Here is a 234,963-nt window from a genome sequence, read left to right as displayed (position 1 = left end):
TATGATGGAACAGGACTAATCACAGCCACACTCCAGCCCATGACCGACATATCTACATACCATGGTTCTGCTCGTGGCTGGATATCAACATACTATATTTCTAGACGTAGTCGGGGCTATCAGCATATCATGTTCCTGCTAATGGTTGGTTATCCACAATGAATGTCGCGAGTCTGATACCCTTTTTCAAATTAATCTTGATATTATATCGGGTTTCAATCCATTAGTCCATTTAATGAACTATGCAGTCAAAAACATGACCATGTCATGATGCATGCAACTCAGATTTTCTCCTTATAAATATGCGCTGAAATAATCCACACAAAATACATATTCATACATAGTAATAATAGGTGTACATACAAGGATCGGAAGGTGGCGGTAGACCCTTTTGGCTTCTATTAGAGGTGTCAAGTACTGTCACCTGACTAATCTGGTCCATTCCTCTAGCCATCTCTGATTTTTGGTGATGTTAAATTTTGTACGCGAGCAGCCGTCCGAGCAGGAGATGATCTAGCATGATTCTACCAGGACCTTTGATTTTGGTAAATTCCAAATATGCCTCATTTATTTTGAATAAATTAATCTAAATTAATGAGAGTTTCGATACTTAGGGTTTAGGGTCAACTTCAAATTTGACACCCTAAATTATAATAATTATTAACATAAAAGCATTTTGGAAATTTTAGGCTATACCTGCCCTAATAGGCATCATTGGCTTGGTGGTCGGATTAGGTAAGAAAACTCCTGCATGCATCAATATGTATTTTGTATGAGTTATTTCAATGCATATTAACGAGGAAAAAAAATTGAGCTGCATGCACCATGACATGGTCATATTTTTGGCAAAGAAAGATAGGATCTTAAACCATGATCCCTAGGCCTGTATATAGAGAGAAAGATGGAGAATTGAGAAAATCTCAGCCTAGGTTCAATCGTTCTTGCATCTAAGGGCAAAGAGAAATCAATTTTTTTTAAAAAATTAATGAATAAATAAGGACAAATTAGGAAGAAAAGAAGAAAATGAGAAGAGGAAAAGAAGAGAGAGGCCAGTCTCAGTGGTAGAGTTGTGTGTGGCATGGGAGAGCCTTGTTCATGCTAGAGTGCATCTGGGTGCGCGACGAATCTCTTTTGAGGGCGATTCGGCGATAGTGATCGACTGGATCTAGAGCAGGTGAGCCAGGACAGATCTGCATCCTTTAGTCCGCGATATTTGTTGTCTTCTAGAGGAGTCTAATTCCTTCAGTATCAAGCATTTATTTTGAAAGGCAAATAGTGCGGCAGATTGGATCGCCTCCTTTGCAGCACATCACACTGGAGCAGTCACATGGGGGACATTGGAGCATGTGCCAGCGGCACTAGAGCGTATTTTGTACTATGATTATTACGGATATACTCACAACCGTATGTAGTGAGACGCCAGTGCACCAAAAAAGAAGAAGAAGAAGAAGAAGAGAGGAGGCCAGGGGCGGGTGCCGGGGAAGTGGCTGTCGATGCATGAGGTGGTGAGCAGCTCAAGGCCCTGGCAGAGACGTAATCTTTGAGGGGCTCTCAGTGGGTAATCCTTGCTTCGTGATCGATACTGAGAGGACACTCTCAAATCTGAATCCAAACAGCCTGATTTTGGATCCGTATTCGAGTTTTGTTTCAAGGTGTGCCAAAGATTGAAGACGAGATGCAGCTGCCTTGTATTGTAAAGGAATTCCGACCTTGAAGGAATTTTTGCAAGAAGGGAGTTCTCGGATGCAGGCACGAGTTGAAGTAGGAATCTGATAGAGGGTGGTGGGTGTGAGTCGTAGTTAAAAAGATCTACCATTATGCACAAAGTTAGCCTTGAACTTCTTTCTTCCACCTGTGAATTTGGATGTTAGAATTCCATAATTTTTCTTAGTTTTTATCTTTCCCATCTTTTTTTGAGGCATCTTTCAGAGGTTTACATGTCAAATAAAGGATACGTGAAATCTTTTCTGAAGATTGGCTACAGAATCTCAAAGCATTCACATTGAGATATTATTTAGCTATCTAAGCCAATGAACTCCATCTTCACTTTTTAGTTATAAATGTTGACTTAATTTGTCCAAACCTCACACACTGAAAAGATCAAGGACCGGAAATTTTTTCTTGAGGGCAAATTGCTTTACAGAGGAGTCCTGATTAGAATATAGTAGATAAGTAAGTCGGCAACCCCTGGTTCACTTCCTCGCATTAGCATGGGTAAATCTGATTCTTTTTTATGTCAGTATGTCTCTGTGAATGCTTGAGCAACTGAATGCTTTTTTTTTAATTTAAAGTAATGAACTGTTGACGATTTAAATGAACTCTTCTATATGGAGAACTCAATAGTTTCTAACTGTGAGAAGAACAATGAGATGGCAGTCAATGGAATGCCATTTGTTCAATTCATTATCATCTCATTAAATAAATATGACTAATAGACTGTGTTATGTTCTTAAAATTGATGCTCTACTTTCTTTGGAGTGCTTAGAGTTCACTTTGGTTTGACTCAATATAACAAGCACATAGCTCCAATTCAGAAAACAATCTGAGGTCCCTCTGTATATGGATTCATGTGAGAATATTTCTCAATTTTTCAATTCCTATAACGCCTCTAGCTAGATTTCTTTGTGAAAATATCATCCCCTTTCTTATACTCAAAATACTTTCTTATTCTTGGTCTGGAAGCACTATAGTTCTTTGCCAATCTGTTTAGCAATCCTAGTCACTCTCTTCCCTATCAAACTCTAATCCTAAATCCTCTTCTATTTTATGGTCTGACAACCTACGACCTTTAAAGAATCTTATCCTATAACATGAATAACATAGATTGAAACAATATAATTGAAAGGCACCAAAATAACTTCCCATCAAGATCGAAAAATGAGGGGACAACTATCCCCATTCCTGAAATCTTTTATGCATAAAATAAGTCAGATATTTGTCTGATGGGAACAGCTATTTTTCCCTCTAATGATTGCAAGATAAGTACCTGTAATGATTGCTTGAATAGTCCAGATATGAGAAAAATGTGAGGGTTACTTTTAGCCTCAAATAAGGGGATAAAACTATTTCATCCTCCCTCTGTAATAATATTTTTAACACCTCTGACAAGGGATAAAGGCCTTTGATCAGAACAGCAATAGTGTCCAAAAACTTATTCTATTTCGTAGGATAAACCTCAATAGCAGGACATTCGGACTTATCCCGCAAGTTGATGGAGATAGATATGCATTCACTTTATTGCCGTTGCTAGAGATAAGAGGACAATCACTTTGTTGCCAGACAAGTTATAGAAGTTCAGCAGTACCAAACACTGATCACCCTTATTTGATCCATTAAGGGTTATGTGTATTAATGAAATTAAGTTTCCATTATTAGCCCCCCTTCCACAAACCATTCTTTCCTTGAAAGAAGGAAAGAAATAAGTACAAATCTCGCTACTACCTTTACATGTATGGGGCCATTACAACTTGGATGGTATAACTCTTGCTTTCTATAAATGCAAACTCATTCTTTTGCATTAGATCTTTTTCATATAATTTCCGCAGAATGAGGTGGGAGAAGCGATTTCAAGTTACACACAGGGTGATTCTTGCTTAAGTTTAAGTAAAATTCTTCCAAATCACCAAACCTTGCTGGTGCCTCGAATCGACTAGAGCAGACAAAGCTATGAATCACGAGGGCCATCGAATGATTGACTCTTCCTCAAATTCCAATGAAGGCCTTCATGGATGCTGCGAAGGAAGTCGTTGGTGGAATCCACCTGACAAGCTGTAGGCACCGGCCAAGGTGCCATGCTACAGATGAGTGCATCACCAGCAGCTAACTGTTTCCTGTCCTTGCCATCAAAAGATGCCCACGCATGTCCTCTGCTGTTAAAAGGTACTTGCACCCGCAAAGTCACATACTCTGGTAATATCAGAGGCCTGAATGACAAAGAATGTGGGCAGATTGGTGTGAAGAGTATCCCAGGGACCTGCAATTCGAATATATCAGAAACAGCTTCCGTTGTCAAAACTATATTCTGACATTTCAGTATGAGTATGTTGTGTAAATACCAGTGGATATTACCTAGAATGTGAGTTTCCCTAGTGCTCTAATTTTTAATCAATGCGTTGGAGATTGGTGATATGATCACCAGTTGGTCATCCTTGCCGCCAATTGGTTGCAATTTTTTCTTTTTCTCAAAGCTTTTTAATTTAAGCAAGACACAATGAAGTGCATAAGTGAAAACTCAAAACCTGAAAGGGCGTCATTAAAGGGCTTGAAGCCTTCAGATCAATGGCTTTATCCATTTAAAACTAACGTTAGATCAAATTATGTGACAGAAATGGCCTCTCCTGTATGCCAGAATGACAGCATAAGAAATTTATTGCCATGTTCAGCAGGTACAAGTGTAAATGCTTCTTTCAAGGTGTTAAATCTTTTGTTCTTGACGGTAATTTATAGGAAGTATAATCGGCAAAAGAACTCCCAACTGATTCACAACAAAGTAAAAGCACATCATTTTAAGAGGAGGCAAAAATCAGGGATTCACACTCTCCTCCATGTCAAAAAATAAACTATGAGAAAGAAACAAGGTAATAAAGTCATAAACTTATCAAGATATACTTGTGAACAAATTAAAAGCTTCATTACCTTGGATAGGATATAATAAGATTTTTCTCAAAACAATAATGAATTCTGAATTTGATACAAGGATAAAATTCTGCTAGGAGTTCAATCATAATTCTCCTAAAACTGTTCTTAAAGAAAATGATTTTCTAAGGAATAATGGCCCAGCATTCTCAAGAATAATCTTAATTTACTTCAGTATTCAGACAACACATCTAGCAATGTGAATTTTTTTAGTTCATTTCAGAATAATTGTGACATCATTTCTGTGTTAAAAGAGGATTTTTATCTAATCTTACTGACAAGTAATTACATGATTACTTATTTTGCCTACGCTTAAGGTTTCAAATCCTGAAGGACGGGTGTCCTGGTTTCTTTCCTTCTTCTTTCCTTTCTTTTTCTTCTACCTTCCTTTCTTTCCTTTTCTATTTCTTGTTCTTATCCTTTCCTTTCTTTTTTCCTTTTTCCTCTTCTTTCTCTTTCCTTTCTTCCTTCTTTCCTTCCTTTTTTTTTCCCTTCTCCCTTCCTTTTTTTCATTTAACTTGTTCTTCTTTCCTTTCACTTTTTCCTTTTCTTCATCTTTCCTTCCTTTCTTTCCTACCTCTTTCTACTTTTCTCTTCGCATGGATGGATCTTGGAGCCCCGGTCCCATTTTCTCATAAGAACGGAATGTGATGGCCGGGATGCCCCCCGTCCCGCCAGAACATAAAACCTTGATATGCGTAGTTATGAACCCAAATCAAATGAGATTAGATTTTCTAACTTCGAACCTTCTAAAAGATATATTTATTTTAGAAGACAAGTGTTTGAAGCACAAGTTTAAAGGGTAAAGATGAAGGTCAAAATATACCTGTGGATGGACCATTGATCCTCCAGCTGCTAGAGAGTACGCTGTGCTTCCAGATGTTGTCGATAAAATTAATCCATCCCCTTGCACGAGTGTAACAAAGGAGCTGTCACAATAGCATTCTAGATAAGTAAGGTAGGATGATATCCCACGGTCAATTGTAACTTCATTTAGGACTAGGATGGGCTCCTCAGTCTCCAGTTCATCCTTGGCTGCTTCTCGGATAACCTGGCATTGTAATCGGTGGCGCAATGTGATGCTAATTGGTCCCTTCAAAATTGTATCCAAACAATCCCGATAATGTTCGCTTTCTTGGTTATGTTAAAGATCACCAGAAAACTGTAATATATATAAGATATAGACCTTTAAAAAATAAGTAGAATATCCTTTTAGAAAGAAATTAACATGCATATGCATAGTAATGTGGCTAAATTTCTAAGAGGATAAGGTATATCTTTCATCTTTTGTCATTTGGATTTAAGATCTAATAAACATAAACCTACAGAAAAAACAATTTGAACTTTCTGTAAGCATTATTTAAATACACCTTGTCTTCATATAATCATCATAATAAATATGCAATCTAATGAACATGAACCAAAGCATCTGTTGCAACAGGAAGGGAGATATTATGGATAGTGTAAAATAAGCATGGTAAACAAGATGGATCAATCATAAATCTGATCTGTTAATAAAGTTTACTACTTGTTTGCTAAGAACTTAGGATGGTAGAATTGTCCTTGAATCATGCTCTAGGTTTTATTACATCTTTGTCTAGACTCTCTTGTACTTTAGAGGAACCTTATAGGGTTTCCCATGATTGGATAAGCTTGAACTCTGTATCCTACTTGCCAACAAGTTCTAAGTTCTCTCCATAACTGAAAAAGCACCTCAAGTATATGCGGGAAATATTCAGTGTTCTTTTTAATATTTTTTTTGAAAAATAGGACACTAAGCATGGTATGCTGAACCGGCCCATACCGGCCGGTTCAGCACGTACCAAACTGGTCCGATTCAAGCGTGAAAAATGGTTTTGGCCCCTTTGGGCCGAAACCGACCGGTTTCCGTTACGAACCGGACCGGTTCGCATCGATACGCAAATTTCTCGTCACAATGCCGCATGCTGTGGCCTTTTTGACCACAGCGCGAGGCACTATGGCCCAAAGTGGCCGATAGGCCACAACGCTGTCCCATCAACGCGGCGACCGTTCAGCTTTCCTGTCCCATCAACACACGGTTATACAAGAGAAGGCGGAACGAAAGAAAAAAAATCCAGCAGAGGCCGCATGAAAAAAATTGAGGAGGTGAGAGAGCATTGTTCTCCTTCCAAAAAAAATTCAGCAAAGGCTAATTAAGGTGTGGTTTCTTTCTCCTATCTTTTTTCTTTAATTTTTTTTAAGGTGCTTAGAAAAAATAGCTCAAAAATTGCAAAAAAGAAGAAGATCATGCCCAATTTTTTGATCTAAGCTTAATTTTTTTATATGTTGTAGATCTATGAATGATGTGCATGGTGACATAAATATTTTTTTCGAAATATATATAATTTATATTAATTAAAAAAATATAAAAATGATTAAAAAATAATTTTTTATAAAAAGAAAAAATGAAAAAGTTTTGAAAAAAATAGTAGTATGTTCTACATAATTCAGAAATCATTTTGGAGGCAAAAATATTTTTTTTCTGAATTTACAATAATTAAAAATATAAAACATTAACAAATAAATTTAAAAATTAAAAAAAATTATTGTCCTCATGGGAATGGAGCCATCAAGAAAAACTAAATCCCCGCAGCGTGATATTGGCTAGAACTATGGATGAATGCTCGAGGGCCGACACCAATTTCAGTGCAAACATTGCCACAAATGCTTCAAGGGGGGAGGGGCAACTAGGTTGAAGCAGCACTTAGCCGGTAATTCCAGTGAGGTAGCTACGTGCCCCAAATGCCCACTGAAAATTCGTCTGCTGATGAGGAAGAGCCTCGCTGACGTCAAAGAAGCCAAGAAGAGGGCTGCCAAGAAGCGACAAAAGTGGAACGCCAAGTAGTTGACTTGATTTGCCTCCTGACTATACTTATGATCCGGATATCTACAAGCGCCATCGTCACTCATCCCGATATTAGATATTCGAGAGTGCTTTAAATGTATGTAATTGATTGTATCTTAATTTGAAGATATTTATGTTCTTCATTTAATGATTTGTATCATTTGAAAGTAATAAGATGCATCATCTAGCTTAAACCTTAAACTTAAACATAAAAACATCAAAAAACATGAAAAAAAAAACAAGAAAACAACAAATTTGACTTAATTTCATAGAAAGAGATCCAAAAGAGAGAGAACCGGTAAAAAAAACGACGTCGTAGCCGAAACCTGGCCGAACCAGCTGAACTGGTTCGGTACCGGTTCAAACCGGTATCGAACCGGTCTGGGTCGCCACCGGTATGCTAACTGGTACCGGTTCGACATATCTTGACACTAAGTATTAAGCACATATCCAAGAAGGATCCAAGGAGTATCAATATCCGATGCGCATCACATACGAAAACGGCATGTGATTTGAAGTATACGTGCTTCCTAGGCTTCAATAGTGATCAGAATATGAACTGTATGTTTTCAAACTTATCCGGATTGTCTTTGACAATTTAACATGCATAGAGGGTTCATACAAGTAAAATGAGGCATGCAAAAACTTGCATAGTGATGTTCACTTATCACTATCTTCTCCATGACATAGGATCATGTTTTCCAACAAAATATTTTGAGATGGGAGACATGGCAAGGATTAACGCATCATCTGTACCAAGTTACCAACACAGACTGCTTGGTACCTACCATATCTGTTGGGGACCAGCACACAACACCTTGGACGGATTTGCATATGAATTGACCACATCCTAACCCATATCACCATCTGTACCAGCACATACTGCTTGGTACCTTCCCCACATCGCCCCATCCCACTTAGTATGCCTTTTTCCCTGCATTTGATCGGACCACATACCAACCATACCAACCATGCCAAAACCCAAACAGCCCCATACTGTGATATGTACCATGCTAACTGGTGACTAGTATGGATCCATACATTGATTTTTATATCCTTTGACAAGAACAATATATGGGAAATGAATGCCCAATCATATCAAGAACGAGGGAAAAAACCTCCAGGGAAGTTGGGCATTTTAAACTATGGAGTATGGACATTGGTTTAAAGAGAACAAATATGTCAAGAGGATAGGTATGTATATGTGGGCAATCCCTAATCCTAGCTTCAAGAACAACCTTGAAAAAAAAGAGATTTTTATGCTTACCAAGATTGTGATAAGCTGAATCATGAATCGCTATACTACCCTGAACCATCCGGTACAAGGCATACCATACCGTACTAGGTTGGAATTGGTACAAAACTCATATTCGGGTCTGTGTAGCCCTCGCACCACCCATACCATTCCGTATCGAGGTGCATACCGACTTGGACCAAAGTGTATCGAGGTAAAAAGTAAGAAACATAGTTCGAGAGCCATTTCGATATGGGCACATACCATACCATATCGACCGACCCTTACCATACCAAATCGGTAACATATTGATACGGTATCCATACTGAGATTGTGGACATTAGTTTGAATGGTATTATGCTTCACTTAAATTCTTAAGCAGCAATATTCTTTACCCACCTCCAAGTCTATTGTTCTTCTTGATTTTCTTGCCATAACTAGTGTTGCAGGAACATGGATCCGAGAATCATATTTTGTGTCTGATGTAGCAAGAGAGAAAAAGGAGATATGGAGATACTTAGGATAAATAATAATTTAGCTAAATTGTGTATATATTTATATATTTAATATTCTTTGCTTAAACAATAAAAATAAATATTAAGAAGAATAGAAGATATTGTTAGTTAAGGCCTTTCAATTTACATATTTTCTCATTCAAACTTCTCAATTAACCTAAGAAATATAAGAAAAAATAATATTTTTCAAAGTTATTACAACACCAACATCCTTAGTCGACCACTAAAAACAAAGAATATTTACTTCTAAAATGAAAATGGAAGGTCAAACTCATTGTTGGAAAAGCTCAACTCCCCACCAATCCTTAAAAGTGGCAATTATAGAACTTCACAATATCCAAGTGTCTAATAGATAGCGACATGGATTTTTTGGAGTCATATATGAGTGTCTAGGTAATATAGGCCTCATCTACATCATAGAGCTGTTTACTACACTTAGCGCTAGAAAAATGCTCCCCCCTACAGTCCACCATAATCTATTTTCCTTTTGAATGTAATCTAGATATAGTTATAGAACTTGTCTCAAATAACTATTGATCACAATATTATCCTCAATATTTTAGTTTGGTTTTTTCTTACCTTCCCATGTTTTATTGCGCAGACTAAGCCTTTGACTCAAGGACTGCCGAATCGGGCCGAACCACCCAGTTCAGACAATACTGAGCCGAACCGGTGCGAAACGGGGTCGGTTCGCCATTTCAAATCGGTTCCGCCCCCTACGAACCGGAACCGGTCCTTTTCAGACCGGAATAGGCCGGTTTGATGCCGAATCGGTGCGAACCGGTCGGTTCGCACCGAGTCATCCCGATTTCGAACCGGGTTGACTATGGGCACAGTGGCATTATTGCGGCCACTGTGGCAGGCGTTAGGAATGCCTTCTCAGGCCTTCTCAACGGAATTTGATACAGGCTCCACCACTTCCTCTTTCCAAAAAATCCACAAACAACACCAATTTAGGCTATCAGAAGGAAAAGCCAAGGCTAAATAAGGTGTGCTTTCTCTTTCCTATCTCCTTTCTTTCTTCTTTTTTGGGGGAGGGGAGCTTAAAAAAATAGCTCAAAAATTATAAAATAAGAGAAGATCATGCCAAAATTTTCGATTTGGGCTCGATTTTTTTTATATATTATAGATCTATGGACGATGTACGTGTTAACATAAAAAAATTTTAATTTTTGGATTATATATAATCAAATGCATTTTTTGAGGTAAAAAGATTGTCGTAGTATTAATATTTTTTTTATTTTAAATAATTGATCAACTAGTGCACTTGATAAACCTGTAGGAATTGAGCTATCAAGGAAAAAAGACCCAAAAAGTGATATTGGCTAGGAGCAAGGGCAAATGCTCTCAGGTTGGCACCATTGGCAGTGCAACTAGTGCAACACAAAGTTCAAGGAAGAAGGGATAACCATGTTGAAGCAGCACTTAGTTGGGGGTTACTCCGACGTATCTATATGCCGGACATGCCCACAAAAGCTTCAACAGTTGATGAAGAAGGAGAGGGTTGCCAAGAAGGAAGAGGTGGACTGCCAAGCGGCAGAGACACCTTCCTATCACTCCAGGGAGTCAGAGGAGGCATCCACTCTAGATGACGAGGAGGCACAGATCCAGGCTGCCATGCGGCAAATCTGCATGATCAGTGGCAGTAAGATGAGGTGGATAGGCATAGAGTTCGATTTGGGCCCTCGTATTACGAGTTGGGTTCTGATTCTGTGAGCAAAAGGGCAGATCCAGAGTTCAAGAGAATTTTCTCAGTCAGGAAGGCTGTCAGCAGAGGCGATGGCCGGATTGTATCTATCTGAGAGCTTTTAGTAGCAAAAGAAGTCATCTAGAGAGATTCCACCAAGAGCAACAATCCATGATTTAGATCCACATGCTTGTTCCAGCGGAGATTTGAAGCAGCAGAGAGTTGACTCAATGCCAAAGAAGGATAAGAAGAAGGATATATGGCAAGCTATTGGATCCTGATTCTACTTTAGCTACATTCCAGCGAATATGGTAGATAATACATACTACAAGTCTGCCATTTCTGCCATATAGGTTGCTAGTCCTTTGTAGATCCTCCAAGCCCGAAGGACATCTATGATGAGTTTCTTGACAGTAATAAGGAGCTAGAAAAATGAATTGCCTCCTACAAGAGCAAGTGGCCCACCTATGGACTGAGTGTGATGTGTGATGGTTGGACCAGTCCTACCAGGCGGAGCATCATCAACTTTCTAACATACTGTGATACGAAAATTTTCTTCCACAAGTCGGTTGATGCTTCTGATCATGTGCACGACGTCGCGTACATCCTCAAACTTATGAAGGAGATGATTGATCAGGTAGCAGAGAAAAATATCGTATAGGTCATCATTGATAATGGACCACAATATAAGTCCGTCGGAGAGATCTTGATGGAGCGTCGGCCACATATTTTTTGGACCTCATGTGTTGCACATTGTATCGACCTTATGTTGATAGACATTGCGAAAATTCGTAGGGTGCAATAGATAGTGGAGACAATCCAAACCATCACCAGGTATATTTATAACTATACCCGGATCCTTTCACTAATGATGAGGTATGCATGAGAGATTTTGAGACCAGGAGTCATACGGTTTGTTACCAACTATGTTGCACTTAATAGTCTTCTTGAGAAGAAATCAGTCTTACGTCATATGTTTATCAGTCTCGAGTGGCAAAAAATAGATATGCCCAGCATGACACAGGGAGCAGTATCGAAAACTTGATGACGAGGCAGACATTCTGGTAGCGAGCCACTGCGATAGTGAAGGCTATCAAACCATTGTATGAAGTACTTCAGGCCGTGGATAACGAGAAGTATCCCCAGATGGGCTTTCTGTATCACATGATGGAGAGACCAAAGACTTAGATCATGAAGGCAGATCCAGCCCAGACACGAAAGTACATCGGCGTCATTGAGCGGCGGTGGGGCTACCAAATGGGTAGAAACTTACATCTAGCATGTAAGCAAGAATATTGAAAATTAGACTGTTGTATTTGTATAGTTTTACTAAAATGGTCTCCTCCATGTGCAGCATACTACATGGACCCTCGCTTCTAGTAACTGAAATTGGTATGGATGACGAACTTCTGGCCGCTCTGCGTAATATCATTTATAAGATGGAACCTGATCCAGAAGTCGCGGCCCTATATCTAGAAGAGATAACTTAAGTGACATGTGTAAGCAAACTTGTTATTGGTATCTTCTATTATTAACATAGTACATCACGGTTCTTTTTCACAGACTAAATTATTTAGAGAGGGCAGCGACAACTTTGGAGTCTCGACAGCTGTCGTAAATAAAAAAAGTATGAATGCAAGCATATTACACATCAGGAGGATATATACCTAGCGATAGATGGTTACTAATATGGTATTAGTTTATATTTATTTTTCTTCTATATTTTTGTGTTGAATGGTGGATGTATTTTGGACTGTCCGCGAAAAATTTTAAGCAACTAGTTATTCGGATCCTCTTCCAGAAAGTCTCCTCGAGTGTCTGTGAGCGCAACTGGTCCACCTTCACCCTCATCCACAGCAAACAGAGGAACCGTTTGACATAGAAGCGCCTCAACGACTTTATATATGTTCACTAAAACCTGAGGTTCGGACAAAGGTGCATTCATAAGGATGTGGAGGTCAAGTATACAGATCCGATCCATAGTGCTTTCGTTAATGATGAGGATGATCCTATGATCGGATGGCTTGTGGGCCAACAGTAGGAGCCGAAGTTTGACGAGCTAGGATCGCCTCCACGACTGACCAACTTCATAGCCAGCGAGACTAGGGTTACAAAAAAAGCAACACTTCTCAAAATCTTAAAAGGTGCTGAGTTGGAATCCCATTCTAAGGATTCTTATGGTTATAAAGAATCCAGCTACAAGAGAACCAGAATTGGAGAGCTCTCCCACTTTTTTCATCTGACTTTGGTTTTAAGGATGGTGGTTTTAAGAACAAGCGGTTACCCTTCTCCGACCCTTACTGCCCAACTGGAGAGCGGACGGCTAATCCGTTCCATTTATTGAACGGGGTCTATGGTCGATTAGTGACCCTTGGATATCAAAGGTATCCTTAGGGTGATCTCGTAGTTCCTACAGGATGGAGACAATGTGGTCGGTCCATGGATTTTCCTTTCTTTTGCCACATTTCGCTCAAAGGGTTGAAGAATGATAGTGCAGCAAGCTATTCGCAAGGGCCAACTTGAACCTCTTCCCCAGGGATCCTAGATGAGGGAACCTTAAGAGACACCGATTCCAACTATCGTCCATATACGATCCATACTAGATCTGACTAACTGCCCATCCTAACTCCTCTACATTCTTGATAGCCCATCTTTTCGTCTTAGTATAGTCTTTTAGTGGCATGTATTGAAGAAAGCTTTTCGAACAGTACCTACATTCAATAGGAGTGTGCATGTGCACGTGAGACATGCATGGACAAATGTCTGCACTATAGCAATTGGTCAGAAAATTAATAACCTCAAGAACTTTCGATGTTCCTATGAAGGCTGCTAATTGACAATTTATTAACATCATTGTGGCATGGAAAGCAATGATTGATCATGATATCTATATGTGCAAGAAGAGGGTAATGCACGGTGTGTAGGAGCCCTTTTTCCTCGTCATATGGATTTACAACTCCTCTTTGAGTAATGGTTGTGACATGTTTGATATATCATTTCAACTATAATTGACAAACACCTCAATTGAAAGCATAAGACCATAAATAACGATGCATGCAATATTTCGAGAAGAAACCTATCCATGACAAATTTTAGCAATAACTGTTGCAAAGTCAAACCAGAATAACTAACAAGACAAACTTGCTTTGGATATACAAACACACTTGGAAGAGACATACAGTTATAAGACAAATAGAATCAAAGAACCAGAATATTAGAACATAGAAACATGATAATAAATTAAATTGATGCATTTAGAAATGGAAAAATAGCAATCATTACTCAAATGGTACAGAAGATTAAATGATGAAATTCAGAGTCAAAATAACAGAAATAAGAAAGAATAATAAGCGGATACGGAAAGGGGTCATAAAGCCCAATGATCCTAGGGAAAATGGCACAACAGGAGGAACTGGTCCTTTAAACAATGATGCTGCCTGCATAAAGAAATTAAATTAAAACTCCAATCCAAAGATTCAATATCGAAGCAACTTCAAATGGTAATAGTTGGTTAATTAAGTCAAGTAGTCAACTGATGCAAATCTTTGTAATTAAAGATATTAACACTTCTAGAACTAATAGTCAATCTGCAAAAATAAAACTAGATTAGATAGAATGGGGAAAATATAGAATACTACTGGGTCTGGTTCTTTAAATGAAATACATAGATACTTCTTAGGGAAATGCAGGTAGTAGTGGTATAGCAACCTTATTTAACTTCTGAACCTTGATTGCAACAGACTGAAGACTCCGTACTTGGAAGTAATAAAGCTTATTTTTAATTAAGTGACTGACATGGGGTTAACAAACGTCATCAGTTGTGTCATGATATAAGTCCAAAGAAGGCAATCAGCTAAAACAATAAAAGCACTGTCAAGGAATGCAATTATCAAAGATAGATATCTAAATTTATTAAAATTAGTTGAGGGTGTCAACCGGTAAAGTCGGTGAAGTCTCTTGAGTTGATACAAGATATCTAGGCTCAATCCTGCCCTCCCAGATTTTGGCCATGCTTCCACCCTAGTTCCCAATACATACACATATATTTGCTTCACAAGTTAGCAAAACAAGGCTTTGCTACAAATATGTGAACCCTTTTGCAAATAACTACCAGCAAGAAATGGAGTATTAATTAGAACTTAGGAGTATATTATTAATGTAAACAGAGCTGCAAGCTACAGCAGAGACGACAATAAACACCAGACTACATACATGAAAAGTGAGCCTTGAGCAATAAGGAGCATTGTGATAAACAGATTTGATCTTTAATATGCAGCTATTCAGACTGCTTTAGAACATTATTTTGTACAAAATTATGTTCACCCTAGCTTGCAAGTCTGACACACCACCTCAGAGCTTTAATTCCTAAAACTAATCAGGAGGCACAAATGGCGTTGTCCACTCTTTTCTTTCCTAATACCCTTGACCATCTATTGCTTTAAATCCACCTCAAGAAGGAAGCAACCGCCCATTTTTTTAACCTAAGAGCACCTTACAAGCTTTACGTGCACAAACAGAAAGGCCAGGAAGCAGGAATATCCTGTCAACTTGACACATCCAGAGGTTGGAACAAACAGAGTCAACAGACAATCACCAAGATATGGGAATCGTTAAAAGTATTCCTAAAATAAAAGAACCAAAAAAAACTTTCAAGTTTCAGGCAGGGAATATATAGCAAAAAAGGGGTGACCAATTCATGACATAATTTGTGTTTGAAAATAAAACTGAGTATACAACTATCACCATTACCCATGACCTAAATATAACTACACCAGTTGATTATAACCACGGTAATCAAACTTTGTCCCTACTATTCGAGTGAGCTGTATTTATCATTTTTGCCAATCATAAGTTTAGGTCTTCCCCTCATATTTCCAGATCCTTCAACATAGACCCAAGCACTACCTTATGACAAGAATGTATTAAAATTATCATTTCACAAGCTCATCATTACCATCTTAATTGATTTTCCATTATGTTTTTATTGATTAGTGCAATTCCAACTGCTCCAATAATCTTGCTCCACTTTCTTTCCTTGTTTTACCAAGCACCTCTCTCAACATGCTCTTCTCTACCATGCACCTTTTGTTCATTTAGGCCTCTCTTGTTGGCCTACATTCTGCATCATTTAAAGTTGTATTTCTCATCATGTTTTACAGGAGTTTCCTTCAAGGAACCAGGGGCATGTGTTAACTACACTAACACAATAGAATCATCTCTTCAGTCTCCACTTTAGCGAGCTCTAATTCTACTATTGTCTTCATCTATGGCTGTGGCATTAGCCACAGATCGAACTGGACTCGGTGTTGATTTGCACCGAGTGCTGGCCAAATCGGACGAAACCAGCCCGGTTCCGTTCGGTTCAGTCTTGTACCGGCCGGTTCAGGCCCCTAGGGCCGGAACTGTTTTCTGTGGCCGAACCAATCTGCTCAGAGACCGGATCAGTTCGGTACGGGCTAAACTGGCCGGTACAGGCCGATTCAGCATTCTTTGCTTCATTATATTATGAAATAAATCATGCTATGTCATCTCTTGGCCATCAAATTCAATTGAGGTTTCATTTTCATTTTCATTTCACTGAAATTGCATTACATATAGGCTTTTTTTTGTTCTACTAGTTATTAGACACCTTTTCTCCAAGAAATTTATTAATTAACTTAGCATTTAACAGTTTAACTAAATCTAGTTGTCCTTGATCGAAACAAAATCACTGGTAAAAAAAGCACACCTTGGTAGGTATCAAAAGGAGATACTTGAGTAAACCAACAGGGATAGCAGCAAACTGCGAGTAATCTATCTTAATATTGTAGGGGGATGCGTAGACTATGTTATGTGAACAAATGTATGATTTTTAAATGTAGAGTGTGTACTAACAGATCCCAGCATATCAAATTTACATGTTCAAACCAAAATTCACACAAAACATTCCCCTTTTGGAATCATTGTGTTGAAGAGAAAAAAAAAATTGGAATACTTAGAAATCTCTACCCTAAAAATTAAAAAAAAATCTTGAAATGCAAATCATACAACAGGTATTGGAGGCATCAAACTTCAAACTACTTTATAAAGTTCACAAGCATTTAGTTTTTCTTTTCAAAAAAAAAAGCAGTTTGCTTCAGACAGTAATCTGTACATGTCCACAGTATCTAGGTTCTTAGGTTAGAGATATAGTTGTAAGGTTATGCATTGGCATATCATTTATGTACTAAATGGCACATGGTTCACACTTGGTACTTGTACCCGGTATAGGTGGCATACCAACATTTATTACGCCAAAAAGATTCTATAATACCGTACCGACACAATGCAAGTGTGGCAGCGGTACGGGGTCCGATACTGAGACGGCGAACCTTGAAATGGCAAACATTTTAAATTAGAGATCATAAACATAACTATCCTGCCCATTCTGTAAATGCCACACTGAATAATATTTACATACATCTATAAGACTATAACACACTTGAATATCATCTGACCAAGGGCAAATGGTTTCGTGCATTTTTACAGGGTGCGCTAAAATGCTCCTGCAAGCTAATGGTCTTGTTAGAGAAATATAAATATCCCAAAGCACAGTTGATAATGAATTGGAAGAAAGCATTGGAGGAAGATGTCAGCCAGATTCTCTGATTGTCACAGTGTACAGTTGCTGACTAAATGAGTGATTCCAAGCTTCAAAAGCATACAGCGAAGCCAATAGAGGTTCGCAGAAGTACCAGCATGGCATTAGTATTTACCTTTGGCACTAAACTGAGTAACCAAACCGGTCATGGCTAGCAGGACTCATATGATGGAAGATAACCTAGAACTAGGAAGATTCAAAAGCCAGTTAAATACTATCTAGGATCAGGATTGCCTGCTCGATCAGCACATCAGCAGGCAACTAGTTAAATATGGATGGGCCGATGAGGAAATGTTCAGAGGGATCTAGTCACATCTGCCATAGATACAACGAAGGATATATTTTGTTGCTTGCGGACAAGAGGTCTGACGTGCTCAAAGAAATGAGCTGTCTAGAGTAGCGGACAACCGTACGTAAGATAATGCAGTCCACTGAATATAATCTAATAGGACATAGGATCTAGGAGAGAATCTCATATAGAGTTATATTTCCAGATGAGAACAGTCAGTGTGGCTAGGTCTTCTATGGTTATGGAACATTTGATAGAAAGCATATTCTAAGACAAGATATTTCTGCTACATCACTTCCAATTATGACCATCAATAGAATAAAACAACAAAGATACGAATCTGAGAAGAATGGTGAAGACATAATAAGTTACTTGCATTTCTTGATCCCTATAGGCTATAAAGGTGTCATAGAATTTTAAAAACCAAGCTTAAGCTTCTTTAAGACCATAAAAATGGATCAAAACTGTTTTTGGAGGGCCAAAAAGCACTTTCTGGCACACCAAAAGTATTTCCAAACAGAGCCGTAAAGCTCTTTCCAACAGAGAAACATGAATCGACGTATTGTGTTGAGAGAAGCCAAGCATTTTTTAAGTAGACATGTTTGAGCTGACCATGGACAAAGGCATTCTTTGCATCCTATTGGGAGGAGGCAAATCTCAATAAATTATAACAATTATGGAGCTTCGTGACAAATTAACTGATGTCCCTAAATAATAATAATAACCAATCATTTTTCCAATTTTAGCTAATTTCTATTGTCAATTCAAGACTTGACTAAAACTGGTATGTGGAGCTGGTAGATTTTTTATTATAATATACTGTTAAAATTTGATTCTGTGGATGTTACATATGCATGATCAAGCTATTATAGGACTAAGTGAATATTTGAAAATAAGATTGGAAGAATCTTTATTTTCTTTAGTTCACTCGAATATGACATTTGACATGATAAAACTGTCGAATAACAATTGATTCTATAAATCTTTGTTCAAACATTATGGCTGAACAAAAGAATTGGGGTCTAGTGCGTTTCGGCCCGAAAACATTTAACCATTCGTCTAATTGATGTATTTTTTGCTTCAAACATACGATTTAACTCCCAATCTGCAAGGTCCGTGTAAGTTCAGAAGGTTGGTAAAAAATATGTTTAGGCATTTTTGATATGGTTATCTTACATTTGTATTCATACAATGAATTATGAGTAGCACTGAATAATCATGTTGGACATCCTAAAATACTAGTCAATACACTGCAATACAAGCCACAGATATTTGGTGCGGTAACATATTTAGCCCAATAGGTTGGCAGCTGTTCCTCACCAAGTGGTCATGAAAATAACTATTCTGCAAATCTAATACGCATGGGTCTCTCACCCTTTCTGTTTAGGGAGCTAGGCAATCTTATATGTTAGATGATTGTCCAACAGATTGAGATGAGGAAGCCTTCTTTTATTTATTTCTTTATCTTTTGGTTAGGAGTCAACTATGGATGAGAAGCCCCTCATATGGAAATGCACATGTTCTCTTCTCGTGTGATTTGCATTCATAGCCATTGCATGTTACCCTATGAGCAAGGTAGAAGTCCAGTTCAAAAGAAGTGGAGTCACTTGCAAGTGGAGACATCCACCCATAGTGTTGGGCACATGCAAATATGCAATTCACTTAAGCAGAACATGGGATGGCTGTCATTCCCAACTTGATTATGTATTTTCATTTATTTATATTAACTGATAAATACACTCCCACTTTTGGCTAATGCGCTTATTTTGTTCCTTTCTTCTAAGAAAAGAGGGATATATTATTAAAGATTGGGGTATATAAAGCCACCAGGTACATCAATTAATTAAAGATGGGACTCAAAGATTGCTCAGCTCATAAGGTCAGTCGAGTTGAAGACACCCCAAGAGTTTGCATTATCACAATAGATTGCAAAGTTGCACAATAATGAAATGTTTATAAAACCTTCTATGATCACAAATACATAGAAGGCACATCCCAACATGAGAATTAAATACAAACCACGTTTTAATAAATCTTCTCCCAAAAATATACTACCAAATGAAGCAGTTCAACTTACTTAGGCTAAGCACTATAACTATGTAATGGATCGATGAAGAAGCCTATCAATAATCACAATGTTATATCTAAGCAATTACTTCTAGAAGTTGTGGTCATAAGTTTGCACATAAAGAATTTGAGAATTTTTTTTCTAAAAGAACAGATGCCAGATCAGGATATCAAAGAACTGAAAATACATACCCAAAGAACTGTTCCATCGCCACCAAGAGTTACAACAAGATCGACCTTTGTGTGCAGGAACTTTATTTCCTCATCTATAACGTATTGTTGGTTAGTTGAAGATGAAGAAAGTATCAAGCTTTAATTCAAATATTGAAAAACCAATCAACACTTAAAGCTTCAAGCTATCAAGTTTTACAAGATGATAATCATTCATTAAAAATAAACAAAAAAATAACTATCCACTTACTCAAAAATTAGTATAATTTACAAATTGTAAACACAAGATATTGTCATGATCCATAACATGAACTGGGAACTTCATTAAAAAAGGTTATTATATTGCTCAAAGGACTTGAACCGCAGACTTCAGCTTTCTATAACAAAAAATAGCAGGTTAACTGAGATTCAAATTTTATTAAGAATCAAAACGGAAGTTGACGAATTATATCAAAATCAGCAACAAATATTTATTCTGCAAACATGAATTAAAAAAATTGCAGCAGTTACTCTTGCCAGATTTGATACATATAAAAAGGACAGGAGGCATATCTAAACCTGATGATTTACCTTGTCCTTCACCACCTTTATTTGTATAATACTATTGCAATACAGTTATTGTTGGCATCAATTTATACAATGAATTTGAAACCACTGTATGGTCAAGGTAGTAAACAAGTAATATTAGTTCATTCCATCTAACTAGAAGACTAACATAGTAGAACAAGTCCCAAGTATAAAGTCCCGAGTTTTATAAGGCACTTCACAAACAAGAAGTTGATAAAATAATATATTCCATGAGAAAAGGTAGCAAATCTTGTGCCTATATAGAACAGTTCTGAAGAGCCAACCAATGGAAATTTAAAAAATTTATACAAAAGGTACGGAACTGAAAAATTTGTGTGCATATAAGATTTATTTCACCTTAAGCCTTGTCTATATCTAATCACCATATCCATCCATCTATACACTTAATGGATGTATAAATCAGTTTCAAGTATTCAAATGCTTTCACATGGTTGACTCATTATCATCTCTTTTAACAAATTTCTGACACTTCCAGTTTTCTTATACAAGTCATGCTCCCAAGTTTTTAATTGTGATTGCCCTGTAATTACAGTATTCTCTCATGCACAGTCAATTTTATGCTTTGGAGTGCAAATGTTATCCTCTTCTGCTAGTGAACATGCTAAGCTATCCAATGTATCAAATTATCAATAAAGTATGCCTCTCCTCTAAATAAATGCCACTCAACATATCTTTTGCTATTGAAATTTCTCTTCTTGGAGTCTTAGTCAGTCTGTGCCCATCACCTGGAAGTGGTGTTGTATTATGCACTACCTTTACTTAGAACCTTGCATCATTCAGATCCACTCCCCATCTTGGCATCCACTTCTGTTGTGTCATACCCTCATGCTTCAGATTATATTCCAACTCCACAGAACATTTATACCTATCATCCTAAATAAGTGGCTAAATCATTCTCAACTCCGGAAGCCTTCTACTGATGCTCTTTGTGCATGTCCATGAAAGGTTCCGCTAATCCTTAACAATGGTCTTGCTCCCAAATGCACAGCCGGTCGCTACCAAGGAGTTGGGCACCTGGTGTACCACCCCTGCTGGCCAGTACACACCATACTAGACAGGGAACTGTATGGGAAGTTGGCAAGCCTTGGTTTTAGCAAACAAGGACCAAACTGCTCATATCGCACTGGATTAGGGCAGATTGAGCCTTGATTGTAAACTGCTTGATACAAGCAGGACCTTTTAAAGGCCTTTAAAAAAAATCCATGGTGTTTAAAAAGCCTTTAAAAATTCCACCTTTTCAAGGTGGGAGAGGGAGTGAGAGGCAGTTGGGAGCTTCCAGACTAGAACATTTGCACATTTGGAGCTTGAATCACTGGAAATTCAACAAGGAGATGCTAGAACATTGCTTCCAGCTAGGTACTGCCATCCCTAGTTTTTTCCCCTCCTCTTCTTGCAAGAATCAGACCCGAAATCAAGAGCTTAAAACCTTTAAATATATTTATTGGGGTATAAGATTCATGCCCTAGAGCATGAAAGCAGGATAAAAATTAGAAAAGTAAAAATCAATTTTTTTCGTCCTACAAGTTCTAAAAGAAACAAAAAAATAAAAAGAGACCAAAGAAATTGGAACTTTTGGTTAAACACCAAAACTTTCACCAAATATTTTTGTTCAATTGAATTTAAGATAGGTTATGTGAAATTAAGGATAACTGAATAAAACACAAATCAAATAACAACAGAAAAATTTCAAAGCACAGAGAATAGGATGCCTTGAGCATTTAAATTGGTAAACTCACCATATTTTTGTATATAGTCGGCATCAGAACAATAAAAAAGTTAAAAAGGAAAAGAAAGTTGGCGGCCAAAAAAGGCTGGTACCAAGGGTGGAACAGCTGGCGCAAGCCATGCCAGGTGGAACACAATGTCAATATGGTATGCTATATAATATGTACCCAAATAACCAGGCACTGGTGCAAACCTATACCTTGAGATTTGAAGCCTCAGTCACCACCCTAAGACTGAATTTTGTTACATGACTACAATGGCTTTTCGATTTAGCTAGCTAGTTACATAGAGCTGAGAACATTTCTTTATTCTTCCTTTTCATTTTTGGGAATTATTTTCAGGGCATTTTTCATTATGTATTTAGGGAGTCAATTTGGTTTCTTGAAGCTTAAGTTGAAAGCTTTTAGGTCTATCTATCTAGGGAAAATATCTGAGCTTGTGTTTTCTATTTCTTTGCCTCTATTACTATGGAATGATGAACCTAGTTCACTCTGGTTGCTTTTTTTCTTAAAAAAACATCAGCTAGATTGGGATTGTTGTCCTCATAAGCAAAGTATATATATCACCTATGTTAGCAAGGAACTTTTAATGGTCCACAATTTTCTTTAAAATTCAGCTAATGTATGGATCAAATTTCAACATTTTCTTAAAAAAATAAAATATGGTAGCTTCCTTGTATTTATCATCCCCTTGATCATGGACTCTTTCAGAACTTTTATTCCTTCGCTTTTTCCTCCTCTTTTTCAAATAGGATTTTAGTTCGGATAAAGTTGTAACGCAATTCAGGTCAACAGAATTGGTATCCAAGACCATTGATCCAGGGAAGCTAGTTTTGAAGCTATTGATAAAAATTTGCAAAAGCATGCAGCTTTTGATTTTCATACAATTCTACATGATAATAATTCTTCATTATCTATGAACAAGTACCCGAAGGTTAAATTTTGAGATGATCATTGCCATTGATTTTCACAAAACGTCAAGTAGTTAAAATGCCGCAGCATCATCTCTTAGAGGCCATGATAATAATTCTTCATTATCTATGAACAAGTACCCGAAGGTTAAATTTTGCACTTCATATAGTAAGCATGTAACTATTTTCTATAGCTAACTACTTATATGTCTTCTTCCCTTTATCTACAATTCTACATACCTTCGTCTTCGTGTTTACATGTGGAGGTGTCTGACTGTACATGTACTTTACATATGAACATGTGCTCTTAATTTCCTACCTATTTTGGAACAATAAAGGCATATGGAGCAAGTAAAAAGCCTTCTACTTTTGTCAAAGCTATCTTTCTTGGGGAGCTTTTATACGTTCTTTATCACTACCAAGGTTTTGAGTACTGGACAATACCAGTATGTACCAGGAAAAATACCATACCACTAAGGTATCAATAACCGGTACACCCCCTTACTTCGATACCAAAAACTGTACAATACCAACACAATACCAGTTGGCTACAAGTACAGGTACCAAAACTAGTACATAAAAACCTTGAGCACTACATTCCATTAACAGTCATCCAATGTGTCTTTGCGAAGAAATTCATATCTAGAACAAAAGAATAAAACAAATTATTTAAAAGAAAGACTTGGTTAAGGGCTTTGTGCAGACAAAAAATGCATTCTGAGAACAAAGGTCTAGAATTTACGTATAGGCCTCTACATATAGAAAATTCGTCAAAATACTTCAGAATATTTAACAGTGGCATGAATTGTGAAAGGCTGCATGAATTCATGCATGATTAACAGATTAAGTTTATGTAACTTACCATCTTCCCATGTCTGCACAAATCTAAAGTAAGGAGACTCTGTTAGAAGTTCAGTCATTACACGAGGCTCCACAAAAACATTTATATTTTTATGTTCTTTTAGCCATCTGCATAAATCAAATGAAGCAGGATAAAGCTCTTTATAAGATAAAACTAAATACTTAAGTTTTAGAGAAGTAATTTCTAAGAAATAACTGGTACTATTTGGTAGCCCATAATGAAAAGTTAAAACTTTGATCTAGTAAAATATAGCCTGAATCAGGACCAATATACTACAAGCATGTCTATCATCTCCATCTGAAACCTAAAATTTAAGTTCTCTTTTGGTTAAGGACTGAAAAATGTGCGGCATGTGCCATGCTCATGCCAATCATGGGCAAGCACAGTACTACCCCTTCATGCTGTGCCATGCCAGTCATGTGTCGATGATTCATGGTTAAAAGAATGGGTTAATGCCAGGCATGCACAACACAAGGGTATATGCCCCTATGCTCAGCACATACATCAACAGCGCAGTATGACACGACAGACACGGAATACTTTAGAGTTTAAACCATATTTATGGCAGAAAATAATGTATTTTCTAACATTATGTGAGTCAAAAATTTATCCAATAAGATCTAGAAAGTGTTTTAAATTTTGTCCAATAACATAAGATCTAGAAAGTGTTCTAAAACTAGACCAAGCTATAAACTTGCTTATATATCTTTAGTCAGAGCATGAATTATAATGTTAAAATTTTTTATCAAACCTCTGACATATCAGCCAAGAACTAACAAGATAAAATGGATGAAAAGATTAAAGGCTGCATCTTCTGTAGAAGAATAAAGGTTGCATCTTCTGTAGAAGATTAAAGGTTGCATCTTCTTATACATGACTTGAAAACACTAATGCAGTGTTTGATTGCAGAACAATTAGTCCATGTAGGGTGGAGTAGTTTATTCTAGCATAAGTGAAAAAAGTAGCTCTACTTACTTTTCAAAATACCCATTTTATCCTTGGGATGAATAGGCTGCTTTTCTAACATTTGGCAGGTTAAAGTGGAGTAAGTGAAGTAAAGGGACAGTTATCCTATTTTACCCACCTCCAACCTACAACCAAATGCAGCCTAACTAAAATAACCATGATTTTGACCGAACTGAATTTCCTCCTATGCATGTTTTCACCAAAAATGCAATCCTGAAAAAGTATTATCATCTTTCATGATCCTTTTCATCAGTTATAAGTAAGATATTGGTCTACACTGTAACAGGCACTTATAGTGACCTACACAAAATTAAGAGCATTTTATTCACTCAATTCTCATATACTTATTCAATTGAAATAGAGGGATACACAACCTGAAAATCCTTTAGTGTGCTCCACTTCCCCACCCTCAACCCCGAAAAAAAAAAACTACACCTTTACTCGTAAGTTATTCAAATTTCTCTCCATCTTGTCTTGTCTCATTATTTGTCCCTTTAGGGGACTGCAATCAGCTGCAGAACAAGAACTAAATGTTGGAGTGATCAAACTATTTTACTAATGGAGTTCATCTCTCTAACCATTATAAGAAACTTCGAGTCCTTACAAGTATATGACTGCACTAAATGCATACGATAAATATATGGTATGACATAGGAATCGGATAGTGTGCATTTTCATAAATGCACACTTCGTTTATTGTCCATACATATCTTTGACTTCTGTACATATTTTATATTTTAGCCTTCGTGATTAGGCTTTACATGTCCATAATATATTCTGGTAGATAATTATTTAAAACCACAAGAGATTTAATGAATGACAATTTCAATTTGCTGTGATAAAATTGCTAACAAGAATTTATGATGAATTTGATAATACTTCAAGAAAGTTTTGTTAATTCTAGGTATAAATATAACAATTACAAAAAATAAGTAAAAGTTATACATACATTCATACATACGTATGCGTATGCACATACACATATGCATATTTATGTGTACATGCCATATTTGTAGTTGTATGTATGAGTTGGACTGGACATATATATGTGTATGAACATTTAGAATATGTAGATATGTTGTTTAGTAGGTATTTATGTATGTATGTGAGCGTGTGTCTATATACACACACACATATACATATTATAAATATTATATATGCAGATTATGTAGACATGTTCTTTACAGTGTTTACACTTTCCACAACATCTAAACTGATGACTGTGACTTAAAGCTAATACACTAAGGGAGGTGCAAGCCAAAACACCAAGGGTGAAAATCATATATGTTTATACATATATAAATATTATGTATGTAGATTATGTAAATATTTTGTATAACTAGTGTTCACATCCAGATTGATGATTGTGATATAAAAGCGAATAAATCAAGGGAGGTGCAGACCGAAAAAATATGGCATAGACTGAGGAGAGCGAGAGATATCAACCTAAAATGAAGCCTTAATGGAGCATAGTCCAAGGATGGTGGTTGGTCAGCAGCCACCAGTACACATACATGGCGGAGTAGGGCAATTATTCCTATCTTATCACTCCCTAGAATATGGAGGAGTGGGGCAGTTAGACCTTTCTTACTTCTACCAATGCCACTACCAGAACATTAGAGGAGCGGTACAACTAGTCAGAATATAGGAGTAGCGGTTGGAGGATAACTATCACGCATGATAATAGTAGTTCATGTGGCGCAAGCAGCAAGGACAAGTGTCAAAAATTTATTAGTGACACTTATCCTAGTTGTTAATGGGAGCCACTTAATTGTAATCCCAATAGAGGGATCCTTTTGCCAATCAATGGAACATGTTTATCTTTATTTTAAGTTATCCTTGCTTTTATCTTTAAATTACTTGCTTTTAGTTTCTCATTAGGACTATAATTTACCAATAGGAGTAGAAGTAGAGTACTTTGATCATAGTCTCAGCTACACATTATCTTTCCTTCTCCAAAATAGGCAATATGATGGTAGTGATAAGTCCTTTAAGGGCACCTAGACCCATGCTACTCATCATGACCAGATATATTTATAACCACACATAGTCTTATCACTGATAAGGAGGTATGCAGGAAGAGAGATCTTGAGATCAAGTGTGACACAGTTTGCTACTAACTATGTTGCACATAATAGCCTTCTTGAGAAGAAAACAGGCCTACATCATAAGTTTGTCAGTACTCAGTACCAAGTGGCAGAAGAGCAGATTTAAGAGGACCAGCACTAAGGAGGGCATTGTGGAGGACTTGGTGACGAGGCAGATTCTGGCAGTGGGTCGAGAAGATAGTAAAGGCTATCAAGCCATTATACGAAGTGCTTCGGACCGTGGACAGCGAGAGGTATCCCTAGATGGGCATTTTATATCATATGATGGAGAGGGCAAAGAATCAAATAAGGGAGGCAGCTCCGAACATGCCTAAGACTACATCAATATCATTGAGCGATGGCAGGACCACCAGATGGATAGGAATTTGCATCTAGCAGGTAAGCAAGAATATTGAAAATTAGATTGCTCATGTACTTGTAAAATTTTATTAAAACAATTATGAACTCTATCTGCAGGTTAGTACCTGAACCCGAGGTTCTAGTACACCGTATCTGGGATCAATATGGATAACGAACTTCTAGCCGCTCTACGTAATATAATCTACAAGATGGAGCTTGATCTAGAAGTCGCAGCCCTATATCTAAAAGAGGTAAATTAACTTAAGCAGCGTGCGTAAGTTAACTTATGTCTTCAATGATTAACATATTATAACACGATTCCTTTTCACAAAAAAAATATATAGGAAGGGCACTGATAGCTTTAGAATCTTGGTAGCGGTCGTAAGTAAAAAAAATATGAATCCAGATATATTACATATCAATAATAATTATTACCTCATATTAGATAGTTACTAATATGATACTATCTTATATGTAATTTTCTTCAATATTTTCACAGTTAAATGATAAATTTCTTTTGGCTTGTCGATGTAAAATCTTAAGCGGTGTATGAGCTAGTAGAGCCCGCAAGGATACGATTGCATATAAGAGATAGATTTTTTAAGGTCGTTCAGGAGGACATAACGCAACTGCAGATGATCTCGCACGTGGATTAGGATTCATAGATATGTCAAATTTCGAGTCGTATACTAGTTCTTATTACCTGCAGCCACAGGCAGCCTATAACCCATACGAATACGGAAATAGATATGGTGTCTAACGTATCGTCTTCCGGCGGCTACTACACTACATAGCCAGAAGATCTTACAAGTTGGATTTTGCTACCGACATATTCAAATGGGCTCCTCCACAGCCATATTATCAGTCAGAGGATCCCTCTCAGAGCTAGACAGTGAGAGATAGGATGAGCGTATAGGAATACAATGTCGCTTAGTTAGAGGGATGGACTGATATACCTTCTGATTATGCTAATATCTTAAGACATCGCCACTCGAGAAGAAATATCGATATGTATGTTGTACTTTAAATATATGTAATTGATTGCATCATTTCATATTTTGTATCTTACTAATTGATTTTAGAATATTTCACGTTGCTTTTTCTAGCATATAAAATATTCTAGAAATAAAAATTGCACTTAAAATTATTTTATATTTTGCATCACTCTAAAACATCAATAGGCATCATTTAGAATATATCGGGATGACAGAAACATCAAAAAACATCAAGAAAAATCAAAGTATACTTATAATCATTGAAGAAATTGAAAAAAAAATGATTACCATTAATATATTTAAAAAAATGGTGTCGGTTCGGAACCAGCACGCTACCAGTACCGTGTCGGTACGATACCAAACTAGTACCATACCGAGTCGGTTACTGATCGGTACGGATTTCAGTACCGGTTCGGCGGACCTTGCATGGCATCTTTGATTCTGGTGCTAGAATAGGTCAAAAGACTTGTTTCAATTATCGAGAGCCAATATTATAAGCCACAATATGTTCCGACATATGCTATGGCGGAATTAGTCGATCTTGTCTTTATGGCGGATGAATTGGCCCATCAATCTTTGCATAAAAATGTCGGGGTCTTCGAGGAACCTAACTTTGGGATTTCGGCCTATCAGAAGGAGGTTAAAGGCTATTTTATGGAATCCTCAAGATTTATGGATCAAGGCAAAGTGGAAATCTTACTAGCAAGTAGGAGATTATACCGAACCGAACCAGGAGTTGATACTTCGATCAAAATTGGATTGATGTTCGAGCTTGAAACTCACCATTTTAATTTGCGAAAGGTTGTTGTTAACAAGGTCGATGAGACCACCAACCAAGGTTCGCCGTACCGGTACCGAACCCCGTACCGGTGCCGCACTAGCATAAGCGTATCGAATGTCGGTACGGTACGGTACGCGGTACGTCAGGCGTACCGACACTGGCGTACCGATACCGGTATCCATCGGTACGGGTACGGTACGCCCGGTACCGACTTGTACCGATCGGTACAGCATACCATGCCACCAACACAATTGTTTGATGGTGGACTTGGTCACTTAACGAATGGGGGACATGTTACGAGTTACAATACTAGTCATCCCCATTATGAAGGTTAAGGGGCAACCCTCTCGATTGATGCCAAAAGATTTTCTCTAGTTAGTACATGTCCTAAGTCCAAATGCCTGAGGCAAACTTGGCGACGGGTCTTACCTTCAACAGATCCTCCCTAGTTTCTACCTATTGCTCAAGTTTGGGTCTTACCTCTACCAAATACTCCATGGTTTCTACTTGCTACTCAAGTTTAAGTTTTGCCACCACTAGATCCTCGATAATCTTCAAATTGACTAAGTTGAATGTTATCCAAGTCCAAAATTTGATTGATGGATGTGGTATCAGATACATCCCATCACCCTCCTAACCATCGGCTCATGGGATACAGAGGGTATTGTTTACGCCACATCCAAACTGACAACTATGATCTAAAGGTCGATACACTACGAGAGTTATAGGCCAAAACACCGAGGATGCATGCCGAAAGAATGCGGTGTAGATTGATAGAGGTGAGAGCTATCAACCCAGAAAGAAATCTTCGTGGAGTGAAGTCAAGGATCGTGGAGAATTATCAGTTACAACTAATGTCGGCGAAACCGACCCGAACCGACCGGTTCGGCCGGTTCCGCCCGTTTCGAACCATACTGGTGGCTCATCGGTATGGTTCGAGGTCAAAAAACAGGACGTGTTCCCGAAGTTGGAGAAGGAGAAGAAAAGAGAGAGCGAGTGGGGCAGGAAGGGAGAGGACGCCGGAGGAGGGCCGGCGGAGCCTGAAATAGGGGGTCGGCCACTTAAGCGGCCTTCTTCTCCGGCATTAGCCCCCTCGCGGCCTTCGCCGAGCTCCGCCGGTGGAGTCCTTCCCTGCTCTCTCTCTTTTCCTCTCTCATTTTGCCTCTCCCCCGTCTATTCGCTGTGCTGGTATGGGCCATTGGGCCCGTACCGAGTCGTCTCGAAGAACCGGTATGGGGTCCGGTATCAGTTCCTCTGACCTTGGTTACAACTATCCATGCGTGGAAAGAGTGGGGGCATTATACCTATCTAACCACTATCCAAAACATAGAGAAGTGGGGTAGTCACACACTCACACCCAATGTATGCTGAACCGACCGTTTCAGCCCGTACCGGACCGGTGCCGACAGCATATGAAATCGGTTCCAACCCCGGTCTGGTGCCGACATCATATGAAATCGGTTCCGACCTCATCTAGGTCAGAACCGATCAGTTCCATACTCGCACTGGTGCGAACCGACTCGGTTTGCATCGGTACGTCGGTGGAATCGACTTTGCCGTGCGCTGTCTTCCTTTCGGCCATAGCGCCAAGTGTTGTGGCCGAAAGTGGCATAGGGCCACACATTTTTCCAACAACACGTGGCTGTCCATTCAAATTAAAATTTTTCGCCAAGTGCAGCATACTACCTGAATCCCCAATTTCAGTACAAGAGTTGAATTGGTATAGATAATGAACTTCTAGATGCTCTGCATAATGTTATTTATAAGATGGAGCCTGATCCAAAAGTTGCTGTATCATGTATAGAAAAGGTAACTTTGATTTAATAGCATGTGTAAGTATATCGGATCTTCTATTATTAACATAGTACAATATGCTTCTTTTTCACCGACCAAACTATTTAGAAAGGACAACTACAGCTTTGGAAAGCGACCAGCTGTCATGAGCAAGACAACTATGAATTCAGGTACAATACAAATCAGCAAGATATTTTTGCAGCTGAATTATCTTCAACTATGAGGCCATCATATATGTAATTATCTTCAATATTTTTGCAGCTGAATAACGGATTCATTTGGCGGATCTACGAAAAATCTTAAACGGATAGCTATCCGAATCCTCTCCCAAACAGTCTCCTCGAGTGGATGTGAGTGCAACTGATCCACCTTCGCCCTTATCCACAACAAACAGAGAAACTGTTTGACACAAAAGCACCTCAACGACCTCGTTTATGTGCACTACAATCTGCGGTTGAAGCTAAAATGCATTCAGAAGGAAGTGGAGCTCAAGTATGCAGATCTCATCTATAGAACTTTTACAGATGATGATGATCCTATGCTCGGCTAGCTTGTGGGCCAGCAGTAGAAGCCCAAGCTTGACGAGCCAGGATCGTCTCCATGACCAGCCGGCTTCATAGCCAGCAAGGCTAGGGTCGATCCACAGCAATGGGCTGAGCGCACCATTCTACGCACTCCCACAGCTAATTAGCCACAGCCAGAGAGGAGCAAGTCACCACATGACTGGTACAACACACTCTCTCAGAGAGGAGCAAGTCACCACATGACTGGTACAGCACACTCTCTCAGAGAGGATTGAGAGATGCTCAGACGAGGATGCTCTGGTACCCAGTCGACTCGATCAGGAGGGCGTCGATCCCAGCAAATGAGAAAAGAAAAAGAAAGAGCCTCAATGGAGAGTGTTGAGGAGAAGACCTAGACCAGCAGCAATGAAGATTCTACTGGTCATGGATCTGCTAGCTATGGAGGGAGTGGAGGACAATATGGTACTACTTATGAGACAGCTGGAGGCAGATCTTCAATACACCGGTGAATCCCAATTTACGCATGCTATACAAGATAGAAACCACGGTAGGCCATCTGACAGACCCCGGTCGGATACCATTGTATATCGAAGACGGGCCCTTCGAGGTCGTTCAGGACAGGATGCAATTGTAGATGACCTTGCATGTGGAGTAGGATCCATAGATGTATCAAGTTCCAAATCTTTCTCTTATCCGCAACCTCAGGCAGCCTATGGATATGGTGCATCGGAGTCATCTTTTGGTAGCTACTACCCTGCGCAGCCTAGAGAATCTTACGGGTCGGATTTTGCTACCGGTATATTCCGATCGGCTCCTCTACAGCCATATTATCAACAACAGAACACCTATCAGAGCCAGAGCTTCAGCAAGAGATCCGAGAGTTCTTATAATCCAATACGCATTCCTCGAAAATTGAGCATACAAGACTACAACGCCGCTTGGTTAGAGGGATAGGTTGATCTGCCTCTTTATTATGCTGATGATCTGAATATCGACGAGAAGCATCGCCACTCAACCCGATTTTAGATATCTAAGAGTGCTTTAAATATATGTAATTGATTGTATCTTAATTTGAAGATATTTTATATTCTTCATCTCATTATTCAAATCATTTGGAAGTAATAAGATACATCATCTAGTTTAAACCTTAAACCTAAATATAGAAACATCAAAAAAAGATTCAAAAGTGAGAACTTCAAAAAAAAATGACGCCTCGAACCAGCCAAACTGATACAGTACCGGTTCGATTCGGAACGGCACCGGTACCGGTGCCCACCAGTACATCGGTACGGTCGGTATAGCGAACCTTGCCTTGTCACACCTACCCATACCACTACCCAAAATATAGAAGTGGTACAACTACTCAGGATACAAAAGCGGTGAAAAGAAGATAACTACCATGCATGACAATAGTGGTCCATGTAGTGCAAATCAACAAGGACAAGTGTCAAAGTTTAAGCAGTGACACCTATCCAAGTAGTTAATGGAAGCCACTTATAAATATCAAATTCTAATCCTAAGAAAAGAATCCTTTTGCCAAACAATAAAATCAGTTTACTTTTATCTTTAAGTTATCCTTGCTTTTATTATTAAAATACTTGATTTTAGTTTTCCAATAGGACTCTAATTTAGCAGTAGCAGCAGTAGTACTTCGATCATAGCTCCGGCAACACCTTATCTTTCCTTCTTTTGAACAGATGGTGTGATGATAGCGAAAGTTCTTGAAGATCAAGGCATATGGGCCCACGCTACTCATCATCATTCTTTCATTATCCTCTTTCCAGCTAATCTAACATAGATGGCACACCCACACATCTATCCAACTTAGCCATGAGATTAGTCAGCAGTCACCCTTCTTGCTACCACCCAAACGAGAGAAAAAGGGTGCCAACAAGCTTTCTGGCACATTCGTCTCCCTCCCAATGGTCGAAAAGAGAAGAGGCAAGCACATAGAGATTTCTTAATGTATATATATAGGTATGTATGTCTATGTGTATATGAATATGTAAACATATACACACATATACAAATATACATACTCCTTTATATGTATATGCATTTTGTGTATGTAAACAAAAATATAGATTGCTCAATTCCTCAGATTTCAAGAATTCAAATATTAGTGCCTTATTAAAAATAATAATACATATTTTACCTACAGCTATCAATTATTTTATTGTTTTGTCCTCTAGACATGTTACATTTAGTAGTATAAGTATCAACATTAGATTAATTACGTATAGTAAAAATAGTTCTAAAATTTGAGAACCCACATAAGAGCTATGTAGTTGGGATTTAAGTTCTACAATTGCTATTCTAACTAAATGAACTTAAATCCTTTTAATGGTTGCAATACCAATCAGTACCCATACTGGAAATGTGCTGGTACAGTGTTTGGTCATCGTACCAACAATCAATACCACCACCACCCCCCCATACTGAGTATCGATTCACTATCGGTACATGCAGTACAATTTGATTAGCGAACTATGATCCTTTTCAAGTGTCATATCAAGATAAACTGGATGGTTGGCTCAGTAGGATTAGATCCCATCATAATCAAACATGGTTAAACATGACAACAAATATCCACATTGGGTTTCGAATTATGCATGATTCGGATATATTTATGCTTTATTCACTATTGAGTTACAATTTTCTCTAATGTATGGAGGCAATCGAGAGAAGGGAGCCTGAAGTAAATGGTATTTATGATAAGAGCAAGGCCATGTCCACATGTGCAGCCCTATATGAACCAACGTGGCTAGGCTAGGCATGCATCAGCTAATCACACCATGCTTAAAGGCATGCATGCATGGCAGTGTACATGACAAGAAGTTTTCCTTTGGGAGGGGTATTCAAGTTAATATGCTCAGTTAGATGCAAAAGCAAGGTGATTCAGTTACTTTACATCGACTTACCAAATTCATTTTTCTTCCCATATTACATGCCATGAAAGAGTGTCACTTTTCTACCTTCAAAATGGTCCTATTCACTTTCTACCTTCCATGCAATAAAGGGTTTTTTTCATGCAAGACAAACAATGTCCATACTCCATATCCTTTTTGACCACTAAAATTTGTTACATCTAACAATAGATCTTTCCAACCTCCTTTACTGCCCAGTTTTTGTTCTTTAGGACTCCTCAAAAGGAAACTAAATCAGCCCAGTACATACACATAATAAAGGACTTGCAAGCCACGATAACTCCCCATAATTCAAATCCAGTTAGGGTTTCTGAAGGAGATATAACAATTAAACATTCAGCAGCTAAAACCTCCAAATTGGCACCCAAAATTCCTGTTAAAACCCCTAAAGAAATCTGATGACTTAAATGAAAAATATCCTAATAGAACTAAGAGCACAAAATAAAGCAAGCACCGAAGGGCAGTTAGTCCTTTTCAAATATGGGCTTCTTTAGACCAGTTAGGGCTAGCCATAAGTCCCTCTTTGAAGCCCCTTGCTGCATTAGCATTGTGGCTTTAAAACTTTTAGTGCAAAAGCAAATTAAACTACAAGTACTAGTGTATATGAGATAGAAATAATTAAATCAAGTGTGCAAATGAAAAACTAGTTTTGTTTATGACTCAACATAAGTTATCACCAGATCAATAATTTCCATTTGGAAGGATCACCAAGTTGCTTACACACATGAATGCACGTTATTTTCTCAAATAGATAATTTAATAGACTTAATAGATAACTAATGTTGTACAGCACTAAAGAGGAACAAAAGAAAAAAGACACTTTAAACTCATTCTGCGACTATAAGAATATTAATTTGAGAATTCCTAAATCTTTAAAAGACTCACCAATAACAAACAAACATCATAAGGAAAATTGGAAAAAAAATCCAACACTGCAGAAAGCCAGAAATAATAATACAACTATCTCAGCAAGCACACCTGACCATTTCGGCACATAGCAAACGAACAGAGGTAGAATTTGGTTTGGTCAAAATAAGCACGGTTTGTGGCTGGGATTCCCATTTCAGTAAAATCTGGATAAACATAGCTTCCGGTTAGTCACAAAATAAGACATAAAAATATCAGCAGCCAAATGTAACAATTACAAACACAGTACACTTCAAACTGCATGACATATCAGATTAACTAATAAGTAATAACACAAACTACAAACAGGAAGCAGAAATTTCGAAGAACAGTAATTTTATCTAGCTCAGTATGTTATAGTCCAAGTGAAAAGCCATGGTGCAAAGTAAATATACCTGAGTGCTGCTGCGCTCTGCAGTCGTTATGTTTCCCTTTTCAAAGGAGACAATGTCATGCTTGTGCTGACCACTTTTGTCTCCATTGCATCCCCATGAAAGCCTAAATGATGCCTGGTTTGTGTAAAACAGTCACACCTTATGATCACTTATATTAATTTTAGGAAGGTTATGAGCACTTTCAAACATAACTTAAATTGACCAGGAAGTAGACTACATCTAAATTTTTGTGAGTGGTAAAGTAAGCATTTATCAAAAATAAATAACAAGAATGAAATCTGGATCCCATAAAAAAAATCAATATGTCATAACTTCATACTTGACTCAAAGAAAACTCATGGAATTAAGCTTAGAAGCTAACAATAGCCTAATTTAAGGAAGTAACAAATATAAACATTCCACAAGCATCAATCTGCATTTCCTAAAGTTGGGTTTGACTTTACATATTTTACTTCCAATCTAAATCAAGCCCTTTGAAATGGAAAGCATGGTATGCCGTACCGGCCAGTACGTACCGGTCTGGCCTAAGACCGGTACTGGATCAGCGTGGAATCCAGTACCGATAGTTTATTGTTGAAGGACCGGTACGGGACCGGTTCGGGGCCGGTACGGGACTGGTCCGGGTCGCTACCGATATACCGACCGGTACCGGTACCGCGGACCTTAATGGAAAGTATCGAATATATTAGAAATTAGTTACCTTATCACAAAGTCCGCAATCTCGATACTGAGTATCTCGATACATTACCAGTTTGGTACGGTACAAGTCGGTATAATACAATATGCACCCCATTACCAAAATAGCTATCGAACTATTTTTCTCACTTTTTATTTTGATACGGGTCCGTATGCCTCAGTACAACAAGGTACAAGACAGTATGGGAGCTATATCGACCCGAATATGAGTTTCGTACTGGTTCCAACCCGGTACTGTATGGTACCACCTATACCGCACGGTTTAGGGTGGTACGGCAATCCGTGCTTTATCATGTATTCAGTGTGTTACATTAGATATAATATTGCACTGATAGTGACAAGCTACAAAATACTTCAGTAAGCCAATGTTTCTCCAACGAAAACCTTGCCTTTCTAGTCCATAATAATAATTAAGCCATGTCCTGGCAATTTGTGGTTGGCTTTACCAATGATAATTCATAAAACATTCCTATCTACCTCTAATGTTGTTTGAAAATTCCATCCATGTTCCCTTTTCTTCCTGAATCCTTCAATAAATACCAAAGTATCTCTATTTGCTAAAGCCCCTTATGATCTACACTTTACATGCCCATACCATCTCAGTCTATGCTTTACCCTTCATAGGTGCACCTCCTACAACTCTAATATACTCTTTCCTCACTCTATCCTTTCTAGTTTTGCCCCACATCCATCTTTGCATTTTAATTTTTTTTTGGCTATGTTCAATATTTTCTTAGACACTTTCCTAGCCATGACATAGCAACCTATCATTTTATAAATTCTTGCCTCAAATCCTCAAGGCATGTGTTGATGACATACTACCCACAAAAAAACCTGTACATTCATTGAACCAAATCTAATGCTAAGTGTGCTTCACAAGAATGAGAAAGAAAACGAAGAATTGGAATTAAATGAAATAGGAATGGAAAATAGGGAATTGGACGATTAGATAACAAAACATTATAATGTTATAATGGTCATTGTTTTACATTTTCACTGATTCATCCTAATAAAATAATATCTTTAAATTCAATAGTAACCAAATTATTCATTTTTACTGTATAGCACAATTTCCATTAGCAGCTTCATACCAGGCATATAATTCCCATTTTATACCATAAATGCTGCTATTTAGTTCATTTCAGAAAAAAGCCTTTGCAAAAGAGGTGCTGCACGCAAGAGCTCAAGCATACCAAAAAGTGGAATTCTTTTAAGGAACTTCGACAAAGTGGCCCAAAAAACAGAGACAATAAGCAAAATTATTACTACAAATGGAAGAAAACCTACTATAGCGGGTCATGTTTCTTAATGCTGAAACAGTTGCAAGCATAAGACTTAGTAAATTTGAAATCCCTTTCACGATGAAACAGGAGTAAGCATACCGAACTTTTGTTGCAGCCATCCAGATAAAGAGATAGTCTGGTAAAGGCCTATAAGGAGGAAGCAAGTAGTACTGTAGTACTGCATCAAATTTGCTTCAACTACTGGTTGTAGATAACTCTGTTGAACCTAACTTTCATCTGCTGCTGGTGAAAACCCATTCATGAGCATTGGCAGCAGACTATTGCCTTTGGTTTCTATTGTATCGCTGTGCCAGATTGTCTACACCTTTCAGTATCTAATAGCGTGGTCTCTCATTAGATCTATCAATTGCATCAGCAGATTTATGTCCCCTTTCTGTGGATACTGTGTACCGGTCTTCTCTGCTTAAACCATCAAGATATCACTTATTCTTCTTCCAGTCAGTGCAATTGGGTATTTGTGATGGGACCCTTTGGCGAATGTGATGTTACCTAGACACATGACACAGGCGTCAAGCGTCCAGGTGTCCAAAAGTGTCGAACACAGGATCTTCAAACGGCTGGACATGTGGACACACTCATATCATATAGACAACACTCATATCATACAGACATGTCCTTAAATATGTATGAATTTGTATATAATGAACAATTTATTGGATAAAGCAATTTCATAGAATTCGTAAATTCTTTGACAAATATTATGGTAGCATTTGGCATCACTTCCAGGTTTCAATTTTCAATTTCTTAAAAACTAAAATTGATTTCTACTTTTCTCTAAAAATTGAAAATCCAAACCTTTTTTTGATAGTCACTTTGTGCGGCAATGATAATGCAAACAACGGTGATGGTGTCAGTGGCCAATGGTTGACGGTGGTGGTCAGTGATGATAGCCAGTGGTCGCGGCGGCCAGCAACCAATAATTGATGGTGTGGCCGGTGACCGGAGGTGACCAGCAAGTCGTGGCAAGGGGTAACAGAGGCGCTAGCGGTGATGGCGATAAAGGTGGAGGTGGTGATCATGAGTCATTTTGATCTTTCAAAAAATTTGAAACCAGATTTTTTACTCCACAATTTCTAAAAGCCAAGACAGATTTTTCAACAATTAAAGACAAAAACTAGGTTCCAGAACACAATTTTTGCCTCAGTTTATATGTTTTTGAAAAAAAAATGAAGTTTGTCAACTGAATGCGTTGCCAAACAAGGCCCATGTTATACTTGAAACTTCTTGATATAGGTGTCAAAAGTTGATATATAGCCATGATATCATCAAGGTTTACTGATTTGGAGTGTCAAGCAGTGTCATGAAGTGTCTAGGTGGATAGAGTGTCCAGACATAAAAAAAAAAAATCCAGATTTTTGAAGTGTCTCTATAACACTGGTTGAACAATAATATACATGTTGATACTAACCATTTCGCCTCTTAGAACATATTCTGCTACTTATGTTGTAGACCCTTGTCCAAGGTATGCTATGCCAATACATGAACTCATAGCAATTGTCTGGCGTGGGGTGTTGTGCTGTTCCGGGCCCGTACCCACACAACCAGTGTAGGCGAGGGAGGGGAAAAGGGAGAAGGAAAGCGAGGAACAGAGAGAGGGAGAAGGAGGGAGAGGAATGAAGGGAGAGAGGGAGGGAGGAAGGGTGGGAGAGAGAGGGAAAGGGAAGGGGGGGAGAGAGGCTGAGAGAGCAGAAGAGAGGGCTTTCAAGCCCCCATCCCCGTTCACACGAAAAAAGGGCGCAGTCATGCCGGTCCACAAGCGTTCAGGACAATTCTACCTTCCATGCCCTTGTCTTTACATGATGCGCACACATTGACGCAAGTGGGACTGATAGGATCAGGATCTAATTGTATGGGGTTACAGCGCATGTAGAAGCAAAACGATAACCTAATTTGCATTGTGAAAGCATTAGGTCAAGGATGCATGCGAATAGGAGAAAATAAGAGTGCTTAATACGGTTAGGAATCATGGTATGTTGTACCGGTCGGTACCGGACGTACCGTACCCGTACCGATGGGTACCGGTATCGGTACGCCAATGTCGGTACGCCTGGCGTACCGCGTACTGTGCCGTACCAACACTCGGTACGCCTATACTAGTACGGCACCGGTACGGGGTTCGGTACCGGTACGGCGAACCTTGGTTAGGATAAATCCTATAGAACCCTAAAAAGACCTCTCCTGCCAACAAGGGAATTGAGATTTTCCAGAATTGCCCAAAAAATAATTACAATAAATTTGGATGCAAGAAAAATCGAATAAAAATAGAAAATTAGTTCAACTAAAAGGCTTTAAATCTAAACTAGAACTAGAACCAAAAACAAGAACTAGAAAGTAAACTAATCTAGGATAACTAGATGAATTCTCACTAACCGAAACCCTGGATCTAACCAAAGTCAAACACATCTTTACTAGATTTCCCTCATCTCCATCAACATAGATTCGCATAGAGCATAGGACCTTCTAGAGTCACACTGGAAGATAAATAATGTAATCTCAGGACTCTATCTTGTACATAGTTTATATTTTTTGTTGTTTCTGTGTTTTCCATCCAAAGTCATGTTTAGGCTTGGATTTTCAATTGAGTCATGTACTAGGACTGCCAAGCAAAAAGGATCCACCTAGGTGTGATAGAAAGCCTAACCCAACCACAAATCACTACACTTAAAGGCTTGAGTCTTGGCCTTTCTTCAATGCCCACAGCCATCACTCATCTCTAGAAACAGAGGAGGATGGGTGAAAGTCTTGGAAATAGAATTGTGCATGTTGAATGTATGGAAAAAAAGGAAGAAGGAAGTTAGAAAAGAGAAAAAAATTTAAAAAAAGTTACTGTTCACGTGAACAATAACCCGACCGGAGTTACTGTTCACATAACAGTAATAGGCGGTTGGACGGAAGATAAGGGCTATTGAGGAACTTGTTGGATAAGGATTAATGGAGAAGTTATAGAAACCGTTTTGGAAAATTTTAGAAAGATTGTTCAGTTGTTTTGGCGCTTATAAAAAGAAAGAATAGCAGCCATTAAAAAAAAAAAAAAACCTAGAAAGATGAGTGCCACCGTGGGCAAAGCTCTGAGAAATCCTTTTCTTCTACTTTCATCCTGCTTCTTGACCTGCTTCTTCTTGGAGCCACCTTCTCAACCCCGTCATCCTTCGTCTCGATGCCTAGGTGAAGCGCGGCCTGAAGATTCTCATTGGATTGGAGGAACCAAACTCGCAGAGCTAATTATCCGACTAGATCTATCGCTATCTTCTACCCAACCCTCGTTTCTTTATCTATCAATCATTATCTCTACCAATCAGCATTACCATCGTTGCCATCTATCACATCCTTGGAATCCGAGTTTACTAGCAATATTTTTTATTATTCTATCGTAGTTATTTTTAGTTTGCTATACTAGTTATATTTTATTAATTAGGCTTCATTAATAAGATATCTATTATGTTCTGTTTTATGTTCCCATACCTCTATGATGATTTTTGGGTTGAAGAGAATGTGCTGAAGTGTCTAATCAATTGCACCGTAATTGACTATTATGAAATCAGTCTACACCTATAGTAGTCGATTATAGGTTGCGCCAATCAAGGTGCCTTTGAGTCACATGAAAATTGCAATGGAGTTGCACCATAGTAATTGGAGTCATAGTATTAATAACTCTCATAAAGATTACTCAAAAATTTCAATTCTATTCACCATGTTGCAAAGAGGGGGTTGTTTTGGGGGCATTTATAAGTATAAGTCACCATGTTGCTCCTTGGACACCTATAAATCAAGTGCCTCCACATATTCATGCACAACTAAGGTATGTCGTACTGGTCCGTACCGGCCTCCACAGATTCATGCACAACCAAGGTATGTCGTACCGGTCCATACCGGCCGGTACGAACCGATCCGGCCTGGGACCGATACCAGATCAGCATGAAATCCGGTACCGAAAACTTATCGTTGGCGAACCGGTACGTGGCCGGTACGAGACCGGTATGCGGAACCCCAAAATTCGGCCATTCAACGGGACCGGTACAGGCCGGTACAGGACCGGCACGGACCTGTACCGTACCGATCCAGGGCGCCACCGGTATCGGTACGGCAAACCTTGCGCACAACCATTAATTTTGGCTTCCCCAGTGTCGCACATGATGCTTTGGTGATACTCCTTTGGCCTTTGCACAAATCTTGAGGTAAGGATATTTATCAGCGTGCATAACTCATGCTTGCACACAACATACACAAACACAGGTCTGCAGCGACCCCTACACATGGATAGATATAGATTTATGTGTTTACATATAAGCATATCCATGTTGTCTTTTTATGATTATCTAATGATAGGTCGATACACATTAAGGTTTGTTGTACCCAAGGTCTGCTGAACCGACCTGTACCAATCGGTTCAGCCCGTACCGGACCGGTACATGCATCTAACCGGTGCGAACCGGCTCGGTTGGCACCGGTACATGTTCGAACCGGTGCGAACCGCTCGGTTCGCACCGGTATGAGCTGGAACTGGTGCGAACCGAGCCGGTTCGCACCGGTTCGGTGCTGGATTTTAGTGCCAGCGCTGTGGAACTTTGAAGTGCCACAGCGCTGGCCGGAGGCACTTTCAAAAGTGCCACACTGTGGCACTTTCAAAGTGCCGGTTTGTGCGGCACTTCAAATGAAAGTGCCACACTGCGGCACTTCGAAAGTGCCGGTGCGGCAGTTCGTGCGGCACTTCGAAAGTGCCGCACTGTGGCTCACAGTGGCACTTTTCAAAGTGCCACAGTGCCTCAAGCCCTCAACGGTTGGCTATAAAAGCCGACCGAATGCTAAAGCCAAATCCATCAGCTTAGGTGAAGGAAAGGCAGAGAGAAAGGAGGAGGAAAAGAAGAGAAAGGCAAAGACAAAGGCATGAAAAAAAATTAGAAGGGTCGGAGAGCGTCGTTTTTCTTGAAGAAAAATCCAGCAAAAACTAAATAAGGTAAAATTTCTTTCCCCTACATTGTTTTTTAATATTTCATTTAATTTGCTTAAAAAAATTAAGTCAAAAATTGCCAAAAAATAGGACATGATTCAATGATTCCATTTCGTCTTGAATTTTTTATATGTTGTCGATATATGGACGATGTTAATGGTGACATTAGCTTTGTTTTTACAGAATTTATATAATTTATAATTTAATTAAAAAATTAATTTTTAATTAAAAAATAAAAATTGAAAAAAAATAATGTGGTCGTAGGAATGGAGCCATCAAGGAGAGGGCAACCCCAAAAGCGTAATATTGGCTGGGAGCATGGAAAGATGCTCGGTGAACGGCACCAATTTCAGTGCAATTATTGCCACAAGTGCTTCAAAGGAGGAGGGGTAACCAGATTAAAGCAGCACTTAGCCAGTAATTCTCGTGAGATATCTGCATGCTCGGAGTGCCCACCGAGCACCCGTCAGCTGATGAGGAAAAATCTCGCTGAGATCAAAGCAGCCAAGGAGAGGGCTGCCAAGCAGAAAGCGGAGGTGGAACGCCAAGCTGCAGAAGCACCTTCCTATCACTTGATGGAGTCACAGAAGGTCGAGGGTCCAGATGAGGAGGAGGCATAGATCCAGGCTACCATGCGGGCGAGTCTGGATGATTGGTGGCAGCAGGAGGAGGTGGCGAGGCATCGGCTCGATTTGGGCCCTCGTTTTTCGAGTCGGGCGCCGGTTCTGGTGGAAGCAGACAAGATCCAAAGTTTCAAAGGACAACCTCAGTCAGGAAGGGCGAGGGCAGAGGACGTAGCCGAATTGCATCTATCCTGGGTGGTTTTGGTGGCCGAAAGAAGTCTTCCGGAGGGATCCACCAGGTGCGTCAATCCATGACGTAGATCCGCATGCCTTCCCCAAGAGAGATTCGAAGCAGCAAAGGGTAGACACAATGTGGAAGAAGGAGAAGAAGAAGGATATGTGGCGAGCTATTGGATCCTGGTTCCACTTCAGCTGCATTCCAGCGAATGCTGCAGACAATACAAACTACAAGTCTGCCATTTCTGCCATACAGTCTGCCGGTCCCGGTGTCGATCCTCCAGGCCCGAAGGACATCTACGATGAGCTTCTTGACAACAATAAGGAGGAGCTAGAGAATTGGATTGGCTCATATAAGAGCAAGTGGCCCACATATGGGCTCACTCTGATGTGTGATGGTTGGACCGGTCCGACAAAGCGGGCCATCATCAACTTTCTGACATACTGTGATACGAAGACCTTCTTCCACAAGTCAGTTGATGCTTCGGATAAGGTGCACAACGCCTCATACATCCTCAAACTTATGGAGGAGGTGATTGATCAGATTGGAGAGGAGAATATCGTGCAGATCGTCACTGATAACGGGCCGCAATATAAGTTGGTCGGGCAGGTCTTGATGGAGCGGCGACCACAAATTTTCTGGACCCCATATGCTGCACATTGCATCGACCTCATCTTGATGGACATTGAAAAGATCCGTAGGGTGCAACATATGGTGGAGATAGCCCAACGCATCACCAGGTATATTTATAGCCATACTTGGGTTCTTTCATTAATGAGAAAGTATGCAGGGGGAGAAATTCTTAGACCAGGAGTCACACGGTTTGCTATGAATTACATTGCACTTGATAGCCTTATCGAAAAGAAAGAAGCCCTACGTCAAATGTTTGTCAGTCCCGAGAGGCAGGAAAGTAGATATGCCCAGGCCGGCACTGAAGAAAGTAGAATGGAAGACTTGGTAAACAGGCAGTCATTCTGGCAGCGGGCCAATGCGATAGTCAAGGCTATCAAACCATTATATCAAGTGCTGCGGGCCATGGATAGCGAGAGGTACCCCCAGATGGGCTTTTTTATCACATGATGGAGAAGGCAAAGGCTCAGATCATGGAGGCAGATGTAGCCCATGCCCAGGAGTACATCGACATCATTGAGCAGCGGTGGGGAGCCCAAATGGATAGGGAATTGCATCTAGCAGGTAAGCGATAATATTGATAATTATACTGATTGATATATTTGTATAATTATACTAAGATGGTATCATCTATGTGCAGCATACTATCTGAATCCCCGATTTCAGTACGAGAGTGGAATTGGTATGGATGATGAACTTCTTCATGCTCTGCGTAATGTTATTTATAAGATGGAGCCTGATCTAGAAGTCGCCGCGTCATGTATAGAAGAGGTACCTGTGATTTAGTAACATATGTAATTATCTTCAATATTTTTGCAGCTGAATGGTGGATTCATTTTGGCGGATCCGCCAAAAATCTTAAGCGGATAGCTATCCGGATCCTCTCCCAAACGGTCTCCTCGAGTGGCTGTGAGCGCAATTGGTCCACCTTCGGCCTCATCCACAGCAAACAGAGGAACCGTTTGACACAAAAGCGCCTCAACAACCTAGTTTATGTGCACTACAATCTGCGGTTGAGGCTAAAATGCATTCAGGAGGAAGTGGAGCTCAAGTATGCAGATCCCATCTATAGGACTTTTACAGATGATAATGATAATCCTATGCTCGACTGGCTTGCGGCCCAGCAGCACGAGCCCGAGCTTGATGAGCCAGGATCGCCTCGACGACCAGCCAGCATCATAGCCACCAAGGCTATGGTCGATCCACAGCAATGGGCTGAGCGCAACATTCCACGCACTCCTACAGCTGATATGACGTGGCTAGAGGGGAGCCAGTCACCGCATGACTGGTACGATGCTTCAGTTCAGAGAGATGATCCTCTCATGCGAGGACGAGGACGCTCTAGTATCCAGTCGACTTGATCAGGAGGACGTCAATCCCAGCAAAGAAGAAAAGGAAAGGAAAGGGCCCCAATGGAGAGTGTCAAGGAGGAGACTTGGACCAACAGCGATGAAGGTTCTAGTGGTGATGAATCTACTAACCATGGAGAAAGTGGAGGACAGTATGGTACTACTTATGAGACACAGCCGGAGGAAGATTTTCGATACACCGGTGAGTCTCAGTTTACGCATGCTACACAAGATACGGATCACGGTAGGCCGTCTGATATAGGCCGGTCGGATACCATTGCATATCGAAGAAGAGCTCCTCGAGGTCGTTCAAGAGGCCAGGATGCAGCTGTAGATGACCTCCCATGTGGAGTCGGATCCATTGATGTATCAAGTTCCGAGTCTTCCTATTATCCGGGGCCTCAGCCAGCCTATGGATATGGTGCATCGGAGTCATCTTCCGGTGGCTACTACCCTGCGCAGCCTGAAGGGTCTTACGGGTCGGATTTTGGTGCTGGCATATTCCATATGGGCTCCTTATCAAGACACCTCTCAGAGCCAGAGCTTCAGCGAGAGATCCGAGAGTTCTTATGACCCGACGCGCATTCCTCGAGGATTGAGCATATAAGACTACAATGCCGCTTGGTTAGAGGGATGGGTTGATCTGCTTCCATATTATGCTGATGATCCAGATATTGACGAGAAGCATCGCCACTCGACCCGATTTTAGATATACGAGAGTGCTTTAATGTATGTAATTGATTGTATCTTAATTTGAAAATATTTTATGTTCTTCATCTCATTATTTGAACAATTTGGAAGTAATAAGTTACATCATCTAGTTTTAACCTTAAACCTAAATATAAAAACATCAAAAAAAATCCAAAAGTGAAAGAACTCTAAAAAAAACGACGATGGGGTCGAAACCAGGCCGAATGTGCCCTATCGGTACGGTATCGGTTCGGCACCAGTACCGTACCGTTATCGGAGCCGACCGGTACGTCGGTACCATCGGTACTGCGAACCTTGGTTGTACCAATACCTTATTGGTACAATATGGTTCAATACAGTACAACCCCATATCGACACATGGTACGCTATTGAAGAAGAGATAGCAATTGTGTGATACATTGGTACAATACTTTATCAAGGCCCATTATCACACAGGTACAATACGATATGCCTGGTACCAAGTAAGACAAAACAAGACATACTATCATATATGGAATCAAGGTTCGCCGTACCGGTACCGAACCCCGTACCGGTGCCGCATTAGTATAGGCGTACTGAGTGTCGGTACGGTACCATACGTTCGGTAATGACCGTACCGACATTGGTGTACCGATACCGGTGCCCATCGGTACAGGTACGGTACGCTCGGTACCGATCGGTACAGCGAACCTTGTATGGAATAGCCTTAAATAGTTCAAAATTAAGCATGCAATACAAATAGTAATTAAAAGAAACTCCCTTATTTTCTTATTTACCATCTCTTTAGCTGTTTAGCATACTATTTTGAACTTCGTAAGGAAAGACTCACCAGTCACCAGTCTTTACAATTCTAACAAAACATATAAGAAAATGGTGCTAGATATCTTTTCTCAAATGGCATAATAATGTAAATTATATTTGATTGAAATCATGACAAATTATTGATGTCTCGCAGAAATTTCTACATGAAAGTTGTCATGCAGCAAAATTTACCTATAATTGAAAAATAGTTGTAAAATAATAGCAGAGACTCATAACAAATAATTAGAATGACCATGGATAAGGAAATATTAAAGGTAGAAAGCTTAAAGAAGCTAAGCTAAGAGAAAAAGTGAAGAACCACAAAATATCCCAAACTTACCTTTCTCGCAACCCTTCTGCCAGCTAATTTGGAGTTTGCATTCATGTCTTCATCCCTAAGAATCTCGTGCGAACAAATGCCATGCTTTCCGCAACATTTTTCACTTTGTTCCATGGTGGGATTTTGTACCATTAATTGACTGGATGAATTGTCCAGCTTTAAATCTTTAGAAAGATTATGACAACCTTCCAATGATAGTGCTACAAGACAAGGAAGGAACCATTTACATGTTAATGGGTGCTCCTGATAACGGCAAAAAAACAGGACTATACTAAATGGAAACATTGTATCGCTCAAATAGCATATCAGAACTTAAATGTCGTTCTTGTCATGTGGACTGTTCTTCACAGTTTTTCGATATAGCAAAGACATAAATATCCCGACCTCCCTACAATAATGTGGTTGGAAAGAGATCATACCCATAAACTGTAACTACAAAGATATGATATTAAAGAAAGAAAAGGCAATAGTGAAATACATAGGATGCTCACTTCAACATGTTTGCCTATATCAGTTTGATCCAAACTTCATACATAAATAGATAGTTGTTTTGCCTTCACAATTAAAAAGATCAATGCATGATAAATGCATCTTGACTAATTCCTTAATAAGGTAATAATAACCCCAATAGCCTGAGGCAGTTATCTAGTCAGCCTTTGGGTGGAATGTAACCATACATTTTTTAATAAATCATGAAATGAGACAGTGGGATTAAACTCATACATCACAGGGGCAAAGAGATGGATCAATTGCTCCTCCTTGTCCATCACTTAAGGTTTGGCCACAGGAATGTCCTCCTGGGAACCTGCCACTCTCAATAGTCCATAAAGTGATAAAAAGTTTAAGGACGCATTTACATCTCTCCATACATAAAAAGGCCCATAGTCCCCTGGGATAAGATAGGTAGTATATCAAATTTATAACTGAATTAATGAACCACAACAGTACAAATCTGACCACATAAAACATTTAAAAAATAATTGCTACTATTTATACATGATAGAAAACAATTATTAGTACTTTTTAGTATCTACAGTATTGTATATTTGATCAACGCTCTAACCTTATGTGGACATTCGCAAGTGAAAGATCCCCTGATCTACATCTAATTTGCATCCAAAAACAACTCAGTCACCTCAATGTGTTCCAATTATAAATAGAAGCCACTTACAAAGCACAGCCCCAGAGACTACAGTGAACCTTCAATATAGTTGCTTGATTGCTTCTATTGTTAGTTTCATCTTGATTGATTCTCAAGTTTTCAGCATAAGATAGAACAATGCATCGTTCTAAAATTATGGTTCAAGAAATATGCAGTCTACCTCTTTTGACATTTTTACTACAACACTATATGCCTAGCCTTATCCACAACTATAAACATTTCAAGTATAAGGAATCAAAAGACTATCCCTCCATGTATACTATGCAAAATGGGACCTCGATGGCCTCTCATGTTAGTGCTCAAACGGACCCATAATCATGAATGCCTTTAATGACGTCTCCCAATGCTTCTGGTTTGAGATTAAGAACATTCTGGAATTGCCCAAAATTTTCAGATTTTGGGAAAATAAGAAACCTAAGAACAGCTCTATGGTTGAGCATTATTGCCATAACAGACAAGTGAACACCTAAGACTTTTATACTCTTGAAATATTTTAGAATCAAATGAATGACAGCCCATTTTTCATTTTCTCTAATTGGCACTCCTAAGATCTAGCAAAAAAAGGGTTATCTATCCACATATGCACTATTCAGTTGACATCTCTATCGCCCCTCTGTCATTAGATAATGGTGCAATTGCATGTGCAGGTATATTGCAAAGAGGCAAAATGATCAAGACCATCTGGTTCTCACTAACAAGGGAAGAGAACAACTTCAAAGTGGTGGGCTATCATATGAAACCACAAGCAGTATTTTGAAACCAGTGCCTCTTGTCGTGATAATTCAGGTACTTGAATTGGCAGTTGGCAAGCATATTAGATGATGTATAATGTGAACATTATAGTGTGCAGACATAGCCTCAAGCCCTTTGTATAAGTTGACATAGTTTCAACAACAAAGATGAGAAAGTGAGAAAGAGTGAAAGAGAGAGAGCACTAGTCTAGGCTACAGTTGAGTGGATCTCCACTCAAATCCGATCGGGTCTAAATTGAATGATGAGAGCCGGCATCGATAATCCAAACTGTTGGATGTGATCTACTACCTTTAAATTGCTTACATACCAAAAATGTGATTTGGAGACGACTAGCCTATGTATCAAGTGGTCCAAAAATAGACAGTCTAAATAACACTAAATTATAGATTTTTTTTTTTAATCACTTGATGCATAGGTTACGGGTCTCCAAATCACATGATTTTTTATATGTAAGTAGTTTAAATATAGTAGATCATATCCAACTACTTGGATCATTAATTTGGGATCTCCATTGTCCTATGTATATCTCACCAGATCTGAGTGGAGATCTACTCAAGTGTAGCCAAGTCCAACTATACACACACACACACACATATATATATAATTACAAAGCCGGTAGTTAGATACATCTAAAAAACACATGTTTCTTTGGTGTAGAAAGTATAAAAAGAAATGAATTGTAAAAAAAGTTCCCATAGAGATTACACATTTATCTTGACTATATATATATATATATATATATATATATATATATATATATATATATATATATATATATATATATATATATAAGGAGTATTTCCTGGATCAATAAGTTACCTTTATTCCTAAGCTGCAGGTTGTGCGCTCTCTCCAATTCATATTTACGCTTCCATTCAGCTGCCTCTGCTTGAGCAGCAGCCTTTCCTTCTGCAACGCGTCTTAATGCCTTTGCAACAGCTAACCATTACAAAATTGCATAAGTCATAGAACAGATATATAGATAAATACAGGCAACCAAACACAGCCAGCACATTATAAATAAATAGATAGATAGATAGATAAAGGATCAAATGGGAAGGTAAATGTTGTATAAAATAATTCAAGAGATTCCATTTTCAAACTCGATATGAAAAGCAACAACAAGGATATACAAGATAAAGAAAATATTCAAGCTTCTCGGAATCGCAGAAATCTTCAAAAATAACAGACTTGGAAAAACAGTATGGCCTATTATCAAAGATAAGTACCAACAACATGAGACCTTTTAGATCCTCTTCAGCAAAGCAAAGATGTAATTTTTTTAAAGCCACGGACTGTATGCTTCTTTTGCATATCAATGATAAAACCAATCCTTTTATCTGAACTGGAAAAAAAGTTGTTAGATTAAACATATAAATTTATGATAATAATGGATTTCATCTAGATTAAAGTCTAGAGTAATTGGCTAATTATTTTTATTTTTTTATTTTCTGCTGTTATTAGTTATATCAGAGAAGCAAAAATGGTTTAGAATATAATATTTGCGATATATGTTTTGCTTTCCCTTCCAAAGCCAAACTTGATATAGACTTGTTTGCAAGGATCGCCGAACCGGTACCGGTAGGCCACTGGACCGGTTCGGTACCGGTTCAGACCCGTTCGGACCGGTACCGAACCGGTCGCCTTAACACAGCGCGCGCATCTAGTACCGGCCGATTCCGGCCAGTTCATGGGGCCGGAACCGTTTTTTAACGCTGAACCGACCGGTTCGGTACGGGCTGAATTGGTTGGTACATTCCTTGCTTGTTTGTCTTAGGAATTGATTTTCACACAAGTCAAAGGGTAAATGTTAGGAAAACATGAAATATCTACTAAATTTTCTGTTCTCGATCAAGCCAATCTAATGGAAGTAACATCAGAACATCTTGATCCCATTAATCCCTTGAAGTGCCAATAGACATGCATTACACAGCATGCTGCATACTGTGTCAGTGCCTTGCTAGCATATGACACTAGCATGGTACTGGACCTACTGGTCATGTGTTAGTTCTTGGCAAGCACTAATGCCAATATGCCTCAATCCATGCTTTTCCGATTCAGTTGGAATAACCAATGATATATAAAAAATTGATCTAGGACCAACACTCATAGCCAAGCACTATAAAGAAAACTCACACTTATGAATCATATTATGAACAAGAAAATCGTGTGTTTAATTAAAATAATATCCTACTCACTTTTAGTTCAGATCCGATAACAATTCAATTGCATGTGTGCACTAATAGCACAAACATGCTACAAATTTTTCTTCTGAAAATTATTTATGTATTATTTTTAATAACTAGTTTATTCTGAAAAATATAGTTTCATGAAAATATATATTAAAAAATATTGTTGCATGTTGATCCATAATCTTCAACATATCCAAATTTCATGCCAAATGAAACCCTGCTATCTAGGCTGGTACCAGGTGACCCGGCTAGCAAACCAGGCTGATCCCAACTAACTCCACCTGAGATAGATGAGACATCCCAAGTTATAAAAAAAATGGTGTCCTAAGGGTGTCCTGGTTTCCATTCTCTTAGTGGAACGGTATGATACCAGCAAGACAGACAGGTACCATTGAGATTGGAATCCTTGCATATCATGTTATTATACAGATTTGATCCTCCATATCAGATCTCATGAATAATATGGCAAGTATAGCCAACATTATTTTATTCAACTAAATACCTTCTTTTTACGTATTCACGAGACTTGCAATATAAATCATATTGCTGGTGCAAATGATTGAATTGCTAGACGGAGATCACTTTAAAGTGGTGATACCAAGTTAGTTAGATCATGGTAAATTATGATGGAGAAGAACTATATGCAGAAGGGAGGGATAAAGAAGTATTATTAGAAATATTTACATTTATAGTTTATGTATACACTTGCAACTAACAAATAGTAGAAACCACCTTATGTGTACTTCAGGATCTATGGTCTCACTATTTGCCTTTCTTATGTTTCTAGCCATCAAAGGAACTTGCAAACTTTGTCTCTACTAGCATGGTAACAACTGCAGATTATAAAGAAAATGGATGATAAAATTGGAGTAGGAAATAAAATGGAAACTATAGTTCCTCAATCTGGCAGTCTCAATGATATCTTCTACTATATATAATGGGAATTCCTCGCAATCCAGCACTTTCGAGACATTTTGCATTATACAAGTGGCTCCCATCACTTCCTCTAATACATGTCACTCTTCTTTTTCTCAAAGGTAATTGACAATTTTGTATGAAGATAATTGATTCCATTAAACCTGCACTAATCCCTATAAATCTTGGTGCTAATCTTCTTGCTTCCCATTTTTTCATTCAAACACAATCTTCCTATTTTTTAACCCTCTCTCTTTCTATCTCTAGTTCTCAGACATACTACAAAAAAAAAGAAGCTCTAATCCCCTTAACTCCAAGTATTAATCCCCCCCTTTTTTTCTTGTCCTTTTACAGCTACCTCACCTATGTCCCACTAACTCAACCTCCATAGAAAAGGAAGAAACAAGTTCACAACATCACTACTGAACCTTGTACCAATACCATCTTGGTAAAGTGGCAATATGCCCGGTACAGGGTCAATTCGGCATATCAATACTTGGTACACCCCCTATACCACCTATCGGTTCGGTAAGAAGTATGGTAATGTATGCCCAATATGCATTGGTATGGACCAGTACAGCAAACCATGGCAACAAGTGCATCATTAGAACACCAAGCCCAAGGTTGCATGGCCTCTATCACCACAAAAAAGTACCCAAAAACTGAGTATAATCCTATTAACTCCCAAAAGACTGCAAGCTGTGGATCTCTCTCTCCAATATACAGCACAAGCCTCTATTTTCATTAGTGGATGCACTAATATGCAGTCATACCATGCCACTGAAACTACCATTTATAAAGTTATGAAATCATGAAATCTGTGAACATTTATTACTTCACAGAAAACAAATGTGTTTATTTTATGGTTAACTATTCAACACCCATTGTGCTATTAAATAATTGCATCAGCCTATTCTGATAACATCAACAAATCACATTACATATAAAATTGAATATGGAACCGGCTTACTCCTCAAAGCCTCTGAGAACTCAACAAGATGGTCATCAGACGTCCTAAAGGGTGGTTGATGAAGATATTCATAGATGGCCTTTTCTGAATCAAAGGCAGGAGTCGGATCCGAAAAACCATTCTCCTCTGCATGTGAGCAGGCTACATCAAGGTTCACCTTATCAACTGATACCTGTTTCAAGGAGAATCTTTTTTAAGATTGGGGCTTGGCATGAAACATCATCACATCAAGAGGAACCAAATGCAGGTTCACTAAACTACAAAAAACTCCAACAAAAGATACTTGCCTGTAATATCTGTCAAAGCATAGAATGTAATAATACATCAAAATGTAAAAAAAAAAAAAAAAAATCATTCAGTATTACAATCAAAATAGTAGGGAAAAAAGAAGGAATTTTGCTATGTTCTCTACCATACAATAATACCATATGTGAAATAAATAGTGATAATCTAAATATTTTTGAAAGATAAAAGAATAGCTACTTTATCTAAAAGTGTACATATTCTCAAAGAGCACTTTCAACCTAAGATTTCTTTCTTATACAACCTAATTTAATAATAAAAGAGAAAATTCATTTAATTTTGTCTAATCTTTCTTTTGTTTATACAATCTAGATGCAAATTATCTCAAAATATAAATGGTAGAAAAGCATGATGCTCGACCCAAATATAAATAAAACATATATTCTAGACTGATATAAAACCAAAACCACGTCCAAAGAATTACTTAAAGAAGAAATACAAGAGACAGCCAGTCCTTAAAGAAGATTGAATATGCCCATAAGATTGACCAAAGTTTCAGGAATATATATGTTTGTATGTATGTATGTATGTATGTATCTATGTCTGTATGGAAACAAGCTCGGCAGTTCCATTAACAATAAAATATAAATCGTCTTGTAAATGCATATTGTATCATAAATGAATGGTGCACTACATGAATGAATAGTTGAAAGTTGAAACAATATAATTTGAGTCTGGTGTGTGTACAGAAAATCATTTCAAAATGCGTAGTGACGAGGAAGCAAAGAAATAGCATAAACATGCTGATGATGTCCGAGCAAGAGGAAAGGGAGGAGTCAGGGTCAAACTATAAAAGCCAGCAGAGTGGAATATGAAGTAAAAGATTGGTCACATTGATTAGGATGATGACAACTGTCCAAATAACAATGAAGAAAATAGATGATCGACAGCTGGAGATATTGGAGAAGGAGCTGGTGCCACTTTAGGATGACGAGGACCATCCAAAGGACGATTCCATGTCCAATAAGTGTTGGCTTCTGTGAATTTTAAACTTGATTTTATATCATCAATGCACTGCTTGTTGCAGTTGTCTATGTTTAATTGCAAGTGGAGGATGCCCAGAAACTAAATTGGCATTGTTAGACACTAGTAATCAGTGACAACAACGGGCTCAGGTCTTTGTGGTTTGAGTTTTGCCACATGCATAGATCTTTTGCTCATCTCAAGCATAAAAAGGCAATGCAACTATTTGTATTTGATTGTTGGAGGTAAGGATGCAAGCTCCCGGCAACTACTCTGTAATTATGGAAGTTAAACAGCTAAGCAGTGTCATACTCTCTTCCATCTTCAACATTCATACATTTTATGCATTTAGATGAACCATTAACATTTAAGATTAGAAAAATTATTTAAAATTAGAAAAATTAGAACCATTAACATTTAACTGGTCGCAAGCGCCTCGAGCGCTGGGGAGTCTTTCATTGTGCCCTTCCCCGGGACCGCTTGCTCCGATCGTTATCAAAATCGACCAGTTTGTATAAAATAATGATTACAAAGAATTAACTGTTGAAACAAAAGATTCGCTATTTGGAAGATATATTTTAATCAATATGGGACATGGAAAATATATTTTAGTAAATATGGCACAGTACGCCATCTCGGTAAAGAGCCCTATACCGGTGCTACTCTGTTATTGTGTCAGTATGTCCAGTATGGGACCAATTCGGTAGACCGACACTCGATATGTTCCACGGTACCGGTACTGAAACGATACAATACATACCATCCAGTTCGGTACAATACGTACCGTCCGATTTGGGAATGATACGTACCGTCCGATTCGGTATGCCATGGTGTACCTTGTAATATGGGACATAATGCAGTCATGAACTCTAGGAGTAAAGGATAGAAGACATATGTGGCATATTATCATATAGACAATGGATGAGAATTAGTGTTAATATCACGAGGAACTCTAGGAGTAAAAGGATAGAAAACATATGTCCGCTCACCCACCACACACAACACATATGCATGCACGTGCACATGCACATGGGCTCAAGCTCATACGTTAGTTTCTACTTTCTTTTTTGGAGGCTTTTTTCTCAGAATTGTGGCAAAATCCGCTTTGTTTCTTGAAAACTAATAAACAAGCCCTGAACTGCTCAAATCATGAGAAGCATAACAGTTTAGAATTAGACCATGCGAGTTGGTTGGATGACTCCTTTTGCCCAAACTTGTAATTTAAACAAACACATTTTGTCCTGAAAAAGCATTTCAAAGACCATCTTTTTTTTCCTAATTGCCGTACTCATTCTCTCGCATTCTCCATATCATCCATCTCCTGACCAAGAAACCTTGGCTTCTTAAACCTCGAACTAGTCTTCCATCAAAAGATTTCCGTAATTTTAACAGAATTCCAAAGCCTCAAAAAGCCACCATTAATCCAATTCAGTCCTTCCAGCAATCAAGAAACTATATTAAAAGTTCAAAACTAACGGAACAGAGAGCAAGAAAAGCCAAAGGAAACAGATTTCAATCAATCACCAATCCAAACAAGATTGGAATGCCAACCAACGATTACAAACCTTTGGATTTGAATTTTGATGAGACATGGCGGGAGGAGGATGCGGAAGTGCGGCACGGCGGATCGCCAAAACCTCCTCCCTCGGCCTCGGCTGGTGATTCTCTGGGGTGGTTCGGCGGACAGAGGAGGGCTTCAAAGAAGAATGGGGACGGGGAGGGGAGCTACCGGAAGAACCACGCCGATTCGGTCTATTAAGTAGTTGGATTTTCTCCTATTTTATTTCCTTTTTTTTTATTTTCAATACGAGGGGGTGAGGGGAGTCGGCTTGATGGGAGAGAAGGGGGCCCACTGGCGTAACTGCGGAGCACGAGCCTCTTGATGAGCGAGGGCCTCACGTCACGTGATCCGGCCCTTCCGGTCAACGCGGAGAAAGGGAAGGCCTTTTAGCCATTTATGACGAGCATTAATGATTAATCCCATTCCCTCCCCACTAATATTCCCGTGAAAAATTGTAAGAAATTGCTGAAAGCATTAATAAAAAGATTTCTATACCAAAAAAAAAAAAAGTGCTATTGAAATTTCCTGTGAATTTATTTTTTTATGGATAAAATATATTGCATTACTCTATAAAAAATAGATACTTGCCTGCTAGAATTTGTTATTTTTTTTTGATAAATCAAATGATATAAATTATTCAAGTATAAATATATCTGTAGGAGTCAGAAAATAAAATATCAAAAAATTGGACAGTAGTTCATGAGACCTTTAAAACTTATTGGTTTCTTATTTCAAAGTATAGAACCTTGCAACTTGAAGGTTGTTCCATCTTTTTCATAGTAAATATATAAAATAATATTTATAGTTTCTTTTTATATTATCTATAACTTTTATTAAAAAAATTATGAAATTCCAGTTAATTATACTGTGCCCGTCGATGTTTTATTACTGTTGCCTTTTTTTTATTTATTGATGTTTTATATGCAAAAGAGGATGCTTATCACAAAAATATCACTTCGGAAATTCAATAACTTAGTGTGAAATTACCTTCTTGCTTCTCTATTCAAAGAACTATTAAAACAGAAGAATAAACCTGCACACTAAGTGCTATTTCATTTAATTATTATTCTTATCCAAATCCTTTTTTAAGGAAATTCTTGTCCAAATTTCATTTGAGAGGCTCGTATATTGGAGTTAAAGCAAAAGTTCTCCATTTATCTGGTGATATTCTAATTAAATACTATTTATATTACTATCTCTTTTTCCTTTGAAACATTCTTTCCGTATTAAGATTGAATTTTACTTCTTTGATCCAAGCAAAATATCTCCAAACATGTGCTCAAGTTTTAGACCATTCTAGGTTTTCTCCTACCATTTCCCGGCTCGGTCTGGTCCAACCGAAAGGCTGCCTCCGATTGACTTCAAACCGCGTACACCCATTGGACCGCAGGGACCACCAAACTCAGTCCACGGCGGGCCGCTGATGAGATGCCCAAGCCAATGGACGGTGAGATGACGATGCTGGGGTCCACCTAAACTGGTTGCACTCAACTTTGTTTACTATTACGTACGTTTGTGAGTTTGACTTTTAGTTAATGACTTCGTCAATTGTTGGTGGAAGAGAGAAAGAATGGGAAAAGAAGGGTAGGAGAAGAAAAGGGTGGTCCTGCCCTTAGCCTTGGTTGAGTGGGTGGTTGATAAATGGATGCGTCAACTTAGACGGTAGAGAAAAGGACATGGCAAAGAATTTATTCCATGCATGGATAAGTTCTAAGTGATGAAACGGTAGGTAGGTGGATGAGAATTGATCAATACTAGTAATAAAAAGCAGAAATCATCTACAGTACAAACTATAAAGTTTGGTGCAGTACTCGATGCTCGTCCTCAATAAATGGATGGCCATCAAATAATACCGAACACTACACCAGATTCAGCAGTGCAAACACCGCACGCAAAGGATCTTGGGTCTGTAGTGAAACATTCGGATCTCACGTCTTTATTTGGTAGTATATTTATTGGATTCAAGTTTAGTGCAAATTGATTGAAATTATTAGAGTAGTTGGAGCTAGTTTTAGAGATGAATTATTGAGTTAAGAATTATTTACAATTTGTATAAAAAAATCTTATCAAAATCAGATTTATGTATGCAATCTTAAGTGGTAACTAAGTAATTAGGAGGTCCAATTTGTAGGTTTAATTTTAATATTTTTGTGGGCGGATTAATTTATTAGGAGACAAATAATCTAACTGGTTGTGCAACTTGTGCCAACTATTGCAGCAGAAAAAATAAATAATTCGGATGGATGCATTGCATGGTGATCTTTTAATTATGGAATGTGGCCAATAATATTGCTTTGAATATTTGTAATATATCAAACAAAATTTATACTTTGGAAAAGATAAAAAATAAATATGGTAGAAGGGTGCCACTAATGTAGGTAGTACATCCTTTGCCATAAAACCTAAAGCCCTAGGATTTGGTAGAGATTTTTCCATATTGCATATTAATACATATTACTACTAACATAATATAGTACATATTGATATGATATATTACATAATATTACATAATAATACATATTAATATATTACATAATATTACATAATAGTACATATTGGTAGAAATTTATACTCTGGGTCACAGTTTTCTGGCCCGCGGGCCGAGCCCGGCACGGCCCATTAGGGCCTGGGCTGGCACGGCCCGCTTCTTGGCCCGCGGGCCAAGCACGGCACGGCCCGCGGGCCAGCCCGGCACGGCCCATAAGGGCCTGAACCGGGCCTGGGCCGTGCCAGGCACGGCCCGTCTCCATTAAAATACCCAAAATACCCCTCAATTTAGCCGTTTTTGGACTGTTGGGAGGGGCATTTTTGGAAAAATCCCAAAATAGCCGTTGGAAACGGCTATTTTCTCCCCCCCTCTCCGACGGGCCGTGCCAGGCACGGCCCGTCTCGTGCCGTGCCGGGCCCGGCCCGCCAATCGACGGGCCTGGGGCCGGGCCGGGCTTTGGTTTTCTGCTGAGCGGGCCGTGCCGGCACGGCCCGCTAACGAAGCGGGCCGGGCCAGGCACGGCCCGTTTAGACCCCTGGCCCGGTGGGCCTGGGCCGGGCCGGCCTAGGCACGGCCCGATGCCCAAGTCTAGGCAGAATGTCGTCCCCGCAACAGATGGCGCGCCAGGTAAGGGCGCCTCCTCTCTCCATTGACTACCCTCCAGGACTGTGGGGGCCTGTTGGGGTAAAACCTGGCCGGAACCTTCCCGCTGGGGGGCTATGTTGTGGAGGGGAGGGGGCCTTGAATTTAGTCCCACATCGGCTAGTAGCGGAAAGGTTTCGTGCCTTAAATGGGGGTTGGAAAACCTTTCCTCTCGAGGCGCCTTTTGAAGGGCAAAACCGTGAGGGCAGTGGTCTCCCCCCGTCTGCGCTGGACGCGCGGGCCGGAGCGCCCAAAGGGCAGTGGTCTCCCCCCGTCTGCGCTGGACGCGCGGGCCGGAGCGCCCAAAGCGGACAATACCTCGGGAGGAACGCAGTCCTCTTTCTCTGCTAGCTTAATGTGGGCTAGGCTGTTGTGTGAGGCTCCGGCAGAATGCCGTCCCCGCAACAGATGGCGCGCCAGGTAGGGGCGCCTCCTCTCTCTATTGACTACCCTCCAGGACTGTGGGGGCCCGTTGGGGTAAAACCTGGCCGGAACCTTCCCGCTGGGGGGGCTATGTTGTGGGGGGGGAGGGGGCCTTGAATTTAGTCCCACATCGGCTAGTAGCGGAAAGGTTCCGTGCCTTAAATGGGGGTTGGAAAACCTTTCCTCTCGAGGCGCCTTTTGAAGGGCAAAACCGTGAGGGCAGTGGTCTCCCCCCGTCTGCGCTGGACGCGCGGGCCGGAGCGCCCAAAGGGCAGTGGTCTCCCTCCGTCTGCGCTGGACGCGCGGACCGGAGCGCCCAAAGCGGACAATACCTCGGGAGGAATGCAGTCCTCTTTCTCTGCTAGCTTAATGTGGGCTAGGCTGTTGTGTGAGGGCAGAATGCCGTCCCTGCAACAAGACCAATGAACTAAACTGAACGAGGGACATGATCCTAATTTTAGTATCACTTCAAAAAGAAAAGGACTTCCAGATATTTATCTTGCGCGTACAAAAAAATAATTAAACCAAATAAATAATGATTTGGTAATTTCATAACAAATTGACTTACTATGATGATAAATTTTGCAACTTGCATCAATTCTTTTATATCACATAGCAAGAGAACCATTTGTGTATATAATGGGACCACCATAGCATTGCTCAAAAAAGAAAGCATACAAAGTAGTTCTAGAGAAATACTAGTTAGATGAAAAGGGTCCAACATCTGTAAAAACTAAACCCAAAATGCATAGGGGTGTGAGGAGTTTTGAGGAATAAATTTTGAAAAGGTTTTCCCTCATATTGATGAGGGAAGGCCTATATCATGGAGTAGACATACTTTGGTATTTAATTGAAGGAATAAGTACGGAGAATTAGTGAAGTTGATAAGGTGTATTTATTGCACATTGAAATTTAGCGATGGTTTGGATTTTATCCTAAAAATTGAATCACCCTCTCAATTTTTTGAGTATTTATAGAGTGGACAACGGCAAATGTAATTGAAGGAAAAAAGGGGACAACCTTATTCCAAGGTGTATAGTAGTGGGATAAATTTATATCGCGTGATTCTACTTATATTTTCATAGAGTATAAAACTCTATTCCATGATTCTTTTTGATATTTATCAAGGATATCTCCCATGCGAGGATATCTGCCACCAGACGGCCTCTGCGCGTAGGCCTACGTCATAGGCCACAACCAGCCTGGGCCGCTCAGGCCCAACTCCAAACTCCTAATACCAACTTTTAGCATTTGGCAACCTCGCAAGTCGCAGCCTAATCCGCGCAAACGATCAAAAGAATTCCCGAACCCCGCGGGGGCCGCGGCATCCATGGCCGGCAACGGAGAACTTCCCGAGGACCAAGGCAGCAACCGCGCTCCAACTCCGGTCTCGTCCGCTGCCCCTCTTCCGTCTCCGTCGATGGCCACCGCCCCCTTCCACGTCGACATCTCGATTTTCACCCGCACCCCTTTCTACTGGTTATCTTCTCTCTTATCATCCTTTGTTTTGCTCATTCCTTAGTGTAATTGGTGTACTCCACCTTCTGGCATGGCATTCATGTATTAGAAAAAGAGTAATTTTTTTTCTTTTTAATTGTAGTGATTTTTTTTAACTGTAACTTTTCATGGCTGTGGAATGGGTTTATGCCACCATTTGGGGGTGAATGTTGGCTAATTAATTGGTGTTTTGCTCTTTTTATGGCACTATACAACACGCCGGCTTTTGTTTTAAAAAAATATCAAAATATATACATTGTTTTGGTTGGATTTCAATTTACAACTACCTCCCAACTGGTGCAGACCAGAGATGCTGGTGTAGCTGACCAATGGACAAGCCTTGTTATCGAGGATCAGAGTATGTCGACTGAAATTTGACAGGGTGTTGTAATTGGCTCCGAACAAGATGCCAATCCTCTGAGTTGCCGGGCATTTTTGGGGAAGAGAGGGGCCTGTCATGAAATCTGAAGGACTGGTTGGGTGGATAGGAAGACTTAACTTTTGACTTGACTTATCAGTCAGAATGTTGGATGCTTTAAGCTCATGTACTGGAGAGCAATTTTTTCGAGGTTCTGCTAGATTTGAAATGCATGATGACAGAATAAGATCATCTTTCATCTTTGAGGTGCAGGTTATTTGCAAATGATACAAATTGAACATGACACTAGTTATGAACAAAATCGAGGCCCAGCCAAGTCGATTTTTAAAGTTGTCAATTAGTAGAGAAATTCTGCTCGATCCTTTTGTGCAGTCTTCTTGATTAATAACCATGCCATTTTGATCGGATGAGGCCTGATTCTTGTCCTTGTAGGGCATAAATGCTAGTTTGAATTATCTTGTAAAATTGTACTGGGCATTCTCTACCTAGCACAACAGCGAAACTCCAAATTTCAGTATTTACAGGTGGATGAAACTAGACAAATTGTTTGCAGTTTTATATCATTTTGGAGAACCTTAATGCTCTTAAATCTGTAAGCATTCTTGACACAATTGCACTCTTTAGATGTTCCTACCCTCCACCCTCTCTCTCTTCTCTTCCTCTCTAAGGTATATGCTCTGTATTGAGTGTTATGACTCGGTGCAGCAAACCTTGGCTGGTACCAAATATAGAACCTTGAATTCATAAAAAAAGTAATATTTAGAAAAACTTGGTTGAATTATTATTATTATTATTCTTATTATTTTATTATTATTTGCTGAGGATGTTTGACCCATGATACTCAAAGGAACGAACTCCATGTCTTTCTGGAAAGTACAGTATTGATGGATTTAATCAATCTTGCAAAACTGATACTAAAAACAATCACTTTGTTAATTTGGAAAAAACCTGAAAGTATGAGGGTCATTTTTGAAAAATCTAAGGCTGAATAGTAAATAGATTAATGCAAAGCTGTACTAGTTTCTCAATCTTTTAAAGAGAAAGAAGGAATTTACAATTTCAATATTTATATTCCCTTGTGTAGTATGACAACAATTGTTGTCGCCATAGAACCCATGATTTTCTGTTAAACCAAATTTATGCAAGGACCACCTTCTGAAACAGGACTTTAGATAAAAAATATTACATCAGGTACTTGAAGGATTTGTAGTAAAAGGGAAAGAAGTTATTAATTCAACCAACTTTAGGCTCAGTTGTGCATGAAAAGTTTGATATAGTAGTCATATGAATTTCTGTGGAATTTATTGTCTGTTCTAGCAAAGCTTTCTTCTTTTTGTCCGTCGCATCCTTTGTTCACGCTTGCTTAAATACTCATGAGTCTGCTTATAATCTTTTTTCTGTCTTTCAAGGTCTGCTTAAATATAAAGTGTGCCTTAAAATTTCTCATCCCATTTATTTGGTAGGAATTACTTATAACTGCTAATGGTTCTTTTCTCCTTTTCTAATCATATGAAAGCTTGATGCTAGTTCATTGTTTCTTCACAACACCTGGTTCTTCATATCATCCTACAAATATTCCTTGTCAGTAGCATCACGAAGCCATTAAATTGTCACATTGCTTTCTGCCTCTGATATTGTGTCCTCAAGAGTTAAGCAACCAGAAATGATTGGTCATAGTCATCAAGCCTGTTGCTCCAATCAACTTAACCAAGTAAAAACATCATTACTAAACATAGACAAGCACCATCACATATTTTTTGGCTGATTTTAGTTGTATGCACTGTAATTGTTGATTACCTAACTCAGGCTTATTCTTCTTATTAAATTTTAGTACGTGACATGCTCACTATGTAAACAATCCCGATCATTATTCTCCTCCATAATTCCCTTTGTTAGTAGTAGCAGTGCATCTTTTAATATCACTTCAACTAATGTTTGCTTCCCTACTAGTGCTTTTCTGTGCTTGATAGTGCTCTTTTGTTCCATTTAGTGATTATTTTTCTCGTGCTATGTAATTTTTTATAAGGGCTAACTGCTAAGACTAAGATCACCAGAGTTGTATCCTCCTACATCATGGATTTTATTGAGTTCAAAAAGCAGGAAAATTGTATTAAATTGGTTAATGGGGTGAAATTTCTCTGTATGCTTGGGAAGCAGCCGAAGGATTTACACGTCGCAGTAAAGGCACATTTGAAGAAAGCCATGTTGTAGAATGGAAGAATAAAAGTCTACTCCAAATTGTTTTAGACTTTATGATGGGCTTGTGACATTCTCGCAGAGTCAAACAACCCCAGCACCAGCTCTCTCTCTCTCTCTCTCTCTCTCTCTCTCTCTCTCTCTTCTCCCCTCTTCCCCCCTCCTCTTCGGGCTTGGCATTGGAGATATATCAATTTTTTGATTTTCTGTTGAAAGTCTGTACTGTTGTTGATGATTTTATGTTGTTAAATTCTTTAGGTAATTTGGCTTCTGATTGTAACTAAGATTTATTTTCTCCTCTGCTATAAAGTTCAATCTAAACTGCAGAATGCAGCATCTTTGTTGTAAAGAAAAATACTATCACCAGATCGTTTTTACTACCATATTATCGAGGAAGGCTCCCTTCCTAAAAGGACATTGCCTTATGTTATTTTTCCCGTTAATTTATCTCTTCCCTATGGTAACTTTAAGTTTGATTAAGGCACAGAGGCTTCTCTTTTGAAAGCTTCTAGTAGACTAGTACCATATGGTAGTTGACTTAGTTCATCCAGTTTAATTCTTATTGAACTATGCATGTCTTATCTCTTGCTTTCTGTACTTTAAGCAGGTCCCATGCAGAAAATAGGATAGACTTTAGCTTGTTTTCTGTTGGCAGTGATGATTGCCACAAAAATCACACCTGTGGGATGGAAGAAACCATGTTTCATCTATTTGTACTAATCTTCTTGGCTTTGGTGGCTAAAATACCATTGTAAGAATTTAGCATGTCTAGAGATGCTATCTTTTATTAAACTTGAATGCCTCATGATTCAGATTTACACAAAGGAAAAGAGTCGTCTTTTTCTATGTTCCAAGTGGAATCATTTTTCATTAAGCCAAAGTGAAATTATTTATTTTCTATTCTCATTGAATAAAATACATGGGAATGGCTTGGGTAGTGCTACTTTCCTCTATTATTAGCATGCCATATACTTCTTCGATCATCTTCTTTCTTATTTTGCTAATTTTTCATCAATTTATACACAACTCACTGCTAGGATCTGAGTTTCTGACTTTTATTTACTATCCTTTAATAGTGAGGAGAATATCTATTTGCTTTGTAAGAAACTATGTACAATTGGGGTTGCTGATCCAACAGGGGATGATCTTTTTGTCGTGTTCATATCCAATGAAGAGAAAAAGGTATACCTCTTTCGTTTGTGTCTACCTTTCCCAAAAACTTTTGATAATTCAAGTCTTATTAAACCAACAGAGTTATTATTTTATTTTCTTGTTAGTAAGCAAGGAAATAGAATATTGACTTGTGATATGACTTGTAATGTTAGTATGCAAAGAAATAGAATATCATGACTTTTGTGATAGAGGAATAGCAATATTTTGTTTTCAACCCTTATGTTTTATGTGTTGGAGACTTGGAGTATAACCTTGCCCTGTATGACCATAGTTAAGTAAATGTAAAAACATAACTTACTAAAAATCTATGCTTTCTTAAAAAAATAACTCTAGACAAACCTAGAGTAGAAATAGAAGTGGTCTAAAGTAAATAGAAAAAACTGAGGGTGTATCCATGCATGCCAAATGTGTGTCATGCACCAAACTACATGCCATGAGTTTCAGTCCAAGGGTCAACATGGCATGGTACCTACAAATACTGTGCAGACCCATGACCAGCATGGGTACAAAAACAGTACCCAAATTCGTACCTGGGATAAGATGCTCTCTGGAGGATCACAATGCAGTAATGAAAAATTACTAAAGGGGTATTTCATTTTACAACATTTTCTTTTCAGAAAGCATAAAAGAAACTGCTTACCCAGGGTTTCTTACTTGGCTTCAAAAGATTTTTTTTCTGACTCCCTGTAAGAATTATCTTTGATAAAGCTTTTGTGTTGAATGACAAGATGACTAGTGGGTTCTCAGCATCCTTTTCGAACCAAAAATCCTAGTTCACCCTATATATCTTTAAAAAAGAAATTCCCTAAATGCCTTTATGTTATTTATCTTCTCTTCTTGGTTAACTCACGTCACTTATGCCTAATCCTGATATAATCGTAGTAATAACAAATGAGTAGATGACAGACCCATCATCTTAAGTTTCTCACAAAAAAAGAAAGATAAAGTTTTGGAAGCCGGTAAAATCATACATTGTAATGAGTCTATCCTCTCAAAAGAAAGAAAAAAAAATCCATAGACTCGCCGATTCTCATAGTATGGGCATACTTGCTTGATCAGTTTATCCTAACTCTTCAAGCTATCGAAGAAAGTTATATATTCTGGAAAATATTGTTCATGAAAATTTCCAACATTTCAAATCCTACTTTTCTTTTTACCTGGAGATTTCGCGAATCCTGATGCAAAGATTTTTGATACCCCTGTAGGTTCCACTATGGTATCAGAACGCTAGTAAAAGAATTGATGGACTGGTGTTGTGGGATTACCATGTGATCTGCATTCAGGTGAATGCCATATCTTTTCAGAATGCTGCAAGTAACTGGGCCTGACTAGTCAAACAATTTATTTTCTTAAGAATGTTACAGGATATTTACGTATACAGTATACTTCTTTCTAATTGCTGAATACTGATATAGTCATTGTCTCATGACTGCTCCTGATACACAGGGTAAGTCACAAAGAAACAGAGAAAGCAATGCTCATCCTCTGGTATGGGATTTGGATTCAAGTCTTCCTTTCCCTTATCCTCTTGACCAATATTTTGCTGAAGCTATTCGCCCACTTTTATATCTCAATTCCAGACATAGCAGGTATTCTTTCCCTTTAACATAAACAGTTGTGCACAATATTATAATGGCTTGCATTTAAATTTATCCATTCACACACATATGCTTATACTCAAATAGACACATAAACGCACCATGTATGTATATGCATATACACATACATATGTATACCTACATATGCATACATATTATTTAAAAAATAAGTTTATACATGTACCGATGCATTCATGTGTGTCCATACATTTATACATGTATCTATGATTATATATGTGCATGCATATAATTGCGTGATATAGTTCTCCAAAAACAATCAAGGAGCTTAATGTCAATATTTAAGTAATTGCTACATGAATTGCTTCATAGTACCTAGATTTTGCTGCTAGATTGTTGCATTTGTTGCATCAATTGCTCCTTCCCCAACACTTGCTTTTTGGATTATTCCAATTCCCTCACCCAAATTATGATCTCATCGTAGCAATGAAGTTGTGGCTATCTTAATGACATGAACAGAAACCTGTCAATCAACACCATGCTATTGGGCAAATTTTGCATCACAATAATGCTCAATTTAGACATCCAAATGACCTTAATTTTATAAACCAACTTGCATATGGAACGGAATAAAATTCCAGATTCAAACATTTTGAAGAAGAAATAATTTCTGAACAATAGACCTTTTCCTTTATGAAAGGCTGCTAAAATATTTTTGTGCCTGCTGGTAAGAATTAACAGCTTTAAAAGAACATATAAAGTTTTGAGAGTATGTATCACATGGAGCAATCGCTTTGGCAAGATTGTTCATCTTGAAAAGAAGCGATAAGGCCAAAAGTCGCAAATGGTAAATTAGTACATCAACACATCAAAGAGAGGCCAATAAAGACAGACCGGTCAATGGAAAGCATACGAGAAGATGAGGGATTGGCCTTGACTTGGAGCCATCATAAGTAATGATATGAGAGATGGGTGAGAGACGTGTGCATAATTGGAGTGGGTATTCCAACATTTAGACTCCTTACAGCCAATAAAATATCCTGGGATGTGATAATCTATTTTCTAAAATATCCACCCCCCCTCCTCTCCTTTTGCTTGATTTGCTTCCTAGAGTAGTGAATGGTAAATTCAAGGAGTTCTTTAGTTGGTCACAAGCTATTTATGCCTTTCCTTTCTTTTTATAGGTATTTGGTCATTGAGTGTCCACTCCTAGGCTTAAAAGCACTGAAAACTGCTTGTAGGGATCTTAACTTGAACTTGACAGCACAAACTTTTTTTTCTTAGGTGAATGTTCTAGTGCATTTTAGAATTCCTCGGACTTCTGCTTGTGCCCCTCTACTCTTGTTTTTCTCTTTTTTCAGTTCGTTACTTTCTTTTTATGTATAAAATATCAAAACATATTGGAGATGAAATCTCACTTAGACCATTATCCTATCACTGGCTTCTCATTTGTCCTTCCTCTAAACCATAACCCCTAGATTTAAAAATTTAAGCTCAAAATTTGCCCCTTCTAATCCTAATGAAAAAGAAATAAATTAAATTGAATGATTTACATGGTGTCTCATGGGTGATATAGCTTACATATTGATGCCTTAAATTTTCTAGAGAAAGATATTTGTGTCTTTCCAGTCTAAGAAGCACAACAGCATGATGAACTTTTAGCAGCATCAATTTACATGCCCTAACATGTTTCATTTCTAAAAATTTATTAAATCATTCCAAAGTAACTGAACAAACATATCCTGTACAGGCTTTTTCGGGTGGTTCATGCTCCTATATTTCTTCGTTTCTTTGCATCAGATAGAAGACACATGAAGGATTCCCAAGGGAATTGGATTTCATTGCCTCCTAAATATGGACCTATTATTGCTGAAGGTACATTCTTGTAGTTTACCAAAACCAAGCTTTAACATATGAACTGCTCCTGATTGTTTCTGATTCTTATTATAGTTATAAAATTGGCATTTGACTTTTTTTTATACATGGATCGCTTTGTAAGATGTTTGAAATCCTTGTTACAAAATTTAAAGGGTCCAGATTTATTTCAACTTTTTTTTTTCCATGCTTGTCAGGAATTTTTTTTTAATGATGAAGATCCAATTAAGTTGAAGGGACACTACTGATCTTTGATATATCCAGTGTTCTTTAGATAAATAATTTAGCTAGTATATTTGTTGCCCTAATATGTTTATAACTTACTGGGAATTTGCTGAGTTAACTCAGATCTCAGATTATCTGTTCTAGATTTGAAGTGGATACTGCATGCTGTATCACTGTCTAAATATTCAATGCTTTTTATTTCTATATGTTGTCCTTATCTGCATGAAACTTATCTGATGTTATTCGTTGTCAAGATATTGTATTCATACATTAAGCTTTTTAAGCATTCTGGAGACTCATCCCATTTCTCTTCCTCTTTTGTATTTGTGTAGATGGAACCATGAATAATCTTAATGAGTACATCGAAATGCATGCTACAGACATTGTGACAAACTTAGAGGACTTCATTGATGGTGTATACTCCAGCAAATATGGTGTGGTGGTAAGTGAAAGAATGCTGAAAGAGTTCTTTTCTCAAATCTATCGGTGATATTTTTTTGATTTTATTCCTATAATGAGAATTTATCGTATCCGAAGTGATCATTGTAAGAAGAAATTATATAACAAATTTTGATACCTAACGATTGGAAGCTTCAGATAATATATTGATCCAAATATATTTCTATGAGTTACTAACCTCATCATTTGTTCTGATAATGACTTTTTTCTATAATTCTCTTCCATAATAGAGGGCATTCTCGTTGAATTCCTCCTCATTTGCACATTATGTCATGCTTTTAGCTTCACCAGTCATTCGAAATATGAAATAGTTTGCTTCCAATTGATTGCTCATCAGATTGCTGATTAATTTAAAATACAGCAGTGAATTGCAAAATTCAACATCTATTTATAAATCTGTTTCATTGTTAAGAAAAAAAGTTCATTGTGCTTGGGACAGTCAGGTTCCTGGAAGTACTATTGATGGAGATAATCCATCTCTCTTGAATCAAATATAATGGGATCTTTCTTTTGTTTCCTTGCTGTTATTGCTTTTTTGATTAAAGATTTTTTCTGAAGTCGGATTTGAACCACAGCCTCCTAAGAGGACCAGAACTTGAGTCTGGCGCCTTAGACCACCCAGCCATCCTGACCTTTTTTCAGGATTATTATGCTTATGTTGTAAGCTATTCTTGCCTTCATTAAATTTTAGGAGACCCGTTATCGACTTTGGTGTTTGCCAAGTTCAGGGACCTAAAATAGATCATCCAAACAATATTGTCCTTCAACAGCACTTTAATGTTAAAGCATTATCTCGGGCAATTCCATTTCAATAAGACTATGGTTACGATCTTTCGTCTGCGCAAAACTAGCCGGAATTACTTTTGTGATGCAGGAATATATCTGCAGGAAGTTTCTGAGTGTTAAATGAGCAAAGCTATATGGGTGCATTTTTCGACCAAAAGGAAAAATATGAGTGCATATCTGTGTTACTCTTCTTCAAGTAGCGGCCATAAAGCCTTCATCTGTCATTTGCCAAGATAACAAAAGCTCAGCTATCATTGTGAATCCTGTTCCATTGCTTTCTGCCTAAAAATAAGAAAGGCATTACAGTTATAATTTCTTCATTTTTCAGTTCACTTTACGAGCAACTAAGCATCTTTCCAAATAAATGTGTCGTCATCATCATAGTATATATAACATAAAAGGTCTTGAGGAGGGCAGCAAACGAAGCAAACTGTTTATAATAGTGCGAACCAGGTTCAATAACAAGCATGTTTAAACTCATTCAAGTAAGAAGTTAGGCAAGCTTAAAAGCATTTTAAAGCTTGAGTCATAAACTAACTTGAACACTTTGGATTTGCAAAGTAAATAACCTGATATAAAGATTGTTCGGTTCAAATCAAAGCAATCTGAATTTAACAATATAATGTTGAGGTTGGGTCGAGCCTGGTCTGAGTAAAAAAAAGTACATTCAAATATTAATCCTATGGCATCCCTTTCTTTATCAGGCTTTCATCCTAAGTTCCACATATCACTACTGCTTTCCTTTCCCTCCCCCACCTCCCACCATGTCATGATAACGTACCATCTTCAACAATAAGCCCTTGTTTCTCAACTCAAACATAACCTCCTCGTTGAAATACTCATCCACTCAGGGGCTGAACTTTCATGTGGTGGTTGCTGGTGGCTGTTAAATCTTCGATACCTCGATCCTTGGAGCAGAGTTGCTGGTGGCTTGGGCAGACCTGTGTCATGCACGGTGAGTGCTTCAGGCTAGCTCATTCATACTGGAGGGCGACTTTGCTACTGTGATCAACTGGGTCCAAAGGAGCCCGCGCGGTGGTGGAGAGGAACATCTCCTGCTTCGAGACATTTGGGTGGTGGCTGTTAGATCTTCGATACCTCGATCCTTGAAGCAGAGTTGCGGGCGGCTTGGGCAGACCTGTGTCATGCACGGCAAGTGCTTCAGGCTAGCTCGTTCATACTGGAGGGCAACTTCGCTACCGTGATCAGCTGGGTCCAAAGGAGCCCGCGCGGTGGCGGAGAGGAACATCTCCTGCTTCGAAATATTTGGGCAATGGTTGGAGATGGAGTGGCCTTTCATGCTCGGCATGTGTACCGAGAGGTCAATAGAGCGACGGACTGGATGGCTGTATATGTGGCAAGCCACGTAGGAGGCATCCTGTGGGCTGGGAAGAGAGAGTTACGTAGGGCACTTCGAGACTTGTTATTTACTGGTTTTATTGGGTGTATTTATACTCATAATGTATGAAATATCCGTTTTAGGGCCCTAAAAAAACAAAGAAAAAAGAAAGAAAGAAAGAAAGAAGAAGAAGAAGAAGAAGAAGAAGAAGAGCAGCTTCTCCGCCATGTTTGGAGGAAGATCCATGGCTCCGACGACTGGACTGGCCTCCTGGACCCCATGAACACCCTCCTCCGCAGCGAGATCGTCCGCTACGCAGATTTCACGCAGGCCTGCTACGACGCCTTCGATTTTGATCCCACTCCAAGTACTGCATTGGATGGGTTACATCGCCGTTGCCAAAGACCCCTTGGAGATTGCTCGGCTTGGCCGGCGTGACATCGTTATTGCATGGCGAGGCACCGTCACGTACCTTGAGTGGATCGACGATCCCTCCATTAAGGTCGAGTTCGGCTTCTTGGATTTGTAGAAAGATTGCATAAGGATTGCAACTACTGCTCCTTCCACTACAGGAATAGTAATTTTTGCCGGCATTTTTCATGACCTTTTCCGACACTTATTAGCGTCGGCCAAAACCACGCCGATGCAACAGTCGGCGATACCTGAGTGGAAAAGGTTTTGGCCGATGCAAGAGGAAAGCGTCGGTAAAACCAAGGATTTACTAATCATGCTAATCATTAGTAAAAGGATCTTTGCTAATCATGCCACTAAAAATAGTCGACAACTTTGACGAGATTATTAATAAACCTGACAGGACATATAGATTAAAAATGAAGTTCAACAACAAAACTCATCAGAGGAGGTCGGCGACATTGGATGGCAGCTCCTCAACCATGACATTGTAGAACCTCTGAATGTTAGACAGCATTCTTTCATCTTCCCGGGTGACAAAGTATAGGGTAATACCAAGAATGATGCATGAAAACTACCATTACAGAGATGGATGTTCTTACCAAGAACATAGAGAAAAGTATGCATCTAACCTTGCTTTGTTTCTAATCCCAACCTTTTGTGAGATTTGATTGTCTTTGCTATCATACTTCCATTAGCATTACTCAAATTCAAGAAATGCAGTAATACTCGGTAGAAACAAATAGAAACTATCGCCAAAACCATTAATTTCATAAGCACACTACAAATTCCTTCTAAAATAAGCATTCAGCATACGAATCATTAAGAAGTAAGGCTTCATTTTTGTAACCTTTCTTTGCCTCTAAAAATATTTTGAATTACCTCTTTTTTAGGTGGAGGGAGATGGGGTCGGCCGGTCGGCACCGCAGAGGAGGGAGGAGGAGAGGAGGATGCAGACGGTCGCTCGGCGCCGGAGAGGAGGGAGAAGGAGAGGAGCTTGCCGTCGGACGTCGCTCGGCGCCGGAGAGGACAAGGGCCGGTCGCTCGTCATCGGAGAGAAGGGAGGAGGAGAGGACCTAGCTAGGGCTTGATCGATCGGGATGCAAAATGAGGAGGAGGGGGCCGGCCGCTTGGTTTTGTTACTAATTTGACTTTTGACGACGTGTATACGCGTCGTGTTAGGATGCGACTACGACGACGCTAATAAGCGTCGTCTATTGTTACGCTCTTTAAAAAAGCGTCGGCTTTTTCTATAACATTACGACAACGCTCAGGCGCGTCGTCTATTCTCGAGAATTACCGACGCTTAGTTAAAGCGTCGGCAAATCTTGGCGGTATTCGATTTTTCCCGACGCTTCTCCCTAGCGTCGGAAAAAAAGCATCGGGAAAGGCCGATTTTCCTACAGTGTTCTCAGCCAGAGAACAAATGCTAGCTGATATCAAAAGATTAGTAGGAAGATTCAACGACGAAGAGCTTAGAATTACAGTCGCCGGTATCAACTCCCCATATTCTCTATTGTTTAGCCCCATTTGCAAATGTCGTAAGCACTGAGCAAAGCCATAGCCGCTCCGAGACTGTACGGGGAGAGAATACGGAGCCGAGAGTCGGGAATTTGAGGAGCTTGGGGTGAAGGTGCTGCGGGTGATCAACTTACATGGCCGGGTGCCGAGCGTGTCGGGGATAATTGCGAACGAGAAGTTCCAATACCAGAGCACGCGGTGCATGCATAATTTGGAGGCTTATCTGCACCTGGTGGATGGGCATCGTTGCTGCTGGAATCAGCCTGTCCTATGGTATTGAAGGGCTCGACGATTGGCCGCTTGGATCATACTAGATGGTGGCTAATTGCTGCGTATATTAGATTACAGCAGCCAACGCCTGGACCTGCTGCACGAGCAGTTGAAATTGCTTGAATGTATTGCCGTCTCTGGCTCCAATGAGGGTAGAGCCTTGCATGTTCTGACCTGAAACAGTACAGATGAGAAAGTCCTCTTGCCGAAATGCATTCGGCAGGAGATCCTCCGATGCCTAAGTCAGAACGATACTCAGAAAACAGAAAAAGGTTCTCAGTAGTATGTTAAGATACCCAAGCATTTACCTGAAAGGTCCTCCTAAGAGTTGGTTGTATAAGCGAAGGCAAAAGCTTACTGTCATGAAATTCGGGCAAGTGGATCGGCCAAGATTGAAAGGCTTTTGCACATTTTGGATATCGGGCGTGGGCGTTTAACATGCGGATCGCGCCCCACCTATTAGGCTAGCATAATTTCGAAGATTACTTGAAATTTTGGCTATGGTGTCACCAACTTTAAGGGGATTTTTGAAATTTGAACCTGGCTGCGCGCTTCCGGGTGTGCCAAGTGGCTGGCCCTAACTGGTGGTGCGTTGGCTATGTGGTGAGCTTTGGTTGGATGACCTCTTGTATGAGTTGTGGTCGGTTTTGATGCATATCAAGTATCAGGGCAAGGGAAGGAGGTTCGAGTCAACGGGCGGGTAGGCAGGACGTGGCGCTCGTAAACAAGAGCTACGACTTCTTGAGGGAGAGGCTAGGGTTGCAGATGAGGTGGGGGCAGGATGAGAACAAGGGGATGGTGAGTGGGTGAGGATGGTAGGTGGGTGGTGCCGGAGAGGCCTCGGATGGAGGCGCATCCGCCGGACAAGGCTAGCCACCCTGAGAAGGTGCTCAAGGGTGGGAGGCCGCGCGCGGAATCCCTATAGTCCTCATCTATCACCATACCTAGGTTTCATTGAATCATCTATTGATGGTATAATCTCACTAAAGTTCCACGCAGTGGTCCTCCTTTTCTTTAAAAAAAGAAGAAACAAATAGTTATTTTATTAACAATAGCTCAACTTGCATCTGTGCGACTATTTTAACCAAGTGATTGTCTATATGATTTGATTTTTTTATAGCAAAGATTATTAAAATTCTTTTAAAAAATAACTGCAACAAAAAAATGTTATCGGCAATATTTAAAGTATAGCTATAAGTAAAAAATTATTGCAAATATATTTTTCTATATTTTTATGATATTTTCTTATATACCATGTCGGCAATAAATATTTTCAAAAAAAATTTCATTCTTTAGCGGCATATGTTATCGTCCTTAAAATTTCAATCTTAGCGTTTTATTCAAATATTTAGCTGCAATTATATATAACAGGTAATAAACCATGATATCTAGTAAAACATTCTCAAAAAAAAAAAAAGCACAACATAGAATTCGAACCAATGATCCTTCGTTTGAATGATAAGCCTTTAATCACCAAGGCATGTACTGTCATGATACAACAAGTTTATTGTGTTATTCACATAATTATCATTAAATAATTATTTGATGTACATTATAGTATTTCGTATTTCAATCATTACATTTACAAAAACTATTTTCTCTTTCAAGCATGGCAGATGCAAGAAAAAAAATTTATCCAAAAATGCCACAAACCTATTGTGAACCACATATCTCTGTGTTACATCCTAGCTTCTAAGAGAAATTGATTCAAGAATCGAGTGGCACTTCCTAGTGTTGGGAAATGGGGCCATACATTGCTTTATCAAGTTTACTTGCTAGATCTACTCAGCATATTGCAGTTACTATAACTTGGCTTTACCATGGTATGCTACTATGCTTTGCAAGATCTTCCAATTCTAACATTTCGGAGATCGATCGGGATAGGCAGAGAGCACAATACCAAATTTAAGTTGTTAAGTTTTGGATCCAGCCATTTATATTAATCCTTCGACCTCCTATTAATTATGTTATCTAGAAATATATTTGACATGTAATCCTAAACACTTAGTACTGTTTGTTGTAATACTAGGGAAAAATAATTTATCTATTACTATATAGACAATGAGCTCTTGAGCAAGGCGTCCATTGTCCTTGAAGTCCCATTCAATCACACATGACAATAGAAATTGGATGGATATGGGAAAATAAAAGGAAAGGCAAACACTGTGGCATGAGAAAGAAAAATGCTCAGATAGAAGAAAGCACAACCAGACTCCCAGAAAATCATCATCTCATAAAGACATGAAAAAGAAGGCAGGTGATCTTTGAAAAAACAGTAGTGTTCACTTGACTGGCTCTTTTCTTCATCTATGCCAAGACAAAAATATAGCTATCTTAATTTCTTTAATTAATTGAAAAAAATCACAATCATCCTTGTTTTCAGTCACATACCATACGGACTGTAATTGCAAAGGCATAGTTTAATATTTGTAGCAATATGTTTGCATTGTATTACACACCCCTGCCTTTGTTATCATTCCCCAAGGAGTAAAATGAAATGTAATTGTACCCAAAAAAAAGAGTGAAATGAAAATATGACAAATGAGGGGGAGAAAGGAGCAAAAAAAACATCGACAGGGGTGTATCTATCACATGAAAGAAGGATTCGATTTCCATTGCGAGTATCAACCGTTGGATCTCCCAACGCACAGATCTGAAAGCAATCCGAATACCCTCTTGCACACCTTTTAAAGCGATTAGTAGGTGATCCAACGGTGGATTCGCGCGAAGGAAGGTGAATCTTCTTTCGTGCGAACGATACAACCCCTATCTATTGACGATCTGATGATAATATTGGATGATCCCAGCGCTGCTCTCCGCCATGAAAGGATAAATATATATACATATCGACAGCCCGCACCAGCTCTTCTTCTCTACCCACGCTCTCGCCCTCTCGCCGCCGGCCGAATGGCGGTGTTTCGTGTCGGCATGGCGGCCGTCGTCTCGGCGGCGCCCTCCTCCGCCCTCCCCAACCGCCGCTCTCTCCTCCTCCGCCGGACCGCCGCCGCCGCTCCTCCTCACGGCGTCCCCCTCCGCCCTCCATCCTCCGGCGCCCCCCGCCGGGCTGCCCGCCCCGTCTTCGCTTCGCCGCCAGCCTCTTCCACGGAGGAGGTTCCCGTTTCCTCAGCTGCAGGTTATCCATTACCCCGGTCCCTCTCTTTATCTTTTACCACTTCTTGGATTTTCTTGAATTTTGGTAAGAATCATGGATTTTTTTTGTATCTCTAAATTGAGTTCATGTACTAATGTTTTGTGGTGGGGATCAGGTTGGGTATCTAGGTTGCTGCAAGTAGTGATGTTCTATGAAAAAATGATTCAAGAAACTGTTGCTTGGTGTTTTCATAAGGACTTTCTTGTGATTCTTTAATGCTTTGTTCGATGGTGGGTTGGTTGGATGTTCTGAATTTTGCATCTTGGTTCCCTCACTTTAGCGAAAAATCTAGTATTAGCAAGTGGAAGAAAAACTGGACTTTGAGTAAATAATATGCATGTACCAGGCAAGAGATTCCCATAGTTTGGTCAAGAGTAAACGAGAGTCAACCATGGTTGTGACATCCCCGTTTCTGACATCCCCGTGACCTTTTATTATATAAATTGTGCAGGTACTCTGTTTTGGAGCTAGAGTTAACAAAATTTCCATCATATCTGATTTTCTCTGTGCAATAACAATCCTTGCACTGATCATTGATGCATAGAACTTGAAATTGGAATAACTTTTAGTGAGTTTAGTCCAGTCCTTGTATTCTAGATCCAAGGCCACGGTATGAGTCTGAACTCATAGTTCATATCTGGAAGGCAGCAGCAGTCATTTAGTTTGGATGACAATCATGATGCCATCCATATATGTGCTCAAAGGCACCAGTTTTGGTACTATCTGTTTAAGAGGTGCTTTATAGTTTACAATACGTTGATTCATAACAAATATCGGTTCATGGCTGAATATGTCTTTTTTTTCATCAATTTCTCTGTTGCCTCTCACACTTCATCTTCGCTATTCAATCATAACAGGATGCTCCTTGTTGCATTCCAGTTGGAGAGTTTGTCGGTTAACCTGGCATGACAAGGCTTTTTTGCAACTCTTTTCTTGATGTCTGATGCAGTCTTCCTTTCATGCATTACATCTTTAATGTCAATTTCTAATGTAAAACTTCCATCTTGAATTCTCATGCTACTTTTTCTTTAGTATGAGGCCTTGTTCAAGTTATACACAAATCTCTGAACATGCCCTGATAACTTCATTCCCTAGCTCTTCGTCTAACCTCTCTAAATAATGTTATTGTCCTAAGATGTGTGGCTTACTGTACAGGATCTCTTACAAATTTTTGATCTTCAAGGTAGCTAGGGAAATGGACATGTCACATTGTTGTATGGGAGAACTGAAGTGCTTTCATATTTCAATTCCTCGAAAGAAATCAACATAAGTGCTTTGTCAAACATATGTCAAGTTAACCCCATTATGGAATAAAAAGCTTGTAGAGGATGGGACTTATGACCAGCAATTTCTAATGAGAACAGTTGTTGAATTGGTGTTTTGGTTGGAATCGTTTTAATCTGAGTCATTATTCTTTTCTAAGTATGTCATACTTGATCATAATTTCACTTTTCTCATAAGAACTTGGGACTGACATTGAACGTAGTCCTTAATTGAAATGAATGGTGACAGAGGGTTTAAAATGAAAGCATAGAAGATGTAAGTCACGATCGAGTTGACTGATATCTAAGATAGTGCTTGATTGGAATGACTGGTGAAAGAGGGTTTTAGGAAAAAAAAAAAAGCTAAGAATATCTATGTTATATGAAGTTATGGTTAATTTATATGTCATGGTCAAAGAAAAAGGATTCGGAACTAAGTTGGCAAGGAAAAAAGATTGTAAAAATTGGAAAAAAGGGAACTCGATATACCTAACAGTTACTAACATGAACACATGAATTAGTCAGACTATTCACCACAAGTTTCAAAAGAGCATCAATGGGATGATCTAGTATGTTGTTGATTCTACAAAATTTCAAAACTTGCTGGATTTCATGACTTTCCATTTTGCTATGCTTATTTTCATGAGCGCTTGAGTGCTTGTTATAGGCTGGATTTTGCTGATTTTTAAAAATATCTTTCATGTATGCTTCATAAATTTGTTCATTATAACACCACTTATCGTGCACATGCTTATGCAAGTGGATCCAAGAAATAATGATTTATAATCTAGGCTAGCTGCAAACTAGTAGACACAATCATAGAAAATCAAGCGTAGAACTTTAATAAGAAATAAATCTTATTTATGAAGAGAGTTCATTCAGAACTCCATCTCTTATGAGCAAGGAGAATAATTTAGGTGGGAGTCCACCTCTTGTGAGTTACTCAGGAACCGGCTCGAGATAGTTAGAAGGAATCCAATCTGTTGAGAGTAAAATGTTATAGGGGAAATTTTGGGAGGATGGTATTTTGAAAATAGGGATTGTGTGTTAATGTGCGAGGTGAAACTTCCCTATTTTCAAAATACCATCCTCCCAAAATTTCCCCTATAACAGATTGTAACATTATATGGATATTTTGGGAGGGACATATTTTGAGTAGGAGGTAATTTTGTTGAGAATAAAAGATTATAAGGATGTTTTGAGAGGGGGGTATTTTTGAGAACAGGAAAGTTCTTGCCATATTGACACACTTATATAGTTTTAGGAATGTGTGAATTAGCTCTTTTGAGCTTGTCAGTCCATTGCTCATGTAATTCCTTTTGGCAAGCTGAAAGCCATGCTATTATATTTAACTTAAGCATCATTGATTATTGTTTTACATTCGAAATTGCATTTGTAAGCACATATCCCAAATCTATTTTTATAAAATTGCTTTGTAAAGAAGTTCAAACTTCATAACAATTTCGTTCTGCTGATCAACTTATAGATCTACTGTTAGTGGCATGTTATTTGTTAAATTCTTGAAAGCTAGTGAAATAGTTCTTTATCTATATTCTTGCAGTTCCTTCTAGTGGAATCGAGAATTTGGTGATCATAGGGTCTGGTCCAGCTGGATACACTGCAGCAATTTACGCAGCTCGTGCAAATTTGAAGCCACTTGTGTTTGAAGGGTATCAAATGGGTGGTGTTCCAGGAGGGCAGTTGATGACTACCACCGACGTCGAAAACTTTCCTGGATTTCCAGATGGCATAAGTGGTCCTGATTTGATGGATAGGTAATAAAACACTTTTGCTATTCGTATGCTCAATTGTTTCTTCTCTTTCTCTTGTTTCTCATTGTACATGGAGTTGCACATTTGTGTATAGAGTTGCTTATCAACTGCATCCAACTAGCGGTTAAAGTTCTTTCCTTATTCAATATCTTGCAATTATATATTGACTAGGATGCGTCGTCAAGCTGAGCGTTGGGGTGCAGAACTTTTTCAGGAAGATGTTGAATTTGTTGACGTGAAGAGCAGTCCATTTACCATCCGGAGTAGTGAGCGTGAGGTGATATTTTGTAGTCATACTTATATATATCTGTGTGCGTGTGTGTGCTCACATGTGTCTGCTTGCATTTCTGAAGGGACAATTTAAAAAAAAAACTTCACCATATAATAACTGCTTTTAAAATCAGCTAAGATGGAGATCAGCCAAAATAAGCTATTTTGAGATATTAATGTCCCTATTTTTGTTTTATTTAATGATTCTCCTTAAGCAGCATGTAGTGTATTATGAAGCCATTCCATCTATACAAATAATACAACGAAAATTTGAATGTTAACCTTAACTGGACAACTATGTGCTTGATAAAGTCTAACACGATAATTTGAGACAAGTGGAATCTGATAACAAAAAATGCAAAATTTATTGCCTTTTTCATGAAATATGTCCATCATTGGAAGGCATTTTAGATGTTAGAAGAGGATGTGAATGCAAAACAAAAATCTGCTTTTGTTGTTAATACAATAAGCTCTTTTCAATTAAGTTTCTATTTTAATATGGCTAGTTGTTTCAATTTGTATATTTTAGGTAAAGTGCAACAGTCTTATTATAGCAACTGGAGCAACTGCTAAAAGGCTTAGGTTGCCTCGTGAAGATGAATTTTGGAGTAGAGGAATAAGTGCTTGTGCAATATGTGATGGAGCATCTCCACTATTTAAAGGGCAAGTTCTTGCAGTTGTTGGAGGAGGTGATACAGCGACTGAGGAAGCATTATATTTGACCAAATATGCTCGTCATGTACACTTGCTTGTTCGTAGAAACCAGCTACGAGCATCAAAAGCAATGCAAGACAGGTAAATTTTCTGTGCATTTTTTCTAACATTTGTTATTCTGATGTTTGTTATAACCTTTATCTTTGTTATTGACAACAAATATGGGCATTACTAATAAACTTCAACTATTGGGTAATTATATTAGAATAAGAATGTCTTTCTGGAGAAAATAGTATCTTTTGCATAGCATCACATCTGATACCTTGAGTTGCCACTTTAACAAGTTAATAAGCATAGAATTGTGCAGACCTACTATCTGAGATTCATCTGAGATCTCCATTTTCTCTGGTTACAGTTTTATCATGTATATAAATCCTCCACTTTTGTTTTCTCTGTTTATTGTCTATACTGTTAAAGAGCCAATTCCTTTTCAAGGTTTCATGAATGGAGTGCCACCTAAGAAATTAGATATCTAGTTCCCTAACTGTAACAAGTTGATGATCATGGTATCTTATAGTTTGTTCTATGGATCTTATCTTAGCCATTTCCGGCCATTAAGATCTTTTTGTAGGTGCCTCATAATGTATTATATACAATAAAACATGTAAAGGCATTAATTCTTATATATTAAATATTTATTAATGTGAAGAAGTTTTGGGTCTACATTTTGAGATCAGGAATTCCAACAGTGTTAAAGTTTTGAAAAGAAGATTGACTCAGGTCAATAGTTCGGTTGTGTGGAATTCGAGGTTAGGGATACAAAACATTGTGTTCTATCTAGATTAATTTAAAACAACTGTTCTAAAGGCACTTGTATATTATTGCAAATCAATTGTATAAGTATTGATGATGATACAAGTTCAACTCCTTGAATGTTTTTTTAACAGGTTGATTCTGGCGAATGTTTCAGAGTATTCAACAATCCAAATATTACAGTGCACTTCAATACAGAAGCTATGGATGCCGTCAGCAATAACAAAGGCCAGATGTCAGGCATTTTAGTAAAAAGAGTTGATACTGGAGAGGATTCAATCCTAGAGGTAAAAGGTCTCTTTTATGGAATAGGACATACACCAAACAGCTGGTTGTTAGAAGGTCAAGTTGAACTTGATAACTCGGGCTACATCTTAGTCAAAGAAGGGACAGCAAAAACTTCAGTTGAAGGTGTCTTTGCTGCTGGTGATGTACAGGTACTGCTCAGCAGATTGTCACTACATTCTTGTAATTATTAATTTTCTTAGTATTGATGTTTGTAGGTCCATTATTATTTTTGAAAGCAAGGTTTTCCATACATGTCGTTACTCTTGCGTACCGACTGTACCATACCGGTACCAAATTGGTATGCAATGTGGAAGACATATCGACACTCGGTATGCCAAATCAGCCCCCATACTAGGTGTACCAACACTATAATAGGATGGCACCGGTACGGGATTCGGTACCGAGACGATGAACCTTGCTTGACAGCATTTTCCACATAGATGTTAAGGTAGATCATGTGAGGGCAAGTTGCTTACCATCCTTGATTTTTGTTTCTGTGACTTCATGTACATTTGCATGTGGAGGCCTCTTTTCTTATGTATCTTTCAGAATATGTTGAAGTCCGATTTCATCATTTCTTTCCAATAAATTTTTTAAATTTTTTATTTGTTTTCTAGTTGTTCTCTGACTCTTTAGTTATCGTGATATTTTTTAAATTGAAATAACTAAAGTCAAATGAATATATATGAGTTCTAAATTTTCTGAAAGAAACTGTCATAATCATGATTGTCATCATCATCATCATTATTTTGATCCATTTCCTATCAAATTGGATTCAGCTATGGAGCAAATCTCTAAGTTGAGAAGTATCTAATTATGTTTATTAGAAAGAATTCTATCAAAAATGTTAAGTCTTTCCTTAATATCTAGATTGATCTTCTTTTTCATGGGGTATCTAAGACAGCTTATAAGTATTTAAATCTTCTACACATATTGTTATGCTTAAGTGGAAGTTTGCAAGCGGTTGTTTGCTTTAATACATGCCTCACTGCCAAAGGGAAGTTTATAATCCCTCCCTGAGTCAACATAAGTATGCAGATTGCCATTTGTGGATATGATTCTCAATAGTAGTACAAATATACGTGATAACTAGGATCATAGTAACTAAAATCTTTAATTTTACCAACAACATGAATACAATTTGGTTTTCCTTAAATTATGTAGAACAACATGGTTTTTAATCTTTAACCGCACATTTTTAACTAGACAAATAATCAATTCATTATAGGTGTCCTTTTTTCTTTCTTTATCTCTCTCTTTCTTTCTCTCTCTCTCTCTCTCTCTCTCTCTCTCTCGTTTTTGTGTGTGCATGGGCGTGTTTGTAGTTTGCTTTCCTAGCCAACTGCCCTCGCACGCATGCACTTTTTTTTTTAAATGATGGGCGGATGGGTGGGTTGGGTGTAATGACCTGGGACCTCATCTAGTGTATAGCTGATGTGGGACTAGACACACGCCTGCACAAGTTTTCACATGCTTCTCTTGTTTAAGCCTAGGCATCCTCGCCATGCTAAGAATCCAAATCTATATAAGTCCAATCATAAGTATCGTAAATTCGTTGTAAACACTACGATCAGCCTGTGGTCAGCCCAAATAGGCCCATATTGCAGTGTCCTCTAGTCCACATGGGACATGGGCTAGGTCCGCTCTGATATTATGCGTAATGATCTAGGACCGCACTCAAAAATACTAGCCAGAGGTTGTTATTTGAGTTTCTTGGTTCCATATAAGTATCCAAGATCTACCCCGTGCATAGCCGATTTGGGACCAAAGATATGTCTGCATAGGTCCTCACTTTGGGGGTGTGTACATAGTTGAGATCGTATTATTGCCAACTTACATGTTCAACACTTTGCTGCATGATTGCTTCATGCTGGAGCATTTTGATTTTTCTTTTACGTGCTTAGAACAACATTAGTAGAGAAAGAAATGCTACTTTAACAAGGGTCGAGGTCAATGGGATTTAACATGGAAAGGACATGCTCCTTTTCTTTGCTAGATTATTCTGCTTTTATGGACCTTGTTCAAACTTACATCTGATGTTGTACCTGCAGTTATCATATTTTGAATGAAAGTTGCAGTTTAACATATATATATATATATTGTGTCTATATATATATATATTGTGTGTATATATATATATATATTGTATATATATATATATATATTGAGAGGACCAAATAATGAGTGCAGGTGACTATGAATTGTGAAATGTGCGAGAAAAAAGAAGTTGCAAAGCTTGGTTCATGTATGATTTAACTTTCTATAGAAATAGATGATGCAAAAAAAAAAGTAGACAAAAGTGATGGATCGTACATGGGATAAGGCTAGTCCATGATTGTTCTTGCTAATAATTAGTGGGACAGATTGCACCATGAACCATGATGCTTGAGTAACTCTTGTTTTATGAATTAGATCCTTGCAAGGATCTGTACTGATTAGATATCTATATTTTACAGGCTGCAATCAGATCCACTTGACCTCAAACCATGGTATGCCGTATTGTACTATATCGGACAGTACCAAACGTACCGTATCTTACCGGTTCGGTATCGGTACCGGTACAGATGGCGTACTGACCCTCGGTATGCCAAAAAAAGTCCGTACCGTACCGTACCGATACTATGCTAGTGTGGCACCGGTACGGATACGGCGAACCTTGCCTCAAACCAAACCTTTATGGAAGCTATTGTCTATAAATTTGGCTTTGGATTTGGTTTATTTGTAACTTTCTGGAGATTTGGGCTAAAACTTGGAAATTTAAAGAAATAAAACAGGAAACCTAAACAAGTCATCAAGATTTTTTTTTTTTATAATCATTATGCATAGATATATTTTACGATGCAGGGAGTCTTTTAAATTAACAGTATTGCTTGTGTATGTTATGACAATTTGGTATACTACCAAGAGGAAGTTAGTTTATATTAGTGATGTTATGAATTTAGAGGTATGCATGATGAAAGATAAATGATGCAATTATATAATGAATCAAAATTTTGAATTAGGCCAAATTAGTTTCCTTTTCAGAAACACTGTTTGCTCTGGATAACTTTTAATCATGATGAGCGAAGACATGATATTGATATTTAGATATTTGTCATTTTGCAATAGCAGAAGTTAAGGTTATGGTACTCATCAGTGCAAAGATATTAATATATGGAATTGCATAAATATGTAAAATGCAAACTAAGACACACAAAACATACACTATGTAAAATGTGAATGAATATGCACGCAGAAATTTATATTTATGTTTGTATGATGTCGTTCTTTTTTTGGTTAATGTTCTTTCGTTTTTATCAAGAGAATTGTTCTTATTCGCATTCATTAGCATGTTTACGAGTCATGAAACATGATACTAAATATTTATCAATAAATCCTTAAGACTTGCATTCATGTTAAGTTCAATATGAGCTTGTAAATTTGCATAAACAAACTCTTAAGTTAGACTTTTTTCTTGGTACGATACTTTTAGATGTGTAACTTCAAAAAAAAAAAGCTCTTTGACAATTACATGATACGCATATCAATCCATGCACTACTGTTTGTCGAGGATCATTAATGACAGAGGAACACAGTAAAAAATAATTGTATCGTGTCTCTGGTGATGCCACTATCTGCTTTATGGACTTTGTTCATCTGTCAACCAATTCCTCTGCTTTGACAAACAATATCCGGCATCCTTACCTCCCTCGATATTATTAACTGGACTGACTTCATATTTGTTTTAACTCAGTTCTGGATGATTCATTTGGATCCATCTTTCTTCTGCAGTTAATCCACAACATATTCTCATCTCTTTTCCACAGCACATATAATCTTGATTGGAGTTGGAGTTCTGCTAGTTGCAATGGAAGTTCTTTCTATTTTGGGCCTTATGTGTCCATAACCATAGCCATAAACTTCAAAAGTTTTTCCACCTGTTTGGGGTTGGATATTGAGTTTGGATCCAATTCATAGTTTGTCATGCTTTTTACAATGGGCTGTCTACTAAGCATCAACTCTATCTTTTCATCCTGTCTTCAGACCTTCATTGGTGGCGTTTCCTTAAATGTCCGTGCTATTAGGATTTTAACAATAGAAACTAAGATTCGCCGTCTCGATACCGGATCCTGTACTGGTAGATTTTAACAATAGAAACTAAGATTCGCCGTCTCGATACTGGATCCCGTACTGGTACTATCTTATTGTAGTGTCGGTATGCGGTATGGTACAAGATGGCGAGGCGTACTAAGTGTTGGTATGGTTTGGGATTGCATACGGGTTCGATACCGGTACCGACCGGTATGGCAAACCTTGATGGAAACAAAATGGCATCCTTGATGGTATTTCAGGTTATTTATGTGTAGGTTGAAGGACCTTAACCACCCAATTATTAAAATTTTGTCCCGCATTGTGATTTTAAACTAAGGAAGAGGGTATGACTAATACTAACTGTCCATATCAATCCTTAGTTTTTTTGTTTCCAAAATATTTTATTCATGATTTCCATTGTCCAGAAGAACTACCTACATTTTGTTCTTAAATAATCAGTTTTCATGATCCTTACAATTAATGGATGATGCTGATAGGATCATGAATGGAGGCAAGCGATAACTGCTGCTGGAACTGGATGCACTGCTGCTTTATCAGTGGAGAGATACCTAGCTTCCAATAATCTCCTTATTGAATTTCACCAGGTAAATCTGTCACTTTCTGAGATTGATTTTGCACCATCATTTCATGTTTGTAATATTTAAGGTAGAACCGGTCAATCTATTTGGTTAAAGATGATTCATCCAAATTGGATACTGGGTTACTGGTAATTACTGCAACATTTGAAATTATTGGTGATTTCCCCGCCAGTTTTGCTTCTGGCTTTTAATAAACTTTTTGGTAATTGCTTTTGATGTCCCATAGGTTTTGTATCAAAAGAGATGTTTTTCTGGTATAAAGCGTATTGTTTTTCTTGTAACTTCTTTTTTCCTCCCAACAGCCTGTAGCTGAAGAGGTAAAGAAGGAAATTACAGACAGGGATGTAGAAATGGGTTTTGACATAGCGCGTACAAAGCACAAGGGCCAGGTATATATAAAGCAGGACTTCTGCATATCTGATTGGGTCTGAGGTTATCACTGGTGGCCAATCGGTGGCATTAACTTTGAGCTGTTTTTTTTTTTGTTGCAGTATGCACTTAGGAAATTGTACCATGAAAGCCCAAGGCTAATATGTGTTTTATACACTGCACCAACATGTGGTCCTTGTAGGACTTTAAAACCAATTTTAGGCAAGGTATTATTATATGATGTTCCATTAATATGATTCAAATAGTATGTTATCTGTGTATAATACTTTGCATTGATATCACGCCCTTACAGATGCACTTGTGCTTTACAGAATCTGATTTTCCATTTCATTTCTGTTGTCATATTCTCTATCATGTTGTCCATCTTCAAACTTCGTCTCCTAAATGGATGCTGTGTAAATAAAAAAACAAGTGCTAAAGCTCTCGACTCTCATGTTTTAATGACGAAGGACCTGATGTTGGTGAGCCAATTGCCAATCCAGATAGATATTGTAGGCTTCTATGCCTGCTTAGAGGAATCAGTGTTGCTTCTCCTTTCTATCAGTATATGCACTCTTTGTGATAAAAAGTGATATGTAAAATGGTTGTATATAGAAATTTTCAGCAAAAGAATGTTCTGTTGATAATCTGGTTTTGTAATCTTTTGAAATGCATTTTTGGTCATGCTTTTCAATGAGGTAGACCCTTCTTCTGCTATCTGTCAGCTGGCCCTAATCAGGGATTCTGCAACTCTAACTTATCAGAAATTCTGTTGTGTATTTCATGTAATTAAGAGCGACAACTCTATCAGTTTTAAGAAGATGGAATCGAATTTATTCATTTTTGTTCATGAACATGTAGTCATTTCTACAAACTCAGTGGCTTATATAATGCTGGTAGAATCACCATGTTTTTAAAGCTTATACAAGAACTCGACATTTATTAGTGCAAATTAAATAATGGTGAAAAAACTAAAGCAAACTTGGTGGGTACAGTATATTTTCTGCACATTAGCACAGTTGAGATTCCCCCATGTCATAATGACTTGGATCCTTAAATTGCATCAATCATGATAGTCTTATTCCAATGGCCTGTTTGTAAGAATGCAATTATTAATGAGTTCCCCCCGCCCCCTTTTTCTCTAAAATATATTGGATGATCCAAATTGAAAGTTGAACTTGCAAACTTGCTATACTTGGTATCGGTAGTTCCAACATGAGAGGGAGTTATATGGACTTATTCTATGTGGCATTTTGTTTCTTTTCTTTATTTTTGTTATCCAAAAGGGTTAAATTATGTTACCAGACCTACTGACATGTCCTTGAGCCATTGCATTTTATTGTTTATTGAGAAAAATAGCCATGTATTGTTGGACACTAATGTGCAGCCAAAAACTTACTCAAAATAGTATCCCTGGGACACCCTAATGGTTAGGATTGGGGAATTTGCTGTTGGATTTCTTGTCTGTTCTACCCCAGGTCTCTCCTCTCGCCTCTTTTTGTTATTTTTATCTTTTATCTTCCTTTTTCTCTCACTTACAATCAGCCACATATTTTATATATATCGAGGCATTAGTTTTATCTTCTTTTCTTTTTTCTGTCTATTAGTTGTTGCATGTATATCTTAATTTTGCTAGGGGACATGTTTTTTTTTCAAGTTTTGACTTTGCAATTAAGTCAATGATGAAATTCTCTTTTGAGCTATTGAGTCACCACAGGTTATCAAAGAGACCTTTGGTCATCCTTAAGTTGATTCCTTATCTTTCATTTTCTCATCCCTTCCTTTTTTGTTTTTGATCCGAATGGTGCCAGCTGATCTCAGCAGCCTTCAAAATTCAAATTTTCCTTTTCTTCTTGTCGGTGAGATCACCATGGTTTACATGGTAGATCCCTTGTGTTCGTGCTCTTCCCTGCACATTAATACACAATTGCCATGACGAGAAGACATTTCATGTTAATATATGAACTTTAATATGATTGTTTTTCAAAAATATGATGTGAAAAGTCCATGAATATGTTGATTCTTGTTGCCCTTTGCAAGTATGTGATTGTTCCTAAAGTATGTACTCACCTATGGAAGCAAAATCAGTCAGGTGCTTTCCGGAATTAAAGCTATTCTTTTAAGTTGGACAAATTATCTACAGTGATCAACTAGTTTTATGGTGTGTTGGAGAAAAACAGGGAGAAGTACATTGCATCTTTTCAGGGTATAGGTTATATTCCAAGATAGATGATTCATGATTGAGAACAAGACAGTGCCATAGTTATGGATCACTACTGCTGCAAGCCAAACCCCAATGTTGCATTCATAAAGCTCGATGGTGGATATAGGCAATGTGCTACAGCACATAGTTGTGTTGAATCATTGTGGTTGAAGTATGTTTTATTAGGAGATTCCAAATTAATATGCATTTAAGCTGTATGGGGACAATAGGTAGCATGCCATATTGCCAATATTCTGGATGCTAAGTTTTTGAATGAAATATGTTGAGGTTATTTTTATTTTGTCAGGAAATACGGATTAAAGTGCTTATGCCTTCATTTCATCAAGTTGATGGGAGATTGCTCCAACTTTTTTCTTTCTATATATTTATGTAAATTTCAGCTTACATGGTATGATATTTGTTTTGTTAGTATGACTAAACAGGAAGCTTTCTTTCCTGGCAGGTGATAGATGAATTTGATCAGAATGTACACTTTGTTGAAATTGACATTGAGGAAGATCCTGAAATTGCAGAAGCAGCAGGAATTATGGGAACACCTTGTGTGCAATTTTTCAAACATAAGGAAATGCTCAAGTGAGGCTGCTTCCTTTTAGGATTTTGTTAGCTCAACTACATATAAATTTATTTCATTTATTCATGCTTGTGTGCATCTGCTGTCTCGCTGCCACCTATGAAACATGTACAGTAGAGCTTCTTTATCTTCAGGAAGCTTTTGCTTCATTTACATAGGATCACAAGTGTTGTAATAGTTAAGTTGGTACAGCATCTGAATTTGATCAAGTAATTAAGGATTTACCGTCATGGAATGTCTTTGTAAAGAGCATGTGAAAGCTGACATCTCAATACCCAAAAGAGTTTCACTGGAAAGACTCATCCCTTTGTTTGCCCATAGGATGTATAGCATTGCATCACTCTACATCTGCTATATTCATGTTACAGATTTTAGGTGCCAAAATTTAGTGATATGAGAAAGATCTCAAAATGATAGCATATGTAAAATGTTGCCTTGAATGGAAATGGTGACAAGATATGACACATAAAGCTGAAGAATTGGATAGCTGCTTTCTGTTTTTTTTGATAGAAGAGACCTGTAGGCAACAAAGAGGGGTAGCTCTCCCCCAAATGACCCTAGCTCCCTAAACCTTGCAGAAGATTGGGTTTGATCCTAGATCATTTGGTACCACCATCAAAGACTTTACTAGCTTGGTAAGCTGGCACTTTCGTTGGTTATTTCTTGGTTGCTTTTGAAATTTACACATTCTTTTGGGACAATTTTGTTTATCTATGATCTTGTGGTTAGTTTACAACATTCTTGTATGAAGGTTTTAAATCCTATGGGACGGGGTTGTCCCGGTCAAGGAATGCTGAACTGGCCTGTACCGGCTGGTTCAGCCCGTACCGAACCGGTCCAGTTCTGCGTTAAAAAACGGTACGGGCCGGTTGTCCCGGTCAAGGAATGCTGAACTGGCCCGTACCAGCTGGTTCAGCCCGTACCAAACCGGTCCGGTTCTGCGTTAAAAAACGGTACGGGCCTGTATCGGCCCGTACCGGCTAGGCCAAATTTTTTTGGCTTTTGGAGACCGAACTAGTGATATCGGTTTGGTACTGGTTCGAATCGGTCCGGTGGCCGACTGGTATGCCTACTGATACCGGTTCGGCGATCCTTGGTTCTGGTTCTCTTATGGGGCACGCCGTTGTCTTACTTTATTCCAACACTTGGGACAAGGGATGTCCCAAGATATACCGATTAGAATGTTGGGATAATGGCAGGATGGTCGGACACTCAGGATAGTACCCCATCTCGATGTCTCGTGGGATGTCCAATCGGGACTTGAGTCCTTGGTTTGTATATATCATGGGCTGATATTTAAGGCTTTTAGCCTTAACTATTTTACATGAAATCTAAGATTCTTGATTTCAATTGTGCAAGAACCTTTTAGTTTAGATGGACATGTGATAACTAAACTTGTGCATCCATTGGTTTGAGCTAGGTTCATGCTGGGCCATTAATCCATATTGACGTCAAATCTTTAGGCCCGAGCCTAAGCTCGGTGGCAATAAGCCAGTAGTCGTGAGCTTGACCTGGTTGGGCTTGACCTCCATGACCCAAGTCTGCCATAACGGCAATTATCCTGGTGTAGTTGGAGAGAGAGTGTGGAAGGAAACAAGGGAAGAGGATGAGGGAGGTTGGGAGAGTGGGGGGGGGAGGGGGAGAGGGTGTAGAGGAGTCGCCGGCTGTAGAGTTGGGGTGGAGAGAGAGAGAGGAGGAGGATAATGTTGATTGTGGGGAGAGGGAGAGAGAGCAGAGGGAGAGGGAGCAATAGTGGCAGCGAAGCATAGAGGTGCGGTAGTGCATGAGAGAGAGACAATGTCCACTGAGAAGGGGGGGAGCCAAGGAGGGTTATTAGATTTAGGATTTCTCTCTCTCCTTTCTTTTTCTTTTCTATTTTCACTTTGTAAATTTTATGTAGTATTATTTTATATATGAATTGATATATAAAAGATTCAGACTGGGCCAGGTTAAAAAATAGCAAGCCTGAGCATGACTCGATTTTATTCGGGCTTGGAGAATTGAGTCTTGGCACAAACCACTGGGCTGAAAACTTGAGCTTGAGCTCGGCAAAAATTGGGCCATGGCGAATCTACACAAGCCTAGCTTTAATCTGAAGAAGGCATGCTTTATAAGGAAAACACTGAAGAATCCAAGTCTAAAATAGCCTAATCCTTTTAAAAATGTGCAACCTTCTATCAAATTTCTTGCATGCTTGTGAGTTCAAATTTTCAAGCAAGTCTTATCAAGTATTTGATTTCTCACAGGTTAAGAATTTTGCTTTTGCTCCTTGAATATATGTAAGCTCTGATAATAAGTCCTTATCTAGGTGCATGAAATCTTGAATTAGGATGCTAAGTGGTGTGGGAACCTAGAATTATAAGAGTATTTTTTATAGATTGACCAAATCTCTCCATGTTCTTTTTGTTGGATGTCTGTAATAGGGCTGTGAATGGGCTGCAACCTGAATGGTCCGAAGCCCCGACCCTGCAAAAACTGGCCTTAGGCTCAGGTGTTAGGGCCATGAGTCAGGCTTGGGCCTGGATACAATTGTCAAAATAATTTTCGGCTCGGCCCAGGCTGCAAGTTTGCTAAGAAAATCGTAGAGCCCCAATTTGAGTCTGGCTTGGCCCAGAAAAAAAATCCGGAGTCTGGTCATGCTTGGGCCTGATAACTGAGCTGGACTCTGGCTGGAGATTTGAATATCGGGCTTGCTTCTGGCCTAGGTCTGACCTGGCTTGTGGACAAGCCTAATCCGTACATGCTTGCAAGTTCTTGGTCGCAACATAGTAGGTTAGAGAACCTAAAGAAAACCTATGGAAATGCAGTCAAAACATAATATCTTATTAGGAGGATTTGAGCTCGAACTCTATTAGTTGAAAAAACATGATGCATTCTTTAAACTGAAGAAGCATCATAGCTGGTTATGACCTATGACATTTTTAATGCCAATAGTGTTGGAGGTTGCTGACCATTCATTAGTGGTTGCAAAATGGTCAATTTAGTTCCTTCTGATGACGTTGGATTTAAATTTTTGTTTCTTTGATTGTTTCCCATCCCTGTAGCTGCAATATGCAAACAATGTAAATAAATCAAAGTGACCTTAGTTTCTGCCGAAGCAGCTGGCATGGCTAAAATTTTGAATAGAAATACAAATGCTTTTTTTAATAAAAGAGGCTTCTTATTATTTAGGAGAAAGTTAAGCTTATAATAATTCAGGTAGGCTCAAAGTCTTAGACATGGAGAGTTTTGACGTTTTGAGGGGAGGCTTTTTATTTTGATTTGAAGATTTTGTGAAGAATTGGAACTCTTGATTGAAGTTGTGAGAAAGATCTTACAGTCTTTGTTAGGACTTAGGACAATATGAAGATAAATGAATGGTGGGTTATGGCTATGCCAAAGGTACGGGACAAACCAGCTACTATCCTTTCCAATAAAAGGAAGGTGTTACCCAATGTTAATAATGCGTTTTTTAAAATGAGCAGCTCCAATTGGAGGGAACAACAAATCAGTTAATTTCTGGTACGATTCCATCCCATATGTAACTATGCCATATGTTTCCTAGCATTCACACAAAAGCGTATGGTTGTATACATCTTGCCTTTATGCACAAGAAACATTATATCATTCGAAGTTTCATTCTTCTTTGTGTTTCTTTTTAGCAATTTATACCTTGACAACTGATGTTCTGAAAATGCAGCATCAATATTATGCGTTCAATTCCTTATTTATGTCAAACTGATTCTCATAGTAAATAATATGAGCCTGGAGTTTTGAGAAACCTTATGTAACTTTTTTGTATGTTATGCTGCTCATCCTGTTAGTCCTTGGACATTGCAGGACTGTATCTGGTGTGAAAATGAAGAAAGAATACAGAGAATTTATTGAGGCAAACAAATGAACGGAGCTGTGTATCTGTGCTTAATAATTTTTACATCCATGTTTTGATCTTTCATGCTACCATTTGAAATGGCCAATTTTTACTATTTTTTCCAGATCTAAATATGTATATTTAATTATTTATAAAGAAGTATTAGATATATCAGCTTGAAAATTTCCTCATTTGCTAAGGAAATTCTGTTGCAAATCTGGTTCAGAAATCACGTGCATCGATCGTCTTACTGCCTGCAGGAATTGTTACCTGGTCTTTTCCTCTTCTTTAAGGTGCAAATAAAATTGCCATATCAATATTATATTTACCATGCAAATATCATATTGCTCCAATGAAAATTATGAACAATAATCAGATATTGCTTTCTTCTCAACTTTTATATGCTTATATGCTACGAGGGAATAATCAGCTGAGTTGATGCCTGCTTTCATATCTCCCATAATCTCTTAGTTTGTGGTCCATGGTTAGTTTCTCTTTTATTATTTTTTTCCTCGATGAACTTGTTGACATCAATTGCACAGGCAAATTATGGTTAAGATTGGATCTTCGGACTTCAGAGGTTCAAAAACTAGATTTTTTTCCCCCTTTTTCCTGAACAAGGTATGCCACCAATATGACTCTCTCTTTCTACATATATATATATATATATATATATATATATATATATATAGAGAGAGAGAGAGAGAGAGAGAGAGAGAGAGAGCATGCATGCAGGACTAAAGTTGAAGCTATTCTTGAGACTTAAACATTACACACACACCCCCCCACAAAAAAAAAGGGAAGCGTCCTCTTGTAGCTTCCGGAATTGTCATCCCAGGTCCTTGGCCTCCCTTTGGAGCACAGAGAAAACAGAATACTGCCTGCCATCATGTATTAACTGTAGGTAGCCGTTCTATTGTTTCATGCTGTTCGTTTTTCCAAAATCAGCCCAAGGATGTCTTGGAAGAAATGAATATTTGCCTTCTCTCAAAGACAACTTCTGTAGTTTGCCAAAGAGACCAAATTTTTGAAAATGCAAGTGGTGTAAGTGGTGAAGATTATGACATAATGGATTAGGGTGCTGTATTTTAGATATTAAATTGTATGACGGATATGAGGCCCCAGATTCCTCTTTTCAAAAATTTTCTCTCTTTTTTATTGAAAGGAAGAGGCCTCGATTGCACGCTGACGGTTTTCTATTCTGCTCGATGAAAAGGATCAGTATAGGGAAGCCAATGAAGCAGCTCATTGGCTCTTCAAAGAAAGTTTATATTCTCCTGCCATAGGTGGTGACTGTGCAGAAGCTCTGTCCAACTTTGTCCATAGTGATATTAGTGCTGTTGATTTTCCTGCATCACTAACGTAGTTGTTGGGTAAAGAAAATAGAGGGATGAAGAAATAAGCATTTATTTCTAGTTGCTACACCTCTCTCGTCCCCTGCCACAACTGAGGAAGGTAACAATTAGATCTGATCATGGGCTGGGCCTCGGGCCCGGACTCTATTCATTTTTAATCGAACTTCGGACCGGGCTATATAAAATTTGATTTTTTTTTTTTTTTGTGTGTTCAAGCCCGGCCCGAACACACTAAGTTGCAGAATACGATTCCAAGACTGTGACACCGACAATTACCTTCATAGCTGGAAATTTTGGGTTTCAAAAAGAAACTGGCTTCCACTGATTCTTGACACCATTTCCTCCTCATCTTTCTGATCACCCTCACTGGATTATGAAAAAAAAAAAAAAGACAGATGTTCAGATTGTTAACTCGCTCAGTTGGTAAAGTTGCTAAAGTAACGACAGCAGCCTGGGTTGGAATCCTGGCAATTATCTCCTAATTCAATCAAATCGATGGAAGCAATAAATTCTATGCGCGGATATTAATGAAAAAAAAAATGCCGATTTTTTTTATATTTATATGTTTATATTAATCATATATATTTTATATGTGACTGCATGCATGTGTTTATTGGTGTGGGCAAGTTCGTATTCAAAGTTCATGCATGGGAAGTGGGGATCAGTTGTCACGTTAAATCCAGCAATCATAATAGACCTGAAACACTGAAATGCCGTAACCTTCCATTTCCAACCCACCATTTTGTCCTCAAAATCCAACGGTTTACGGACGACCGTCGCACCTCAGCCTGATCGTCCTGGCGAGGCGACAATTCAACCCAACCCGCACCCAAAAAACCGGGACATACTATCCTCCCAAGTGTCTGTCTCCCTTATCCTCTCTCTCCTCACGCCCTCCCCCCAACACCCAGCACGAGGAAGCCCGCGGAGCTCCCAATCAAGCGGCGATGATGGCCTCCGCTACCGCTACCGCTACAGCCGCCGCCGCCGCCTCCCTCTCCCCACTTGCGGCCCTCACCTGCCCCAAGGCCGCCGCTGCTCCTCTCTCCCTCCGCCCATTCTCCTCCTCCTCCTCCTCCTCCTCCTACCCCTCCTTGGCTCTCCACACCCTCCATTCCTGCAGCCCATGCCTTCCTATCGCCTCCTGGAAACCCACCCGCGCCGAGGCCGCCACCGCCGCCGCAACCGAAACCGACGTAGTGGAGGATGATGAGGCCACGTCGGAGGCCGCCGCCGAAACCCCGTCGCCGCCCTCCAAGCCCAAGACCGGCAAGGCCGCTTTGCTCCTCAAGAGGGATAGAGTACTTCCTCTTCTGATCTTCTTCTTCTTTACTCTGTGTGCGTTTTTATCTGTCAAAATTTTGGAGGAACTAGTGAAAAGGACGCCGATAAAGGTGGTGTTTTGATGGCAGACGAGGTCGAAGAGGTTCTTGGAGATCCAGAAGCTGAGGGAGAACAAGAAGGAGTATGATGTGCCGACCGCAGTGGCGCTTCTCAAGCAGATGTCTAGCACTAGGTTTGTCGAGTCCGTGGAGGCCCATTTTCGGCTTAACATTGACCCCAAATACAATGACCAACAGCTGAGGGCCACGGTTTGGAATTTCAATAATTTCTTCGTTTTATTGCATTTTAAATTTGTTTGTTTGTTAGTGCTTCTGGGTTGATTGCTTATCTATTGTTCTGTCTTCTTGTAGGTGAATTTGCCCAAGGGGACAGGGCAGACCGTTAAAGTGGCCGTTCTAACGCAAGGCGGGTAGCTAAATACTTATGCTGTTAAAGTGACCTATCTCATACATCTAAACAGAAGTTTAAATACTTTTACATGATATCTTTTGCTTTCTCAGCAAGACTTATGGATTTTCTATTTTTCAGTATGATATTACAATGTGATTTAATAATCTGATTTTTCTCATTTTAAGTGTTATGTTTTTGACTATAATTTCTTAACAGCTAGTCAATCTCTCAGCAACTAATTGTTCTAGATTGGTACAAAGCTTTTGATAAAGCTAGTCTCTGATTATGTTGACATTAGAAGTATCTTGTTTGTGGAACATGCTTATGTCCTATCTTTTCATTTGTTTTGCATGAAAATCTTGGTTTCAAAGATGTACTGTTTCTTAGGAAGGTTCGGTATCTCATTCAATTCATGGAAACTGTACTGAACGGTGCATGCTTTTGTTATTGTCATCTGCTTGGAGGCCCATGATTGTACAGCTTCCCTTAAACTGAACTGGATAGTTATGATTCAATTCGTCCATTTTGTTAGTCTTAAATCAGATGGATTTAATGCCATCCATAAAAAATTGCTTCTGTTCAGTCTCTGAAGTCTGACTCCATGTTTGTCCAATGCTGTTATATCAATACATGACTACACACATCATGAGTCTCTTGTACATTTTTGAATGAGAAACATGAGAAGAATACGTTAATAAATTAGGTGGGTTATATAGCGATCTTGCCCTCAACCTGTTCATTATGCAATTCTGATGCTACAAGTGTTAAGTTTATCATGGTCCAAAACTTTGGTATGCATGAAAATCCAGCAAACTAAATTCTGTTGATTAATTTGCAGAACTCTATCAAATCCTAAACCAATCCATGGATCCTTCATTTTCAGTCATAGATTAGAATCTCATATAATGAATTTTGTTCGAATTCCCACTTTCTTGTTCCATTTGTATCTAATTTGAGGCATGATTATAAATTGCGGAAGGCTTATAAATTCATTTCTACTGAAAAACCTTGTTGAATTGCCTATTGATCCATAGTAGGTCCAACAGCTGATCAACTTATGGAATCACAAACTCTTAAGTATCTTTAACACTAACCATTGTTTCCTTCTAAATCACATGGTATCTTGTTCATCTTTTGTAACCCCACTGATCCATAGTCCTCCCCTCCAGAAAGCCAGAAAATTTGTTTATTCCTTGACAAAAAACATCAAAGCCAAACTAATCAATGGATCCTTTATCCCTAGACATAAGCTTACAATGCGATATTATATTTCAATGAAGTTAGCCCCTTTTTAATAGTTCAAACTAAGTCTAACTTAAATGATATTTGGAAATTCTAGAAGACATATAGTTTCAGTTCTCTATTAGCTACATTAGTCTATAGAGTATCTGTCGGCTGATCAATCCCTGAATGATAATTCAACTAAGGATTCAAGTCCCGGCGGGACATCCCATGGGACATTGGGATGGGGTACCATCCCATGTGTCAGGACAGGGATGTCCCGCCATCATCTCAATGTCCCAATCTACATGTCTTGGCGCATCTCCTATCCCAAGTGTTGGGATAGGGTGCAACGGGGGCATGTCCCGTTCTATTGGAAAACCGGAATAGTCATGTCTCACGGGATTTAAAACCTTGAATTCAACAAATTTTGAATTATCTTTCCTAATAAGATCTTGCATCATTTATAAAAACCAATGAAAGTCTTTTTCCTCAATTGGATGATGTCTTCTCAACCTTTTGAAACTCAAGAAGAACATTACCTTGGCCATTTCTTCAGCTTACAGCTGAAACCTAACAAATAATATAAAGGGATGCCTGAAGTAACTACCTTATTGGAGACGAATCTTTTTCTTAATATGGGGAAACATTTTTGCTTTTCTGACCTCTAGATTTCTCATTTGGTAAAAACGGCATTTCGCCAAGTTTCAAACTTTTGGGTATCAAAGGCAACTCTAGAATGGACTAAGTATAGTGTGATGGTGTCCCTATAATAGATAGGCTTTAGAGGGCAATCATAGTAAAGCAATGCTCATCATGATGCCCATGCAGCCATGCCTAAACTCAAGGTTTTAAATCCCATGGGTCAAGGCTGTCTCGGTTTTCCTAGGAAAACGGGATGCGTTGTTATCCCGCTCCATCTTGACACTTGGGACTGGAAATGTTCCAAGACATGCCGATCGAGACGTTGGGACGATGGCGGGACGCTCCTATCCTGACACAGTAGATGGTACCCCGTCCTAGTCTTCTGTAGGACGTCCTGCCGGAACTTGAATCCTTGCCTAAACTTTAGACCTTGGGGTGTTAAAATGTGCCTAGCAATTCAGAATCTCACGAACGTACTGCATGTTTCTACTTTTGTCACAAATCAAAGAAGCCTATTATCGTCAGCAGCGTAAGGAATTCTTGGACCATGTTGGGTTTCTTGCATGAATGGGTGGTGGTTTTGAATATATGGATGAATTTTCCTTGATGAGAACAACTTTTTAGAACAGACCCGAGATCGGGTCATATCATTATTGATGAAGGAGCTGCTCAGCAGGTCCAGGCGAGGATGAAAATTGACTAAACAACAGGGTCATAAAATTAATGAAAATCGTCCTATATCGCCTGAGTTGCCTAGACCGTCACTAAAGATTCATCTTAAAGTTGGAGCTCATCCAACATGGCTTTCAACTTATCTTAAAACAGTAGTTGTCTATTAAAGTTGAACAATTAATAGAAGTTTATCTTTGTAGGCATAATTGGAGATGTTTTTAACTATGCAATACATGATTCAATATAGATCCTTTTTGTTTTTTCTTTAGTATGATGATGGCGTTACATTAATTTTTACTCGGGCAAGCTTTTTAAAACTTTACTCTTTCTGAATCTGATATTTATAGGTTTAAATTTTATAGGTGAAAATATCGATGAAGCAAAAAATGCAGGAGCTGATATAATTGGTGGAGAAGATCTTATAGAACAAATAAAGGGAGGATTCATGGAGTTTGATAAGCTAATTGCTTCTCCAGATATGATGCCTAAGGCATGTTTCTTACATTCAAAAAGGATTTTTGCTCTTTTCCTTTCCGTTTAAATTTTCATGTTGGCACAGATAGAGGATGTAAGCAAACTAAATCATGGCAGTTTATATTTTTACTTTTTTAAAAAAAAAAGTGTTTCATCTGCCATTAAATATACAATGCTGCTTCAATGCTAATGAAGTGAAATTTTAAACAGCCATTTAAATTATTTGACTGCATAGTCAAAAAAAAAACATTTGTTAAAGAAACTAAAATTAATTGGTGCCTTCTTTTATTTTGTTAAGCTTTTAATCAGTAACTTCTAACTGCTTAGCCACATAATACCTGTTATAGTAGCTAACTTTATGTTGTTATAGGGAAATATTCTACAAAATTTCTTATGGCTATAATTTTAATAACAACACATATATTATTTATCTATCCTGGAAATGATATACAGACTACAGACATGATTATTACATGTATATATATATATATATATATATATATATTGCAATTGCGTACTTTCTTAGAAGTTATGGTTTGCTTTTCACTGTCATGGTTAATTTAGGCATGACCCAGTCACATGCAGAACTGCAAGCTTCATACTTCTTGTATTGAGTTGCTGCACAGTCTAAAATAGATAGTAGAAAAAAATTTCCTTCGTTGTACATCATCTAGCTCTTGAAAAGAGACACTCCAGCCCTATACGAGCTTTTGAAACTTGCCTTTTCATGATATTGACCAAGTTATTGCACTTAGAAAGAAAAGAAATTAAATGAAAACAACTGATTTACACTTTAGAATTCCTAATTTTAAAATTACTCTAAATGTATTTTTCGGCCATTCATTTGCTATATGATAACCCTTCTGTGAGGACTCTTATCAAAAAGAGAAAGAAAGCATTAGGGGCGGCAGGCTCTGTATTTCTAGGCACAGGTATAGTCCTTTTCTTTGAAGAATTCTTTGAGAAGAAATGAATCAAGATGAGCATTCAGCCTATCCACTCTCCTGTCAGTGGGACTCTTAAGATATGAAATGTCTTTAATCGTCTGTGATTGATACTTGTCTGGAATGCTGAAAAGTGCTCCTAGATAATTCAGGAGATTTGGAAGTGGCTGGCAGGAGAAATGACACACCCTCTCTGCTTCTCCCTTTTTCCTTTTATCTCTCACCAACCATCTTGGCTGCTCCTGCTGCATTAATAACCCATCTAAATTAATATCCTGCCACCTTGATAAATTATACTTGTTAAACATAATTTTTTCTGTGATATGTTTTTTTTAATCTACATACATTCCCTTTCACATCTTTGCCTCCTAATTAGTAAGCTTGTTGTAGAATGTCTAACTGGAGCAGAACTTTTAGAGACCATCAAAGTGCTTCAATAGCCTCTGGTGGAACATAAACTAAAGGTGCATTGTTTCCTTTGATTGTGCTAGTCAAAATCTATATTCCAAAAATTACTATCTTCCACAATTCCAATAGTAAACCTACTGCTCTTCTTTAATCACCGTCAATAATACTTTTGTTATGAACTTATAATTACTTTATAGGCTTGGTTATCTGGATTGCTAATTGTTAATTAGCATTCTAGTGGAAGCCTGGAGTTATATAAATTTTCAAAATTCATTGATAACCTCCTTTGATGGTTTCTTGTGCTCATATTGCATACTCAATCAGGGTTTACATCCTCTTGGAAGTGATGCAATATAAAATCAAAAAGCCCTGGTCCGACTTGTTGTATTATGCGGCTTGACTTACAATTAATATTGGTTTTGTTTGATCTGAATACTTTATGGCTGTTTGGGGAGCGGGGTGGATGAAACATATATCTGAACCATGGATGGCAGATTTCGAGGAGATCTTTTGTTGGACGTTGTTATCGTATAGTGAAGATGCCCATTTGATCTAGTTTTCAATTTAAATTAATTTGGTCATTTGTAATTTCACAACTTTGATGCTTTCTAGAGAAGAAAAATGAAAGTTAAATCTGAGACTTCATAGAGAATTAAAAATTGAAAAAAAAAAATTTACCAACTAGTATGATAGAATCATAGAATCAGCTAGAATATGAAATGGAACACTTTCACAAAACAACATCAGGAGATTGAGGTCTAAAATTTTAAACATCACACTTGGTTGTGAATTGGATTAAAAGTTATGTGATTTTAAGAGCTCAAATTGGTTATCTTCATCTCCTTTTGTGCTTGCAGTTTTTTTTGAATATAACTGCAAATAAAAAAGTTTTTGGTGATAATATTCAGTAAAAATGTCTCAAAATCTACAAAAACATGTTATTCGTGTCATTTTTAATTAAAGATGACTCAATAATTATTCGTTTATGCATTACTAAGAGAAGCTGCTAGCTTAAAATTAAGTTCTTAGTTGCATAGCACATCATGTAATTTTATTACTATCCACACTTCTAAGATGTGGTGTCTCCTAGCTCTGAACCATATTAGGAAGTCGCAATGGTGAATTGTCTCTACTACTAAAGGTTGGGGGGGAAGAGGGCAGGGAGAGAGTGTGAGAGAGAGAGAGAGATCTTGATGAACATGCACACAATTGTCCATGAGACTATGACCTTAGCATACTAGGGCTTCCCATAATGTGTAAGTCTATGATGCACAAACATGCATACTTACTGACTAGTTCTTTAAATACTTCAAATTTTAATATTCATTATTTCTTTTTTCTTACTTAAGCAATTCATGATTTTTTTAAAAAAAATGACTCATTCTGAATTGCTTTCTTAATTTTGTTGGATTCTTACTATTTATTTGCCCTATCAAAAACTATTTATTTTCTATTTTTCATTCCTTCAATTTTATTGATTTTTTTAAAACTTTTGTTGAAGTATGAACTTCTACCTATGAAATACACAAAGTTAAGTTTGATACCGATATGATGTTCATATGTAGTTCATATAGGAAAGCTGCTCTACAGGATCCATGTCTAATTTTGAATAAACACCATAGAATAGAATTGAGAGCAAGGTTCGCCATCTCGGTACTGGACCCCGTATCGGTGCCACATTAGCACTATATCGGTACAGTATGATATGGAATCTTTTCAGCATATTGACACTCAGTACACCGCCTATACCGGATACCAGTATGGTACGGTATCACTTGGTACCACCCGATTCAGGCCGATATGGTGAACCATGCTTTAGAGTTTGCTTAGTAAAATCATTTTTAACTCTTGGTTTAGTAATAAGCAAGTCTAGAACAAGAGTCATGGTGCAAGATTGGTAGTTGATCTTGGTGTGCTTTGTTCTCTTGTGAATACTGAAATTAGGGTTCTTTCAGATAGTAGTCTAGCTATCGCATTAGATATGGAAGTAGTGAACAAATGCATGAATAAGAGAAAGGGCATCAGAGACTGATTAAACATATGGGCCTTTTCATAGTTTTGGGCTTGGCACTTGAGCAACAAGTGTATATATATGTAAATTATATGTATTTGTCTATATATACATATATGTATGTATATGTACATAAACATGTACAAGTGTATTGCTTCATAATCTTTTTAAGAGTTGAAGGAATTATTCTGGTAGGATTAAAAAGCTAGTAGCAGAATGGCTATTAAAAATATCATCGACATCGAACATACTTGAGAGCATGTAGTTCCAGCAAGGAGGAAGAAAACAACAGTAAGAGATTTTTTCTTGGAGTTACTATGTGAACAATTCAACCACATGGTGGATGGAGGGGTGTCTACTAAGTATCCGCCAATGTGGCGTGTTTGTAGATTGGGTAGTTACTCATGATCCACTAGAGATTAAAGTAACAGTATTTTAAAAGGCAATTGCAATATGCAGGCAGCCAAGGGACCAGATATGCGGGAACATATATTGTTAGTAATTTTAATTAATATAAATAAATAAAATATATTAAGTATATTAAAAATAATAATGCTAATATATTGTTTTATATAAATAATATAAATATTAATAATAATGATGACTAACAATTAGCATTTATTATTTAATATTTAATATTCACAGCAATAATTATAACATAATTGAAACATATGTCCGACTTAACCATTAGTCAAAACATGCTCCATCCACCAAACCCTCATAGGAATGGACACATATATGGCTCCATGATGGTAAGCAAGCCACATGTGCAACCATATTGTGCTAGTTGAGCCACATATACAACTCTATACCACTAAATGGACTGACTTTTTGATCCATACGAAGTATAACTACATATAATAACTGTAGATAGGAAATAAGATGTGGTCAAAGGTCGCATCTATGCATGTGGCCTTATGCACCACATTCTAAAACATGGGATTGAAACGATCACATTCTAAAAGGATTTGAATTTGCACAGTAGGACATATGGACTTCTCTTAAATTTCAAATTAAGTCCCAAGCATGATTTGCTATACTAGACCATACTATCTAGTACAAGGTGTATCGTACTGTGCCAATAGTATACCAAGACTTAGTATGTCCACCATACCAAGGGTTGAGGTATATACCGTACTAACACTTATTATGTGTGTACTGGTTGGGTATCGGTACAGGGTATTGGTACAGGGTCCAGTACCAAGACTGCAAACCTTGCTCCTAAGAATTGAATTAACTTGCTTTACGAAGGTAAACCACTACCTTGGTATCTCTGCTTTGCACTTTGATGGACTAGAGAACCAGTACTTATGATTGCCAATGTCAACATCTATTGAGGAAAGCCAATTCTCCAATAGAACATCTAATCTTTGCCATGGGAGGCAAATGAAAATGTTCCTGAGACTTGGATGCTCCCCAATTTGGACTTGTCACTGATTTTTTTAAGAAGCTATGTATTTGCTTACCATACTGGTGTAGCTGTGTAAGCTTTCCTGGATGAATGAATATCCTGTGGATTCTCTAGCATCTAAAAGAAAAGCACTAGTCTGTGATTTAAATATATTGTATTGGCTTAGGAGGTATCTAGGTTTTGTAATCACCCGCCAACTATATCAGTGGTGGAAGCATGGATGACCAGGTTGAAGATGTATTTTGCTAAAGCAAGTACCTTTAGAGAGAAAGAAGCCTTCACTATCGATAATGGTCAAAGCATCTTCATTAATAATAATCATTTACCTGCATGGGGCCGGTAGATGACAACAATTCATGTGCACTACTGAGCAAAGAAGCATAATTTTGCTAGTTCTAGGTAACTAAAACCTAAAATACCTCTTGAAGGACAAGTTACAAGGGTCCTGATTGGTCTTTAAAATGGACAAATGAAGGCAAATACTTTGGGACGATGTGGTGGGTCAGGATAACCTCCTAAGAGAGCATCATGGAGAAGCAATTGTTTCTTTTCCATATGATCTGATAGAGAGGAGCATAACTATTAATTGCAACTATTATTACTAATGTCACATAGGATGGTCATACACCACCTAGGAAAGGCCTCATTATGTTCTTTTTCCTTTTTTTTCTGGAGAGAGTGGGAGGGAACATTTATCAGATGTGCCATATACCTAACAGAACATGAGAAAACTGTCGGTAGCTGCATTTCTGGTATAAAATGTAAAAATTCTTCAATCTTCATTATTATTGCGATCCTTAGAGACTCGTCTTTTCTTTTTGCAGTTTTGCTACATTCAACCTTGCTTGTAACTTTTGTCTTTTTTGTGATTTTGCATGCTTTTTGTGCTACATTAATCTTTATATATTCAGATATTTCTGCTGCCATAATGGAAAGGCTTCCTGCATTTTTTTTGAGCTTCATAATATATTCATGGCTAGCTAAACATAATGCCCAGCATGGAGACAGGTCTGAAGAATTGCTTTAATTGTAATTTGACGTTGACTTACTTTGCTCAATCTTAGAACAATCTACTGGTCGAGTTTCATCCTGGAATTCTTTGAACTTCCATCAGGTTGCCAGTTTGGGGAAGATTTTAGGACCACGAGGACTTATGCCAAATCCTAAAGCGGGTACGGTCACTACAGATATAAGTCAGGTATGGCTGGATAATTTGCTGATATAAACTGATCCGATTTTGCAGTTTTGCTATTTTCAATATTCGGTACCCAGAAGTTGATCCTAATATTGCTTTTTGTCTTGATTGGGTCAGTTCCTTCGTTGGACCTGACTACCTCAGATTTCATCTGATTTCAAAAATTATGGAAATTGTTATTGCTCAAGGAGGTTCAGTTTCTTGACAACACAATCCTAGGCAAGGTACGCGGTACCGACGTACCAGTGGGCATCGGTACCGGTACGGTACCGAACCAAACCGAGCCGAATCGGTACGTACCGATGGGGCTAAAAGCCAAAAAAAAAAATTGGAGCCGGTACGGACTGGTCGGTTCGGATCGGTACCGGTCGGTACGGGTCGGTACTCATCGGTACCGGTCGGTACCAAAATATGTAGCTGTACCGTACCGGTAGGATCCGGTATCAGTATGTACCGGCCGATACCGGCCCGTACCGACCGGTACGGCAGACCATGATCCTAAGTGTAACTACAAAGAATGTAAAATTATCTAACATTCTTCGATCCAGTTTTGCTAGACTGAGGTACCTTTAGTTTAGGTGGTAAGGTTTGATACTTCTGGTTTTGGAGCATGTTTTGGTTGAACTGAATAAGTATGCCTTGGCTAAGTACCTTCATTTCCGACTAGTTTCAAACATTGGCTTGAACCTTAAATGGAATGCTAGAATGAAGTATTAAGAAAAGCATAGACAGATTTCTGAAAACATATCATGATAGTATAACCATTGATGAATTAAGAGATTCATCAAAAACATTTTAGGCATATTTTCATTTTTTGATTAATTGATATACGACAAATTAGTGATGTTTGTGTATAATCCTCATAGAAAATACCTCCATATAGCAAATATCGATCATGACACAAGGGCATACATGCGTGTGTTGGGTGGGTTGGGGGGGGGGGGGAGGGGGGTGGCATGTAAATGACTTGTCATGAAGAGGCTTCTGTTCCAAACTTCCAATAGTTTTTTTTTTCCTATGCCTTTGGCCTTTCCAGAATCCGTCATGCTAATTCTATTTTAACAGTTTTCCCTATTCTCTAAGTTGAGTAATTTTTCACTTCTTCTGGACCACTACAAAAGCGTGTACTTATGGTATAAACTTTCGTTCTTTTCAGCTTTTGAGAGTTCAAAGAAATAAATTGAAGGATCTAGAATTACAAGGCTATTGTTTCAGGAACTATTAGTATTCCCATCTTCTGAGAATTACTTGATGATTTCTTTTAGCAATAATCATGCCCCTTGGTCAAATATACCAGTTGGAGTTTGTAACATCAGTCACTAGTTTTAGAGTTCAAGTCACAATTATTATGTTCAGCTGCTTGATATCAGAGGGAAATTATTTTCTGAAACTTTTGCTAACATTGTATAATGGGCATTTCTTTATGTCATGCAATGGTCCAGGAAAGGAGTTCTCGGGCTATATGAATTCCCAGCTGTTTCTTTTTTCAGAAAAAAAGGGGGTTACCAAAGATCCATCCATCATTCTAAATATTATTTCTGTAGATCTTCCACTTCAAACATCTATTAATATCGAATCACGTTATGCTCTGCAAAAGCCCGTGTCATTGTTTTTATTGCTTCAACTACTTTAGCTTCTATACTTTGAAGTTTAATAATTATTTTGGTAATCTACTGGATAGAAAATTCTCTAATACAAGGGCAATTACAGGCCATTCAAGAGTTCAAGAAGGGCAAAGTTGAATATCGAGCAGATAAGACTGGGATTGTTCACCTGCCTTTTGGAAAGGCCAACTTTCCTGATGATGATCTCATCATAAATTTGATTGCTGCAGTTGTATGTTACTTACCTTCTTTCTAGAGCTCCAGTAATGCACCCAATGATGAGTTAGGTCAACATACAAAGGGATGCACTTATTTACATGGAACCTAACATTTTTTCCTACGAATGATATTGCAGAGATCGGTAGAAGCAAACAAACCTTCTGGTGCAAAAGGAATATACTGGAAAAGTGCGCATATTTGCTCATCAATGGGGCCTTCCATCAGGTTAAATATTAGAGAGATGCTTGACTACAAGCCTCCTATGGTGGTCTAAATACTCTAGAAACATCTGCAAAGTTATTCTTCTCTGGGGGAGCTTACCATCATGGTTACAAGATTGTCATTGCTCACACTGATGAAATGGGAAAAAGCAAAACGAGAGGTGGCAGTATTTTGGTCCAGGTTTTTGGTGTTATGGAGCACCAATATCGTGAGAGCTGATTATTAACCTTGGGATGAAGTGGTCCTGTCGGTTGTATGTATTGTCCTTTCAGTAATGTATTTATTTTATGTTCCAAGCTGGCAGCATTGCATTCTTTGGTTGAATTTTTGGTGACTCGTTGGAGCTGTCCTGAGATAGGCTCCTGTCCTGCATTCTGGTGGCTTCCTTCACTGAATAAATAGCACAGAAGCCTTCTTAGCAGGTTGATATCGGTGTCCGAACATCTTAGTTACTGTAATTGTTACTTCCAAATGAGTTAGGAGACATTCCATCTAGAAATATCTACATGGTCATAGTACTATTGGTCTTTGGAAATGCAAGTTTATTATCCACACAGGTTGCAAAGCGTAGCCGCATGGCGATTCACTGCAATTGTTCTTTGATGCTGAGAAGTCTTGCCTCATCAGTGAATTTCTGAGGTTGGGCGTGGTCCTGGCATCATCAGTGTTGGATTTTCACTAGTAAGTGGTTGTGAAAAATGCCAGCTGAGATTGAAGATTACTTTTTAGTTACCTGCAAACTGCAATTGGATTTTACTAAATCCATATTCATGGGATGTGAACGATGGTCGGGCATGACTTTCGCACATTTTAACATGTGTCATGCTCCTGAAGTTTTGAATCTAAGGTCATGTTTGGTTTCGCTAGAACAAGGTGGGAATGGATGTCAGTTTTTCCCATTCTAGTCTATTTTGCTTGGTTACTCATTTGAGCATGGAAATGATGATTTCAACGGATATTGGATTCTCATAAAATTTGATAAACTATTCTCAAGTTGGGTTGCGCATCATTTTCCCTTGGAATGGATATTTATCTAAATAATAATAAAAAGAAACTTCTCACAATATTTATTAATTTAAGTTGTTTGTTAAATATACTATAAAAAAGCTCATTGTGACTAGTTTCAAGCGTGAATGAGGAAGGTGAAGGATTGGCATCAAGTTGATAATTGGCCTAAAAGTATGCCAATAATTATAAAATTAATCCTAATTTGATCCATGTGAATGTTAGAGTCCTTTGTTCTATGCAATGCACCATAACATGACTTGATTGTGGTGAAAATGGACAAGTGTTTGTTAGGTTGTTTTCCATAAGTGACCTGCTGCATCATGATCTAGTTATAGTAACCTATGAGCAAGGATTGGTTAGAAAGTTGTCGGTAAGCGAGCCACTTCAATATGATACGGTTAGAGTGACAGGTGAAAAAAGTGAGTCTTTTATTAATAATTTAGTACATGGCGGCCAATTGTGGTCAGAGATGAGAAATTATATTACATAAAGAAGGTAACCATACGAAAAAGAAAATTAGATTTGCTATTTGAAATATTAGAACTTTAACTAGAAATTGTGGAGTACTAGTGGATACAACGATAAGTCAGAATGCAATATTGCTTGCCTACAAGAAATTAGAAGAAAAGATAGTAAATATCAGGATGTAGAGGATGGTTATAAACTCATATGGATATGCATAATACTAGAAATGCTGTAGAAATGGTAATGGACAAGGAAATAAAAGATAACATTGTAGACGTAAAAAAGACAAGTGATATATTAATAGCTATTAAATTAGTTTTAGTTGAGGAGATTATTTATGTCGTTAATATTTATATATTGGCAACCAGATTTAGAAGAAAGGTTTTAGTAACAATTTTGGAAAGAAATGAATGGATTGATATAAGATATTCTTGAAAGAGAGATGATAGTTATAATTGGTGACCTAAATGGGCATGTAGGGAAATGCAATATGGGATATGAGAGAGTGCTTGGAAGATTTTTTGGATTAGAATATTCAGCAATTGCAAAAGAAGAGACGAGCATGTAGTAATCTTTAAGAGTGGATGAGTGGATCAAATTTGTTGCAAATATATTAACTGATCGAGAAAAAAGAAAAACATGTAATAATTGTAAGGTGATACCAGAAAAGAATTTAACTATACAACAGTAGTTATTACTTACTAGACTTAGATCTATACTAAAGTGCAAGAAGAAAAACATTAATAGATATTCAAAGCTAATATAGTGGAATTTAAAATAAAAAATATTATATCTTTTAGGGATAAATTACTAAAAAGAGATATTGAAACTTAAAGACTGAATCGGTAGGACCTAATGGTCAATTGTATTAAGTGGATGGATAAAAATATTGTAGAAGAACCAAAATGGTATAATTAAAGAACTTATTAGAAGAATAATGGGCTAAGCAATTAGAACAAAATGGATTCGCTTTAAATAATGGCAAAAAATAAATAATGGCAATGATAATTTATATGATAGATTAGGTTGAAAAGAAGGTAAGAAGGGAATTTGTTAAATAACTAAAGCTAAGGAGAGGAAATACAAAAGCATCGATCAAGTTAGATGCATTAAATGTGAGGATAATAAGATATTAGTGGAAGGTTAGGAAATTAAAAAAGATAGAGATATTATTTTATTTGTATAATTCATAAAAGCGAAGTAGAGATAGTGCTCGAAGCAATGCAAAATGTTAAGGTATTAAGTCTAGATGAAATACCTATTTAAATTTGGAAAATCATTGGAGATATGGGTTAGCTTTACTTACTAACTTAATGAAATCTTAAAAACCAAAAAATCAGGTAATTGGAAGAAAACTACTGAAGCACCTATCTATAAAAATAAATAAAAGTGGTGTACAAAATTATTCTAATTATGGGGGAATTAAATTTTTGCATCACTCTATGACATCATGGCCTCATGGGGAAGGATAATTGAACAAGAATTAAAAAATAATAATTGTTGAGGTCGGGGTTCCTCCGATCTCAGACCTTAGCCCTCATCGAACTGGAATAGAAAAAGAAGACTGCATTCCCATAGAAGGTATTGTCCACTTTGGGGAAGTGTGTATGTATCGCGCGATGCGTGTCGTGGGCAGCTTACTCCCCTCACAGTTTTGCCCTTTAAAAGGCGCCTCCTGAGGGAAGGGTAATCGAGCCCTTCATTTAAAGTATAGACGTTTTCGCTATTCAGTCGATGTGGGACTGAGGCCGAGACTCTTTATTCCTACAACATCAGCCCTCCCAGTAGAAAGGTCTGTGCCGAGGTCAAGGGCCCCTTTCTGGCGCGCCATTGTTCAGGTCGAGGTTTCCCCGACCTCAAACCTTAGCCCCCACCGAACTGGAACAGGAAAAGAAGACTGCATCTCCATAGAAGGTATTGTCCGCTTTGGAAAAGTGCGTACGTATCGCGTGACGCGTGTCGTGGGCAGCTTACTCCCCTCACGATTTTGCCCTTTAAAAGGCGCCTCCTGAGGGAAGGGTAATCGAGCCCTCCATTTAAGACACAGATCTTTTCGCTATTCAGTCGATGTGGGACTAAGTCCGAGACCCTTTATTCCCACAACAATAACTATTTTAGATAATCAACTTGGATTTGTACTTGAAAGTTTAACAATAGAGGTTATCCTTTTACTTAGATAATTGATGTAAAAATAGTAAAAAAAAAGAAGTCTATACATGTTCCTCATTGACTTCAAAAAAAAAAAAAAATTGATAAGGTACCAAGAAAAGTAATTTAGCAGACTTTAAATAGGAGAGTGTATGGAAACAATATATTAAAATAGCTAAGGACATGTACATTAGGGTATTAAAAATATTAGAAGTAGTATAAGAAGGGGAAGATCTAACATGACATGGATGAAGACTCAGAAAGGACATAAAGAAATTGGCAAATCAGGATCCATAAAGATGACCTAAATAGTTATAGGTTCGGGATCAAGCTATACCTAGTATAACTCTTGTAGAGCTATGACTTTTCCAAATTGGATTATGAAGGTCCCGAATCAACAATCCAAGCTATTGGATATGATTTAATAACTCTAATCCACTTATACGTGAAAAGTTATATGATTTGGAGACTACTAGCTGATGCATTAAGTGGCCCAAAAATTAGATAGTTTAAATAATATAAAATAATATATATTTTTGACCACTTGATGCCGTAGGCTAGGAGTCTCTAGATCATATAATTTTTGATATGTAAGCATTTTAAAAATAGTAGATCATGTTCAACAACTTAGATTTGATGTGACAATCTCATCGACCGATCTAAAAATACGAAAAAGTGCAACTCTGTAAGAGTTGCATTTTGTGTAACTCTTATAGAGTAACAACTTACAGCTTTCTAAATTGGAAGATGGAAGTTCCATATCGATAATCCAACCTGTTAGATAGAATCTACTAACTATAATATGTTTATACACCTAAAAATCATGACTTGAAGATATCTAGTTTATTCATCAAGTGGCTAAATATTTTTTGATTGACCACTTGAAGCAAAGCCAAGAGCCACTAAATCACATGATCTTTTGTATATAAGTAGATAGTGAATCACTTCCAACAACCCCGGACTACTAATTTGAGACTCATTGTCCAATCTAAAAATAAGGTGCAACCCTATATGAGTTGCACCAAATCAATAGGAAGAAGGGAGGCGGGTGGGGTTGGAAAGAGGCTGCAGGGGGAAGAGTTTTAAAAGTAATTGACTCTTCAAAGAAGGTTGGTTAGCTCGGTTCGGTTCGGATCAAGGAATGAATGATTCTCAAAAGCCATAGGAAAAAGCTAGGATCGGGCAAAGAATGATTTGATGAACCAGTAGCGAATCTAAGGGCTCTTGGTCTATAAATATTCAGAAGAGGATAAGGTAGTCCCAACTCCCAATTATGAAGCTGAGCTGGAATTGTTGAGAAATTTAGAACAAAGCAAGTTAGCTAGATAGCGCGAAGAGCCAACGTTAGGCAAAAAAGCAAGCCTGCAGCCAATTCGAGAAAGGCTAGAGCAGAAGAGAAGATTTTTTACCTGTTGACCCTCTGATGCAGCTAACTATGACTCTATCCACACATGATACTTGAACCTGACCCTTATAAGTCAAGTTCAAGTTACACCTTAATTATAATAATAACATAATATACTATTAACTATATAATGTATTATTTTTTATATATGAATAATATTAAGATATATTATATATTATTTTGTAAATATAAATATTATTCAATATTATATTAAACACTAATTATTATATTATTTCAATCATATTGTTATATTTGAATATTATGATGAATTATTAGTTTCTGTTTTTACAGAATCTTTATTCAAATGAAAATAGCTTTCTAGCATGTCTTAAATAAAGTTTTTGCCCGAAAGCTTCGAACCGAAGCTTTTTCAGCAATAAACAACTTTGCCCCCAGCTTTTTCATCAGCTTTCCTGTACTGGATCACCAGAAGGATCATAGGGAATCTATGTTGAGTGCCCAAGGTTTCAAATGCCGATGACACCCAATTAGCATAAGCCCCAATAATCACCATAGTTGCTAAAAGAGTGGTAATATCCCCAGAGCTGATTTTGTTATTTCCAGAGCAATAAATATTAACTACCAAGGACATTCAAAGTGCTGCGTTGCTCTGTGTGTGTGTGTGTGTGTGTTGGGCGCCGTGTTCTGAAAACAAATAAATTAACTCTCGTAATATCTGACACTTCACAAACAATACGCAGTTCTAATGCCATGAGCTGAGATGGATAAAGATGGAATGAGGCAAAGTATTGTGCATAGAACCAACTGAAATTTAAGATGCCTTCACCAGATTCTTTCTCTAAATACGTTCGAGTATAAAATAACCTACCACTTCACAAACAATGGAGACCAAACCAACAACCAAACAGGACTTAAAGATGAAATTGCAGACCTTGCGCCTTAAACAACCAGCTGCTGTTAGCCTGTTTATAACTATGGTCATTATTGTTATATGGAGACACAACGAAGCTATTCCTCCCCATAAAAGTTCACATGGCAAGTGGTGTGCTTATCCATCTGGAGAGTTAACAACTGCGGCCAGCCTGCTGCCACAATGGAGAAAGAAATGCTGTTTATCCATTACCAGTGCAACTATTAGAGCATTATGATATCCGTATCATTGAACAAGAAGTTCTGATAACTAACAGGCTTTGGTTAGAGTATATTTCACCCAAATGGAGGAGCCAAAAGCGATGTTTTCAACAAATTCGTTGAGAAAATCATATTCCCCACACAAGACACTAACAAAAAAGTAACCCCTGAATCGTACACTGATATAGAATGATCAAAAAGAACAGAGATGAAATTATGTTCCACCAGCTAGAAACTGCAATATCAAGCGCTCATGCAATTGATTGAACAGCTCTCTCAAAGCTATCTTCAGCAGAAGAGGCACGCTGAACAAGCACATGATCAGGATGTGACAGCTTCAACTGGCTGCAGAAGCAAAAATAGCAACTAAATTCAGCAGCACTCAACTTCGGGTACATTAAGGTGGAGAATTTGCTTAAAATAAAAATATATAGTAAGAATGAGGATGTTACAGGCAATTATTCTTGGAGATCAGGCAAAGCAGTTAGGCCTCGCACTGGATGCCTAAAGGCGAAGCAGGCATTTAAAGCTACATGCAAACCATGGCAAATGCCCAAATGCCTATAGTGCATCTAGCATCATAGACAAGGCCAAAGAGAGCAACATCCGAAGCTCAGTTGAATGAGAGCTTTTCATATGTTCTGGTTTCATTGCAATATGATTTTCATTATTAATATTAGCATAAATATGAAAAATTTATCATTCTAAGCACTTACAGTACAATTACAACGGATTGGCAATTTGGTGTTGATTTGTATATAAATGGAAGTAACAGTAAGAAATTTAATCATGATGCTTTCTTGCAGCTCTTTTCCTGAACTATTCCTGTTTCCTAGAGCTTTATTTAATATCACAAAAAGAAGACCGGAGATTAGAGGTTAAAGATCAACAAAGTTACAAATTAGATGTAACATTATGGCTCTATTAAACAGGGAAAACATCTCATGTTCAAATCCAATTTATACAAAATTTGATCCACTGAAGGAGGCTATGGAAGAGATTCCTTGACATGACATAATATATCCTCTTGTTAGATACAATTCTTGGAAGATGTTTGGCAATTGCCCAGTTACAAGTACCTGGGTTCCACTAAATTCCAATGGTCTGCATATGCATGGGTAAAGTTCAAAGAAAAGGTTATGAAGTTCCGATCCTAAAGTAGACATCCACCAATGACAAGCAAGTCATGTTCAAACTTTAAAGATGGGAAGGAGAAAACTGAAAATATTTCCCATTCCAGATACCATACAACCAGTTTTTCATGGACATGATAACAAGAGTCAAATAAGAGTGCCTCAGAACGTGAAGGAAGAAGGTATAGTGACTCATGCATACAAGTAAAATCTCATCAATAAATACAAACATATGTATCAACATCTTATCAATTCATACAAAAATCATGCATGGCAAAGGCGCAAACTTTTTAGAATTTAACGAAAAGAAATTTCTTTTTGCTTGCTTTTGTTCTCATATCCATCATTTCTATGCTTTTTAGCATGTTTTAAGAGCTTGCCTTCTCCTTTACATTTCTATTTATTAAAAAATAAAATAAGCTTTGTGTATTCATTAGAGTCAGCAAACAAGGAGTGCCACAAATAAAAATAAAGGGTAAAAGCTCAAGAAGTTCTTAGATGAACATTTTTTCTGAAACCTGCAAGACTGGTTTGACTTCCCAAGTTTCATATCCAACTTAACACCTCAAGATTTCCAGTACAAGAGCAACATATGGTTGATTTCATGCTACTGAATGAAATTACGGTTCAGTAAAATCAAAGTAGGGATTCTTCCCAGCACATGACAATTTTGTACAATTATGTGTTTAGAAAAAGCAAACCGGAAATGCATGCCATTTTTAGATTTTTATATTCAATTTTTCATACAGCATTACACTCACGTACTTGAGGTATCGAGCTGCAGATTTGCCCAGGTGAAGACTGCATACAACTAGGTTGGCCAGTGTTTCTGCATCTTTGGCATCCTGCACAAACCATAGAACAGAATTTTTTGTTTCTAAGTCATAGTGCAGCATTGTCCTTTACAAGTCTCCGAAATAAAGACAATACATAAACAAAAGCAAGGATTGTATAAAAGCATAATATAGGATGTTAGAAGCTTACCTTGTTGAGTGATTCAAGCAATAGGGATTCAGCTTCGTCAAAGTGCCCCATGTGCATACAACAGACAGCCTTACCATTCAGAATCAAAGGAGTCATCTGGTTCTTCTCAGAGAAATCTTGGAAGATAAGATATGCCTCCTGCATCTTTGAACCACCCTGACATATCAAAGCAATAATATTAGGATCCATATTAAATAGCTAGGAATATCTCAACACAAACAGATATTCAAAAATAAATAAATAAAAATAAAGAAGGCTTACCACTGCCAGGTTTACCCATGCATTTGCAAGTTGTGTCAGTGTATGGTCTTCATCAATTTGTAGCATGATCTTCAGTTGTTTCTCTGCATAGTCTGACCTGTGCATCTTAAGGTATATTTGAACATTCAATGCATGCCTGGAACAAGAAGTTTGGTCAAATCATTATAGATTTAAGAGCTGTTTAGTGGCAGTCATTAGAATGCGTGGCATCGAAAAAATCAATAGTTGCCAGAGCCAATAATATCTTTTTTATGCTCTAGCACCTGTCAATATACTCATGGCATTTACATGCATTAGCATGCCTATTCGATATACATCATATTATTTCAAGTGCATCTATTGTTTGAAACATTTCTCACATCATGATCTGTACTTTTGTTTCTTCCACAAAAGCCAAGAGCATAACAGCATAGAAGTATTAGAAGTTAGAAAAGAAAACCACTTTGGAATATAAGTGTGAAGTTGCATACAGGACTAAAAGAAATAAATGAATGCACTAGGAAATAAGTGAAATTGTAGCATGAGCTGCCTCTCTATAAAATATGCAGAACTACTACTCTGTTTCCATTGATTTGAATGAGCTTGACAAAAATATAGAAACTAGAATCCAACAAACTGCTAATTCTTGGCAACATAAAAAATTAAGCAGCCCAAAAAAAAAGTTTGCAATCCATAAATTTGGGTATTGAAAGGAGGGGGAGGGGGTCTTAGCTAAACTGGTTTAACATGCTCAGGTGAATTCAGTCACAGAAATGGCGCTACTAATTGCAGAAAACATAGTTCTCCAAGGTTTCTAAGCAATGCTTCAAGGCAAATAATAAGTCAATGACTGGAGTTGCATGCAGGAAGCACTTGGATCTATCAAGTTTAGCTTAAAGGGCAAAGGCACATATTAGGTGATATATCATGCCTGGAACACAATGGCTTTGTTGGTTCTATCCTATCCATTATTCTTTTGTTTCATTCATTCATTAATTAACAAAAAGAATCAAATAATAAGGAAATCAATTAGATCAACCCACTGTTATCACTGTCAAAGAAACACATGAAGGATCAACTGTTACACAAGCACTGAGAATCAAATATTAGGTAAAAAAATTGGGACGTGAATTTCTTCATTTTATGACTACATATTCAATTATAACTTATCAAAGTTCAATATCTATGGTAATATCCAACATGGACCAGTATTGATCAATATGGACTCGTATATACCCTAAACAAGCCCTAGAACATCTAGCATAGTAGAGTACAGAATCCAGTCTGTTACCAACAGACAATAATCTTATTCCTTAGAATACATCATTCCATTCACATTATTGTTTGACCTAAGAACAAATCCCATGTTATTGCCTCCCACCAGTTGGTGAGCAAAGTAGGCAATCTAACAGTGTGAAGTTCCGGAACCTACATGTGATTGAAAATGAGTATATCTTTGGCAAGACCCAAGAAATGTATTGATTTGTCTTGACATGACTATTAGCTAAAACCCTGAAGTTGTGCCACCCAAGCCTAGGCCAGGAAATGGGCTCGGGCCGGGCTTCAGGCTAGGCCCGAAAGAGTTTAAACCAGGTTTGGGCTTCAATATAGAGCCTATTTGTTTTTTAGGCTAGGCTCGGGTTTGTCAATGGCCCAGCCCGAGCCCGAACAAGGCCCGAAATGGAGAACGAATTCAGGACCGAATCAATTTATTTTTGTATATTGTTATTTAAAAAGAATAATGAGAAAGTAAAGGACAAACTAAAATAGATTTAGCTAAGAATAATGTATCATGTATTATTTACTTATGTTATAGGAGAGAGCCCAATTTTTAACTAGCTCATTTACTTGTGAAGCAATATTATAAAATATTATATTTTAATTGAGTTTGGGCCGGACCTATTTTTGGCCCAAACGGGTAATTCAAGCCGGCCCAATCGGGTTCGGGCCGGGGCCAGGCTCGGGTCCGGCTCGGGCCTGAATTACCCAAAAATTTTCAAGCCTAAGCCCGGTCTGAAGCCTAAAAAAAAAATCGGGTCGGGTTCGGATAGGGGCATGGCTCGGCCCGGCCAGGCCTACTTTCAGCGCTACCCAAGCCCCACCAACAAAAGCAACAATAATTTAAGCTAACCACCATCATTTAAATGCATCGGCGGAAACATAATCTTAAAATATGTATATTTATTTAAATTAGTATCCTTGCTACATATCTTATACATAAAAGAGAATGTTAACTTGTTCTAGAATTACACAATGCATATTGATACTTAAAGTTATATTACATTAATGAAACAATTTGGTTATATTCATGTCTAGAAAAATTATTGAATCCACAATTATCCCTCTCTTTTCAATGGAAAATTAGTCCGATCACAAGATCTCAAATAGAGTTTTATCAGGTTTAGGATGGGCCTAAATCAGATTGCGCTTAGGCCAATCAAAGTTAGTTGTTGACCAAGATGGATTTGTATTTTTAGGCCCACAGTATATTCAGGGCGACATATGGAAAGTGATGACTTGCTCATTGTTTTTATGGTCTTATTATCGATTTAAAAAGAAAATAAAAAAGAAATGAGTAATCAGCTTCACCTGAACCCTACCTCGCAAGCCCTCCTCACAGTTCCCCTTCCCCTCCACTCTCCTCTCTTCCGTTCTCAATCTCCACTCAACTCCCTTCAACCTACCACCATCATGCTCAACCTTTCTGCTACATATGCTGGCCACAGGCATGGAGCACCATCTACCCTAACACATCTGCTACATGTCTAAATCCCCAACCCCAAGCTCTCAATTTGTCTCCCTGCTCCACCCTTAGTTTGTCTACTCACCTCGCCTATCTTCCCACTTCCACCACTACTTTATGCCCAATTTCCATATCCTGGATCCCAAGAAAATGTCATCCTTCTTTACTGTTGTGCACTGAATCTGACTGCATGCCTCTTGCACAGAATGTCCCCCTCTCCTCCCAACACACACCCAGAAAAAAAAAAAGAAGAAAGAGAGGTTGGGTCAAAATCTGGCCAAGACTGTCTTGGGCTTTGAGATTCAGGACAAAGCTTGGACAGTGCTCGAGCTACCTTTTCCTGACCAAACCCCTGCTTGTCATCAACCTTAACCTCAAGGTCGTACGATGCGTTCAAGATGTGTTAGTATGAAACCAAAAGACGTCCTTATGATCGTTATTTGTGAGGATCCAACAGTAATCCTAGTCTATTAAGGGCCTTTTTCAAGTGCTTTGTAAACCAATGGGGGTGTTGATTACTTAACATCCAAATAAAAGGTTGCACCAAATCAGATTGCGATGATAATAGTTATAAGTCCATCTTTCCTACATGAATAGTTTAATAAATAATATCTACTTTTCATGAATACAGTAATATTTAAAATTGTTAACAAAGAGATATCTAACTAGGATACTCAATAATTTTACCAGAATATAGCCAATAATTAATAATTCTCTTGCTGATAGGAATCATTGCAACTACATTGCCACATCCTAAATTTCAAAACTCCACTGCCATATATATCATATATAAGAAAATATCTTCTTGTAAAAGGGTTTGGGACTCACAATTCCATTGTTCCTCCAGAGTTGGTGTACTTAAGAGCCTCGATGTAGTTCTGTTCATGCATGTAAATGATCCCAGCAATCAGTCGAAGAGCATGGTTGTTTCCAATTGCTGCATCATTCAGCCACTCTTGGAGACTTGCAATTGCAGATTCCTTAAGAATAAAAGGCAACAAAAAAACCTTATGAGAATCAAAAATTGCCGAGAACAAGCACACAAGAAAGACCAAAAAGCAAAGGTGCGAACAAGCACACAAGCTATAATTCAAGTGTGTATAACTGTATATCATTATGCACATTAAATGCAATAAAGATACAAAGGTTAAAACCTTCAACAAAAATAAAGGAAAAAAAATGAAAAAAACAGCACAAAAATGTATGAATCACAAGACTGGACATTTACAAGCAGCAAAATTGTTTGCTTCCTGAGATCCCAAAAACATAAGAAATCAGCAAAAGCCTCCTACAAGCCTGTTGTCATGGTGTTTGCCATCAAATCTGCGCCCCCCCCCCCCCCCCCCCAAAAAAAAAAAAAAAAAAAAAAAATCCTAACGAAGTTAAATTGTTATTCCATTCTCTTAAAAAAGATTAAGAAGATTGATCCTCCTAGACACAGTGGATGTGTGTGTGTGAGAGAGAGAGCGAGAGAGAGAGAGAGAGAGAGAGATTGTGTTCATTAAAATAATTCTCACACTGACCCAATTTAGAGCACTCACCATTCCCCTCTCCAGATCTGAGTATTCCTATTTCCCTTAAGAAAGCCAATTTATCTCCCATCATATCAAATTACTTAAGTAACATTCAGAAGAGAAACTAAACATGCTTTAGATGTTCACCCACCTCGCATTTTTGCATTGTTTTTCAAAGGTAAACAGTTCATTAATAAAACAAATGAAAAGAAACCTACGATCTTGCTAGCAAAAATTGCCAAATAAATATCAATCAAAATTTAAATCTAGTACACAAGAAATCATGCAATCAGCATCATCCATGTCAAGCTAGATGAGCACATGAATGCAGACAAGCAAGGAAACTTTGATGAAAAGCCCTAAAATATAAACAAGATTTAGCACACATGGTAGAGTAAAACACAAGAAGAATGCCACCAATGTGGGCAAGAAACTAAACATGGGACATATGAAGATTGAAAAGTTTCCTAAAACTGAATTATTTATATGGACTACCAATCCTAGTTGATCAAGAAATCCACAGATAAACTAGAAGTAAATTCAGAACAATTAAAACCATCAACATAGGTTAGGACCTAGATAGTTGGGAGGCCTTGTCAACAAATCATTGAGCTGGTTTGCAAGCTTCTGCACAAGATGACAAGCAATTTCAGAATTCGTATTCTGAAAAATTGTTAGGTGGCATTGCAAGTCAAAAAAAGAACAATCACTATTATCTGCCTGCATAACATTCTTAAAATATCAAATTTTCAACCAAATAAAGTAGGGATGACAAATTACACCCTCTTATTGACAAACTGAGCAAATGGAAGAGATGCTAAAGTTGACTTACAGTATAGGCCTCCCAAGAGTTTCTAAGAAATCCTTATCCCATTATCTAGAAAATATCACAAGATGATAGTAAAATCAAAGGATTTTGAAATTCTTTAGTGATATTAGGTGGTGGATTTTGGTATCTGGTTGTTCATGCAGCTATAATTCAAATCATACTAGGGCAGCCTAGACCACCATACTTTGCAAAGCTGAAGAAAAAAATCTGCTAGATAAAGAAGGAGAAAAAACCCTTTTTGGATTTAGACCATTTTATTTTAGCTCTCAAGCCAAGAAAAATGATCAGAATTAAATGGATGATTAAATTGTTAAAGTCGAGAATAGACGAACAAATTTGGTGAAGATTGTTGTATTGTTGGTCAATGTGGTTTAGAAAGACAAGTTTTCATATGAGTTTCTCTATGAAGACCAGAATTTAAAGTTTTAACAAGAGTAAGAAATCAGTCTCTAAGTCTTTACAGGAGCCTAGTTCATTAATATGCCTTTTTTTTTTGGTTGGGGTGGGGGGGGGGGGGGGGGGGGGGGGGGGGGGGCATGAAATAAAAAACTAAGATCTATACATTTTAGCTAGAACCAATCAGAAACCATGGTCAATTTTGTAACTTACAGCCAAAACTAATTTAAGGGGTGGTCAAATATATATTAATCATGAGGGCACTGTTTATGATTCCTTCATTTCATTGAATACCATGAAGCATTTTTCTCAAGATTGCACTCAAATTTGGGAGTTTTATGAATATTTAAAAATATTGTCACTTTAGGTGAAAAAAATAAAACTTAGAGAAAAGTATGTCTTTTGGCACAAGTCTGGATACCCTAGATCTCAAATATCATAGGCATGTGATTCCTTATGTGCGAAATTTTCATCAAATGTTAAGAAGATATGCTACATATTAATTGATGTGGAACATGATTTTTTTTTTAGTTTTTTATTGAACGAACCCCTATTTGCATGAAACTACCAAACAATAAAACAAAATATACTCAGCAACAGAATATGTTCTAAAACAATATTCAATGGATTTTCTTGATCTGTTTTATAGTTTTCAGTTTATAAAATTAATTTGGAACTTTTTATATTTTTTAGCCAAAAACTGTCGCAATTAAAGCCAAAACTATAAATTAGACCCAAAAATCAAATCTTCTAAGGCCCATCCAAAACCAAAACCAAAAAAATCAAGTTATTAATCTTTGGCAACGTTTTACCAAAAAATATAACAATTGCCAGCACCACTTATTTTTTTCTTCTTATCTTTATTCAAAAGACAATATCAATCTATAACTAGTTCCTATGCTATATATGTTACATTTTTTCCATCTTATAAGTAAAAAGACCAACATTAATTAAGGAAACTGAGATTTTTAAAGATAAGGCATAAAAAGGGATATTCCACCTTTTTCCTGGCTAGAAAGAAATAAGATTTGATTGACGCATATTAACAAAAAGGGGAGTGGGAAAAGAAGTGACCACGTTTTTTAATAAGAATAAGGAATTTCTGCTATCATGTCCTAGTCTTCTGATTGTGTGTAGAGATAGAGAGAGAGTAGATTGATATTTCACCCTACCAAAAAACGTTAGATATTCATTTTCCAATAATATTAGAATTTGTTGAGATGATTTGCAGCTTCATTTTTGAACAAATATGCTATAAAGGCAATTCAATAATTTTAAGAAGCAAGCCCAAAATTTTTTTTTTTTTTTTTTGGTTTCAAGAATTGATGAAACCCCCCTGCTTAAGATTACTGTGACAGCATGCTCTTCAACAAGGACAAAGAAAGGAAAAGTAGAAACCTGGTGCTATTACATAAGAGGTAAGAAAATATATGTAAACTTAATGTTAGCTAAAGATAATCAAAAATCTGCCAAAGTTGGGCATTCTCTTCCTTGAGAGAGAAAGGGAAGTGACTTGAAACGTGTGGCAGGTGAATCCAAACCATTCTTTCCAGAATCAAGAGTGGGTATAGGAGTGATTCAGATGTAGGACTGGGGAAGCAGAGGACAACTCAGGAAATTTAGATTAGTGAAGAACTTGAAAAGCAGGTGCAAGAGCCAGGATCCAAAGAGCTTGAATAGTGAGTGTAGCACCATGGCAAAAGATTTCTGCCACTAAACTTGAAATAGGAGCAAGATACAGCTGAGAGATAATGCCTGAATAGATGAAGCCACAGATAATTTTGATAAGTGGGAAGCATCTAGGGAACTCTTGGGAGCCACTAGGTAATTTCTTAGTAGTGATTCTTTAATATTTTGCAATATTAATAAGTTTTCGTTAATCTCCCCAAGTCTTTATTTGTTCTCTTCAATTCTTTAATTCGCAACACATCTCACAAAGTGAGAAACAACCATTCTAATTGAAAGAACGAAATGCTGCAGTGAAACCTTCAACTGAAACATTCCCAAAAACTTTCCATCGTAATAATAATTCGACAGTGCCCCAGAAAAATATCTTGAACGAAAATTTCACATCAGATCACAAGAAAATACTAGAGATGAAGAAATCCATGAGAGATCAAAATAGTCATGGATTCAGACCTCCAGATCCGAACAAATTAAACCACGAGATCTGAAAAAAAAGTCCAACCAAATCGAGATCGGCTGCCAGGAAACCAACCTTGTCTCCGGCGAGGTAGAGGGCGAGAAGCTTGACGGCTTGGAGGGCAGTGGGGGCGGAGGAGTCGATCTCGTTGATGACGAGCTGCAGATGAAGGAGATCAGAGAGGGAAAGAGGAAGTGAGATCGAAGATCGGGAGGAGAGGGAGAGGGGACCTGGTAGGAGCCAAGGGCGATATAGGAGCGGTAGACGATGGAGTCGCGCTCGACGGCGTCGTCGGGGGAGAGGCCCGGGATGTCGCTCTTGTTGATGGCGTCCTGGTACGCCCCCAAGTAGAAGCTGTTCCGGAGATTGAAGAGGTGGTCGGGACCCGACGACGCCATTGCCGGCAATTCGAACCAACCAACGAACGAACAAACCACGGAGAGCGAGCGAGAGAGGGAGAGGAGGAAGAAGAAGAGGAGGGGGTCGAGAGATCTGGTTTTGGCGATCGCTTTCTGGGAACAAAACCCAAATTGGCGTTTTACCTGGCTTAGCCGACCGGATGTGCGTCTGATGAGAAAAAATAATATTAAAAAATTAGATATTTCTTATTTGTTTGTAATTCTTTTTAATTATTTCATATTTATATACTCCAGCAAATATAATAACTAAATATTTCCTTATCTGCATATAGTTGGTATTTCTAATTTTTTTCTAATTTATTTACTTTCACAAATTTGTTACTGTGGTATTTCCTCTTTGTTTACAACGTGAATTCTTTTTTTCTTGTTTCTTTATTATCATAAATGATGGTGAGAGAATAATATAGAGAGGATTTTTTTAGTATCATCTCGTTAAAAATGGCATGCTTGATTTTTTTTTCTTTATTTATTTGATTTTTTATTTCTATTATTTATTTTTATATTATATTTTCTTGGGTATGTCTTGTAACATTTTTTTTTTTTACTTTGCCTTATTCTTATGGAATCCAGGATTTATTTATTTATTTATTGCTATGGTTATAATTACATAAACTTTTCTTATTAGTCTAAAGTAAGAATTTTATGTTTTTCTTTATATATATATAATCATGATTCTCTAAATAATTTAGAAGAGTGGAAAGATATATTTTGCAAATAAAAAATGATAAACAAAATTTGCATGGAATATTCCTAGTATTGAAAATTCATATTTTTAGTATAGTAGAGATTGTTTAATGATAACTAGTATGCCTAAAAGATTTTACTAATAACTATTATTGTCCTGGTTACTTTGTTTAATAAGTTTGCCACATATATTCAAATTTTTATTTGGATGGGTGTATGATGCATTTCTTCTAGATTATTTTGATAAAATTTACACTAAGAAAATATCTAAACCTCAAAAAAAAAAAATCCATTGAAGTAAATATTGAAAGTAAACATGAAGTTGAGATAACAATGGTATGTTGTATTTTAGTTTGACTTTAATTCATATTTTAATTTGTTTATCTTATTTTATGTTAGATATTGTTGATAAATATGACTACTTACCATCATCTATATTTTGTTTTAAAGGACATATTATAAATCTACAATTAGGTTTAAAATACATTATTCTCCTAATGGTCTTTTACAAGCAGGTAAAGCTCTTTTTTGTAATTTGAAACAAAAATTCATGCTTGAACCATTCTAACAAATGGATCTATACTACTTGATTTTTGTAAATGAAAACTGTAAGTAATGCCTCGATGAAAAATAAGTCCAATATATAGATGATTTATTAGACAATGCTTTGGTATGTTTGTATGGAAAGGGGTTAATTAAAATATTTCAGAACTTTGGATTTTTAAATTCATATTAACCTTCTAGATCCTCACAAAAAAGTTAAAAGGTTCCTGCATTATGGTAGAAAAAAATAAAAACTTTCATGTTGTTATTTTTGGTGATTATGTAAATTATGAAACCAATATGACTAGAGATATAAACATAAGTGAGAAAGTAAATAAGTAAACAAAAAAGAGTAAGCAGTGGAGAAAGTAAACAAAAAGGTAGCAAGATAGTAAGGTTAGTAGATAAATTTAGAAATAAATAAAGAGAGTAATAATTTAATAAGGTTACTGAGTTAATAAACAAGGAAATTAGAAAAATATTAATAAAAAAGTAAATAAATAAACAATCAAATAAGTAGAAAGAATTGAGTAAGAAAGAAGAGTGAAAGAGAGAGAAAAAATATAAGGAATCTAGAAGATCTTGTAAATTGCTAGCACTAGAGAAGATTTTCCTTAGATTTGAAAAAAAACCAAAGCCCTAATAGTAAAGAGCCTCCCTCGTAGCTCTAATAAGGTAGATATTATTTTATTCATTTAATAGTGATTGTATAGAGTATTTGGATTTATAAGAGATGGGTGAGAGGATGGGTATCCAAAGGCTTTAGGGTTTGGAGACTTAGTTAAAGTTCTAATGTTACTAAAAACAAGGGTTAGGAAAGAGAAGAGAGCTAGAATTATTTTAAAAATTGGGATTTCAGCACATGAACCGTGTTTCTACAAATTATTTCAAATTTTATAAGTTCACAAATTCTTCCTTAACTTTAGAGTACCACCAACTATTATTTGTTGTCTTTTCTTTTTGCACGTTGAAATAATTTCAAATATTGAAACTCGTGGCTATGCTTAACACTGATTCTTCTTTTTTCTAAATAAATGAAGAAAAAAGAGTAAAAATATATTTTTGTTATCTTTTACTTAAAAACTTTATTTTTAAATAATTCTTTCACGAGAATATTGGCTTAAAAATCATCAAGGTACCAAAACCAAGATGGAAAGAAACCATCTTGAACAAGGAACATAAAACCTCATATAAAATAGATAGATATGAAAGTAATTGGCATGCAGTGGTGTTAAAATATATTCATCTAAAATATTCTTAAGGGAGCACTACTAGAGAAGTCAAGAAATAGAATTTTTAAAAATTTTATACTTAATCAGGTTAAAGGTGGAACTTGGTCGTAAGTCAAGCAATTGCACAAATTGATAATTCAAAAAATAAAAAATAGAAGTTCGAGTGCTATAGATTAGAGAGGGGCTCTTCCACATGCAAAATGTGGAAATAATTCTGCATCTTTAGAGACTTTAGTGGGAAGATTTATTTTGAAAAATATAATTTTTTTAATTAAAAAAGATAACAAAGCTTTAAGTTGGAGAAAGATGGTTCCATAACAAACTAGAGGATCGAAAAGTGCAAGAGGCAGTCTAGATGACTAGATGTTAGGATTTTCTATTATAATATATAAGCTAGCTCTGAAATATGACTCGCTTTCCATGTATGCATTGGAAAGTTGTTTTGGGTTAGAGTTTCAAACTCATAATGGAACATGAAAGATTACATGATAGCAAGTGAATCCAAAAGCTACAATTCTAACTTCCTTTAAAGATGGTATAAGACCATAAAATTATATAACCAATGAACAATTGGACTTAATTCTAATATCCAGGCAAGAAAAGTAATTTATACAAAGTATGCAACTATAAAAGAGTAAGATAAGCTATAAGTGGACTTCACATGTGATACACTCGATAGGATTGATTTTTCTTTTATTTTTTTCCAGGAGAGTCGGATTGAACATTTTAACTGGACCTAATTTCAATATTACCACTATATTATATTTGGTGTTTTAAATCTAATCGGAACTCATTAATGGATAGTTCAAAACCATAGATATATGGAGATTTAGGATAATCTAATTTCAATATGTTAGTGGCTTATGGGTAAAAATTTAAGCAGAGAGTGGTCATGCTAGCACTTTTAAAATTACAATATTGTTTACTAAAAAAAATAAATTGAAAATGGTGCAAGTCTAATTAGATCACATAACAATCATTGGATTATGATATATAGATCTTAGGTTCATGATAGTCACAAAGATAGAAGAGATTATTAAGTCGAGTATTTTTTATTTTTAGATAGTCTCATGAAACTGATCTAGAAATGTATTCCTTCCTGATAGTTTAGGTGAGCTTTAGATGCCAAGATTAATTAAATAAAAATTAAATATCACGATTTCTTTAGCATAAATATCTATGCTTCTATATATGGTGTGTGGGTATATATATACACACACTTAACTACATTTTGGAGGAACAAAATGTTGAAAATCCGGCAAAACAACAAAAGAGGTAAGGTCTTGCTCAGGTCTCTGGTACTAATCCAATAGATTTTACCAACTTGTGCAGTTGGCACTCTTTTATCTCTTCCCTATGAAATTTCATTCATCAAATAAAGAAATAACAATACTAAAAAACATAAAGGATATGAGCCAACCCCTTCATATGTTATCATATTTATTTGAAGTTTTGGAACAAAACCTTCAAGGCAGATGGAATTCGCAACCATCTCCTCCCGCGTGGATTGCACGTGCCGAACATGGTCCGCACGCTTGTTTGAGCCTGACTCCCAACGAGCCAGTCATCAAACCGAGTTCGACCCCGGTTCATTTGCTGCCCTAGATGGTATACAGTGGAAAGGCCCTGATAAAAGGTAGCAGCAACTCTCTCCTGTCTTCCGGAACCTACTAGTTCTTCTTGCTCGTTCGTCTTCCCCTTGCGGCGGTCGCGTGCTCCGCCTCGTGATCTGCTCTGCTGCTTCTTCGTTCTTCTGAGAAGGTTTAGGTTGAAGGAGGAGAAGAATGGCGTTGGCGTTCGACGAGTATGGGAGGCCTTTCATCATCATAAAGGACCAGGAGCAGAAGAGCCGGCTGAGAGGCTTGGAGGCCCAGAAGGCCAACATCTCGGCTGGGAAGGCTGTCGCTCGGATCCTCCGCACCTCCCTTGGCCCCAAGGGCATGGACAAGATGCTACAGAGCCCCGACGGCGATGTCACCATCAGTCAGTGCTCCGCCCGTTGCCTTCTCTCCGTTTGATTTCTTTTTGCATTTAGGGTTTGAAGAGTTTGGAAATAATGAAGGAAAGAAGTCGTTTTGTTTGTGTTTGATGCGTATCTAGCAGCAAAACGACTCTTTTTTCTTGTTTTTTTTTTATGTTGATGTGGATGGAGTTAGTGGGTTGTTAGTTAGGGTTTCAGGAGATTGGAGAGAATGAAGAAAATGCTTGTTCTTGTTGGTTTTTTATGGGTATTTAGTAGCAAAAAAGTTGTTCTTTTGAGGGTACTTTCAATCCCACCGTTCGTTATGGATGGATTCGGGGGTTGATGGAGGAGTTTGGAAAATAATAGTGGGTTTGATTGGTGCTGTCAAGAAGATATTGAGAGCGGGAGAGATGGCGGTTTTGGGTGTTTTGGACTGATCTGGTGTACGTGTAGGTTTCCAGCTCTAGTTAGGATTTGCATCGATGGTTAGTAAGGAGACGTGGTAATTGATAGATTTTGTGTGCCATTGATCTATACTTTTCTCCTGAAACATTTTTTTTTTTAAAGTTGAGATTCTGATATGAGGATTATTGGGATTTAAGGAAAACTTAGTGGATTTGGATGCTAATGTGGGGAAATGAGAGATGGAAATTGTGGGATGGGTGAGAAGATGGATTTCTGGTCATGGACTAATGTGACTTGCTAGGATTTTATCCATTTTTTTGGTATAAGATAGGATGGGAGATGTTGCAGTGCCTCTCTGAAACCTTCATGACATATGACAATCACGAAACTTGGAAAAAAATTTGGTTGGAATTCTATTTGTTCCTGTGAACTAGTGATGGACTTTCAAAAGTAATGTAATGCAGCCGGTGGTGGCTGTAATGATGATAACCTGTCATCTGAAGGTCGAGGGAGCAAATGATCACAAAGTAGGAGCGGCATTATAATTTGTATAGGAGAGTTCTTTCAAAACTTAAAACTAAACAGGACTAGATTGAAAGACCGTTTCATGATCCAATAGTTCCTTCCATTTAGATGGTTAATGGTTTTATGAGAAAATGATGTAATCCATAAATATCAGACTCATTCCAATTCCTGCACTTTGCTGAACGCTTTTTTGTTACGTGGACAGCAAATGATGGGGCAACAATCCTGGAGCAGATGGATGTTGATAACCAGATTGCAAAGTTGATGGTGGAATTGTCCCGGAGTCAGGACTACGAAATTGGTGATGGTACCACAGGGGTTGTTGTTATGGCTGGTGCGCTTTTAGAGCAGGCTGAGAAGCTTCTGGAACGTGGCATTCATCCTATTAGGATTGCAGAGGGCTATGAGATGGCCTCTAGGATAGCTGTGGAACATCTCGAGCATATATCCCAGAAATTTGAATTTAGTGCTAATAATATTGAGCCTTTGATGCAGACCTGCATGACCACATTGTCTTCGAAGATGTAAGCTCGATTAATTATTAGTTTTCTTTCATTTTTTTTAAGCTCAATTAGTTATTACTTTTTTTTCTCTTTTTTTTAAGCAGAATGATTTACAGTTCTCTTCTTTTATTATGTTTTGTCTTGATTCTTTTCATATTCAATGAGTTTTGAGTTTACATTGTTGAATTTTGATACTTATGCATTGTATTGTACTATGAGTACCGTAAAATCTCTCTCTCTCTCTCTCTCTCTCTCTCTCTCTCTCTCTCTCTCTCTCTCTCTCTCTCTCTCTCGTGCACTGATTTTTGCTGCAGTCAGTCAGATGCTTATTGTTTGATTTGTTTTTCTTACTCAAGTTTCTCTCAGATCACAATGCCAAGGAAGTATATAATTGGGATAATGTGATCTTATGCCTGATGCATTTTCTGTGTTCTGCTTGTCCAGATCTTATATCTGATTCATTGATCATATAAAGAAATCATAGGGACTTGCAGTTATCTTCCTGTTCCACAAGTAGGATTTGATGACTAAAGCATGCATAGTGTCTTCGTAGAAAATAAAGAATTTGGGTCGTTATATTCTTATTATGGCAAACAATTTATATCTATTACAAAAAAGTATATGTTAAAGGAAGAAAAAGGGGCTTGACGATTCTTTCTATACCTTTTTTATACTGTAATGTGAAAAATGCAGTAGAGTAGTAGACTAGTACAAATAAATAAAAACAGGGGTAGTTTAGAGAAGATATAGATGTCTTAATTTAAGAGAATACAAAATTATTACATGGGTAGGGTAAGAGAGAAGTACAAAGGTGATGCATGGAAGAAAATTGAAAGGAGTGTTGGAGGGAATATTCCCTACCAAACTGAAATCCAATGCCATTCATAATCTTTTCTTATTCAAGTTAAAACACTAAACCAGGAATTCCTTTCACTGATGATTACAAGTCACATTATTATTATTATTATTTATTTATTTATTTATTTATTTTTTTGTGGGGGGGTAGATTTATCCACTTTGTGGTAGATATAAATTTGCACTCTGCATAATGATCTAATCATTGCTCATTTTTGAATATGATGAAAGCCAGAGATGAGCTTATTGCACTGACTTTGTGTCATGTATTATTACTAAACAGGATGAATGAATTTTAATTGCTTTTTATTTTGGAAACTCTGGGCATTGGCAAAGACGTATTTCCCTCGCTTCTGCCTACTAAGATTTCTCGTAGAAGTACAACCTATAAACATGAAATGAAGTAAAACTTGGTTGAAGATGTTAAAACTATATATGACGAGATCTGGACAACATACAACTTACATACACTAAAAATTAAGCGGGCAGATGCTTTGAATGTAATAATGCAAATGGCCTACATGGATATAGAAATGCTGAACCTAACTAATACGCCTGTCGTAAATTTAGATCTTAAATTTTGTTCGAACATACTCGGCACGGTTTAGCAGGCAAAAAACTGAAATAAATCAAAATTTTCGCATTGGCTTTGATGCAAATCAAGTTGCATTCATGTGGAGTTAAATCTATTCCTTCTGTATCAAAGTGAAACTGATTATATATTCGTATCATTAAATCCCATTCATATTTTGTACATTTCACAATATAGGTTCTTTATCCTAAATTCCTAATTATCATATTCTAATCCTTTCTATATAGGTGATTGAGTTTCAGTCTGGCTCTCTAGATAATTTTTTGTGCCTGAAGATGTGCATTCAGACACTTGAGCAATAGGCATGCAATTTTATGGTAGAATAATTTCAGTAGCACAGTATGTCCTTTGATTCCTCATTTAGTTGGCATGTAAATTTCAAAAGTTGGCTCAGAGTCTAAATACACTTGAACAACAGGCATCTATTCTACATCAGCACAATAATTTCAGTAGCTGAGTATGTATTTTGATTCCTTAGTTGACTTGGAAATTTATAAAGTTGGCTCAGAGTCTTAATATAGTTAGAAGCCAGTCTGCAATCTTAGTTGGTCAAGTGCAAGCAGCAATCAAAGATATGATTTTTCAAATATCATACATGATAATTGAGGTATAAAATAAGAACTATGAGTTAACTTAGTCGGCTCTTCAGTGCCTTTAGAACTATGCAAATCAGAATCTATTTGTGACTTTAACATTTTATTGAAGAGCTTTTAGAATTAAAAGAAAATTATGGTTCGTCATGTAGACCATATGATGATTCTGGCCAAGATTTATCTTGTTTATGGTTGTTTTTCTTATTTGTTTGGTATTCCAAAGGCCTCTAGGGTCCTAGGGTTACGTTGGAGTCCCAACATAGTTGAAATTTTAATTTTCAGTGCTCAGCTGGACTCAAGTTTCCAAGTTTTATCTTCTTTTTTTGTGGTGCAATGCCATTAAATTCCTTGGCATGACTCCAAAGTTGCCTTTCCAAGATACAATGCCTTGGGATCCTTGTGTGACTGGCATCCCAATTTCGAGCATAGGATGCCTAAGAGAAGACTTGTGAGATTCTAGTTTACTTGAGGGGAGGGACTTGTGTTACATATCTGGTTGCCCTTAGTCTAGTTATATACTCTTAAATTCGATAGATAAACCATGAAATAATAATTGGATTTTTGCATATATAAATATATCCTTGCAAATATAAGGTATTTTATAATTACCCCTCAAAAATCACTATTTGCATATATACCCCTCAATTCATACTGTTATATTTTTGGTTGAGAGTGTTAACATTGATTCTTTTTAAATATAAATTGACTCCATTACCTGTTTGCATTAATATCATTGAAAAAATTCAATATTCAACTTCCCTTTTGAAGAGTTGTTTTTACATGCATTTTTTAGGGTACTGATGCAAAATATAATGATTCTATGCTTGAAATAATTACGAATTAACACTGTCAGCCAAAAATATAATGATAAGTGACTGCTGCGAAAAACAGGATAAAATGAGGGTGTGTCTATATATATATAAATAGTAAATTTTAAGGGGTAAATGTGCAATATCCCATGCAGGGATATATATGCAAAAACCCCATTAGTGGATACGTTTTCTATCTCTTCAATTTTACTCTGCTGTATATAATTCATTTCTAGTGTGCTTCTGCAACAACCTTGAACATCACCAGTTGCATTTTCTTTAATCCAAAATTTGCATTCTTTTAGTGCTTATTGATTTTACTGGCAAACCTGGGCTTCACACTTTAAAAAACATGGACAGCATTTGCGAATCGTCAGCAGTGTGCTGCATCTCTTGATGTTGCTTTTGTCAAGTTGTTTAGTGGGAAAAATCTTTAGTCACTAGCAGTTTTGAGTCTCTACTTGCTTTTTTTCCTGCCATCCGATGCCTTCTCCGATCTGTTTTTCTCGGTGTTTTCTATTGAATTGAAATTGTCCTGTAGCATATTGTAAGTAAATGCATCTACTCATCCTCTACGCTCGAACACTGACATTTGAATATGGTACCTCTTCTTCACAGGTATTTTCAATCATATCTCTCATAGTTAGATTCAGTTTTATGATCTTTGGTATGCATTCACCTTAGGATATCTATGATATAAGGTTATCCTTGATGTAAGATTTCACAATTTTGGATTGAGATTTATCCATGTTTGTGAATTCACTGGTACTCTTAAAGCTTTTCCATTCTCAAAGCATATTGGATCTATAAAATTTGGGAGCATGTCATTTGCTTAAGGAGAAGGCCTCATTTTATATTAATATTTCAAAAGACAATTTCTACTTTGAGTAATAACATAATATGTAATTAATTGTTACAGTGCTTGTTCTGTCATTCTATGTTCATCTTGTGTGAGTAAAGTTCACTTTGGTCATGGTGCAGTGTTAATCGTTGCAAGCATATGCTGGCTGAGATTGCTATTAAGGCAGTTCTGGCAGTTGCAGATTTGGAAAGGAAAGATGTAAACCTTGATTTGATTAAGGTAGAAGGAAAGGTTGGAGGTAAATTGGAAGATACCGAGCTTGTCTATGGAATAACTGTTGACAAGGATATGAGCCATCCTCAGATGCCAAAGAGAATTGAAAATGCAAAAATTGCTATTCTTACTTGCCCGTTTGAGCCACCGAAGCCAAAGACAAAGCATAAGGTTGACATTGACACTGTGGAGAAATTTCAAACTTTACGTCAACAAGAGCAGAAGTACTTTGATGATATGGTTCAAAAATGCAAGGTAAATAAGCTGTATAGTATTTGCCCAATTTAATGTCTTGAACCAGCAGCTTTTGATTCTGGAATTGATCTAAGTAACCTTCAGAATCTTAATGTTGTGCCAGTAGTACAAGATTTGTCGTTCAAACTATATTGTTGTGTGGCCAATTGTAAGTATGATTACTTTATTCCACACTCAGTCAACCTGGTCTTGTGCCTTAATCTGTTAAGTTGTTTGCTTTTCCCCTTTCTACCTGCCTTCATTTTCGTTAAGAGATTTCAATTTTTTTTTAAATTTTAAATTCTTTCCATGGTCATTAATATGAGAAACAGTCTCTTAGCATCCTGACATATGAAAAGCTGAACCATTATGTATGTTTCTGCCCTTTAAAAGCAAAATCATTTTTATTCAGTTATTTTTGTTCTGACCCCTACAGGATGTTGGTGCAACCCTTGTTATTTGTCAATGGGGTTTTGATGATGAAGCAAACCATCTTTTGATGCATCGGAATTTGCCTGCTGTCAGATGGGTTGGTGGTGTTGAGTTGGAATTGATTGCCATTGCAACAGGTTTGCATTAATGTTTGGCTCTTCATCTGCAGTAAAGAGGTTGCAAAGACAGTATTTCAAGTTTACTAATGATCTAGCTGTTCCAACAGGTGGAAGAATAGTCCCTAGATTCCAAGAACTGACACCTGAAAAGCTAGGAAGGGTATGTTTTATTTTGAATTTTTGTTAGCATAAATGGTTTATAAATTTGCTTCTATCATATCTTGATCAGCTATAATTTGAAGCCCAAATTAACATTTTTTAAATAATCACGCTCTCTTGGTGTATGTGCCATTGATGAATGAAGTCATTGAAAGTGAATCCTATGTTCTTCGGTGTTAAGCATGCTGATTTTTTTTTTTTAAAAAACCATGGCTGAACCTGATCGGGTTGCCTACGTACCCCTTCATAAGGGGGATCAAGCCATACGTAGTTCTTTTTAAGTTTTAAAACGCAGCGGAAAAATCGAATCAAACAATTTAATTCATGCATGCTTACAAGATCAAATCTAGAAATCAGCACCTTAAGAACACATAGGATTATGCCGGAATCGTTTAAACAATTATGCTAAAACTTTCATGCATGATTAACTATCAGATCTGAAACTTAAGAACTCTATTCCGATTAATCTCCGAATATCCATTGAATGGATTTTGGAGATATCTCCGTGAGGAGCCCCAAAAGAGGGTAAAACCTCGGGGAATCAGATCTAGATCTTGACACCATAATAAAAGATTAATGTAGGATTAATACCTTTTATGATGGATGAAACTTGTGGATCTGATCCTCGACTTCGCAGCCACGCACACGAATGGCCTCTACGAGAAGTCCACGCGAAGTTCCTGAAGAGATCCAATCCTGCGGAAGTGCTAGCTTGCGCAGAATTTCTTGAGGCTGAAATTTGATCTTCCAAACGCTATCAACTTTTGATCCGCCTTCTTGGAAGAACTTGGAGGAAAGGTTTAAAGGGATTGAAGAGGACTTAGATCTGATCTAAAGACTCTTATCAGGGACCCCTAACACTAATGGCGCGATGGACTTAGAGGAGGAAGAAGTCAGCTAGATTGAATGCAGAATTTTTCCATGCATGAACTAGGGTTCCTCTCTTTTCTTTTTCCTTTTTTCTTCTTCTTTTTCTCTCTTTTTTCCTTCTTCTTTTTCTCTCTTTTTTCCTTGAATTCGACCACCAGATGATGGAGGTCCTTTTAATGTTGCTCTCCTACCTAACTTCATGCCAACCATCCCATATTTGTGGAGGATTTTGTGGGGTTTTGAATTTTGAATTCAAAATTCAAGTTCATGTGCCATTACATGATGAAGCTTGATCTAATCTAAACCATTCATCATGTTGCCACTTTTCTCTTTCAATTTCGAAATTCCCATGCCCCCAAACAGATTAGAGGGTCACGTGGTGATTTTGTGATGATTAAATTCGAAATTCAACCTTAATTAGAAGTGAGATAGAGATAAGGATGACATATGTCATGAAGAGAGAGAATTTGATCTTATCCAATTCTTTTCATGAATTTATCTCTCCATTTCGACCCATCTAATGATGAAAGAGGTCCCTGATGTTGCCAAGTGTCCCATGGCACCATTAAATAAATTAAATTAATTTTTAATCATATTAAAAATCAATTTATGGCGCCATGCATGGATATGTGACAAGTGGATTTCAAGATCCGAACAGTTTCAGATCAAACCCATTTAATTTAATTAAATCCTAACAATTAAAATGATCCAATTACCATGGGTTGAACCTAATCCAATTAGGTCAATCCCTAATTAAGCACAAATTTAATCTAATTTAATTTGGTCAACCTAAGTCCTCTTGATTCAGACCTAATCCAATCAGGTCAAAAATCCTGATTGAGCCCAGAATTGAATCTAATTCAATTTGGCTCATCCTTAGTCTAATTACTCAATCCAATTGAGTTCATTAGCAATCTAATTACTAATTAATCCTTCGATAATTATTTTAATTATTTTATAAGATAATTTGCCAATCGAATTGACCAAATTATCCCTGAATGATTCTTAATCATTCATCAGCCTTCTTGATCAATCAGGAATCTTCTATGCGTGTGACCTCATAGGTTCGAACCTAAGCCGGTAGTATAGGAACGACTTCCTACACTAATCGATGTGACCATCTAGCAATGGTACCCGACGTCCGAATAGGCCGAATATATGCGAAGCAAATATTCTGGAACCCTGAACTATGGTTACTGTATAATTCAATCCCTTTGACTCTTAATGCCAGGATGACTTAGAGCTCACTGTCAACCCTATAATTAGTACATCCATTATGTGATTAACTTTAGATATCCCGTGACTCCTCACTGGGATTACCCTGGCCAAGGTTTTGCTAAATTAATCACAAGACATTATTCCTGTTTCCAGGAGGGGTCAATTCCATCTTGACTCACAACTGACTATGCAAGTACTTGACTGCACCCAGTGACCTTCCGTCACTGAATTAGAAATTCAGGTAGTCCGGTACCAAAGTACAGTGAGTTGCTTGCTAGTCACAGGTTGCGGTCTCAGGTCAGAGGGCCAAACTTATACCCATATCCACTCGGAACATCTCTCGACAGTAGAGCGTTCCGAAATTGGTCACGTTCAGTGAAATGTACTTCTACACTTCACCTGTATGGCATACCAGTGTCTCCACACTCCTTGGTTAAGAGGACAACCAACGTATATGTCACACAACGACCTAATCTCGATAATGTTGTCGTCCTAGTAACAACATATTATTTGGTCGCGAACAAGTTTAAGGACTCAAAGATAAATCTTCCTTTATCATAACATAAGTCCTAAGGACTTCATCATATAAGAGTTCATTTGAAGATGAAATGATGAATAATGCCAAATAATACTTTATTAATTTGTCAATTTATTTACAAAATTCAATCATCAATATGCTGACGATTGACATTTAGGATACAATTCCCAACAACTCCCACTTAGCCTAAAGCCAATCGGCACAGTATCTAATACCCATCTTCGACTTGTGTTCGTTGAACTCTTTGATGCCGAGAACTTTGGTAAATGGGTCAGCCAGATTTTCTTTTGTGTCAATCTTCTGAAGATCAATATCACCTCGTTCTATAATCTCTCGAACCAGGTGATAGCGTCGCAGAATATGCTTGGTCCGCTGATGTGCTTTAGGTTCCTTTGCCTGAGCTATGGCTCCAGTGTTATCACAAAATATAGGAACTGGACCATCAATGGAAGGTGCCACTCCCAGCTCGGTGATGAACTTGCGCAACCATACGGCTTCCTTGGCTGCATCAGATGCTGCAATGTATTCTGCTTCACATGTAGAATCTGCCACTGTATGCTGCTTGGAACTCTTCCAGCAGATGGCCCCACCCTTAAGAGTGAAGATATATCCCGACACGCTCTTGCTATCATCTTGATCTGACTGAAAACTTGAATCGGTATATCCCTCAAGTTTTAAGTCAGAATCACCGTAGACAAGCCACTGATCTTTAGTATTTCTCAAATACTTAAGGATGGTTTTTACAACCTTCCAGTGGTTGCTACCTGGATCAGACTGGTATCTACTCACTACTCCTAATGAGTATGCCACGTCTGGTCTAGTACATGTCATGGCATACATTATAGATCCCACTGCCGAAGCATATGGAATTCTATCCATACTCTCTCTTTCTTGAGAGGTTGTCGGACAATCCCTTTTAGAGAGGTTAATTCCATGGCCCATTGGAAGATAGCCTTTCTTGGAATTAATCATACTGAACCTTTTCAGTAAGTATCAATGTATGTGGATTGGGATAATCTAAGCAATCTTCTAGATCTATCTCTATAGATCTTCATCCCTAGAATGTAAGATGCTTCTCCCAAATCCTTCATGGCAAATTGAGATGATAGCCAAACCTTTATTCCTTGTAATGCAGGAATGTCATTCCCGATTAAAAGAATGTCATCCACATACAAAACAAGAAATATAATAACTGAACTATTTGCCCATTTATAAATGCAAGGTTCCTCTTCATTCTTAATGAAGCCATATGATTTGATCACTTTATCAAATCGTATGTTCCAACTCCGTGAAGCTTGCTTTAATCCATAAATGGATTTTTGAAGCTTGCACACCTTAGACTCATCCGCAGATATAAAACCTTCAGGTTGCATCATATACACCTCCTCTTCTAAATCTCCATTTAGAAAAGCGGTTTTAACATCCATCTGCCAGATCTCATAATCTAAGTGTGCTGCTATCGCAAGCATAATCCGAATGGATTTGAGCATTGCCACAGGAGAAAACGTCTCGTCATAGTCAATACCATAACGTTGACGATATCCCTTGGCAACCAGACGGGCTTTATAGGTCTCTACTTTTCCGTCTGCGCCCCGTTTTCTTTTGAAAATCCACTTACACCCTATGGGTTTAATCCCTTCGGGTGGGTCAACTAATGTCCATACATCATTGACCTTCATGGATTCCATTTTGGATTGCATGGCTCCAAGCCATGCATCAGAGTCATGCCTCTGCATAGCATCCATATAGGTGATCGGATCCTCATCGTTTTCATCAAGTTCGACAGGATCCCCGTCCTGGACCAAGAAACCGTAGTATCTGTCCGGCTGACGTGGTACTCTACCTGATCGCCTTAATGGTGCATCTAAGATGGGTTCTGGATCTGATCTAATCAAATCCGACTCAACTAGTTCAGTAGATGGTGTCGGATCTTCTACATGTTGAACTTCCCTAAGCTCAACATTAGAGCTTTTAGTTCCTTCACTAAGGAATTCTTTCTCTAAGAAAACAGCTCTATTGCTTACGAATAACTTTTGTTCTTTAGCAAAGTAGAAGTAATATCCTTTAGTTTCTTTAGGATAACAAACAAAGAAACATTTGTCAGACTTGGGTTCAAGTTTGTCTGTCTTCAAACGTTTGACGTACGCTGGACACCCCCAAACCCTAAGGTGAGAGAGCATCGGCTTACGTCCAGTCCACATCTCATGTGGTGTTTTATTTACAGACTTACTTGGAACCTTATTTAGAATGTAGCAGGCTGACTCAAGAGCATATCCCCAAAAGGATATGGGCAGATCAGCAAACCCCATCATGGATCGAACCATGTCTAACAGAGTTCGATTTCTCCTTTCTGATACACCGTTATACTGTGGTGTACCAGGAGGAGTCCATTGGGAGAGAATCCCATTCTCTCCTAAATATGTCAAAAACTCATTGGAAAGATATTCGCCTCCTCGATCTGATCGAAGAGTTTTAATACTCTTTCCAGTTTGTTTTTCTACTTCATTACGATACAATTTGAACATTTCAAATGCTTCAGATTTATGTCTCATTAAATAGACATAACCATACCTAGAAAGGTCGTCTGTAAACGTAATGAAATATGAATACCCACCTCTAGCATCTGTGCTTATTGGCCCACATACATCAGAATGTACAAGGGTCAATAAATCACTGGCTCGTTCATCTTTTCCGGTAAAAGGTGATTTGGTCATCTTACCAAGAAGACATGACTCACAGGTTGTCAATGATTCACAATCATTAACATTGAGGATTCCCTCTTTACTTAACCTGTTCATCCTGTTCTTGTTAATATGACTTAGCCTATGATGCCAAAGGTAGACATCCGTGACTTTATCTATTCTAGGACGCTTACTTGACGTGTACATTACATTAACAGGTTGTGATAACAAGTAGATACCATTGCTCAATTGTCCATTCATTACAGTAACACCATTCATAATGATATCATAAGAATATTTCTTTATTGAAATTTCATAACCGTTCATGGCGAAAAGGCCTACGGAAATTACATTCAATAAGAATGTAGGACAATAGTGACAATCACTCAAGACAACTACATGAGAATTGAAAACAAGTTTGAGATTTCCTAAAGCTAGAACTGGAACAGATCTTCCATCTCCAACATTCAGGAATCTCTCACTGTTTTCAAATCTCTCATTGACCTGAAGTCCTTGCAACGAATTGCATATATTAAACGGACTTCCAGTATCTAATACCCAGGTCGAATTATCACATATAGAGAAATTACAAGGTGTTATCATATAAATACCTTGATCAGCAACTGATTGCCCTTTTCTCTTGCTTAGCCTGTTCGGGTCAAGTGAGGTAAGGTACTGAGGACAATTCCTCTTCCAATGCCCCTGCTTCTTACAATAGAAGCATTCTGCCTGACTTTGGTCATCCTTAATTCTTTTGGTCTGACTATGCTGAGTTTTCAGCTTTCTATACCAATTATTGAAGTTGGGACCAGTCAACTTGTCATTATCCAATAATGAGCGAAGTGACAAACTTGTGGCCATTTTTACATAAAAGGAAATTTGGCTATTAGTATATGAATTGACTAAATACAGTAGACTTGGACTTTAGTCTAAAGATACTCCCACTATTTTATACAAATTGGTAGCCTCTACCTCCAATTCGAAAAATTACTCCTAATTCTTTAGTGGGCACTAGAACCCAATAGATCGCATATAGGCCCGAGTGTGGCTCGGCTAACCCATATGCACCTATTGGTAGGTTCTAAACCAGTTGCTTCACCAAGCAACTTCTAGTGATAATTTTGCCCTAGGTTCTTCGGCAGGCGTGTGGCGCCTCCACCGAATACCCTAGTCAGGTCCAACCATTAAATGATAGGGTTAAGTCTAATCAACTAATAGACGACCAAGCCCGAGTGTGGCTCAGCTCACCTGACCGCCTATTGAAGGTACACTTAACTCATCATATATTGAATGACAATTCCAATGCTTGATAAGTACCAGGCGTGTCGCGCCTCCAATAATTATCAAAGCATTAGACCCATTATCACCCAACTTAATGGGAGGCTATGACCTAGTTATCCCCATAACCATTTCATTTTAAGGACCTAATAATTTTAGAGGATTTCTTAATTAGGATAGATAAGAAGATCCGGTTAGTCTAATTTCTCCCACTGACTTCACCAAATCAGATTAGACTCAAACCGGTTAAGGAGGCACCTAAATCAGTCAAACTGATTTTCCTTATAGGCATGGGCTAACTCGAATCATTAAGTGATCCAATCAAAATGTGATTGACCATGTCAGCCAGGTAAGTGAGATCGGTGGAAGGGATATGCCATTAACTCGGCAAAGACGAATCAGTGCGAGTAGCTCCCAATTAAAAACCACCGGTCAAAACTGCCAAACTTACCTTAGACACCGACTGGTTAATCAATTTCGATTTGATTACTCAAATGACTCGGGCTACACCTCTGAGCCTAAATCAAGTTCCATCTTGGTCTAATCAAAGACACGGACTTGATCCATCTACAACTATTGTAAATTGACCTAGAATTTTCTTGACCTAATCTAGTTACTACTTAATTAGATTTGATCAATTAATTCTATTTGTCCATGTATGATTCTATCCTTAGGTCTAACCCAATCCTAGGAACTTGATTCAAGCTAACCCATATGCCCAAATAATTATGCAATGTCAATTAATTGAGTTACAATTCTATTTCATAACACTTAATTCTCAATTAAGTTTAGACTTATGAAAGTTTTGATCATTGCATATTTCTTTTTAATTACATATTAATTACAATCTTTCAGTTCTTAAAACATATTTTCAGATCTGAGTTTTTGTAACTAATCACATGTAATCAGATTTAATTCATGTTTAAGTCATTATGTTTTATGTTCATGCATCACATATACACAACAACATGAATTAATTCAAACAACATACATCTTATGTATTTATTTTTTCATTTTTATTTTCAGATCTGATTTGTTCATTAAAATCAGAGATCATATAAATCATAAACTTTATTTAGATCTAATCTAAATAATATTATAATTTCAGATTTATTCATGTTACTAATCCTAACACAAACATGCATCATATGCATCCAAAATTTCAGATCTACTTAATCATGCATAATCAGCAATTAAATCAATCATAAAAAATACTTTAGATCTAATCTAAATATGTTAATGATTTCAGATTTAATTACAAGAATTAAAACATAAAAGTTTAAACATGAACCTGGCTCTGATACCACTGAAAGTGAATCCTAGGTTCTTCGGTGTTAAGCATGCTGATTTTTTTTTTTTTAAAAAACCATGGCTGAACCTGATCGGGTTGCCTACGTATCCCTTCATAAGGGGGATCAAGCCATACGTAGTTCTTTTTAAGTTTTAAAACGCAGCGGAAAAATCGAATCAAACAATTTAATTCATGCATGCTTACAAGATCAAATCTAGAAATCAGCACCTTAAGAACACATAGGATTATGCCGGAATCGTTTAAACAATTATGCTAAAACTTTCATGCATGATTAACTATCAGATCTGAAACTTAAGAACTCTATTCCGATTAATCTCCGAATATCCATTGAATGGATTCTGGAGATATCTCCGTGAGGAGCCCCAAAAGAGGGTAAAACCTCGGGGAATCAGACCTAAATCTTGACACCATAATAAAAGATTAATGTAGGATTAATACCTTTTATGATGGATGAAACTTGTGGATCTGATCCTCGACTTCGCAGCCACGCACACGAATGGCCTCTACGAGAAGTCCACGCGAAGTTCCTGAAGAGATCCAATCCTGCGGAAGTGCTAGCTTGCGCAGAATTTCTTGAGGCTGAAATTTGATCTTCCAAACGCTATCAACTTTTGATCTGCCTTCTTGGAAGAACTTGGAGGAAAGGTTTAAAGGGATTGAAGAGGACTTAGATCGGATCTAAAGACTCTTATCAGGGACCCCTAACACTAATGGCGCGATGGACTTAGAGGAGGAAGAAGTCAGCTAGATTGAATGCAGAATTTTTCCATGCATGAACTAGGGTTCCTCTCTTTTCTTTTCCCTTTTTTCTTCTTCTTTTTCTCTCTTTTTTCCTTCTTCTTTTTCTCTCTTTTTTCCTTGAATTCGACCACCAGATGATGGAGGTCCTTTTAATGTTGCTCTCCTACCTAACTTCATGCCAACCATCCCATATTTGTGGAGGATTTTGTGGGATTTTGAATTTTGAATTCAAAATTCAAGTTCATGTGCCATTACATGATGAAGCTTGATCTAATCTAAACCATTCATCATGTTGCCACTTTTCTCTTTCAATTTCGAAATTCCTATGCCCCCAAACAGATTAGAGGGTCACGTGGTGATTTTGTGATGATTAAATTCGAAATTCAACCTTAATTAGAAGTGAGATAGAGATAAGGATGACATATGTCATGAAGAGAGAGAATTTGATCTTATCCAATTCTTTTCATGAATTTATCTCTCCATTTCGACCCATCTAATGATGAAAGAGGTCCCTGATGTTGCCAAGTGTCCCATGGCACCATTAAATAAATTAAATTAATTTTTAATCATATTAAAAATCAATTTATGGCGCCATGCATGGATATGTGACAAGTGGATTTCAAGATCCGAACAGTTTCAGATCAAACCCATTTAATTTAATTAAATCCTAACAATTAGAATGATCCAATTACCATGGGTTGAACCTAATCCAATTAGGTCAATCCCTAATTAAGCACAAATTTAATCTAATTTAATTTGGTCAACCTAAGTCCTCTTGATTCAGACCTAATCCAATCAGGTCAAAAATCCTGATTGAGCCCAGAATTGAATCTAATTCAATTTGGCTCATCCTTAGTCTAATTACTCAATCCAATTGAGTTCATTAGCAATCTAATTACTAATTAATCCTTCGATAATTACTTTAATTATTTTATAAGATAATTTGCCAATCGAATTGACCAAATTATCCCTGAATGATTCTTAATCATTCATCAGCCTTCTTGATCAATCAAGAATCTTCTATGCGTGTGACCTCATAGGTTCGAACCTAAGCCGGTAGTATAGGAACGACTTCCTACACTAATCGATGTGACCATCTAGCAATGGTACCCGACGTCCGAATAGGCCGAATATATGCGAAGCAAATATTCTGGAACCCTGAACTATGGTTACTGTATAATTCAATCCCTTTGACTCTTAATGCCAGGATGACTTAGAGCTCACTGTCAACCCTATAATTAGTACATCCATTATGTGATTAACTTTAGATATCCCGTGACTCCTCACTGGGATTACCCTGGCCAAGGTTTTGCTAAATTAATCACAAGACATTATTCCTGTTTCCAGGAGGGGTCAATTCCATCTTGACTCACAACTGACTACGCAAGTACTTGACTGCACCCAGTGACCTTCCGTCACTGAATTAGAAATTCAGGTAGTCCGGTACCAAAGTACAGTGAGTTGCTTGCTAGTCACAGGTTGCGGTCTCAGGTCAGAGGGCCAAACTTATACCCATATCCACTCGGAACATCTCTCGACAGTAGAGCGTTCCGAAATTGGTCACGTTCAGTGAAATGTACTCCTACACTTCACCTGTATGGCATACCAGTGTCTCCACACTCCTTGGTTAAGAGGACAACCAACATATATGTCACACAACGACCTAATCTCGATAATGTTGTCGTCCTAGTAACAACATATTATTTGGTCGCGAACAAGTTTAAGGACTCAAAGATAAATCCTCCTTTATTATAACATAAGTCCTAAGGACTTCATCATATAAGAGTTCATTTGAAGATGAAATGATGAATAATGCCAAATAATACTTTATTAATTTGTCAATTTATTTACAAAATTCAATCATCAATATGCTGACGATTGACATTTAGGATACAATTCCCAACAGTCATTTGGTATTCACTAGGTGGCACCTTGGTGGAGAATTAAGTTGCTTCATGGAGAGTGAGGCAAAGTGGTATACTGAATTCTGGATAATATGTTGGTGGACAAGACTGACTTAACAGTTTAACCACAGAGTGCATGGATAAGACTCGGTTAAAGTGAGCAGGGCTCCAGCAATTTGATGACCTGAATATCGGACTTGTTTTATACTTTGTCTTTCTCATGCTATTGTGGTTTAGATATGTGTTCAAGCATATCTCAGGCCAAGTCGACGGTAATTGTATTGGCATTTTATTTGGAGCATTTTTGGATAAAGCAAATTGAACTAGAAAATTGTATTTTAAGTTTTTAAATAAGAAAATAAAAATATAGAAATGTGATTTTGTGGAGAGTCGATAAGTAATATAAGAGTACATGTTTGTGGTAATTTTAGTAAATGTCTATAATCTAAATTTTCTAACAATTGAGAATTTAGAAAACTGAAAAGTATTAATATGTACCCTTTAGATAAAGAATACCTTTAGGAAAAGTTGTGAATAATAACTCATTTTATAAAGTCATGGATAATGCTGTCCTACTCAGAGTCACAAGTTCAGCATTCAGGAACAATTCTGTAAGTTTAAAAACGTTGGAATTGGAAGAAGTCAAATTCAGGAAAAGTTTGGGAGAAATTCAGAGATTGAATACTTAATAAATAAATAAAATCGAGGCATAATTGTTTATGTATAAAATGATAAAGTTACAATTCTATCAATTTATACATTTGCATATCTTCAAGTATGTTGGATATTTTAAATTAGTATACTTAATCCAATCAGAAAAAGAGATTTTAACATGTAAAGGTTTAAGATTTTCAAATTCAAAAAAAAGTAGAGGGAGTTGAATGAGTGGAGAAGCTGAGAGAAAGGAATTTTAAAATCCTAAATCTTCTAAAATTTTAATATCATTGGGACATTGAGAAGTGGTGCCAATCTATTTTTTTTTCATTGAATCAAATTTTTTTGTGCAAACCTTAGCCACGTGTTTGTGGATATCTCTTTATTTTATGGTGTTTCCACTTCCTCAGTACTAGGTTCTCTTGCATCCTCCCATTGTTAATTTGTTTTTCATGCTTCCTTGAACTCACCACATCCACCTGTCAGTGAGCTGCAAATTTGCTTTGCAATGAAAGATAGCACAGAACAGTATATTATCTTGCGATTTATTTGCAAGATTCATGACTAACATAAACAGTTCGCGTTCTGTTCGTGAGCCACCGAATAATACACAGATTGGTTGACCCTCAGAGGGCGAATAATTCTTTTTTTTCTTTTTGAAAAAGTTGACAAATATTGTGATTGTGGTCCTATGAATGCTTATATTTTATATCTTCCTGATGAAACCAGCATGCTTTGCTTCAAAGCACGTGGTGATAAAATCAGTCTGTTTTTTGTTGAAGACTTGCGGAAATAGGCTAAAACACAGCTCTTTTGGTGCTCATTTCTATGTTTGGTAGGCCAAAACAATTAAAGCATTAGTTATGCTTGTATAGATAAACTCTATTATTACAATACATGTTTCTCCTTTTCTGCCTGAGTAGAAGTCTTGTGAGTCCACGAAATGGTATTGATGACATATTTCACCTTGATTAACTGTGATGCATACTCTATTATCAATAAACTGGGCTTGTTCTGTATGAGTTTTCATAGAAAAATCTATGCAAACAATTTATCAAGAGGAAAATAATGTGATTTTTGTGAAAAAAACATTCATGCAGAACCACCTGTAAAGTGGAACCAAAACTTTTTTTTTTTATATATATATTTATTGTTATGCTCATTTTAAGTTCATTCTTACCTTTAGTTTTACAAATGGAGTTTATCACCTATAAAAACAGCTTAAATATTGGCCTGGGATTTACAGTATTGCTGTTTCTTTGCCATAGCAGTCCAGATTCTTTATTTACAAATAATTTTATATGGACACATACATTAGATACACAATGCACACATCTTGATCGCTATAGTGGGTTCAAATAGAATCCTATTAGTGGGATTCAATTTAGAAACCAACTAGTGGGAAAATAATGATAGAACTGAGTTAGTAATCTACATCATAACTGATGATCTCCCGCACTGAAAATTCCTGAACCTAAATAGTCATATGTTTTTGCTGTTTCTTATAAAGGGCTAGCATGTCAAAATGTTTCTGGGCCTTATAAATTGAAAATCCAAATTGTAGATCATCAACTGCACATATTAAAGTGCATAGGCCAAAATTAGCCAAGATGTTTCTAAGTTGTAATTCAAATTCAAATAGTTGCTTCATGCCTCTACGAGTGTCAGCTATGCACTAGTGTGAAGTATGTCAAAAAAATTGATTTTCAGACATTTTTAGATCATTAACTGCACATATTAAAGTGAATAGGAACCAAAATTAGCGAAGATGTTTCTAAGTTGTAATTCAAATTCAAATAGTTGCTTCATGCTTCTATGAGTGTCACCTAATGCACTAGTGCGAAGTCTGTCAAAAAAAATTTGATTTTCAAACATTTTAAAATTTTGTTAGTGATTCTTAATGACCGAGTCTTTAGTTTAGATTGCCCATCATTGGTTGCACTGATAGGATGTGGGCTTAAATCTTGCTGATAGAATGACATTTCACCATGACATGGTATGTGTTTCTATGCTTGTAAGCTATATAAGAGTTGCGTTATATTTACAGATATATGCATTCATTGTAACGCGAGACCCTAGTGTGTAATGAACAGCTCCTCTACAGTTATTATAAAGATAGTTGCTTCGATCAATGTTCTTTAGGAAAACAAAAATATTAGAATTATGCTTACAAATATTATTCACCTCAAACAAATAAGGTTTAATTCCCTTATCCCCAACATTTCATCAGTTGATAGCCTTTTATCAAATACTTCTGTCTTGAGTTGCATGCCTTGTATGTACAGAAAGCAAGTCTCATAGAAAGAGTGGAAGTTATTTTCAAGACAACATAGTATGCTATTTCTAACAGCATCTAAAAGTAGAAAATCTCGATACTCAACCTGAGATTCATGAGATACGATAGTAAAATTTTCAGATAAATCTGAGTTTCCCCAAGTTCTCAAATCATCAGACTTTTTATGAATTCATAATAAAGAACCAAAGTTCTCAACATATTACAACTTTTTTTTATCAGTTTAAGTTATTTCCCATCATCTTCTTTATACTGCTTTTTTTCCTTTCGAAGTTTTTTCCCATTTATAGATGTCTTTCTGTATTATCAGTAGTTGCTTATATTTTATTTTTCATATTACATGCGATCAACTTTTTATATTTTTGCTGTGAATCATCTTTTGCCATATATTCCTGTGAGGGGCAGCATCCAATGCAACTGCATTTTACGATGCATTTTCTCACAATTTTGCAACATGTCGTAGATCACTTTAGGTGCTGAAATGATAGTGTTAGATCTGAAGCAACCCATATCTAGATGCATGGGAACGACTAGAAGTCAGGTTGCTCTAGATGCATCCTTTTTAAGCTTTGCCAGTCAGACCTCCAACTTTTCCAAGATTTCTTTATCTTTTTGTTTTGATAAACTTGCTTACTTCTGCTTTCACTAGGCAGTGTTTCATCAGCTGCTTTGGGTTGTTTCCTCCAACTATTGGCAATTCATCACCACTAAGAGGGTTCTGAAGATGTTATATGCCAGTACCATTGAAAACTACCCCTTAACATACTTTTAACATGGATCATTTGGTAGATGAGTGACATTTTGAGGGACAATTATTGACCTTACTTTTAGACTCAGTAATTGGACCTGATTTCAACTTAAGAGTTAATATTCTTCCTGATATGAGCACGTTATCATGCAACTTGGTCTATAATGTGCTATTGGACATGGAATCCTTTATTGCATTTTACCATTACCTTGTCCATACGGATCTTCTGCTCCCTCTCTTGTATTCTCTCTTTAAATATTGTTAGTAGTCTTAGTTTATCACTGGCATGTGTATGATCCTGAGAGAATCATTTTCTACTTGTTGTGACTAACCAGGCTGGACTAGTTAGAGAAAAATCATTTGGAACTACGAAGGATCGGATGCTGTATATTGAGCAATGTGCAAACTCAAGGGCAGTAACAATATTCATTCGTGGTGGTATGTAAATATAGTCCATATCTGCCTTTTTTTAAATAGATTTGTAACTGTCCAATGTTGATTTGCCTTGTCATGTCAGATAATGCCCAAACATGCATTATTACTGGCTCATTGTGAGTCTTAGTTGGAATTTATCGATATGCATGGTTTTCTGTACTGTTTTTCTTTCCCTTAAATCATGGATAAATGAATTTATGATATTGGAACATTTATGGTAAGCAAATCTTTTTCCTAGGGCTGTCAATGGGCCAGGCTGGCCGAGTTCCCTGACAACTTGCCCTAAAAAAAACCAGGCCGAGCTGGACTTTAGCCTGAAAATGCAATTTGGTCAGTTTTTAGGAAGGTCAACTGGTTTTGGGCGATCACGGCCTAAGATTTTGGTCTAAAATGAATAAAGGCCTTGCTTGAACCCAACCGGCTTGAAAAAATTACACCGTATCGGGTTGGGCTCGGGCTTGGTATCTCTGGACCTGCTTCAGGCTGGCCCAATGTTCGGGTGTGAGGCTTAAACCCCAGGCCTGCTTTGGGCCCAACTGGTCCTATTGACAGCCCCAGTTTTTCCCCAACTCTAAATTATTCGGGCAGTTAGGGTTATGGACAAGTAACCAAATTCATAAAGTAACCAGCATAATTGAGGATCAGAGGATGAAATCACACCCCTAGCTTGCTAGCCAACAATTGGCTATTTCTTCCATGAGGCGCCGCACTCACTGTGAAGTTTCTTGAAATCTTGCATATACACCCGCTCTTTGGATGCTTTCTTGCTCTGTTGGTTATTGTCATAACTTTCTGATCTTGCACCTGAATCATCTCCTATGTCTGCTCTTGGTCCAAGTAAATGAATATCCATTGTGTAGGATTTTTGGACGCTAGAGTTGCATGATTATATGTAACTCACTATTCATGGTTATGAGTCATTTCACTGAAGCTCGTGATACCCCCTTAGTGAGCTCTTTACAACTCCTTATAATAGGAACCAAACTAACAGGTAAGTAGATGTAACTAGTAGCCATTGCTCTTGACAGCATGCCGCACATCAGCCTGACCAAATTCAAAACTTAACACCAATGGGGTCAACTTTTAACTACATTTGCAGTTGCAGCATTTAACATGATGGCAAGATTAGGACTAGTGTCTAGTTATGCATATTAAAATTCTAAAGTTGTCGTCAAGAAGTTGAGGTTGAAAATTGGAAAAAATATTCATTTTTTACTCAGATGTAAAGAGACAATTTTTCAGATTTTCATTGGGGATAACATGACTTTCCTTCAATGACGATACTGGTGCTGGCTTACAATTGTCATGTGATATATAAATTATAGCTAAGCTCCCACTCAAAAGACTTGCACCTTTTAATTTGTTTTGCTGGAGTTGAGATTTGTATATGGGTGCTTGTGTGTGTTGCAACTATTTCCTTTTTCCCTCCATTGTGTTATAGACCACCAGATACATGCATTGACATTGTCATATATGTATATGATATATTTATATATATGTTTGTATGTGTACAATGTTTGTCCAACATGCATGCATGTATGACGAATCACTTATGCCACACAGCTGTATCCATGTTGCCATGTGACACATTATTCTTTGACAATATTGTAAAAATTGGAAGAACATTATTCTCTTATGCAATCATTTGGAGTACCAGCGCAACACATTCCTTTGCACGATGAGGGGATGAGAGAGAATGTTTGTGCTCCCAAGCTAAAACTCATGGTTTGCTTGGTGATGGTACATAAGATCGGTTTGGAGTGCAACAAATAACCCAATAGATTTATATCATTGATTTCTTTTCTCTGTAATCTCCACAGTGAAGTCCATCCGACTTGATTGTTAGCTACAGCAGTAGCTCTTAAATCATTGTTAGGCATCAGTTCAGAAAATCCTGAACAAGCAGCATATTTGTTTACATCAAAGAAATTGTTTTTTTTCTGCCAAAACTATTTAAGAATGGGCTCTCTATTATCTAGTTTATGCTCCGAGGTTATTTTTGAATTTGATTCTTTGGATTATGATTTTGGCTGTGAAAATGGATGTAGTTCCCATGTGAAACCTTGTCAATTTGTCATCTTCCCTACTCTAGACCTTTTTCCAGGTCTGTAGAAATTTCAACGGTTACTTCTTGATTATATACTTTTAGTCACAAGCATAAGGTTGATCTCCCTACTTGAATTGACCGTTTAGGTTCTCTGACAAAGCTTTCCCTTGTGTAAAATTTCCTTGGCCTAGAATTAAGCTCCAGTCCTTAGAGGGTTGACTTTAGGTTGGCAGCTCTACTAGATTTTTTACTGAGCATTTTCAAATTTGTGGTGGTACAATACTGGCCCCTTTTATGTGGGAAAACTGGAAAAGACTTTGAAGATGATGTTCATGTCAATTGCACATGCCCAAGAAGTAGCTTGTACGGCATCTTGTCAAGTTTTTTATGTACATGCATGCATGCAAGCTTATGTATGTGTGTATAGATATGTCCAAGCTTTAGTCTGATGATGTACATATGACTAACATGAACTTGTTTAGCTTGATGCTGTTCTCAGGTAGTTTGGAGACTACATGCAAGGCCTGTAGCTCAATTGAGCCAGCCCGGTGTGTAGAACTTCGAATGACATAATCCATCTAACACTTTGTTATAATATATGTTTGTGTGAGTACATGTGCCTGGTGCATGTTTATCTATGTGAACCACAGAAATGATTCTGGAGAATAGGTACTTCTTTTGTAGAAAAGGGGGGTCGGGGTGGGGTGTCTGTACAGGCACACCTGCATGTGCTGGTATACCTGGAAAAATTTTGAGTAATGCCTGCATCTGTCAATGGATTCTGAGATTCTGCTCCAAACATATGTTTCTGATCCACTTAATTATTGTCTTAGAAATTAATCCATGGACTTGTTGCTGTCAAGCAAGATAAACTTGAGCAAAAATTGCAGCTAATTTATGCATATTTTCAATTGTGATTGAATAGGTAACAAAATGGTGATAGAGGAAACTAAGCGTAGTCTCCATGACGCGCTATGTGTGGCAAGGAATCTGATTCGTAACAATTCCATTGTTTATGGGGGTGGTTCAGCTGAGATATCTTGCTCAATTGCTGTTGAAGCTGCTGCAGATAAATACCCTGGAGTTGAGCAGGTAAATAGTTTCTGGGCTTTTCAAATATTTATTGATACATGTTGAACTAAGCTTCACCTTTTTCCTTCCATATGTTCAGTATGCTATCAGGTCATTTGCTGAAGCTTTAGATTCTATACCAATGGCTCTGGCAGAGAACAGTGGTCTCCAACCTATTGATACTCTGACTGCAGTCAAATCTCAGCAAGTCAAGGTTTGTTGTTAAATTAGCTTTTTGAACTAGTTTCATTACTGTATGTGAGTATTGAATGTTTAGATTCTCTATGCTTTATTAAAAGGGTGTGCTCTGTTGTGCGATCCTTGTTTCTCATAATTTATCAACTCATTATGTTTTAGCTAGAAACCCATGATTCAGGTGTTTTCGTACTTTTGATTCCATGCATGTTTCTAATTCTAGGGTAGGAGGTACTATACTGGGACGGGTCATTTTTTCATTGTATATATCATTGAATATGGTGTGATTATGGTCAGTCATGTAATCCTTTTTTATCCTTTTTTTTAAAACTAAAGGTAGCCTAGAAAAAAATCCAGCAGAAAACAAGGAGGGAAAAATAAAGACTTTGAAAAGATTGTGTGCACATTAAGAATTACCTCGTTTTATCATGCTGTCACTATTATGATCCACTTTCTAAAATTAGTACATTTTTTTTTCAGAATGCTAACACTTCTTTATGAACTATCTAATTTTCCACAGTTTAACAGCATATTAAGTATTTATACATTAATGGTATTACTAAGGACCAAGTCTCAGAATCTTAAATTTACTATCATTTGAGATGCAGACCTCCTCATCTTCATCGTCATGACCCTATCATAGCTTCTGTTTTTCCCTTTTGATATTCATCCTCATGACCTGTCCAAGCTTCTGTATATCCCTTTAAAAGTGCATCTGAGAGTTACAGTGAAAATCCATTTCATAAACTTTTGTCTGGTTGTTTTGGATGTATCTGTATTATTTTGTATTTAGCAATATGAATGATAAATGTGTGAGTAATTCCTTGAGTGAAGTCAATGATTTTGTTTCAGAAAACATTGATACCTGATTTTGATACAACCTGGACATATGTTGGATACTTAATTTTAAATATTTTTTTTATTGTTTAAAAAAGGTTCTGAAATACTTTCTATATATATGCTTCGGAATTTGGATACTTCAAGGATGCCTAGGCGAATGAGGGTTGGTATTTTTTTTTCTTTTTTTTAATGAATGTCGACATTTTAATAATGATGGTTTATTTTAGAGTTTGTGATGATGTTATTATATGGATTATGGTCTAATGGGAGTCCGTTTATATTGATGTCATTATATGTAGTATGAGCTATCATGTTGCAATAACCCATTATGTTTCATGTATTCTTTTTCACATATATTTGATGCGAGTATTGTTTTTTGCCAGTTTTGTAGTATTTTTTTTAAAAGATTTGTTATATCGATGTATCTATTTCATGTCGCACCTATATCCGTGACTGCCTATCCTTCATAGATTTTGCTGAAGTCCAAGAAGGGACGTATACCATCTCATTTCACTTTGATTTGGATTTGTTTCAGACAATTCAAAGTATCTTTTAATAATTAAGGGGGTGTATGAATGCTCTGTTTTGAATGCGCAAGGCTAAGATGGCTGTAGTAAGTGTACTGTAACAGCCGAAGGCCTCTCCCAGAAAAGATAGCCGGAGGTGTTATTTGGGTTTCATGGCTCCTTATAAGAAGCCAAGGTTTCTCTAGTGCACAATCAATGTAGGATTAAACACATGCCTGCCTAGTTCCTTATATGCTCCTCTTGTTTGACTAGCTAGGCTAGGGGTCTAATCACATATCCAATCACAATTACGAGGCGCTTGTGGTCAATGCTACAATATCCTCTAGTCCTTATGGGTTATGGATTTGGTCTGCTTTTATACTGTAGCAACCGAGACCCTCATTGAAAAGGACTATCCATAAGGTACTATTTGGGTTCCTTAGCTCCATATGATTATCCAAGATCTTCTAGTGCAGAATTGATGTGAGACTAAAGGCACTCCTGCATAGGTCCCCACAAGAACTATACCACAAAATTGAGTGATGAGATTTGTTGGGCATTAGTTTTTAATCGGAGTGTGCAGAGGCTACTTTACAATCCCTTCTAGGGATTTCAAGTCTGGTGTTTTTCATTCTTTCAGATTTCTTCCTCTCTTTTATATTGACATGCTATCCCTCTATAGCAACCGGGGCATCGAAATACTCCCTAGAACCCTTTGTTAACAGCTTTCTTTTCATGCATTTTATAGGTTTTCATAGTAATTAACTCTATCAACAGGATCCAGTTGTCTTATTTTGCGTAGCTTTTGGATCAGTGCATTATGGCTTGCAGAGTTGTATGCGGTTTTCTTAAGCTTTTTTGAATGGTTTCTGCAGGAGAACAATCCATATTGTGGCATAGATTGTAATGATGTTGGGACGAATAACATGCAGCAACAGAATGTATTTGAGACGCTGATAGGCAAACAGCAGCAGATCTTGCTGGCGACACAGGTGGTGAAAATGATTTTGAAAATTGATGACGTGATCGCCCCGTCCGACTACTGATTGTATTTGAGAGGGCAAAATTATGCTTTCATGAGAATCCGATGAGCTAGTGGACAAGAAACTTTACTGTTGTTCCATGAATTTGGTGTCGGAAACTGAATTGATTTTGTCTTGGGTGCAAGTTTTGTTGGAAGGTTATGATTTGTTGCTTGACTTGTAACTTTGTGGGCCATCCTGGAAAAGAAACAACTTATATTGTGTTCCTTGGATACTTCATGGGTACAATTTTTCAATGTCCATTTCTGAATTTAAAAACTTTCATATTCAGACATTGATTCCATAATTGAAAAGTTTTCAATGTTTGGATGGCTGGTAAAGGTCGAGTAGCATCGCCATCGATTGTTAAATTTTTGCCATCATGTAGCTGATGTAGGCATGACCTATGATCATGGCTGGTAACCTCATGCCCATTGTGTTTCCAGCATTTGAACTGTTAGTCTAATTTATGAGCAGTGCCCTTTTTGTTGGAAAGGGTGGGATGGACTGCGGAGTTAGCCCATTCCAATCTGCATCTGGAATTTTTTTTTCTTTTTTTGGTACAGCGGTTCACATCTTGTAGGTGTGGATGCGGCCAATAAAATCAGAAAATAATAATAGATTTTTTTTCTTCACCTGTATGCTTTCTAGGTATGCATAAGTTAATATCCATTGCTTTCCAAACCAAAGTGTGGACTTCAAACCTATTGCTTTGCCTGTTGACCACTTCACGATTGTAAGACTACGTTATGATTGTTTTATTTGAGGGACGCTGTATGGTTTTAGAGCACATCAGCACCATTTCAGCCAACAAGCTAAACCCCTAAGAAGTTGGACAAGAGCAACATATAAAGTTCTCCTATGTGTACCAAAAAAAAAAGCCACACCAATAGGAATCTTGGAAGTAACATTCTAGTTACAGCAAACATTGCACTTCTCACCTGAGCGATAGATTATGGCCGCTGGCTTTCTAATAAAAAGAATATAAGAATATGCGTGACATATACAGAATATAATTACCACATTTTAGTTTGTATCATGTGGCGACATGCAGATGAGCATCAGGTGGATCCAATTGCCCTTGTGAATAACGGCATTCTAGACCCATGAGAATCAGAATTCGTTCCACGGCCATGTTAAAAAAAAAAAAAAAAAGTTCCTTTTGCATTAATACTCTTCTAAAAGTTTAAATTTATGTGAATACTTTTAAAAAATTTATAGTTATTTCTATACCATCATAAAATATTGTTTTTATACATATACCTCTAATATAACGGTTCTTCTAGCACCGTTAATTAAAATCATATTTATTTTAATTAAAAATAAAATAAAAATTTGAAATTATATTTTTTTTGTCTTCCATCGCGATCGTCTTATAAATGTATCTTTTTGTACATCTACTTATTAAAGATATTTTAGTCATTTTAATTTAAAACCGTTAATTTTTTAACGACATTAGATGACATGGTATATATGCAAAAATAAGGATAAAAAAAAATAGAATAGCAAAACAAGTATTTTACAAAGATATACACGTAAATATCAATTTTGAAAAAAATATTTATATAAAATTTGATATTTAGGAGGTTATTTATTTAAATTATATATATATATATATATAGGGGATTGATAACCTATTCTCTGTTATGGTAGGTTATCAATCTACCTATTTTTTGTTAGACAAAAAATATCTTACTTTTTATAACTTTTAAAAATATTTTATATTTTTTTATAATTCCACGTTAGCTCATCCTCTCAACCCTATATATATCTTCCTGCCAAAAATATTCCAACGTGGGAAGTCTTGGAAGTTTCCTCACCAAATTCTAGACCGTGCAAGTCCTTGGATCCCCCAAGATCTAAGCCTGTCTGAAAGTAATGAGTCAGCAACTGTTCCGGCCTTGGATTCCCACTTCCCCTCCCCCGATGCAGTCCACGTGAGTCTGCCGCGTGGCTCCCCACCCCCACCGTCCCTTTGCTCGCGAGTTTTCTAGCGGGCGGTCCGTCCGTTTTGAAATCCCAGCAAAAGCACCGGAAGTCGACTTCCCACATCGCCGTATTTGAAATGATTCCTCTCTAAGAAATCCACCGAAAAAAAAAACACCCATTTCGTTCAGTCCTCTGAACTCGCTTCTCATGGCGGCGGCTTCGTCGTCCTCGGCCGACCCCGGGCTAACGAAGGCGGAGGCCGCGGTGGGGGGAGGCGGGGAGGGGTCGTCGGAGGGGAGGCGGGCGGCGGCGGTGGGAAGCGACCATCTGAGCTTTGGGGGGCTGAAGAAGGCGAGGAAGGAGAGGGTGTGCACCGCCAAGGAGCGGATCAGCCGGATGCCGCCCTGCGCCGCCGGCAAGCGGAGCTCCATCTACAGAGGAGTCACCCGGTAATAATCCAAACGAGTAAAACTTCCATCTTCTTATTGTGCTTGAACCGAATGAATCCAGTTCTTTCTCTGAAATGGTTCAAGAGATGGTGCGAAGGTCGTATGTTTTTGTGCTTCCGATCCCCGTTCCATAACGTGTTTGATCGAATGCTTCGGAACGAGAAATGGAAATGATTGCGTACTGTCATTTATCAGTCCTGTTAGATTTGCATTTGTTGATTTGATCCTAAACTACACAGCTTGGAAAGTGAGATAAGAATGATTATGGAAAGGTGCCTGAAATCACACAATGGAATAACAAGAGTATGAAACACCAAACTTTTTGGCCTCCGAGCTGCTATAATGAATCAGATAATTTAAAAGAACCATTTCAGAGATTTCGATTACATAGTGATAATTAGTTAAGGAATTACTGAATGTTTATCATGCAGGGTAGCGTATATTACGTTACCACTTTCTTTTATGTGAGTTCTTAGACGTTTTAGTCTATTCCCCAAGTTTCCTGCTGTTATTTGATTTCAATTGTCCTATTCTCTTGCAAGTTATTCAGTAGTTGTATTGCGGCGACTTGGGCTTTCTGTTTTTAATTGGTTAATTTGCAAGCTGACATTGACATAATACTAGTTCTTGTTTGTGTCTTTTATAATAAATTAACCTTGTAAAGTACTGATTTTTGAGGATTATAGCTATTAGATACTCATTATTCGTTGTCTTTATGATGGAACCACGTCTGATTTTTGCACCTTCATATCTCCTTTCATTTGTACTACCTAGATTTTAACTGCTAGCTGGATGTTCTCTGTTTCAAATGATAGGCACAGATGGACAGGTCGATATGAGGCTCACCTTTGGGATAAAAGCACCTGGAACCAAAACCAAAATAAGAAAGGAAAACAAGGTAACTGTAAAAAAATTTACATTCTAAACCTGATGTATGACATGGAATACTTTGATTAGTCTTTGAGGACTATGGGCATATTGCAGTGAAAAAAATCATGTCTATAAGGCAATATGGAATCTTCACTTTCTTTTTTATTTATAATAACTTAAAGTTCTAACTTAACCTTTCCTGATTTGCATGGAACTTGGTTGGTGCACAAACTGTTTATTCAGTATACTTAGGTATGTGAACAAATTTTTTATAGTCGGTATTTATTGTGGTTGTTTATTATTAGCTTAATTTGGAAGTTCTTCTAAATTTACATGTTTTATCATGCTGATGCAATACAGGTGCATATGATGACGAGGAGGCTGCTGCTAGAGCTTATGATCTTGCTGCTCTGAAATATTGGGGTGCTGGGACGCTCATTAACTTCCCTGTGAGATATATAAATCTGTACTTTTGGTCATTATTTGTGGCTTTAGTTAGTGAAAATCTTGACCAATTGTGGCCACGTGGCATCACAAGTGTACTCAGAAATATGCAGTTTGGTTTTCTTTATAGATAATAGCAAGTGTCTCTAGTACTGTACTTGAATAATTTGAATGCTTATATCTAACATTAAAATATTGTGTATCTTGCTTGTGCTGGTCAGGGACTGCCAGATTGGCATAGCATGCAAGACACACTATACATTGTCTATCACTAGCATGCATCTCCACAGAAAGATACAACTAAATATGTAACCAGCATGCCTAAATATGCTAGGAAAACCTCTTCTGTATCTAGCTAGTTCTAATTGTTTTTAGTGGAAACTAGACAAGTTTTGAACACTTAAATTGATTCTTATCCCATATAAAATGATTCTAGCATAATAACTGATAGTAAAAGCCTGTGTTTTTGTTGTATAAACAAGCCCTAAACATGTGAATTACACTATATAAAGAATTCCAACCAACAAGATATATGAACTAGCATTTTTCAAATCAAATAGTCAGGAAGGTAAAAACTTTAAAAAACCATGTGATTGCTAAAAATAACTACAGTATTCCTGAATAGTGCAATCAATCAACATATGATACTCCAGAAGTTTTGTACGAGAACTAGTTGTATTATTATGTATCTGCTTTTACTGTAATATGTTACATTATTGCATCATTATATGGATCAGTTCTGTTGATGCATTATATGCATGCCTTGGGTCATTCTGGCTCTTACAATGTTTTGGTACAAATTGTGCAAAATGTTATTCATTTAAAATACTTCAAACTGTGGTTTAGATTAATTGAATGAGTAGTTCATGGTTTTCAAATTTTAGGAAGTGGTTTAAAGGATTCTGTTTAATGCATGCTTGAGATCACAAAAGAACTTTGCATATATACATATATACGGTTCTACTTTTAAGTAACAATTGGGTTTTAAATGCTTGGTTGCCTGTAACAAGAAAAGATTACATGGTTTTGTATTTAATGACTTATAATGGGTAGTTCTAAGGCTCTTGAGTCTTGACATGTAAACCTGTAATTACGAGGCAAAGTCATTAAATATTTTATCATGTATCCACGGATGCACATTATCCTTTTTATTTCATATGCAGGTTAGTGATTATGCAAGAGATCTTGAAGAAATGCAGATGGTTTCAAAGGAAGAATATCTTGTGTCTCTTAGAAGGTATGCATCTATACTGGAAGCACGAGTGCTCTTTTTCTTTTGCTGTTATCATTGATGTAAAATGGTCAATTGCTGCAGAAAAAGCAGTGCTTTCTCACGAGGGTTTCCTAAATATCGCGGACTTTCCAGGTATGTAATGTTAATGTATATTATACATGTTCACTGTTTCTGCCTAAAAAAGCCTATATTATTCCCCTCAGCCTATCATTGCAATCCAATGATTTGTCCGGTGGACATCTCCTGCATGCATATTGGTCATTGTAGGGTGAAATTTCATTTCCATAGCTTAGGCTGCTATTAGATGACAATGGGGTGTAGGAACATATGTTGGTTTTCTTATCAAGCAGCTGACAAGTGGTCTCTCTGACATAACCTATTATGACCCTAGTATTGCACAAGGAATCTCAATTCTGTTTTACGCTTTTCCTTAACATTGTCAAATTTAGGTAGAAATAAAAAAGAAAAAAAGAAAATAAAAACTATATTTCTGCAATGTCAATTTAGAGTGACAACAAAAATGGTTTCGTTTTCTGCATTCTTCTAGGGCATCAATTTGTTGAGGACTATAAGATTGAGGCATCAATTTGTTGAGGGTTATAAGATTGATTTATAGTTATGAAACAAGAATTAAAGCTATATGAAACAGAATGCCTAGCCTTATGTTACACCCTATGTAATATGTATTATGAAATTTATTTAGCTAAAAACTCTTCTCAGATATATCTTGTACAGTACTATTCATGATAATCAGGTGTCATTCTATCATTTGGTGATGGATTCTGAAGAGAATTTCTCATCAAAATTTGTTTATTAAATGCTAAACTATGGTGGTAGAAGATGTGCTGGATCCTCAGAAATTTGTAATTTAATTATATCTCTCAAAATTAAGGTCTCTGAATGGCTCCAATCCAATGTTAGGATGCTTTCAAGGGAGAATCTCTTGAAAAGAGATATCCCAGTCAATCCTACTTGTGTGTTGTGTGGGTTGCAAATGGAACATGGAACCATGTTTTTCTCTGTTGCAGATTGATAGGACCACTCTGGAAAAAGCTTATGGTTGTGTTTACATGAAGTTTCAGTGACCAAGTTTGAATGTCTTCTGGTCCATCTGGAGGAACACTGAATTACATTCCAATAGGAAGCATTCAGAACAATCCAACGCGAACACTCTTCTTGTGTATCTGACGGAGAGAAACACTAAAATGTTCAATCATAATTTCAAATTGGCTGAGGATGTTTGTAGATCGACATGGTTTCTATTCTCATCATGGGTCTGACAACGTATTCCGGGCCCTGCATCAGAGACCTTTGGTGGGTGTGTTCCGACTGTTGGCTTAATCTGTAATCTTTCTATCCCCCACTTAGGTCCCCACTTGGAAGCTCTCTTCTGTCTGCCTTTCGATGTACCAGCTTCATTTATTTCATGAACTGGTGATGAGTACCTCATCTTTTCCATCGTAAGCTAAGGCATTTCAACTATAAGTTGGCAATTTGAAAAGATGAGATGGAGATGAGGAAATAACAACTTCTAGGAAATGATGGTCAACAACTTGTACTGTTTGCTGCAGTCCTTTGCCTATTCAGAAGACTGTAGCCTGGTTTTGTCTCCTCAAAAGATGTATTAGGACTTCAATAAGAACTCCCAAATCAACTAGGTGTCCCTGAAGTGTAAATTGTAGTGATGGCTTGAGCATTGCATGATAATTAGCTTGAAACAAAAGTGAGCAATTATGTATGCTTCATATGTCCCCAGGAAACAGCAGGGTCAATTGAAAATGTTTAGAAGGCTACAAATGAATTATTAGTTAATCTCATATCTATCAATTGGCAGTCTGCTATATACTGAAAATTTACATTAAGGTTGAAAAGTGCAAAAAATGCAGTGTCATGCAGGCAGTATAATTAGACAAGCAATAAAACATTAGCAGACAATGGTGTAATGAGGGAGCATCTTGTCAGACAACTTATGCACCGAACTGAGAGATCTGCAATTAATATTGCTGGCTCTGAGCTCAGGAATGATGGTAGGAGGCTAACAATCAATAGTTTCAGGAGGTAGCTATCATCAGTTTTAGTGATCCATGTTGTGCGTAATAGAGGTGAAGATGACACTAATACTAGTTAAGCAAGAAAGAATGCTGCAAATAATAGTTTTTTCTTCAGAATGGTAGATGTGCACAAGACCTAAATCCAAGATCCGCAATCTCGGTACCGGATACCATATCGGTACCTTATTGGTTCGGTAGAGTATGGTACGGTACGATACACTTCTGTACCGAATTAGCTTTCTAACCATTTTCTCAATTTTTATCTTGGTACACCTCGGTACGGATCGGTACGCACTTTGGTATGGATTGGTACGCACCTCGGTACGCTTCGATACAGGTCGGTACGGAGTGGTACGTCTCGGTACGGGTAGTATAGGGCTTGTAGCGACTTAAAGTTAAATTTCATACTAGTTTTCTTTTAGGATGGTATGGTATACCCTGTACCGGGCGGTACAGCAGACCATGTCTAAATCTACCTTAAACTCTAGTGAAATTAATGTTAAGGACCATCAATGGTCAATTTAACTGTTACTGAAGTAATTGTTCATTATTTAAATACTAACTCACTCACGTTCTTAACAAATAGCATGATTTACATAGAATATAAGAATAACACACTTGATTGTGGACTAGTTGGGTTGCATGCAATAATAGAAAGAGAATGGTAACTGAATCAAACCAATCATAAGGCCACCTAACTGGTCTTGATTGGCACATCTAACAACACCTGGATGATGGGTTTATTCATGATAATTTCATAAGCGTTGTATGTTATAAATAATAAAGTTAAATGTGGAGGCATCAACATGATAGTTTGGAAAATGACCCATAATAATCATGCATATGTGAAAAGTATGACCTTGTTGATGGGACTGATTGCCGAGGAGGCCTTGATGAGTCTATTTAAGGTAAATACACTTGGCTACAAGGCATCAGACACACATCACTAACTATTACATTAACTAGTGACACAGTTTTTGAAGATAAGTTGGATAGCTTAATTAAATTCAAAAGTTTTGCTCCTTGAATAATGGAACAAAAATCTTGTCTTTTATGCCAATACCTTGCTACTATATCAACTGGGTTATAGTAAAACTTTGTTGGGAAAAAGTCAGACAGTTCCATAAAAGATTTTCTTACAAAGTTTGGAGGCTTTGCTCTCTCAAAGATGGGGAGGAATTTGCTCTGTCTTACAGTGAGTTATTCCTTGCACATCCTTTAAAAGAGTAGCAGGAGAAATAACATATCCAAGAGTAGCTATCTAGAGAGGAACGATCAAAAACAAAGAGATATTGACTGAAAAAAAATGATAAAAAGAACCATATTGTACTTCCAAAATCTAATTGTTGAATCCCCTAGGAAGCTGGTTAACAAGGATTAAACTGATAATAAAAAAAGACCTTGAAGGAAATCATTTTCTATTTGAAGTTTTTTTTAATATTTTTCATATCTCACCCCAAAATACGGTTTGAGGCACCATTTCAAAATAGGCCCTCTTGAACTCAAGGATCGCCGAACCGGTACCGGTAGGCATACCGGTCGGCCACCAAATCGGTTCGGATCGGTTCAAACCGGTACCACTGGTTCGGCCTCCAAAGTCCAAAAAAATTTGATCGGGCCGGTACGGGCCAGTATGGGCCGGTTCGGACCAGTACGGGTAGGTACCGTTTTCCACCGCTGTACTGGACCGGTCCGGTACGGGCCGGTTCAGCATACCATGCTTCAACTATTAGCTGTAAATACTTCAACAACTCCAAAAACTAAAGCAGGAATTATCCAGAAGATGTTCAACTAATCCATCAGACAATTCTAAATTTTTGAGGAATATCACATCAGATTGCTTGAATCTGTGTTGAAGGGATAGAAATAATTGAGGGGAGCACCTAAGCTGACATGATTGAAAGTTGTGAGTAGATACAAAATATATGGGAATCGCCTTGGTGGTTATGAATATAGTTACACTTCAGGCAACAGTATCTTGCAGCAGGAACTTGCATACTACTTGTTCTTTTGATGATGTCAATTTACTTCTTAGATTTTATTTTTGTATACCAATTTTGTATACCAATTTTTGGCAGCATTTGAGTAAATATATACTTGTCTACATGCACATCTGCAGGTACACAGTGATTTTGAAGATAACAAAACCTTAGCTCAACCATAAGCTGAGCACAACAAATTTCATGATTTTATCTTCTTTTCAATGCTGACTTATATGCATATATAATTGCATATGTGGATAGAGTTATAATGCTCCTACTGGAGCAATTTTGTAAGTTGCTTCTACTAGAAAATGACAAATATACCTCCATATATTGCACTTAGATATCTTTCTATGCATGGGAGTATGTTTGTCGCTTGGCTTATGACACAGGTGCACTAAATAGTGAAGCAATCATTGTGGCAGCTGAGGCCAAATGACAAAAATATCCCCATGCATATAAAACTATCTAATGCAATACAAGGGGTAAATTTGTCATTTGCTGCTCCAGTGGAAGTATTATAACTTTAGCCTATAGACATATAGGTACATTCATACAGATGCATGTGTACATTCACACAATTTCTTCTATTATTTGTTGTACTTCATGAAAGATCTACTCCTTTAGCAGCTCATCCTTTGTATTATTAGACCTTCATGTTGTGCATTTTGTCTTGCAAATAATAAATTCTTTCAATTCGTTTACTCACTGTTTTATTCACAGGCAAGCTCAAAGTACACGATGGGATGCATCGCTTGGACAGATGATTGGAAATGAATATTGCAACAACTTGAATTGCAGTAAGTCTGCAAATGGTGCATCTTTCATTTAGATTTAACAGGTTTTTTTTAGAAACAAACAACCTTCAGTCTTTTAGATGATATCTAGATTACTTCCTTGTAAGGTACAAGTAGGGATCCGGCTACAGAGGGGAAATATGCTGGTGGCTTTGGCATGGAGAGAAAAATTGATCTCACAAGTTATATCAGGTGGTGGGTTCCCAAGAAAACACGTCAGTCAGAATCAACCTCCAATGCAGATGTCAGTAGAGAACTCAGAACTCTAGAGTGCTCGGTACAACCCACTGAGCCATACCAGCTTCCTTCTCTTGGCCTTGCTCGTAAAGGAAAGCCTCATGCACAAGGTCTGTCTGCATGCAGTATCTTATCCAAGTCGGAAGCCTTCAAGAATTTTCTAGAGAGGTCATCAAAGACATCAGAACCGAAGGATGATACTTCTAACAAGGAAATGGACCATGGGAAGGTGGAACCTCTCTTATTTCCCGGTGGCGGGCTTGATAGATCTGGAGTCACCTTAGGCTTGAGTGAATTGGTTGTCCAAAGAACTCCATACTCATCTTCTCCTCTTCTCTCTGCACCATTGAGGACCAGTTGGAACTCTGTTGATCCAGTTCCTGATCCTGTTTTCTGGACAAGTCTTGTTTCACCATCTGAACAATCGCTGACAACAACGGTTCTGACTCTGCCTGCAACTTCTTGTCCTTAAGATACCTAGTGAAAGTTGACTATTTTCCATTACCATATATGCAACTAACTTTTTTTTTTTTTTGTCCTTTTTATTTACTTAATGCAGTTTAGAAAGAATGATATAAGTTCTTCATATTCATATCAATGCACGGATTGAGGCATACAAGGAACTGTTGCAGACACTGGACTTGCTTTTCAAGGTTTGGCATCATCAGAGTATCTTACCTTGTTTCCAGGATACATATCAGCTGTAATGTACATTAACTGACAATGCATTTGTGGTGTATTGGTAGCATGTATAATTTTAAGAAAACGACACATTTTGTATACCAATTCGTTACGTATGAACGTTTTGAGGTGTTCTGGTAGAAATTACAGTCTGCCTGTTTATAAAACCTGATAGTCTCAAAGAAATAAACTGCTGGGAAAATATAGTCAGTTAAAATTCTCATTGGGTCCGAGTTTGGCTGGGTAGAAAGTAGTTGATATTTTTGGTGAATTCAGTTAATGAAATGATACAGGTTTTTGCTGCTGATAATGCCCTTGATACCACATATATGAAGCCCTGGTCCTCATGAAGTACCTCTCTCGTCCCAAAAGTTATCCAAAGAATTTGCTGTTCACATCACTAGAGTAGATTTCCACTGCCTGTTGTTCCATCCCTGCACTTCAAGAGGTTAAAGCCTGATGGAGAATTTGCTGAAATATCTATTTTATTTTTATATATGCACAAGCAGGCCTCTCTCTCTCTCTCTCTCTCTCTCTCTCTCTCTCTTTTCCCTCGAGAATTGAAATATACTAGGCTTTATACCCCTACGCTCAAACAAATACAAAGTGATCTCAATCAATGCATAGTGGATGTACACAAATACAAGCTGAAGCATTCGAAAAGAACTTGTAAGTACCTGAGTGTAGGGTTGTAATCGTCTCTGCCAAGGGTGAAAATGCTTTGTTTTTGGGAAAAAGAAAGAAAAGAAAAAGAAAAGATGGCTAGTTGTTTTGCAAATATGAAGATGAAGCGGAATTCTTTCAAATTTCCAAGCATGCTGAGAGCAGAGGTTTTCCAGAGCCATTTCACTAGACAAATTATCGAAGGGCTGTAACCGAGAGCTATGGAACCGGAACCAACCTATAGGTCAAGACTGGGTGCAAACATAAACTTGCAAAAAAATTTCAGGTCTGAGTCTGGGGTCTAGCAAAAGGATGGCTGACCCAAATCTCCTTCACCCAATCATATTATTATATTAGGGCTCACTTCTTGAGGGCTGTAGCCCTTTTAACTCAACCTTGACTTCACTTTAGGGTGCACCGTAAAACTTGGTCATAGTCCAATACAATTAACTATTTCCATAGTGTAGTATAATTGCCACTGGTCAACCATTTTCTTCTCGTCTCTGCCAACGAGCGCCCCCCGTTAAAAGCCTATGGCTAACTTCTATAGATCTCCTCCACTTTACCATTTGTGGTAAATTAGAAAAATAATTTGCTTCTTGTCATTGCAAGTATCCTGCATCCTTCCTTGAAGATGATAAAGAGTAATTATTGCAACTATGTACACACAAATAATTTTCTTTGCCATTGGGATAAAGAGTAATTATTACATGCTATAATGATTTGAAAATAACATAACAATTCCAGAATAACTAATAAATACAAAGTTGAAAAAAAATGTTTGTTGAATAAAGAATATTTTCTTGAATGTTTGGAAAATTTGAATTCAGAAAATCCAATTGCCCATGCTTTTTCCTTCTGTGTCATTTTCAAAATAGCAGTCAATAATAGTATATAATTAGTACTTGTTATTTTATCAAGCATATAATTGGCTCGGGAAAAAGAGTGGTGGCTTTAATCCCAGTAGCCAATATAGTTTTAGAACTAGAGGTTTTATCGGGAAACAATTTTTATTTTTATGAATAATCTATCATATGAGGAGGGTGCTAGCTTGCGAACAGGTAGAGTCTTTGTTTTTGATACAGCAGACATGGATTCCATTTCCTTCTCCACTATATTTCTGTGTTCGCGATAATCCGTGGAGGAATATGTTTAGCCTAGCATCGGGTGCATTAGACAACACCAAAGGTCTCTAAATTAATTCTAAGTAGATTTTTTTTGGATAAAGTTCTGGATCTAATAGCCTATGTAGACTAAAATTTGATGCTCATCGCTGTCAACCCATAGCCTATATATTATATAATATATAATATATTATATTACCACGACCAACTCATAGGTACAAAGGGGGTGTTTGGTATGGAATGATCGTCCCAGAATTAAAAGTGATGTGGATGGAAGTGATGAGATCACAACGTTTGGTTATACTAATGACGGTAATTCTAAATCACCTCCATATAATTAACAATTAATAATATATTTACTGTTTATTGATACACTTACTAACTTCCATAAAATTCTATTGCATGGGCCAAATACAAATCAGAACCTCTGGACTAATGACAACAAAAATCTATCTTAATTGCATATAATCCAAATTTTGTATCCCATAAACAATAAAAGGGGTATAAAATTTAGTTTCAGATTTGGCAGGGGTGCGCCAGGCCCGTGCAGCAGTGCAACGCATGGGCGACGCGCGAGAGCCCCAGCAGCAAGCCACCGTGGTGGGCTCTCCCCCAAGAAGGTTGTGAGTTTTCCGGAGCCCATTCCTCCCGTTTTATATACCAACCTCCGTCTTACACTTCTCTCGGCGTCCGATGTGGGACTAAAAAGCTAAAACTGCTGACTCTTCCCTTCACCTTCGTCCTCGACTTCTCACTCTCCTCCAATGGCAATTTCTGAGCTCCGGCGAGCCCGACGGCGGTGACATCAGCGGTGGCGGAGGAAGGGGAGGAGCAAAGGAACGAAACTCCGAACCAGTGAGGTACTCCGACGCCCAAAACTCTTCTCCCGGATCGTGGTCAGCCAATCCAATCCATGGCCAAATTGGGCGATCTCAAAGGAGCATTCGCGTGGTTGGACAAGATGGAGAAGAAAGATCAGATAAAGCCTGATATTTTTAGCTATAATGTGTTGATCTTTGGGCTGCCAAAGGAGCGGCGAGACTATAACACTACGATGGGCACTGGAAAAAAAAAGCTGGGAATTTAGATGCTGCTTTTGGGTTCGCAACCAAGTGTTGGAAATCTTAAGACAAGGATTCAGATCATTGAGTCTATTCACTTAAACAATCTATTCAAAAATCATATATGTTGTTGGAATTTGGACCCGGGGGCGACCACTGGGCTGGGAAGGAGGAGCTCCGGGAAAGCTTGGCAAACGGCGGCGATCCGGCGATGTGCGGCGTCCTCCGGGAGACCTGCAAGAAGCCAGTAGCCGGGTTTTTCCGGCGCCAGCCCTCCGATGCTTAAGTCAGAGAGATGGCCCAAAGATATGCCAGAGAGGAGCGCGAGTCAGAGAGTCCGGAAAAATCCCCCTTTCCCCCCTCAGGAATTCCCTATTTATAGGGGGAATGGGTTTACCTATGATGGGACAGAGCAAAAGCACTGCCGTATTATTGGACGTACAGTGGAAGTTAATGCTCGATCGTGTAAATCAATGCTGTCCTCGTAGGAGATCAGGCCGAAGTCTTTGAATTACTACGGAACTATGTTGTCGTTTATGGCCAAACAGGTTTGCCGTGTGGAGCTAAGCAATCGTAGACAACAGGAGCCATGCGCCTTAATTGTTGAGTGAGCCACATGCCAGCAGAGGTCACATGCATTGATTGTTGAGTGAACTAGGCATTTGGAGAGGCCATACGCTTTAATTATTGCGTAAGCTGAATGTCTGGAGAGACCATTCGTATCGATTGTTGGCAAGGACACGGCACGATTCGTGGGAGAACACGATAATGGTGATCTACCGCTCGGATGCCTCCTGCTCGGAGGGAGGCTTGATTGCCTCCTGCTCGGAGGGATGCTCGGTTGCCTCCTGCTCGGAGGCTTGGTTGCCTCCTGCTCGGAGGGATGCTCGGTTGCCTCCTGCTCGGAGGCTTGATTGCCTCCTGCTCGGAGGGATGCTCGGTTGCCTCCTGCTCGGAGGGATGCTTGGTTGCCTCCTTCTCGGACCCAACCTTTTTTCCCCCAACAATATATTTTAATAATCTCTGCTTTATACATGGTACCAATATCAGATACACATTTTTGTTATTTTAGTATGCTAAAATATATTACAAAATATTTCAATTGAGAATCTCTCTTGTTGATCATAATTTATTTATGTTAAAATATATACATATTAAAAATTAATTTATATTAATGCTTAGTTCATAGCAAACCATGGTCCATATCATTTTAACCATTTATTTTTGTACTCATTTGATACTGTTATTGCCGGATCCGGAACAAGGTTCGAGTGTAGCTCAGACAACCTTGAGGTCGGCTGGAGATGAGCCGAGCAGGCAGTTTGAGATGTCAGGCGTCAGTTTCCTCTCGGGATAGCCTACAGAAAGTCCGCTTATCGGAAAGTTTCTGACAGAGGACCCTTCGATGCCAAGTCAGAGAGAAAGGTAATAATATGGAAGGAAGAAAATTTCAGCAGAGTGTGGCATTGATATCGTGCAAAGCGTCATGTTGCGCACTTGAGGTCCTACAATGATTCGGTTCAATATAGTACGGTTCGGTACGATACACTTCTGTACCAAATTATTTTTTTAACTATTTTTTTCAATTTTTATCTCGATATGCCTCAATACGGACCGGTTCACATCTCGGTACGTCTTGATATAGATCAGTACAGAATGGTACACAACTTGTACCGACTTGAAGTTAAATTTCATACCGATTTTTCTCCCGTACAGTATGGTACAACCCGTACTTGGCAGTACGACCGATCATGCCCAAATCTACTTTAAGCTTTAATAAAATAAATGTTAAGAACCATCAATGATCAATTTAACTGTTAATGAAGTAATTGTTCATTATTTAAAAACTAGCCCACTCATGTCCTTAAGAAATAGCATTATTTACAAAGAATATAAGAATAACACACTTGATTGTAGACAAGATGGGTTGCATGCAGTAATAGAAAGAGAACGGTTACCGAATCAAACCAATCATAAGGGCACCAAACTGGTCTTGATTGACACATCTAACAAACACCTGGATAATGGGTTTCTTCATGATAATTTCATAAGCCTTGTATGTTATAAATAATAAAGTTAAATGCGGAGGCATCAACATGATAATAGAAAAAGACCCATAATAATCATGCATATGTGAAAAGTTTGACCTTGTTGATGGGACTGATTGCCGAGGAGGCCTTGATGAGTCTATTTAAGGTCAATACACTTGGCTACAAGGCATCAGACATGCATCACTAGCTATTACAATTACTAGTAACACATTTATTTTTTATTATTATTATTTTTTTTTTTGCTTAAACGGGTTCTTCAGATAACGCTTGTCCGAATACACCCAAGAACATCAAAATACAGAATCTCACGTATGGCAGCTCCCGCTCTCTTGCCCACAGGGCGTAACCCGAGTGGTGTGCCGTGTATGCAGCCACCCAATCAGCCGCCTCGTTGGCCTCCCTAATACATGCTTGGCCTCAAAGGCCGCACCATCCCTTACCATCATCCTAATATCCCGAATCAGAGGATGGCCAGTGCTCTCACGCCGAATCCACCCAATGACTGTGGTCGAATCGCCCTCCAAGATGATCGAGCTAGCCCGCAGTACCTGCCGCGCATGGCGAAGGCCGGCCCAGGCAGCTCGCAACTCTGCTTCTGGAACTGATATGTCGAACAGTCGGCAACCGCCCGCTGCCACTACCCTAGAGTGAGGGTCACGTATGACGAAGCCTGCCCCGCCTCGTGTACCTCCATCCAGCACTGATCCGTCAAAGTTAACCTTGAGGAGACTCGGGGGTGGGGGCTCCCAGGTGAAGAACACCGTCCGAGGAGCTGCCTGAGCAGAGAGGGAACCCCAGGTATCCTGAGCTATCAAGGTCGTGTCTGAAGGGCTGGTGGGTCTGGACTCCATCGCTAGTACTCGAGCAAACTCCGCAACAAACCTCGGCGACGTCCTGCGCTCACCGAAAGTGCGAGCGTTGCTTGCCAGCCAGATCTGATGGGCGGTGCAAGTCGCTCGGATGGCCTCCTGACATGTCCGGGGACTGGCCAGCCACTATCGTATCATCTGTAGGAAAAGTCTCCTCTCCCGCCACGCCTCCTCCGAGATACCCGTCCACTGCCATGTCAACCTCGCCCAAGTGCACCCGAATAGTACATGGTCCACTGACTCGTCTGCACCGCAAGCCCCACACTCCGCAGGGATCTCCAAACCACGTCGGCTCAACACTGCTTTCGTCGGGAGGCGATCTCACATCACAGTTTTTGAAGATAAGTTGGATAGCTTAATACTGTGACCAACTCATGCAAGGGTGGGCCGAATTTTCAGGCTCTGTCTGCCTGGCCAGGCCCAAAGCCCGTCACCAAAGCCCAAGCCTGTTTTGGACGCTCCGGGACAAAAGGATTACCATATATTTAACAATTAATAATGAATTTATTGTATATTGATACACGTACTAATTGTCATAAAATTCTCTTTGCATGGGCCTAATACAAACGGGGCCCGTGGACTATTGACAATAAGACTATCTTAATTGCATATAATCAAAATTTTGTATCACCTAAACATTAAAAGGAGAATAAAACTTAGTTTCAGATTTGGTAGGGGTGCGCCAGGCCCATGTAGCAGTGCAACGCATAGGCGACGCGCGAGGACCCCAGCGGCAAGCCACTGTGGTGGGCCCTCCCCCCCCAAGAAATTAATTTAATATCATGGTGGGCCGATGGCCCACGTATCAGATATTAAACCGATAAGAACAGATACTACACTTGATCTTAGCCAAAAGGCCGAGAAAGGTATGAGTTTTCTGATGCCCATTCCTCCCCTTTTATATACCAACCTCCGTCTGACACTTCTCTCGGCGTCCGATGTGGGACTAAATTGCTAAAACTGCTGACTCTTCCCTTTACCTTCGTCCTCGACTTCTCACTCTCCTCCAATGGCAATTTCTGAGCTCCGGCGAGCCCGACGGCGGTGACAGCAGTGGTGTAGGAGGAAGGAGAGGAGCAGAGGAACCAAACTCCGAACCAGTGAGGTACTCCGACGCCCAAAACTCTTTTCCCGGATCGTGGCCATCCAATCCAATCCATGGTCAAATTGGGCGATCTCAAAGGGGCATTCGCGTGGTTGGACAAGACGAAGAAGAAAGATAGCCTGATACTTCTAGCTATAGTGTGTTGATCTTTGGGCAGCCAAAGGAGCGGCGTGAGTATAACACTGTGATGGGCACCGAAAAAAATTTTAAAAAAAAGCTGGGAATTTAGATGCTGCTTTTGGGATTTTAGACGAGAATTCAGATCATTGAGCCTGTGCTGCTAAAACTATCTATTCAAAAATCGTATATTTTAGTAATCTCGTACCATTATAGAGATGCACATGTTTATTATTTTAGTATGCTTAAATATATTACAAAATATTGAAATTGAGAATCTCCCTCGTTGATCATAATCTATATATATTAATATATATATATATATATTAAAAATTAATTTATATTAATGCTTAGTTCATAGCAAATTATAGTCCATATTATTTTAACTATTTATTTTTGCACTCATTTGATACTGTTGCCACCAATTTGATCTAAGAGCGAAACGTAGTTCGGACGACTCTGAGGTTGGCTAGAGATAAGCTGAGCAAACTGGTTGAGATGTCGAGCGTTGGTCTTCTCTGGGGACAACCTGCAGAAAGTCCACTTGCCTGAGAGTTTCTAGCAGGAGACCCTTCAATGCCTAAGTCAAAGTAAAGAGGCAATAATATAGAAGAATGAAAATTTAAGCATAGTGTGATTCTGATATCATATAGTGTATTATGTTGCGTACTTGAGGTCCCCCAAATTGCCCCTTTAGATAGAAGAGTCGGATTTGTCGTTACTTGGGTCGGCATGCACTAATGGTTAGATGGTGGCTAGTATTTCAGTCTTGGCATGGGCAGCATAAGGTACTGACCCGTGCACCGAATACAGAGCTGTTGCAACGGCTAGTCGTTGTCAAGACGACTGATTACTAGAACTGTCAGTTCTTGTCGTCATGCATCGATAGGCTCCTCGATCAGAGGCAAAGTTGCTCACCTTAGTCAATTGGTTCCTCGTTTGGGGTCAAAGTCACATGCCTCGATTTGTACCGAGATTATCGAGGTCAGTCTCGTCCGAGGTTGAGGTATTTAATATTTTTTCCATCAGATACGTAGAGTAGCTGAAATAGCTATTAATCTAGACTATTATACCCTGGCACAATAGTGAACAGTAGCTGGCACTGAAGTGCCAGTTACTGAAACACGTTCGAGAAGAAGGAAGGAGAGAGGAGTGGATGAAGAAGATGATGAGATTACATTTCATGCTTTCATATCAACAAGAGGAGGTGAGACAGAGGTTTTATAACTCTCCTGGGAACATTCTGGATGGGAGTTTGTTTGAGGTTTGTTAGGGAGAAACAGAACGCATGTGCTTGGACCTCCTTAGTGAATCTGGAAGGAATTCAGAGAGAGCTAACATCCCCCTGCAAGATGATGGTGAGGTAATCAGCATCAGCTTGGTGCAGAGAGCACGGTGACGGCGAGTTGAGAGAGCCTTGGTAAATATGTCGGCTGGCTGATCGTCGGAAGCTATATGAGCCGTGCAGAGCTCGCCGGAGTGGATTTTCTCCCTTACAAAGTGATAGTCTACTTCAATATGTTTAGTCCTAGCATGGAATACAGGATTGGATGCCAAGGCCAACGCTGATATATTGTCACAGTGTAAGGGAGTTGATGCAGAAGGTGGTATTTGGAGCTCGGATAGCAAACGACGAAGCCATATGATTTCCGATGCAGTGACTGCTAGAGCTCTGTATTCAGCTTCGGTGGAGGATCTGGCGACCGTGGGTTGCTTCTTTGCATACCATGAAATTAAGTTGGGACCAAGGTAGATGCAGTATCCTGTAGTGGATCGCCGGTCATTGAAATCCCCTGCCCAGTCTGAGTCGGAGAAGGCAGAGAGCTGAAGAGAGCCAGGTTTGAAGAAGAGACTGAGATCAGCAGTGCCTTTGATGTAGCGAAGTACCCGCTTGAGAAGCTGAAAGTGTATCTCCAGTGGCTTATGCATGAATTGGCAAAGATAGTTTACTGCAAAGGAAAGGTTCGGTCTGGTAATAGTCAGATATTGTAGAGACCCAGTGAGACATCTGTAATGTGTAGGGTCTGAGTATAGATCCGAGCCGTTGGGAAAGACAGGTTGTTTCAAAGGAAGGGGTGATGCCACTGGTTTGCAATCCTGCATGCCTGCCTTATGAAGAAGTTTCAGGGCATAGGACTTTTGGTTGAGTGTAACTCCATGGGTAGAGAATGTAGCCTGAATGCCTAGGAAATGAGATAATTGGCCCAGGTCTTTCATCTGGAAATGACCTTGTAGTTGAAGAAACAAGTTTGTCATGGCCTGGGGACAGTCTCCTGTGAGCAAGATGTCGTCCACATAGATGAGAATATATATTGAAGCATTGTCTTGATGGGAGAAGAATAGAGACGGGTCAGCAACACTGGATTTGAAGCCATGTTGTAAGAGGAAATTGGAGAAAGTGGCAAACCATTGCCAGGGACTCTGTTTGAGACCGTAGATGGCTTTCCGAAGCAGGCAGACGTGGTCTGGGTGCTGAGGATCGCTGAAGCCTTGTGGTTGCTCCATGTAGACCAACTCCTCTAGTTTCCCATGAAGAAACGCATTAGAAACATCTAGTTGTCGGACCTGCCAGTGTTTGGTAACTGCTAGAGCAAGGAGGAGCCTGATGGTTTGGAATTTGGCGACTGGGCTGAATGTCTCAGTATAGTCGATGCCAAATTGTTGTTTGAATCCCTGGACGACTAATCTGGCTTTGTATCGAGCTAAGGATCCGTCTGAGTTCCTCTTGATTCTATATGTCCATCGGCATCCGAGAACCTGTTGAGAGGAAGGCCGAGGTACCAGATCCCAGGTGTGCTGATTGAGCAAGGCGTCGAACTCTGTGGACATGGCTTTTCTCCACTGCATATCCGTGGCTGCCTTTGTGTAACATGTTGGTTCAGAGGGTTTTGGTGAGGTGCTGAGGAGTGAGAATATTCGTTTGGGTCTGAGGGAACCAGTTTGCTGTCTGGTGATCATGTGGTGGCGAGCGGGTGGTGGAGATGTGTTATTTTTGGATGAAGAGGAGACTAGAGCATCTGGTTGTGGTGACACAGTAGAAGTGGAGACGAGAGGTTCTGGCTGTGGTGAATGTGGAGGAGAGGAAATGGGAATGATGTGTGAATTGCTGGGTAGTAAGGAGGGTGGTACAAGGCAGGGAAAGGGCAGAAGAGGAGGCTGTGCTGAAGTAGTGGATCGAGAGGAAGAGTGAGGAAAGTTAGTTTCATCAAAGCGGACGTGCCTGGAGATGAGGACTTTTCCCGTAGCTGGGTTATAACACCTGTAGGCCTTGTGGTTTGGGGAATAACCAATGAAGATGCAAGGGGTGGAACGAGGAGATAGCTTGCTATGGGATTGAGGAAGTAGCCAGGGATAGCATTGACAACCAAATGTTCGGAGGAAGTTGTAGTCTGGAGGTTGTTTGTAAAGTACTTCGAATGGAGATTGAAAATGGAGAGTCGGTGTAGGCAACCTGTTGATTAGATACGTTGCTGTGAGCAGGGCATCAATCCAGAACGTTGTGGGTAGAGAGGAATGAATGAGAATGCTGCGAGTGACTTCAAGTAAGTGTCTGTGTTTTTGCTCGGCTATTCCGTTTTGCTCTGGGGTATACGGTGCTGAGAATTGATGAACGATGCCAAGAGAGGAGAAGAGTGAGTGGAATCGATTATTAGCAAATTCACCCCCGCCGTCAGAGCGAAAACGTTTAATGGAGTGACTGAATTGTCGTTCAACAAGGAATTTGAAATGTAAAAATTTATCAAATACATCAGATTTGCGAGCTAGAGGATATACCCACGAGTAACGTGTAAAATCATCTACAAACAACACATAGAAGCGAATGGTATTATCGGAGCTTGGAGGGGAAGGACCCCAGACGTCGGAGTGGATGAGTTCTAGTGGTGACTTTGTAGTTCTTGAGTGTGAATTGAAGGGAAGACGACTGCTTTTGGCCATGCAGCAGGGCTCACAGAGAGAAGAGTGGTTAGTTGACTGACGAAGGCGGAGGTTGCTGGAGAGATGTTGCAGCACCTTGTTGGCCGGGTGACCCAGACGAAGGTGCCAGATTGAAGAAGGGAAGGATGTAGATGCTGTATAGGCTGTAGGAGATGACTGGACGAAGGTGAAAGGAATTTTGTAGAGACTATCAGAGCATCGTCCCTGGAATAGAGTTTTGTTGGAGTACTTGTCCTTGATCATACAACCAGAGGAGTCAAAGATGAGGATGCAGTTATGATCCAAAGCTAGTTTGTGGACGGAAAGAAGGTTATTTGATATGTGTGGGGTATGTAGTAACGTAGGGAGGTGAAATGTGTGTAAGGGAGTATAAAGGATACCTGAACCTGTATGAGTAATATCCGTGGAAGAGCCATCTCCTAGGATAACCTTGTCTGAGCCAGAGTAGGAACTTGGCTGATGAATTAATGATGAATCTGGTGTCATATGTAATGAAGCTCCGCTGTCAATAATCCAATCACCAGAAGAAGATTCGGTAGTGGAATGAGCGAGGTGAGCTTGTGGACGGTTGAATGGGCGTGGGTTGCCTTGATAGCTGGGATCCATGCGAAACCAGCAGCGAGCTGCTGAATGCCCCAGCTTGTGACAGATCTGGCATTCGATGAGAGATGTGGAATCCCTGCTGTGAGAGGATGGAGACCAGCCGCCTTGTCTTGAGCGACCACGTCCCCGAGATGTGGAGAAGAAACGGCCACGACCGCGTCCTCTGGTTGCCATTAAAGCAAATGAATTATCGAAGGCAGAGTGTTGCTTTTCTTTGGAGTTCATGATGAAATCCTCACTACAGAGGAGAGCATATAGTTCATCAAGAGTGATTGAGGAAGAACGAATTCGAATGGCAGTGGCGAAGGAGTCATAGCAGGTTGGTAAGCCGTTGAGTATGTAGAGAATAATATCCTCTGCTTCTGGGTTAGCTCCAGCAGCTGCCAGAGCATCAACCTTTGATCGGACTTCGTTGAGGTATTGTTGCATTGACAAATTGTTTTTCCGAATATTGTGTAGCTCATTCTTTAGCTGGATAATGTGTGTCTGAGTGGCTGAATTCAGACGATTTTCAAGAGTCCTCCAGATCTGGTGACAGTGTTCTAAGTTGACCACAAAAGGAAGAAGAGGAGAAATAGTAGAGTACAGCGCAGTGGATAAAAATTGGTCTGTAAACAACCAATTTTCGAATTCCTCTGAATCATTGGAGGACACTGAGGGTGCTGTATTGTCTAGAAAGTTAAGAAAACCACTCGCCTTGAAGACACGAGTGATTTGTGAGCGCCAGGTAAGGTAGTTCTCAGCTCTGAGCTGAGTTGGAACCAAGGATTGAATCCTGGTAATGAGAAATTTCAGATTTGGGGAGATAGCAGAGTTGGAGAAACTTCTGTGGGCTTCATTGGATTTGTTTGTTGATCCAGGAGACGCCATGGCTTCGTCGTCGAGAGGAGGTAAGATCACTTCAAGGATAATTGAGTCGGATGACATGAACTGTGAGCGAGAGAAAGGTCGTCAGGAACCCACTAACGCACAGGGAGGATTCCTGCTCTGATACCATGAAATAGCTATTAATCTAGACTATTATACCCCGGCACAATAGTGAACAGTAGCTGGCACTGAAGTGCCAGTTACTGAAACACGTTCGAGAAGAAGGAAGGAGAGAGGAGTGGATGAAGAAGATGATGAGATTACATTTCATGCTTTCATATCAACAAGAGGAGGTGAGACAGAGGTTTTATAACTCTCCTGGGAACATTCTGGATGGGAGTTTGTTTGAGGTTTGTTAGGGAGAAACAGAACGCATGTGCTTGGACCTTCTTAGTGAATCTGGAAGGAATTCAGAGAGAGCTAACAGTAGCGACCACTAAAATATGTAATTTATGGTTTTTAAATATTTTTAATGGTGTAGATCTTGATAAATAATATGAATCTTATTTAGATCCCCCCCCCCAACGCCCGAGAAGAGTATAATCCATCTCTCTCAATATAAATATATTAGTATACTGAAAGCTATTCATATCTATATCTATATAATGCATAAGTTAGAAAACATCAAAATATATTGTTTTTCATTTCTAAGAATTTTAGTGGTATAGGTCATAATCAATAGTATGAATCTTCAATTTTGATGATTCATTATTAATTTTAAAATTGAAAAAAGTAGATTGGAGTATATTTCATCTTATACACGTGCGTATTAACAAATTGACACATACAATGCATGTTAGAGAAAGATATAGATATAGTAAATAAAAAAGATAAATAAATTAAAAATAAACATTCTAAAATAGAAAGTTAGAATAATGAAAAACTAAAATAAAAATTATGAAATAGAAATATGAGACATGAAGCATAAAATAAAAACAAAGACAAAAAAGAGAATTAAAGATATATACAAAATAACACAACAAATGTGAATAAAAATCAAATTTCAAGATCAAATATAAGTAAAATAGAAAATACAAATAAAAATATAAAGTCAACAAAAAATAATAAATCAAAATTAAAAATGTTGCCCAGTAGATACAACCCAAGAGGGGGGGTGAATTGGGTCTTTTAAAACTTTTATGCTACTTCTAAAACTTTTTGATTAACTATGCTAAGTTGTATAGATACACAGTGAAAGTTAAACTTAGCAAGGTTTTGATGTATAGACTTCGACTTGATTAAATATGCTTGCAACTAAAAGATGTGCGGATAAGAATTAAGCAAGCAATTTATCTAAGTAAGTAAGTGTGTTAGTTAGACAATAACTAGAGGCATTACAAACACAAAGGACATATAGTGGTTCGGTGCACCCCAGCACCTACATCCACTCCCCAAGACCTCTTGGAAATTTCACTATAATCCTACCGATTACAGCCGGTTGTTTTACAAGCTCACAACCCAACTTGTTGTTTTACGAGCGCACAACGAACTCGGTCGATTTTCCCAGGCTCACCGACTAGAACCACTCCGATTGTTTTCCCGGGCTCACAATCAAACCCTTACACGTTGGTTTTACCCTCGGCTCACCAACAAACCTTAACCCCGTTGGTTTTCCCTTTGGTTCACCAACAAACCTTAATCCCGTTGGTTTTCCCTTTGGCTCACCAACAAACCTTACACCGTTGGTTTTGCCTTTGGCTCACCAACAAACCTTTAACCCCTTGATTCAATCCCTTGATTGAATCAAGTTACAAGATATTAAAACAAAGAATAAAAACAAATCAAAGCTTCTTAAACAAGCAGATATGACAATATAAACAAATAGAGTAAAGAGAAGCCCTCAAACGAGTTTTGAAGATGGAGGAGCTCGGCTTCTTCTTTACTTGATCCTCCTCTGATTTGGCATGAAGTAGAGGATCCCCGAGGCAGCACACGGATGGAGAGGAAGCTTTCGGATTCACTAGGATGCTCTTCTTCTCTCTATTTCGTTTTGGATGGCCCTTTTGTGCTTATGGGAGATTTCCTTTGTAATCTCTTTGAGATCTCTTTCCTAGATGATCTCTCCCACTTCCATGCATTCTTCCCTAGCTCTCTTCTTGTTTTTATAGCTTTAGATGGAGTGGAAACAAGAATATAGCCGTTAGAGACAAAAATAGAGCCGTTGGAACCAGTCTGCAGCTCCTGACAATATGACCGTTGGGTTTGGAGTCGACTCGCGCGATCAGGAGTCGGCTCGGCTGTAGCAGGAGTCGACTCGAGCTTTTCCGGAGTCGACTCGGCAACTGTTCCAAGTTTGAATTAAAGTTGCCGTCTTGACTGGGAGTCGACTCGACTTAACCCGGAGTCGACTCGCCAACTTCTGGCGCTGACCTGGCAATTTTGGAGTCGGCTCATCCTCTGTAGTCCGTGGATCCAAATTTGAATTTTGTCCACTCGAGTCGACTCGACTGTCCTGGGAGTCGACTCGAATCTCAGAGTCCGAACTCCCGATTCTCTGTCTTTTGGCTCATCCAGTCTTGGAGTCGACTCGAACTTCCTTGGAGTCGACTCGGCTCTCAGTTTCCGAAAGTTGGTCTTCTGCCATCTTAGTGTAGCGCTGCCTTGGAGTCGACTCGAGCTGTCTGGGAGTCGACTCGAATCTCAGAGTCGGAAAACTGATCCTCTGTATTTTGGAGCCGCGCTGCCTTGGAGTCGACTCGACTTGTCTTGGAGTCGACTCGCCTCTCAGAGACGAAAATACCGTCTTCTGTCTTGGGGTTGTTCTGTCTTTGGAGTCGACTCGGACTTTGTGGGAGTCGACTCGAATCTCAGTGTCCAAAAACTGCTTCTCTGAGTTTTCCCTTGTGTACCACTGAGAGTCGACTCTCGCTTTCTTTGGAGTCGACTCGGCAACCATTGGAGTCGACTCGAATTCCTCAGGAGTCGACTCGAAGACTATTCTTTTGAATTTTCCTTTGAGTTTGCTCCTCCAATTTGAATCTTTTGAACTTTAAAGTTGGGCCAATGAATTGTAGCTTTCTTCTAACTTTTCTTGAGTGCTTTTGGAGGCCTTCTTGTGTTCTTCCAACTTGCTATGTTCCTTGCAAAATAAATATCTTTCTTCTTGCAACATAAACATTAGTATCTATACTTCAAGGTGTTGTGATCATCAAAATCAATCTATGAATCAATCTTTGGGTCATCAATCTCCCCCTTTTTGATGATGACAAAACTTGGAGTATATGCAATATAAAAGATATTGTTTTCTAGAAGTAATACATAGCAAAGTTGCATGAAGTAGACAACATGTATATTTAAAACAAAACATACTTCATGATAATGCTTTAGATTTAATCAGCTTAACACAATCAATATATTTCAGTTCAAGCTGATTATCACAAAGCATTATAAGCATATACTTAGATATTTCTCCCCCTTTTTGACAACATCAAAAAGATAGTGAAACATTAAGTACAAAGATCAGAGCAGAACACATCGAGTGTGAATTCAAGAGATTTTCTAATTTGATACCACAGATAGTTTTCTAATCAAGTGTAGGTGGAATCTTCCTTAGGTTATGAGTGGAAATCTAACCTCTCTTTAATAATAAGTGTGAAAGCTTGTTCATTTAAGATCTTGTGCCCAATCTATTAAGTATTTTATCAACATGAGAGCAATTTAATTAATTTTCAGAGTAAAAGATCAAAACTTATATATTTGGAAAAACATATCATCATGTTGGATCATTAATTCTTAATGACTTCAAAGTTCTTTTATGATAATAAGAGCATTGGGGCACAAATACCAAAATATGAGTTTATGCAATTTTTGATACATCTTTGAGCTCTTTTAAAGACTTTCTTTTATTCCTTTAGAAAATAAGCACAATTTGATACATAAAATTAAAACTCATTAGTGAGGTTCAAAATAGATTTTCTAAGAGATACTCAAGAAAATTTAATACATTGTTCTCCCCCTGTTTTATTAAATTAGAGGCTCTTAAGATTTGTAATTTGGTTCATGAGTGATGCATAAGATATACTAACCAAATAACACGCCTCAAGGTGTATCATAAAGATTTTCAGATTTAAATTTCAGATGATACATATTGGAGAGTATTAGGATCATTTTTCATTTTGTATTCTTCCTCTCTCCTTTAGTTATAGATATACGCGATTAAGTTCCGTGAGACCTCTCCTTCTGAAATTTTCTTTCTCCCCCTCTATTGATCATTCCATTTAAGAGTTTAGAATTTGAAGATAATGTTCAATAAAATTGTCAATCTCAAAAATATATTTTCTATAAGTTTCAGCTCATTCAAGGTTTGAGATAAGACAGCCTTTATAGAACTCATCTCAAGGTATAAACTCATTATATAATTAAAGCAAGTCGTGCAATATAAGGAGGTTCATTAAAAACAATCCATAAAAAAGATACTGAATATCTGAAGCTCCCCCTCAAAAGATGCATTCTTCTTTAATCATTCTTTTCTATTGTTGAATTTCAGATTTTAATGATAAACGTGAATAAGACTGAAATTCTATGATATCGAGAATGTAGAGTAATCTAGTATTATTCAAAATTTGTGGCAATTACTCTTTCTAATCCTTCAAGAACAAGTTATGCTTTCTCTTAATCTTAGAGAAAATGTATAGAAATATTAAACAGAAAATGATTCATTTTAAGCTCAGTTTCTTTCAAAAGCATTTACATTTTCTTTCTCTTAGAATCATTTGAGTGAGCTGAAATATTTCTAGCTTTAAGATCATTCACTCTATATATATTCTGATGGAAGTCTTGAAGAATGTAGGAGAGAAAAACATATAGATGATCATTGAGGTATATAGATTTATAGAACTCAATTACTTAATCACAGTTTTTCAGCAATGTATACATGAAACACAATAAATCCCTTTTTAATATCAAAATAAAATTATATATTTAGAAATTTTTGTTTGCAATCAAGATCATCGAAAGACACATCATTTGGACCAATATTGGTACACTGTAAGGATAAGAAATGATATGTTTCAGATGCGTATCGGGTCAAACAATCAAGGCATCAGAATTAATTCTGTTTTTCTTAAATTAAGATTTTATTTAGAAATCATATTGAGTTTAAGCTTTTATACAAAATCAGATTCTGAATTTCATAAAGATTTTCAATAGAGGCTTTTAAAGTCATAATTTGAGATATGGATCTTCCACATTGTAGCTCATCTTAAATCATTATGATTGAAGACACATATTTCACACATATAAGAGGATATTCAGAATATTTGTATTTATGTTTAGCACATTATATACCAAAGTTAAGAAAGTTGAAGGATAGAACAAACTCAGTTCATTTTGCCTAAATAGAAATATCCTTCTCTTCTCCTTTTTACAAATTTATTCACCTTTCAGATTTTAACGATGATTGTGAATGACAAATCTGAAATTTCTTTTTAATAATAAAAAATTTTATATAGTATTCCAAATATTCAATCAAATTATCCAAGCATGAAGCATTGTAAAACATTGAGAACCCATAATTTAAAACATCATGTCACATGCAAAATATATTATGTGTTAAGTCATGCATTAAAATATTAAGAACAAGCATGTCAAGGATCAAAATCAATTCTTTTCAAATAAACTCCCCTTATTTAAACATTATCTTGCACTGATTTCATCCTTATGGTGTGTTTCCAAGTGACTAATAATTAGACTTGATTCTTCTTATATATTTTCATTTACTTTGTCTTTTATTTTTATTTTCTTATGCTCTATACTCTATTTGCTCCCTATCCGGTGGAGTTGGGAAGGGGCACGAGGTACTACCACTAGCCTCCCTCTTGTGCCGTCCCTAATATGCCCTACACCGAATAGTTGGGTCAAATAGTGCCGGGTACTACCACTAGCCTCCCCATTGGCACCATCCCTATGATGAGCAATATAGAAAGGTTAAAATGTTCACTCCAAACTCTCCCTGTTTGAGTGTAATTAATTATAGATTTTATCCCTTCCAAGTGTGCCGAATATATTATGCTTGTTTTGCTTTTCCTTAAGATTGAAGTACTTGCCTTTGCTCAGATTTTTCATCTCTTGAATAATATTCATTTTCTTTTCTTTATCTTTCTTTCTTTTTGTTATTCTCAAGTAATTTACATGAAAGAGCAGAATAAAGAATTAATCTTGTGTATCATATATATGTATATCATGCAAACAACATTTTTATTATGCTCATGGATTCATAACTTCTCACAAGTTATTTTACATCAAACTTTTAAGCATATACTTGTGTATTTCATGGTTATGATATAGGCAAAGAAATCATTTAGTTTAGGCAAACCATGAAACAATTTCTAAGAGCATAAGTCAATCAATATGTATAGAGCCATGATATCAAAAGTTAATAATTAAAGAACTTAATCATGCCATAATAAGACTTAAGTTGTTGACTTTGCTCAAGAAGTATCTAGAATTACCAATCCATTCTGCATTCTTCAGTCAAATACCTACTAGATTTCTTATGTATGAACCTTTGGCTGAAGAAGGTCCTCTCTCTTGTTTGCAAGTGAATGTTTATTGTATCTTACATGGAGATATCCTTCAAGTTGAGATCTCTCATTTTCTTGCTCAAGGATCCTGCATTATTAACAAACTCCTTTTCTTTCTTGAAAGAAAGTCATTGGTTTCTTCAAGATACAAAACATTCATCCAACATATTTTTTTTTTAACTAGATGACTCAATATAAGATATGACAATAGTTGCATGTTGAGTCACTTTACTCAAGAGATTGCCTAAATATAAGCAAGCACATATCATTTGAACTAAAGAGATAGATTCATTAACCAAGATAGTTTAAGTCAATTTAGTTTAGATTCTATTTGCTTAAGATAATTATCAATAAGATATGTTAACTATGTTTTAATCAATTTATCTTAAACATTTGTTTCTATCAAAATTCAGATTATGATTTATTTGTTATCAATAAAATATGATTAATTAAAGTTAGATTGAAGTCTTGCACAAGGTCACATAATGAGCATACAATCTGGTCTACTAGCTGTAAAATAATTATTCTATCATGCTTCAATACAGCTTTAACACAATAGATCTACTTTGCTCATCCTTTTCAAATTCTACAAGATGGGGTCATAGATATACCTTCTTCATGCCAATCTTCTATAAGAGTTTTCTTGTGGACTAACGTTGGTCAATGAAGATCCCCTTTCCTGTTTGTCTTAATTTGGAGTTTGAGAGAAGATGTTAATTCATTCATCATATTTCAAACTCACTTTGCAATATAACTCTTCATTAGTAGAACCAAAAATGATGTCATCAATGCATACTTTGAGCAAATAAGATATCACAAATTCATCTTTTTGATGCATAGATTTATCACTATTACTTTCTATCAAAAAGGTTGCTTAAGCTTTTATATATCATGCTTTTGATGCTTGTTCTAAATCACATATTGCTTTATCATATATGTAATGTGTATTTTTAAATATGGTGGTTATTTTTCATAGATCTCCTTTTTAATGAAGTAACCACATAGGAGTGACTTCTACTCATTTATTTGACAGAATATAAAGCTCATGAAGCAAGCACATGATAATGATGATCTTTACTTCTAATCATGCAGGAATCTTTATCAAGATCTATTTCCTCTTTTCTTGATTTAGTCTTTTAGTAATCATCAATTTTCTTCATTAAGTGCATATGTAAAAGATTAACCATATAATTTGATTTTAGTATTTTGATAATAAATCATTAGTCTCATAAAGAATAAAATGAATTGATACTTCTACAACTAGAATTTTTCATGAATGTTCTATATGCATTGCTTGATGAATGATATCCAAGGATAGAAGCATCTTTATCAGATTTGGCATTATTTTCATAATAACATGTACGACTGAAAAATATGAAAGATATGCAATGGTTCATTTTCCATTTTTCAGAAGATCAAAATTTTCATCAAAAATAGAAATCATATGTATGACAAGCAGTGATGATAGTCTTTTAAAAATTATTTAAGTAGATGACTATCATACATAATTGTCTTTTTCATTTCTTCAAGAATTTTATTAACCCCTTTTTACTTATGATGTCCATGGAGCTGAAATAATTGAATTTAATACTATTTTCTGTATAACCTTAATCTGGATTTTGGTTTTCAACACTGTGCCATGATCTTCACAGTTTGGAAACCTTTTTCATTTGAAACGCTTCTACAAGATTTAGTAAATACAGAAAAATACTTCAGTTTTATTCTCCAAGAACAAGTCCAATGTAAGCTTTTGAAGACTTAGAGATAGAAACAACATCTTTAGATTTAGAAATGATTTTTGTTTGTTTCCTTAGTTAGCATGCATAGCAAAACTTTGACCTTTAAGTAGATAATCTAAGCAAACCTATGGCAAGGTCTTTTGAGATTAATTACATACTAGCATGAGTTGATTCTATGTGCCAAGGATGGTTTCTTTAATCTTGGTATTCAAAAGCATACCAAGTACACATTATCATATTGATGATCAATAAAAAATAATGCCATGGACTAAAATTCTTAATCAAGCATATAGAGGGTTCATAGAGTTATTTTTAATGAATTAATTAATCATTTAGCAACTTATCCAATAGTGAGTGGAGCATACAAAAAGAAGTGATTTGAATATATTTTCTTTTCATACCCAAAAAGACAAATATCACTTATATCACAAAAATGATTAATACTTTCAAGTTATGTTTTAATCAACTAATAAAGTAATTTCAATACGAGAAGATGTAAGAATTACTTATTTCATCCTTTCTTTCATTTAAATCATTCTTTTTAATTACATTTTAAATTCAATTCTTTAACACATGTCTAGAGCACCCATTGTTTAGATAACATCTTTCATTAGAACCTTGGATAGCTAGACATGCTTGCTGAAAGAATAATCATATTTTCAACTTAGAAACCCAAGCTCTTTTGGGTCCTTGTAGGTTAGCTATAATTGTTCCTTTTGGAACCCATATTCTCTTAATAGCTATTTTGTCCATGAATTTACAGATTTTAGGATTACAAGGGATGTATTTCTGTATCCTCTTGTTGAATTTAACAAACTTAGATCGAACATGAGTAGTAGGAAAACTTTTAATTTTCTGTTTCTCCCTTTTTGGTTCATCAAATTTGTAATGTATAGATTTAGGAACAACAGAAGAGATTTTACTTAGCTTTTGTTTATGAGAATCTGTTTTAGAGTAATTAAAAACTGTTTTAACAAACATATTCTTAAAAGGTTTTTGGGTGTACCAAGGTTGATATCCTAATGTAACTTTATCAAATTCAGCTCCTTGATCATTTATCATTAGGTTCAATTTTTCAGAGCTGAGGGTAAATCGTTCAACAACAGGTTTTAATCTGTCAACTTCTTTAGTTAATCTTCTGTTATCTTCTGAAAGTAACTCATTGTTTTTCTTAAGTTTATCATGACTTTCAGTGAGAAGTTGATCTCTTTGATTTAGTTCTTGATTTTCTTTAATTAAGATTTCAGTTTTACTGGTTAGTTTCAGTTTTTCATCTATTAGAATTTGATTTTCAATCTTCAAGTTTTTGTTCTTACAAATAAGTTTCTTATATTCTAAATACAAATCAGAAAAGGCATCATGGAGTTCATCAAATGTAAAATTGCTTTCAGTTTCAGCATGTACCTCTTGTGCCACCAAGCATGGATTTTCAATATGATACTGCTCTCCTTCTACACATGATGTTTCAGATTTGTTAGTGCATTCATATTTGTCTTCAAGCATATTCCATATTTCTTTAGCAGTCATGCAAGAAGATATGCAATTAAACTCATTCCTATCTAATGCACAATATAAAAGGTTCATGGCATCAGCATTCAATTGTGCTAAATCCTTTTCATTAAAAGTTTGAGAGAGTGTGTGAAGATCATTTATTATGATTTTCCATAAATAATAGTTTTGTGATTGAATGAAGATGCGCATGCGTATTTTCCAATGTGGGTAGTTTATACCATTAAACAGTGGAGGTGTATCAATTGATTGTCCTTCTCCTAGAAAACTATCTATTTGAGTTGTCATGATCTTTGGCTCTAGTCGGTTAAGACTACAAATAATATTTGAGCACCTGCTCTGATACCACTTGTTGCCCAGTAGATACAACCCAAGAGGGGGGGTGAATTGGGTCTTTTAAAACTTTTATGCTACTTCTAAAACTTTTTGATTAACTATGCTAAGTTGTATAGATACACAGTGAAAGTTAAACTTAGCAAGGTTTTGATGTATAGACTTCGACTTGATTAAATATGCTTGCAACTAAAAGATGTGCGGATAAGAATTAAGCAAGCAATTTATCTAAGTAAGTAAGTGTGTTAGTTAGACAATAACTAGAGGCATTACAAACACAAAGGACATATAGTGGTTCGGTGCACCCCAGCACCTACATCCACTCCCCAAGACCTCTTGGAAATTTCACTATAATCCTACCGATTACAGCCGGTTGTTTTACAAGCTCACAACCCAACTTGTTGTTTTACGAGCGCACAACGAACTCGGTCGATTTTCCCAGGCTCACCGACTAGAACCACTCCGATTGTTTTCCCGGGCTCACAATCAAACCCTTACACGTTGGTTTTACCCTCGGCTCACCAACAAACCTTAACCCCGTTGGTTTTCCCTTTGGTTCACCAACAAACCTTAATCCCGTTGGTTTTCCCTTTGGCTCACCAACAAACCTTACACCGTTGGTTTTGCCTTTGGCTCACCAACAAACCTTTAACCCCTTGATTCAATCCCTTGATTGAATCAAGTTACAAGATATTAAAACAAAGAATAAAAACAAATCAAAGCTTCTTAAACAAGCAGATATGACAATATAAACAAATAGAGTAAAGAGAAGCCCTCAAACGAGTTTTGAAGATGGAGGAGCTCGGCTTCTTCTTTACTTGATCCTCCTCTGATTTGGCATGAAGTAGAGGATCCCCGAGGCAGCACACGGATGGAGAGGAAGCTTTCGGATTCACTAGGATGCTCTTCTTCTCTCTATTTCGTTTTGGATGGCCCTTTTGTGCTTATGGGAGATTTCCTTTGTAATCTCTTTGAGATCTCTTTCCTAGATGATCTCTCCCACTTCCATGCATTCTTCCCTAGCTCTCTTCTTGTTTTTATAGCTTTAGATGGAGTGGAAACAAGAATATAGCCGTTAGAGACAAAAATAGAGCCGTTGGAACCAGTCTGCAGCTCCTGACAATATGACCGTTGGGTTTGGAGTCGACTCGCGCGATCAGGAGTCGGCTCGGCTGTAGCAGGAGTCGACTCGAGCTTTTCCGGAGTCGACTCGGCAACTGTTCCAAGTTTGAATTAAAGTTGCCGTCTTGACTGGGAGTCGACTCGACTTAACCCGGAGTCGACTCGCCAACTTCTGGCGCTGACCTGGCAATTTTGGAGTCGGCTCATCCTCTGTAGTCCGTGGATCCAAATTTGAATTTTGTCCACTCGAGTCGACTCGACTGTCCTGGGAGTCGACTCGAATCTCAGAGTCCGAACTCCCGATTCTCTGTCTTTTGGCTCATCCAGTCTTGGAGTCGACTCGAACTTCCTTGGAGTCGACTCGGCTCTCAGTTTCCGAAAGTTGGTCTTCTGCCATCTTAGTGTAGCGCTGCCTTGGAGTCGACTCGAGCTGTCTGGGAGTCGACTCGAATCTCAGAGTCGGAAAACTGATCCTCTGTATTTTGGAGCCGCGCTGCCTTGGAGTCGACTCGACTTGTCTTGGAGTCGACTCGCCTCTCAGAGACGAAAATACCGTCTTCTGTCTTGGGGTTGTTCTGTCTTTGGAGTCGACTCGGACTTTGTGGGAGTCGACTCGAATCTCAGTGTCCAAAAACTGCTTCTCTGAGTTTTCCCTTGTGTACCACTGAGAGTCGACTCTCGCTTTCTTTGGAGTCGACTCGGCAACCATTGGAGTCGACTCGAATTCCTCAGGAGTCGACTCGAAGACTATTCTTTTGAATTTTCCTTTGAGTTTGCTCCTCCAATTTGAATCTTTTGAACTTTAAAGTTGGGCCAATGAATTGTAGCTTTCTTCTAACTTTTCTTGAGTGCTTTTGGAGGCCTTCTTGTGTTCTTCCAACTTGCTATGTTCCTTGCAAAATAAATATCTTTCTTCTTGCAACATAAACATTAGTATCTATACTTCAAGGTGTTGTGATCATCAAAATCAATCTATGAATCAATCTTTGGGTCATCAAAAAAGAAAATAAAAATAGTAAATTTAACTATTAGTTTTTTTCAAAAAAAATTACAATAATGTGCCACCGCCAAGATTTGAATCTTGGACCTCTTCTAAGAGCAAGTCCTTATAAGAGAGGGGGCCGACAAGGCCAAGTCTTGCTGGCCCTAAAGCCTTATATAGTATGAAGCTTTTGCGAAAAAGAAAAGAATTGTAGTTCCAATTCCCTTCCATCTTTTATTAAAACCGGGGAAAAGATATCATTTTGAAGAAAGTAAACTTGTCTAGTTTACTAAACCGTAACTTGTTAAACTAAATCTTTATAAGTTATAGTAATTCAAAAATTTTATTTATTTATAGTAATTCAACAAATTATAATATATAGAAGATTTTAATAGCCAAACTTTTATTATACATTAAGCAACGAATTTTAATGATGGCCAATCATATTAATACTGGTGTCATTAATGTTTTGTTGGATATCAAGTAAAAAACTTTAATTATGGTTAAGCATATTAATATAAATGTTATTAATACCAACATCCACGTGATGAATAGAAAATTTTGCACAAGCTAAACCTCCATCATATATATATATATATATATATATATATATATATATATATATATATATATATATATATATATATATATATATATATATACATATATATTTTGATTACTTACACCAATTAATGGCTATTTCGATGTGTTTATACATTTCTAAAACTATATCTTGTTGAAAAGCATTCATCTCATTTCCATGGGATGCATGCTAACCATTGCTACTTCTGCACTGGACCTGTTCCAACAGCTCAGTACAGAAGAATGAAGAAAATAACAATATTTTCTATCTAATTTTATTTGCTACAGCACATCATATCTACCAATATAAATTTGCAATTTTAAGTCCAATCACATTCATATTCTGGGTAAAAAGATAGGTAAAACACATAAAAATATCTTAATTTGAGATCATAAAATTAAGCGAAGGCGGTATTTGAACCAAGGCTCTTGCATCAACACCAAGAGGTTTCATCGGCTTAGCAAACTTGCACCCTCCAACCAGTCAATTCGCCACACTCAAAGCCTACTTAAATCTATTTCTGAGAAGATGGTGAGCAGTTCACCAACCCCTACGAGGCAGGAAGGATTCAAAGATAGGTTAATTGTGCCAGTTGACACCCACAAGGCCTACTAAAAGCTTCAGTACTCATGGGAGGGTATTTCTTTGCAAACATAACATGAGGCTTCTAAATCAGCTACCATTTCCATTTCACCAAGTATGGTCCACTTTCAGATTATATCAAGAGACATTTGAGGCAGAGAAGAGTTGTAATGCAACAGTTTAAGGCTCACAACAGATATTGAAGATTACATGCAATAAGAATATAAATCAATGGTCTGTTTTACAACTTGATACAGTACAACCCCCTTTTTTTTCCAATATATTAAATATATATGATAATCAATTACAGATAGTCCATATGTATCAAACCCAAAATGTTTACCTATGGACCATTATCGTAACAAACCAAGCAAACTAGGGAGACACCTGAGCAGCCAAATAAAAATGCTCATGTACAAATAAAAAAATACCTACTATGTTGCAAAATCACCCAGCAGGCAAGCATTAGTTATCAACAAACAGCAAGCGACACCAAGCGACACCAAAAAAGGATACCACTGCATATCTCAACCCAAATAAAAGAGAGGTTGAAAAACAAGGAGGAAAAATGTCAAGGCAAATATGAACTAAGACAATTTGGATGAGGTGGCCTATCTTGATTGCACACGCTTAGAAAAGATCCACCTTTCTTTTCTGCATATCCTGCTTCCACTTGGGCTGCCGATAAAATGCCTCTTTAGTCATACCAAGAACAGTCTGGAACTCAGCATCAGATAAGTAGGCCTACGCAAGCAGACAAGAAAGAGATAAATGAAAAATAACAGCAGATTAAGATGCATCTGTATGAACATGGATTAGCAGAAGTTATTCGACCATATCTTTCATTAATCAAATTTTTAACTTCTTGTGTTCCATTTGAAGCAAAAATTGCATCTTCCAAAGTAAATGAGTTTTTTCACACATGGTACCTCTCTTCTTTTATAGTCAATGCCCCTTATAGGATTGCTAGACTTGGCTTTCAATCTTTCATAATTGAATGTGCTTTGACCTCCATCTTCATCCATCTTCAAATCTTGTATTACCTCAGAATCTGCTCCATTACTCTCTGTTATGGATCTATCTCCCTCTACAGCTTCCTTCTCTGTTGAAATTTCTTCAGGATTCCTGACCTCGGTGCTAGCACTTTTGGTCTTCACAGTATCTGCAGTAAGTAAAAATGCTTACATCTCAAAGACAATTAAATAAGAAATCATGATGAGGATCTTCTTTTTTTCCCCCCTTTGTATGCGTGTACATGCATAGCCTAAGATGAGCAAGATAAATGCAGAAAGAATTGAGATGGTTTCTTTGATCTTAATGGTTTAAAAAAGACAACAAGCTAAACAGTCTTCCAAAACCAGGACTACGGCTTGCCAGAATTTCTTGGAACTCTTCAAAAGCAGTCAGAATATTCTCACAAATTCATCATATGCATTTCTTCACATAAAAATTTCATGCAAAATACCTTTCCTCATACAAGATATGATTTTTTCGTTTTTGACAAAGTTCATACAAGATATACAATATCTTCCAGAATATTAACTACCCAATGATGAGTTATTGTAGAGTAAAATATGGTTGGATAACTTAGCTACGCATTCCACTGAGTAGTGCAGAAAAAAATTGGCATGGCTATTAAAAAGAGAAGCTGTATGGCTTTAAACTTGCTGAAAATCTTAAGGAATAACAATTACTTTGGGGATATTTTGCAAACAAACAAGAAGAAACAAACCAAAATTATATACTACTTAGACAGCATCACATTGTGGTATAAAGAAATGGTCATTCTACCAGAAGCAGTCGTATCTGGGCCTGGGGAAGGGCTTCTGCTGATTCGAGCTGGAGAAGTGTCAGATCTTTTCCTTTGCTCAGCAGTTAGAACGGAAGATAGTGCAGCAACCGCAGCTGCTCTTTGTGATCCTTGGCCTGATCGGGATGGTTTTGGAGCACCAGTTTTGGTTTTGGAAGATGGGTTAAATGCAGAAGATAGAGCGGCTAATGCTGATGCCCTTTGAGTGGGTCCACTATGATTTGAATTGTTGGACTTATCATTAGACTGCAGAAAATTATAAATGAGGATTATGATAAATCTAGACAAACCAATGCTTACTCCTCCCTAGGTCCCAGAATATTACATCACATGCAATAGCTAACTCTTCCATTTGTATATAGTGTACATATTACAGAAATGCAGTAACAAATCAATACTTACAGTTTTAATATATCAAGTGAGAACTGCTATGTATTAGTAGATGATAATTCAAATTTGCATTGATTAACAAAACACAAAAAGACTATTATGTCTTGTTTGGCGATAGGATGTCATATCTCTACTGATTTTGTTTCTAGTTCAAATAAAGTTACAAATGTTAAAAAGGCACTGATATTCCACAAGATTTAACCCATTCACAGTAGATATTAATAAAAAAATTATAAAAATCCTTATATTATCTAATATGAGGGAAAGCCTTGCAAAACGGCAAGGTTGCTTAATTGTGATTTGGGTTTTTCACAAGTTCAAAATACGGAACACGTGGGGGTAAGGCTGCATTCATCTAACCACCCCCAGACCTTGTAGTTGTGGGAGCCTCGTGCACTAGGCTACCATTTTTTCGTATTATCTTACATTTCTAGTAAAAATTGTAATATTTGGATTGACATTATCAAAACAAAAAAATTTGCAAAACGAAATATCGAAATGTGCTATATTTTGGCTTCATATGTTTCATGGACCATGGTGCGTTATCACCTAAGAAACAAATTATAAAATATAAATGCTTGCTTTTATATCATGATAGAAAGCAGGCTTGCTCCAATGCTAATAACAAACAACATTTCTAAGACGACCACAGCTCAGCTAACTTCAGATATATTTTGCTAGGTTCCTTGCAACAAATTCAAATAGACAAGTTGAAGACCAAGACTCCTACTTTTCGCCACTAGTAGATGTCATATGCATTTTTGACTGTAGTCTCCCTTTTTGCTGTGCCTCGATCTAATGCATTGTTTTAAAAATCAGCCGCCACAGCAGTTTTGGCCGAAACTGCTATGTTAAATATCACAACAGAGCAATATGACACTTAGGTATGAAGTACCTGATATATCATGCTAAAACCTACTATAATGACTGCTATGCTACGAGTTCAAGCAACAATTTATTCCACAATGGAATAGACCGGTTTTTAATTGACTGACTCGAAAATCTCTAATTCTAATGCTTAAAGAGAGGATCTCCTAGAAGTGGCAGAGAATTGATAATTGAGATAGCCAATCATTAATTTGTTATTTGACTTTTCTGTCCAAACTCCAGTTGGAGTCCAATATCTATCGATGATGATGTTTTATATGGCGAATTATGTTATATGATTATGGACATCATTCTTCTATGGTTGATATTATGTGTTTATGGACATTATTATCTTCAGAGTAATGTTATTATGTTTGGTGGATGTTGATATTTGTCATTAAATTATGGACCTTTACATTAATATGGATGTTGACATGATGTTATGCTATTAGGAGAATTATGTCCTATAGCTTTGCCCTTGATTTTTTTTTATTTTATTTACTGCATGAAGTTGATATAAAACATTATTTTTTGATATTTAATAGGAAAAAGTTTTGATATATTTTAGCGGCCTGCTTTAGTCACATAACACCAGCTATCTGCTATCTGCTATGAACCCTCCTACCCTCGTGGTTACTATGAAACCTCTATATTTTAAGACATTGGTCTAATCTCTTTGTAGATTGTGACCAGGTTGTGCAAGTATCGTAATGCTCATATATTGTAGGGTTGTGGATATAAATTCTAGAGAAATAAGATTCAAAAGAACAAGACAACCAAAAACAGTAAAAGTACGAGTAAAAATACAAGACAACCTAATATGGTTCGTCATCCGGCACTTACCACCCTCGTACTGAGCTAACCATACCATAGCAATGACGAACTGAGACTTGGTATGCTGAATCAACCCCCATATCAGATATACCGATACTGTACTAGTGTGGGACCGGTGCAGGATCCATTACCGAGACGGCGAATCTTGATCTATTTGGTTTATGAACTTATTAAGCAGCCAAGATGGGCTAATAGTAATGGAGCGAAAAAATAGTAGTTAAGGCCCACAAAGCATATATTGAGATTCATGTGAAATTCAATATATGAAGCTCCGTTAACCTATCGAACATGTAAGTGGGTCTTAACTACTGTTTTTTTCTACATTACAATTAGCCTATCTTGGCCGCTTAATAAAGTTCATAGGCATTTATTTGTAGCTGAAGTACTAGCATCTAGTGATTCTTTGAAACCAAATAGACGATAAAAATTTTCAGTTGAAGTAAAAATGGCAAAGCAATCAAACCTTAGGGTCTGGTTGCATAAAAAAGACACTGGAAAACTAATGCTCTTGGGAAAAATGAATTTCCAGCTGTTTGGGCAGTGGAGATTAACATTATATGGAATAGGGTTTTCCAAATTTGGCTAAACTAAACAACCAGAGAACTAGATTTTTCCTTTTCTAGAAAAACATCATTTTTCCTTTTTCTTTTCCAAAGACTTCCAAACAACCCAACAGACAGTAAAACTGGAACAACTGAATAGCACTGTCTAGGTAGATGATAGGTCAACAAATTTGATTATTGATATTATCATTTCTGCCGGTTGTTAGGCAAACCTAGTACATTTTACTTCGTGCAAATTTATAAGTTTTTGCCTCAACTAAATGGCAGAGGTAAATCAAGATGACCGAGAACATTGTCGCGAGACTTTATGAACATTCTAAAGCAAGAAATGTTGTCAAGAAATTATTTACCTCTGAAGCCTGAACAGCTGTCCCAACAAGAAGGGAAAGCTTCTTCTGAAAAGAATTTCCTTGAGCCTGTTTAACATGAAAACATTCTTAAGTGATGAAAGCATGCAATAAATGCAATCTGCATCAGAAAGTAACAAACAAGAAACTAGAGCTATCCTCATAGGCAGACAGAGAAGTAATCATAAAGCTTGCTAAGCAAAGCTATATAATACAACTACACTTCTAAATATATACAGAAAATCAAGTTAGCAAAATGGGGAAAGCTAAAGAATATAACTGAAAAAGGCATTCACAGTTTGTTGTATATGATGTACGAGTAAGATATCATGTGTAAATGCACATGCATATGCATACATACCAAGATACTTATTGTAGTGCATAATTACAATGACCAATTAAACTGTGTATTGAGCTTGAGGCCCCAAACATTGCCTGACTTTAACATACTTATTATCCAACACAGACGCAAATAGGGCACACAAAACTGATACAGCAGTATCCCAACATGATTTCCTAATATAATTCTGAATCTCCAACTCGTGATCTACCCCATGCCATAAGAAATGTAAGTTTGGTGCATAAAAAATCAATCACAAAAAAAGCTAGCAGGTAACCCTCCAAAATCACCATACAGTGCTAAATTATTTGATAAGCTGAAAATCAATATAAACTTGTATTAATAAACATGGTAATTGATCCCCCATAAAAATTCATCCACCCTGGTGAAAACATGGGTGACTTATAACAAAGCAAGATCTCAAACTTCTTTAAATTCATTCTTTGGTAATTAGGACACCATGTCACTTTAAATTCATTCTTTGGTAATTAGGACACCATGTCACCTTTACCCTAAACTTTCATCATGGCCACATAATGTTTCACGCATAAGATATACTCTTGTTTCTTTAGATCCAACACCATAAAGGAATGCCTTCAAATGTCATGCTAGCTCGAAATCCCAGTTTCTTAAAGGTAAGCTTATATGTGATACCCCTTATCTATGGTTTTAAAAGAGCAACAGAGCAGAGCATCTCGATAATGATGATGATCTAAAACTCATGCACCATATAATTATCTGCACTGCATGTCACATTAGTAAATGACCACATACCAGCCATCTCACATAATTAAATGGCTCCATGCAATCTTTGTTGCTCAATAGTACAATGACAAGAAATTTATGCACACAGTGCTCCACAGAAAATTTTTTATTTATAAAAGACTATCACTTCCACACTAGAGCATCTAAAGAATTTTGATTCGCAGAACTCCAAATTATCTTGCCAAATAAGAGGGTTTTTCTACAATAATGTGTCTTCATAATGGAACTTACTGTTTCGCTCGATTTGTTTCCATTGAGAGAGAGAGAGAGAGAGAGAGAGAGAGAATACTATTAAAACAAAGAGTGTACATGTCAATTTCCTCCCATGATATCACACAAGGGAGAACTAGTTCTGGCTGGGTTTGGGTGCCCCCAATCTGTACCCAAAACTCATTAAGGATTGGGTCCAAGCATTGATCCAACCTTACCCCTCAGGAATCAGGTCAGTTCTGGGTCCAGGTACATAAACTTTCACAAGACTCATCAGCTTTAACAGTCAGGTAAGGCTATGGTCCCGATCAAGCACCATAAACTATTTGATGTTAGTTCATTCATTTAGTGACCACATTCTTTGCCCATCAATTAGTCTCTATTATGTCATAAAACATGGGAGATGAGCACCTGGTGTAAGCATTATCAGCAACAGGAGACACAAAGACCAGAGTACATAAGGATTTGGAGAACCAACGTCCTTAATGTCCTATAACAATTTCAATAGTCATAGAAAAGAACAAATGCTAGGTATATAAGACAAACTAGTAGCAAATCCATCATATAGAGGTCTGGGTCTGGTCCAGGTTGGGTTGGGGTCACCAAACTTAGACACATAGTTATCATGTCAAAGACCTGAAGTGGGGTGGATCAATGTCAAATTTATACTTATATACCTAGACCTGGATCCAAAATCATTTATGGGTCTATTATTGAAGACATATTTGACTCATAAGTCTACAAGCCAGGATAAGTCCAGGTCAGGTGGGGGTTACATGGAAGTCTCACATGCAGGTGGCTCAATTACCTCCCTAGTGATTATGAGCTTTAAAAAATACTAGAAAATTAATGGCAACGACAATGATCTTTACACGTTCTAGCAATAAAATGCTGAAGATACTAAATTGCATAAGAAACAAAAATTTGAAAATCATGTCTCACTGCCGTTACAAAATCTTGATTTACACCTGTTTGGCAACTCTATTTACTTATTGAGTGGTTTCTAAAGATTCTTTTCTAGTTTCTTGTTCCCCATCAGAACAAGTTTTATGTGATATATATTTATATGAACTCACTCAATCCAAATTAATTATCAAGAGCTAAAAATCAATGTATCAGATAACTTGCATAGCAAAGTTCAGAAACCTCTGACATACCATTGCCTTTGGACCATCCCATGAGAAGTATGTCGTAAAGAAACATGGTTCATTCCCTTCTGTGACTTTATAAAGTGGTAAATCTGGGGATAACCCTTCTAGGGATGCTGCAAGCTCTATGTATTTCTGAAAAAATCTGATAAATTAGAACATTACAGAAGAATATAAAAGCAGTAAAATAAAGATTTCAACAACCATACATGTCCTATATCAAATGCCTTCTGTTTCTCCTTGGAATCCACAGACTGACCAACCCAAACAAAGACCTCAGCTTGGGTGTCAAGTATCAATATATCCTCGGTCAGTAAATCATCTTGAGAGAAATTGTAAACCTCAGTAACCTGCAAGAGGGAAGGAGAGGTGGTATAAACGTATGTAAGGAGATGAGAAGACATTGTAAATACAAAAGTTCAAACATCAAATATTACAAAGTAATGGAGAATAAGTGAGCACACCTCTAATTTTCCTGCAGAGTCATCATAGAGCACAAACAAACATGAAGACATCATATTCAGGCAAAAAACCCAGAATTGTTATGGATTATAATAGAAAGTAAAAGGAAACAAGTAATGGCAAATAAAATTTCGAAATTCAACTAACCTTCATTAAATGAAAAGGTGTACAAGTGGGGATCTCTAATGATATCTTGTGTAAGCTTCTTGGTTGTAAAATTTTGCTTTCCACCAAGAGCAAACCAGAAAGCAGAACTCTCAGTTCCCTCCTTGACATGCTTCAGTACAACACCTGGCTGCAGGATTGAGAAATCAGCTCGTAAGTTGATTGATTGAGAGAGAGAGAGAGAGGCAAAATCATGCTTGTTGACTTAGGATCAGTATCACTGCTCTCGCTTCCTCATTCATTCATATAAAGATATTTACCTTTTGTGATGATAACTGGAAATATTATTCAAGAAACAATAGTTTAAGCTTAGAAGCAAGCACATTAATGAAAATACATAACCTAGGTGCTGTGTAGGGGAACCAGCTGAAAACATGAAGACCATGTTTCTCATTGTTGTTAAAATCCTATACTCCCAGAGTGAGTCATTTTTGTTAAAAGAGAAAATTTTGTTAAAGCTCAACTAAGAGCATTTAGCAATTACACAAAAGTTAAAAAACTATAAAAGAGAAATAAGCATCTTTTTCATGTTTAAATCAAGCATATACTTAGAGTGTGTTCAAATTGATGTCTGCCTGCTTGTGGGAAACTCACATTTCTCAATATGCAGTAAATGTAAAAGTGGGCTAGATAAACCTGGCTTTAACTTGAATTTCATCAGACTTCGATCCAAACTCTATCCTATTTTTCTTTCTAGAATTTAGGTCTCTAGGCTGAAAGTTAGACATAAAGAATAAACTTCAAAGCAAGGTCGGCCGAACCAGACCGAACTGTCTGGTTCGGCATTCGGTTTGGTTCGGCTCGTATCGAGCCGGCCCAATGGGTAGGGCTGTCAACGGGCCAAGCTGCTCGAGCTCGGCTCGGGCCCGGATCGGTAGAAGCTCGGCTCGAGCTCGGCTCGTTAGTCAAACGAGCCCGAGCCCGAGCCCAAAATGAGGCCCGTTTAAATCCGAGTCCGAGCCCGAGCAGCTCACGAGCCCAAATGAGGGCTCAGTCCAATTAACAATTTAATTGGGTCCCAATTAAACTTGTACTCAACCCAATTAAATTTTATTAGGCTTAATCAATTTAAATCCCAATCTGATTGAACCCAGTTAGATTTAGATCAGATCCAACCTGAACTAACCCAAATCCATTTAATTTCTTTAAATCAAATTGGATTGGTTCGGGTTCGGACTCAACCCATTAACCCGAACCAACCCTTTAACCATTCCCTCCTCCTCCTCTTTCTTTTCCTTTTCTTTTTTCCCTTTCTTCTCGGTTTCTCCTGAATCTTCCCAACCCCACCTCCGGCTCCACCCCCGCCTCCACGGGCCACGGCTCCATTCTCCTCGCCCCAAGCCCGAAGCTGATGCCCCCCTCCCCGACATCCCCTCCGACGACGCCGACGCCGTACACCCGATCTCAGCTCTCCGAGAAGCTCCGCCGCCTCCACAAGAAGTTCTGCATCATCTTCGGCCAGGCACCCTTCCTACGCCTCCTCTCCCTTCTCTGCCCCCGATGCCGCCGCCTTCGGCGAGGAAGGCACCAAGTGCCGCCGCCCCAATCCCGCGCCCCATCCAGCAGTTCCTGCGCCGAGGCTCCCCCTATACCCCAGATTTCAGTCTCTCCCCCGTGGCCGAGCCTGCGGCGCTCGCGGCCGTGCCCGTGGCCGACGCCTGTGCCGACGGTGCTCGCGGCCGTGCCCGTGGCCGACGCCTGTGCCGATGGTGCTCGCGGCCGCCCCCTTCTTTCTTTTCTTCTTCTTCTTTTCTTTCTTTCTCTCTTTCTTTCTTTCCTTCGTTCTTCTCTCCTCCGACGAACTCCTCTGACGAACCGACGATGGGGATGGGGATGGGGATGGGGTGGGGATGGGGCGGGCTCGGGCTCGGGCTCGGGCAAACGAGCCTTACGAGCTCAAGCCCGAGCCCGAGCCCAATACAGGGCTCGGTACCGAGCCCGAGCCCAAGCCTGAAATTTTACGAAACGAGCCGAGCCGAGACTGCGGAGGCTCGAGCTCGGCTCGTTAACAACCCTACCAATGGGGGATCAGGTCGGTTTAGCTATTAAATTCGGGACCCGTTCCGAACCGGCCGAAAATGGCCGGAACCAAACCGAACCGACCAGAACCAATTGTGAACCGGCTGGAACCATTTGAAATCGGCCAATTCCATTAGAACTCGGTGCAAACCAGCGAACCATTCGGTTCGCATCGAGTTGGGCCAGTTCGGAACTGGCCCCCCTCCCCCTTTCCCTTTTTTGTTGTAAGAAGATGTTGGGAAGGCCCGAGAAACTTCTCGGGCCTTCCCAACGTTTATTCTCTTCTCTAAATGTCTCTCCCTTCCCCCCACGACAAGAATTTCTCGGGCCTTCCCAACGTTTATTCTCTTCTCTAAATGTCTCTCCCTTCCCCCCACGACAAGAATCACACCGACTCAGCACAATTGAAGAAAGATCTAAGCCTAAATAAGGTATGCTTCCTCTTCCCCATCTCATTCTCTCTATTTTTTGGGAGCTCCAAAAAATAGCTCAAAATTTGCAAAATAAGAAGATATCATGCCAAAATTTTTGATTTTGGCTTGATTTTATGATATGTTGTAAATGTATGAATGATCTACTTGATGACAACAAAAATTTTTATTTTCGGATTATATATATATATTAAAAATTAAAAATATATTTTTAGATTAAAAAATAAAAATAAAATAAAATTCAAAACTACAACACTGTTTAGTTAGACGAGTGGATTGATGTGCCTTCTAACTATTTTAATGATCCGGATATCTATGAGAAGCATCGCCATTTGACGAGATTTAAAATATCGGTATGTATGTTGTACTTTAAATATATGTAATTGATTGTATTATTTTATATTTTTTTACTCACTAGTTGATTTTAGGATATTTCATGCTGCTTCTTATAGTATGCAACATCTCACTAGTTATTTTATATTTTGTATCACTTTAAAACAACAAGATGCATCATTTGGTTAAATCGAGATCATAAAAACATCAAAAAATATCAAAAAACATCAATCTATCAGCTGGGAACCGGGTTTTGGGGATGAAGCGGCTAGTTCAGGGCTCCATTTGCTAGCTTCACGGATAATTTCATTACCTTCACGAGCAAGATCACGTCCCTCATTACGAGCTTGTATACACGCTTCTAAAGCCACCCGATTAGCTACTGCACCGGGTGCATTGAGTTTTCTAGGTTTTTTTTGGTATTCCTTCTCGAGCTTCTATTTCTTCCGTTAAGGGAGATTCGGAAAAAGATGGAATAGGAAGACGTGTTTCCAGAACGAACAAGATACGGGTGGAGATAGACTTTAAATTATTGAAAAAGTTGAAAAAGAATGATTACCAATTAATTAAACTCGAAAAACTCAAAAAAAAAAGGGTGCAACAGTTCCGAACCGACATGCCCAAGCATGCCGTGTATTGGTATGGTACCGAATTGGTACCGTACTGACCCACTAGCCGACTAGTATGGATTCCAGTATCGGTTTGGTGGATTTTGCTTCAAAGTTTAACCAAACTGTACTGTACGCGATCAAAATTCAGCCAAATTCTACTAGAATCAACAGATCCAATCCAACATCTGCAACAATGATTGAAGTATCGTGTGCCAGTGGCATATAAGCCTGACACTAGCATGGCACTATTTTGCTATACTTATTGTGTCAATGCTTGGAAGAAACAGCAGCATGTCAAGTACTGGCATGCAGTTGATATTGTGTCAGTGCCATGCACCAACTAGGCACTGGCAAGATATATATATGTCATCTCATGCCACACCGACCAATACTTAAATCCATGGTCAATATATAAACCATGTAATTGAACAAGTGGATTCTTAAGTCTCAAACAGAGTCAGGTAAGTCTAGCATGTAGAAGGCACTACTTAAATGGACAACTGTGGACCTTTATTTCTAACAATGTCACTCAGACATTGCCCTTTTAGCAAGTGCTTGTCAGGCATTAAGGCGTATAGTTTTGTAGGTTTTGTTGGTCAAGTTTTTTATGGCCCTTTTGATGGGGCCCCTTCAGGATGTTTGGCACGGTCCTTGCCAGGCCTAAGGATGTGATTTGCTTCTATTGAAAGGAACACATAGGAAACGATTCTCTATAGAGGACTTCTACAGAGGCAAGGACCATGTCAAACATCCTGAAGGGGCCCCCTCGAAAGGGTCAACAAACAAAACCTACAAAACTATATGAAGATGGCAAAATGTCAACCAACTTTGTAGCATCTCTCTCTCTCTCTCTCTCTGAGAAAACCAACCATAGGATTAAAATCATCCCAGCACTTGGAATAATAGAATTCTCTCTATGCTTCCCTGCACCCAAGAAGGCATCCTATAATCAAGAGAAAGGCAACTCTTTCTCCTACGACTACCAAAAATTGTCACAGTAGTGAATTTCCTCGGACGTGTGGCAAGAAGATGAATTCGAATTTCCAGAAATACTCAGACCGTTTACAATAGATTTTGAAATAGATAGGATAATAAAGAGATACTAAATGAATACTAACATTAAGCTCTCTACAATTAAAAGAAACAACAAGCATAATGAGATCTAACAAGATTGACTATTCCAGAAAACAGGTTTCTTAAGTTCTTTACAAGGTCATGGAATCAGCATGCTCCTCTATGTCTTACTGCAATTTTAGATTAAATTTCGTGGAAATGCTGACATCTCACCAAGGAATGTGGAACCGTCCCGAAAGATGGTTTTGCCAGTTCCGAGCCATACCGATGGCTTACCAGTATAGTTCCGGCTTTGAAACTGGTTCGCTGCTAGAGCCGGAGAAGAAAAAGAGAAAGAGAGAGCAAGCGGGGGAGGGAGGGAGAACAAGGGGCCGCGGACGCCTGCGGAAGGCCATGAGGGGGGGGGGGCGGAGGCCGCAATCACGGCCGCAGAAAAAATTTGAAAATTTTTAAGTGAAGTCAGTAAGCGCTCCTCCCTCCCTTCCCCGCTCGCTCTCTCTCTCTTCTCCTTCGGCTCGGCTGGTTTTCTCTCTCGGTACGGGCTCGGTATTGAACCGGACCGGGCACCGACCGGTATAGCACCCAGTACCGGTTCGTTAATCCTTGTATCCCACTTTCCAGAAAAAAAAGAAAGAAATTAAATTAAAAAAGATGAGCATCCACATGGACACACATCAAACCTATGACCTCACACTTGCAGTAGCGGAGCTGCAATAACTTGTGTTAAATTTCTATCATCTACCCATTTATGTTTCCTTCCTCATCCGCAATCAAGGTCATATATCTTTTACAGCCAAATACAGAGGTAGACATCAATGCATGGTATCATCCTTTATTAACTGCTCTGACCTCTGGATATTTTCCACCAGATTTTCTCAAAATTCAATCCCAATAAAGATATTCGGATATAACCATTCTCCAAAAATACATACTATGATTTCCTAGTGATACATATTTAAGAATAAGTAATTAAAAGGCTGGTTCACAACTGTTAAGCCTGATATCTTGTTGACCATTTTCCGATCAACTTAAGCTTTTGGGATCAATTGGTTATTCAATATGGTACCAAAGCTCGGGCCTGCTGGAGGTCACGAGTTTGAATCCTCTCCAGACCAATTATTTATTTAATTAACCCAGTTGTTTTGCTTGACTCCTTTCAGTGATGTATTTGCTATATTGACCCATTTTAATTATTGTGGTTCACACGTGAGAAGGGGGGGGGGGGGGGGGGGGGGGGCTTGTTAGGCTCAATATACATTGTTGGCCCTTTCCCTATCAGCCTAAGCTTTTTGTTTTAGTTGGTTCGTTAACAGCAACCATCTAAGAATTGACCAATAGAATGGTTGTGATTCTATTTATTAAATGGAAGAAAATCTACTACAACTTGATTGGGCACTAGAACAATGAAAGAAAAACATAGAGTGTACATCGAGATTTCGTAAACAGAGAAGAGGATACATGTACCTTCAAAAATTCTGCAACTTTTGCAGCCCACTGCTGCTGTTCAAAGGTAGTGGAATTTCCATGCCATGTAAATAGTGAATTCCCAGATTGCAACAAGAAACAATCAGTGGAACTTAAGGATTTTGACACCTAAAAGATGAAAAAAGTATGTCATTGAAAAAAAACAATCTATATCTAAGTAATCATTAATTGGTCAATGTTCCAAGCCAAATTGAAATATCTAAAAAATACAGTAGTAAAATAACAACATCAAAAAATAATAACTTTGCTCAAATGAATCTAATATGCTGACAAGATTTCTCCAAGAAAATTCAAGCATACAAAATGAGTCCTAAGACAAATAGGTTAATTCGTAATTTAATTGAATAAATCACTGCTTTGCGCAAAGGGCGAAGCATAGATAATCTGAAAAATGTGGGCCAAGCAAAAATACTAACAAATGCCTGTATCACTGCAAGCACATATACCCTAAATGCCCTTCTTTAACTTAGGAAACAATGATATCATTATCAATATCTTTAACGTACTAAAGAATAAAACATGCTACTGGACAAACAAACTATATGGCCATAATTCTTGTTTAAATATTAAAAATCTGAATGATCAAGTTAGGGTGAGTTCTAGAATCATATATTGAAACTCATAAAACAAACATGAAATATTGGGAATCATAATTTTCCAAATTATGCAATTACTGATCTAGTCAAAGATGGTAAGCTACCAACAACCACAAGGAAAATGTCATAAAAACGTTGAAGCACTCATGATTAAGGATTAAGTACTGTGTAACGTATTAGTGCAATATGCACATCATGCTATGTTGTGCCAATAGATGGCATGCCCCCACACTACAGATATGCAAGTTTGTAAAAATATTCACAATAAAACAAAAAAAAAATTCAACTTTTCTCTTAATAAAAACCAATTATAATTTCACTTACTCGTGTATATACATCAACTTTGCAAATAAATCTGGTTTCTAAATAGAAACAGCATCATAGATCACCCTATCTTTCCATGTTGATTGTTATTTGATATGCTTATAACTTGTTTTAAGTAATTTGTCTTACAAATAAACATATCACAACTTTCATTACATGTTAACACAAAAAGGTTCAAATCCATAATGAAATTTTGGAGAAAACATATGTATTCTCATATGCCAGTAGTACCAGTTAGGTATCTTTCCATGAATTCCATGTGCTACACAAAATTGTGAACGGCATCTGCTACCCACAGGGGATGATCATGTACATGTACATGGGATGTGTATTAGAGTTTGATGATATGCATACACACCAAACCATATGTAAGAATGTTAAGATAATAAACATGTAATGCACATTTACATGAAAGCCACATACTTGACCCATTACTAATTATTATCGACAAAGCTTCTCATCAAGGTCGGCAGAACCGTCCCGAACTGCCCAGTTCGGGGCATCCCGAGCCATACCGGTCAGGAACCGAGATGGTTCCGGCAATAAAAACGAGACCGGTGTCGAAGAGAGGGACAAGATGAAGAAAAAAGAGGAAAAGAGAGAGAGAGAGAGAGGGGGAGGGAGAGGGAGAGGAAGAAGAGAGGAACGTCGAGGCCAGCCGGCAGAGGCCAGAGAATCGCCGCGCGGAGGAGTGAGCTGCGAAAGAGGGGTTTGCTCCGGTCCCCTATTTCGAACGAAATAGGGCTTCTTTTATTTTTAGAGATTTTAAGTAAAAGTCAGCAAACGCATTGCTGACTTTTGCTTAAAAACCTCAAAAATAAAAGGGCCCCCTTCGACCCTTGTTTTGAATGAAACAGGAGACCAAAGGGAGCCCTTCTTCTGCGGCTCTCCGGCCTCTGCCTCCTCCGCGTGGCGGCTCTTCGACCCTCCACTAGCTCTCCACTGGCCTCCCCTTTCTCTCTCTTTTTCTGTCTCATTCTCCCTCTCCCCCGCCTCTTCTATTGTGTCGGTACAAGCCCGGCAAGGCACGGCGCGAGCCTATACCGACTCGTCCCGCTGGATAATCGGTACGGTACCCGATACCGGTTCCGCTAACCCTGCTTCTTATCATCTCGAAATTCTCAATCACTAGGATGTTTTTAATAGTTTCAATGCCCCTACATTTTTTTTAAGACTTAGACTTATAGTGCCTCTTGTGGCATACTCTCTCTAATTGTCATGCTTTGAGATCAAAGATTTAAAAGATGATTCAATTATTCATAATAAAACCCAAAAAGACAGAGAAAGATAGGTACATTAATTTCCAATTTTGGTCCAAATTTGAATGATGTTTTCTTTTGTTATTGCATCTTTAAATTGGGGCTTCAAAACTTTAAAAGAACCAAAAACCACAAGGAAAGACCTTGAGACTATCTTGAAAAGAAACATAACTTTTGGAAAAAGCAGCACAAAGCATATATCCCTAATTATTAACCTATGTCCTGCACACTGTAGCAATATTGAACACTATAAACCAATATGTAGCTATCGGGAGAAGCATAAAGCACCCACACTGTAGGTAGTTAGTGTACTGGGTTTGCGCCCTCATACAGGGACACTAATGCATTCCCAGTGTAATGTAGAGGTTTGCACCCTAGCAACAGAGCGTGGCAGCCTAGCGCAAAAGATAAGTAAAAGGTAACATAAAGCAAGATTTTTCTTTTTTTTTAATGAAGTATTTTCTTAACAATTTATAATCAGTGCAACAACTTATGTTGTTACCATTTCATTAGTCTGAGAACATCTAATATTCACCAATAGATCTACAGGACTGCCTACATCTAAGATACATCCAGCATGAAACACTCAAGAAAATCGATATTTCTACATGCATATAACTCTTTAATGTTCTTTATGTCTTTATTTTGTACAGGTTAAATAGTTAATCATTCAACTATTGCCTATTTGCCTGTTGGGCATCCTTTTTCCATAAGTTTTACTAATTTAGGGATGCTTATCCACATGGTAAATGTATCCTTTCTGAAAAAATTGGTGCTCGATACCCTTTGTTATTAGCAGCTGAAGAAGACAACTTGCAAAGGAACCAGCTCAATACAAAGACTGCTATTCAGATAAAGTGCAAGGTTTGATAGAATATATTAATGAATAAGATTCATAAAAGCATACCGCATCAACTTGAACTGCTTTATTGTTATGGACTGATGTACCAGATACTCGAATCAGTGCAATGCCATCTGAGGTATAAGTTTCATCATTCAAGTTCTTCTCTGCTATGAATTTTTTGTAACCAGAGCTGATTCCACCCTGCAAATAATCAGTAATATTCAATATGCCAGTCAAGTGATGCTCTTTAGAGCAATGCAATCAAGGAGGGACCTATCAAAGCCTAATTCATTTATTAGAAGCTGTTCTGTTAGTTTCTTTCTACTAAGGCTCAAAAGCACATAGAAAAATAACAAACATTACCTTCAAAACAATCATGGGCTGAAAGAGTGCAATAAATTGAGGTGGCTCTTTGCCTTCAATAATGCGACCCTGCAGGAGCCATAAGTTAATGATGCTCTATCTTCTTTTCCCATATGTTTGAAAAATTAAATAGAGACTCCAATACCTGAACTGGTCTTCCTTTCAAAGAGTTCCACATTGTATTAGCTAACCGAGTAGACATCATTTGATCATTCTGAAAAAGAAAAAAAACATTATCATATAAATATGGTCCGAGGATTGACTAAACCAAACCATTAGTTCCAGTCTAATCTAAATGGGTTCTCCATTAGCGGTCAAGGTAAACTCCATTAATTAATGAGAACACTAAGCTCTCTGCTCGACATCAATCCTTTAAACTGGTAGAAAGAACTAGATAATTTACTTACAGAATTGGAGATCATGCAACAGTCTAGCAACCCTCCAAGATTTTCCACATTTTCAAAGAAAGTATGGATCAATGTTTTAAATCCTGATACCGAGGCCTATCTTAGTATGGTTCCGGGTCAGTAAGGGATTGTAATGGACTGAAATGATCATTAACAATAAGAATGAAAAGGAAATAATGTGCTGCAGGAAAAAGCAAGGCCATCCCAAGTATCAGGCCACAACCGTCCTAGTTCATCCCAGCCCGCTTTAGCCAGTTCTAATTACTAAGTTTCACCGTCTCAGTATCGCACCCCATACCGATACTGTCCTATTACAATGTTGGTATGCGGTACGATACGAGACGGCGATGTGTATTGAGTGTCGGTACAGTATAAGACTGCATATTGGTTTGATATCGATATAGTATGGTACACTCAGTACAGTACGGTACCGATAGGTATGGCAAACCTTGCTAATCAATTTTGGCCTGATTTTGGTAGCTTTGACCGAAACCAACCCAAACTACCATTTTTACTTTTTTATGTTTAATAAGTTAATATTGTCAATGTTTTCTAAAATTGACTATAATTTTGAATACTACTGAATTATCAAAGGCTCATTTATTTTATTAAGATAATAAAGTAAAATGTTTTCTTATTTATGTAAGTTTTTCCTTACTTAGATGGGTTACTTAATTGAGTAGAACGAAATATGCTTAGGTGGACTTTTTGTTGCTCAGTTGAGTTATTGAACATGGAAATAAAATAAAATATATCTAAATGGGCTTTTCCTTGCTTAGATAAATTACTAAAAAAGTTACAAAATGATATATGTATTGAGAAAGGCCTAGTATAATACAAAAACAAAGGTAGATATGAGGGATCAACAAAAAATACAGAAAAGTTTAGGTAATTTGCAAAGGTTAAGGAAAAGTGTAGACAACACTATATATATATATATACACATATATAATGGGTGGAAAGTTTAGAACAAGGTCTATCGAACAGGTACGGGGGCTTGTACAGGCCAGCGATCGATTTGGTACGGTATGAGTCCGCACTGTGCCATGCCGGGGCTACCGACATTGGGAGAGGAAGGAGAGAGAGAAAGAGAGAGGGAGGGAGGGAGAGGAAGAGGGATAGGGAAAAAGGGGGAGAGAGGAGGGGGGCTTATTAGCGAAGGCGAAAAGGCCATGAGGAGGGAGGTGAAGACAGTGAACCTTTCGATGAGCACGATCTCCATCCACGGCACCTTAGGGCAACAAACGCCACCAGAGAGAATTTCTAAGGTTTCACTCCCATTCTTCTTGGCTTTAAGGTTTAGTAGAGGAAAAGGTGACGAGGGGAGAAAGAAAGGGGGGAAGCGTCGAAGATAGGGGAGTGAGCGGCATCTGACGGTGAAGTGAACGAGAGCCTTTGAGCTCTTGAACCATCGAACGTGGGGAGGGAGACTTATAATTGAACCAACCCGACCCGCTAAACTGTTCCAACTTGGGTTCAGCTTGGTACGAGCCAAACTGCCCGATTCAGGACGGTTTGGCGATTATTGATTTAGAACAGTATATCAAGCTTCATTACAGTTTGGTTTTAGCCTCAAATTACACAAACTACAATCTTAAATAACTCAAAACGTTATATAATAATACGAAATAATGTACCTTATTTTTTTCGAGTTTTTTTTGCTGAAATTTAGACCAAAGCCGAATCTTTACTAAGAGACCAAGACAAAAATTGGAACCAAGTTTTAAAGCGTTATTGGGTACCACTATCTCATTGAAACAGTATAGCACCAATAGGATTGTGCTGCTACTGTTGGGACTTGAATCCTTCGTTTAGACATACAGGTGAAAGGACGTGGCTGGACAAGGCAAGTTTATTTACTTGGTGACACAATTTAAGAGCCACATCAAGAACAACACATGGTGAACATAGTTCGTTGCAACATTCATTGGACATTAAGAGCAAAGAGTGCCGAATAATAATGAAGACTACAAATACAACTAAAACAATGTTAGCATTGAAAGATAACTAGTTTTAAAAAAAAAACAGTATCAAATCATGAAGATTTAGAAGTAGGAAAGCACAGCTATTTATATATAATGAAGGGGAAAGGTTCTTCAGGAAAAAGTTCCTTAATGGATTGAATAAACATTAATCACTATCATGAAGAAAGAGATCCTAAAAGGTTTGATTTGGTGTGGCCCTCTCAAAATTGAATTTTGGACAGGTCCATATATTTTTTGGTCACTCATTTTCAAACAATTGTTAGAAGATTATGCATGGAATGCAACATCAGTGCTAGGAAGTACAAATGCTTCTTAGGAAAACAATATTGCGTCGTGCACTAAAAATTTGTAATTGGTTTCTGAATGAGTGGAAGCAGGTTAAACATAGAAAAGAAACATCAATGTTTGAGATCATGTATGCTCCTTCAAATTAATGCACTTCAGTGTACTTATCTACAACCATTTTTTATGAACTTGGATACAAGGTAGGAAGTTATTCATGAGAGAACTGGAGATGTTAGGGAAGTGAATACTACATGAAGGAATTTTGTTATTTAAGGCAAGGTTAAGGAGGGGAATTTGGAATCAAGTTTAATTAAATTTAGCATTCTTAACAAATATATTTCGGAAACTGCTGGAAGAGGTAAAGAAGGGTAGCTAAGGATGGTCAAATATAAACTTGTTTAGTTTCATATGGTTGCTCTGTTATGAGGTGGGTCAAAAAAAATCAACCATGTGATCTGTGATGAATGGTCCCTTTGGGTTGGGCCATGAGTAAAACTAGGGATAGCCAAGAAAGTAATCAAGAGGATTAGTGATGCAGAGAAGTGAACTTGATCACACCTTTTGTTTGTATTGTTACCTTTAGCCTCTTGATAAACTAAGCATGTCTCAATCTTTCTTATTCGAAAATGCTCATGATCAGGTCGTAGCTGCCATTGGTAGTGGTACATTTGGAAATAGCAAGAGATCAAGATTATGAAACAAAAAACATATGTATTATAAAATCAAATATATATGTAAAGAGGAAGTTTTCAGACACAAAATTGCATATATAACTTTAAAGTTAATTATGATATTTTTCCTTTTACAGAATTCAAGAAGGTGCACCGCACAGCAACATGGTTCAACTCACGGGCAATCTCTGTGTGTATGCGTGTGTGTGTGTGAGAGAGAGAGAGAAGTGTACATGCAATATTAACTAGAAAACTGAAATTTATCATATTTTAATTATTCCTTTAACGATTAAACAGACCTAATGCCAGTGGTCTTTTCTTTTCTATTTTTGTCAGCATATAAATTTTGAATATTATCATTTACCTGAACACTGTCCTTTCCCATCCAACAAGATAAGAAATATTCCTCTTTCTTTTCACCAGAATGATATGTATAAAGCACAATATAACAGTCTCCACTGTAGAATTTACCGATCTCTTCCTTTGGAACTGGGGTCTTTGCACTTCCATTGATACGCCAAACCTGAAATATATGCATGTTTTAATTTTACTGAAAAGAGAACTTCAGCCAAATTACCTACAAATATAATTTAGCTGCATATGTAGTTTCTCTAATGTTTTAAAACAAACCTCAAGTTTTCCACCACTCTCAAGCAAAGGAGGGACTTCCTCATTTATAGGAGAGTTTTTGGAGATTCCCTTAACATCAACCCCTTGTTGCTTTAGCAAAGCTATCAAAAAACACAAAATTAGCATAATTAACACAAAAAAACACAAAAGTTCTTCTCATATATGAGAATTAACTCCTACCTGCCACTTTTCCTCTTCCGTCCTCTCCGCCAGAATTTCCTGTTCCTGTACCCACTGGCCATAATTCAAACTTGGACTTAAACGAATGTGGTTCATGACCTTGAATAATCTGACTTATGCGTGTCGCCTTTGATCTATTTTCATTAGCAATAAATTCCTGAAAAAGAATTTCTGTAAGGAAAAATACCTACTCAAGAGTATGGTGACCACTAGAATACAGAAATCTAGAACCTACCTCAGCAGCTTTGCTGGCAGCTTTTCTGTCCTCCACTTGTGTCACCCGACCAACCCAGACAAATATCTCGGATCCACAATCCAGTAAATAACATTTATTGTTTTCCAACAGTGCTTTAGAAAGAGTGTCTTCTTCCAACTTCAACTGACCATCGTCGATACTACAAAACAAAGAAATGTTTGTAAGCCTTGATTTATTGGTAGAAGCAACTACTTACAATAACCGAATAAACTAAAACTATATTCCAATGAAAATGATGCAACCAGAAACTTCTGAACATACACTAGGTCACTATATTGATCTTTAACGTCTGGTACTTCTCTTTCTAGCATATTACTGGAAACATTTTGCCTTCTAGAACTCACAAAAGACAAAAGATAAATAACAATAATTTTTTGAACATCAGCAAAAAGAAAAGACAAATGACCAATAGCATAATACAGATAATGTCGAAAATTACAAGAAGAGTCCACCCTTCTACAAATTAAAACCTGTTCAACAAACCCCATCCTCATCCACATTTTCAATTCCCTTTTGTTCCACCAAATTACACCAAAATGGGACTTCAAAAATTCCACACTAGAGAGAAAGGGAAAGAACAAGCCACAAGAGATGGAAAACATAGAGGCTTGCAATGGGACACTCATGTTTTGAAAGATATTAAGCTTCAAATAAGGAGTTTGCAATTAAAGAAAAGCTCATTACAGAACTTCTAACCTAAAATTTGATAGGAAAATTAATTATATCATAATTGGAGGTTGTAATGGTTACTTTGTGTTCATCACTAGTATAACAGAAGCTGAAAAGGTTAACTTAAAACTATGAACAAATTCAAACATTAAAGATTACATCCTACCTATTCATGCAATGTTAAAGAGAACATATGACTGTCAATAGAACCATTAGGGTTGCAAGTGGGTTTAGCTTGTTTCAGGTCAAGCTTGACTCACATCCAATCTAAACTTGCCTATTTCACTTGGATCTGGATAAGCTTGAGTCTCTCTTCAGTCCAAGTCCAAATGATGTTTAGGATTAAAGGACAATCTCAAAATTTGAACTAGTTTTTGTTGGATTAAATCCATCCACTCAAATTCAATTGGGGAGGGTCCAATCTAATTCTGCAAGGTTCACATGTTACCCAGTTGGAGGTTGTGTCTAATTTGGACCCCATAATTGATCCAAATTGGGCAATAGGTCAGGTGGTCTTTGGTTTAGGTTGCAGTCTGCACAACCTGTACCCCTATGAAAGAAGAAAGAAGATAAAGGTCAAAATTTCTAAAATCTTGCAAAAAATTAAACTTGACAAGCAAGATTATTTTTTTTTGCTCAAAGATTTTATATAAAATGTTAACTGGAACATAGGATCTCCTGATGCTTGGTTGCTTCATATGGAGAGACCCGTAAAGTTAGTACAGTTCAATAAAATGAACTTTATAAACAAGACGGATCAAAAAAATTTAATAAGAGCAGCAATAAACCACTATTTTTGAGTTTGTTGAGACATAAGTGCCATGTAACTTGCAGGATTAAAGAAGCCAAGAACTAGATTAATTTTTATTAATTCAGCATTCAAACACCAGATAGTGGGGCTTTCTCAATCGGAGGAATTAATGAGCCAAACTAGTTTGGCTTGCTGTCATGATAGTAAAATTGTTTGGAGGGATGGCTTTTCTCATTCTTTATTTACAGAAAGTACAAGCCAAAGGAGAGAATTTGGAATTTAGAGTTGAATTTACAACGAAAATTAAAGGTAAATCCATTCTTTTTAAGGAAAAGTGACTAGAATGTTTATACAAAATAGATTGATAGGACCGAGTTATACTAAATCAGTACCTGAATGACCAATTCGGCACGATACGGGTTTGTATTGTGTCGTTAGAGGGTGTACTAACACAGGAGAGTGAAGAGGGAGGGGAAGCAGGAGAAGGAGAAAGAAAGAGAGAGAGAGAGAGACTTAGAGAGGGAGGGAGGGAGAGAGGGAGGAAGGGAGGAAGGGAGAGGGAGGTGGAGAGAGAGTGCTCGAAAGCCCTCGTCATTGTCATTGGGGGGGGGGGAGGGGGAGGGGAGAGAGGGAGGAAGGAAGGGGAGGGCCAAGGGAAATCCTAGCAGAGTGAGAGAGAGAGGGGGGGGGGAGAGAGGGAGAAGGGGGGAACACATACCAGTGATGCTGGTGGGTGGAGGGCAAGCAGCGTCAAGGGTTGCTAGCACGGGGGGGAAGGAGAGGAGGCAAGGCCGTGAATCAAACATTAGGCCAATGGGTGAGGGTGACTTTTATACCAACCGAATGGATATGTCAAATCGTGCTGATAGCCGACTAGTCTGATTCAGTACGCTCGGAACCGGCCAGTTCAGTATGGTTCAGCAAACCAAAGACATAACCAACAGGTCACATGGTTTAGTGCTGCAAGTTATCCTGCCAACTTTCAGCTTTTCTGGATGTTGACTACAAGGGGCTTAACATTATTTCTGGTCCCGGTTGCACACTTGAACCAGTTGTTTGTTAAAACATTGGTAGGAAAAGCACAAATAGAATGATTTCGCAGGATGTTAAAGATACTTTATAATCATTATCTAAAAATTACTGTCCTCAAAGAATGTTGTTTATAAACTTTAGTTAACCAAAAATTTGGGACATCGAGAATGAGATAAGATTCACTCTTAGATGTAAGTGTACATGAGAATTTCTTATTGATATCCAACTGCTGTTGATTGACGTACAGGGCAACTTCAGATAGTTGTGTTGGAGATGTAATCCTAGTGCTTATAGGTGGTATAACAAAAAATAAAGTACATAAAGTTTTATAACAATATTATTCGTAATTATATCAAGTTAATATTGACCCATAATCCTGGGCCAGGGGGGCGGGGGGTGATGCACCAGGTATAGTAGTTAGTAGTTATCCCGTAAGTTCACTATTGTAAATAGCATAAACAAAAGAATACCTATAAAGCTTTGCCGGAGTGGCTTCTGGAACAACATCATCTTCACTAATAGTCTTTTTGCCAATTGGTGCAAAGCCACCAAAGAGGACCCAGAATTCACCAGAATCTGACTCCGCTACAAGCTTTCCATCATCTGAAATTGCCAATGCAAATCTAATAAACAAAAACAAGTGACAGAGGTGCAATCACATGCATGGAGAAAGATATTAATAAAGTGCTCTCACCTATAATTGCAACATCACATTTTCCTTCATGATACTTATCCTTCAAATGTTGTATTACTTCTAATGCTTTAGCTCTTTCTTGAATATTGGAGTTAGCACCGTTGAATTGATAAATTTTCTTTATGGTGTCCAGGATAAATACATCATCGTGATTCAATGAAGAGCGAGCAAAGGGAACCTACATAACCAAACAACTGAAGTCACCATTTCCATATGTCACAGCAATTGAGACATTGGAGTCCTACAAAAGCTCTTGGAGAAAATTTTAGAACCTGCTTCATTCTAACAACTCGTTTTCCTCTGCAAATGTATAGTCGTGTTTCAAACTTCTCCTCTTCAGGCTTTTTGAACCCAGAGGCAAAACCTCCCTCCAAAGGAATAATGCATGGTTTGAAGTATGACAGAAACTTATCAGATTCATAGCCTTGAAGTTCCCTATGTTGAACTGCACGGCCTCCAAGGACTGCATCAAGTTCCACTGTCTTAATTGCTGCAGTTCCAGCTTCATCCTAGATCATTCATAAGTTAAATCAATAAAGTGATTTGCACAAGTATCCATTAACATTTAACTGTATCAAGAAATTTAAATAGCATACTTGGCTTGTATCTTGTCCAATCCAAAAGTGAATGTCATATAGATAGGCACCACCTTTTCCAGGAGTTGTCTGCAATTAGCGACTTTCATGAGCAAGAACACAAACAGCAGGTAAATACAGGAAGGCATCAAATTGTGTGCATGGTCTCTTCAGAGGTGCGTAAAGAGACTGGACATAGCACATGGTACTTTGATGTAGAAGCAAAGTAGCAATATGCAAAACAGTTACTTCCTTTCTAATTGGAAATGCCCCTCTCTGGCAACAAAGAATGATAACCACGGCAAAACAAAAGTCACAGCACCAAAAGACTCCACCAGATTTATATTGACTTGTGAATGTTATTCTGCTTAATCAGAGAGATTGATAGGCGTCATCATAATAAAGAGAACAGCTATGAAACTAGAATTTCTAAAGAGACCATTTTAAAGATTGCTATAATGAAAGAAATACATGGCATATTTCCAGCAAAGTAGATTCCACATACAAGTCCAATAGATGATGATGAATCAAACTGAAGCAGAGGGACAAATTCAGAATTGTAATTAAAACATATAACAGCAATGCCTTGCTATGAGAATTTAGAGTAGGGATATACTATTATCCTTGCATTGTAAATTATGCCTTGATTTTCTTCTTCTTTGATAGATGTCAAAAAACCAGCTATTTCTCACTATGATTCTACTGGAGCTCACAGAATAATTGGCATGTACAGAATGATGTTTACAACAGTACTTCTACAAGATTTAATGTGTCGACTCATCTATATCTGTTGGCTTTCTATCTAAATGACCAAACAATCACAAGCTGTTTGTTTCCTTATTAACTGCAAAGTGCCATGACAGCTTGCACAGCTACATTAATGTTCCTTGAACTCTTGATGCTGATCCCGTCCACACCATCCGCACCCAAACCCCACCCAATAACAGGATGAAAACCCCTTCCAAGCTAGCACATGGTTCTTACTGCTTTTCATTATAAAATTATGCTTTGATTTTGTCCTTCGTTTTCAATGTCCAAAAACCAGCTATTTCGGACTATGATCCCATTGGAGTTCACAGAATGATTGACATGTAGAGAATGATATTTACCACAGTATATCTACAAGAACAAATGTGTCAACTCAGTTATCTGTTGGTTCTCTAACTAAATAACTGAGCAATCAAAGACTACCACAAGTTGTCTGTTTCCATATTCCAAAGCATGACCACAGCTTGCATAGCTACAATAATTTTCCTTGAATAGTTGAACTCTGGATGCTGATTCCCTCCCCCATTACCAATCCAGACCCCCCCAAAAAGAAAGGGTGAGAACCCTTCCAAGCTAGCATATGGTTCTTATTGCTTTTCATTCGTCATTCGTCATCACCACAACCAAGTTCTTCATGATTCAAAGCGAGTAGCTACGAGCAGAAGAACTGAATTAGATACAGAATTAGACAAAGAAGCAAGAGGTGCTCAAGTTTCGTCCACCTCCAAATTGAAGGTCATTCTTCTTCCAAGTGACAATGCTGCTAATAAAACTTTTGATTGCCTAAAAAGCATATGGCTCCCACTTCCCAGAATAGTGCTCTCACAGCTGCCATCCTATGTCAACTGATCTACCTCTACGTTCACCATCCAACGTCCATCAAGTTATGCACAATATTTTTGGTTCAACACCATCTTAAGCCATAACAAGATGCACCTCAAATATCCCACCAGTGAACCAGTAGTTTATATATTGACATAAATCAAATCAAAATGATTAGATTTAAAAATAGAATCCAGTTGATGATAACAATAATGTTGGACAAGGAAAGAAATGAAGAGATCAGGATGATTCATGTTGCAATTGAAGGTGATGTGTTGCCTGACTACACAAAAAAATCAGGAAAAACTAACTTTCGTAAATTCTCATTCATAGCTCAGGGATGAAAAAGAACAGGAAGATGAGTTGCTATTAAGCTTAATGGTTGGTTAACATAATCCCAATCCTTTCCTGATGGGACGTGATCTTGTTCTCACAAAATCTCTTAAAAGGAAAGAAAACTACAGTTGCAGTGGCCATCACTTAAAAGTGGAAGAAGTTAAACAAAAGAACAACATTAAGTAGGCTGGCAACATGTTTCCAAGATACAATAAAATATACTCATCAATTCATCACTTCTGTCCTCTTATTTCTTGCCATTGTTCTTTTTCACTTGGCTGACCATTTTCTAGGAAAAAGTAATGCACCATCTTTTTCTATGTAGTGGCCACTTTACCCCCTGCTGTTACCCCCTTTACCAGAGTAGGGCTTGACATCTTAGTCATCACTCTGAAAGAATGAATGACTTGTGGACAGTCAGCCAAACATGCTCGTTAAGTTAGGTAAGTTGAAAGAGTTGCATGTCCACAATAGTTAGCAGCTACCATCTCCCAGATGACCCCAGCACTCCGATTGCCTAATACTTGTAGAGGGGGGAGGGGGGGGGGATAAAGACTCGCGCAACAAGAAAAGAAGAGAAAGAAAGAGAGAATTACAAAACAAATTTAGAAAGAATGAATTTGTTTACCTGTAAAACTATGTAGGAATCTCCTGAGTAGAATTTGCCATAATCTGATTTTGCCAAAGGAACTGGCTGAAAGTTCTCAATCCGCCAGATTTCTGTTCCTCTATGTGATGTTAAGTACATGAAAAGATAGAAAAGAAGACAAAAAGGAATAATATGTGCAGGACATTTACACTAGAAGAATTTATCTAGAAAAGAAAAATCACCAATTTGCAAATAAAATCCTGATTTTGCATGAATCAACAATTATACCAAGGATACACTCTTTGGCCAACTCCTTGAAAGGCAGGATCCGAATTTTTCACAGAATTAGACATTGTGCAAAACCTTGTTTTCTACCCTTTTGCAATAACCACGATAATTGAAGGTGCCTTCACAATATTAAGAAGTCATGCCAAGGATACCAGAAGCAAACAAAGATACCTTTTGCTGACAAAACATAAACAATAATCATCAAACATATACTGGGGATTTAATCCACAATATAACATGATCAACAAAATCCAATTTTTTTTGAAATATTAATAAACATGATCATGAAAAAAATAATTAAGAAAGTAAAAACCATTCATACAATAATTTTACCGAACCGGATAGGCTACATACAGTATGGAATAAGTGACCAAAAATACTTGGGCGGTGCCATGTAGAAAACCACAGAAAATAAAGCCATAGATAAGCATTGTTCATATTCATGCCAAGTGAAATGTGCAAAGCTTTTTATCAGGTGGATAGTTTTGGATGTAGCTTCCTTGACATTGTTAATAGGGTTCAACGGCCCAGGTTTACCAAAAAAAGAAATTGAAAACAAAATCTAGTGACAAGTGAAAAGATATTGTGAAAAACTAGAGACGAGCTAAAAACAATCATTCAAAAAAAATGTTAAAATTAACCATTTTGTGAAAATCTGAAGAACCCAGAAGGCAAAAAGCAGCTCATGAAGTTGAAAAGAAATCTACCGTAAGTCCAATACTGCAAGCAATAAAGCTTGACACGTTCGATAAGAAGCAATAAGATGGAAGCAACCATAATGTGGAACCGTAGATCAACAGCACTCAACCAAGTGGATCCAATGATATTTAGAACATAAACACATGTTGCTTAAAGTTTCATATATTTGTGATAACTTTACATTAAAAACATGGTGACAGATAACTTTATATTTAAAACATAAGGAAAACTCGCTCAAAGTGCCCACAAAATCTTTAAGGATGCTACACTAAGTGTCCAACACTTAAAACTAAGAGTCCTATATAACTAAATATTAAAAACATAAGGACACTTTACTCAAAATGCCCAAAAAACCTTTAGGACACTACACTAAGTGTCCAACATTTAAAACTAACAAGCTCTTGTATGACATTCCAAAAAAAATGCCAAGTATCAGACACTTCTTGCCAACATCAGCAGGACACTTCCATGTGGAGTGTTCAACCGTTTTTGTTCTGTCGTGCCATGCTCAAGTTTCCAGAAGTGCCAAAACATCTAGACAGCTTGAAAATGAAGTGTCTAGGTAACATAGATTTTCTAATAACTAATCTGCACTTTTGGAAAATTTTCCCCATTTTCCTAAAACCCTAGCAGTGTAGAAGAACCCTCCAGATTAGCAAACATCCATATTGATGACATATATTCTATTTCACTTTCTTTGAACTGCAATTAATATGGCTTGATATCCTGCTCAACGTATAAATCTATCTACTTCACCACCAACCATCTAGTAATCATCTAAAGCACCAATTTTATTTCCAGCATAAGGCCACTTACAGATCGTATCAGGCTATCAACTGATCGGGCTCAAGCAAAGTGGAACAGGAATTTGAGAGGAAGAAAGGAAAATAAGAAGAATGTGGAGAGATAATCAGGAGAAGAACAATGAAAAAAACGAAAATATGGAATCTAATGCAAAATGAACAGCTTTTTTATGTAAAAATTCACCAGCTTTACTTGAACTTCAAAAACACTCTCTCATAAAATCGATATAGAAACCCAAAGCCAACAGATAAAATCCCTTCCAATTCAAACTTCAAAGTGTTGAATAAATTTTAGCTTCTGCTGTTAGAATAAAACTTTACACAGTTTAAAAATATCCGTAATATATCATAAGATACTCATTGAATCTTATTCCTAATCAAAGTTTTCCAAATTAAAATTTAGCAATCAATGTTATGATCATGTATTAGGAATCAGATAATTGTTTGTACTTTCTAGCCATGTCACTTCCCATTTTTCATCATGTTCGTTGTTGTCTGCTGGTTGGATCTAATAGTGGCTGCTTTTATGCTGCTTAAAAATGTAATGACAGAATAATCGCTCTGAAAGCATGAGACAGTCCTCAAGCAGAAACTAAAGAAAAAATCCTGCAAAAAGAAGCCAACAGGTTTTATATCATCTTCGCAACTCAAGTTCTCACAACTCACAAGTACAACTATAGACACCCCAAACATGTCCATCATTCAGCATTCCTGTACTTCAAAATTTACTTGTGTTTTATTCCAGTACACTACCTAATGGCTAAATCCCAAACCCTCAAAGCAATGAACTGTCTAATTTCAGTTGGTAACCCAAAGATCTGGAATCCAATTTTAGTGAAGACATTTATAATGGTTCTTAATTCATTTGCTTCTCAATATGGCAGATCTCCATCTGTTATGTACATGAAAAAAAGATAAATGGGCCCGTAGCCTTTCTGTCAAATAATATAAGCATTTTTCTCACTTAGAGTTAGATGGCTTGGAAAAATTTGTGGGAACATATCCATTAATTGATAAACGCCATTAAAACTGATAGTTGAAAGTGTCGCATGATCTTAGTGGATCTCTTTTTTTTTTGGGTGAAGTATTGCTGCACTCAGATACATTGTCTACTTCTACCCAAACCAACCCTATTTATCCAGATACTTAGCTCCTTCGCCATCCTAGCTAAGTTACAAGATATTATTGGTGTACTTTCTAGAATCTGAATAAAAAATTGCCTGCTACCATAACTGCAGATTGACTAAGCGTTCAAGATATCGACAGTACGTTTTCTTTTACTTCACATAATGATTTCCATTGTACTCCCTAATGCCTTTGGATTAGTTTACTAGCAAGCCCTGAAAGAAAAACGAAATATAGAGGAAAACTGAAAGAATAAGGTATCGCTTTATTGTGGAAGACGTTCTAATTATATAAGGCTGCAACTGGAATCAGAAAGTTGTAAATTTAAAACCACCAGAGTGATCCAAAAATTTAGGAGCATGGCCCTAAGACACACCAAGACATAGCCAAAAAAGAGAGATGACAGGCAATAGACAAAAAACCAAACTAATCGAATCCTAAGAAACCACCCTATAAGGAAAACAGATTGAATGGATCTCTTCCCTGTTTGATACTGGATCATCTGTAGACGATGCACAGAAACTAAAAAGCTCCTTTTAGTTCTTTCAAAATAAATCATCTTGCCCTTGCAACAGTTCTGTTGTCAGATCAGCAAATCTTTCACCCACCAAGCGCCATCAACAAGCAGCATCGATCAAACACTACAATGCATGGCATTTTATAATTCCACAGCAGATCCCGTTTACAACCAGCACAACACACAAAAGCTTTTTAAAACAAATCCATCCACCAAAGAAATGATAGACAAACAAAAGAACCATCCATTTAATCAACAAGCAGATCGATCAAACAAATAAGAGCAGTCAAAAACTCTAAAAGGCCAGCATCTTTGATACTATCACACCATCAGATCGATCAAAAACAAGATGATCGGGCACCAGAAATGAATTCAATGCAATCCTTCACCCAAAACAAACGAGAGGAAGAGAGACTGAACAGTACCTCAAAAGAAGATCTGGAGGAGAGATGGGAAAGAAATGGAAGCCAAGGCGAGGGGGGGACGGCAAAAGGTCGGATACTTAAAGCGAATGATTACTCGCTCTCGCTCTCTCTCTCTCTCTCTCTCTCTCTTGCTCTTCCGGCTTTTTTTTTTTTTTTTTTTACCTCCCTCTCCCCCCCTCCCTCTCTCTCTCCTAAAGTTCGAAACTCGCTTGGGGGGCAAAGATCCGATGGAAAAAATGCTTGGGGCCCAAAGCTGCTACCCAACCAATCCAATGCCACGTGGCAATATATAATTGAAAATTGCGACCCTAATGCATTTAATCTCCCAATCCACTGTTTCCACATGGCATGGACATATGTGGTGGTTGGGACGAGCAGCATAAGCGTCGTACCGACCACGCCGACCGGCCGACCGGTAGATTCCACGCCTTCCAGCTGCGACAGCTAGATTTCCACTTCAGCTTCGAGTACCAAACTTAATACTTGGCGGATCGTGACCGCTCGTTGTCATTCTAGACGGACAGATTTGATCCGACCAGACTTGCTGTTTGGGATCCAACAGCAGAACAAGAGTGCCCATTTTGTCCTTTTTTTTAATTCCCTCTCTTTAAAAAATATGGACTCCATCTTGTTAAATTATTAAAAGAAGAAAGTACGTGACATGAACTAATTGGCACGCTATTAGTAGTTTATAATCTGTATAAATGAATAATCCGGGAAGGAATTCCATCATTCATTTAATCAAAATCGTGTGGACCTGAGAGAAAAAAAAAAAAAAAATATATATATATATATATATATATATATATATATATTCTTAGCTTGGCGTGCGAAAAAAATATTGGACTCCGATTAGCTCTTCCGAGCTGGCTTGGAAGGCTTTTGCCGCTAGGATGGGTCAGGTGTTCCGCCCATGGATCACCGTTCACTCGGAGGCTGTCAGTGATCGGACGATAGAGATTTGGTATCGCGGTGAGTATGGGAAGGAAGGCTTGACGGGTCCTTCCCCTTTTGAAGCTTTTGGAAGGGAATCCGAAACAAGCCACGTGCCGGCAGGTGTCATGGACGCACGGGCTCACACCCTCCTTGTGAGTTGTGAAAGGCTGGGGGCGGGGCAGGGGAAATGATTTTGCTTCAGGTAAGTGGCTGGATTTGCGTTCTCAATCTACTGTTACATATCTCACTGGATTTATGTGAAAAGCCGTACAAACATATATTTAGTCTCACAATGATTATTCGTTAGGTAGATCTTTGGTACTTATACAGGATCAAGGAACCCAAATAATACCTTTCGACTAACCATTTTGGATAAGGTCGTGAATTGTTACAATGGGTATCAGAGCGGACCTCACCCATAATTTATGTGGACTAGGGGACACTACAGCACGGATCTATTAGAGCTAACCACAGGCCGATCATGGTGTTTGTGATTAGATATGAATAGATTTGAACCTTTAGTCTGACGACGACGTCAGGGCTATTTAGTTCTACATCGGTTATTCATTGGATATATCTTGGACACTTATATAGAATCAAAGAACCCAAATAATACCTTTCGGCTAGCCATTTTGGATGAGGTTCTGGGTTGTTACAATTTGTATCTTATTATTGTCTACTATTGCTAGTCATTTCTATTAAACTAATGTGTGATGGCTTTCAAGATGTGGTGCAACAAGTCTGGAAGTGCGAAGGGAGTCACTATGTTGTTGCATAACACTAGAAAAGCTATCACAAAATGGAAGTAGGTCATCTATTTTGCCAAGGATGGCAGCTTAATAATCAGATTTATGAATTTCAAATGGAAGAAGCACAACAACTTCATGCTCTGCTACGTGCTTATCAGAAGAATTTCTTTTTACAAGAGATCTTTTAGCGACAAAAATCTCATACCGCGTGGTTGAGAGAGAGCGATGTAAATACAAAATTTTTCCATAGAACTACTATGTTGTGTGGGTGGAAAAATAGAATATATATATTGAGAAATGATTAAGAGGGCCATATTGATGATCCTAACACTATTTTGTCTTTGCTTTTGCATTATTTTCAATTATGATAGGGCAGTTGACCAGCATGCGCAAGATGTAGATCTCTACCTGTTATACCTTCTACTGTATCAGCTAAGCAAAATGAAGTACTTATTACGGTTGTTTCAGTAGTATGCTCTTACTTCATCTTTCCCTTAAAAAGGCTCACATCCTCGATAAGGCAGCAGGTCTAGATGGATTTCCAAACTTCTCTTCCAACATGTGTAGCACCTAATTGAAATGGAGGTGATTGCTATTTCTAAGTGATTTTTTCACTATGGTTTCTCACTAGATTCTTGGAAAAGAACATAAATTACCTTAATTCCTAAACAATCTAATCCCGAAGGGGTGAAAGATTATCGACCTATCAGCCTTTGCAGCACCATGTATGGCAAAGATTCTAGTCAACAGATTGAAGTCAATTATAACTCTATTGGTTTCAGCTGAACAAGGGGCTTTTGTTGAGGGTTGGAATATTCATGATAACATTTTATTAGCTCAGAAAATTATACACTCTTCAAGGAGGGCCTCTTCCCTCTAGGAGCTTGATCATGCTAAAGCTAGATATAGAAAAAGCATATCATCATATTCATTGGCCTTTCTTATTTAAGATACTATAGCACCACGGATTTGATGAAAGATTCATTAAGTGGGTATGGACTTATATTTAGGGATGGCAATTTATGACTCGACCTGTCAACATGACTTGCGAATGACCCATTTTAAGCAGTTTGGATTTGACATAAACGGATTTAAGTCGTAAATGGATCAATCTGTCTAAACCTATTTATTAAATGGGTTGGGTTTAGTTTTAAATTTTTGACCCGTTCAACCTATTTCGACCTGTTTAATAATTGAGTTAGGTTATGACCCAACCCATTTAACCTATTTAACCTATTTCTAACCTATTAACCTGACCTGCTTAACTTGTATAAATCAATTTAATCTGTCTAACCCTTTTAACCTGTTTAATAAATCGGTTATATGGCTCGAGTCAGGTTACCAGTTTAATAAACATATCGAATTCAGAGGCCACTGTTAGAGATGCAATTGTGCTGACCTCTATTCTACATGCTTATTATTCTACATCAGGACAGGTTATTAATTATTCTAAGTCCCAGATCATGTTTAGTCCCAACATGCCATCAGCCACTAAGCAGCACATATGTAGCCTCTTACATATACCACAAAGGAAGAGAGTTTGGAAATATTTGAGGGTTCCTATGTCAGGTATGACTTATAGTGGTGCAGATTTCACTTTCTTAGTGGACAAGGTGACATATAAGATTGCAAGTTGGAAACAAAAGGCTTTATCAATGGCAGGTAGAGCAAGCTTGCTCCTATCTGCTTTCCCATCGGTTCCATTATATTCGAAGTTATGCGTCCCTATTCCATTAGCTTTACCATTCAAACTTGAAAAGGAATTTCGGGCATTTTGGTGGGGACATCCTGCTGACCATAGGCGTCTTCCTTTGATTTCTTGAGATCATGTGTGTGCATGCCTAAGGATCAAGGTGGTCTTGAGCTCTCTTCTCTTTTATTGCATCACCAAGCTTGTTTATGTGAGCTAGCCTTGGTAGTACTACATCCATCGTCTTTATGGGCTCAAGTGGTTTACGCTAAATATCATTTTAATGGATCATGAGATTCTTATATCAAACTCAAGCATTGCTCACCAATTTGGGGAAAAATTTCTTCTTGTGGAACTAAACACACGTCCGTACGGATCCTTATATATAAAAAAAATAATAAGGAGTGCAAGATCTACTTACCTTTTTGCCTTAGACTGTTAGGCGACTCCGCTCGACCTATTTGAGATATTAATATCAAAATTAATTTCTAATAAATATCTTAAATAAAATAATTCGAGAAGACTTGACCAGACATACAGTGGTTTTGCATGGGTAAGGTCTAGACAATTCGCTCAATGAATCGGACTTAATCAGGGCCAAGAATAATCAACGTGGTTCATCAAAGAAGGTTTCAAGGACATTCAACAGGGTCAACATGATCGGTCCAGTAGGTGGCTTAGGCACTGAGGCAATTGAAGGCCTTTTTCCAAGGGTCAACTCGGGTTCGTATATCTGGTCGATAGGATCCGATACCAGGTTTCATAGATATTTTAAAGAGAGAAATGAGAGAGAGGAAAGAGTAAAAAATAGAGACGAGGGAAGAATCCTTCTTTCTGTCTCTCTTCTTCCTTCTCTCTCGCCGATAACAGGAGGTAGCAGCGGTGGCCTAGCTGCCTACTCGACGGCAGCCTTAGGTGGCCACAACCCCAGCAAAACATGGTAGCCGACGGTGGCTAATCATGGTGGAAGATGACCGAAATAGGGATGCTCTGTTTTAGATGAAGTTTCAGCGATTGCCAACTCAAATCTAAGGAAATGAAGGCCCAAAACATTAAGAAAGAAAGAGGAGGAGATGAAGAACATATTCCTAGGTTTGGTAAGTGTTGCCTAAGATGACAACCCAAGAGGGGGGGGGGGGGGGGGGTGAATTAGGTTTTCTTAAATTTACTTCTCTTAAAGATTTTCTTATGAATGAGCAATTAATGCCTAAGTCAAGTTTACGTTACTCAATAATGAAATAACAAAGCAAGAGTCACAAAATCAATCACAGCACAAACACAAGGATATATAGTGGTTCGGTGCACCCCAAAGCACCTATGTCCACCATTCCCCAAGCGACCTCTTAGGAATTCACTATAATCCCTCAGATTACAGTTGGATTGTTTTCCGGGATCACCAATTAAACCTAACGTTGGTTTTACGGGCTCACCAACAACCTACACCGTTGGTTTTACGGGGTCACCAACAAACCTTACAATGAATAATAGAAAAGAAGGTTAAAGCTCCTAAATGAGCAAATATAATAAATATGCACAAAAAAAGAGAGCAGAAAATAATTATCGCTTTGTAGATTGCTCTTTTCTTCTTTCCCAAGGTTGCTTCACTCTTCAATGAATTGGTTGAGCTCTTGAAGGCACTTGAATTCTGCTCAACATACTTCTTTTGGGTTTGAACTTGAAGCAATAACCTTAACTCTCTTGGATTTCCTCTTTCTCTTGAATGCACACTTAGATTCCCACCAAGATTCCTTCCTTTGATGAATAGTAGCTCTTAAATACTTCTCCAACCTATAAAGATGACTTCCTAGCCATTAGAATGGAGAAACTAGCCGTTTATAGCCGTTAGAGACTTAAAAAATAATTCTGCAGAACTAGCTGTTGGGCTGTCATCCGTGCTGGGGTTGACCCAAGCTTTTCTAGGGTTGGCTCAAGTCATTGTTCATTAATCTGGGGTTGGCTCAAGTTTTTTTCTGGGGTCGGCCCCTGCTACAGTGGGGTCAGCCCTCTCAGAAAATCCAGAAGCTTGTTTTTCTGACTTTTCAAGCTGGGGTCGACTCATGCTTTCTTGGGATCGGCTCCACTGGGGTCGGCTCAAGGTTTCCTGGGGTCGGCTCCACCTGGGGTCGGCTCAAGAAGACTTGGGGTCGGCCCTCTCAGTAATTTCCAAAAAGCTGTATTTTCAGAAGGCTGAAGCTGGGGTCGGCCCAAGTATTGTGCCTGTTTTTCTGGGGTTGACCTGAGCTCTGTGCCAAGCATGCCAAAGTGTGCCAAATATATCAGATTGTGCCAGAGTCGACTCCAATTCTTCGGGGGTCGACTCTAACTCTGATTTTCTGCATCTTAAGGTTAGTTTAGCACATAAGACCAATAAAAATATTACAATTGATTTTAAATACTTGGCACATAAAAATTTTCATCTTTTTGACTAGTAAAAAGACAGAATTGCCCCTTAACAATGAAACTTCACTCTTATCTTTGTCAAATCGAGATTTAGGTTTTTTCTCAAGTTTTTCTTATAAATTTATCCTTAGATGAATTCTTGAGAGTTGTTTTAAATGCACAAGAAGAGTGTATCAAGAATGTATTGAGTATATATCGCTTCTTTCTTCCTTGAATGTTTATATAGTTAATCAATTTAGTTAATGACATTAGCACCTCCATATAGCCTCAATGGCTTTGTAAGCATCAAAATAACACTAGAATCCTCAGTAAGGCTTTTCGGCGACTTTTTTTGATGGAAACCGAAAAAAGAATTTCGAGAAGAAAGCTTGAAATAGTAAGAAATCTAGCCCTATTCTTTGATGGATCTGAAAGGGGATGGAGAATCTTAAATAGGCAAAAATTCGAGCTTTTTAGTGTTCGGATTAGCTTGAAACTCCGCTATTCCGATTGCGATCGCGATCAGAATTGGGAAGGAAGGAGACTCTCAACCGGAGTCCTCATCTCCCAATTTGTCACATGCAGCACACATGGATGATTGGGCTGGCCACTTCGGGCCGGCCCACAGGCCCAAGTTATGTGTGGGCCGGTCAATGGACCAGGCCCTCACAGCTTCAAACTGGTCCAAATCTTAAACTTGTTAATTGTTGACCACCCTTAAACTGACTCAAATTTCTTATAGCTAGGTAGTAGCCCCTCTCCCTGGATATGATTTCTTTGACCCTAAGGTCATCGACCACTTTGCTTGAAGGGCACAGCCCAAAGAATTTATCCTCATTAACTAGGAGCCTTTGTTCTTGCTTGCATGGGCAAGCACAACGGCCACAACGTCCTCCTTGATGGTCTCTCAAAGGCTTCTACGTGAGCAACTCTGTCTAGATACTCCAAAATCTTGGCCATCTGATGGGTGAATGTTAGGAAGGCCTTGTCATGCTCCACGCAGTCATGGACTTGGTTGAGATCTAGGATGCTAGTTTGCTAAGACTTCCCTGTGAAGGTGGCGTTACAAATCTTTTTGTGAGCACAAAAACTCCCATGAAGTAACCATGGACCACATATAGGGTTGGAAACAACCCGGGCCACTCCCCTACCCAAGCCAGGCTGGGAATTTTTTGTGGGCTTCGTTATCCATTTGGGCTAAAATTTAGGCTGGCCTGAATCTGATTGAAGCTTAATCTTTTAATTTTTTATACTATAGCTTAACATTTTTGTGATGAAATACTGTAGCTTCATATTAGCAACCATCTGATAATTAGAAATATGTTTAACAAAAAAACAAATTGATAATACAATCGAAAATGACATTCTTGTTTTCTAAGTAGTTTATAAGCAAGTACTTAAGTTTAGGTTCGGGCTGGATCTAGAATTGAGTTCGCGCTCCATTTTGGATCTCATTTGTGCTCGAGCTCCGCTTGACCAATGCTAATACCCAAGCTCAGTTCGAAAAATATATGGACTCTATATTTAAGCTCAAACTCCTCTAGCCTGATCCGAAGTCGGCCCAACCCAAGGCTTCGGGCTCAATTCCAACCCTAATCACACAAGACTCACGAACGCATTATATAGCACCAAGTCGTCCTCTGGCTGTCTTGCATGCGAGTAGTAGTCATGCCACCTGAACGTAGACAATTATATTTTTGGCCAACCCAGCAGCTCCTTGAAGCATTCTGAATGGCGTATATTAATGATCTTTGTCCAGACCCAGTCGTTGGAGGTGATGGTGTATGTCCAGGGCATGGTCCTCTATCTTCTGCCTCTCGCGCTGCACCCACCGGCCGTCATGAGCCCTGACCATGCCTTTGTTCTCCTCCTGCCTCCAGAATGGTGGAACCATGAGGTGGTCTTTGAGGAAGTCGCACGCCTTGTTCACCAACGCTGGATCCCTCTTGCTCGCCAGGTAAAACTTCTGGCCACTCCCGTGGTACCTATACGTTATCCCGAACAACAAAAACATTTGCGGAGAGGATTGGAATAATGTGAGTTACATGGCTTTGTTTTATTGAGGAGCACAGTTCTAAACTCGCCATTGTTTCATGAGAAACTGGAAACGGGACAAAAAGAATCGATATCCAAAGGTATAGAAAGAAGATTTTAAAAGGAAAATAAAAGAGGTAGCATTCTCTCTCCATATCTTGTAAAAAAGAAACGAGCAGAGGGAGGGAGGAAACATAAAAAAAAAAAAAAAAAACTTATGGCATTAATATTTTTAGTTTGTACAAATAACCTTTTAATGCTTTTTGAGAGGATATGCATTTTATTTTCAGTTCTGTACTTTATATGTATTTTATATGTGTATATATGCATCATTTATAAAAGTACCAATAATGTTTGTCGAGAGACAACCATAGCTCTTGAATTTAGCTTAAAGCATTATGACCATTCTTTCTATCCTAATGTGAAAACATCTACCAATCAGCTGAATATATAAAAGGTTTCCATAAAATCTGACTTGGACCCGCCAACCTGCACAAGTCTACCCAGGCCCAGCATAAATGGGTGGATGTAGAGGGGGCTTCAATTCACAACGGACCGCTTCTGAGTTGACCTACGTCTACGTAATTATAAATAGATAGATTTGGATTTAGTCCTCGCCCCCATCGGTTTTTCAGGTGACCCAGTCACAGATCTATTAACATAGTTGATGTTGCTGGAAATTGGACCCGGGGGCCGCCGCGAACCGAGGAGGAGGAGCTCCGGTGAGAGAATCGGCGGACGGCGGTTCGTCGTCTGGCGGCGTCCTCCGTGGGGGGAACCTGCAAAAAGCCGGTGGCCGGGCTTTTTCGGCGCCGGCCCTCCGATGCTTAAGTCAGAGAGGGGCTTAACTTTGGAGAAGAGGGAGGGATTGTATGTAGAAGTCCGAAAAAATCCCCTTGGGAGGAAGAGGCCTCCCCCCTTTTAGAGGGAGAAGCTCCCCTTTTATAGGGAGAGTGGCAGGGTTACCTGTGATGTGACTAGGCGAATTAATGGGTTACCGTCACTGTCAGGGAGCTGTCACGATTGATCGGACCCGTTGGGGTGGTTGAACCGCCGGCCGTGGTGGGCCTGGGGTCCGTAGATGACAAGTGCATTGATTGCTGAGTGAACCGATGGTCAGAAAGAGCCATACGCTTTGATGGTTCAGTGATCCGGAGATCATCTTGAGCCGTGTTCATTTAATGACTGAGTGCATCGGAGGCCTGAGGGTGTGCCGAATGCCTGCGGAGATCTTGTGCCTTAATGACTTGGGAATGGTGGCAGATTGAAGTGGAGTCATATATTTAGTTGTCAGATCCTTTGGAGGGTTAGGCGGAGATTGGATATTTGGCTAAGGCATGGGCTCGGCGGGGTTGCCTTTCTGGTCGGCGCTCTCTGGTCTTGGCCTTCTGGCCTCGGCTCTCTGGTCTCGGCTCTCTGGTCTCGGCCTTCTGTGCTCGGCCTTCTGTGCTCGGCGGCCTTCTGTGCTCGGCCTTCTGTGCTCGGCCTTCTGTGCTCGGCAGCCTTCTGTGCTCGGCTCGGCCTATAAGCTCGATCACTTAGATGAGCTCGAGAGCGGAAGAGCTCGATCACTTGGATGAGCTCGAGAGCGGAAGAGCCCGATCACTTGATGAGCTTGAGAGCGGAAGAGCTCGATCACTTGGAAGAGCTCGAGAGCGGAAGAGCTCGATCACTTGATGAGCTCGAGAGCGGAAGAGCCCGATCACTTGGATGAGCTCGAGAGCGGACGGATTTGGGTGTTATAATTGCATTTGTGGGGTGGTCCATTTTTCCACCAACACTTGATAATCTCTATTTTTTCAAAAAAAATATTTTCATTAGAATATTTTCTAGAATATTTTCATTAGTTTTAGCCTTACTTAGTCTATGACTATCATATAAACACACACACACACACACACACACACACATACAAAAGAAAGTTTCAGATTCCAACTCTTGCACTGCCATGAGAAACAACCGGCTAGTTAAATAACAACAACAAAAAAAAAAGAAGTTGCCTAGCTGGTTGTTTCTCATGGCCATGGGAGAGTTGGAATCTGAACTAATTTTTTTGTTAGAAAAATCTTGTCTAAGAAGACTAAACTAAACTATTTGCTGAAAAGAATTATAAATTAATGTCTCGTTAATGATAACAAGCACTTGGGTACTGTCAGGCCACGTAACTTCCCCAAATATGTACACGCGTGCGTGCATGCGAGAGAGAGACGTACCCGTCGATGAGGTGCAAGAGGGCCTCAAGGTTATGAAAGCAAGAACGATCACCGGTGTCTTTAAGGAACGGCGAGCTCTTGTGGTCTAAAGCCAACTCCACCCCCACGTGGCTATAACTCCATGGCAACCCTTCCGCTAACTTCCTCAACAACTCCGGCACGTGCTCGTTGACCAGAATCCCCGGCACCTTTGGCACCGTGTCGTGCACGTTGACCACCCTTAACGCCTTCAACCCCAACCCCTCAAACCTCTCCTTAAACTTCCCATTCCCCACCCTCGGCCCGGAGAACGAGAACACCGTCACCGCCACCTTCTCGCCGTCAACGCCGACGTCGAGCCCCGTCTCCGCTATATCGTACGCGCTCAGCATCGCCAAAGCACTCCCAAGGCTGTGCCCCGTCACCGTTATGCTCACCGTCTCACCCATCTTCGTATGTTGCTCTACCAGTCGTCTCACCTCCGTTAGCAATTGTTGGCGAGCTGAGTACTTGCAGAAGCGACAGCTTGGATCCTTGTCGGTGTAGAGGTCAATGAAGCCGGATTCCACTTTGACTTCCGGGTCAGGGCAGGGGATCCCCTCCGACGCCACTGGTCGGAGGAAGTCCATGAGGTCGGCCACCCACTCGAGCCTCGTCACCGTGCCCCGCCACGCGATGACGACGTCTCGTCGGCCGAGACGGGCGGTGGCGGCGTCGTCCGACACCGCGATGTAGCCGATCCAGTTGGCCTTTTGGCTCCAGGTCTTGGATCCCCGGGTCGTAGTGAAGAAATTCGGTAAATTTATATTGGAGGTGGCGTAGAGGTAGTGGGTGACTTCGTAGTCGGCGGCGTCCATGCCGAGGCTGGCGAAGAACTGCCGACGGTTGTACCTGCAGTTACCGCAGTAGCGGGAGAAGGGCTGGTAGTCGAAGGCGTCGTAGCAGGCCTGAGCGAACTCGCCGTAGCGGATCAACTCGGAGCGGAGGAGAGGGTCCATGGGATCCAGCAGACCGGTCCAGTCGTCCCGGCCGTGAATCTCGCGCCACCGGTCCGCGAGCCGGCCGTCGCCTGGAGGACGGAGGGGGCTTCGAAAGAGCTCCTCTTCTTCCTCGGCTTCCAGCTCAGTGATGTTGGAACACGAGGAATCATCCTTGGTGGCTAATGGCAAACGAGTCTTTGATGATAATGATGGCGGGTTGTTGGTTCTTAGTGTTCTCAGGATTGGAGTTGGAGAGGGCCGGGAAGGGAAGAGAGACAGGATGAGGGGCTGTCTTGGGGGAGGAGGACAAGGTTGGTGGGAGAGGGGGTTGAAGGATGGAGGGAGTTTGGAGACAGGGAGTGCCATCCCTGGAGATAACTTAAGGGAGTCAGGAGGGGTACGGGGAGTAGTGAATGGTTATAATAAATGATGGGAGCATGAAAATTTGGTGGGGTATGGGCTATTATAAATTGCTTATGGTGATGAAGGTCGATGGGATGACGTAATATAATGTTAGCTTTGGTGGGAAGGGAGGAAGCAACGTATCTAGAAATTATTTGTTGGACCGTACCTATTTTCCGCGGTTAATAAATTTGCATATCAAAAAATAATTTAAATTTGTTCTAGCATATGTTGCTATTATATAAAAAAATAACAAATAATTATTATCATATGAGTTGCTTTTTGGTT

The 234,963-nt window shown here is 38.1% G+C and overlaps 10 protein-coding genes and 1 non-coding gene across 18 annotated transcripts; 6 read left to right on the top strand and 5 right to left on the bottom strand.

Annotated features, from left to right (window-relative positions):
* Nucleotides 1-3,284: 3,284 nt before the first annotated feature.
* NADK1 (NAD kinase 1) lies at nucleotides 3,285-56,523 on the bottom strand. The gene is made up of 11 exons (XM_008783811.6): nucleotides 56,286-56,523; nucleotides 53,455-53,626; nucleotides 50,197-50,316; nucleotides 47,463-47,662; nucleotides 35,904-36,017; nucleotides 35,581-35,675; nucleotides 24,169-24,275; nucleotides 20,105-20,178; nucleotides 14,296-14,374; nucleotides 5,462-5,769; nucleotides 3,285-3,973 (listed from the first exon to the last, which is right to left on the bottom strand). Exons 1-11 carry the CDS (start codon nucleotides 56,310-56,312, stop codon nucleotides 3,665-3,667), a joined length of 1,605 nt encoding a protein of 534 aa, XP_008782033.4. The 5' UTR covers nucleotides 56,313-56,523; the 3' UTR covers nucleotides 3,285-3,664.
* On the top strand, nucleotides 43,484-45,643 carry LOC120108832 (uncharacterized). Its single transcript, XM_089928253.1, has 5 exons — nucleotides 43,484-43,601; nucleotides 43,693-44,609; nucleotides 44,696-44,846; nucleotides 44,923-45,053; nucleotides 45,110-45,643. Exons 1-5 carry the CDS (start codon nucleotides 43,484-43,486, stop codon nucleotides 45,641-45,643), a joined length of 1,851 nt encoding a protein of 616 aa, XP_089784379.1.
* Nucleotides 56,524-61,081: 4,558 nt separating the features above from the next.
* On the top strand, nucleotides 61,082-72,836 carry LOC103701663 (amino-terminal glutamine amidohydrolase). Of its 5 annotated transcripts, none has more exons than XM_088713412.2 (7): nucleotides 61,082-61,313; nucleotides 64,983-65,088; nucleotides 66,285-66,362; nucleotides 66,526-66,668; nucleotides 68,386-68,510; nucleotides 69,068-69,177; nucleotides 72,624-72,836. In XM_088713412.2, the coding sequence occupies exons 1-7, from the start codon at nucleotides 61,165-61,167 to the stop codon at nucleotides 72,819-72,821; spliced, it is 909 nt and encodes a 302-aa protein (XP_088569538.2). In that variant the 5' UTR covers nucleotides 61,082-61,164; the 3' UTR covers nucleotides 72,822-72,836. The 5 variants fall into 5 exon arrangements, with proteins under 5 accessions (XP_088569538.2, XP_008782034.4, XP_089784291.1 ...); XM_089928165.1 differs by lacking the exon at nucleotides 61,082-61,313 and adding an exon at nucleotides 64,336-64,657; XM_089928167.1 differs by lacking the exons at nucleotides 61,082-61,313; nucleotides 72,624-72,836 and adding exons at nucleotides 64,336-64,657; nucleotides 70,069-70,345.
* A 3,392-nt stretch (nucleotides 72,837-76,228) lies between these two features.
* Nucleotides 76,229-93,644, top strand: NTRC (NADPH-dependent thioredoxin reductase C). Its single transcript, XM_008783815.6, has 10 exons — nucleotides 76,229-76,654; nucleotides 79,496-79,709; nucleotides 79,878-79,983; nucleotides 80,506-80,771; nucleotides 81,601-81,880; nucleotides 86,300-86,407; nucleotides 86,704-86,790; nucleotides 86,893-86,997; nucleotides 89,437-89,567; nucleotides 93,385-93,644. The coding sequence occupies exons 1-10, from the start codon at nucleotides 76,306-76,308 to the stop codon at nucleotides 93,443-93,445; spliced, it is 1,707 nt and encodes a 568-aa protein (XP_008782037.2). The 5' UTR covers nucleotides 76,229-76,305; the 3' UTR covers nucleotides 93,446-93,644.
* A 1,956-nt stretch (nucleotides 93,645-95,600) lies between these two features.
* On the top strand, nucleotides 95,601-107,826 carry LOC103701665 (large ribosomal subunit protein uL1c). Its single transcript, XM_008783816.6, has 7 exons — nucleotides 95,601-96,071; nucleotides 96,183-96,362; nucleotides 96,465-96,519; nucleotides 99,405-99,532; nucleotides 105,405-105,488; nucleotides 107,196-107,321; nucleotides 107,445-107,826. Exons 1-7 carry the CDS (start codon nucleotides 95,718-95,720, stop codon nucleotides 107,580-107,582), a joined length of 1,065 nt encoding a protein of 354 aa, XP_008782038.4. The 5' UTR covers nucleotides 95,601-95,717; the 3' UTR covers nucleotides 107,583-107,826.
* Nucleotides 107,827-113,688: 5,862 nt separating this feature from the next.
* Nucleotides 113,689-124,152, bottom strand: LOC103716424 (coatomer subunit epsilon-1-like). The gene is made up of 7 exons (XM_039132827.3): nucleotides 123,861-124,152; nucleotides 123,706-123,789; nucleotides 119,577-119,728; nucleotides 116,027-116,162; nucleotides 115,766-115,921; nucleotides 115,547-115,626; nucleotides 113,689-113,993 (listed from the first exon to the last, which is right to left on the bottom strand). The coding sequence occupies exons 1-7, from the start codon at nucleotides 124,026-124,028 to the stop codon at nucleotides 113,900-113,902; spliced, it is 870 nt and encodes a 289-aa protein (XP_038988755.1). The 5' UTR covers nucleotides 124,029-124,152; the 3' UTR covers nucleotides 113,689-113,899.
* Nucleotides 124,153-128,103: 3,951 nt separating this feature from the next.
* On the top strand, nucleotides 128,104-155,416 carry LOC103716426 (T-complex protein 1 subunit epsilon). Its single transcript, XM_008804408.6, has 9 exons — nucleotides 128,104-128,491; nucleotides 129,607-129,925; nucleotides 133,735-134,083; nucleotides 134,499-134,631; nucleotides 134,721-134,773; nucleotides 149,345-149,447; nucleotides 152,417-152,583; nucleotides 152,663-152,776; nucleotides 154,979-155,416. The coding sequence occupies exons 1-9, from the start codon at nucleotides 128,293-128,295 to the stop codon at nucleotides 155,147-155,149; spliced, it is 1,608 nt and encodes a 535-aa protein (XP_008802630.1). The 5' UTR covers nucleotides 128,104-128,292; the 3' UTR covers nucleotides 155,150-155,416.
* Nucleotides 155,417-156,956: 1,540 nt separating this feature from the next.
* Nucleotides 156,957-166,020, top strand: LOC103716427 (Integrase-type DNA-binding superfamily protein). Its single transcript, XM_008804409.5, has 9 exons — nucleotides 156,957-157,503; nucleotides 158,319-158,401; nucleotides 158,617-158,625; nucleotides 158,734-158,822; nucleotides 159,981-160,054; nucleotides 160,133-160,183; nucleotides 164,808-164,884; nucleotides 164,989-165,557; nucleotides 165,678-166,020. The coding sequence occupies exons 1-9, from the start codon at nucleotides 157,262-157,264 to the stop codon at nucleotides 165,726-165,728; spliced, it is 1,245 nt and encodes a 414-aa protein (XP_008802631.3). The 5' UTR covers nucleotides 156,957-157,261; the 3' UTR covers nucleotides 165,729-166,020.
* A 6,219-nt stretch (nucleotides 166,021-172,239) lies between these two features.
* LOC148699630 (U2 spliceosomal RNA) lies at nucleotides 172,240-172,437 on the bottom strand. The gene has a single exon (XR_015974544.2). It is a non-coding gene; the product is annotated as a U2 spliceosomal RNA (small nuclear RNA).
* A 19,381-nt stretch (nucleotides 172,438-191,818) lies between these two features.
* Nucleotides 191,819-223,494, bottom strand: VLN2 (villin 2). Of its 4 annotated transcripts, none has more exons than XM_039132828.3 (23): nucleotides 223,314-223,494; nucleotides 219,754-219,921; nucleotides 219,496-219,595; nucleotides 216,963-217,031; nucleotides 216,639-216,875; nucleotides 216,367-216,544; nucleotides 216,143-216,275; nucleotides 213,200-213,359; nucleotides 212,965-213,121; nucleotides 212,785-212,885; nucleotides 212,519-212,677; nucleotides 208,952-209,020; nucleotides 208,807-208,875; nucleotides 208,507-208,644; nucleotides 205,400-205,528; nucleotides 199,450-199,597; nucleotides 199,278-199,315; nucleotides 199,050-199,190; nucleotides 198,850-198,975; nucleotides 196,381-196,446; nucleotides 193,358-193,622; nucleotides 192,496-192,728; nucleotides 191,819-192,310 (listed from the first exon to the last, which is right to left on the bottom strand). In XM_039132828.3, exons 2-23 carry the CDS (start codon nucleotides 219,807-219,809, stop codon nucleotides 192,197-192,199), a joined length of 2,886 nt encoding a protein of 961 aa, XP_038988756.3. In that variant the 5' UTR covers nucleotides 219,810-219,921; nucleotides 223,314-223,494; the 3' UTR covers nucleotides 191,819-192,196. The 4 variants fall into 4 exon arrangements, with proteins under 4 accessions (XP_038988756.3, XP_008802634.4, XP_088569794.2 ...); XM_008804412.6 differs by having other exon boundaries at nucleotides 199,305-199,315; XM_088713668.2 differs by having other exon boundaries at nucleotides 219,754-223,012; nucleotides 223,314-223,482.
* Nucleotides 223,495-230,368: 6,874 nt separating this feature from the next.
* LOC103716441 (phospholipase A1-Igamma1, chloroplastic-like) lies at nucleotides 230,369-234,693 on the bottom strand. The gene is made up of 2 exons (XM_008804432.6): nucleotides 233,315-234,693; nucleotides 230,369-231,052 (listed from the first exon to the last, which is right to left on the bottom strand). The coding sequence occupies exons 1-2, from the start codon at nucleotides 234,637-234,639 to the stop codon at nucleotides 230,809-230,811; spliced, it is 1,569 nt and encodes a 522-aa protein (XP_008802654.4). The 5' UTR covers nucleotides 234,640-234,693; the 3' UTR covers nucleotides 230,369-230,808.
* Nucleotides 234,694-234,963: the final 270 nt, after the last annotated feature.

This window comes from Phoenix dactylifera, chromosome 17, assembly GCF_051530095.1.
Source record: "Phoenix dactylifera cultivar Ajwa chromosome 17, Ajwa_hap1_PhDact_Kaust_v1.1, whole genome shotgun sequence".
Classification (NCBI taxonomy): Eukaryota; Viridiplantae; Streptophyta; class Magnoliopsida; order Arecales; family Arecaceae; genus Phoenix; species Phoenix dactylifera.
The sequence above is the reverse complement of the archived record's forward strand: the minus strand, read 5'-3'. Positions and strand labels throughout refer to the sequence as shown.

What these genes read in the sequence shown, in the direction of transcription:
- LOC103716426 (XM_008804408.6), top strand. Translation starts at nt 128,293, where the DNA reads ATGGCGTTGGCGTTCGACGAGTATGGGAGGCCTTTCATCATCATAAAG. An exon ending in ACCACATTGTCTTCGAAGAT is followed by an intron (nt 129,926 to 133,734) that starts GTAAGCTCGATT and finishes GTCATGGTGCAG; the next exon opens with TGTTAATCGTTGCAAGCATA. An exon ending in AATACCCTGGAGTTGAGCAG is followed by an intron (nt 152,584 to 152,662) that starts GTAAATAGTTTC and finishes CCATATGTTCAG; the next exon opens with TATGCTATCAGGTCATTTGC.
- NTRC (XM_008783815.6), top strand. Translation starts at nt 76,306, where the DNA reads ATGATAATATTGGATGATCCCAGCGCTGCTCTCCGCCATGAAAGGATA. An exon ending in TCCGGAGTAGTGAGCGTGAG is followed by an intron (nt 79,984 to 80,505) that starts GTGATATTTTGT and finishes TGTATATTTTAG; the next exon opens with GTAAAGTGCAACAGTCTTAT. An exon ending in AAACATAAGGAAATGCTCAA is followed by an intron (nt 89,568 to 93,384) that starts GTGAGGCTGCTT and finishes TGGACATTGCAG; the next exon opens with GACTGTATCTGGTGTGAAAA.
- LOC120108832 (XM_089928253.1), top strand. Translation starts at nt 43,484, where the DNA reads ATGCGGGCGAGTCTGGATGATTGGTGGCAGCAGGAGGAGGTGGCGAGG. An exon ending in GGAAGCAGACAAGATCCAAA is followed by an intron (nt 43,602 to 43,692) that starts GTTTCAAAGGAC and finishes GGCCGAAAGAAG; the next exon opens with TCTTCCGGAGGGATCCACCA. An exon ending in AAAGTAGAATGGAAGACTTG is followed by an intron (nt 44,610 to 44,695) that starts GTAAACAGGCAG and finishes GGCCATGGATAG; the next exon opens with CGAGAGGTACCCCCAGATGG.
- LOC103716424 (XM_039132827.3), bottom strand. Translation starts at nt 124,028, where the DNA reads ATGGCGTCGTCGGGTCCCGACCACCTCTTCAATCTCCGGAACAGCTTC. An exon ending in CATGGGTAAACCTGGCAGTG is followed by an intron (nt 115,922 to 116,026) that starts GTAAGCCTTCTT and finishes TTGATATGTCAG; the next exon opens with GGTGGTTCAAAGATGCAGGA. An exon ending in TGCTTGAATCACTCAACAAG is followed by an intron (nt 115,627 to 115,765) that starts GTAAGCTTCTAA and finishes TGGTTTGTGCAG; the next exon opens with GATGCCAAAGATGCAGAAAC.
- LOC103701665 (XM_008783816.6), top strand. Translation starts at nt 95,718, where the DNA reads ATGATGGCCTCCGCTACCGCTACCGCTACAGCCGCCGCCGCCGCCTCC. An exon ending in TGCTCCTCAAGAGGGATAGA is followed by an intron (nt 96,072 to 96,182) that starts GTACTTCCTCTT and finishes TTTTGATGGCAG; the next exon opens with ACGAGGTCGAAGAGGTTCTT. An exon ending in CTCCAGATATGATGCCTAAG is followed by an intron (nt 99,533 to 105,404) that starts GCATGTTTCTTA and finishes AACTTCCATCAG; the next exon opens with GTTGCCAGTTTGGGGAAGAT.
- LOC103701663 (XM_089928165.1), top strand. Translation starts at nt 64,476, where the DNA reads ATGCATGTCTTATCTCTTGCTTTCTGTACTTTAAGCAGGTCCCATGCA. An exon ending in CTCAATTCCAGACATAGCAG is followed by an intron (nt 66,669 to 68,385) that starts GTATTCTTTCCC and finishes TATCCTGTACAG; the next exon opens with GCTTTTTCGGGTGGTTCATG. An exon ending in TGGACCTATTATTGCTGAAG is followed by an intron (nt 68,511 to 69,067) that starts GTACATTCTTGT and finishes GTATTTGTGTAG; the next exon opens with ATGGAACCATGAATAATCTT.
- VLN2 (XM_039132828.3), bottom strand. Translation starts at nt 219,809, where the DNA reads ATGTCTAATTCTGTGAAAAATTCGGATCCTGCCTTTCAAGGAGTTGGC. An exon ending in ATGTGATGTTGCAATTATAG is followed by an intron (nt 216,276 to 216,366) that starts GTGAGAGCACTT and finishes TGGCAATTTCAG; the next exon opens with ATGATGGAAAGCTTGTAGCG. An exon ending in AGAGTGGTGGAAAACTTGAG is followed by an intron (nt 212,678 to 212,784) that starts GTTTGTTTTAAA and finishes CATATATTTCAG; the next exon opens with GTTTGGCGTATCAATGGAAG.
- LOC103716441 (XM_008804432.6), bottom strand. Translation starts at nt 234,639, where the DNA reads ATGGCACTCCCTGTCTCCAAACTCCCTCCATCCTTCAACCCCCTCTCC. An exon ending in CTCTTGCACCTCATCGACGG is followed by an intron (nt 231,053 to 233,314) that starts GTACGTCTCTCT and finishes GATAACGTATAG; the next exon opens with GTACCACGGGAGTGGCCAGA.
- NADK1 (XM_008783811.6), bottom strand. Translation starts at nt 56,312, where the DNA reads ATGTCTCATCAAAATTCAAATCCAAAG. An exon ending in GTTCTCAGAGGCTTTGAGGA is followed by an intron (nt 50,317 to 53,454) that starts GTAAGCCGGTTC and finishes TGTAATGGTTAG; the next exon opens with CTGTTGCAAAGGCATTAAGA. An exon ending in CAGAGCGCAGCAGCACTCAG is followed by an intron (nt 35,676 to 35,903) that starts GTATATTTACTT and finishes ATGTTTATCCAG; the next exon opens with ATTTTACTGAAATGGGAATC.
- LOC103716427 (XM_008804409.5), top strand. Translation starts at nt 157,262, where the DNA reads ATGGCGGCGGCTTCGTCGTCCTCGGCCGACCCCGGGCTAACGAAGGCG. An exon ending in ATCTACAGAGGAGTCACCCG is followed by an intron (nt 157,504 to 158,318) that starts GTAATAATCCAA and finishes TTCAAATGATAG; the next exon opens with GCACAGATGGACAGGTCGAT. An exon ending in AAATATCGCGGACTTTCCAG is followed by an intron (nt 160,184 to 164,807) that starts GTATGTAATGTT and finishes TTTTATTCACAG; the next exon opens with GCAAGCTCAAAGTACACGAT.